Raw genomic sequence first — 288,358 nt, 5'->3', positions numbered from 1 at the left:
GTGGTTAATGTGACAATTTCTGAAAAGCAACAATCCAAGTAATGTTTGCAACTATAAGGGCCTCAAAACTAATAGGACAATCTGAGAGGAATTACAGGGACATTATTTAACAGCTACAGAATCTTTATTGCGGGATGATGTCAGGTGATCTCATGTGTCAGTCACATCCATGCTCCACCTGAAGCTGTCAGTGTGGAGAGCAGCCATGGCCTCAGAAATGGAAGTGTAGGTTATGAGAGATGCACCAATCATTCTAACACTGTTAGTACCGGTCAAGATCTCTACCCGTGTGACCAGCTTGCTCACCGCAGTCTGACCACTTCTGAGTGTACTGCTCTCAGGAAAACAATGCACAAATGCTTCAACAGTGTCAACAACAATAAATCTCACCTCCCATAAATCTTTAATGAAGTAATGAATAAATGAACTGATGAATCTTTTGGGCGAGGTGGAGTCTTAATTTCAAGTGGCAATGAAACATAGACTGAAAATTGAGGTTTTATAATACCATTATCAAATGCGGCTTGAATTACCCAAGGTGCAGAGATGGGAACTATTGTATCTGTGGAGAAAGAACAATTTACAGTTACAGCATTGTCATAGAGTCATACAACAATACAGTTCACATATAGGCCCATCAACCCAATAGGCCATAAGACCATTTGGCACATTATGTCGGTCCTCCATTCCGTTCTGGGTGATCTGTTACCTTTCTCAACTCCACACTCCTGCTTTCCCCACCTAACCCTGGCACCCCCACTGATCAAGAAACTATCAAGCTCCACCTTAACTCACTTGGTCCTCTCAGTTGTTTGTGGCAATGAATTCCACTGATTCACCACATTCTGGCTAAAGAAATTCGACTCATCACTGTTCTAAAGGGATGTGCTTGTATTCTGAGGTTGGTCACACTGGTTCTGGCCTCTCCCACAATAGGAAATATCCTCTCCTCATCCACTCTATCTAGGCCTTTCAATATTGGATAGGTTCAATAAGATTCCCTGCCCCCACTATTCTTCTGGACTCCAGCAGGTACAGACCCAAGGCGATCAAATATGATTCATACATTAATCGTTTCATTTCTGAGGCCATTCTTATGAATCTTCTCTGGATCCTGCTCAAAGCCAGCACATCCGTTCTTAGATAGAGGCCCCAAAATTGCTCACAATAATCCCAAGTGCAATTTGACCAATGCCTTTAAAGCCTTTAGCATTACATCCTTACTTTCATATTGCAGTACTCTGAAAATGAATGGCAATATTGCATTTAGCTTCCTTATCTCCAACTTGATTTACAAACTAATCTTTAAGGAATCTTGCATGAGGACTCCCATATCACTTTGCACCTCTGATTTATGAATTTACTCCCCATTTAGAGGATTAGAAGATAGTCTGTGCCTTTATTCCTTCTACCAAAGTGAATAGACATGCTCATCCCTACACTTCATTCCATCTGCCGCTTCTTTGCCCATTTGCTGAAACTATCTGTCCTTCTGCAGACTTCCTGCTTCCAGAACACTAACTGGCCCTCCACCTATCTTCGTGTTTCCCACAAATTTGGCCACAAAGTCCCAATTTCAATATCTAACTCATTGATATATAACATGAAAGGAAGCGATCCTCACACTGACCCCTGTGGAGTAGCACTAGTAACTGGCAGCCCAATAGAAAAGGCCCTCTTTATTCCTGTTCTTTCCCAATCAGCCAACCTACTATCTTTCCTGTAATATCATGGACTCTTGTTTAGCAGCCCCATTTGTGGCTCTTTGTCAAAGACCTTCTGAAACTTCAAGTGAACAGCAGCCACCATCTCTCCTTCCCTATCCTGCATGTTATTTCCTGAAAGGATTACATCAGATCTGCAAGGCAAGATTTCTCCTCATGGAAATCATTCTGACTTTGGCCTAATTCATCATGTGTCTCCATGTGCCCCAATACCTCATCCTTAATATTGGACGCCAATATCTTCACAATCGCTGAAGTCAAGTTAACTGGCCTATAATTTCCTGTTTTTTGCCTTTCTTCCTTCTTAAAGAGTCGAGTGACATTTGCAATTTTTCAGTCCTAATGATTCTTGAAATATAGAACCATAGAACCATAGAACATTACAGCGCAGAAACAGGCCTTTTGGCCCTTCTTGGCTGTGCCAAACCATTTATCTGCCGAGTTGCACTGACCTGCACCTGAACCATATCCCTCCATACACCTCTCAACCATCTAATGCCTCACAATCTCTTCAGCTACCTCTTTCAGAATCCTGTGGTATAGTCCATCAGGGCCAGGTGGCTTATCTACCTTCAGGTCTTTCAGCTTCCCAAATACCTAGTTCTCAGAAATTCACTTCTACCCCCTGAAACTCCTGAATATCTGGCATATTGCCTGTGTTTTCCACAGTGAAGACTGATGCAAAATATTTATTAAGTTCATCTGCTATTTCTTTATTCTGCATTATTACATCTCCAATGTCATTTCCCAGCAGTTCCATATCCACTCCTGCCTCTGTTTTGTTCTTTATATATATGAAAAGAACTTTTGCTATCTTCTTTTATTTTATTGGCTAGCTTACCTTCACATTTCATCTTTTCTCTCCTTATTGTTTTCTTATTTGCCTTTTTAGTTTTTAAAAGCTTCCCTCTAATTTTGACATACAATATGCCCTCTCTTTTGCTTTAATGTTGTAATTGACTGACCTTGTCAGCCTCGGTGGCCTCTTCCACTCTTTAGTATTGTTACGAATGTGACGCAACTCTGAGGGGCCGAAGGGTACAAAGTCGCCCCCTCCTTTGTGAGAATCGCAAGATTGTTATTAATTTGGGTCTAGTACCCAGGAAATGAGAGGGAGACGTCCAGAATACACAAGGTTTGGAATGTGTCCTGACCTCAGTGGAACGGAACCACTGATAACGGCCATTGTCTCTTGGAGACGGAATTGTGTTTTGAGTACTGTTCTATTCATTGAAACCCCTCAGGGGACAACAAGAGTGGGCTGGTTGAGGGATTACATCATCCCAACCTGATTGACATCTGAGACCCCGTGAGTAAAGATAAAAGAGGATCTGGGGAACAACCCCTTTAGACGCACCAGGAGAAACGCTGGAAATCCAGTGACAGCGTTTTATAGCAAAAGCTGGTGGGGTTCGTGTGCATCCTCCCTTGCCAGGGTGGCGAGCTCACCACGGAAGAACGGTTTAGCTAGAGGAGAGGTCACAAGTGAACGGCCATGAAACGAGACTCCTGACGGATCGAAATCATAAAAGGAAAGCCGGCAAGTTTTTCTCCAAATCTCTCTCTCTCTCCCCATCCATTGCAACCCAACGGTCCCCAAAGGCTGCAGCCTGCATGAACTGAGTAAACTTTGTATTTCCATCAGACAATACATTATCCCCTAGACAATGATAGAGCTTATTTCTTATTGATTATTATTATACCCGCACTTTTAGATTTAGTATTGACGAATAATCTTATCTGTATATTTGCATTGATATTATTTTTGTGTATTTTTACTAATAAATACTGTTAAAAATAGTATCATCAGACTTCAACGGACGTCTCTATCTTTGCTGGTAAGTAACTCAGTTACGGGGTTCATTACAACTTGAGGGCTTGTCCGGGATTTGATACCAAATTGGAGGGCCAGTAAATCGGGCTTTTAAGTCCACAGTTGGATCTGGTTGCGTGGGTAACCAGAAGGGAAGCCAGCAAAGATGGACATAGACGAATTTATAGAAAACCCAACTCTGCAGGCACTAGATGTGGCCACAAAGTTGGACTTGATAAGTATTGCGAAAGGACTAAACCTCGCAGAGGTGAGGTTGTCAATGAAAAAGCGGGAGGTGCGGAGGGCAATAACTCAGTATTATATTGTGAAGAATTTGTTTTCGGCTGAGTTATTGGAAAACATCCCTGACAAGGTACCAGCTAGTGGGACAGCTCAGTTAGAGTTGGAGAAATTGAGGCTGGATGCGGAACAGAGGAAAAGGGAGTATGAGCTCCAGCTAAACGAGTTAGAGGTGAAAAGGGAGAAGGAAAGAGCTGAAAAGGAGCAGGAAAGAGCTGAAAAGCAGAGGGACCATGAAATTAAGTTAAATCAGCTGGAAGCAGCTGAAAAAGAGAAGGAAAGGGCCGAAAAAGAGAAGGAGAGAGCTGACAAGGAGAGAGAGTATGGGGGACATCACGTGATGACGTAGGGTCGAGATGTTGGGATTCCAGCTCCCTCACAAAAAGTAATGCAATAGGGTTTAAATGAAGAAGAGTTAACAAATATCTATTAGAAACTACTTATAAGCAACTCAGGATTATCTTTTGATACGTCTCCTAAACTGAAACAGAAGAAAGTTACTACTTCGAAGACTACGCAAATCAGCGGGGAGAAAGGCCTAGCCGTCTTGGCGAAGCCTCGGACTCAAGTTGGATCTTCTCCCGACGAAGCGCATGGCATTTCTGATGATGCGGGAAAAGAAGTTGCAGCAATGTCGGTGGTCTCTAAGAAGAAATGGCAAGAACAATGCATGCACGAAAGTATGCATGAACAGATGTTAACAAAACTACAAGCTTCAACTACGGTTGGAAGTGAAATTGAAAGTGAGTCGGAAGTTGAAACAGACTCTTTGGGAAATCCAGAAGAGAAAGAAGAAGAAAAGATGGAAGAGATTAAAGGAGACATAAAAGATATCCTGGTATATATAATGAATGAATTAAAAGTTATAAGAACAGATATGGCGAATGAATTTAAAGCTATACGAACAGATATAAGAAGCATACAGAATACATTTGATAATGTGGTGGAAGAACAAAAGAAGATGGATAGTAAAGTTAAAGAGATGGAAGTAAAAATAGAAGAAAACAAGGAAAGAATAGAAAAGATAGAATACGATAAGCTTGCCTGGACAGCAGAAAGAAAACAGATGATGGAAAAAATGGATGCGCTTGAGAACTCTAGTAGACAAAATAATATTAAAATTGTTGGTCTTATGGAAGGTACAGAGGGAGAAAATCCGATAAAATTCTTTCAAGAATGGATTCCGGAAATTTTGGAAATGAAAAAAGGAAGTCAAGTAATTGAAATTGAAAGAGCACATAGAGCTTTAAGACCACGACCTCAACAAGATCAAAATTCGAGATCAATTTTGATAAAATGTTTAAGGTACCAAGATAAAGAAATGATCTTGAAGGCAGCTACTCAAGGTGCTAAAAAGAGAAATGGGCCATTGATAGTAGAAGGGAAAAGAGTTTTTTTTATCCAGACATAAGCTACGATCTGTTGAAGAGGCGGAAGGAATTTAATCCAGTGAAACAATCTTTATGGGAAAAAGGCTATAAATTTTTATTGAGCTACCCAGCAAAATTGATAATTTTCCTGGATAATGGAGAAAGAGGATTCTTCGTTGACTACTGGAAAGCGGAGGAATTTGTACAAGAATTACCTGATGTCCATGAAGAGGACTAAAGAATTATAGAAATGAAATGGACTAATGATGAAGACTGAAACAAGGTTGGACCTGATGGACATTTATAAGAAAAAAAAATGATCGAGGAGTATTAATTGAGAGTAAAGACATTAATTATTATTTTTTTCTTTTCTTTATTAATATATTTTTCTTTTTTTTTTTGCAGGGGAGCTGGGGGAGCTCCTGATCGATAGCTGTGAGTTTCACATGTACAATTATGGCAATTAACATGACCCGTAAAATGGGGGGGGGGTAATGTTGTGTTCTTTTTATTCGCAACATGAGTGGGGGGGTATTTAGTTTTTTTTCTTATATATTAGTTATCTTTTTTCTATTTTTCTTCTTCTTTGCCTGGATGATTGGAGAAAGACTCATAGCAACATGGAGAATTTTAAAGAATTCCCAAGGTACTATGAATGATTAATTTACTTAATTTTTTAAGTTTTAATGTTAATGGAATTAATGGACCTGTGAAAAGAAAAAGAGTTTTAACATACATTAAGAAAATGAAAGGAGATATAGCTTTTTTACAAGAAACACATTTAACAGAAACAGAACATAAGAAATTAAAGAGAGATTGGGTTGGAAATGTCATTGCAGCTTCATTTAATTCAAAATCGAGAGGAGTTGCAATTCTGGTTAATAAATCTTTACCAATTAAAATACAAAATGTAATAATTGATTCTGGGGGAGATATGTGATTGTACATTGTCAATATTTTTCAGAATTATGGACTTTTATGAACATTTATGCACCAAATGAAAATGATGCAAAATTTATACAAGAAGTTTTTTTGAACTTGGCTGCTGCACATGATAAAATATTAATAGGTGGAGATTTTAATTTTTGTTTAGATCTAGTTCTGGATAGATCAACTAAAGGTGCTATAAAATCAAAAGTAACAAAACTAACTTTATCATTAATGAAAGATTTAAATCTGATTGATATATGGGGAAAAACTAATCCAAGAGAAAGAGATTACTCATTTTATTCAAACAGACATAAAACTTACTCAAGGATTGATTTTTTTTTATTATCAAAAAATATTCAAGATAGAGTGAAAAGTGTGGAATATAAAGCAAGAATATTGTCAGATCATTCCCCCTTGATAATGACAATGATAATGATGGATAAGGAGGAATTGATTTATAGATGGAGATTTAATTCAACTCTATTAAAACGTCAAGATTTTTGTGATTTTATAAAAAAACAAATTCAATTTTTTTTTGGATACAAATCTACATTCAGTTGACGATAAAATTGTATTATGGGAAGCGAAGAAAGCATATTTAAGGGGTCAGATTATAAGTTATACATCTAAAATTAAAAAGGAATATGCAGCAGAAATAGATCAATTGGAAAAAGATATCATAAAGTTAGAAAAAGAATCTCAAAGATATATGACAGAAGAAAACCAAAGACAACTTGTTAATAAAAAACTACAATATAATATACTCCAGACATATCATACAGAAAAAGTAATTATGAGAACTAAACAGAAATATTATGAATTAGGTGAAAGATAGTATAAAATTCTTGCTTGGCAGTTGAAAACAGAACAGGTTTCTAAAACAATAAATGCAATTAGAACAAGTGTAAATAAGGTTACTTATAAGCCTTTAGAAATTAATGAAACTTTCAAAAATTTTTATACTGAACTATATCAATCAGAATCACAAAATAAGACTGCTGGGATAGATAATTTTTTATCACAAATAACCCTTCCAAAATTAAATTTGGAAGAACAGAAAGGATTAGATATGCTCTTTACATTAAAAGATGTTGAAGTAGCTTTAGGATCACTTCAGAGTAATAAATCCCCAGGAGAAGATTGTTTTCCTCCCGAGTTTTATAAAAAATTTAATGATTTATTAATTCCTCCTTTTATGGAATTAATATACCAAGTGGAAAGAATGCATAAACTCCCACAATCTTTTTTAAAAGCGATCATAACTGTATTGCCAAAAAAAGATAGAGACCCTTTAAAACCAACATCATACAGGCCTATTTCTTTGTTGAATACAGATTATAAAATACCAGCAAAAATTTTATCTAATAGAATATCTAAATATTTACCAAAATTAATACATATGGATCAAACAGTTTTTATTAAAAATAGACAATCAATGGATAATATAACTCGGTTACTTAGTATTATTCATCTGGCACAAAAAAGAGAGGAAATGAGTGTGGCAGTTGCTTTTAGTTGCAGAAAAAGCATTTGATAGATTGGAATGGGATTTTTTATTTAAGGTATTGGAAAAATATGAGTTAGGAAAATCTTTTATACAATGGATTAAAACTTTAAATACTAATCCTCAAGCTAAGCATAGTTACAAATGGTCAGATTTCAACACCATTTTGCTTAACGAGGTCAACTAGACAAGGCTGCCCATTATCACCTGCTTTATTTGTATTGGCAATAGAACCATTAGCAGAATTAATTAGAACAGATTCAGATATTGGGGGCTTTAAAGTTAATCAAGAAGAATATAAGATTAATTTATTTGCTGATGATGTTTTGATTTATTTAACAAACCCATTGAAAACATTGCAAAGATTATCTTTTAGATTGGAAGAATATGGGAAAGTATCAGGCTATAAAGTAAATTGGGATAAAAGTGAAATTTTACCCCTCACCAAAGGAAATTACAATCAATGTCGATTAAAACTCAATTTAGATGGTCAACGAATGGGATAAAATATTTAGGTATTAGAGTTGATAATGATGTAAAAAATTTATATTAACAAAATTATTTGCCATTATTAAAAAAGATAAAAGAGGATCTTGATAAATGGATGATGTTACCAATAACATTAATAGGTAGAGTTAATGTTGTAAAAATGAATATATTTCCTAGGTTGCAATATTTATTTCAAAATTTACCAATACAATTACCTCAGAAGTTTTTTCAAGAACTGTATAAATATGTAAGGAAATTTCTTTAGAAAGGTAAGATGTCAAAAATATTGTTGGAAAAATTGACATGTAAATTTGATCTAGGAGGGTTACAACTTCCAAATTTTAAGAATTATTATAAAGCAAATCAACTTAGATTTATTGTGTCTTTTTTTGATGAAGAAAAATCGGCATGGATTAAAATAGAATTGGATAAGGTAGGAAAAAATATACCAGAAGATTTTATATATAAATGGGAATCCAAATGGATACGGGAAAAAAATCTCCTATATTAAGACACTTGATTGATTTATGGAATAAGGAATAGATGATGAGATAAAGAAATCTTTATTCGCAAAAAGAACTTTAATTCAAAATAGGCTTATTCCTTTTACAATGGACAATAAACTTTTACATAATTGGTTCCAGAAGGGGATTAAACATATAGGTGATTGTTTCAAAGGAGGTATATTGATGTCGTTTGATCAATTAAAAAATAAATATAAAATATCAAATAACACTCTTTTCTGTTACTTTCAATTAAGAGCCTATTTACGAGAAAAGCTGGGACAAACAATGTTAATGCCAAAGCCTAGTGAAATAGAAATATTGATTCAGAAAGGAACAATTAAAAAATTTACATCTTGTATGTATAATTTGATTCAAAAGCAAATAATTAAATTAGGAATTCATAAATCAAGACAAAAATGGGAATCTGATTTGAATGTTAAAATTGATGGGAAAAACTGGTCAAGATTATGTTTTGATAGTATGATAAATACAATAAATGTTTGACTTAGATTAATACAATATAATTTTTACATCAATTATATATAACACCACAGAAAATAAATAGATTAAATTCAAATATGTTTTCAATGTAATCAAGAAATTGGTACCTTTTTACATTCTACTTGGACTTGTTTTAAAATTCAACCTTTTTGGATAAATTTAAGACTTTTATTGGAACAAATTACTAGAGTACAACTCCCACATAGTCCACTATTATTTTTAGTAGGAGACATTGAAGGGACAATACCGAAACTTAAATTGAACAAGTATCAGAAAAAAATTATAAAAATTGCATTGGCAGTAGCCAAAAAAGTTATCTCAGTTAGTTGGAAATCTGATTTATATTTAACTATGGATCATTGGAATAATGAAATACATAGTTGTATTCCATTTGAAAAAATTACAGATAATTTAAGAAATGAATATGATATATTTTTGAAAATTTGGCTCCCATACTTACAAAAGATAGGATTAAATACAAAGGTCCTTTGAGGATAAAATTATAGAAATTGGGGAAAGTAAAAAATAAATATCAAAATTATTTTGAACTCCATGGAGCATGTGGGGATCGTCTGATATCCAGGCAATCTTTCTCTTCTTTTTTTTTTCTTTAGATAAGGGTTAAGGGGGGAGGGTTAAGGGGAGGGGGGAAGGTTAACATTATCTTTCTTACTATTTTACTATTACATTTATTCTTTGTAATTTCTAAAATTTAATAAATAAATAGATAAATAAATAGATAGATAGATAGATAGAGGAGAGAGAGAGTATGAGGAGAAGGAGAAACAGAGACAACATGAGCTGGACATGGAGAAGTTCAGGCAAGGGCGAAGAGCTCAAGTGCCAGACCGAGAGGAGAGGTTTTATGTTAGTAGGGAGTTTAGGTTAGTACCTCTGTTCCAGGAGACAGATATTGATAGTTATTTCTTGCATTTTGAAAAAGTGGCAGTGAGTCAGAAGTGGCCCACAGATCAGTGGGTGGTGTTATTACAAAGTGTGTTAAAAGGGAAGGCACAACGGGCATATGCGGCATTGTCCATGGAGGAGGAGGAGTCTGTGAATTATGAGAAAGTAAAGGAGGCCATTCTTCGGGCCTATGAATTGGTACCTGAGGCCTATAGACAAAAGTTCAGAAATTTAAAGAAAGGGTGGAATCAGATGTATGCTGAGTTTGCCTATGAGAAGTGTGTGCTCTTGGATCGTTCGTGTGCAGCAGAAATGGTGGAAGAGGATTTTTGGCGTTTAAGGGAGTTAATTCTGATTGAAGAATTTAAAGGTTGTGTTTCGGATGATATACTTGAATGAGAAGCCGAAAAAGTCCATATCCGAATTTGCTAGGTTCACAGATGAATATGCCCTAACCCACAAGACAAAGTTTTCCTCGAATAAGAATTACCAGAAAGACTGTGGGAACGGTAGAGAAAGCCCGCTGTCTGAGGCAGAGATCCAGCCGGGAGCTAGTGGTAAAATTAAGGAGGAGGAAAGGCAAGATGGCAGGAGAGGTCCTGGCTTGACCTGTTTTAATTGTGGAAAGGTGGGTCATATTGCATCTAAGTGCCTTGCTCTGAGGAAGGAGATAGGAAGAGGGAAAGCAGCAGTCCCTACAGGATGTATTGTGGTGATCAGTAAATCGACGAGGAAGCCCCAGGTAGACAGAATACGAGAGGGGCCTGAGAAATTTATTTCAGAAGGAACCATGTCTGTGAAAGAGGGAGACACACCAGTTCCTGTGCGGATCTGGAGAGACACTGGAGCTGAGCTGTCATTGATTTGCAGTACGGTACTAGATTTTGGTCGCAAGACGGGAGGGGTAGCTTTGAGAGACATAGGAAAAGGGACAGAAGCGGTGCCTTTGCATAGGATCATCATAAATTGTGAGCTGGTATCTGTACCAGTTGAAATAGGGGTGCGATCAGAATTCCAGAGAACTGACGTAGACATCCTTCTGGGTAACGATTTAGCTGGTGGTGAAAACTGGTCAGCCATGGAGCTGCCGAGCCAGCCTGTAAGTGTTGAGGACCCTCCCCTAGATTCCAAGATCTATCCTGCATGCGCGACCACTCACAGCGTGTCGAGAAAAGCAGCTGAGAAAGAGGCCAGTATCGATTTGGCTGAGACGTTTTTACTGACCCTGTACCAAGAGGGGTTAGAGGGTGGTAAAACGGAGAATAGGGAGGTGAAAGAGAGTAAGGGAGAGGAAGTAGACCTGCCCTTAGCCAGGAGGAGATTTATAGAGGCACAGAGTGAAAATGAAAACAGATAAGGCTGTTAGAGGGTCCAGGGTTGGACATGGATGATCTGTCTGGTTTGACAGAACTGTTTGAAGAAGTTGAAAATTTTAAAGGTGTTCCCGATAATGAAATGGGGACAGTCCTAGATGAAAAGGATGCCATTACCTTGAAGAAGTCTGTTGGGTTGGCAGATGAGGTTGTTTTAGCCCGCAAGGTTGAGTTTACTCCGGAAGGGAGTTGCCCAGAGAGTAACTGGGAGGATCAGGGGAACTTAGAATTTGAAAAGGGTACGGGTATTGAAAGCCTGGAAGAGGCAGATGCCCCGTTTGAGTGTGTTCAAGATGTGGATGCACGAGGTACTGAACCCAGTAATGGAACTCAGAAAAAGTCTGAGGTATGTGATTCAGTTGAAAAGGAATGCAGTCCTTGTGGGTCAGATGGACTTGGTTCAGTGAAGAAAGGGTTAACCTTGGTAATAGTGGGAAGTGAGAATTCCCAGTTGTTTGTGCTCGAAGGTGTGTTAAAAGTTAGTGAGGAGATAAAAGGTGGTGAGGTGAATATTATTATTGAAGGGAAAGGGAAAAATATAGTTCCTAAATTGAATGAAGAAAATTTAAAGTCTGGATTGATGTCAGAAGCAGTAACCAGGCTGCAGAGACTGCCTGCGAATCAATTACAGGTTGCTTTGGAATGTAAAGGTGCCCCACACGCTATTGCTATTCAAGAGTGTGCTGTGAAGAGGCAGAATTTGAAATGCTGTTTGGACAAAGTGGGATCACTTGCAGATTTTAAACTGAAAACTAATAGAATGAAGGGTCCTGAAGATAAAATTAACGACTTGCTTAAAAATAAAGAATTGTGTGGAACTTCGGCAAATGGGCTAAGTTTAGAAAACATTGTTGATAAAATAATTCCTAAGAGAGGAGCATGCAAAAGCCTATTCCACACTGGTGCACAAGCTAACCATGTGGGAGTTAACTGGAAAAGGGGCGAGGGTTGACGGGATGCCACTTTAAATAACAGGATCCGGTTTTAAGGGATTTCGACAAAGCATGTAACTAATAAAGATAACCCCATGGAAGGTTGACTGTTAAGTTTGAAAGTAAAATAAAGATTAGTATTTGCATGACCTTTTGTAATATACACATAAGGTAAGATCACAACTCTTTAGTTGTGTTTTGCTGAAGAAAAGGAATAAAAATAGGTGGTTATTAAATTGGAGTCTGATGCTACAAGAATTTATTAAGGTACATGATGTTAAGATATTAAAGGAAGTGACAATGTAATCGCTAACTGTTTAGATGCTAAATTGAATGTATAACTGTATTACTCTGTAGTGAAAAAAAAGAACTCTTTTGTATTGGGTTAGATTCCAAAATCCTGTAAGACTCTGTATTAATTAATCTTTACCTGTGGTAAAAATCTTAGAAGGAAGGGGGTGTTACGAATGTGATGCAACTCTGAGGGGCTGAAGGGTACAAAGTCGCCCCCTCCTTTTTGAGAATCGCAAAATCGCTGTTAATTCGGGTCTGAGACCCAGGAAATGAGAGAGAGAGGTCCAGAATACACAAGGTTTGGAATGTGTCCTGACCTCAGCAAAATGATAACTGTTTAGATAACGGCCACTGATAACGGCCATTGTCTCTTGGAGAAGGAATTGTGTATTGAGTACTGTACTATTCATTGAAACCCCTCAGGGGAGAACCAGAGTGGGCTGGTTGAGGGATTGCATCATCCCAACCTGATTGACATCTGAGACCCCGTGAGTAAGGATAAAAGAGGGTCTGGGGAACAACCCCTTGAGACACACCAGGAGAAACGCTGGAAATCCAGTGACAGCGTTTGATAGCGAAAGCTGGTGGGGGCTCGTGTGCATCCTCCCTTGCCTGGGTGACGGGCTCACCACGGAAGAACGGCTTTAACTAAAGGAGAGGTCACAGGTGAACGGCCACAACAACAGGACTCCTGACGGATCGAAATCATAAAAAGAAAGCTGGCAAGTTTTTCTCCAAATCTCTCTCTCTCTCCAACCATTGCAACATGGTGGTCCCCAAAGGCTGCAGCCTGCATGAACTGAGTGAACTTTATATTTCCATCGGACAATTCATTATCCCCTAGACAATGATAGAGCTTATTTCTTATTGATTATTATTATACCCGCACTTTTAGATTTAGTATTGATGACATATATTATCTGTATATTTGCATTAATATTATTTTTGTGGATTTTTACTAATAAATACTGTTAAAATAGTATCATCAGACTTCAACGGACGTCTCTATCTTTGCTGGTAACTAACCCAGTTACGGGGTTTGTAACAGTATATGTCTTCCATGGGATGAATCTACCTGATGGCATCAGAATTCCTCTCAGAAAATTAAGCCATTGCTGTTCTGTCTTCATTCCTGCCAGAGTCCCCTTCCAATCCATTTTGTCCAGCTCATTTCTTGTGCCATTGTAGTTCCCTTAACTCCATTGTAATACTGATTTTAGCTTTTCTGTCTCAAACTATCTCCTCATGTTTTCTTTACCTTAAGCAAGGGGTAGTGGCAGATACATCGGGGACATTTAAGACATTCTTAAATAAGCAAATGGCTGAAAGAAAAATGGAGGATTATGTGGGAGTGAAGTGTTATATTGATTTTGCAGTAAGTTAAAGATTGGCACAACATCATTGACTGAAAGGCTCATACTGTGCTGTTCTGTTTTATGTTTATCTTTAAAAATACTTTGGTGCGGAGTCAGAGTTAAGAACAGATAAGGTTGTTATTTTCCTTTTGATCCTAGTGCTGGATTCAGTGCACCCAGAGGCAGCTCCCGACAAACTGGGTCAAGGAACCGCAGAAGAGTTTGGATGTACTTGTGACCATCTGCGAAGCTGAAGACTTCACAAATGAGAATTTGACTGAGGTGGTTACACCTGAGGTACAGGCTTCAGGTAGATGGGTATCCACCAGGAAAAGTATGGTGAATAGACGGTCATTGCAGAATTTTGTCTTGTGGGTTAGGGCATAGTCATCTGTGAACCTTGCAAACAATGAGGAGGTCAGACAGAGGTCCTTTGACTGCAGAAGAGATGGCAAGGTGATGGGTTGCCTCAAGGGTCAACGATGTCTCTACACAGCTGCAGAAAATTCTTGAGTGGAATGATGAACAACCTGAGGTTGTTGTAGACGTTGGTTGACATGATGGGGGTAGAACAATGGATGCGGATCTACAAGATGATTTAGGTAGGGAGTTAAGAAGGAGGTCCTTGTGAGTACTGATCTCCAGATTACTCCTGCCACTATGTGCCGGCACAAACAGAAATATAAAGATAGGGCAGATGAATTTTTGGCTGAGGAATTGGTGGAGGGGTGGTTGTGAGGTCTTCTGATCTTTTCTGGGGTAGAGGAGACTGGTGCAAGAGGGTTGGATTGTACAGTACTTGAATCAGAGAGGGACCAATATCCTTTCAGGAAAATTTGCTGATGCTACAAATGAGAGTTTATATTAGATTGGCGGGGTACGGGACTCTGAACAGGATAAAGCAGTAATCAGTAAGAGCAGGTTTAGTAATAAGGATAGGCAAGAGCACAGTAAATGAACAGAAATTAATAATCAGTTAAACTGCATTTGTTTTAATCCACAAAGATTAACTGGTAAAACAGATAAAGTTGGAGTATAGATTAGCCCTGAGGAATGAGATGTTCAAAGTTCAAAGTAAATTTATTAGCAAAGTACCTACAGTATATGCCACCATATACTGAGATTCATTTTCTTGTGGGCATTCACGGTAGATACAAAGAAACACAACAGAGTCAATAAAAAACTACACACAGAGACAGACAAACAAACAATGTAAAAAAGACATCAGACTGTGTAAATATGAAACAAAAGACAAATAATAATGAATTAATATTATGAGAACATATTTAGTTTCCTTGAGAGTGAGTCCATAGGATGTGGAATCAGTTCAGTGTTGGGATGAGTGAAGTTGTCCACATTGGTTCGGGAGACTGATGGTTGAGATATACTAACTGCTGCTGAACATGGCGGTGTGGGCCTGAGGCTCTTGAACCTCCTTCTTTATGGCAACAGTGAGAAGAGAGCATGGCCTGGATAGTGGGGATCCTTGATGACGGGTGCTGCATTTCTGTGACAGTGCTCCTTCTAGATTCACTTCATGATGGGAGGGCTTTACCTGTGATAGACTGGGCCGTATCCACTATTTTGTGGATGTGTCTGTTGAAGGACGTTAATGCTTCCATACCAGGCCATGATGCAACCAGTCAATATACTCTTCACTGCATCAATAGAAGTCTGCCAACGTTTTAGATGACATGCTGAGTCTTCACAAACTTCTAAGAAAGTAAAGGTGTTGCTGTGCCTTCTTTGTAATGACACTCATGTGCTGGACCACAGTCATAGAGGAAATATGACTAAGAAAAGGGCAGGACCAACAGCTCAATATTCTCGGATATTGATGCTACAGGCATGACAGAAGTGCAGGTAAGAGACTGTGGCATGTTGCTTTTTTGATAAGGAAGGACATATTACCAGTACTTAGACATAATGGTTCTGTGAGATTATCCCATTCTGGGTAGAATTTAGAAGTAAGGAGGACTGGGTCACTAATGAGGCTGTAATATAGAGCATAGAAATGTACAATACAGTGAAGGCCCTTTGCCTCGTGATGTCATACCAACCTTTTAACTACTCCAAGATCAATCTAACCCTTCCCTCCAACATAGTCTTCGATTTTTCTTTCATCCATGTGCCTAGCTATGAGTCATTTAAATCTCATAAATGTTAATAGTGCCCCAGGAAATGCATTCCACGTGCTTACCACTCTTTGTGTAAAAGAACCCACATCTGACGTCGCCCACAAACTTTCTTCCAATCAGCTTAAAGGTTAGTCTTCTCATTATAACCAGTGCCACCCTGGGGAAAAAGGCACTGGCAATCTATTCTATCTCTGCCTCTCATCATTTAATATGCTTCTTTCAAGTCTCCTCTTATTGTCCTTCACGCCAAAGAGAAAAGCCCTAGCTCACTCAACATTTCCTCAGAAGACATGTTTTTTTATCCAGGCAGCATCCTGGTAAATCTTCTCTGTACGCTCACAAAACCTTCCACATCCTTCCTATAATGTGACAGAACAATACTCCAAGTGTGGTTTAAACAGAGTTGTTTTATAGAGCTGCAACATTATCTTGTGGCTCTTAAACACAATCCCCAATTAATGAAGGCCAACTCACCATATACTTTCTTAGCCACCCTATCAACTCATGCAGCAACTTTGGGTTATCTATGGACTTGGCCTCCATATCCCTTCACTCCTGCACACTGCTAAGAATCATACCATTACCTTAGTACTCTGCCATCAAGTTTGACTTCCAAAGTGTATCACCTCACAATGATCTAGATTGAACTCCATCTGCCACTTCTCAGCCCAGCTCTGCATCCTGCCAGTTTCCGATGTAACATACGACAACCTTCTGTACTATCCACAACACTACCAGCATTCATGTCATCTGCAAACTTTTAACCCACCCTTTAACTTCTTCTTCGAAGACATTTATAAAAATCATGAAGAGTAGGGGTTCCAGAACAGCTTCTTGTGAAACACCACTAGTCATAGACCTCCCAGCAGAATATGCTCCATCTACTACCACCCTCTGCCTTCTCTGAGAAAGCTAATTCTGAATTCATACAGCCAAGTTTCCCTCAATCTTATGCCTCCTGAATAGCTTTTCTAAATGAGCCTGACATGGGGAACCTAGTTGAAAACCTTACTAATATCCATATGTTCCACATCCACTGCTCTCTATGCTTCTCCAAATCCTATTTCTCAGAATCTTCTCAGATAGTTTGCCCACCACTGATGCAAGATTCACTGGTCTATAATGTCCAAGATTATCCCTATTACCTTTCTTGAACAAACGAATAACATTGCCCATCCTCATATTTTCTAGTACTACTACTATAGCTGTCATTGTGGATTCAAAGATCATTGCCAACAGCACAACAGTCTTTTCTCTCAATTTCCACAATAACCTGGGGAATATTCCTTCTGGCCCTGGAAATTTATTTATCCTACTCCTTTTCAAATGTTCTAACACATCCTCTTCCCTAACAACGTGTTCCAACAAATTAACCTCTTCTACTTTGGTCTCATATTTGTCAAGGTCTCTCTCTCTGCTGAAGCAAGGTATTCACTAATGACAATAGACAATAGGTGCAGAAGTAGACCATTCGGCCCTTCAAACCTGCACCACCATTCTGAGATCATGGTTGATCATCTACTATCAATACCCGGTTCCTGCCTTGTCCCCATATCCCTTGATTCCTCTATCCATAAGATACCTATCTAGCTCCTTCTTGAAAGCATCCAGAGAATTGGCTTCCACTGCCTTCTGTGGCAGTGCATTCCACACCCCCACAACTCTCTGGGAGAAGAAATTTTTTCTTAACTCTGTCCTAAATGACCTACCCCTTTTTCTTAAACCATGCCCTCTGGTACTGGACTCTCCCAACATCTGCAACATATTTCCTGCCTCTATCTTGTCAAATCCCTTAATAATCTTATATGTTGCAATCAGATCCCCTCTCAATCTCCTTAATTCCACCATGTACAAGCCCAGTCTCTCTAACCTCTCTGCATAATACAGTCCGGACATCCCAGGAATTAACCTTGTGAATCTATGCTGCACTTCCTCTACAGCTGTCCTTCCTTAACCCTGGAGACCAAAACTGTACACAATACTCCAGGGCCCTGTACAAAAGCAAAAGGATTTGCTTGCTCTTGTACTCAATTCCCTTTGTAATAAAGGCCAACATTCCATTAGCCTTCTTCACTGCCTGCTGCACTTGCTCATTCACCTTCAGTGACTGATGAACAAGGACTCCTAGATCTCTTTGTATTTCTCCCTTACCTAACTCTACACCATTCAGATAATAATCTCCCTTCCTGTTCTTACTCCCAAAGTGGATAACCTCACACTTATTCACATTAAACGTCATCTGCCAAGTATCCGCCCACTCACCCAGCCTATCCAAGTCACCCTGAATTCTCCTAACATCCTCATCACATGTCACCCTGTCACCCAGCTTAGCATCATCAACAAACTTGCTGATGTTATTCTCAATGCCTTCATCTAAATTGTTGATGTAAATCGTAAACAGCTGTGGTCCCAATACCGAGCCCTGTGGCACCCCACTAGTCATCACCTGCCATTCCGAGAAACACCCATTCACCGCTACCCTTTGCTTTCTGTCTGCCAACCAGTTTTCTATCCATGTCAATGTCTTCCCCCCAATGCCATGAGCTTTGATTTTACCCACCAATCTCCTATGTGGGACCTTATCAAATGCCTTCTGAAAATCAAGGTACACTACATCCACTGGATCTCCCTCATCTAACTTCCTGGTTACATCCTAGAAAAACTCCAATAGATTAGTCAAGCATGATTTGCCCTTGGTAAATCCATGCTGGCTTGGTCCAATCCTATCATTGCTATCTAGATTGCCACTATTTCATCTTTAATAATGGACTCTAGCATCTTCCCCACTACTGATGTTAGGCTGACAGGACGATAGTTCTCTGTTTTCTCCCTCCCTCCTTTCTTAAAAAGTTCGATAACATTTGCCATTCTCCAATCCTCAGGAACTGATCCTGAATCTAAGGAACATTGGAAAATGATTACCAATGCAGCTGCAATTTTCAGAGCCACCTCCTTTAGTACCCTAGGATGCAGACCATCTGGACCTGGGGATTTGTCAGCCTTCAGTCCCATCAGTCTACTCATCACCATTTCCTTCCTAAAGTCAATCTGTTTCATTTCCTCTGTTACCCTATGTCCTTGGCCCATCCATACATCTGGGAGATTGCTTGTGTCTTCCCTAGTGAAGACAGATCTAAAGTACTTATTAAATTCTTCTGTCATTTCTCTGTTTCCCATATCAATTTCACCCTATACATTCTTCAAGGGCCCAATATTGTTCGTAACTATCTTCTTTCTCTTCACATACCTAAAAAAGCTTTTGCTATCCTCCTTTATATTCCTGGCTAGCTTGCGTTCGTACCTCATTTTTTTCCCCGTATTGCCTTCTTAGTTAAGTTCTGTTGTTCCTTAAAAATTTCCCAATCATCTGTCTTCCCACTCACCTTAGCTCTGTCATACTTCTTTTTTTAATGCTATGCAATCTCTGACTTCCTTTGTCAACCACTGCGGCCCCTTTCCCCCCTTTGAATCCTTCCTTCTCCGGGGGTTGAACGGATTTTGCTTTAGCCAGCTCCTCGCTCATGGCTCCATAGTCTCCTTTGTTCAACTGCAACATTGACACCTCCAATCTGCACTTATCCTTCTCAAATTGCAGATAAAAGCATCATATTATGGTCACTACCTCCTAATGGATCCTTTACTTCAAGATCGCTTATAAAATCCTGTTCATTACACAACACTAAATTCAGAATAGCCTTGTCCCTGGTCGGCTCTCGTACAAGCTGTTCCAAGAATGCATCCCGTAGGCACTCTACAAACTCCCTACCCTGGGGTCCAGCACCAACCTGATTCTCCCAGTTCACCTGCATGTTGAAATCCCCCATAACTACTGCGACATTACCTTTGCCACATGCCAATGTTAACTCCCTATTCAACTTGCACCCAATATCCATGCTTTTGTTTGGGGGCCTGTAGACAACACCCATTAGGGTCTTTTTGCCCTTACTGTTCCTCAGTTCTATCCACACAGACTCTACTTCCCCTGATCCTATGTCCCCCCTTGCAAAGGACTGAATCTCATTCCTCACCAACAAGGCCATCCCACCCCCTCTGCCCACGTTTCTGTCCCTATGACAGCATGTATACGCTTGTACATTCATTTCCCAGGTCTGAGCTCACTGCAGCCATGTCTCCGTTATCCCAACAACATCATAGATACCCATTTGCACCTGAGCTTCAAGCCCATCTGCCTTATTTTTGACACCGTGCATTCAGACGTAGAATTTTTAGCCCCTTTCTCCTCTCTCTGTTTAAATCGCTGCCTATTGTGCTTAACCCTGCTCCCCAAACTCCCATCGGAGTATATGCACCTTGAATTTTGTTGTCCTTCCTAAATTTACTTATTCTTTCTGCACATTTAACTCCATGTTCCGTCAGACCATCCTTCTGTACATGTGTCCTCCTTATCACTTGTTCTGCCTCACCTTTCTCTACTACACACTTAATATTCCGGAACCGTGTAGTCCCCAATTGTCCTATCCTCTCTTGCATTCTGGATCCCTGCCCCCTGCAAATTTAGTTTAAACTCCCCCGAGCAGCATTAGCAAACTTTCCTGCAAGAATGTTAGTACTGCTCCAGTTCAGGTGTAAATTGTCCTGTCGGAAGAGATCCCACCTTCCCTGGAACAAAGCCCAATTATCTAAAAACCTGAAGCCCTCCCTCCTGCACCATCCTCTCAGCCACGTATTAATCTTTATAATCCTTCTGTTCCTCGCCTCACTCGCACGTGGCACAGGTAGCAATCCTGAGATTGTTACCCTGGAGGTCCTGCCCTTCAGCTTTGTACCTAACTCCCTGAACTCACTACGCAGGACCCTCTCACTCATCCTACCCATGTTGTTCATCCTACATGGACAACAACATCTGTGTTCTTGCCCTCCCTCTCGAGAATAACCTGCATCCAATCTGAGATGTCCCGGACCCTGGCACCAGGGAGGCAACATACCATCTGAGACTCCCGATCTTCCCCACAAAATCTCCTATTTGCCCCCCTGACTATAGAATCCCCTATCACTACCGCTCACTTCTCTTCCCTCCTCCCCTTCCTAGTTGAGAGGGACCTCCTCGACCTCCAAGCACATATTCACCAAAGCCTTCTCATGTCACCTTCAAGAATTCCCAAGTACACCAACCCTGTTATTTTTTAACCTTTCCAAAATCTGCCGATTGATATGTTCCTCAGTGTCCCTGTTGCTAGTGGAGGATCTGCAGAATACTCCTAACAGTGATTGCTCCCTTCCTGGTCCTGACTTCTACCCACACTTACTCAGTAGATGATCCCTTCATGACATCTGCCTTTCTGTAACTGTGATACTATCCTTAATGAGCAATGCCATTCCCTTCCTGTCCCTTTTGAAACATCTAACCTCTGTAATATCTGGCAGCTTGTGACAGTCAATTCTCTGCAATGGCAACATTGTAGTTCCAAGTACTGACCCCCAGTGGTCAGTGGGGGTTTGAGCACCAAGAGTTTATATAAATTGCTCATAATAGTAGGAATAGTAGGATTGTAGTAGAGGGAGATTCTTATTTTCCTGATACTGATTGTTAAGAGCCTAGATGAGGTGGAATTTATGAAATATGTCTTGGAATGTTCTCTGAATCAATATACAATACAAAGGGTACTACTTGAGAAGGTGCAATCCTGGACCTTTTATTGGAACAAGACAGTAAAAGTTACTGGGCTGACAGTCAGGGAGCTCTTTAGTTCCAGTAAATATAATTACATTGGTTTTAAGATAGCAATGGAGAAGATCCATAGGTTAGGGCCCTAACCTGAAGCAGGGCTAATTTTGGGGGAAATGGGCAGGTTGTTGCAGATAAGAGAGAATCTGCAGATGCTGGAAATCCAAGCAACACACACAAAATACTGAAGGAACTCAGTAGGCCAGGCAGCATCTATGGAAAAAGCACAGAGCGTGATATCAGGAATCCAGAAACAGCATATTCCTACCAGGGTAAATGATCAACCTGGCAAGTTTATGGAATCTTGGCTGATGAGAGGTATTGAGACTCTGGTCAAGTAAAAGACAAATGAAACCTACATTGTATTTAGTCGGTTCTGGACAACTTAATTTCTTGATGACTGTAAAAAGTTTAAGACTACTTTTAAGAGGGAAATCATTGTAATTTTCTAAAATACACCATGTCAGTCTCTCACTTTCACAAACACACACATACACACACACTGAAATTCCCCAATTAGAATTTCAGCCAGTATTCCTGCACTCTGGAATTTACTCCCGATGAATCCGTTAAGCAGAGTTGAGGTCTCAATGGTTCCAGTAGTCAAGGATCAGCAGTGAAGTGTAGGAATCTGAAACTGGAATGGTGTGAGTAACAAATATTGTTTCAAAAAGACACCAGTGTGCAGTTCTAGTCACCTCACTACAGAAAGGAGCAACAGGATGTAAAGTGGTAAGAGCCAACTTTGCTCCTTTGCCCAGGCATGGTCAGGAAGGGTCACCTGGCCAAATTCTACCTGTATAACTAAATATGGCTCTTGTCTGCCTGCCTGCTCACTAGTTTGAAATAATATCCCTATACATCCCTTTATAGCACTATCTACAGGAGGAGTTATCTTAAGAAGGGAACATCTACCAACAAAGATCTCCACACTTTGGGCCATGCCATCTTCTTAGAGCTACCATTGGACAGAACGTACAGAAGCCTGCAGAAACCTTTAACTGTTTGGTCTTGAATCAACCTGCATAAACCAAATCGCTGCCTCAGCTTAGCAATACCAGACAACTTTGACAATCTTGCACTACAATAAACATTGTACTTTATTTTATTCTAACTCTGTTCCCTATGGGATAAGTTTGAAATAATTTATGCTGAACCTATGTTGTCAGATGCAATGAATGCTGCTGCAACTAAGTTTTTCATTTCTCCTCTGCATATGACAATAAATCTGACTTTGACTTTCAGATGAGTCACACACTAAGACAAAAGGTATGTTCTGTGCTGTAACATTGAAGAAAGTTCTCACATACCAGCATCATTATGAAAGCGTGCATAATTGAAAAATCTGTCCAGGCCCAATTTTATTGCAGTCTCCATATCCGTTCCATTAACAAATGTACGAAGCCAATGGATTGTTGGGAGGTCTATTTCTTCATAACCCTAGGGGAAAGAAAGTAAATAAATAGTCACAGAAACAGTGGCAAAGTTCATTGGCAGCATCTGTGTTGAGGCTGTGTGATGGATGCCTGATGAGGCATACCTACCAGAGAAGGCTGCAGCAGCAAGGCCTCTGGCGTTGGTAAGCAGGAGGATATGGAGTACTTGGCGACACAGGACAAGATAGACAAAGTCATCAGGGTTTCTTTGAGGGAAAATCTTACCTGACAAACCTGGTGGAATTCTTAGAGGAGATTACAGGTAGGATAGCTAAAGGGGATTCAGTGAATGTTGTATGTTTGGATTTTCACGAGGCTTTTGACAAGGTGCCACACATGAGGCTACTTATCAAGTTAAAAGCTCATGGTATTACAGGAAAGTTACTAGCATGGTTAGCAAATAGGCTGATGGGAATAAAAGGATCGTTTTCTGGTTGCTGCCAGTAACTAGTGGTGTTCTGCAGGGGTTGGTGCTGGGACCACTTCTTTTTATGCTGTATATAAATAACGTAGATGATGAAATAGATGGCTTTGTTGCTAAGTTTGCAGATGGTACAAAGATTGAAGGAGGAGCAGGTAGTGTTGAGGAAACAGATAGGATGCAGAAGGACTTAGACAGATTAGGAGAATGAGCAAGAAACTGGCAAATGAAATACAATGTTGGAAATTGCATGGTCATGCACTTCTGTAGTAGAAATCAATGTGTGGACTAATTTATTTACGAGGAGAAAATCCAAAAATCTGAGATGCAAAGGAACTTGGGAATCCTTGTGCAGAACACTCTAATGGTTAACGTGCAGATTGAAACAGTGGTGAGGAAGGCAAATGTAATGATAGCATTCATTTAAAGAGGTTTAGAATATAAGAGCAGGGATGTGATGCTGAGGCATTATAAGTCACTGGCAAGGCCTCACCGTGAGCATTCTGAACAGTTTTGGGCTCCTCATCAGAGAAAATTGTGCAGGCTTTGGTGAGGGATCAGAGGAGGTTCACAAGGATGATTCTGGGAATGGAAGGATCATCATGAGGAATGTCTGATGGTTCTGGATCTGTGCTCACTGGAATTTAGAAAGATGGGGGAATCTCATTGAAACCTTTTGAATGTTGAAAGGCCTAGACAGAGTAGATGTGGAAAGGATGTTTCCCATGGTGGGAGAGTCTAGGACAAGAGAGCACAGCCTCAAGATAGAGGGGCATCCATTTAAAACAGGAATGGGGAGAAATTTCTTAAGCCAGAGGGTGAAAAATTTATGGTATTTGTTACCACAGGCTGCTGTGGAGGCCAGGTCACTGGGTGTATTTTAGGCAGAGATTGATAGGTTCTTGGTTGGACATTGCGTCAAAGATTACAGGGAAAAGGCCAGGGAGTGTGGCTGAAGGAGGGAAAAAAAGATCAGTCATGACTGAATGGTGGAGCAGACTCGATGGGCCAAATGGTCTAATTCTGCTCCTATGCCTTAAGGTCTGGCTTTGTGGCTCTGAAGGGAAGGGATGAGAAAAGGAGAGCACTGATGATAGGGGATTCAATCATTAGGGATACTGACAGGTGATTCTGTAGACATGAAAGATTCCCAGATGCCAGGGTCAGTGACACCTTATATTCAGTCCACTGAATTCTTAAAGGGAGGGTTGAGCAGCCAGAACTTAAATTAAATATTGGCACCAACAATATAGCTAGGAAAAGGGATGAAGTCCTGGAGAGAGAATATATGGAGCTTGGAAGGAAACTGAAAAGCAGGACTTCAAGGGTGGAAAACCTTTGATTGCCGCCTGTTCCATGCACCAGTGATGGTAAGAATGGATGCTATGGAAACTGAGTGAGTGGATGACGGATTGGTGCAGAGGTGTGGGGTTTCAGATTTGTAGATCACTGCGATCTTTTCTGGCAATGGTATGATGTATACTAAAAAGAAGGGTTACATGTGAACTTGAGAGGGACCAATATCCCTGCAAGTGGATTTGCTAGAACTTTTTGGGAGGGTGCACATTAACTTGGCAGGGAATGGGAGCCTGAGCAATAGGTCAGATGATGGAGCAGTTGATGTAAAGGTAAACACAATGTGAAGAGAGACTGTAAGGAAGGATAGCAAGTCAGTTAGATGGGTTGAAATCACTCAATTGGGAGTATTCTATCGATCCCCAATAGAAACAGGGACACTGAGGAGCAAGTCTGCAGGTAGATTTTGGAAAGGTGCTAAAATAGCAGGGTTGTTGTCGTTATTGACATCAACTTCCTTCATTTTAATAGGCTCCTACTTAGTGCAAGAGTTTTAGATGGGATAGATTTGTTACTTGAGTCTAGGAAGGATTTCTGACAAGTGCGGACAGGCTGAGGGGAGTAGAGGTCAAATTAGATCGAGTATTAGAAAAATGAACCTGATCAGTTGACAGATCTCTTGGTGGATGAACATTTCAGTGACAGTGACCATAACTACCTGAAAATTCACATGGATAGAAGCAGATTGTATGGTAAAGTATTTAATTTGGGGAAGGTTAATTATGATGTTATTAGTGATACTATAATTTGGAAGATTAAATTGGCAACAGATATTCTCAGGGAATATCTGATGGTGAGTCTGTTTAGAAGGTACTTGCATGGGGTTCTGGATAGGCTTGCTCCATTAAGGTAGGGAAAGGATGCCAGGGTGGAGGAACCATGGTTGCGTAGAGAGAAAATGGAACATTTAGTCAAGAGAAGGAAAGAACCATACTTGAGGTTTAGGAGATAAACATTAGATGGGTTTCCTGAGATTTTACAAAGTAACCAGGAAGGAGCTGAAGAAGGGACCTGGGATAGAAAGATGCAGACATGATAAGGCATTGTGGCTAGGATTAAGGAAATCCAAAAATTTAAGGTATTCTAGACGTACATAAATGACAGTAAGATGATTAGTGTAACGGTAGGACTGATTGGAAATAAAAGAGGAAATGTGCCTGGTGTTGGACGAGATTAGAGAAGTCCTTAATGAATGGCTTGCTTCAGTATTGACTGGTGAGAAAGATCTTTACGAACGTGAGGTCAGCATAGAGCAGGCTGAACATGTTAAGATTAAGAAAGAGAAGGTGCTGGAAACTTTGAAAAAAACATTAGGATAGATAGGTTCCTGGGGCCAGACAAGATGTACCCCACGTTATTACAGGAATTGAGGGAAGAGATTGCTGTATCTTTCGGATGACCTTTGCATCCTCACTAGCCACAGGAGAAGTACTAGAGAATTGGAAAATGGCAAATGTTATTCCTTTGTTCAAGAATGATAATAGGAATAATCCTGGGAATCAAAGACCAGTGAGTCTCACAGTCTTGATTGTGCCTAATATTCCTTATTGACTTTCATGTGACAAAACAGATTGTTGAAAGTAAATCCATGGGTGTGGTGTATCTGGGTTTTTAGTAAGGCATTCAATGAGGTTCCCTATGGCCAGACTCCTTCAGAAATTCAAGAGGTATGGGATCCAGGAAAACTTGACTGTGTGGATATCGGAACCAGCTTGCCTACGGAAAGCAGAGTGGTAATTGGTGGAATGTATTCTGCATAGAAGTTCCTGACCAGTGGTTTTCTGAAGGATCTTTTCCATCCTTCATTACTTTTATAAAAGTCTTTGATGAGGAAGTGCAAACATCTGGTATCAATTTGCAGATGACATGAAGGATGGTGGTGTTGTGGATAGTGTAGAAGATTGTGATGGGTTACAAAAAGACATAGACAGGATGCAGAGCTGGACTGAGAAGTGGTAGAATAGGTTCAATCCAGAAAAATATGAGGCGTTACATGCTGGAGAGTCAAACTTCTCGGCAGAGTACAAGGTCAATGACAGGATTCTTAGCAGTGCAGAGCAGTGGTCCCCAACGACTGGGCCGTAGCCCGGTACTGGTCTGCGACCTGGTGTTTGGGGACCACTGGTGTAGAGCATCAAAGAGATCTTTAAGTCACAATCCACAGTTTCCTCAATGTTGCCACTCAAGTTGATAAGGTGGTTAAGAAGGAAAATGTATTTTTAGCTTATTTTATAGAGTGATGCAACATTGAATAGGTCCTACCTGCTCTTCGAGCTGTGTCACCATGAACAACCTCCAGTTTAACCCCAGCCTAATCACAAGACAATTTACAATGACCAATTAACCTACTAGCTGGTACATCTTTGGACTGTGAGAGGAAACCAGAGCACCTATAGGAAACCCATCCATTCCATGATGAGGATGTACAAACTCCTTAGAGAGGACATTGGGAATTGAACTTTCAACTCCGATGCTCTGAGCTATAATAGCATCATGTTAACTGCTACACTACCATGGTCCCTTAGTGTGGTCACCTTCAGTAGTTGATTTCAAGGGCCACAGATAATGCAGCAACTCTATAAAACTCTGGTTAAACACACCTGGCACATTGTGTTCTGTCCTGTTCGCCTCACTACAGGAAGCACGTAGAGCTTTAGAGAGGATGCAGAGAAGGTTTACCAGGATGCACCCTGCATGAGATGAAAGGCTGAGCAAGCTGTGGCTTTTCTCTTTAGAGTGAACGAGGATTAGAGGCAACTTTATAGATGTGTACAAGATGATAAGAGGCATAGACAGAGAAGACAGCAATGCCTTTTACCCAGGGTGTCAATGGCTAATAGGAGGTAATTGGAGTAAGGTACAGGGGAGATGTCTGCGGTAGAAATTTTACCAAGTACGTACAATGTACTGCCTGAGGTGGTGGTTGAGAGATATTCATTAGGGACATTTAGGAGACCCTTAGACAGGCACACATTGGAGAGAAATATGGTGTATTATTTGAGAGTTGAGGGCTAGATTGATCTTAATAGATTGATTAAGGTTAAAATATCAGCACAATATCATGGGCTGAAGAGCCTGCACTGTGCTGTTCTGTTCCATGTTCTATGTTCTATGCTATTCGCCCTTCTACACTGGGTGAATTGCTCCTTTATTGGCTGCAAGTCTCCAATGGTGAATGAGTTTGAAGTTTCTAAGCTCATCTCCCAGACAGCCATCAAAGAAAAACATGGGATTGAGTAGAGAATGGTCAGACTGATTGGGGAGTTGCTACTCTATGAGCCCTGGGCTACTGTCCTACATTTGACTTTGCTCTGTCTCTGTCTATGGTACAACATGTCCAGGACAAATAGGTAGATCTGATCTGGAAGATCGGAAGAGTAGTGCATCTGCAATCTGACGGAATTTTCTCAGTACAATGTAAGTAACAGCAGCATAAACCTGTAAGGATCCAGTGCAGGAAGCAATGGAACTTTACTTCTGAATAGGATCTCAGTGCACACTGCCCCACCAGTTGTTACTAGTCTTGTTCCCTCGCATCTCCCCCATTCCTACACCTCCTGCTTCCCACTTTCTCGAACATACAGTTACCCTCAGGCAATAGTTACCCTGTTTGTTCTAATGCTTCATATATTGGCCAGTTCCACATTAGTGGATAGACTAACTTCCTTCTGTTCTTGAGTGAAAATGTTGCTGGATCTTCATTTTTTTCAATTTTCTGTTGTGACATTATATTTAAGACTGAAAAAGAAATAATTGTGTGATCAGAATACAGATGTCATTAAGAAACATTCCTCACTTTCCATTCCATCTGGGATAATATATAATGGAGGTTGGAGTGAGAATGTGGAGACATCCAGCAGAATGAGTCCAAGATGCTTTCTGATCTTCATGGTTGAGTTTCACAACATGAAACAACTTGTCAACAGTGGATTATCAGTGAATTGATTTAAACTACAGAGGAATTTTAACCAACCTAGTGTAGAACTGGGAAGGTGAACTCATGAAAGACCACTTTTTCTTAGACAAGTGTGTAGCATTGCATTTAACTGGGGAAGACTTGCACAGTCAATTCCATAGCGCCCAGTAAATGGTGACACAGTTAGTGTGGTGAAGAAAGCATTTGGCACACATGATTTCAGTTGTCAGGACATGCAGGACAAGAGTAAAGATATCATATTGGTAAGATCACATATGGAATATTGTGAACACTTCTGCACCCATTTATACTGTGTCAGCTGGAAAGAGTGCAGAGAAGATTAATAAAGATATTACAGGGACTGTGGAGATCCAGCTAAAAGGAGAGATTGGATAGGCTGGTGCTTTTTCCTTGGTACATAAGGGGCTGAGGGACAACCTGACAAAGGTTTATAAAGTCATGAGGGGCATAGTCTCAATCTTTCTTCCAACATAGAGTACTCAAAAACTGGAGCTCACAGATGAGAAGAGGAAGATTAAAAGAGGATCTGAGATGCAATTTTTTTTTTACATAGAGTGTATATTGAGCAAGTTGCAAGAGAAAGAAAGGTAAAATTACAATACTTCAAAGACATTTGAACAAATATATGGAATGAGAAGGGAAAAATCCCAAGGGATTAGCTCAGGTAAGCATCTTGTTGGCCTGGATGAGTTGTATCCAAGATGCTGCTTCCACACTCTATAGCTCTTTGACCCTCAACTCTATAACAAGAAGTTATTTGTCTTCAGCACCAACCACCAATGTTAATTCCCAATAGTACTTACATCATGCTCAATGACTTTCAAGACTGGATGACAGATTATGCTGTCGCAAGATTCTTGCACAAGATCTATTCCGTTTATTCCTGCAACCTGGAACATAAGGAGAACAGAAAGAGTTACACAGAGTCTCAGCATCTTGGGCTCTGCTCCGATCACTGTTTAATGCACTCAGTTACTCTCTGAACCTTCAGGTGGATCTGCTGTTTGAGCAGTGAGATCAAACCCATTTATACTGTGTAATGAAGGCGATTTTGAATATATATTATACCTTATATATTATACAACACTTGTGCCAAGAGAACGTTGTGTCCTGCAGTCATTAATTCTTCCAACTCTGGGGAACGCTGAGTTACCACAGGAGATATTTAACTGGACTGGTTTATTAAACATCATTGACTGGTGAGATCTGCAGAAGATGGAATTAGCAGGAAGGAGGTCATGAATGGAAATGGTTTATGACTGGTCCCAAACTAAATATTTTCTTGCAGGCATTCACAGTAGAACAAAGAAATACAACAGAATCAATGAAAAACTGCACACACGGACTGATGAATAATTAATTTGCAAAATAAGTATATAAGTAAATGATACTGAGAACATGAACTCCTCCATCCCGATTGAAAAAGTGCAACAGCACCTTTATTTGCTGTGGAGCATCAAGAAAGCTCACCTCAGTCCCACAACACTGACGGACATTTACTGCTGTACCATGGAGAGCATACTCACCAGCTGTATCTCAGTGTGGTATGGCAATTGTCCCGTATCAGACCGCAAAGAACTCCAGCCTGTGGTGAAAACTGCCCCGTGGATTATCGGCACCCAATTGCCCATCATTGAGAAAATCTACCATAAATGCTGCCTGGGCAGGGCGAAAAGCATTATCAAGGATGCATCTCACCCTAACATGGACCTTTTATACTTGCCCCCCATCCGGTAGGCACTACAGGAGCCTCTGCCCCCGCATCTGCAGGCACAGGAAGAGCTTCTTCCCTGAGACTGTGACCCTGCTGAACCTCACATCACAGCACGAAGCAGTATTGCACCCATATTGTAATGTCTCAGTACTTTTATATCTGAATGCTGCAGCACTTACTTTTTATTCTCAGTTATTTTATAAAGAACACTATTCTTTGCATTTCTGCTTAGATGCTAACTGCATTTCATTGGCTTAGTATCTGTACTCGGCACAGTGACAATAAAGTTGAATCAAATCTAATCTAACCTATAGAGTCCTTGAAAATGAGTCCATAGTTTGTGTAATCATTTCTGTGTTGAGTGAAGTTGTTCCTGCTGGTTTAGCAGTCTGATAGTTGAAGGATAATAACTGTTCCTGAACCTGGTACGTGTAGGACCTAAGGCTCCTGCACTTCCTTTCTTATGGCAGCAGCAAGAAGAAAACATGGCCTGGATGGTGGGGTCCTCGATAATGGAAGCTGCTTTCTTGTGGCAGTGCTCCTTATAGATGTGCTCAATGATGAAGGGTTTTGCTTCTGATGAACAGTGCTGTATCCACCACTTTGTGTAGGCTTTTCCATTCTTGGTCATTGGTGTTTCCATACCTGCCCTTGATGTTCACAGTAAGATTACACTCCATTGGGCAATTATAGAAGCTTGCCAAGATTTTAGTTGACATGCTGAATCTGTGAAAACTTCAAAGTAACTAGAGGCACTGCTGCACTTTCTTTGTAAAGGTATTAATGTGCTGGTCCCAGGACAGATCCTCTGAAATGATGACACCAAGGAATTTATACTTACTAACCTTCTCCACCTCTGATCCCCCAATGAGGACTGGCTCATAGATCTGTTTTCTTCCTCCAGCAGTCAATAAGCAGCTTTTTGGTTCGCTGATGTTGAGTGTGAGTGTAAAGCATTGCACTTCAGGAGGTCAATTGTTGGAGGAACGTATAGTAAGAATAGTATAAAGGAAAGTGTAGGAGATAGAGCAATGTCAGTCATCCCATCATGATCTGTCAGGTCACTCTGCTAGCTAAGAGACAGTGATAATCACAGAACAAAACAACACAGTGAAGGAAGAACAATAAATGACACTTGGTTAGTATGAAGTGAGAACGTAGCTGAGACATTTTACAGCACTGTGAACTGTCCTATTGTAAACATTCCACTGTGAATTGTCCGGGAGGACAGATCCTAAGGGTGTTTTGGGGACTGACATCTTGTGGAAAGGACATTTTGCTGAATTACAACTGCTCATTCTGATGATTAAGGAAGCAGATGACTGAAATTATCTTAATCATGAAATTGAAGTTAGCAGATATACATACTCATTATGGATAAGGATTGGATTTACAGCTGTGTAAATGGCAAAAAGAAGCAAGTGATGTTTGGAAAGTATTTAAAGAAAAGTACAGTGCCTATAAAAACTACTCACCCCCCCCCCTGCAAGTTTTCATGTTTTATTGTTTTACAACATTGAATCACAGTGGATTTTATTTGACTTTTGTGACACTGATCAACAAAAAAAGACTTTGGTGTCAAAGTGAAAACAGTCTAAATCAGGGGTGGGCAAACTTTTTGACTTGAGGGCCACAAAGGGTTCTAAAATTTGACAGGGGGGGGGGGCGGACCAGGAGCAGATGGACGGAATGTTTTGGTAATACACCTCATAAGAGAAAATAAAATATCATGGGATATGTAGAAAACATGTGCTTTAATTTCAATTGAAAATGAACAAATGCATTACAACAAAATATCTGTCTTTGAAGCCCCATGGTATTTAGCTATTTATTGAAATGACTTTTAAAACACTGAAAATTAAATGAATAAAATACAGTTTTTTTAATAGTAACAGTTATTATTTTAAAGCACTGAAAATTCTGTTATCCTTCAAGATATTATCATCATCACTCTCCTCCTGACTGTCTTTATTTCAAAAACGGTAGGAGATACAGGTCTACTTGTCCTGCTCCTTCTTATTCAATTGTCCCCTGTGCCAAAACTCAACAACAACCCGCACAATGACAGAACAGTGAGAGCGCGCCAATATGCGGAGCTCTGTGCTCGCAAATCCCTGCAGGCTATCTCCCTTAGCCGGAACGCTGGCTAACTGTGAGCCGGTTCGGATGTGCCTGGAAATGGGTCGCCACAAGGTCACAAAGTAAAGCGCAATTGTGGAGTAATACGCTGCACCTCAACAAAGGTCAATGTATATAGAGTGCGTCATCTATTGGGAAAACGCCAGAATTGCGGGGAGAAAACGTTAACAAGGTTTATTAATATAATTTCATCAAGTTCTGCGGGCCGGATTAAAAAGCTTAACGGGCCGCATATGGCCCGCGGGCTGTAGTTTGCCCATGCCTGGTCTAAACTAATTACAAGTATAAAACACAAAATAATTGATTGCTTAAGTATTCACCCCTTGAAGTCAGTATTTAGTAGATGCACCTTTGGCAGCAATTACAACCTTGAATTTGTGTGGATAGGTCTCTATCAGATTTGTAAATCTGGACACTACAGTTTTTCCCAATTCTTCTTTACAAAACTACTCAAGCACTCAGATTGCATCAGGATTGAGGTCTGGGCTCTGACTTTGCCACTCTACGACAGTAACTTTGTTGTTTTTAAGACATTCCTTTGTAGATTTGGCTTTGTACTTGGGGTCATTGTCTTTCTGAGAAACAAATCTTCTCCCAAGTCGCAGTTCCCTTGCAGAATGCATGAGATTTTTCTCTGGGATTTCCTTGTGCTTTGCTGCATTCATTTTTTGCTTTAACTTCACAAGCCTTCCAGGGCCTGTTGGACTGAATCATGATGCAGCCACCATCATGCTTCATGGTAGGGATGGTATGTTTCTGATGATGTGTGGTGTTTGGTTTACACCAAACATCGTGTTTAGTCTGATGGCTAAAAAACTCAATTTTGGTTCAATTGGATCATAGAACCTTCTGGCAAACTCTAGCTGAGATTTCATAGGAGTTTTTTTTCCCATAGTGGCTTTCTCTTTACGACTCTTCCATAAAGCTGTGACTGGTGAAGCACACGGGCAACAATTCTATGTGCAGTCTCTCCCATTTCAGCCACTGAAGCTTGTAACTCCTCCAGAGTTGTCACAGGTGTCTTGGTGGCCTCCCTCACTAGTCCTCTTCTTGCATGGTCTCTCAGTCTTTGAGGTTGGCCTGATCTGGGCAGAATTACAGCTGTGCCATATTCTTTCCATTTCCTGACTGTACTTCAAGGGGTATTCAGTGACTTGGAAACTTTCTTGACTCTATCTCCTGACTCGGGCTTTACAATAACCTTTCTGGGGAGTTGCTTGGTGTGTTCTTTTGTCTTCATGGTGTCGTTTTTGCCAGGATACTGTCTCACAAGCAGCTGGACCTTCCAGACACAGGTGTATTGTTACTACAATCAATTGAAACACCTTGACTGCACACAGGTACGCAGATCCCCAAAAACAGATCTCCATTTCTAAAACCAATTAGCTGCACCAGTGATGATTTGATGTGTCTTATTAAAGGAGGGGGGGGTGAATATTTATGCAATGAACTATTTTGTGTTTTATATTTGTAATTGATGTATCATAAAGCCAAATTAAATCCACTGCTATTCAAGCAGAACAAGTGCTACACCTGCCCTTACGCTTCCTCCCTCATCACCATTCAGGGTCCCAGACAGTCCTTCCAGATGAGGTGACACTTCACCTGTGAATCTGTTGTTTGTGAGATGCTATGGCCGGTGCTCCTGGTGTGGCCTTCTATATATTGGTGAGACCCAACGCAAACTGGGAGACTGTTTCGCTGAACACCTATGCTCTGTCCACCAGAGGAAGCAGGATCTCCCAGTGGCCACACTTTTTAATTCCTCATCCCATTCCCATTCCGATATGTCAATCCATGGCTTCCTCTATTGTCGAGATGAAGCCACACTCAGGTTGGAGGAACAACACCTTATATTCCATCTGGGTAGCCTCCAACCTGATGGCATGAACATTGACTTCTCTAACTTCCATTAATGCCCCTCCTCCCCTTCTTACCTCATCTCTATTTATTTATTAATTATTATTATATATTTTTCTCTCTTTTTTCTCTCATTTTTGCTCTTACAATATCTCATTGCCTGTTCTCCATCTTCTGCCGGTGCATCCCTCCCCATTTCTTTCTTCCAAGGCCTTCCGTCCTATGACACTCCCCTTTCTCTAGCCTTGTTTCCTTTTTGCCAATCAACTTCCCAGCTCTTAGCTTCATCCCTCCCCTTCCTGTCTTCTCCTATCATTTTGGATCTCCCCTCCCCCTCCCAAATCTCTTACTATCTCTTTTTTCCGTCAGTCCTGACGAAGGGTCTCGACCCAAAACTTCAATTGTACTTCTTCCTGTAGATGCTGCCTGGCCTGCAGCGTTCCACCAGCATTTTGTGTGTGCCACTGTTACTTAACATTGTAAAACAATGAAACATGAAAAGTTCCTCAGGAGGTGAATACTTTTTATAGGCACTGTATAAAAAGGTATCTTATGGGTTAACCTGTTCTGTATTCATGTATATTTTAACCCTTACAGGCTGTTGTTGAGCTTCCTTGTGTGTTACAGACTGAACGTAATGTCAGAGGGCATTCTGGTAGATGACATACAAGTAAGATAAATAGCAGCATATTTGTTCCCCACCTCTCCATCTCTCATGTGTGTTATTCATGGCCTCCGAGCTTGTCAGTTACACAAATATAACATAACCACTGTCAGTGACTCTGGAGGCAAGCTAATGAAGAAGATCCTGAGTCAGGGACTCAGTGATCTCACCAAGATCTCACCTCAGCCAGGCTCACGAACAATGGGTAATATCTGAAAACAAGCAGTGAGTTTTGGAGGTTGTGAAAGTAAGCCAAGGAGCTGTGTAACTGAAAGAGTTGTGAAAGGAAAGAATTAACCAGTTGTTTGAAACTATTGAGTGAATCTTGGAATGTGTATGGGATGAAACCAGAGAACCTGGAGGAAATCCACACAGTCATGAGGAGGACTACGAACTCCTTACGAACAATGGTAGGAACTGTATGTTTCAATATTTGAGTTGCTTGAATCAATTGCAATTAATAAAGAAGTATATTTGTTTGGCAAAGGCATTGCCTGGTGTGTTTTATATTTGATTAGTAACATTTGGCCTCCCTGGTTGGGCTGACTAAGAAGTGATTTCACTTTCAAATTGATCTGAACACCTATGTAAACTATCATATTTTTGCATTAAAGACTGAGTTAATTATAACACAGCCTCCTGCGCAGTGGTTGCATTATGGTACCAAGTAGTCTCATTGTGTTCTGGCTTGGTGGTTGTGTAACGGCTATGATCACCACAGTGACAAAAGCCAAAGGAGTGTTGTAGATATTCCTGCTGGCCTACTGCAACAATACATATCCGAAATGGGTAAAAGTTTGTTTAAGAACCCTTTGGGGATGGGATCCCTTGGAGATATGTTTTGGAAGAAGGTGCAAATGGACCAGAGCAAAAAAGATAGAGAATCCAGGAAGCCAACCCCAGTCACGTGTGTGTTCTAGGAATTAGAAGCACCAAGGGAAGCGATTAAGGATCTGAAACAAATGGAAGAATGTCAGAATCAAATTTTGAAACATACATCTTGATTGGAGCAGGAAAAGGTGAAGAGGAGGTGAACAATATTGCAAATATTTGCAACCTGCTTCTGGAGTTATCTTGAAGGAGTTTATTTTCCAAATGTAAATAATCTATTCTTTGCAGGTGGCGGAGCGTGTGGTGGGAGTTTAAACTGGAGCCGAAGGGGGTTGGAAACCAAAGTGTCAGAACAGATAATGGAGTGGTTGTGAAGAAATATGTTGTTAAGGCTTCATACAAAATCCGGAATTGAAAGTTTGAGAATGATGGAACTAATATTCTGAATTGTATATATTTCAATGCAAGGATTATTGTAGGAAAGGCAGAGGAGCTGGGTATGAATGATGACATTTGTAGCCACTAATGAGACTTGATTGCAGGAGGGGCAGACTGGCAGTTCAATGACCATGTTACTGGGAATATGTATATCATACCACCCAATTAACAGCAGAATTTGAAGAGCAAATCTGTAAAGAGATCACAGGCTATTCCAAGAAACGTAAGGTTGTAATAGTAACACACGCAAAATGCTGGAGGAGCTCGGTGAGCCACGTAGCATCTATGGAAAAAAAGTACAGTCGATGTTTCGGTCTGAGACCCTTTGGCAGGACTGACAGGTCTCATCCCGAAACATCGACTGTACTCTTTTCCATGGATGTTGCCTGGCCTGCCGAGTTCCTCCGGCATTTTGTGTGAGTTGCTTGGATTTCTAGAGTCTGTAGATTTTCTCTTGTTTGAGGTTGTAATGGTAGGTGATGTTAACTTTCTACATATTGACTTGGACTCTCATACTGTGAAAACATCTCGAATGGATACAGGTTGTCAAATGAGTTCAGGAATGTGTCCTTAATCAGTACATAAAGATGTCTAGAGGAAGTGCGATACTAGATTTCCTATTATAAAATGAGACGAGACAGGTGACAGTCGTTTGTGTAGGGGAACCCTACATCTAGTGATCATTATAGCATTAGTTTCAAGGTAATTATTGAGAAGGTTAGGTCTGGCCCTCAGGTTGAGATTCTAAATTGGAGAAAGGCCAATTTTGATGGTCTCAGAAAGGATGTGGCAAGTGTGGATTTGAACAGGTTGTCTTCTGGCAAAGATGTGCTTGCTAAGTAGGAGGTATTTAAAGGTGAAATTTTGAGAGTACAGAATTTGTATTTTCTTGTCAGAATAAAAGGCAAAGATAACAGGTTTAGGGAAGCTTGATTTTTGGAAGATCAAGAAGAAGGTGGTGCATAAAAGAGGAGTATAAGAAATGCAAGAGAAGACATAAAAAAATTAGAAAGGCTTAAAAAAGGCATGAGGTTACTCCAGCTGACAAGATAAAGGAAAATCCCAAGGGTTACAAAGATATAGCAGGAGCAAATGGATAGCAAGGGACAGAATTGGTCCACTTGAAGATCAGAGTGGTCACCTATGCATGAAGCCAAATGAGATTGAGGGGATCTGAAATGGATTTTTTTGTATCTGTATTCACTTGAGGGACAAACATAGGCTGTAGAAGTGAGGCAAAACAGCACTGAAGTCATGAACTGTGTATATATCACAGAGGAGGATGTGTTTGCAGTCTTGAGGTAAATTAGGATTGATAAATCCCCAGAGTCTGACTAAGTATTCCCTTGGACCTTGTGGGGGACTAGTGCAGAAATTGCAGAGATTCTAGAAGAGGTATTTAAAATACCCTTAACAACAGGTAATGTGCCTGAGGATTGGAGGATAGCTAACATTGCTCCATTGTTTAAGGAAGGCTCTAAGAAACAGTCAGGAATTTATCGGCTGGAGAGCCAGACATCAGTAGTGTATGAGTTACAGCACTTGATGGTATTCTAAGGGATCGGAGATATAAATATTTGAACAGACAGACTGACTAGGCATAGTTAATAGAGCATTGTGCGTGGTATGTCATGTTTAACCAAGTGTATAGTTTTTCAAAGGAAGACAAACATTGATGAAGACAAAGCAGTGGGTGTTGTGGACTTTGGCAAGGCTTTCGATGAGGTGCCGCAGGGCAGGTTGGTCAAGAAGGTTCAGCTGGTTGACATTCAGGATGAGGTAGTAACTTGTATTAGACATTAGCTTTGTGTGAAAAGCCAGAGGGTGGTAGTACACAGTTACTTCTCTGATTGGAGGCCTGTGATTAGTGGAGTGTCACAGGGGCTGGTGCCTGGTTAATTATTTTGTCATTTAAATCAATGACCTAGATGATAATGTAGTCAACTGGATTAGCAAATTTGTGGATGACACCAAGACCTGGGGGCAGACTGGACAGCGAGGAGGGCTATGAAAACTTGCAGTTTCACGTGGACCATATAGTAAAATGGGCTGAAAAATGGCAGATGCAATTTAATGCAGACAACTGTAAGGTGTTGCACTTTGGATGACAAGGGTGCGGAAGGCTGTAGTCTAGGTTCAGGTCAATGGGAGTAGGCAGGTTAATAGTTTGGCACAGAATAGATGGGCCAAAGGGCCTTTTTCTGTGCTGTAGTATTCTATGACTATGACTATAATGAGATAAACTTCAGGATTGAACTGAAATGTATCAACGGGTTTGTAATTATTTTCACCCCATTACTGAGAACCCAATGAGACATGTGTATTGTTTAGAATAACCTGAGCTTGGGAGAAGAAAGTATAGGAGTTCGGCTCTCAATTAGGAAGGCTTCAGGAGCAGTCAGAGTATGAAAACCAGCATTTTGTGTCTGTGTACTGCTAAGAGCATTGTGTTGAATTGTGTTCACCCTGATACAAGGAAGATTTTACTAAACTGGGAAAGAGTGCAGAAGTGATTTAAGAGGATGTTGCTGGGAACTCAAGGAACTGAGTTATAGGGAGAGGTTGGACAGGCTAAGACTTTTTTCAATAAGATCATAAGATCAAAAGACATCGGAGCAGAATTACGCCATTCAGACCATCAAGCTTGCTTTGTCATTCCAACACGGCTGATCTCGGATCCCACTCAACCCCATATACCTGCCTTCTCGCCATATCCCTTGATGCCCTGACTGATCAGGAAACGATCAACATCAGCCTTAAATATACTCACGGACTTGGCCTCCATTGCAGTCTGTGGCAGAGCGTTCCACAAATACATTACTCTCTGACTAAAAAAAATTCCTCCTTACCTCTGTTCTAAAAGGTCACCCCTCAATTTTGAGGCTGTTCTGTCTATTTTTGGATCCCCACACCAGAGGAAACATCCTCTCCACTTCCAACCTATCTAGTCCTTTCAACATTCGGTAGGTTTCAATGAGGTCTCCTCACATTCTTCTAAATTCCAGTGAGTACAGGCCCAAAACTTCCAAACACTCCTCATATGTTAACCCCTTCATTCCTGGAATCATCCTCATGAACCTCCTCGAGACTCTCTCCAATGACAACATATCTGTTCTCAGATGTAGGGTCCGTAACTGTAGACAATAGTCCAAGTGTGGCCTGACCAGTGTTTTATAAAGGCTCAGCATTATCTCCTTGCTTTTATATTCTATTCTCCTTCAAATAACTGGCAACATTGCATTTGCCTTCTTTACCACAGACTCAACCTGTAAATTAACCTTCTGGGACTCTTGCACAAGGACTCTTATGTCCCCCTGCATCTCTGATCTTTGAACCTTCTCCCCACTTAGATAAAATTCCACACTATTGTTCTTTTTACCAAAATGCATTATCATGCTTTTCCTAACACTATATTCCATCTGCCACTTTTTTTGCCCATTCTTCCAATTTGTCTAAGTCCTGCTGCAATTGCATTGCTTCCTCAGCACTACCTACCCCTCCACCTATCTTTATATCATCTGCAAACTTTACCACAAAGCTATCAATTCCATTATCCAAATCAATGAAATTGAAATATCTTTGTTGTCATTGCATAGTACAATTTGCCATGCACCAATACAGCGAAAATTCATTTGCAACCCTCGTACTCAATGCTATAAAACAACAAATAAAATAAATAAACAATAAATAAAATCAAGTAACCAGCCAGTACAAGCAATGTCCAGCAACTCAGATGCATGACAGCTATAAAAGCAGTATTAAAAGTAGCAATATAACAAATTTATGGATGATGTTTGATTGATTGGTTCTGAGCAATTATAGCTCTGTGGAAAAAGCTATTTTTCAATCTGGAAGTGCAGGTATAGAAAATCTATAACGTCTGCCAGATGGAAGAAGTTCAAACAGATGTCCTTACAGATGCTTGTAGCTTTCCTCAGGCAGCGTGAGCTGTAGGTGTCCTCCAGGGCTGGGAGCTGTGTCCCGATGATCTTCTGTGCACGAGAGAGGACCCGCTGAAGTGCTTTCCTATCAGCTGTTGTACAACTGAGATACCACACAGAGATGCAGTATGTTAAGATGTTCTCTATGGTGCAACAGTAAAAAGTCACCAGCATCTGTTCGGGTAGACCAGCTTTCTTCAGCGTACTGAGGAAAAACAAGTGTTGTTGTGCTTTCTTAACTATTGTTGTGGTGTTAGTGGACCAGGTAAGGTCTTCTGAGATGTGTATTCCCAGAAACCTGGAACTGAACACTCTCTCACTATGTCTCCGTTAATGTAGACTGGAGCATACTCGCCATCCCGTGACTTTCCAAAGTTGAAAACTAGCTCCTTAGTCTTTGCTGTATTAAGAGACAGGTTGTTCTCTGAGCACCAGCTCACTAAGTTCTGTACCTCCGCTCTGTACGCTGATTCATCTCTGTTGGAGATCAACCCAATTAGTGTTGTGTCATCTGATAATTTGACGATGGTATTGGCGTTAAACGCAGGTACACAGTCGTATGTGAAGAGGGAGTAGAGTATGGGACTCAATACACAACCTTGTGGTGTAGCAGTGTTCAGGATAGTAGTGGAGGACAGGTGAGGGCCCAGTCTCACTGCCTGTGAACAGTCTGACAAGAAATTCAGGCCCCACTTGCAGAGGGATGAGCTGAGGCCTAGCTGGTGGAGTTTGGAGATGAGTTTGCTGAGAAGGACAGTATTAAAAGCAGAGCTATAATCAACCAACAACATCCTCACCTATGTGCCCTTTCCCTCCAGATGTGTCAGGACAGTGTGAAGAGCTAATGAGATGGCATCCTCCACAGACCTGTTTGCTTTATAGCCAAACTGGTGTGAGTCCAGTGTAGCAGGAATAGTGACTTTAATGTGGGAGAGGACCAGTCTCTCAAAGCACTTTATTATTGTTGGTGTGAGGGCAACCAGATGATAACCATTCAAATTGTTGATGTTTGATTTCTTCGGGACAGGCACTATGATGGCTAACTTCATGCACTTGGGGACCGTTGCCTGGGATAGATACAGATTGAAATTTCTCGTAAATACATCAGCCAGTTTTTCAGCACAGTCTTTAAGTACCCATCCTGGAACTCCATCTGGGCCTGCAGCTTTTCGTGGATTGTCCCTCTGCAGCGTGCGCTGTACATCATGTGTGCTCAGGGTAAGAACCTGTTCATCCTCTATGGCCGGGATTGACAAATACTGTGAAAAGTAGAGACCCCTGAGGAACACCACTAGTCATTGGCAGCCAACCAGAAAAGGCCCCCTTTATTCCCACTGCCTGCCAGCCATTCCTCTTTCTATGCCACTATCTTTCCTGTGATACCATAGGATTTTATCTTGTTGAGTGGCCTCATGTTTGGAAGTTTATCAAACGCCTTCTACAAATACAATTAAATGACATCGACTACCTCTCCTTTGTCCACCCTGTTTGCTACTTCATTGAAGAATTCTAAAAGATTTGTTAAGCAAGATTTCTCTTCACAGAAACCATGCTGACTTGGACTTTAACTTTAGTCTCCCGGTACCCTGAACCTCATCCTTAATAGTAGACTGCAAAACTTTCCCGACCTCTGAGGTTAGGCTAACTAGCCTATGATTTCCTTTCTTTTGCCTTCCTCCCTTCTTAAAGAGTGGAGTGACATTTGCAAACTTCCAGTCTTCTGGGACCATGCCAGAATCAAGTGATTCATAAAAAATCATGACCAATGCATCTGTTATCTCTTCAGCAACCTCACTCAGGCCTCTGGGATGTAGTTCATCTGACTCATCCTCCTGAAGAACTTTTCCTTTGTAATAGCAAATTTCCCTTGGAATGTAGAAAACTGAGAGTGATCTTATAGTTGTGTAAAAATCATTAAGTACATAGATAAGGTAAGTGCTCTCAGTCTTTACCTAGTGCTGGTGAATCAAGAATTAGAGGGCACACTGTAGGTTTAAAGAGAGTTGAGACAAATTTAATAGGAACTAGAAGGTTAACATTTTCACATCAAGGGTAGTACATCTATGGAATGAAATGCCAAAGGAAGTAGTTGAAGCAGGCACAACAACAACTTCTGAAAGATATTTGGGCAGGTATGTGGTTAGGAAAGACTTAGAAGACATGGGCCAAACATGGGCAAATGGGACGAGAGTGAATGGGCATCTTGGTCGTCATGCTCATGTAATCATCCAGTAATAGAACAACACAACTTGGATGCCCTTGGCCCAACGAGTTCAGGCCAGCCATATTATCCACCAAATTAGTCCCATTTCCGCATTCAGCTCACATCCCTCCAGAATGCTGCCCACGACATATCTATCTAAGTGGTTTTTAAATGATACTATTCTACATGCATCAACCACTTCCTCTGGCAGCTCCTTCCATATGCGCATCACTCTCTGCATGAAAAGATTTCCCCGCAGGTCCCTTTTAATTCTTTTCCCTCCCACCCTAAATCTATGCCCCTAGATTTGGACTCTCCTACCCCGTGGAGAAACTGTTATCACGAACTTTATCTGCATCTCTCAAAATTTTAAAGACGTATAGCATTCCTGTTCATTGCTGCCAGCCTCTCCCTATAACTCAATCCTCTAGCCCTCGTAACACCCTCATAAACCCTCTCTGCAGTCTTTCCAGTTCAACCACATCTTTCCTGTAATAAGTTGTCCAAAACTGTGCACACTATTCCAAATGCAGCCATATCAATCACTTATACGAATGTAATATAATGTCATGTCATGGCCTGGCTTTGCGAATGAAGATTTAGAAAGGGGGCTGCCCACGTCTGCTTCAGGCTCGCTGGTGGCTGATGAGGCCAATACGGGACAGGCAGACCTGGCTGGAGTGGCTGCAAGGGAAAATCTGTTCTGGGTTTGGTGCTGCTGTGTCACGGTTCTTCCTCATTCTCCTTTCGTCCTCAAGGCCAGCCCTGCATTCTCGAAGGAGGAGACAGACTGGTGAATGATGTGTCACTAGGCCTCACGATCGGAGGCTAGAGGAGACTACTGGCGATGGTCAATGTGACAGGCACCAAGGAATTATTCTTCAGAGAGTCCTTGTTCCTCTTCTTTGGTGCCCCCTGTCATGGTGGCCAGTGGAGAGTTCGCCATACAGCACAATCTTGGGCAGGTGACGATCCTTCATCCTGGTGACGTGCCCTGCCCAGTGCAGCTGCGTCTTCAACAGCATGGCCTCGATACTGGTGACCTCCGCCTGTTCGAGATCTTCAATGTTGGTGATAAAGTCTCTCCAGTGGATGTTAAGGATGGTGCAGAGGCAGCACGGGTGAAAACGTTCAAGGAGTCGTAGGGGGTGACGGTAGGTGACCTACGAGTCGGAGCAGTACAACGGCTCTGTACACACTGATCTTTGTGCCTTTCTTCAGATGCTTGTTCTTTCAGACTCTTTAACAGACTGCCAAATGCACTGTTTGCCTCTTTGTTGATCTTGGCATCTGATGCGATGGGGCACCCCAGGGAGCTGAACTGGTGGACTGTCTTCAGCTCTGCCTTGCCGATGGTGATGCGGGGAGGGTGGTAATCATCCTGAGGTGCAGGCTGATGGAGAACTTCTGTCTTCAAGCTGACTTTCAGTCTGAAGAGCTTGGCATCTTCTGCAAAGCAGGATGTTACATGTTGCAGGGCTGTCTCTATGTGGGCAACAAGGGCAGCATCGTCGGTGAAGAGTGGCTCTCGGATGAGTTGCTCCAATGTCTTGGTGAGGGACTGTAGTTGCCTCAGGTTGAACAGGCTGCCATCGGTGCGGTATCGGATGTAGACAAGGTCTTCTGTGGCTCTTTTGAGCATCGTGCTGAAGAAGATGGTGAAGAGAGTCAGTGCGAGGACTCAGCCTCGCTTTACACCGTTGCCTATTGGGAAAGGATCTGAGAGATCATTGTTTTGTCTGACTTGGCCACACTGATCTTCATGTAGCTGGATGACCATGCTGAGGAACACTGCGGGGCATCCCAGTGGTTCCTTGATTTGCCACAGACCTTCCCTGCTCACAGTGTCGAACGCTTTGGTAAGGTCAACAAACGTCACATACAGTCCCTTGTTCTGTTCCCTGCATTTCTCTTGGAGCTGCCTGAGAACAAATACCATGTCAGAGGTGCTCCTGTTGGCTCTGAAGCCACACTGGCTCTCTGGGAGGTGTTCTTCTGCAATGATGGGCACCAAACTGTTCAGGGGTACTCTTGCGAGGATTTTTCCTGCGATGGAGGGCAGAGTTATCTCCTGGTAGTTGGAGCATTCAGACTTTTCCCCCTTGTTCTTATACAGGGCGATGATGACTGCATCACAGAGGTCCTGTAGTAGTTTGCCTTGTTCCCAGAAGCAGACAAAGAACTCATGGAGTTTGGTGTGTAACGCTGGGCCCCCATGCTTCCAAATCTCTGGTGGAATTCCATCAACTCCTGCAGCCTTGCGACTTTTCAGCTGCCCTATGGCCTTGACAGCCTCTTCTAGGGTTGGAAACTCGTCCATTTCTGTTTTCTCTGGCTGTTGTGAGATGCGATGTATTGCAGAGTCTTGGACCATGCGATTGGTGCTGAAGAGAGTCCGGAAATGTCCGACCACCAGTTCAGGATGAGCACTTTGTCTATGAAGAGCGCCTGGCGGTCTGCACTGCGCAAGGGACTTTGGGCCTGCTGCGAAGGGCCATACTACACTTTCAGGGCTTCATAAAACCCTCTGTAGTCACTGGTGTCTGCACAAAGCTGCAAGAACCTGTTTGCGTTGGTGGACCACATGTACTGAATCTCTCGATACTTACGCTGGAGGTTGCTGCATACAAGGCGGAAGGCTGCTTCCTTATCAGGACAAGACGGCTGAGCAAGGTGTGCCTGGTGGGCGGATTTCTTTCCCGCCAGCAATTCTTGGATCTCCGGGTTGTTTTCATTGAACCAGTCCTTGTTCTTCTTTGTGGACTTCTTCAGTGGTCTGCAGGATAGTGGTTATTAGGTGTTTCTAAAGCACTTCTGGAGAGGGGTCTGTGGGGAAACTGGGATCCTCAAGTCTCAACTGAAGATTCACCTGGAAGTCAGCTTTCACTTCAGCTGACTGGAGGTTGCCAACCTGAAACTTCTTCCTTGGAACGCCTCTTCTCTTTGGCTTGGGTTTGAAATGGAGACTGAGTGAGCAGTGGACAAGACGATGGTCTGTATGACACGCTGCGCTGGGCATCACTTGGGTGAGTAAGACATCCCAAAGGTTTCTCTGGTGCACCAATATGTCGTCTATGTGGTGCCAATGCTTGGACTGAGGATGCATTCAGACTGTCTTTCTGCTGGAAAATGGTGATTGTGTTGGTGAGTTGCTACTCCACACAAAACTCGAACAGAAGGTGCCCATTGTCGTTGCAGTTTCCAACATCTTGTTTGCCAAGTACTCCTTTCCAGGCTTCTGAATCTTGGCCTACTCCAGCATTGAAGTCGCCAAGGATAATGACTTTGTCGTCTGCAGGGGTATTCAGTATGAGGTTGCGCAGATCAGTGTAAAACTTGTCCTTTTCTGCAGGGTCCACTTGAAGAGTGGGGGCGTACACACTGAAGAGTGTGGCATGTTGCTTGGTTCAAAGTGGGAGGCGCATGGAGATGATGTGGTCAGAGTGACCCATTTGCAATTTTTCAACTTTGGAGGCAATGGAGTTCCTGACCATAAAGCCAACGCCAGAAAGGTGTCTCTCAGTCTCTGGCTTGCCTGACCAGCAGAGGGCGTAGCCGGTGCCGTGTTCTTGAAATCTGCCTTCTTCAAGGAAGCAGACTTCACTGAGGTCGATATTCCGTCTTGAAAGTTCATGCGCACGTAATATAATATTCCAGCTCTTATACTCAGTGCCTTTACTGATAAAGGCTAGCATGCACAAAGCTTTTTCTTTTCATAACCTTGTCTAACTGATGCTGCTTTCAATGAATAGTTGCAGTTATCTCAGCCAATCATGACCTCACAAGGTTGGCCCTCCTGTTTCAACCACATACAAGCCAAATGTGGTTTGTTGGCTGTTGTATTTCACTGCAATTGGCACAGGAATTAATTTTTCTCCGATATAGGTTTTTAGTTGGATATACACAGGCTTCAGTCCAGAATGTTTGAAATGACATTTGTACTGATCTTGTGAAATGACTGATACACCCAAGCCAGTATCGAATTGTATTTTAATTACTTGCTATTAACGTCTGATTAAAGCCATATTGCTTGGCGATTATTTATCATTATTATTATTATTATTATTATTATTATTATTATTATTATTATTATTATTATTATTATTATTATTATTATTATTCACATTGTAAATCTCATTTATTTGCTTTTCACTTCTGGTGTAAGCCATAGTGCTTGTCTGTTATGAGTTTTCACAGTGTAAATCTCAAGGCTACCCAGTGCTGCTTCACTCACATCAGATTTTACATCAACTGTATGCATATTAGTATTCTTTTTGAAACCGTAACTTGATTTTTTTCTTTTTTCTCTTCATTGTAAAGTCTATTTATGTTTGTCTTCCCTGTGTGCTCATTGTATGTGGCGTACTTTGTTTCATTTTCTGCAAGTTTCACTTTTAAAGCTGCATTGGTGTTGTGTAAGTGAGCCCCTGCCATAACAGTGACACAATTAGTTTGGCCAGGCAGGTTTCTATTTAGATATTGCAAGCAGTGGGAAGATGGGGTGAGTGTAATATCTGGGAAACTTTCATGACGCCACAATCAGGCAGGTGCTGGATTCCAGGAGGGGGAATTTCTAGAGTGCCCCTTTCAGAACTCTGGGGTGTACACCATCCGGTCCAGGTGACTTATCTACCTTCAGACCTTTCAGTTTCCCAAATAAGTTCTCTGTAGTTATGGTAACTTCATACACTTCATACCCTCTGACACCTGGAACTTCCACCATACTGCTGGTGTCTTCCACAGTGAAGACTGTTGTAAAATACTTATTCAGTTAGTCTGCTATATCGTTGTCCTCCATTACTACCTCTCCAGCATCATTTTCCAGTGGTCCAATATCCACTCTCACCTCTCTTTAACACTTTATGTATCTGAAGAAATTTTTGATTTTCTCTTTAATATTATTGGTTAGCCCACTTTTGTATTCCATCTTTACCTTCTTAATGACTTTTTTAGTTGTCCTTGTTGGTTTTTAAAAGCTTCCCAAATCTCTGTTTTCCCACTAATTGTTGTTCTATTATATGCCCTTCCTTTGGCTTATGTTGGCTTTGACTTGTCTTGCAGCCACGGTTGTGTCATCTTTCCTTTAGAATACTTCTTCCTCTTTGGGATGTATATACCCTGTGCCTTCCTAATTGCTTCCAGAAATTCCAGCCATTGCTGCTCTGCTGTCATCCCTGCCAGAGTTCTTTTCCAATCAATTCTGGCCAACTCCTCTTTCATGCCTCTGTAATTCCCTTTACTCCACTGTAATACTGATACATAAGACTTTAGATTCTCCTCAGATTTCAGGGTGAATTCAATCTTATTATGATCATGCCCTCCCATGGGTTCTTTTACCGTAAGCTCTCCAATCAATTATGTTCATTGCACAACACCTAATCCAGAATAGTGATCATTTAGTGGGTTGAACCGTGAGCTGTTTTAAAAAAAACATCTCGTCGGCACTCTAGAAATCCCCCTCCTGGAATTCAGCACCAGTCTGATTTTCCCAATCATATTTAAATACCCCATGACGACTGTAACATTGCCCTTTCGGCATGCACTTTCTATCTCCCATTGTAATTTGTAGGTCACATCCTTACTACAGTTTGAGAGTCTGTATACAACTCCTATCAGGGTTTTTTTACCCTTGCACCTCCTAGTGATTTGATTCATTTTTTACCAGCAGAGCAACGCCGCCCCCTCTGCCTTCCTGAACACGATATGACCATGAGTGTGTCAACACTCCTCTGGATGAGAGACTCCTGCTGTTTCTCCACCCATTGAACATAGGACCAAGCTCATCAGGCTCACAATGCTGGTTTTAGTGAATTTTGGGAGGAGGGGGCTGTGTTGGGTAACACAATTAGTGGAAGAGTACATTATGGTCTCATGTGAAGGGTTTTTAGTGTGCTTTGGGTTCAGTTTTCGTTTTTCAGTAAATGGGTTGCTATGTTTTTCTGGAACTAAAATATCTCCACCGTTTATTGGAAGACACCCACAGCAGCAACAAGAAGAGGGGACGACCTGGGTGATGGGGGTCCCCAGTGATGGATGCCGCCTTTTTGAGACAGCGCTTCTTGAAGATGTTCTGGATACTATGGAGACTAGTACCTATGATGGAGCTGAATAAGTTTACAACTCCAGTGGTTGCCTACTGAGTCTCTGTGGATGGTGAAGTTAGGAACAGAAAGGGTCAATAACTCTACTTGGTTCTTTATAGACCACCCAATATTAACAGGGACATCGAGGAGCAGATAGGGAGACAGATTCTGGAAAGGGTTGTCATGGTGGGAGATAATAATTTCCCAAATATTGATTGGCATATTAATTGGCAAATATTAATATAGAAAGGGGTTTAGCTGGGGTGGAGTTTGTTAGGTGTGTTCAGGAAGGTTTCCTGACTCAATGTGCAGATAAGCCTACAAGAGGAGATGCTGCACTTGATCTGGTATTAGGAAAAGAACCTGGTCAGGTATCAGATCTCTCAGTGGGAGAGCATTTTGGAGATATTGATCACTATTCTATCTCCTTTACCATCGCAATGGTGTGGGGTAAGAACAGACAAGTTAGGAAAGTGTTTAATTGGAGTAAGGGGAAATATGGAGCTACCAGACAGGAACTTGGAAGCATAAATTGGGAACAGATGTTTTCAGGGAAAAGTTTGGCAGAAATGTGGCAAATGTTCAGAGGATATTCGCGTGGCATTCGGCATAGGTACATTCCAATGAGATGGAAAGGATGGTAGGGCACAGGAGCAGTGGTGTACAAAGGCTATTGAAAATCTAATTAAGGAGAAAAGAAAGGCTTATGAAAGGTTCTAAAAAAACTGGGTAATGATAGAGATCTAGAGGATTATAAGGCTAGCAGGAAGGAGTTTAAGAATGAAATTAGGAGAGTCAGAAGGGGCCATGAGAAGACCTTAGTGAAAAGGCTTAAGGAAAACCCCAAGGCTTTCTACAAGTAGGTGAACAGTAAGAGGATAAGAACAATCAAGTGTGACAGTGAAAAAGTGTGTATGGAACTGGAGGAGATAGCAGAGGTATTTAATAAATACTTTGCTTCAGTATTCACTACGGAAAAGGAATTTGGTGATTGTAGGGATGACTTACTCCAGACTGAAAAGCTTGAGCATGTAGATATAAGAAAAAGGATGTGCTGGAGCTTTTGGAAGGCATCAATTTGGATAAGTCACCAGGACTGAGTGAGATGTTCCCCAGGTTACTGTGGGAGGCAAGGGAGGATATTGCTGAGCCTCTGGCAATGATCTTTGCATCATCAATGGGGATGGGAAAGGTTCAGGAGGATTGAAGGGTTACAGATGTTGTTCCCTTATTCAAGTGTAACTCTTGCTTCACCTAGCTGCTTAGGGGGTATTAGCCCCCAGCCCAGCCAAACTTAAGAAATCTCCTAGGGTGGATGCTGCGCAATGTGTCCCGTTACAAATCAATACCCCAAAATAATCAACAGTACATAATATGCGATTAAACGATTGAGCTTTACAATTCTTACTTTGACTGTATGGTTAGTAAAGAAACAAAAAAAAGAAAAAGGGCAAGAGACTGCTTCTCATGAACTCACTGATAAGACAGTCGTCCACCATCGACCTCCTCCATTCATCGCTGACCTTCGGACCCTCGCTACAAGCCCACTCCATCTGGCGGTCTAATAACTTTCTCTGTTCACGTCTTCTCTTCTCACCTCTCTTCGGCAAAAAGGCCATGAAAAACCCTCTTCCAGACTCATAAGAAAGAACAACATTTCTCTCATTGGATAGCCTCAGCATTCCAAACCCCGCTATCTCTAATTATAACACAAACATTGCTGCTACAGAGAAACTATTACATTAGCAGTGAAATCTTACAGCATGTTACACAAGAAAGGGAGTAGAGATATCCCAGGGAATTATAGACCAGTGAGTCTTACTTCAGTGGTTGGTAAGTTGATGGAAAAGATCCTGAGAGGAGGGATTTATGAACATTTAGAGAGGTATAGTATGATCACGAATAGTCAGCATGTCTTTGTCAAAGGCAGGTCATGCCTTATGAACCTGACTGAATTTTTTGAGGACATGACTAAACACATTGATGAAGGTAGAGCAGTAAATGTAGTGTATATGGATTTCAGCAAGGCACTTGATAAGGTAGCCCATGCAAGACTTATTGAGAAAGTAAGGAGGCATGGGATCCAAGGGGGCATTGCTTTGTGGATTCAGAGTTGACTTGCCCACAGAAGGCAGAGCGGTTGCAGACGGGTCATATTCTGCATGGAGGTCAGTGACCAGTGGTATGTGTCAGGGATCTGTTCTGGGACTCCTATTCTTCATGATTTTTATAAATGACCTGGATAAAGAAATGGGGGGATCGGTTAATAAATTTGCTGATGACACAAAGGTTGTGGGGTGTTGTGGATAGTGTGGAGGACTGTCAGAAGTTACAGCAGGGCATTGATAGGATGAAAAACTGGGCAGAGCAGTGGCAGATGGAGTTCAACCCAGATAAGTGTGAAGTAGTTCATTTTGGTAGGTCAAATATGAATGCAGAATACAGTACTTATAACCATATAACCATATAACAATCACAGCATGGAAACAGGCCATCTCGGCCCTCCTAGTCCATGCTGATCTCTTAATCTCACCTAGTCCCACCTGCCCGCTCTCAGCCCATATCCCTCCACTCCTTTCCTGTCCATATACCTATCCAATTTTACCTTAAATGACACAACTGAATTGGCCTCTACTACTTCTACAGGAATCTCATTCCACACAGCTATCACTCTCTGAGTAAAGAAATACCCCCTCGTGTTTCCCTTAAACTTTTGCCCCCTAACTCTCAAATCATGTCCTCTCCTACTCTCCCCTACTCTCAATGGAAACAGCTTATTCACGTCAACTCTATCTATCCCTCTCAAAATTTTAAATACCTTGATCAAATCCACCCTCAACCTTCTACGCTCCAATGAATAGAGACCTAACTTGTTCAACCTTTCTCTGTAACTTAAGTGCTGAAACCCAGGTAACATCCTAGTAAATTGTCTCTACACTCTCTCTAATTTATTGATATCTTTCCTATAATTCGGTGACCAGAACTGTACACAATATTCCAAATTTGGCCTTACCAATGCCTTGTACAATTTTAACATTACATCCCAACTTCTGTACTCAATGCTCTGATTTATAAAGGCCAGCATTCCAAAAGCCTTCTTCACCACCCTATCTGCATGAGACTCCACCTTCAGGGAACTATGCACTGTTATTCCTAGATCTCTCTGTTCCTCTGCATTCCTCAATGCCCTACCATTTACCCTGTATGTTCTATTTGGATTATTCCTGCCAAAATGTAGAACCTCACACTTCTCAGCATTAAACTCCATCTGCCAACATTCAGCCCATTCTTCTAACTGGCATAAATCTCCCTGCAAGCTTTGAAAACCCACCTCATTATCCACAACACCTCCTACCTTAGTATCATCGGCATACTTACTAATCCAATTTACCACCCCATCATCCAGATCATTTATGTATATTACAAACAACATTGGACCCAAAACAGATCCCTGAGGCACCCCGTTAGTCACTGGCCTCCATCCCAATAAACAATTATCCACCACTACTCTCTGGCATCTCCCATCTAGCCACCGTTGAATCCATTTTATTACTCCAGCATTAATATCTAACAACTGAACCTTCTTAACTAACCTTACATGTGGAACTTTGTCAAAGGCCTTGCTGAAGTCCATATAGACTACATCCACTGCCTTACCCTCGTCAACATTCCTCGTAACATCTTCAAAAAATTCAATAAGGTTTGTCAAACATGACCTTCTATGCACAAATCTATTCTGCCTACTCCTAAATCAGATCCTGTCTATCCAGATAATTATAAATACTATCTCTAAGAATACTTTCCATTAATTTACCCACCACTGTTGTCAAAATGACAGGTCTATAATTTCTAGGTTTAATTCTAGAACCCTTCTTAAACAATGGAACCACATGAGCAATATGCCAATCCTCCGGCTTAATCCCCGTTTCTAATGACATCTGAAAGATCTCCGTCAGAGCTCCTGCTATCTCTACACAAACTTCCCTCAAGGTCCTGGGGAATATCCTGTCAGGACCTGGAGATTTATCCACTTTTAAATTTCTTAAAAGCGCCAGTACTTCCACCTCTTTAATTGTCATAGGTTCCATAACTTCCTTACTTGTTTCCCACACCTTACACAATTCAATATCCTTCTCCTTAGTAAATACCGAAGAGAAGAAATCGTTCAAAATCTCTCCCATCTCCCTCGGCTCCACACATAGCTGACCACTCTGATTCTCTAAGGGACCAATTTTATCCCTCACTATCCTCTTGCTTTTAATATAACTGCAGAAACCGTTTGGATTTACTTTCACCTTATTTGCCAAACCAACCTCATATCTTCTTTTAGCTTTTCTAATCTCTTTCTTAAGATTCCTTTTACATTCTTTATATTCCTCAAGCAATTCCTTTACTCCATGCTGCCTATATCTATTGTAGACACCCCACTTTTTCTCTTTCAAGACTTTTGGCAGTGTGGAGGATCAGAGGGATCTTGGGGTGCAAGTCCATAGGACACTCGAAGCTGCTGCGTAGGTTGACTGTGTGGTTAAGAAGGCATACAGTGCATTGGCCTTCATCGATCGTGGGATTGAGTTTAAGAGCCGAGAGTTAATGTTCTAGTTCTATAGGACCCTGGTCAGACCCCACTTGGAGCACTGTGCTCAATTCTGGATGTGGAAAGTATTGAAAGGTTGCAAAGGAGATTTACAAGGATGTTGACTGGATTTGGGAGCATGCCTTATGATAATAGGTTGAGTGAACTTGGCCTTTTCTCCTTGGGGTGATGGAGGATGAGAGGTGACCTGATAGAGATGTATGAGATGATGAGAGACATTGATCGTGTGGATGATCAGAGGCTTTTTCCCTGGGCTGGAATTGCTAACACGGGAGGGCACAGTTTTAAGGTGCTCAGAAGTAGGTACAGAAGAGATGTCGGGGTAAATTTTTTTACGCAGAGAGTGGTGAGTGCGCGGAATAGGCTGCCAATGATGGTGGTGGAGGCTGATATAATAGGATCTTTTAAGAGACTCTTGGATAGGTACATGCAGCTTAGAAAAATAGAGGGATTCTAAAGTAAGGACATGTTTAGCACAGCTTTGTGGGCCAAAGGGCCTGTATTGTGCTGCAGGTTTTCTATGTTTTTTTTCTAACTCACTGCACATTATATTGATCCTCCCCCATAACAGACAGTGAGACAGCTGGTTAGAATCCAGTTAGAATGTCATAAATACTATTTTCCTGGATTTTCAGACAATGTGCCATATACGAGGCTGTGAAAGAAGATATGGGCCTATGGTGCTGGAGAGATCAGTCAGTGAAGATTAAGAGGTGTTTATCAGGATGGCTGCTGGAGAAGTTCTTTAGGGGTCAATTCTAGGACCACAAATTTCCACTTTGTACATTATAATCTGGATGAAGAAAATGATGGAATTGTGGTCAAGTTTGCAGATGCTACCAAGATTGTTTACATTTCATGAGGACTAGTCATTAAAGCAAGAATGTATTGCTAGGAGTTTAAAAGGTGTTGGTGATATTTTTCTCCTGCGAGCACAAGACATCAAATTCAATTCATCTCATGAAGACCAGGGTTCACCAGACACCACAGGAGTGGACTCTGGAGGAAGATGATCCATGAGCAGGTTCCTACAGTCAATAAGTAGCTTATCCTACGGCACTCAGTGTATTGCATTCTTCTTTTTATTATCTTTCAGTGGACAGAACAGTGAATGAGGAAAGACGAATTAGTTAATATTTTTCTAACCGTTTACAGTCTTTTTTTTCAGTTTAAGCAATAGCTTATGGTTTTTTATTTCAGTCTGAAACCGACTCAGTCAGTCCTGCAGACCTACATTCAAGCCATCACAACCACTGCTGTGCTCCCAACAGTCCACATTTTCAATCAGCTCATTTTCATCTTTAGTGTTCTACAGAATGTGGCTGCTTAGTAAACATACACAAAATCCATCCTACTGTGAAGATAGAATGCTCTTTAACAAGTACCTGTACTCTGAACCATCTCATTCTCAGTCTGTGCACAAATTGTTTAAATCAAGATTTGAATAGGGTAATTCCCAGATTTGATTAATCGCATTGCCCAGTAGTGGTCACATGTAAAATGGGCACTGTGGAGACTTTGAACAAATATCTCTACCTTAGTAGATATTTCCCAGAACTGCCATATTGATCACCAGATTTTTTTAAATGTAGAGCTTCCTAATATTTACTGAATGAATCCCTGTCACCATTCAGTTTGGGTTCCAACCACTGCACATTTGACAGTTCACTGAGCACTGGTAAATAACTTGGGATCCTGGGCAGTAATTAACTCTAATCGATATTGAACAGAACAACAGCAGCCAGGGCTCCTTTGTCTGGGGTAGTTGGATCTGTCCTGACTGGACCCAAATGTCCGATTAAAGGAAAGGGAAAAGATAATGCAATTCTCTAACATATATCAGCTGGGGAGTGATAGAGAGACACAAGCCCACAACTAGACAGTTCCTATGTGGGAATCATTAATCAGGATAGGACCAATGCAGTTAACAGTTGAATGTAAATACAAACCAATGAATGGGAAAGACCCTCACCTAGTTGTTATTGTCACTGAATGAAGTGTGAGCTCCCAGCAGTGCAGTCATCTGGGTGGGTATTAGGAACGGGCAATTACCATCAGAGGTCAGTGTTTAAACACAGGGTCCAGGGAACCATTCAAACCCCCAAAAATGATAGACGGACTCAGTTAACACCACTGTGTAAAAATCACTTTGAGCTCGATTAACTTGCTGTTATAGCTGAGAGACAGTGTTAAAGTTAGGACTAGGGTTTACATAAGTAATAGGAGCAGGAGTAGGCCATCTGGCCCATCGAGCCTACCCCACCATTCAATAAGATCATGGCTGATCCATCTGTAAACTCAGCTCCATCCACCTACCTTTTCCCCATAACCCTTCATTCCCCTACTATGTAAAAACCTATCTGACTTTATCTTAAATATATTTAGTGAAGAAGCCTCAACTGCTTCCCTGGGCAGAGAATTCCACAGATTCACCTTTCTCTGGGAAAAACAGTTTCTCCTCATCTCCATCCTAAATCTTCTCCCCTGAATCTTGAGGCAATGTCCCTTAGTTCAAGTCTCTCCTACCAATGGAAACAACTTTCCTACTTCTACTTTATCTATCCCTTTCAAAATTTCTATAAGATCTCCACCCATTCTTCTGAATTCCAGATTATAGTCCCAGGCGACTCAGTCTTCCCTCACAGGTTTACCACTTCATCCCTGGAATCAACCTGGTGAACCTCCTCTGCACTGCCTCCAAAGCCAGTATATCCTTCCTCAAGTCTGGAGAGCATAACTGCACACAGTACTCCAGGTGCGGCCTCACCAGTACCCTGTATAGCTGCAGCATGATCTCCCTGCTCTTGAATTCAATCCCTCTAGCAATGAAGGCCAATATTCCATTTGCCTTCTTAATCACCTGTTAGCCAACTTTTTGCGATTCATGCACAAGCACTCCCAAGTCCCTCTGCACAACAGCATGCTGCAATTTTCACCATTTAAATCATAATCTGCTCTTCTATTATTCCTTCCAAAGTGGATGTTCCAAAATTTAAAAAAATCTCACTGTTTGAAATCTATAAATATAACAGAATCTTGAGAAAAACTCAGTTTCATTTCTTCAAAAATGGGATTCCCAAAAGGTTATATTTATTGAAGCACACGATGAAGTGTGTCTTTAAAGGAAAGGTCCCTTTTGAATTCATTGGTGAGTTCCCAATAGTCTTCAGCAGGCTGCTGATATAGCTTGTGATAATTTCAAAGATTCAAAGACCATCTATCATTAAAGTATGTATGCTGTATACAACCCCTGAGATTCGTCTTCCCACAGAGAACCATAAAGCAAAGAAAACCATGGATCCTGTTCAAAGAACAGCAAACCCCTAATGTGCAATAAAACATGAAAATTGAGCAAAAAAAAACACAGAACACAAAACACCAACTCATAAAGTCACCAGAAGAGTTCAGGCATATTCAGAATCAGAATCAGGTTTATTATCACCGGCGTGTGTCATGAAATTTCTTAAACTTAGCAGAAGCAGTTCAATGCAATACATAATTTAGAAGAAAAAATAATAAATATATAAATCAGTTACAGTGTATGTATATTGAATAGATTAAAAAACATGCAAAAGCAGAAATGATATTAAAAAAGTGAGGTAGTGTTTGTGGGTTCAATGTCCATTTAGGAATTGGATGGCAGAGGGGAAGAAGCTGTTCCTGAATCACTGAGTGTGTGCCTTCAGGTTTTTATACCTCCTACCTGATGGTAACAGTGAGAAAAGGGCATGCCCTGGGTACTGGAGGTCCTTAATAATTGTTGCTACCTTTCTGAGACACCGCTCCTGGAAGATGTCCTGGGTACTTGGTAGGCGAGTACTCAAGATGGAGTTGACTAAATTTACAACCCTCTGCAGCTTCTTTTGGTCCTATGCAGTAGCTCCCTCGTGACAGACACTGTTGCAGACTGTCAGAATGCTCTCCACAGTACATCTATAGAAGTTTTTGAGTGTATTTGTTGACATACCAAATCTCTTCAAACTCCTAGTAAGTATAGCCACTGTCTTGCCTTCTTTATAACTGCATCAACTGCATCAGGTAAGTTCCTTAGAGATCTTGACACCCAAGAACTTGAAACTGCTCACTCTCTCTACTTCTGATTTCTCTATGAGAATTGGCATGTGTTCCTTTGTCTTACCCTTGCTGAAGCCCACAATCAGCTCTTTCATCTTACTAATGTTGAGTGCCAGGTTGTTGCTGCGACACCACTCCACTAGTTGGTATATTTCACTCCTGTATGCCCTCTCATCTTCATCTGAGATTCTACCAACAATGGTTGTATCATTAGCAAATTTATAGATAGTATTTGAGCTATGCCTAGCCACACAGTCATGGGTACACAGAGTGTAGAGCAGTGGGCTAAGCACACACTCCTGACATACACTAGTATTGATTGTCAGCGAGGAGGATATGTTATCACTAATCCACACAGACTGTAGTCTTCTGGTTAGGAAGTGGAGGATGCAGTTGTGGAGGGAGGTACAGAGGCCCAGATCTGTAACTTCTCAATCAGGATTGTGTGAATGATGGTGATAAGTGCTGAGCGATAGTCGATGAACAGCATCCTGACATAAGTCTTTGTCTTGTCCAGGTGGTCTCAGGCCGTTTAAAGAGCCATTGAGATTCGCATCTGCCATTGACCTATTGGGGCGATGGCAAATTGCAGTGGGTCCAGGTCCTTGCTGAGGCAGGAGTTCAGTGTAGTCATGACCAACCTCTCAAAGCATTTCATCACTGCAGATGTGAGTGCTACTGCATGATAGTTATTAAGGCAGCCCATGTTATTCTTCTTTGGCACTGGTATAATTGTTGCCTTTTTGAAGCAAGTGGGGACTTCTGCCCATAGCAGTGAGAGGGTGAAAATGTCCTGAATACTCCCGCCAGTTGGTTGGCACAGGTTTTCAGAGCATTGTCAGGTGTTCCATCGGGACCTTCTGCCTTGTGAAGGTTCAGCCTCTTTAAAGACAGCCTAACGTTGGCGTCTGAGACAGAGATCACAGGGTCATCAGGTGCAGCAGGGATCTTCACAGCTGTAGTCATATTCTCCTTTTCAAAGTGGGCGTAGAAGGTGTTAAGTTCACCTGGTCGTGAAGCATCACTGCCATTCATGCTTTTGGGTTTTATTTTTTAGGAAGTGATGTCTTGTAAACCCTGCCAGAGTTGTTGTACATCAAGTGTCACCTCCAACCTCTTTCGAAATTGTCTCTTTGCCCTTGAAATAGCCCTCCACAAATCATACCTGGTTTTCTGGTACAGGACTGAATGCCACAGATCTAGCTTTCAGCAGATGATGTTCCTCCTGGTTCATCCATGGTTTTTGGTTTGGGAAAGTACAGCAAGTCTTTGTAGGCACAAACTCATCCACACAGGTTTTAGGGTTAGTGCCAGTCTACCCCAATTGAAATCGCACAAAATAGTACCCAAAAAAAAGCGATCAGAAATCAGAATGTGAACTACAGAGTACAATCCACAAATTGCATTGATGAATCCTTCACTAAGATCCAGGACCTCTGGCAGCATCAATTGAAAGGGGGGGGGAGAGAGAGAGAGAGAGAGAGAGAGAGAGAGGGAGATAGTTCATGTGCAGACACCTTCCTCAGGAGCAATGGCCGAGAGGGAGTGAGTGGCTGGTCACACGTAGGCAGATGGCATCAAATACCTGCTCACCTTCCACTATCGATCTCATTAATTTCAATCTTCCTCAATGTTTTAATTGGCAGGATTGGTGAGAATTTTGAATAAATCTTAAACAAATTTCAGACTGAACGGAGCTGCTTTCATCATGCATTCTGGGATTGGAACACAGTCGGCCTCAGACATGGAAAAGCAGAGGCTGCTCCACAGTGGGAAGCTCTGAATTCATTCTCCCACCCCCCACTGGTCAGTGTAGGCATAATGCGCCAAATGACCTGTTTCTCTTGTGTGACTCCGTAGTGTGTGGAGCAAGGTATCTCTTGTCTTTCTATGTCAGGAAGAGAAAGTGTTGGAGGAAATTGCGAGATGTGGTTGTGGGCTCTGTCCACTGTGGTGGAGGGAAGGCAATGGTTAAGAAAAAAGGAAGATGTGTCAGAGGCATCTCTATGGAATATTCATATATTGCAGAGAGTGGAATGAAATCCTTGCAGGAGGTAAGGTTGATGGAGTCATTGATGAGGAGAACAGGGAAACTAACTGACAGTGCTGACATTTCATGCAGTGGTGTATGAAGACTTTAGGGATAAAGACTTTGGGGAAAGTGGGTCTGTGTTGACTGGAACAATAATTGCTCCATTTTCACTCAAAAATCCCAGTATGGCTTGAGCCTGTATGAGTGCTGATAGCTAAATGTTTGATCTGGAGAAAGTGAGTGAAGATAATGGAGAAATTGTTTAATGTGAAGACAGGTTCAGCCAGATGAAGACATAAGTGCTGGTGGAGGGGAACAGTTTTTCCTCTGTGCAAAGAAGAGCAGAGGGTCCTCAGACTCTCCTGATTAGAGAGGGTGAGATGGGGAAGATTTCACAGGGTCCCAAGGAACAATACTTTAAAGCCTGGGGTAGTGAGTATTTGGAATGAGCTGCCAGTGGAGGTGTTTGAACATGTACAATAATTTCATTGAAGAAGCATTTAGATAGGTAGATGGAAAGGGTGGGGGTGTGGGTGCCTGAAGAGACATGGGACAAATGCAGGAAACTGGACTGACTAGGTGGACACCATGGCTGACATGGGCGCATAGGACATAAGGGCGTGTACCTGACATGTATGGCACAATGACTCTATGTGGAATGGAGATGCAAAGGTGTTCTATCACAGTGGTGAAGATGAACTATTTAGAACCATAGAAATGGAAGCTGTTTATGAGATGTATAGCTCTCAATTTTCACAGATCTAAGTGAGAAGGGTCTGGATTGGGGGTGCTGTGTGGGAAACAATGGAAACAAGGCAGGAAGATATACATTCAGAGTGTAGGAACAGGCTGAAATATTGGGTATTGCTTCTGATCTTATGCAGAAGATAGAGAATGGGGTTGTGCTAGGATGGAATACAAAGCTTGGAAGCTGTGGAGAAGGTGTCAATTTTAGATAACCCAGCACATTTATTTTTCAACATAGTCCCCTCCTGCACTTACACATTTAGTCCAGCGGTCATGGAGCATATGGATCTTGTATCTCCAGAAAGTGTCCACAGCAGGGGTGATAGATAAGTTTGTGACCTAATGTAGAAGGAGATGAGTTATACAGCTCTCATTACATGCATTTACAGTTCAACTCTTTGAGTGATTATGCAGAAAATTTGAATAACTTATGAGGGGTGATTGACTCTCCTAGACAATTGCCTCCCACATAGACATGGACCTCATTTCCTCACATACAAGGAGTGATTGATAAGTTTGTGGCCTAAGGCAGAAAGAGATGAGTTAGTTATATTGAAAACTAAATGGGCTAGGTATTCTAAAGTTGACTCCTTCTACCTTAGGCCACAAACTTATCAATCACCCCTTGTATGTGAGGAAATGAGGTCCATGTCTATGTGGGAGGCAATTGTCTAGAAGAGTTTGAGAGCTGACATTCAGCCTCTGTGTGATTGAAGTCAATTCAACTGATACAGTACCGTTCTTTTTGACAGTTTTGATGACCATGACGGAGTTGGTCCATTGGGGATTGTTGGGTAAGTACCAGTGTGCTAGAATATACAATGTTACCCAGAAAGAATATTACCAACATGTTACACAGACAAAGGAGAATAACTGACCATTCACAGCTACATTATTTCATCCCATCAGAGAAATTCCCTTCTATATGCCAATCGCACTCTCCCACCTCCAACATTTTCTCTCATTGTTAGTTCTGGTGAAGGGTTTTGATCTCAAACATTATTTGTTTCCTCTTTTCACAGATGCTGTCTAATCTGTTGCGTCTTTCATTATTTTCAGTTTGAATTTTAAATTTCCAAATTTTCTTGATTTTCAATGAAATTTTATATTTATGTGACAATGATCATAGGGTTTAAGCAAAATTTTATCTGTTGACTGAGATCTTTTACATCCATCTCTGGAGACAAGCTGTTGACATACATCTTTTTATAAATATAACGATTCCCTCTGTTATCTTAACTATACATCTTCCCATCCTGTCCCTGGAAAAATGCTATTCCCTATTCTCAGCTCCTTAAGTCTCCATTGCATCTGTTTCTAGGAAGCAGCTATCCTTTCCAGGATATCAGAGAATGAGGATTCCCTTCCTCCACCATTGATGCTGACATCACCTGCATCTCCTCTGTTTCCCAAACATCCACACTCATCCCATCTTCCCGCTGCCTTAATATTGATCGAGTTCCTCATGTCCTTACCTACAACCACATGAGCCTCCACAGCCAATGCATCATACTCTGCAACTTCTGCCATCTCCAAAGGGATCCTACCACCAAATATATCTTTCCCTTCCCCCCGCCCCCCGCTTTCCACAGGGATTTCTCCATCTGTCATTCCTTTGTCCATTTGTCTCTCTCCACTAATCTCCCTCCTGGCACTTATCCCTGTAAATGCAACTGACCATTCACCTTCTCCCTCACCTCCATTCAGGGCCGGACACAGTCCTTTCAGGAGGGGCAGTACTTCACCTGTGAATCTGCTGGGATCCTTTAATGTTACTGGTGCTCTCGATGCAGCCTCCTCCACGTCGGTAAGACTTTTTATAAATTGGAGAACTGCTTCATCCAGCACCTTTGCTCCATCCGCCAAAAGTGGAACTAGCTGGTGGCCAATCATTTTAATTCCAATTCCCAACCCATCTGACAGGTCAGTCCGTGACCTCCCCTTGTGCCACGATGAGGCCTCTCTCAGGCCGGAGGAGCAATACTTATATTCCATTAGGGTAGCCTCCAACCTAATAGCATCGATATCAATTTCTCCTTCTGTTCAAAAAAATTTTCTCCCCCACTCCCCTCTTCTTTTCCCCTCCTGTTCCCCTTACTATCTCTTCTTTCAGTTAGTCCTGATGAAGGGTCTTGGCCCGAAACATTGACTGTACTCCACTTCTTCCTATAGATGCTGCCTGGTCTGCTGCATTCCACCAGCATTTTATGTGTGTTGCTTGAATTTCCAGCATCTTCAGACTTTCTCGTGTTTGCTAATATATCAATATTATTCTGTCACTCAAGATAATGTACTCCCCCTCAATATCATCACCAATTTGATTAGTGTCTGTAGGCATACTAATCACTCATCCTGCATTCATATCCTCATCATTATTATAGCATACGAAGGATGATTGATAAGTTTGTGGCCTAAGGTAGGAGGAGATGAGTTATTGGGCTCTAGTTACATACGCATGCAGTTTAACTCTTTGAGTAATTATGCAGAAAGTTTGAAGTTAATAACTCATCTCCTTTTACCTTAGGCCATAAAATTATCAATCTCCCTGATGAATTAGTAAGTACAAACTTTCCATAGCAGCCTGGGATGCACTTCATCAGGCCCTGGGGAATTATTTCCCTCAAAGCTAATAGCATATTCTAGAAAATCTTTGTGCCCATTTCTGAATTCTTCAACAACAATCACCTTCTTATTGAATTCACGTCAGAAATAGTCATTTAAATCCTGCCATATGTCTGAGGACATATTGCCATTTTGATCCTCATTATGTCCTTTGTCCAGAGTTAAAGTTTCAAGTCAAAAGTTGGGAGAAGTACAAAATAAACTTCCAGCTCCATCAGAGACACTTCCCCATGTAAATGTGGGAGTTACAATACAAGCACTTTCACTGCTTCCCTTCCCACCATCCAGTGACCCAAACAAGTTTTTCTGACTTGTCGGGTATGTCCCTCAGCCTGACAATACAATAAACAATACTCTGCACATATGATAAGGAAGCATAACCAGTCTCTTATATTAAACTATTTCTTCTGGTTTCACCCTTTCACAGATATTTCCTGTGACCCATCCATAGCTTCTGTCATCTTCTCAATACAAATGCTGCCTGATCTACTGAGTGCTTCCAGCATTTTCTGTTTTTATTCTTTCTCTGTAAAGTAAATGCATCATAAATCTCCTTTAAACATCTCTCCAACCTCTAATCGAAGCTATGCACACCACCCAGGATTCTAAAAGTATTCTTTTGTTGAATTTTTGGGGGAATAGGACTTTGATCAATGCTTCTTACCAATTTGTATCAGGTTGCCCTTCAGCTTCTGAGGGTCTAGAGAAAGTAGTGCTATTTTTCCAACCTTTCCTTTTCACTGATACTCTCCAATACAGGTGACATCCTGGTGAAAATCCAACGTTTCCACATCCTAACTGTACTCAAGACCAGAACTGCACACAATACTCCAGATGTGGCCTGACCAAGACTTTATACTGTTGAAAAGTAAATTTCTGACACTTATACTCAGCATCTTTTCTGTTGAAGGCAACTAATTCATATCTTCTTTAACATCATATATGCTTATGCTTTTTTCCCAGAGCATAATTAAACCTAACAGCTTTACACATGCAAAGCTTGTCTCTTCTCTGAATTTCAATTGTCTTCAATCCAACTTCAGTTGTCTGCACAGTGAGACAGGGAACAGGCAGGCCCTGAAGACACGTGTCCCCAAAGCCAACTGGAAGACCAGCACTCCAACTGCCTTCTCCAGCTGCATTTTTGTGTGTCCTTCAACTTTACCAGTGCATCTTATCTGTTTGGCACAAGGAATTTAAGACACTGTAACTCTTAGTCTTCTAGTTTCTGCCACTACTCCCAGCTTGTCTCTCACACCTGAATCAGAGGATTAAATAAACTGCATTTTGAAAGATACAGATCTTTGTAAGTTTCTTGTCACATGAAGGTCAGAGTAAACAGTATACATGTTAATGATAAATCCAGTCAATACAGTGATAAGAGAATGTTGCAAAGTTTTGTTGTGTAAACTGATATTGGGAAAAAGAAATGCTGAAGTGACAGAAGAGTTGGAATCGTGGGTTTGAGAATGTGGCAGCACCAGCAGGGAAGGGAATGTGACAGGGATAATTGGCTCAGATGTCTGATAGCAGTGTGGATAATGCTGTTCTTGTGTCCAGTCATCTGGGATTTCAATGTCCTGCATCTTGTGCTGGAAGGTCGAAGAGAGGAAAGAGGGGGGTAGCAACATCGACGATACCATTAACCACCCTGATGCAATTACCTGTGACGACGGACTGGAAGGAAAGAAGGGATGAGCCTGTGGTTGTCTGGAAGTGTTTATCATCTGCTGCAGCTTCCGTTATCCAGATCCAATTGACGGACCTGATAGAGATACAACCTATCAAGTCTGTAAAACACATATCTGAAAGTCTTATTGTAAAAGTAATTTTGTTGTCAAGGTATGTAGGCACGTGTCCCCTTGAGATTCATTTTCTTGCAGCATTTACAGGAAAAAGAAATACAATAGAACTTACCAAAAATTAGGCATAAACAGACAAAGAGTAACAAAGAACCAATGTACAAAAAGACAAACTGAGCAATCAAAATATACTGCGAACAAGAATTGTAAAGAGTCCTTAAAAATGAACCTGTGTTGTAGAATCAGTTCAGTCATGGTGATTGAAGTTATCCACAGACTGATGTTGTAGGGTGATAACTGTTCCTGAACCTGATGGTGTGGGACCTAAGACTTCTGGACCTTAGGTTCAGAAGAGAAGAGGGCATGGCCTGGATGGTGGGGGTTGGTGGGCCGTTTCTTTGATGATGGATACTGCTTTCTCATGGCGTCATTCCACGTCAATGTATTTAATGGTGGGGAGGGCTTTGTCTGTGATGGACACGGCTGTGCCCACCTTTTCAATTGCTGTTTTCATACCGGGTCATAATGCAACCAGTTTGGGTAATTTCCACTCTGCATCTGTAGCTGTTGGTTAAAGTTTTCAGTGACCTGCCAAATCTACACAAACTTCTGAGAAGGTAGCGGCATTTGTCATAACTTTGGTGAGACCTCTTACTTGCTGGTCCCAGGTCAGATTCTCTGATATGTTAACAAGGAATATAGAAGTACTGACCCTCTGTACCTCTGTTGCCCTAATGAGGACTGGCTCATGGACCTCCAGTTTCTTTCACCTGTACTCAATAATTACTTTGTTAGTTTTGCTGATTTTGTGTGAGAGGTTTTTGCTATTGTAATAGCATTATAGTTACTCAAGCTAAAGTCACCCTGACTGCCACTTCAGTTACCTACCCTGACTTATTCGACAGGAGGAGATATAGTTTATCACTCTCCTAAGTAGGGTCCTCAGCATACTGACTCAAACTTTCACCTACACTTTTCAGATTCCTTCCCACCCAGGTCCTCAGCTGTGGAGTTAGTCCGGTAAAAGTTAAATCCCCCACTAACAAAACTTATTATTCCTCCAACTATAATACAGTTCTACAAGAGTGTGTCTAAGTTCTATCCATGTGATTTCACTGCATAATTTCATTAATGTAATCTTTAAGTACTCTGTTGTCCTGCTTTTTCAAAAGGGTTACAGTGCTTTCCCCCTTACTGGTACTCCTGTCACATCTGTATACTGAATGCTGAGCTGCCAGTCCGGCCTTGTCCCAGCTATGTTGCTGTTACCATTGTTAACATGCCAGCCCTGAGAACCAATCCATGTCCTGACATCATCCCTTACCTGTTGAACCTCCAGAAGTGAAATACTGTAAATCGCAATCAGTATTCCTTTCCCTGCCTTTCTCAATGACTGAACTTGCTCTCACTGGCTCTGCTTCATCCCATGACTTGCTCCTTCTTGTCATTCAACGGCTCCCCCCCCCCTCACCAATAAAACTTAAATCCTCCCCCGAGTAGCGTTAACGAATTTCCCTGCAAGGATATTGGTGCCGCTTTCATTCAGGTGCAACCTTTTGACTTATACAGGTTGTGTCTACACTCCGTAGAGTTCCCAGTAATCCAAGAACCGGAATCACTGCCCCCTGCACCAGTTCCTCCACCACAAGTTTAGCTGGCATATCTTCCTATTTCTGTCCTTTGCTAGTACATGATACCAGTAGTTATCTAGAGATCACAACCTTAAATACCCTGTTTCATAACTTCACACCTAACTCCCTATACTCCTTCTGCAGAAGCCTTGTTGAACCCATTATCATTTGGGCTAACATGTACAATCACCTCTGGCTGGTCACCCTGTTCCTCCAGAATTTTCTACAGCCACTTAGAGGCATCTTGACTATGTCACCATGGAGGCAAAGCACCATCCTAGCATCTCTTCCGCAGCTTCAGGATCTCTTGCCTGTCCTACTCACTACTGAGTCTCATGTCAGTATTGTTCCTGTCTGACTGTGACCTTTCCCTCTGAGCCTCAGAGCCAGTTACAGTGCCAAAAGACTTGACCACTGCACCAGCCTCTGTTGTTATCAACAATATCCGAGGGGACATGCATGCTAGTGAGGGGAATCCTGCACTGACTTCCGACTCCCCTAATTTTTCTTGATGGTCACCCATTTATCTGAAGCCTGAACCATGAATGCTGCCACTCAGTGAAATGCTCAGATATAAAACTCTCAGCTTTCCATTCCGATTACATCAAACTCCAGTTCCGCTTCCTTGACGCTGTCTGTCAGGCACTACACTGGCGTGCAATTCCCACAGGTGTACTCATGAGATTCCCTGACTTCACATCACGTAGGAGAGGTATTCCACTGCCCTAGCTACCTCCAGCCTGCACTGAATCAAGTACCGATGATGAGCAGCAAAAACTGAATGAGACCTGAGTCCTTTCACCAAGGCCTCAACTCCCCATTCTCTGATCATCTGCTCCAAAAGGTGACTCCACTTCTTCTTGTGAAGTTTAATGGCAGTTGGTAGACCAACACAAGGTGCATTACTGCCGCTTACTGAGTTGGAGTGTGGAGCAAATTCTACCCACCATAAAACTCCAATAATATCAAGAAGTCTTTTGCTTTTCAGAAAGTCAAATTTGCACTTCTATACATTACAATGGCAGTGATATCCTAACAAACTTTCAATGTTAAACAGTGTCTGTCCCAAAGATCTCAATTTAGTAATTAAATGCTTCCTTTGCACCTCATAGGATCTGCACTCGAACAATATCGGCTGCACCTTTTCTTGACAAGTAATGCCTGTATCATGCATATTAATACTGAACAAGGAATTAGTTAGCCTAGTATGTCCAATATATCTATATATATATATATATATATATATATATATATATATATATATGTCACTCCTTTTAAACTCATCTCCCAGTTGAGTTCTCTGATTTTATATAAATCCCATTCTTTCTTTTTCTTATCCTAACTTTGTTGCCACAGTTATTGAATAGAATTTAATAATTATGGCTTTTACCTCGCCTTTATGCAAAGGCACCACTTTTTTTATAGCCTTTATTTTAAGTGATTGCTTGGCAAGAGTGTCTGTCACCTCATTTCCTTCAACCGCAACATGGACAGGAGCCAGTGTGATATGTATACACAAGCCCAGACCCTGCAGCCTCAATGGCTGTCCAATCTCAAGAAGAATGTCTGGCCTACAATTTGAAATACCCATCTCAATAGCTGTCAAGTCTGAGATCGAACAAGAGCAAAGAAGTACATAATCAAAGCATACTTCTTCAACCCATTCCAAGGCTACAATTATAGCAACCAACTCAGACATGAAAGGTGATATTTTATCTGATAGTTGTTTCTGAAGAGTCACCTGAAACTTTGGAACATAAACAGAAACTCCAGAACGACCTGTCACTGGATCCAATGAAGCTTCTGTGTGGATATGTAAGAATCCATAATATCTGGCTTGTAATATTGCCAGACTTCCTGTGCTATGAATAAGCAATCACTCCTCATCTTGATTTTTCCCTGAAGGCCCAAATCAACCACAGGCAAAGGTTAATACCATGGAGAGGTGACAGAATGTGGTACACGGGAATCATATTCCACATTAACCAACACAAGATTTTCTGCCCATTGGGAAATCCATCCAAAATTGAAGACCTTATTAATACAGTGCTCCCAACACTCTAATAATATTGTCAATATTTGGTGACCGAGACCACCTCTGTCTGTCGATTGAGTAGCAGTAATTTTGTGCTGCTCTTACTTTTTTCTCTCTCCCCCCAGTTTAAATTTTGCATTTAAAATTTTTAATTGCTGATTCTTGAAGGGGATTAATATGTCTATGTCTATGAGAATTGGGAAGAATCCACATGAACCTATTGACAAAAGTATTGGAAAAGGAAAGATGCTGAAGGAAAGATCTGATGAAGTGCCATCATGGGCTGAAGATATCGTTCGGGCACTGAATTCAATTCAAGATCAGAACAGGTCAATTAAAGATCAACTGGAAATGAATAATAATGAAATGAAGTTACTTAAAGATGTGGAATCTCAAGTTACTAAACATGAAGAGGAATTGAAGTTAACTAAGCAAAAATTGTCTGGAACTATAACCCGTTTGGAAAAATATCAAAATAAGACTATAGACCTGGAAACTAGGTCTCGCCGAAACAATATATGAATTGTTGGATTGCAAGAAGGAGCTGAAAATGGAGACTTAACGTTTTACTTTGGTAAGCTCTTTCATAATCTATTTCCGACTATTTTATCACAGCCACCTGCTTTTGAAAGAGCATATTGAGTGTTTACTTCGAAATTTAAAGATTCAAGCAGACCAAGATTTAGTCTGGTTTGTTTTCATCACTTTAAAATTAAAGATCAAATAATGCAACAGACAAGAAAACAAAGAGTTTTCAGATTCAATGACTCTGAGCTCCATTTTTATGAAGGTTATCTGAAAGCAGTAATGGAACAAAGATCAAGCTTTGTTTTGGTAATGAAACAAGCATATGATAAGAAACTATTTCCCTCTTTGAGTTACCCGACAAGAATTAAAGTTTTTCCTCCTTATTCTTCTCCACACATTTTCTTTGACCCAAAAGCCACACTGGATTTTGTCAGGCTGTACCTGTCACTGTCACTGATGTTACTACTGAATGAACTATCTGAAAAGCTGTTTAATTATCTGTATATTATTCACATTTCGAAAAGAAGATATATGAAGATACATGAAGGCTATTTGGATATTTCATTGAGAGATTAATAAAAGAAGATAAAAAGAACCTGCTCATCATTACATCCCATTGGATTCTTTTTGGAGAGAAGATTTACAGTTCAAGTTTGACTGTTTAAGTGGCTAATTAGGTATTTGACTGAGAAAAGAGGATAATGTGGCGACCCATTTCCTAGCGTATCCGAACCGACTCACAATTAGATAGCCTACGGGGGTTTGCGAGCACAGAGCTTTGGAGCCTCTGCGCCATGGGGGGCCGGTTGACAGAGGCTTAAAAGTGAGGCTGAAGTTTTCGAATAAAGTTTTTTCCTTTGACTGCAGTTACCGACTCCGTGTTGTAATTTTAGCGCTGCGTGTAGCACACCGCTACAATAAATGGATTTGTTCCTTTTACCTAATATTTGGATTGATGTTTCTTTTTGTTGTTTCCTAATTTGCTAATTGGTAGTTTTTTCCTACTAATAGGGATTCTGTTTATATATATATCTGGGAGGGCTTAGTTACTTATGATATTACTAATTAATATTTTTGTAAATTTAGTTCAGTTAAATATATATAAATTTAGTTCAGTTAACCTTTTTTTAGTCTGTTTTATTATCGCGTCCTATAACCGACTTTAAACTTTTCTTAGAGATTTAAAGCTAAACTTAAGATGGCGCTGGTTTTTCTCTCTAAGAGGTTATATTATTTTGGTTCTTTTTTTGTTTAATACATGATGGAATGTAAACACTCTCCTTTGTTGAGACGTTACTGTCTTTCTTGCAAGTTCATTTTATTTTTTTGTTTACTGGCTGGGAGGAGGGAGAGAGGAGACCGACTGAGCGGCCCATGGCTTTGTATTCTATCTTAGTTTGCTTGCCTTTTTTTCGGGCTTTTGGGAGGGTGGGTGGGTTTAGAGTTCGGTGTATTTTCCCATTGGGTGGTTGCAGAGCATGTGTGTTTTCTATATGGTAGTATTCTTCATCACCGCCATCTTTGATAATCCCGTATTGGTATGTGTTCTGCGCACATATAAAGTAAATTAGAATAAAATTATAGGATGGCAGTTAAACAGATTAATGTAATAAGTTGGAATGTACGTAGTTGGAATCATCCTATTAAACGAAAAAAGACTTTTAAAATTAATAATCGATTCCAACCTGATATAATTTTCACTCAGGAGACGCATATCAGGGCGGGAGATCAAAATAGGTTTCTTGGATGGTGGAATGTGTTACAGCTCCATGCTACTTCTCAGAGTAAAACTAAAGGCGTATCTATCTTTATTAAATCTAATATATTTACTCAAGAGGATATTGCATTTGATTCTAATGGTAGATTTTTAATTGTGTAAGGAGTGATTTGTAATAGAAAGGTTGTTTTGGTAAAGTTGTATTGTCCTAATTTAGATGATCCTTCTTTTTTTTAAAAAAGTATTTGCTTTATTGCTGGATTTAAATGAATATATGTTGATAATGGGTGGGGATATTAACTGTTGTTTAAATCCTATGATTGACAAGAACTCAACTAATCAGCGACTTCCAAATCGTTCTGTGTCAGTTATTAACTTCTTTTTGACAGATTTTGGGTTGATCGAATTATGAAGGCATTTACACCCTGATAACAGAGAATATTCCTTTCTTGCAAATGCCAAAAAAATATATTTGTGTATTGATTATGTTATAATTGATCCCCGCCTTTTGCCTAATGTTAAAAACTGTGAATATGATGCTATTGTTATATCTGATCATGCGCCTTTGAGTTTGTCCTTTGAATTTGATGATGTCATTTTTGCCCGTCCATGGCGCAAGTCTCAGACTTTATTGCAAAACTCAGATTTTATCGGTTTTATTGAAAGTCAGATAAAAGATTTTTTTCTTTTTAATGATATAGGGGGTGTGTCCAAATTAATTATATGGGATACATTCAAAGCATTTTTACGTGACCAGATTATTTCTTATTCAACTAAACTTGAAAAACAGACTAAAGCAGAATTAGATAAAATTTCAAAACAAATTAAAGATTTAGATAATATCTGCGTGACTTCCCCTAATATTGACTTATTTAAAAAAAGGGTGGAACTTCCATCACAATATAACCTATTATTAACTCATCCAATTGAAGGTTATCTACTTAAGTTAAAGAGCCAATTTCTTATGTTTGTAGAAAAAAATAATAAACTACTTGCATCTCAATTAAAATCGGCTGTAGCCAAAAGAGAAATTTTGAATATTTGTAGAAAGGATTGTACCTTGGCTTGGGAATATGAAGAAATTAATGAGATTATTATTCCCAAGAATGCCTGCCATTGCTGTTCCACTGTCTTTTCTGCTAGGATATCTGTCCATTTAACTTTGGCCAGCTCCTCCCTCATGGCTCCATAGTCTTCTTTGTTCAACTGCAACATTGACAACTCCGATCTGCCCTTATCCTTCTCAAATTGCAGATAAAAACTTATCATATTATGGTCACTACCTTCTAATAGCTCCTTTACTTCAAGATCGCTTATCAAGTCCTGTTCATTACACAACACTAAATTCAGAATAGCCTTGTCCCTGGTTGGCTCTCATACAAGCTGTTCCAAGAACTCCTCCTGCAGGTACTCCACAAACTCCCTATCCTGGGGTCCAGCACCAACCTGATTCTCCCAGTTCACCTGCATGTTGAAATCCCCCATAACTACTGAGACATTACCTTTGCCACATGCCAACATTAACTCCCTATTCACCTTGCATCCAATATACATGCTACTGTTTGGTGGCCTGTCGACAACACCCATTAGGGTCTTCTTGCCCTTACTGTTCCTCAGTTCTATCCACACAGACTCTACTTCTCCTGATCCTATGCCCCCCCTTGCAGAGGACTGAATCCTATTCCTCACCAACAGGGTCACCCCACCACCTCTGCCCACATTTCTGTCCATACAATAGCACGTATACCCTTGTACATTCATTTCCCAGGTCTGATCTCCCTGCAGCCATGTCTCCGTAATCCCAACAACATCACAGTTACCCATTCGCACCTGAGCTTCATGCTCATCTGCCTTATTTCTGACACTTTGTGCATTCAGATATAGAATTTCTAGCCCATTTCTCCGCTCTCTGTTTAAATCACTGCATATTTGCCCTTGAATTTTCTTGTCCTTCCTAAATTTACTTATTCTTTCTGCACACTTAACTCCATGTTCCGTCAGACCATCCCTCTGTACATGTGTCCTACTTATCACTTGTTCCGCCTCACCTTTCTCTACTACACACTTAATATTCCGGAACAGTGTAGTCCCCAATTGTCCTTTATTCTTCATCTCACTATCCTCTCATCCATTCTGGATCCCCGCCCCCTGCAAATTTAGTTTAACCCCCCCCCCCCCCGAGAAGCACTAGCAAATTTTCCTGCAAGAATGTTAGTACCACTCCAGTTCAGTTGTAAACCGTCCCATCGGAAGAGATCCCACCTTCCCTGGAACAAAGCCCAATTATCTAAAAACCTGAAGCCCTCCCTCCTGCACCATCCTCTCAGCCACTTATTAATCTGTATAATCCTTCTGTTCCTTGCCTCACTCGCACGTGGCACAGGTAGCAATCCTGAGATTGTTACCCTGGAGGTCCTGCCCTTCAGCTTTGCACCTAACTCCCTGAACTCACTACGCAGGACCCCCTCACTCATCCTACCCACGTCGTTGGTCCCTACGTGGACCACAACATCTGGATTCTTGCCCTCCCTCTCGAGAATAACCTGCACCCGATCTGAGATGTCCCGGACCCCGGCACCAGTGAGGCAACATACCATCCCGATCTTCCCCACAAAATCTCCTATCCACCCCACTGACTATAGATTCCCCTATCACTACTGCTCTCTTTTCTTCCCTCCTCCCCTTCTTAGTCGAGGGTCCAACCACTGCAACTTGTTCCTGGTAGGTCATCCCGACCAACAGTATCCAAAACGGTATACTTATTGTTGATGGGAACGGCCACAGGGGTGCTCTGCTCTCTCTGTCTGCTTCCCCCTTTGGGTGGAGACACTTGATTAAATGTCACTGAGGTTGGGAGAAACAGGTCAACACTGAGGACCTAAGTTCATTCAGTTAGAACCAATGGGCTGGCCATGTGTTCCCATGTCCAATAGCAGAATCAGAGCACACAGAAGCCAAGTATAGATGGTGCAAGGAGCTGAATATGGGATAACAATGAGCAGACTGAGCAAACTACAATCTTGCTCTATTCCGGTCAGCAGTAGGACTATGGCTGTAGCAAACCCACTGACTAAGATCACAGTCTTAGACCATAAGACAGGAGCAGAATTAGGCAATTCAGCCCATCAAATCTGCTCCACCTTTCCATCATGGCTGATGGCTCTGCCGGATCCCACTCAACCCCATACACCTGCCTTCCCGCCAATCCCTTGATGCCCTGACCAATCACAAAACTGATGCGAGAAGGAGATGTATTTTTGTGGATAGTTGAATCTGAGAAGGAGGCAGCAAAGTCCTTCATGTTTGACTGGGTCAAAGGCTTTCATGAGGTCAGGAAGGCTATCCATATCATTGTTTTCATTGCTTCTAGTTTTCCCAGAGTTTTTGCTTGGAGCACACAGTGTCTACTGTTTCCTGAAGGGTGGAAACTGCACTGGGATCTGGGGATCAGTTCTTGAGCCATTGGGGGGAAAAGGATCCTGTTAAGCACCAGGTAAGGAGAATTTTGATGATGGCTATCACTCTGGCAACAGCTGGGAGACCTGTTGGCGGTAACGATGATCGTGTTTCTCTTTTCTTAGAGAGTGGCTGCCAGTCAGGTGGGTCCAGTATAGAATTAAGATCAGTACAGTTTCGGAGCAGATCTTTCTATTCCTAATGTCTGTAACACTCATGATTCTGAATTAAACTAAATCTCTTTGGCATTTAAAGGTACACATTCCTAAACTCCCTGCAAACTCTTGTGTCTTACAGCCTCTTAAATGCTACAATGATATCGACTTCCACTCCTATACATGGCAGCCAGTACCAGACACCTACCTTTTTCAGTGTCTAATCCTTATCCCACACATTGCTTTTAAATCTTCCTCTTCGCACCTTAAATGTATGCCTTCTCATAGTCATAAAGTCACTGTGCCATAGAGCCATATGGCACAGATAACGGCTCTTAAGCTGTTTAGTCCACATTGATCTTATATTCTGCCTCGTTCCATCTACCATAGCTCTCTGTACCTCTCTCAATGTACATTTATTATCAATGAATGTATACATTTTACTACCTTGAGATTCATCTCTTTACAGGCAGCCACAAAACCAAAAATCCCAAAGGAACTCATTAAAAAAAACTGTCAAACACCCAATGTGCAAAGCAAAAAAAAAGTCATGTGAACAATAAATGGAAGCAAATAATGTTCTGAACTGAAATCCACAAAGTAAGTCCGTCCACAGATCTTTAGTTCAGCGCAGTGTGGGGACACGAGCTGTAACTGTTGTGTTTGGCTTCCATAGATCACATTCACTTTCAGTTGGCCTTTGGGAGACACTTTTTCACCTGTGTAGGTCTTTAGCATCACTGTTTTCTCTGGTAGTATCTTAGAAAACAGTCTGTTGTAGTCAGCCTCTGGAATTAGAGACGAGGCTGAATCTGTATCCAGCTCCATTTGCAGTTTTACACCAGACACTTCTATTGTGACCCAGATGATTGTGTGATCTGCTTCAGCTATACTCTGCAGTTCTCAGCATGGCAGTTCACCTTTGTCAGACTCTGTGTTGTCTGATTCTGTTTCACATTTGGGTACTTTATGTATTTGCTTAGTTTTGTGTTTGAAACTTTTCACTCAGTTATGCTTGTCTGCCTTTCACATGCTAGAGGGTCTTATCTGTGACACTTTGTGTAAACTTTTTCTTTGATCCAACAGTCACTTGCATCATGGGAGGATCTGCCACATCAATAAAATATTTGTTTTTTTGCACCGTTCAGGGACATCTTGCGCATTTCACATTCTATCCTCTTTTTCTCTAGTTCTGCTGCTTCCTTTGCTGCAGTCCCTACCAATATTGCAATGGTCAATGCCCATTCTAAGATCAGGTCTCTTTCTGACAGTAGCCTCATTTGAGTGCTTTGACTATGCAGACCACACACCAGCCTGTCCCTTATTGAATCAGGAAGCCCATCTGCAAAGTCACAGTATTGAGAAAGCTTGCACAGTTCTGCAATGATTTCAGAAATGCTTACCCCCTTTGTCTGGTTCCTTCTGTAAAATCTAAACATCACCACTTGAACCAGCAGTTTAGGACTCAAGTGATATTTTAGAATTGTAACAATTTTGTCGAACATCTTGCTTGCTGGCTTTTCAGGAGTTACTATGTTGCACAAGAGTCTACATTTTAACATCCATTAAGCTGGGAAGAGTGGCGGCTTTCTTTTGCTCATCCATGTCAATCACCTTACACAACAGTTTTGATATACGAGGGGTAATTGATAAGTTTGTGGCCTAAGCTAGAAGGAGTCAATTTTAGAAAAGGGCACATTTACATTTCAACGTAGTCCCCTCCGACATTTGCACACTTAGTCCAGCGTTCGTGGAGCATACGGATCTTGGACCTCCAGAAAATGTCCACAGCATGGGTGATTGATAAGTTCGTGGCCTAATGTAGGAGGAGATGAGTAATACAGCTCTTGTTACATGCACGTGCAGTTCAACTCTTTGAGTGATTATCCAGAAAGTTTGAAGTTAATAACTTATCTCCTTCTACCTTAGGTCACGAACTTATCAATCACCCCTGGTGAGTTATTAACATCAAACTTTCTGTATAATAACTCAAAGAATTGAACTGCCTGAGCATGTCACGAGAGCTGTATATCCCTCAGATCTATTTTTAATCTTTCTCTGCTCACCATAAACCTATGTTTTTTAGTTTTAGGTCCCAGTCCCTGAGAACACGACTGACCTCTCATCTTATCTATGCCCCTCGTGTATTTTATAAACCTCTATAAGATCACCCTTCACCCTCCTATGTTCCTGAGAAGTGTCCCAGCCTATCCAGTCCCACATTATAAGTCAAACCTTCCAGTCCCAGTAACATCCTCAAGAATCTTTACTGCATGCTTTCTAGCTTAATTACATCCTTCTTATATCCTACTGACCAGAAGTGCACCAGTATTCTAAGTGTGGTCCAACCAGCATCTTGCATGACTGTAACATGATGTCTCAAATCTTGTAATCAATGGCCTTACTAATGAAAGTAAGAGCGCCATATGTCTTCTTCATCAATCTGTCTATCCGTGTTTCTATTTCCAGAGAAATATGTACCTGTTTCCCATTATACAACACTTTCCAGAGGTGTACAATGGTCTATGTAAGTCCTGCCCTAGTTTAACATAACAACGTTCAACACCTTTGCCTTGTCAGAGTTAAATTCCAGTTGCCATTCTCTGGCTCACTTCCCAAGCTGGTCCATATTTATTTTCAAACCTCTTCACTGCTCATACACCACCAATATTAAGATTGTCTGCAAACTTATCAACCATGTTAACAATATTGTCATTCAGATCATTAATATAGATAACAAGCACAAGTAGATGCAGCAAAGATCCCTCCTGCAGTGCACTGCTAGTCATGGCCTCAGTTTTGAAAAATAACATTCTGCTTCTTCCATGAAGCCAGTTTTGTTTCTATTTGGCTGTATCATCCTGAATTAATGTGATATATTCTTCGAAATCAGCCTGCCATGTAGTACTTTGTCAAAAAGCAGGATAGACCAGGGAGAAAGGAGAGAAGTTCTGCAGATGTTAGAAGCAACGCACACAAAATGCTGGAGGAACTCAGCAGTGCAGGGAGCATCAATGGAAAAGCATTCAGTTGAAGTTTCGGGCTGAGTCCCTTTATCAGGACTGGAGAAAAAGTTATGAGGAGTCAAAATAAGAAGGTGAGGAGATGGGTAGGGATGAAATAAAGAGCTGGGAAGTTGATTGGTGAAAGAGATACAGGGCTGGAGAAAGGGGAATCTGATAGGAGAAGATAGGAAGTCATGGAAGAGAGAAAAGGGAGAGGAACACCAGAGTGAAGTAATGGGTAGGTAAGGAGATAAGGTGAGAGAGGGAAATTGGAATGGGGAATGGTTGAGGGGGTTTTACCGAGTTCATGCCATCAGGGTGGAGGCTACACAGACAAAATATAAGGTGTTGCTCTTCCAACTTCAGTGTGGCCTCATCGCGACAGTAGAGGAGACCATGGACTGTCATGTCGGAATGGGAATAGGAAGTGGAATTAAAATGGGTGGCCACTAGGAGATCCTGCTTTTTCTGGCGGATGGAGTGTAGGTGCTTAGTGAAGTGGTCTCCCAATCTACGTCGGGTCTCTTTGATATACAGGAGGGCAAACTGGGAGCACCGGATACAGTAGATGACCCCTATAAACTCACAGATGAAATGTCACCTCACCTGGAAGGACAGTTTAGGATATTGAATTGTAGTGAGGGAGAATGTGTAGGGGTGGGTGTAGCACTTGTTCTGCTTGCAAGGATAAGTGCCAGGAGTGAGATCAGTGGGGAAGGACAAATGGAAACGGGAGTTGTGCAGGGAGCAATCCCTGTGAAATGCAGACAGTGGGAGGAAGAGAAAGATATGCTTGGTGGTGGGATCCTGTGGAGATAGTGGAAGTTATAGAGAATAATGTGCTGGACACAGAGGCTAGTTGGGTGGTAGGTGAGGACAAGAGGAACTCTATCCCTGGTGGGGTGGCGGGAGGATGGGGTGAGGGTAGACTTGCACGAAATGGAAGAGATGCGGTTGAGGGCAGTGTTGATGGTGGAGGAAGAGAAGACCCTTTCTTTGAAGAAAGAGCATGTCTGACCAGGGAGAGTCAGTAGATGTCATTTACTTTGATTTTCAGGAGCCTTTGACAAGGTGCTACACATGAGGCTGCTGAACAAGAAAAAAGGCCCATGGTATTACAGGAAAGACTCCAGCACGGACAGAATATTGGCTGACTGGCAGGAGGCAAAGAGTGGGAATAAAGTGGCAAACACAAAGTACACTGCAGATGTTGTGGTCAAATCAAGACGTACAAAAGCTGGATGAACTCAGCAGGTCGGGCAGTACGAACTCACAAAGGACCTGACAAAGGGTCTCAAACCGAAAAGTTGACTGCTTCTTCCAACAGATGCTGCCCGACCTGCTGAGTTTATCCAGCTTTTTTGTACATCTGGAATAAAGTGGGCCTTTTCTGGTTGGCTGTCAGTGATCAGTGGTGCTTGCTAGGAGTTGGTATTGGATCCACACGTTTTCCTATTGCATGTTAATAATCTGGACGATGGAATTATTCGTTTTGTGGCCACGTTTGTAGGTGAAATATAGATAATTGGAAGGGCAGGTGGTGTTAAGGAAGCACGGAGTCTGCAGAAGAACTTGGACAGATGAGGATAACAGGCAGAGAACTGGCAGTTAGAATACAGTGCAGAGAAATGTATGCTCATGCACATTGGTAGAAGGAATAAAGGTGTAGACTATTTTCTAAACAGGGAACAAATGGACTTGGGAGCCTAGCACAGGATCCTGCAAGGGTTAACTTGCAGGTTGAGTTGGTAGTAAAGAATGTAAAAGTGTTTGTTTCCAGAGGACTAAAACATAAAAGCTAGGATGTAATTCCGAGGTTTTATCGGGCATTGGTCTGACTGCATTTGGAGTACAGTGAGCAGATTTGCCCCTATATCTGGGAAAGGATGTGCTGACATTGGAGAGAATCCAGATGAAGTTTACGACAATGATCCCCAGATTGAAAGAGCTGTATGAAGAGCATTTGATGGCTCTGGGCCTGTAATCGTTGACCTTTGGAAGAAGGAGGAGGTATCCCTTTGAAAACTTCTGAATATTGAAAAGCCTGGATAGAAACGATGTGGAGAGGATATTTCTAATAGTGTGAGAGTCCAGCATCAGAGGGCACAACCTCAGGGTATAAAGACATCCCTTTAAAACTGAGATGAGGCCGAGTTTCTTTAGCCAGAGGGGGGAGGGGAAATTCATTGCCACAGGCAGCTGTGGAGGCCAATTCATTGGGTATATTTGAAGTAGTGATAGATAGGTTCTTGATTAGTGAGGGTGTCAAAGGTTACGGGGAGAGGGTAGGAGAATGGTGTTGAGAGAGAAAATAAATGAACTGTGATGTAACAGAAGCGATATCTTGAATGTACTGATTTGGATCCTAGGTTTTATTTTCTCATCATCCAGTGACACTAACTCCAGTAGAACATTACAGCTCAGAAACAGGCCTTTTGGCCCTCCTTGGCTGTGCCGAACCATTTTTCTGCCTAGTCCCACTGTCCTGCACCTGGTCCATATCCCTCCATACACCTCTCATCCATGTATCTGTCCAAGTTTCTCTTAAATGTTAAAAGCGACCCCGCATTTACCACTTCATCTGGCAGCTCATTCCACACTCCCACCACTCTCTGTGTGAAGAAGCCCCCAATGTTCCCTTTAAACTTTTCCCCCTTCACACTCAATCCATGTCCTCTGGTTTTTTTCTCCCCTAGCCTCAGTGGAAAAAGCCTGCTTGCATTCACTCTATCTATACCCGTCATAATTTTATACACCTCTGTCAAATCACCCCTCATTCTCCTACACTCCAGGGAATAAAGTCCTAACCTATTCAACCTTTCTCTGTAACTCAGTTTCTCAAGAGCTGGCAACATCCTGGTTAACCTTCTCTGCACTTTTTCAATCTTATTAATATCCTTCCTGTATCTTGGTGACCAAAACTGCACACGATCAGCCTTGGTCAGATTATTCCCTTAAATCCGTCAATAATCTTCAATCACTCTTGAATTTTCCTTTTATGTATGGAATATGGCTAACTACAGCTTTCCAATCTGTAGCGTAGACCAGCCATACACCAGCCACAGCTCCCCATGTAGTGATAGTTGGAATCCAGTTCTTCAGCATCTGCCTGTGTCTGGGCCCGAGAATTCGCTCCAGTATCCCACCGGCCGTTCGTGCCCTCCCGATTGACCGACTTCCCACCCACATACCTGCCAGTTGGAAAGCCATAATGGAAAATGTTAGTTGTTAAGCTTTTTTTCCCCATTCTTCAATTTAAGATTGCCAGCACCTGCTTTCTGTAAGGTGGATATGTTCCAAAGCATTCTTTTCCATATTCCTTAACTCCTTGGCTTCCATGCAATTTTTCATGGTAAATACAGGTAAGAATTATTAAATTAAGATCTCATCCATCCTTGGTGGCTCCACATATAGATAACCACATTGACTATGATGACCTATTCTCCCACGAGTTACTCTTTGGCATTTAGTATTCTTATGGAAACTCTTAGGATTCCTCTTTATGTTAACTGCCAGAGTTACCTCATGATCTCTTTAAGCCCTACTGATATTCCTCACTAGGGAAGTCATCAATCTCTTGTACCTCTCAACGCCTTCACTCGACCCTATATAGCTGCCTATATGTGTCATATTCTTTTATTCCTGACAAGAGCTTTAGTTTAAATGGGGCTCTTTGCCAAATTTGCATTTCTCTCAAATCGGTGCTCATGCTGTCTTGAAATTTTCATATCTCACTTTTAAAAGTCTTCCACCTGCCAGCTGTCCCTGCAAACAGTCTCTGCAAGTCAACCTTTGCAAGTCCACATCTAATGCCTTCAAATTTAAGATCACCAGCATCTACTTTTTTGTAATGTAGATAAGTTCCAAGACATCCTATTCATTCCTTTAATTCCTTAGCTTCTGTGTCCTTTTCCACAGAAAATACAGGTATGAACTATTAACTTAAGACCTCACCTGTCCCTAGTAGCTCCACATACACTGTAGATGACTACATTCGTCCTTATGAGGATTTAAAAACTAATAGAATTATGGTTACTGGTCTGAGAGTGATCCCCACTGACACTCCTGCCACTTGGACTGCCTCATTCTCCAACAGAAGGTCCTCCTTTCTCGTAAGGCCACTGCCAGTTTGGAACGTGCATTAGGTATTTTAGTATCTCCATTATTTTCCGTAGATCTTTCATGAAAACAATACTTTTTTTTGTTTTCAGTTACTGTATTTGAGGTATGATCTCACTAAGCTGTCTACAAAACCAAAGAGTTTTGTAAACTTACTGACATTTGTACACCAGTCATGCAGTAGAGTCTAACATTATTATGTATCTCCTCAATTGTGTTTCATATCATGTCTCTTCCCTGCACTGCCAGCTGCTAACTGTGATATACTGATATGACCAATGACCAGTTCTGTTTCTGAGTAAGAATTGAAATGGAGACCAAGTGTTGTGATGCATCACCTCTTTATTTCACAGTGAGAACACATTCCCAGCAAGATGCAAAGCAAAACACTAAGACTCTAAAAACAATTGATTATTAGCTTCCTAAGGGCATCTGAAAGGTTGTCCTGTTAACAGCAGCAATTGTCCATGAACAGGCCTCTCTCCCAAATGAGTTGATCTGCAACACCCAGTCTTTCACACATTCTATTCCATTATATTTCAACGGACAGCAAAGTGAATGAGGAAGATGAAGTGCTAACAACGATGATAGATTATGAATGGTTTAAATACAGACTTGACAGTTTAAGCGTTAACTTACAATTTTATATTTCAACCTGGAACCAGCTCTGAGTGAGACCTATAGTCCCGCATTTGACACCTCCAGGATTTCAGCCAGCACAACCTCAGTGCTCAGTGCACCCAGCACTTCCCATTTCCTGTCAGCTCTTTTCATATTTTTGATTTCTGCTTGGTGAACACACAGAGAATCTGTCCCATTGTGAAGATAGAATGTCACTGTATCTGTGTTCAGAACAACCTCAGTCTCAATAAGTACTCAAATTATTTAAGAAGGAAAGGGAAATTCTCAGAGTGATCAATGCTGTTCCCCAGAGGAGACACCCAACCATATACAACTGTGCAGTGTGGAGACTTTGAACAAATATTTCTGCCTTGATAGCTCTCTCTTCAGATTCCCTGGTTTCTCACCAGCAAAATTTAAATATGGAGCTTCCTATTATTGGCTGCGTAAGTGTTTCTCTCTTACTGTCCAGTATAGTTTCTCAGCACAACTGATAGGTCCCTGGATACTAGGAAATTACTTGGAATTCAGAGGGCAGTTAATTATTAACAATATTAAATAGACCGGCAGCCTCCTCTATCTAGAACATTTGGATCTGTCAGTATCAAAGCCGAATGTGTGGTTAAGGTGAGGGTGGAAGACCATGTGATTCCCCAACATATTTCATCCAGGGAGTGACATGGAGACACAGCTCCACTACCAGGACTATTGGGCACTAGACAATCAGTAGGGACCTTCGGTGGGAATAATTCGTTAGAATGACTGAATTATTCATCAGAATGATTAGTTGTAATTTGCAGTGAATGCAAAATACAATGAATGAAAGGGAAAGAAAGCCTCACCTTGGACACTTGGTTTGATGATGAGAGGCATTGATCATGTGGATAGTCAGAGGCTTTTTCCCAGGGCTGAAATGGCTAACACAAGAGGGCACAGTTTTAAGGTGCTTGGAAGTCAGTACCGAGGAGATGACAGGGGTAAGTTTTTTTATGCAGAGGGTGGTGAGTGCGTGGAATGGGCTGCCAGCAACAGTGGTGGAGGCGGATACAAAAGGGTCTTTTAAGAGACTCCTGGATTGGTACATGGAGCTTAGAAAAATAGAGGGCTATGGGTATCCCTAGGTAATTTCTAAAGTCAGGACATGTCCGGCATAGCTTTGTGGGCCAAAGGGCCTGTATTGTGTGGTAGATTTTCTATGTTTATATGTTTCAGCTAGTTAATTGTGAGTGAAGTGTGAGTTCCCTGTACTTGCAGGCATCTGTGTGGGATGTAGGAACTGACAATTGCCATGAGAGCGCACAAGGCTTGTTGAAAGCCCCAAAATGGCAGACATGCAGAATTAAATCTAATGTGTATAAATCACTCTGAGATATTTTACTTCATTATGCCACCGAAATGCATGTTATTCCAGGAAGGAAACTACTAAAGGTGATAACAGAGTTGAGCACATCTCACTGTTTGAAATCTATAAGTATTAGAGCCTCTGAGAGAACAATTCTGTTTCATTTCTTGAGAAAAGTCAGTTTCACGTGTCCAGCTTTGTTGAACCAAGTAATGAAAATACTACTGTGGTCAAAAGAACGGTGGTCGTTTTCCAGTTTCTCCTTGAGTTCATTAGCAAGTCTTCCATAGTCTTCATTTTCCTTCTCAGTCACAAAGTAACTAATTCAGAATAAATATTGAAAAATAATAACATTAAATTAAATGAACTCTTTCCTATTTGTTCAAGTTGCAATACCCATTCTGGGCTTGTATCACAGTCATACCAGACAATAAGAAGCAGAGATCGCTCCCTATTTGGAGGCTCTGAATTCATTTTTTTCCTTCTTTCTCTCCTCCCTCTCCCCCCTCTACCCCCTCTCCCCATCATCCTCCCCGGAGACAGATGAACTCCAAGAGTACAATGTTCAAAACCTCCTTCCTGTGCATGACTGCTGCCCTCTGTTGGGAGTTACTTGGTGTAGGACTCGTGACAGGATCCTTTGCTCAAGTGTTGCACAAAGTTTGCATCCAGTGTGTGCTTGGTTATTGCAGTGGTGAGGAAGCCACATTGTGAACACCAAGTGTAGTACACTCGATTGGGAGAAGTGCAAGTGCATTATTGCCCTTTGTCGGAAGGCTGTTTGGGTCCTTGGACGAAGGGAAGGGAAGAGATGAAAGGAGAAGTGTTACACCTCCTGTAGTTGGATGGGAAATTGTCAGACATGAGCAGCAGTAGGCAGGGATGGGAGTGCAGACCTGTGAGTTGAGAATGGGGCAATCCCTTCAAAATGCTGTAAGAAACTGTGAAGGAACGTGAGAATGCTGTTGGAGCTAGTGGAAGGGAGGAACGAACATACGTTAGAATGTGGACACCTTGGCACCTGGGAATAATGTGATAGTGCTCGAGCGGCTGCAAAGTAGAGAGGGCCTGTGTGGGGATGTATCATTTATGAGGAGATGCAGGAAAACGTAGGCCTGTCTTCCTTCAAGAGGAGGACAAGGGTTCATATGGGTAATCATTCTCAACTAATGAATTTTGAATTATGTACAGCCTATTTGGGAAATCTGCAGGATGGATTTCTCAGCTGATGCAGGGTAGAAGTGGACTTCTTGACACTGGATGGAATTTTGCGACATCAAAACTAAAAAGAACACATCTTAGCAAGCAAGCATTTTGTGAATCCCATCTGGAGCCATGCTGATCAAATGTTCCACATCAGATTCCATTGCAATCTCTTACCCTTTAACTGAAATGTATGCCTTCTAAATTTATTCACCTCTGGCAAAGGTAATAAACTCCTGCAGCCTATCCTATCTATATCCCTTATAATTCTTTATATATGTCTTCCCCAGCAGATAGGCTCGAGATAGATTAGGTAATATCAGCTTTATTATTAGGAATGGGAAAATGAAATTTAAACTGCTTCTGACCTTTTCTATGGGAGAACACATCTCGGCGAGCACTTTCTGCCTTGTGGAAACTCAGTTCAAAGCTATAGTTCCAACTTGTGAACTGTTCTGGTGAGAAACAATTCTACTATAACTTGAAGAGGATCTGTATATAAAACTATGTGGAGTATTGATATAATAGTGCAGCTATATTTTCTACTGTTTGGTGGGGGTGTTGAGGATCTGAGGGGATGTGATAAAATTAGAGGACGTATATATAGGCTAAGGAGTAAAAGATTTAGATGGGATCTGAGGGAGTTGTTATCTACTCAGAGAGTGTAAAACCTACTACCTGCAATACATTGCCGAAGAGACTGGTGGAAGCAGTTTCACTGACAGTATTTATGGGGTGTCTAAGAAAGCACCGAGGCATTGAAAGCCGGGAACAAGGGCTGAAAAATGTGATGTGGTAAGAGCTCTGTCCACAGTATTAGACAGGAAGGCATGGCGTGGAGATTGGGAGAATGGAATGGAGTCTTTACAGGCAACAGGGTTTAGAGAACTATAAACAGGGTAGTTGCTGGTGCCTGTGGTTTGTAGTAGGTGTCAATGGCGAGCCCATTCCCCGCAATGGAGACAGAGAGATCCAGAACAGGAAGAGAGGAGTCAGAGATGGACAGGGAGAGCAGAGTGGAAATTGGCTGCAACAGGGATGAAATTCTCGAAGCAGTCACAGCTTGGGCAGTGTGTGATTGCTGATTGGTAAACATTTGATCTGGAGACAGTGAGTGGAGCTGATAGAAAGATTGTTGAATGTGAAGACAGGTTTGGGCAGTGAATGTGTTGTTGGAGGGGAACTGTTTGCGCATCTGTTGGAGGAGGTAAAGGAGGATGATCAGAACCTCCTAATGTGGGGTGGAGAAGTAAAGGGAATGTATATCCCTGATGTAGATGAACCAGTTAGAGCCATGAAATTGGAAACTGTTGAGGTAGCAGAGTATTCCAAAGTTTCAGAGATTCAAGTGGGAAGGGACTAGACCAGGGGAGAGGAATTGGTCTCAAGGTAGGAAGAAGCAAGTTGAGGTAAGACAAGACTGAAGCAGTGGATCTCGGACATTATGCTTGTGGATCTTTGGTAGCAGGTGGAAGGGCACTCTGCAAGGTTGGGACACTGCAAGGTTGGAAGTTGTGGCAAGAATATCTCTTGAGGAAAAGAGGTCTATGATTGTATGGGAGACCATGGCCTGATGTTCACTGATTGGGTGGTTTGATTGAATCTTTCTGAACTTATATTCACTCTCTGAAAAAAGGAATTGAGTATTGTACTTGTCGGCAGGTTTGAGGCAATTAGCTTTGGTCTATGGGGGATACCAGTGTGTCAGACTATACAGCATTACCCAGATTGTACAATGTTAACAACACATTACACAATCAAGGAAACTTCGCAGCCCTTTAACGTCAACATCATTCCACCCCATCAGAGGAATTCCCTTTCCTTCCACTTATCACGCTCCACAACACTCTTTGCTTCTGAAATTTGCTTTCTCACTTTCTCAGTTCTAATAAAGTCTCCAACCTGTTACTTTAAATCTTTTTCTTGCCCTAAAGGCAGTGTTCCTTGCGTTATTGATTGTCAATGAAATAATGTTTTATTTAGATAAGATGAAGATGAAATAAAGTGTTTAGCTATATTTATTCACTGTGGTTAATGTGACAATTTCTGAAAAGCAACAATCCAATTAGTGTTTGCATCTACAAGGGCCTCAAAACTAATAGGACAATCTGAGAGGAATTACAGCAACATCATTTAACAACTACAGAATCTTTATTGCGGGATGATGTCAGGTGATCTCATGTGTCAGTGACATCCATGCCCCACCTGAAGCTGTCAGTGTGGAGAGCAGCCATGGCCTCAGAAATGGAAGTGTAGGTTATGAGAGATGCACCGATCATTCTAACACTGTTAGTACCGGTCAAGATCTCTACCCGTGTGACCAGCTTGCTCACCGTGGTCTGACCACTTCTGAGTGTACTGCTCCCAGGAAAACAATGCACAAATGCTTCAACAACAACAGATCTTACCTCTCATAAGTGTTTAATAGAGGAGTATTGATTACTTGAACTGACGGATCTTTTGGGAGAGGTGGAGTTTGGATTTCAAGTGGCAATGAAACGAAGACCGAAAATTGAGGTTTTATAATACCATCTTCAAATGGGGCTCTAATTGCCCAAGGTGCAGAGATGGGAACTATTGTACCTGTGGAGAAAGAACAGTTTACAGTTACAGCATTGTCATAGAGTCATACAACAATACAGTTCACATAAAGGCCCATCAACCCAATAGGCCATAAGACCATTTGGCACATTATGTCTGTCCTCCATTCCGTTCTGGGTGATCTGTTACCGTTCTCAACTCCACACTCCTGCTTTCCCCACCTAACCCTGGCACCCCCACTGATCAAGAAACTATCAAGCTCCACCTTAACTCACTTGGTCCCCACAGTTGTTTGTGGCAATGAATTCCACTGATTCATCACATTCTGGCTCAAGAAATTCTTTTCATCACTGTTCTAAAGGATGTACTTCTATTCTGAAGCTGTACGCACTGGTTATAGCCTCTCCCACAATAGGAAATATCCTCAACTGATCCACTCTATCTAGGCCTTTCAATATTGGATGGGTTCAATAAGATTCCCCACCTATTCCTATTCTTCTAGAGCCCAGCAGGTACAGACCCAAGGCGATCAAATATGTCATCATCCCTGCCAGAGACCCCTTCCAATCCATTTTGTCCAGCTCATTTCTTGTGCCACTGTAGTTCCCTTAACTCCATTGTAATACTGATTTTAGCTTTTCTGTCTCAAACTATCTCCTAACGTCTTCTTTACCTTAAGCAAGGGGTAGTGGCAGATGCTTTGGGGACATTTAAGACATTCTTAAATAGGCAAATGGATGAAAGAAAAATGGAGGATTATGTGGGAGGGAAGTGTTATATTGTTCTTAGAGTAAGTTAGAGGATTGGCATAACATCGTGGGCTGAAAGGCTTGTACTGTGCTCACAAAGTGCTGGTGGAATGCAGCAGGCCATGCAGCATCTCCAACATTTTGTGTGTGTTGCTTGAATTTCCAGCATCTGCAGATTTCCTCGTTGTACTAAGCTGTTCTGTTTTATGTTTATCTTTAAAAATACTTTGGTGTGGAGTCAGAGGTAAGAACAGATAAGGTTGTTATTTTCCTTTTGATTCTAGTGCTGGATTCAGTGCAGCCATTTTGGTAGTTAGGGCAGTGGAATGCTTCTGCTGCAAGTTATGCCAAGTCAGCGAAGCTCACAGTTTCCCTGATGACTATGTCTATGGGAAGTGCAACCAGAGGCAGCTCCTGACAAACTGGGTCAAGGAACCGCAGAAGAGTTTGGATGGACTTGGGATCATCTGGGAAGCTGAAGAGTTCACAAATGAGAATTTTACTGAGGTGGTTACACCTGAGGTACAGGCTTCAGGTAGATGGGTATCCACCAGGAAAAGTATGGTGAATAGACGGTCATTGCAGAATTCCCATCTGGTAGTCCCCTTAGTGACTGGTTGAGTGTGATGTCCATTCAGGTGTTAGCAGCAGTAGTCAGGTCTGTGGCACTGTGACTTGCTCTGAGGCTCAGAGGGAAAGGGTGAAGACAAACAATGAGGAGGACAGACAGAGGTCCTTTGACTGCAGAAGAGATGGCAAAGTGATGGGTTGCCTCAAGGGTCAAGGATGTCTCTAAACAGCTGCAGAAAATTCTTGAGTGGAATGATGAACAACCTGAGGTTGTTGTACATGTTGGTTCAAATGATGGGGGTAGAACAATGGATGTGGTTCTACCAAATGAGTTAGGTAGGGAGTTAAGAAGCAGGGCCTTATGGGTACTGATCTCTAGCTCTCTCCTGCTACTATGTGCCGGCAAAGACAGAAATATAAAGATAGTGCAGATGAATTTTTGCCTGAGGAATTGGTGGAGGGGCGGTTGTGAGGTCTTCTGATCTTTTCTGGGGTAGAGGAGACCGGTACAAGAGGGTTGGACTGTTCAGTACTTGAATAAGAGAGGGACCAATATCCTTTCAGGAAAATTTGCTGATGCTACAAATGAGAGTTTATATTAGATTGGCAGGGTACGGGACTCTGAACAGGATAAAGCAGTAATCAGTAAGAGCAGGTTTAGCAATAAGGATAGGTAAGGGCACAGTAAATAAATAGAAATTAATAATCATTTAAACTGCATTTGTTATAATCCACAAAGATTAACTGGTAAAACAGATCAAGTTGGAGTATAGATTAGCCCTGAGGAATGAGATGTTCAAAGTTCAAAGTAAATTTATTAGCAAAGTACCTACAGTATATGCCACCATGTACTGAGATTCATTTTCTTGTGGGCATTCACGGTAGATACAAAGAAACGCAACAGAGTCAATAAATAACTACACACAGAGACAGACAAACAAACAATGTAAAAAAGACATCAGACTGTGTAAATGCGAAACAAAAGACAAATAATAATGAATTAATATTATGAGAACATATTTAGTTTCCTTGAGAGTGAATCCATAGGATATGGAATCAGTTCAGTGTTGGGATGAGTGAAATTGTCCACAATGGTTGGGAGACTGATGGTTGAGATATACTAACTGCTGCTGAACATGGCGGTGTGGGCCTGAGGCTCTTGAACCTCCTTCTTTATGGCAACGGTGAGAAGAGAGCATGGCCTGGATAGTGGGGATCCTTGATGAATGGTGCTACTTTTCTGTGACGGTGCTCCTTCTAGATGCGCTCCATGCTGGGAGGGCTTTACCTGTGATAGACTGGGCCGTATCCAGTATTTTGTGGATGTGTCTGTTGAAGGGCATTAATGCTTCCATACCAGGCCATGATGCAACCAGTCAATATACTCTTCACTGCATCAATAGAAGTCTGCCAACGTTTTAGATGACATGCTGAGTCTTCACAAACTTCTAAGAAAGTAAAGGTGTTGCTGTGCCTTCTTTGTAATGACACTCATGTGCTGGGCCACAGCCATAGAGGAAATATGGCTAAGAAAAGGGCAGGACCAACAGCTCAGTATTCTCGGATATTGATGCTGCAGGCATGACAGAAGTGAAGGTAAGAGACGGTGGCATGTTGCTTTTTTGATAAGGAAGGACATATTACCAGTACTTAGACATAATGGTTCTGTGAGATTATCCCATTCTGGGTAGAACTTAGAAGCAAGGAGGACTGGGTCACTAATGAGGCTGTAATATAGAGCATAGAAATGTACAATACAGTGAAGGCCCTTTGCCTCGTGATGTCATACCTGCCTTTTAACCTTTTAACTACTCCAAGATCAATCTAACCCTTCCCTCCAACATAGTCTTCCATTTTTCTTTCATCCATGTGCCTAGCTATAAGTCATTTAAGTCTCTTAAATGTTAATAGTGACTTTACCACCTCCCCAGGAAATGCATTCCATGCACTTACCACTCCCTGTGTAAAAGAACCCACACCTGACATCGCCCACAAACTTTCTTCCAATCAGCTTAAAGGTATGTCTTCTCATTATAACCTGTGCCACCCTGGGGAAAAAGGCATTGGCAATCTATTCTATCTCTGCCTCTCATCATTTAATATGCTTCTTCCAAGTCTCCTCTTATTGTCCTTCACGCCAAAGAGAAAAGCCCTAGCTCACTCAACCTTTCCTCAGAAGACATGTTTTTTTATCCAGGCAGCATCCTGGTAAATCTTCTCACCTTCCACATCCTTCTAATAATGAGGTGACAGAATACCACTCCAAGTGTGGTTTAACCAGAGGTGTTTTATAGAGCTGCAGCATTATCTTGTGGCTCTTAAACTCAATCCCCAATAAATGAAGGCCAACACACCACATACTTTCTTAGCCACCCTATCAACTCATGCAGCAACTTTGAGGTATCTATGGTCTTGGCCTCCATATCCCTTCACTCCTGCACACTGCTAAGAATCATGCCATTAACTTGCCATCACGTTTGACTTCCAAAGTGTATCACCTCACAATTATCTAGATTGAACTCCATCTGCCACTTCTCAGCCCAGCTCTGCATCCTGCCAATTTCCGATTTAACATACGACAACCTTCTGTACTATCCACAACACCACCAACATTCATGTCATCTGCAAACTTTTAACCCAGCCTTTCACTTCCTCTTCGAAGATATTTATCAAACTCATGAAGAGTAGGGGTTCTGGAACAGCTCCTTGCGGAACACCACTAGTCGTGGACCTCCCAGCAGAATATGCTCCATCTACTACCATCCCCTGTATTCTCTGAGAAAGCTAATTCTGAAATCATACAGCCAAGTTTCCCTCAATCTTATGCCTCCTGAATAACTTTTCTAAATGAGCCTGACATGAGGAACCTAGTTGAAAACCTTACTAATATCCATATGTTCCACACCCACTGCTCTCTATGCTTCTCCAAATCCAATTTCTCAGAATTTTCTCAGATAGTTTGCCCACCACTGATGCAAGATTCACTGGTCTATAATATCCAAGATTATCCCTATTACCTTTCTTGAACAAACGCATAACATTGCCCATCCTCATATTTTCTAGTACTACTACTATAACTGTCATTGAGGATTCAAAGATCATCACCAACAGCACAACAGTCTTTTCATTCAATTTCCACAGTAACCTGGGGAATATTCCTTCTGGCCATGGAAATTTATTTATCCTACTCCTTTTCAAATGTTCTAACATATCCTCTTCCCTAACCTCAACGTGTTCCAACATATTAACCTTTTCTACTTTGGCCTCATATTTGTGAAGGTCTCTCTCTCTGCTGAAGCAAAGTATTCATTAATGACCTCCTCGAACTCCAAGCACATATTCACCAAAGCTTTCTCATGTCACCTTCAAGTATTCCCAAGTTCCGAGGAAAGATTCCCAAGTTCCAAGGAAAGATTCTGTGAGTGGTCCCTGACGTCCTTCTCACAGCACAGTGTTTTATTTTACGAGGCCAAGTTGCAAGCTCGACACTCAACCTGGCACAGATGAAAAGCGTGTCTGGGAGCGGCCTGACTGGATTGGAAAGAGATACCAATCAAAGGGAAGTGAAGTCCCCAGTAACACCAACCCTGTTATTTTTTAACCTTTCCAAAATCTGCCCATTGATATGTTCCTCAGTGTCCCTGTTGCTATTGGAGGATCTGCAGAATACTCCTAACAGTGATTGCTCCCTTCCTGGTCCTGACTTCTACCCACACTTACTCAGTAGATGATCCCTTCATGACATCCGCCTTTCTGTAACTGTGATACTATCCTTAATGAGCAATGCCATTCCCTTCCTGTCCCTTTTGAAATATCTAAACTCTATAATATCCGGCAGCTTGTGACAGTCAATTCTCTGCAATGGCAACATTGTAGTTCCAAGTACTGACCCCCAGTGGTCAGTGGGGGTTTGAGCACCAAGAGTTTATATAAATTGCTCATAATAGTAGGAATAAAAGGATTGTAGTAGTGGGAGATTCTTGTTTTCCTGGTAGTGATTGTTAAGAGCCTGGATGAGGTGGAATTTATGAAATATTTTTGGAATGTTCTCTGAATCAATATACAGTACAAAGGGTACTACTTGAGAAGGTGCAATCCTGGACATTCCTTTTATTGGAACAAGACAGTAAAAGTTACTGGACTGACAGTCAGGGAGCTCTTTAGTTCCAGTAAATATAATTATGTTGGTTTTAAGATAGCAATGGAAAAGATCCATAGGTTAGGGCCCTAAACTGAAGCAGGGCTAATATTGGGGGAAATGGGCAGGATGTTGCAGATAAGAGAGAATCTGCAGATGCTGGAAATCCCAGCAACACACACAAAATGCTGGAGGAACTCAGTAGGCCAGGCAGCATCTATGGAAAAAGCACAGAGTGTGATATCAGGAATCCAGAAACAGCATATTCCTACGAGGGTAAATGATAAACCTGGCAAGTTTATGGAATCTTGGCTGATGAGAGGTATTGAGACTCTGGTCAAGTAAAAAAAAATGAAACATACATTGTATTTAGTAGCTTCTGGACAACTTAATTTCTTGACGACTGTAAAAAAAATTAAGACTGCTTTTAAGAGGGAAATCATTGTAATTTTCTGAAATACACAATGTCCGTCTCTCACTTTCACTCACTCACTCACTCTCTCCCCAATTAGAATTTCAGCCAGTATTCCTGCACTCTTGAATTTACTCCCGATGAATCCGCTAAGCGGAGTTGAGGTCTCAAGGGTTCCAATAGTCAAGAATCAGCAGTGAAGTGTAGGAATCTGAATGGTGTGAGTAACAAATATTGTTTCAAAAAGACACCAGTGTGCAGTTCTAGTCACCTCACTACAGAAAGGAGCAACAGGATGTAAAGTGGAAAGAGCCAACTTTGCTCCTTTGCCAGGCATGGTCAGGAAGGGTCACCTGGCCAAATTGTACCTGTATAACTAAATATGGCTCTTGTCTGCCTGCCTGCTCACTAGTTTGAAATAATATCCCTATACATCCCTTTATAACACTATCTACAGGAGGAGTTATCTTAAGAAGGGAACATCTACCAACAAAGATCTCCTCACTTTGGGCCATGCCATCTTCTTAGAGCTACCATTGGACAGAACATACAGAAGCCTGCAGAAACCTTTGACCATTTGGTCTTGAATCAACCTGCATAAACCAAATCGCTGCCTCAGCTTAGCAATACCAGACAACTTTCACAATCTTGCACTAATAAACATTGTACTTTTTTTTTATTCTAACTCTGTTCCCTATGGGATAAGTTTGAAATAATTTATGCTGAACCTATGTTGTCAGATGCAATGAATGCTGCTGCAACTATATTTTTCATTTGACCTCTGCAAATGACAATAAATCTGACTTTGATTTTCAGATGAGTCACACACTAAGACAAAAGGTATGTTCTGTGATGTAACATTGAAGAAACTTCTCACATACCAGCATCATTATGAAAGCGTGCATAATTGAAAAATCTCTCCAGGCCCAATTTTATTGCAGTCTCCATATCCGTTCCATTAACAAATGTATGAAGCCAATTAAGACTTGGGAGCTCTATTTCTTTATAACCCTGTGGGAAAGAAAATAAATAAATAGTCACAGAAACAGAGGCAAAGTTCATTGGCAGCATCTGTGTTGAGGTTGTGTGATGGATGCCTGATGAGGCATACCTACCAGAGAAGGCTGCAGCAACACGGCCTCTGGCATTGGTAAGCAGGAGGATATGGAGTACTTGGCGACACAGGACAAGATAGACAAAGTCATCAGGGTTTCTCTGAGGGAAAATCTTACCTGACAAACCTGGTGGAATTCTTTGAGGAGATTACAGGTAGGATAGCTAAAGGGGATGCAGTGAATGTTGTATATTTGGATTTTCACGAGGCGTTTGACCAGGTGCCACACATGAGGCTACTTATCAAGTTAAAAGCTCATGGTATTGCAGGAAAGTTACTAGCATGGTTAGCGAATTGGCTGATTGGTAAGAGGCAGCGATGGGTATAAAAGGATCATTTTCTGGTTGCCGCCCGTAACTAGTGGTGTCCTGCAGGGGTTGGTGCTGGGACCACATCTTTTTATGCTGTATATAAATAACTTAGATGATGAAATAGATGGCTTTGTTGAGAAGTTTGCAGATGATATGAAGATTGAAGGAGGGGCAGGTAGTGTTGAGGAAACAGATAGGATGCAGAAGGACTTAGACAGATTAGGAGAGTGGGCAAGAAACTGCTAAATGAAATAATGTTGGAAAATGCATGGTCATGTGGTAGAAATCAATGTGTGGACTAATTTCTATACAAGGAGAAAATCCAAAAATCTGAGATGCAATGGAACTTGGGAATCCTTGTGCAGAACACTCTAATGGTTAACTTGCAGATTGAAACAGTGGTGAGGAAAGCAAATGTAATGCTAGCATTCATTTAAAGAAGTTTAGAATATAAGAGCAGGGATGTGATGCTGAGGCATTATAAGTCACTGGCAAGGCCTCACCTTGAATATTTTGAACAGTTTTGGGCTCCTCATCAGAGAAAATTGTGCAGGCTTTGGTGAGGGATCAGAGGAGGTTCACAAGGATGATTCTGGGAATGGAAGGATCATCATGAGGAATGTCTGATGGTTCTGGATCTGTGCTCACTGGAATTTAGAAAGATGGGGGAATCTCATTGAAACCTTTTGAATGTTGAACGGCCTAGACAGTGTAGATGTGGAAAGGATGTTTCCCATGGTGGGAGAGTCTAGGACAAGAGAGCCCAACTGTAGGATAGAGGGGCATCCATTTAAAACAGGAATGGGGAGAAATTTCTTTAGCCAGAGGGTGATAAATTTGTGGAATTTGTTACCACAGGCTAATGTGGAGGCCAGGTCATTGGGTGTATTTTAAGCAGAGATTGATAGGTTCTTGGCTGGTCATGGCTTCAAAGATTACAGGGAAAAGGCCAGGGAGTGTGGCTGACGAAGGGAAAAAAGGATCAGTCATGACTGAATGGTGGAGCAGACTCGATGGGCCAAATGGCCTAATTCTGCTCCTATGTATTATGGTCTGGCTTTGTGGCTCTGATGGGAAGGGATGAGAAAAGGAGAGCACTGATGATAGGGGATTCAATCGTTAGGGATACTGACAGGTGATTCTGTAGACATCAAAGATTCCCAGATGCCAGGGTCAGTGACACCTTATATTCAGTCCACTGAATTCTTAAAGGGAGGGTTGGGCAGCCAGAATTTAAATTAAATATTGGCACCAACAAGATAGCTAGGAAAAGGGATGAAGTCCTGGAGAGAGAATATGTGGAGCTTGGAAGGAAACTGAAAAGCAAGACTTCAAGGGTGGAAAACCTTTGATTGCCACCTGTTCCATGCACCAGTGATGGTAAGAATGGATGCTATGGAAGCTGAGTGAGTGGCTGACGGATTGGTGCAGAGGGCGGGGTTTCAGATTCGTAGATCGCTGGGATCTTTTCTGGCGATGGTATGATGTATACTAAAAAGAAGGGTTACATGCGAACTTGAGAGGGACCAATATCCCTGCAGGTGGATTTGCCAGAACTTTTTGGGAGGGTGCACATTAAGTTGGCAGGGGAATGGGAGCCTGAGCAATAGGTCAGATGACGGAGCAGTTGATGTAAAGGTAAACACAATGTGAAGAGAGACTGTAAGGAAGGATAGCAAGTCAGTTAGATGGGTTAAAATATGTTTACTTCAATGTGAAAAATATCAAGAATAAAGGTGGTGAACTTAGAGTATGGATAAGAATATGAAACTATGAAGTTGTGGCCATTACAGAATCTTGGCTATCATAAGTGCAGGAATGACTGCTAGATGTTCCAGGGTTTAGATGTTTCAAAAGGGACAGGAAGGGAGTTAAAAGAGGGGGGGGGAGTGGCATTGCAAATCAAGGATAGCTTCTGATTACTGCAGCAAGGGAGGACATTGTGAATGGATTGTCTACTGAGTCAGTGTGGGTGGAAGTCAGGACTAGGAAGGGAGCAATCACTCAATTGGGAGTATTCTATCGATCCCCAATAGCAACAGGGACACTGAGGAGCAAGTCTGCAGGTAGAATTTGAAAAGGTGCTAAAATAGCAGGGTTGTTGTCGTTATTGACATCAACTTCCTTCATTTTAATTGGCACCTCCTTAGTGCAAGAGTTTTAGATGGGATAGATTTGTTAGTTGAGTCTAGTAAGGATTTCTGACAAGTGTGGACAGGCTGAGGGGAGTAGAGGTCAAATTAGATCGAGTATTAGACAATGAACCTGATCAGTTGACAGATCTCTTGGTGGACAAACATTTCAGTGACCATAACTACCTGAAGATTCACATAGTCTTGGAAGAGATAGAAGCAGATTGTTTGGTAAAGTATTTAATTTAGGGAAGGCTAATTATGATGTTATTAGTGATACTGTAATTTGGAAGATTAAATTGGCAACAGATATTCTCGGGGAATATCTGATGGTGAGTTTGTTTAGAGGACACTTGCATGGGGTTCTGGATAGTCTTGCTCCATTAAGCTAGGGAAAGGATGGCAGGGTGAAAGAACCATTGTTGCGTCGAGAGAAAATGGAACATTTAGTCAAGAGAAGAAAAGATGTTTGGGGACCACTGGTGTAGAGCATCAAAGAGATCTTTAAGTCACAATCCACAGTTTCGTTAATGTTGCCACGCAAGTTGATAAGATGGTTAAGAAGGAAAATGTATTTTTAGCTTATTTTTTGAGTGATGCAACATTGAATAGGTCCTACCTGATCTTCGAGCTGTGTCACCATGAACAACCTCCAGTTTAACCCCAGCCTAATCACAAGACAATTTACAATGACCTACCAGCTGGTGAGAGGAAACCAGAGCACCTATAGGAAACCCATACATTCCATGATGAGGACGTACAAACTCCTTCGAGAGGACATTGGGAATTGAACTTTGAACTCTGATGCTCTGAGCTATAATAGCGTCATGTTGACTGCTACACTACCATGGTGCCCTAGTGTGGTCACCTTCGGTAGTTGATTTCAAGAGCCACAGTTAATGCAGCAACTCTATAATGGCACACCTGGAACATTATGTTCAGTCCTGTTCGCATCATTACAGGAAGCATGTAGAGCTTTAGAGAGGATGCAGAGAAGGTTTACCAGGATGCTCCCTGCATGAGATGAAAGGCTGAGCAAGCTGTGGCTTTTCTCTTTAGAGTGAACGAGGATGAGAGGCAACTTTATAGATGTGTACAAGATGATAAGAGGCATAGACAGAGAAGACAGCAATGCCTTTTACCCAGGGTGTCAACGGCTAATAGGAGGTAATTGGAGTAAGGTACAGGGGAGATGTCTGCGGTAGAAATTTTACCAAGTACGTACAATGTACTGCCTGAGGTGGTGGTTGAGGGATATTCATTAGGGACATTTAGGAGACCCTTAGACAGGCACACATTGGAGAGAAATATGGTGTATTATTTGAGAGTTGAGGGCTAGATTGATCTTAATTGATTGATTAAGGTTAAAATATCAGCACAATATCATGGGCTGAAGAGCCTGCACTGTGCTGTTCTGTTCCATGTTCTATGTTCTATGCTATTCGCCCGTCTACACTGGGTGAATTGCTCCTTTATTGGCACAAGTCTCCAATGGTGAATGAGTTTGAAGTTTCTAAGCTCATCTCGCAGACAGCCATCAAAGAAAAACATGGGATTGAGTAGAGAATGGTCAGACTGATTGGGAGTTGCTACTCTATGAGCCCTGGGCTTCAGTCCTACATTTGACTTTGCTCTGTCTCTGTCTATGGTACAACATGTCCAGGACAAATAGGTAGATCTGACCTGGAAGATCTGAAGAGTAGTGCATCTGCAATCTAACGGAATTTTCTCAGTACAATGTAAGTAACAGCAGCATAAACCTGTAAGGATCCAGTGCAGGAAGCTATGGAACTTTACTTCTGAATTGGATCTCAGTGCACACTGCCCCACCAGTTGTTACTAGTCTTGTTCCCTCTTGTCTACCCCATTCCTACACCTCCTGCTTCCCACTTTGTCGATCATACAGTTACCCTCAGGCAATAGTTACCCTGTTTGTTCTAATGCTTCATATATTGGCCAGTTCGACATTAGTGGATAGACTAACTTCCTTCTTTTCTTGAGTGAAAATGTTGCTGGATCTTCATTTTTTTGAATCTTCTGTTGTGACATTATTTTTAAGACTGAAAAAAGAAATAATTGTGCGATCAGAATACAGATGTCATTAAGAAACATTCCTCACTTTCCATTCCATCTGGGATAATATATAGTGGAGGTTGGAGTGAGAATGTGGAGACATCCAGCAGAATGAGTCCAAGATGCTTTCTGATCTTCATGGTTGAGTTTCACAACATGAGACAACTTGTCAACAGTGGATTATCAGTGACAAGATTTAAACTACAGAGAAATTTTAACCAGAACTTAGTGTCGAACAGGGAAGGTGGACTCACGAAAGACAACTTTTACTTAGACAAGTGTGTAGTGTTGCATTTAACCATGGAAGACTTGCACAGTCAATGACAGAGCTTTGCAGAATGTTATAGAACAAAGAAAAATCTATGGGTACAATTCCATAGCTCCCAGTAAATGGTGACAGTTAGTGTGGTGAAGAAAGCATTTGGCACACATGATTTCAGTTGTCAGGACACGCAGGACAAGAGTTAACATATCGTATTAGTAAGATCACATATGGAATGTTGTGTACACTTCTGCACCCATTTATACTGTGGCAGCTGGAAAGAGTGCAGAGAAGATTAATAAAGATATTACAGGGACTGTGGAGGTTCAGCTAAAAGGAGAGATTGGATAGGCTGGTGCTTTTTCCTTGGTACATCAGGGGCTGAGGGACAACCTGACAAAGGTTCATAAGATTATGAGGGGCATAGACTCAATCTCTCTTCCAACATAGAGTACTCAAAAACTAGAGCTCACGGATGAGAAGAGGAAGAATAGAAGAGGATCTGAGTTGTTTTTTTTTACATAGAGTGTATGTTGAGCAAGTTGCAAGGGAAAGAAATAAAGGTAAAATTACAATACTTCAAAGACATTTGAACAGATACAAATACTTCAGAGACATTTCAACAAATGGAATGAAAAGGTAAAAATCCCAAGGGATTAGCTCAGGTAAACATCTTGTTGGCCTGGATGAGTTGTATCCAAGATGCCGCTTCCATACTCTATAGCTCTTTGCCCCTCAACTCTAAAACAGGATATTAATAGTCTTCCTCACCAACCACCAATGTTAATTCCCGATAGTACTTACATTATGCTCAATGACTTTCAAGACTGGATGACAGATTATGCTGTCGCACGATTCTTGCACAAGATCTGTTCCTCTTATTCCTGCAACCTGGAACATAAAGAGGACAGAAAGAGTTACACGGAGTCTCAGCATCTTGGGCTCTGCTCCGATCACTGTTTAATGCACTCAGTTACTCTCTAAACCTTCAGGTGTATCTGCTGTTCGAGCAGTGAGTTCAAACCTATTTATATTGTGTAATGAAGGTGATCTTGAATATAGACACTCAGGAATGACATCACCTTATATATTATGCAACACTTGTGCCAAGACAACGTTGTGTCCTGCACTGATTAATTCTTCCAACTCTGGGGAACGCTGACTTACCACAGGAGATATTTAAATGGACTGGTTTATTAAACATCATTGACTGGGGAGATCTGCAGAAGATGGAATTAGCAGGAAGGAGGTCATTAATGGAAATGGTTTATGACTGGTCCCAATCTAAATATTTTCTTGCAGGCATTCACAGTAGAACAAAGAAATACAACAGAATCAATGAAAAACTGCACACACGGACTGATGAATAACTAATTTGCAAAAGCAAATGGACTGTGCAAATAAAAATAAACATATAAGTAAATGATACTGAGAACATGAACTCCTCCATCCTGATCAAAAAGGTGCAACAGAGCCTTTATTTGCTGTGGAGCATCAAGAAAGCTCACCTCTGTCCCACAACACTGACGGACATTTACTGCTGTACCATGGAGAGCATACTCACCAGCTGCATCTCAGTGTGGAATGGCAATTGTCCCGTATCGGACCGCAAAGCACTCCAGCGTGTGGTGAAAACCGCCCAGCGGATTCTCGGCACCCAATTGCCCACCATTGAGAAAATCTACCATAAGCACTGGCTAGGCAGGGTGAAAAGCATTATCAAGGATGCATCTCACCCTAACGTGGATTTTTTACTGTTCCCCCCCACCCGGTAGGCACTACAGGAGCCTCTGCTCCTGCACCAGCAGGCACAGGAAGAGCTTCTTCCCTGAGACTGTGACCCTGCTGAACCACACATCACAGCACGAAGCAGTATTGCACCCATATTGTAATGTCTCAGTACTTTTATATTTATGTGCTGTAGCACTTACTTTTTATTTGCAGTTATTTTGCAAATAACACTATTCTTTGCATTTCTGCTTAGATTCTAACTGCATTTCATTGGCTTTGTATCTGTACTTGGCACAATGACAATAAAGTTGAATCTAATCTAATCAATAGAGTCCTTGAAAATGAGTCCATAGTTTGTGTAATCATTTCTGTGTTGAGTGAAGTTGTTCCTGCTGGTTTAGGAGTCTGATAGTTGAAGGATGATAACTGTTCCTGAACCTGGTATGTGTAGGACCTAAGGCTCCTGCACTTCCTTTCTTATGGCAGCAGCAAGAAGAAAACATGGCCTGGATGGTGGGGTTATCGATAATGGAAGCTGCTTTCTTGTGGCAGTGCTCCTTATAGATGTGCTCAATGATGAAGGGCTTTGCTTCTGATGAACGGTGCTGTATCCACCACTTTGTGTAGGCTTTTCCATTCTTGGTCATTGGTGTTTCCATACCTGCCCTTGATGTTCACAGTAAGATTACACTCCCATTGGGCAACTATAGAAGCTTGCCAAGGTTTTACATGACATGCTGAATCTGTGAAAACTTCAAAGTAACTAGAGGCACTGCTGCACTTTCTTTGTAAAGGTATTAATGTGCTGGTCCCTGGACAGATCCTCTGAAATGATGACACCAAGGAATTTATACTTACTAACCTTCTCCACCTCTGATCCCCCAATGAGGACGGGCTCATAGATCATTTTTCTTCCTCCCGCAGTCAATAAGCAGCTTTTTGCTTTGCTGATGTTGAGTGTGAGTGTAATTCATTGCACTTCAGGAGGTCAGTTGTTGGAGGAACGTATAGTAAGAATAGTATAAAGGAAAGTGTAGGAGATAGAGCAATGTCAGTAATCCCATCATGGTCTGTCATGAATATTAATCATGAAATTGAAGTTAGCAGATATACATACTCATTATGGATCAGGATTGGATTTACAGCTGTGTAAATGGCAAAAAGAAGCAAGTGATCAAGAAGAAGGTGGTGCATAAAAGAGGAGTATAAGAAATGCAAGAGAAGACTTAAAAAAAATCAGAAAGGCTTAAAAAGGGCATGAGGTTACTCCGGCTGACAAGATAAAGGAAAATCCCAAGGGTTACAAAGATATGGTAGGAGCAAATGGATAGCAAGGGACAAAATTGGTCCCCTTGAAGATCAGAGTGGTCACCTATGCATGAAGCCAAACGAGATTGAGTGGATCTCAAATGGATTTTTTTGTATCTGTATTCACTTGAGGGACAAACATAGGCTGTAGAAGTGAGGCAAAACAGCAGAGAAGTCATGAACTGTGTATATATCACAGAGGAGGATGCGTTTGCAGTCTTGAGGTAAATTAGGATTGATAAATCCTCAGAGGCTGACAAAATATTCCTTTGGACCTTGTGGGGGACTAGTGCAGAAATTGCAGAGGTGCTAGAAGAGGTATGTAAAATACCCTTAACAACAGGTAAAGTGCCTGAGGATTGGAGGATAGCTAACATTGCTCCATTGTTTAAGGAAGTTCTAAGAAACAGTCAGGAATTTATTGGCTGGAGAGCCAGACATCAGTAGTGAAGGGAGCGGATATATAAATATTTGAATAAGACTAACTAGGGATAGTTAATAGAGCATTGTGTGTGGTATGTCATGTCTAACCGAGTGTACAGTTTTTCAAGGAAGTTACAGGAAAGTTGATGAAGACAAAGCAGTGGGTGTTGTGGACCTTGGCAAGGCTTTCGATGAGGTGCCGTAGGGCAGGTTGGTCAAGAAGGTTCAGCTGGTTGGCATTCAGGATGAGGTAGTAACTTGTATTAAACATTAGCTTTTTGTGAAAAGCCAGAGGGTGGTAGTACACAGTTACTTCTCTGATTGGAGGCCTGTGATTAGTGGAGTGTCACAGGGGCTGGTGCCTGGTTAATTATTTTGTCATTTATATCAATGACCTAGATGATAATGTGGTCAACTGGATTAGCAAATTTGTGGATGACACCAAGACTGGGGGCAGATTGGACAGCGAGGAGGGTATGAAAACGCAGTTTCATCTGGACCAGATAGAAAAATGGGCTGAAAAATGGCAGATGCAATTTAATGCTGACAACTGTTAAGGTGTTGCACTTTGGATGACAAGGGTGCGGAAGGCTGTAGTCCAGGTTCAGGTCAATGGGAGTAGGCAGGTTAATAGTTTGGCACAGAATAGATGGGCCAAAGGGCCTTTTTCTGTGCTGTAGTATTCTATGACTATGACTATAATGAGATAAAGAGACGGTGTTGGATTTGTACTTCAGGATTGAACTGAAATGTGTGAACAGGTGTTGAATTTTTTTCACCCTATTAATGAGAAACCAATGAGGCACGTGTATTGTGTAGAATAACCCGAGCATGGGGAAGAAAGTGTGGGAGTTCGGCTGTAAATGGGGAAGGCTTCAGGAGCAGTTAGAGGATGAAAACCAATAATTATAAAACAAATGCAGTTGTTAGTGAGCAGCACTAACAATCCACAATAAAAATAAAGAGGCTGAAAGAGAAGGGAACAGAATATTCTAAAAGCCATTGGGAAATTGAAATACTGAAACAGCAGTCTCAGATTCAGAGAGAATACATGTCTTTTTATCTACAAAGGCTCAACATGGTGAGGGCTGGGAAGATGGTACACAGAAAGGAGCAGGAAGATCTCTAGACCTGGTATCAAGCAAATAGCCTCTCCCTCAATGTCCACAAGACAAAGGAGACAGCAACACACACACAGTGCTGGAGGAACACAGAAAGCCAGGCAGTGTCTATGGACAAGTGTAAAATGAAAAGTCCTTCTTGTCTTTTTCTCACTCCCAATGAAGGGTTTTGGCCCAAAACATCAACTGTTCACTCTTTTCCATAGACGTTGCCTAGCCTGCTGAGTTCCTGCAGCGTTTTGTGTGTGTTACTTGGACTTGCAGCATCTGCAGATTTTCTCATGTTAATACGAAGGAGATGGGTATCAACTTCAGAAGAATTTGCATCACTCACACCCCTCTTTACATTAGTTGCACAGCAATGGAAGCTGTAAGCATTTTCAAACTCCTGAGATTGCAAATCTTGCAGAACCTCTCATGGTCCTGGAACACATCTGACACAACCAAGAAAGCCCACAGCACCTCTATTTTCTGACTGTGGACATCGAAACTCATGCCCTTCTATAGATGCTGCATCACTGCATGGTACGGAAGCTGCACTGCAGCAGACAGGAAGCCTCTACAACAGGTAATCAGGACTGCCCAACTCATCATGGCACCAACCTGTCCGCCATCAAGGACAGTATATACAGTAAGCTGCAGGAAAAAGGCCAGCAATATCATGAAGGATCCTACCCACCCTGCTCTCGGACTGTTTATCCAATTCCCATCAGGGACAAGGTTATGTAGCAACCACGCTCGGACCCCAGACTCACAAACAATTACTTTTCCCAAGCAGTAAGATGATGAACACCTCCACCCACCAACCCATCACACCACACTCCTCCTCCACTACTACTTCGTCCATTTCTGTTGGATTTACCTGAAGTATGGACTCTCATCTACATAGCATCAGTTTAAGTACATTCATTCGAATCAGCTATCTAATGTATTTATATTTATTCTTTTTATTATTGTGTTTTTATCTTATTACAAACAGAAAATCTGCAGATGCTAGAAATCCAAGCTACACGCACAAAATGCAGGAAGAACTCAGTGGGCCAGGCAGCATCTATGGAAAAAGGTTTATCTTATTGGTTTTTTTTTGTGTTGCATCATATCCAGGGTAATAATTATTTTGTTCTCCTTTACGCAAGTGACATTAAACAGCCTTGAACGTAGATTAACCTTAGTTAAGTGAAGCAGCTATTAAGTACAAACTGGTTGAGTATAAAACGAGTCCTCTAGTACCATGGTAATTGGCAACTGGGAAATTAATCATTACTTTGGAATTTGAAATTGGTATTTTGGGCAATAGATTGGAACAATAGAGAAGTAATTTGAACTGTCACTTTTACTAACAATGTTTCTTTTTCCAGAATTTTTTAGGATTTGCTTAAGACTTTTGAGATACTGGTGTATCAGTTGGCCTGATGGTCTCTATGTCTTGAAGTATTTCGCTATTTTCACTTTCCATATATACTACCTGGACTTCTGAGTGCTTCCAGAACTTAATGTTCTAATTTCAGATTTCTAACATCTCATTTTTATTTTCATTTATGAGATAAGAGATACCAGAAGGTCCAGTGAGGAGTATGGTGACAGAAGAAAAGGCATGTGTACCTGTTCAAGTACTTGTTCCAATTGAACAAGTATCAGTGGAATCAGCATATGGAGAGTTAATTTCATCAAGACTATTACAAGGATAGAAATAAACAGCATTTCTGGGGCATCATACACAAAATGCTGGAAGAACTCAGCAGGACAGGCAGCATCTATGGAAAAGAATAAAAGTTGATATTTCTGCACTGACACCCCTTATCAGGACAGGAAAGGAAGGGTGAAGAAGCAGATTAAGAAGCTGAGGGATGGGAAGGAGTACAAGCTAGAAGGTGAAAGGTAAAGCAGGTGGGTGGGGGGGGGGTGTAAAGTAAGAAGCTGGGAAGTGATAGATGAAGAAAGTTAAGGGCTGGAGAAGAAGGAATCTGATAGGAGAGGAGGATGAATCATGGGAGAAAGGGAAGGAGATGGGGGGGGGGGGTAACCAAGGGAAGGGGATATGCTGATTAGGAAAAGAGAAGAGGCAAGAGGACATCCAGAGTGGGTAAATGAAGAAGGGGGGGAGGGGAAATTACTGGCTGTTGGAGAAATCAATGTTCATGCTATTCGGTTGGAAACTGCCCAGGTGGAATATGAGGTGTTGCTCCTCTAACGTGAGAGTGGCTTCATCATGGCAGTAGAAGAGGCAATGGACCAACATGTTGGATTGTAATTAAAATGGTTGACCACTGGGAAAGTCTGCTTTTTGTTGGTGGAATGAGGAGGATGTTGTAGAACAGAGGGACTTTGAAGTTCAGGTGCATGATTTCCCAAAAGTAGAGTCACAGGTAGACAGTGTGGTGAAAAAGGCTTTAGGCACGTGCATCTTCATAAAGCAAACCACTGAGTGTAGAAGTTGGGAGGTTATGTTGCTGTTGTCCAAGATGCCGATAAAGCCACAATAAGAGCATTGTCAAACAAGAGAAAATCTGCAGATGCTGGAAATCCAAGCAACACACACAAAATGCTGGAGGAAGTCAGAAAGCCAGGCAGCATCTATGGAAAAGCATATGAGATCCTGCTGAAGGTTCTTGGCCCAAAACGTAGGCTGTACACTTTTCCATAGATCCTGCCTGGCCTGCTGAGTTCCTGCAGCATTTTGTGTGTGTGTTGCTAAGAGCATTGTGTTGAATTTTGTTCACCCTTATTTAAGGAAGACTTTACTAAACTGGAAAAGAGTGCAGAAATGATTTACAAGGATTTTGCTGGGAACTCAAGGAACTGAGTTATAGGGAGAGGTTGGACAGGTGAAGTCATTTTTTCCATAAGACCAAAAGACATTAGAGCAGAATTAGACCATTCAGCCCATTGAGTCTACTCCACCATTCCATCATGGCTGATTCCTAATCCCACTCAACCCCTTACACCTGCCTTCTCACCATATCCTTTGATGCCTGCGTTCCACAGATATATTACTCTCTGGCTAAAAAGAATTCCTTCTTACCTCTGTTCTAAAAGGTCAACCCTCAGTTTTTAGGCACACCATAGGAAACATCCTCTCCACATCCACCCTAGGAGTCCTTTCAACATTCGGTAGGTTTCAATGAGGTCTCCTCACATTCTTTAACTTTCAGTGAGTACAGGTCCAAAGCTCCAAACACTCCTCATATGTTAACACCTTCAATCCTGGAATCATCCTTGTGAACCTCCTCGAGACTCTCTCCAATAACAACACATCTTTTCTCAGATGTAGGCTCCATAACTGTTGGCAATACTCCAAGTGCAGCCTGACCAGTGTCTTATAAAGGCTTAGCATTATCTCCTTTCTTTTATATTCTATTCTCCTTCAAATAAATGCCACCATTGTATTTGCCTTCTTTACCACAAACTCAACCTGTAAATTAACCTCTAGGAGCCTTGCACGAGGACTCCCAAGTCCCTCTGCACCTCTGATGTTTGAACCTTCTCCCCATTTAGATAAAATTCCACTCTATTGTTCTTCTTACCAAAATGCATTCTCATGCATTTCCCAACATTGTATTCCATCAGCCACCTTTTTGCCCATTAGTCCGATTTGTGTTAGTCCTGCTGCAAACGCATTGCTTCCTCAGCACTACCTACCCCTCCACCTATCTTTGTATCATCCGCAAGCTTTACCACAAAGCTGTCAATTCCATTATCCAAATCATTGGCAGATAATGTGAGAAATAATGGTTGCAATATTGACCCCCTGAGGAACACCACTAGCTATTGGTAGCCAACAAGAAAAGGTTCCCTTTATTCCCACTTGGTACCTCCTACCTGTCAGCCATTCCTCTATCTTTGACAGTATCATTCCTATAATACCATGATATTTTATCTTATTAAATAGCCTCATGTTTGGCACTTTATCAAACTCCTTCTACAAATACAAGTAAATGACATCCACTGCCTCTCCTTTGACCAACCCTGCTTGCTACTTCATTGAAGAAATCTAACAGATTTCTTAAGCAAGATTTCCCTTCACAGAAACCATGCTAACTTGGACTTATTTTAACATTAGTCTCCAGGTATCCCACAACCTCATCCTTAATAATGGACTGCAAAACTTTCCCAGCCACTGAAGTTAAGCTAACTAGCCTATGATTTCCTTTCTATTGCCTTCCTCCCTTCTGAGAGTGGAGAGATACTTGTAATCTTCCAGTCTTCTGGGACCATGCCAGAATCAAGTGATTCATGTAAAATCATGAGCCTTGGCTGCTGTATTTACCAATAATCAGAGATCCCCTTTCTTCAGGCTTTTTCAAGGTAATAGACAGGGTTGTCCTTTATGTCCTTTATTATTTGATATTGCCCTGGAGCCCTTGGCAATTGCTATTCGTGATCCACCTAATATATTTGGCATTATTCGTGGGAACGGGACGCATAAAATATCATTATATGCAGATGACCTGTTATTGCATAATTTTAACCCAGAGAAATCCATTCCTGCAGTAATGACTCTACTTGCCCAGTTTAGTAGTTTTTCTAGTTATAAATTGAATCTTGATAAGAGTGTGCTTTTCTCATTAAATATGCAAAACCCTATTTATAGACAATCACCATTTAGATTGATTACTGATTATTTTACTTATTTGGGGGTTAAAATTACTAAAAAGTATAAGGATGTATTTAAAGTTAATGTCTTACCTTTAATTGATCATGTTAAACAACTGTTTACTAAATGGTCCCCACTGTCCTTGTCTTTGATCGGTAGAGTTAATGCTGTTAAGATGTTTATTTAACCAAAATATCTGTATCTATTTCAGGCAGTATCAATTTTTATTCCTAAATCTTTTTTTGATACTATTGATTCTAAAATTTCTTCATATATATGGCAATATAGAAATCCCAGGTTAAGTAAGAATTATTGACAGAAATCAAAAAAGGAAAGCAGTTTGGCTTTGCCAAATATTACATTTTATTATTGGGGAATTAATATTCGATATTTAACATTTTTGATACAACAGCTGGATGAATCTCATTCCCCACAATGGATGAAGCTTGAGTGGGAATCTGTACCCGGGCTTTAATAGGCTTCTATTTTAGGATCTGTGCTTCCCATTGTATTTACTAAACCGAACATACAAATGATAAATCCAATAATTGAACATACAATACGAATATGATTTCAATCTTGTAAATATCTGGATTGAATAAATTAATCTTCTCAAGCTCTATTATATGTAAATTTTTTCCTTCTAGAATTGATCAAGCTTTTTTGCTATAGCAGGTTTTTGTGATATATTTATGAATGATTATTTTATGTCTTTTGAACAGTTGTCTAATAAATATGATTTGCCAATATCACAATTTTTCTGATATTTACAGATTAGAAACTTCCTGAATGCCACTTTACCTACTTTTCTGATATCATATCCAGTCAAAGTTGCAGAAACAGTTTTAGGTTTAAACCCCTTTCAGAAGAGTTTAACACCAATTATTTATGATCTGATTATGAATATACATCCAGGTATTTCTGATAAAATTATGAACGAGTGGGAAAGAGAACTTCAAATATCTTTACCTACAGAGAGATGGAAGAAAATTCTTAAACCAGAGAATACTTCTTCAATGTGTGGCAGACATGCTTTGATACAATTTAAGGTGGTTCATAGGGCTCATATGTCCAAGGATTAGTTAGCACTTTTCTACCATCATATAAACCCTGTTTGTGATAGATGTAATTCTGAAGTAGCTTCTTTGACACATATGTCCTGGTTTTGTCCTCTGTTAATAAAATATTAGAAAAACATTATTGATAGTATTTCAGTAGATCTGTGTGTTGATTTACAACCTCATCCTAATACTGCAATCTTTGGACTACCAGTGAAATAATCTAGTCATTTATCCTCATCAGCTTGTTATTTAATCATTTTTGTGACATTAATAGCCAGAAGATCCATTTTATTTAAATGGGAAGATTCCAACCCACTTACCACATTTCAATGGTTTTTCCAAACAATAGCATGTCTAAGTTTGGAATAAAAATTAGGAGCAGTACTATGGACCCTCTGTTCAATTTAAAGAAAGTTGCAAGTCATTTACTCAACATTTTCATATGATGTAAGTTGACCTTTTCTGTATCCTCTTTTCCGTTATATTTTATGTAGTTAATGACAAATTATAATTTCAACAGACGAAATATGGCAGCCTAATCATTCTTTGTTTTTTTGGCTTAGCTTTTTTTAGTTTGGGGGGGGTTTCTTTTTTTTGTCTTTTTTTCCTTTTACAATGACAGTTTTCATGGTTAATTACTAAGATATTGAGAGGTTAGACTCCATTTGTTGCTTGGAATTTGTGTTTTTACATGTTAATCGTTATTAATGTATTCCTGATCTCTATGTATCAGTACCAATATTGATAAGTTTGTTAATTGGAAAGTTAATAAAAATATTGAAACGGATATCTCTAACATCTGCATTTATTTTTGTTTTCATTTATGAGGTAAGAGATATCAGAAGGTCTAGTGTGCTGATCTGATATTTCAGAAGCCTAACTTGTGGTCCAGAAACTAATCTGTTTTTCCAACATGAACGTAACCAGCACACAGAGAGTGAATTCCTCCAAGTCCATCAGAATGATAAAACTAAACGGAATTTCCATAACACATCAGTTAAGATCTTCATAAATGGGTTACATATACTTAACATGGAGTAGGGTGACATCACCTGTCTGGATTTACATCTCACTTAAACCTAACAACTTTACACGTGCAAAACCTGTCTCTGCCCTGAATTTTAACTTCAATTGTCTGACCAGATAGAAAGAACAGCCAGACTCTACAGACAAGACAAACAGGAGAATTGATGAAGAGTCTCAGCCTGAAACACTTTATTCTTTTCCAGAGATGCTGCCTGTCCTGCTATATCGCTAATTTTTAATAAACTAAATTTTCCGGAATTTCCAGTTGATGAACATTTGGTATTAGATGCACCCAATACTGTAGAAGAAATAAAGAAGGCAATTATTTTGATAAACTCAGATAAAGCACCCGGTCCAGATGGTTATGAAGCTGAATTTTTTAAAACCTTTTCAAATTTACTCTCTTCCTGGTAATGTAAATTTTTTAAACATTCTTTATTAGTAGGTAAATTACCACAATCCTTTTATGAAGCATCTATTTCCTTAACTTTTAAAAAAGATAAAGATCCTACTGAATGTACATCATATAGGCCTGTATCTTTGTTGAATGTGGATTCTAATATCTTTTCCAAAATATTTGCAATGAGATTAGAGAAGGTCTGCCTCAAATTATTTCTCAGGATCAGATATGATTTCTTCAAAATTGTTATTCACACTTTAACATTAGGAGGTTAATGAATATTATATACACTTCTTATAATACTTTGGAACGTGTTGTTTTGCTTGACACCGAGAAGGCATTTGATAGACTTGAAAGGGAATATTCATTTATTATATTTAAGAAATTTAATTTTAGTTCAAAGTTTTTATCTTGGATTTAATGGTTATATCATACACCCTGTTTTGCAGTATTTACCAGTAATCAGAGATCCCCTTTTAATATGAAATTGATGCCACAACCTTAATGTGAGAGGAGGAATATTTAAAGTCAGGCATTACTTTTGCAAGGAGTGGTACATCCCTGGAACTTGTGACTAGGAGTGGTGGTGGAAGCCGATGTGATAACAACCTAACAGAAGCATTTAAACATGACATTGAGAGGATGGAGGAATCTAAGACTATTGTTCCTGCCTCAACCATTTCCTCTGACAGCTTGTTTCATTTTCTCAGCACCTTCTGCACAATGGTGCCCCTCAGGTCTCTTCCAAATCATTCCCCTCTCACTCTGAATCTGTGTCTCCAAGATTTAGAACATCAAACAGTAGAGCACAATACAGGCCATTCACCCCAAGATGTTATATTGATTTTTTATCCCACTGTATAATTAATCTAACCCTTACCTCCGACAGGATCCTTAATTTTGCAGTCATCCATGTGCCTATTTAAGTATTTATTTATTTATTTATTCTTTCATTCATCCATTCATTGAATTGCCCATTTATTTATTTATTGATGTATGTACGAATGCTACCGCTTTGGTTACTTTCCACACACAAAGCCATGCTGTCTCCTGCTAATCAGACTGCCTATCCCGATGCTGGTAGATCCTGTACCTCAGAATTCCCCCCAGTAATTTCTCTACTACTGATGTCAGGCTGACTAGTCTCTAGTTCTGTGGCTTGTCTTTGCTACTACTCTTTAAAAATTTAATGATATTAGCCACCGTCCAGTTTCCAGTGGCTAATATTGAAGCAAATACAGTTCGAGTATCCCTTATCTGAAATTCCAAAACCCAAAAACTTCCAAAATCTGAATTATTTTCTGAGCACTGACATGATGTCACAAATGGAAAATCGTGTAGATTCCCAGGCAATACACAGGTCACTGCACACCACAGAGAGTTCTGAGAAGTGACCTCATGTACGTAATGAACAGAAGTAACAAAAAGTAGGAAATCACTGCATTAAGTGAAAAATTAAGATCCCAATCGTCCCATTTTCCCCTTAAAGTACTCTTAGTTTTATAGTCAAAGGATACACTCTTCCCTGACATCCTAATCAAAAGTCTGCCACCTTTTTCTTAACCATCTCTCTTGTCTCTCAGCCAATGTTCTCTAAGTCTGCCAGGCTTTCCCTTCATCCTAACATGAACCTGTGCCCCTGGATTCTTGACACCACACTTTGAAAAGCTCCCATTTGCCATTCATTCCTTTCTCTTCAAACTGGGTCACTGGATTGACAACTGCTGGATCCTGTCTAATTCACCCAAAACTAGCCCAGCCGCAGGTTAGTATCTTAAACTGTGGACCTGTCCTATCCTTTCTCATCACTATCCAGAAACTAGTTCAAAGTTCCAACTACAAAGTGATTTTATTGTGAAGGTATGTAGGCACGTGTCCCCTTGAGATTCATTTTCTTGCAGCATTTACAGGAAAAAGGAATACAATAGAACTTATCAAAAATTAGGCATAAACAGACAAAGACCAATAAAGAACCAATGGAAAAAAAAAACAAACTGTGCAATCAAAATATACTGCGAACAAAAATTGTAAAGAGTCTTTAAATATGAACCTGTGTTGTAGAATCAGTTCAGTCATGGTGATTGAAGTTATCCACAGACTGATGGTTGTAGGGTGATATCTGTTCCTGAACCTGATGGTGTGGGACCTAAGGCTTCTGGACCTTAGGTTCAGAAGAGAAGAGGGCATGGCCTGGATGGTGGGGGTTGGTGGGTCGTTTCTTTGATGATGGATACTGCTTTCTCATGGCGTCATTCCGCATCAATGTATTTAATGGTGGGGAGGGCTTTGTCTGTGATGGACAGGGCTGTGCCCACCTTTTCAATTGCTGTTTTCATACCAGGTCATGATGCAACCAGTTTGGGTAATTTCCACTCCGCATCTGTAGCTGTTTGTTAAAGATTTTGGTGACCTGCCAAATCTACACAAACTTCTGAGACGGTAGCGGTATTTGTCATAACTTTGGTGAGACCTCTTACTTGCTGGTCCCAGGTCAGATTCTCTGATATGTTAACAAGGAATATAGAAGTAGATATCTAAAAAAATTAGATTTAGGTAACTTAAATTTGTTGGAAAGTTGGTCGAAAGACGTCAAACTACCTTCAAAAAAAAGATCACAAAAACATTTTATACCTTTCCTTTTCCATATGCTAAAAGCTTGATCTGTCAAAGAAGGTTTGAAAAAAATTAAGTAAAATTAAGTAAAATAGGGCTATCAAGAACGAAGTTTTTCAGAGTAAAAAACTTACGAAATTGAAATTCGTAATGTATGTTTGACAACAGGGTTGGATATCTGTTTATTGAAGTTAACTAAATCAGCAGGAAGAGAAGAACCAAGAACGGAGAATAGAGAATATCCCTGTGGCTCATTGCATTCTAAATTTACCCACTGTGGGCACAATGGTGAATCCAAATCTAATTTCCAATATATTAAGTTACGAGTATTATTCGCCCAATAGTAAAATCTAAAGTTAGGTAAAGCTAAACCACCATCTTTTTTAGATTTTTGTAATTGCCTTTTACTTAACCTGGGGCTTTTATTTTGCCACACAAATGAGGAAATTTTGAATCAATGTTATCAAAAAAAGATTTAGGAATAAAAATTGGTAAAGCTTGAAATAAATATAAAAATTTCAGTAAAATCATCATTTTAATAGCATTAATCCGACCAACTAATGATAAGGATAAGGGAGACCATCTTGTAGTAAGTTGTTGAATTTGATGAAGCATAGGTAAAAAATTCAGTCTAAATAAATCTTTATATTTCTTGGTAATTTTTATACCTAAATAGATAAAGTTATCAGTAACAACTTTAAATGGTATCCTGTCATTCAATAAAGTTTGCGCATTTAAAGGGAATAAATCACTCTTATCCAAGTTTAGTTTATAACCAGAAAAACTACCAAATTGAGCCAACAAGGATAAAATAGCGGGAATAGACCCGTCAGGATCAGAAATATATAACAACAGGTCATCAGCATAAAGTGATAACTTGTATAACTTCTCATTACGGGTAATACCAAAAATATTAGGAGATTCACGAATAGCAATGGCTAAAGGTTCTAATGCGATATTAAATAATAAAGGACTTAAGGGACAACCTTGTCTCGTACCATGAGATAATTGAAAAAAAGAGGATCTGTAATTATTTGTAAGAATAGAAGCAACAGGTTTATAATATATTAGTTTGATCCATGATATAAAATTAGGACTAAAATTAAAATATCTCAAAGCGTTAAATAAGTATGTCCATTCAACTCTATCAAAAGCTTTTTCAGCATCTAATGAAATAACACATTCTGGGATTGTGGGTGATGAAGTATAAATTATATTAATCAATTTTCTAACATTAAAAAAGGAATACCAATTCCTAATAAAACCAGTTTGGTCTTCTGAAATAATCTGTGATAGTACCTTTTCTAACCTAATAGCTAAAATTTTTGTAAGAATCTTAGAGTCTACACTTAGTAGTGATATAGGGCGATAAGATGCACATAAAGTAGGATCCTTATCTTTTTTAAGAATGAGAGAGATAGTAGCTTCATAAAAAGACTGAGGTAATCTCTTCTTAGCAAATGCATCATTAAAGATTTCACATAACTAAGGGGAAAGCAAAGAAGAAAAAGTTTTAAAAAATTCTATAATATAACCATCAGGACCAGGAGCTTTCCCTGAATTCATTGATGAGATAGCCTCTCCTATTTCGGCCATAGAGATAGGAGCATCGAACAAGCTACGATCTTCATCTGTCAGTTTGGGAATATTCAAATTGTTAAAAAAATTATCCATCATGGACAGATCGCCATCAAATTCTGATTGATATAAAGATTTATAAAACTCTTGAAAAGTGTTATTGATTTCTTTATGATCAGTAGTCAGATTACCGTCTTGTTTACAAATTTTAATAATTTGTCGCTTAGTCAAAATAGCTTTTAATTGGTTAGCTAACAATTTACCAGTTCGATCACTATGGATATAAAATTGAGCCCTGGTCCTAATTAATTGATTCTCAATTGAAGAAGATAATAATAAGCTATGCTCCATTTGAAGCTCAACTCTCTTCTTATAAAGTTCTTTGGTAGGAGTCACGGAATAAATCTTATCAATTTCTTTAATTTTATCCACTAATAAAGCAATATCTAAATATCTTTGTTTTCTTTTACCAACGGAATATGAGATAATTTGTCCACGGATAAAAGCCTTAAAAGAGTCCCAAAGTATTCCTCTATCAATCTCTTCAGTATAGTTTGTTGAGAAAAACAAGTCAATTTGCTGTTTTATGTAGGCGATAAATTCTGGATCTTGAAGCAAAGTAGCGTTAAGTCTCCAAGATCTAGTATTATTGGAAAAGTCCGAAATCTTGATAGATAACTTCAAAGGTGCATGATCCGAAATAGCAATAGAATCATATTTACAATCAGTAACATCTGTTAATAAATGATGATCAATAAGGAAATAATCAATTCTAGAATAACTGTGATATACATGTGAAAAAAATGAAAATTCTTTATCTTTAGGGTTCAAAAACCGCCATATTTCAGTAATTCCCGAATCAACCATAAAAGAATTAATAAGTAAGGCTGATCTATTTGGAAGAATTCGGATAGATTTAGATCTATCCAGCAAAGGATTCAGACAACAATTGAAATCTCCACCCATTATCAACATATATTCATTTAGATTAGGAAGGGAAGTAAATAAACGTTTAAAAAATTCAGGGCAGTCAAAGTTTGGAGCATAAATATTAACTAGAACCACTTTTCGATTAAAAAGTGAACCAGTTATCAACAAAAATCTGCCCTGTGGATCAAAAATAATTTCATGATGTGTAAACGAAATTGAGGGGTCTATATAAATAGACACACCCCTAATTTTGGCGGTACAATTCGAGTGAAATTGTTGACCCTTCCAGAACCCAAAAAATCGTTGATTATCCTCCCTCCTAATATGGGTCTCCTGTGCAAAAATAATATCAGCATTTAGTCTATGGAATACTTTAAATATTTTTTTACGTTTAATCGGATGATTTAAACCATTAGTATTCCAAGAGATAAAGTTAATAGACTTATCCATCATGCCAATATTAGTTGCATATATCATAAAAGGTTAAAAAGACACATAACCCATAATTCAGAAAGATGGTAAAATGATTCAGGAGCAACCGGAGAACATGACACCTCAACAATATTAATAATTTAAAGTCGGCCCATAAACTAAAAGAAAAAAATAAAAAGCAAAAGCGTGAAAAAGATCCCTACCCCTTCCCCCAACCCCACGAAAAAAAGCCAAGCGGCAGGCGCACAAACTAACACTAATATTACCCCCATTTTCAAGATGGCAACTTCATGAAAAGAAAGAAAAGAGAAACTATATAACACCCAGATATAAATCCAGGGTTGTAAAAAGAAAGAATATATATCAATCAAAATGAAAAAATAATATAAAAAAGCAAAAAATCATTAATAAAAAAAGGATAACCATTGAAGTTTAAAATAGTGTAATATGCCTTTAAAAAAAGATTCCATATTCAAATATAAGGAAATGACGTTTCAAAAACAGAGACTTATGGGAAGAAAAGACATTTTGAAAGGATCATATTACAAAATATAAATGTAAATTCACCGATCTTTTTTTTAAAAAAAAGGTGATCAAAATAAGATTTAAAAAGGATTCAATAACCACTACAATATATATAAAAGAAAAAGGTACAAAAATTCAAAACATTCGTCCCATTCTCAAATACAGGCAAATAGACGCTTGCGGAAAGCAAAGACTTATGGGAAGAAGAAACGACATCTTAAAAAATAAATCATTATTACAAAGTCTCAACATGTATATCTAATCCAGAGAGAAAAAAAATTAATTAAGAAAAAAGACATTATAGTAAAGTTAAAAGAGCATCTGTAAATCATGATAACAAAAAAAAACCCAGGTCTACAGACCACAGTAAAAAGCTATACCGCAGCTTCATAAGTTAAAGCCTAAAACGGAATGGCATCTTCTCTCCAAAAGTTCTTCCACATAACACATAGTTCAAATTGTACTTCTTCGCTTCTTCCGGAGTATTAAAGAAGCGCTGACTGTCATCGCTCAACGTAATTCTGAGATTCGCTGGGTATCTTAAAGCTTGTTTAAGTCCAATCGAATGAATCTCTGCCATCACCGGTTTAAAAGTGATTCTCCCCCTCATTACCTCAAATGAATAATCTTCAACAATACGAAAGTTGTTGCTTCTGTGAGAAATCATACCTTTCTGACCAGCTAATCGAATTAAAAGTTCTTTCTCACGAGGTTAATGGAGACGGATGATCACAGCTCGTGGCTTGTCTCTCTCAGACGAAAATCTCGAAACTCTGTGGGCACGATCAATAGTAGGTTTAGCCCGCAAAGCGTCCTCGCCAAAAATTTCTCACAATAAGTTAGAGAAAAATTCAGTTAAGTCACCAGACTCAACATTTTCGGGAAATCCAATAATAAGCAAGTTCTGTCTGCGAGATCGGTTTTCAAGATCGGTGATTTTAAACTTATTCTGCTCCACCATTTTAGCGGTCGACCGTACCTTCTCCTCCAAAGTTTCAATTGTACGTATTTTTTCACAAATTATCTTGTCAAGAGCCGCAAACTTTTCTTCATGGCGTTCAATAACTGCTGCCTACGATTGAAGCTTGGTATCAAATGATCTAACGACTTCTTCAAGCTCAGACATTTTCGCAGTAAGTTTATTTTCCAGACTTGCAAGTTTAGTATCCAGTTTAGTATCCAGAAGACTGGAGATTGCATCGAGAGTTATAGGGTCTTTAGACGATTTCTTAGGTACAGACATTTTAAGTTTGAAAAAATTAAATCAAGTATTATTTTAAAAAAGAAATAAATCGTAAATATCAACCCATGTAATTAAGTACAAAAAGATTTGATTAAAGGGTGATTATAGCATAAAAAATGAAGAGCGCCTAAAAGGCAGACGTCTACGTCGCCATCTTGAAACTCCTCCTCCTCCCTGCCTTTCTCAATGACTGAACTTGCTCTCACTGGCTCTGCTTCATCCCATGACTTGCTCCTACTTGGAGTTCAATGGCTTCCCCCCTCACCAACAAAACTTAAATCCTCTCCCCGAGTAGCATTAACGAATTTCCCTGCAAGGATATTGGTGCTTCTTTGATTCAGGTGTAATCTTTTGACTTCTACAGGTTGTGTCTACACCCCGTAGAGTTCCCGGTAATCCAAGAACTGGAATCACTATCCCCTGCACCAGTTCCTCCACCACAAGTTTAGCTGGCATATCTTCCTATTTCTGTCCTTTGCTAGTACATGATACCAGTAGTTATCTAGAGATCGCTACCTTAAATTCCCTGTTTCATAACTTCATACCTAACTCCCTATACTCCTTCTGCAGAATTCTCACCTCCCGTAGAACGCATTATCATTTGGGCTAACATGTACAATCACCTCTGGCTGGTCACCCTGTACCTCCAGAATTTTCTACAGCCACTTAGAGGCATCTTGACTATGTCACCATGGAGGCAAAGCACCATCCTAGCATCTCTTCCACAGCTTCAGAATCTCTTGCCTGTCCTACTCACTACTGAGTCTCATGTCAGTATTGTTCCTGTCTGACTGTGACCTTTCCCTCTGAGCCTCAGAGCCAGTTACAGTGCCAAAAGACTTGACCACTGCACCAGCCTCTGTTGTTATCAACAATATCCGAGGGGACATGCATGCTAGTGAGGGGAATACTGCACTGACTTGCGACTCCCCTAATTTTTCTTGATGGTCACCCATTTATCTGAAGCCTGAACCATGAATGCTGCCACTCAGTGAAATGCTCAGATATAAAACTCTCAGCTTTCCGTTCCGATTACATCAAACTCCAGTTCCACTTCCTTGACGCTGTCTGTCAGGCACTACACTGGTGTGCAATTCCCACAGTTGTACTCCTGAGGTTCCCTGACTTCACATCACGTAGGAGAAGTATTCCACTACCCTAGCTACCTCCAGCCTGCACTAAATCAAGTACCGATGATGAGCAGCAAAATCTGAATGAGACCTGAGTCCTTTCACCAAGGCCTCAACTCCCCATTCTCTGATCATCTGCTCCAAAAGGTGACTCCACTTCTTCTTGTGAAGTTTAATGGCAGTTGGTAGACCGACACAAGGTGCATTACTGCCGCTTACTGAGTTGGAGTGTGGAGCAAATTCTACCCACCATAAAACTCCAATAATATCAAGAAGTCTTTTGCTTTTCAGAAAGTTAAATTTGTACTTCTATATATTACAATGGCAGTGATATCCTAACAAACTTTCAATGTTAAACAGTGTCTGTCCCAAAGATCTCAATTTAGCAATTAGAAGTTTCCTTTGCACCTCATAGGATCTGCACTCAAACAATATCGGCTGCACCTTTTCTTGACAAGTGCACTTCCCACAAATGTCTGTAACATGCATATTAATGATGAACATGGAATTATTTAACCTGGTATGTCCAGTACATAAACATGTAAGTATAACTTTTTCCCTCCTTTTAAACTCATCTCCCAGTTGAGTTCTTAACATCCTCTGATTTTATATAAATCCCATTCTTTCTTTTCCTTATCCTAACTTTGTTGCCACAGTTATTGAATAGAATTTATTAATTATGGCTTTTACCTCTCCTTTATGCAAAGGCACCACTATTTTTATAGCCTTTATTTTAAGTGATTGCTTGGCAAGAGTGTCTGTCACCTCATTTCCTTCAACCCCAACATGGACAGGATCCCATGTGATATGTATACACAAGCCCAGACCCTGCAGCCTCAATGGCTGTCCAATCTCAAGATGAATGTCTGGCCTACAATTTGAAATACCCATCTCAATAGCTGTCAAGTCTGAGATCAAACCAGAGCACAGAAGTACATAATCAAAGCGTACTTCTTCGACCCATGCAAGGCTAAAATGATAGCAACCACCTCAGACATGAATGGTGATATTTCATCTGATAGATGTTTCTGAATAGTCACCAGAAACTTCGGAACATAAACAGAAACTCCAGAATGACCTGTCACTGGATCCTATGAAGCTTCTGTGTAGATATGTAAGAATCCATAATATCTGGCTTGTAATATTGCCAGACTTCCTGTGCTATGAATAAGCAATCACTCCTCATCTTGATTTTTCCCTGAAGGCCGAAATCAACCACAAGCGAAGGTTAATACCATGGAGAGGTGACAGAATGGGGTAAATGGGAATCATATTCCACATTAACCAACACCAGATTTTCTGCCCATTCATTTCCCATCCATCCAAAATTGAAGACCTTATGAATACAGTGCTCCCAACACCCTACAAATATTATCAATATTAGATGACCAACTTTATGTCCTCTTAATTAAAGCAATAAACCATTGCTAACTGAAACTGTGTAGATTTGAAGGTACTTCACCCATTTCTACCAGTAATGTTGAAAAAGGGGGTGATTTAATAGCACAACAACATAATATCAATGTTTGAGCTTGAACTTTATCTGGGGGCTTTAAGACTGCTGGTGATGTTAACCCATAAGCGACACATCCATAATCAAAGACATTTGGCAATGTAGATGGACCTCCTACTTGCACCCCAATCACACCCAACTAAACACCTGAGCACACTAGGGGCTTTTTCACACTTCTCTCGGATTTTATTCACATGCATCTTTCACGTTAACCTTGTGTCTATCCACATACCTAGAAACATTACCATTAACTCTTCTGTAAGACTTTTACCACATAACTTGAGATCAATTGTGAAGGTGACTCCACTCAACCGTAACCTATTTTTATTGGAATAAAATTCCCTATAATGAACCAGTCAATGAAATTGGTCTTTTTTAAAGTTCCTGCTCTGACTCCAAGCAATTAGACCATGGTTAAATCCTCCCAGGTCCAATAAACTAATCTCTGCAACACCAGCTCCCTGGACGTGATCTGCTGCCTGTGCGTAACGTACTCAAGCAATTTATGTAGCTGAGAACAGGCCCATTCTAACACTTAAGAAACAAAATAAAGCCTTGAAGAGTAAATAGCTTTCTTGTTTGCAGCATCTCAAAGGAGGGATACGTTGAACTTTGCTGGAATTTCTCCAGTCATTTGGATCTTGTAGGTGACTGGATTCCAGGTGTACAGAACTCCATCCGATGAATACCATAACTCATCCAAAGTGAAGATGATGAGGCCCTGTGCAAAACCTCCTTCCACCTGCACCAGAGGGAAGAGGGAGAGAGAAAAAGACAAAGTGAGAGAATAAAGAAAAACACCAAAGGATGAGAAATTGAATGAGGGAGAGGGAGAGAGAAAGAAGGGAAAGGAAAGAAAAGAGAATCAGTTCAGCCAACTGGCCTTTAACCCTTCATCCTCCCCCCATTTGTTTTAACAAGGGAGATGTTAAACTATCTACCTTCACTGGTTGATCCTGTGTTCATTCTTCAAGGTGGTCAGGTGATCTCGAATTCTGCTATCCAGGGTTTATATATCTCTTAAGGAGCTTTCCTAGAATTGATAGGTGGCTGGATAGGGGTGGCCAGAGTGAGCGCACATCCCAGTTCCTGGGTATAAGTTTGAAACCCAACCTCAGACAGGCCAAGCTGATCTCAACCCAATGTTCAAAGGTCAAAGTTCAAAGTAAAATTTACTATCAGAGTGCATACAGGTCACCACGTACCCAAGTCCCTTGGCTTAATGTCTATAGTCAACCAAACACTGAATAGGTGCAAGTTCACTGCTCACAGCTATGCCTGCAGGCATTTCAAGGGGTTACTGAATATACTGTATTCCCAGAGAAAGGCTATTCGGTCCATCTAATCCAGCAGATTTGCCCTGACCTGACCCAATTTGAGCCTGAATGTCTGACTCAGAATATATAACAGAACTGAACTCGGTGCCTTCCTACAGGTCTTAATTTAGATGCAAAGTGAATTCCAAGAGTCAGATGAGACCATGATTGTTAACTCTCACTATTTTACAGAAGCAGTACCACATTGTGAAGTAGCTCATTGGCTGTAAGCTGACCTTCGACATGCTGAGATGCAGGAATCCCGGCCGTCTTTCCCCACCACTCCTGTTAACACCAGGGCACTTATTCCTTGCGCAGCAAAGGAAGCTCACCTGCCCAATGTCCAACGCCTGGTTCAGGCTCATGCTGACACCCAAGACAACGTCAGTGCGGAGATCCTGAAATCAAAGTACTCTGAGTGACAAAGGGTTAGTTGAACTTGCCAGAAAGCTGCTTCACATGTTGCCAAGGAGCAGAGGTGCAGGACTGATTAAACCCTAGTCCATGTGATTCACAGCTAAAGGAATGCCACCCATGTTTCCACATGACATGAAACGGGACTCTTTGACCCTTTGCTCGCTCAAAGAGCAATCCCAGTTTCTCACTAGTTTATCCTCTGATCTATTCTCATCAACTTCTCCCAAACTCTGCACTCACCTATATACTAGGGACAAAGAACCTGTCAATGCTTGATATGTGGGAAAAGACCAGAACACTCAGAACACTCCATGAATTATATTTTATTAACTGATTTATGGCAATATTTTGGTTTATGTGCTGTGTGATATATGCTTTGTGGGTGCATCATGGTCCGTAGGAATGTTGTTTCATTTGATTGTATCTATGTACAATCAGATGATAATAAACTTGAACCTGAATTTAGAACAGTGAGAGCAGACTTGTCTAATTCTGAATTTCTTAATGGAGTGGATGTGGAGAGAATGTTTCCGCCTCTGGGTGATTCTAAGGGTCACTTTTCTAAAACAAAATAGCTGACAATTGCTCTTAAAATGGTAGCTAATGGTGGAGCATACTCAATATGATGAGTGGCCTAATTCTGCTCCTATGACTCATGGTTTTATTGTCTTTTAGACAAAAGAGCAAAATATTTTCTCTCACAGGATTGTGAAAGTTTGGAAATCTTCTCTAAAATGCAGTGGAAGTTAAGCCTTTGAATTTTTTAAGGCAAATATAGGTGGATTTTTGATAAGCAAGAGGTTATAAAACTAGGAGACAGGAATGCGGAGGTTTTAATCAGATTAGACGTGATTTTATTCAAAAGTAAAGCAGGTTCAAGGGCTTGAGAGGTTCACTCCTGTTCCAATGTTTTTACCTTGTGATCCCCAGTGAGACAGACAACTTCAACTTCAGAATAAACCACACCATAACTGAAGCCAGGGTAGAGCTTTCCTTTGTTTTCACTCTAGTTATGGTTCAGATCCCAAGTCCTGGCCAGAGAATAGCCAGCACACAAATAAAAACACAAAGTGCTGGCAGAACTCAGCAGGCCAGACGGCATCTATGGGAGGAGGTAGACTACCATAGATGCTGTCTGGCCTGCTGAGTTCTGCCAGCATTTTGTGTTTTCATTTATTTCCAGCATCTGCAGATTCACTCGTGTTGTCTTTGAATAGCCCGCATCATCAGTTTATCCAATGATGAACTTTTATTTACAGCATAATCCCAAGCATTTTTTTTTTGTGGTCCAAAGTGAACAACTCAGTCTTCAGAGTTCAAAGTTCAAAGTGTATTTAATATCAAAGTAAGTGTAATCTGAGATTTATCCTTTTGCAGGTTGTCACAAAAGAAAGAAATGCCATGGAACCCATTTAAGAAAATGTCAAAATCTTAACATGTGAAAAAAGAACAAATAGTGCAAATGGGAAAAAGCAAGGACTTTCCTGCAAACCCACTGCCACTTTCCTCTCTCAATCAATTTAGTTGGTTGTGTTAATTACTGCTAATGTTTCAATTTAACACAAGATTTATTTGTCAAATGTCCTGTTTTCCTGCTCTGTTTATCTCAGGGCCAATCTAGCTGTGAATCCACAGATTGTGACTGGATTTATAGGTTTAGCTATAAGATTCCACTCATGACAAACTAATCTTTTCCTGTAGGTGGCAGAAACCTGAGAGAAGAGCAGGATGGACAGTTAGTGATTGCTCACGTGTGCCTAACGCTGAGGCCAGCCATACATCATATTGATGTCTTGTAGCTGCAATGACCCAGGTTCAGTTCTGACCTCCAGTGCTGCCTGAGTGTAAATTGCAAGGACAGTATGCAATTTCTCTGGATCCATGGTTTCTTCCCATACCACAAAAATACTTTGGTTAGTTGTGTAATTGGCCCGTCCAGGTGGATAACAGGAGAATCAGGAGGAGTTATGGATGGGGATGTAAAAGAGAATGGGTTATTGGAAAGTGAGTGGGAGAATGGGAACGATGGATTGCTGGGACAGATGTAACAATCTCATTGGGCCGAATTGCCTGAAATGCCATTTGAAATGCCTTAGAAGGGGAAAATTAAATTTAAAAAAAAGAGCAATATAAAGGATCTTTCATGCCTTGACAGGGGTAATGTGAAAGCATCTTCCTGTGGGAGAATCTAGGCCCAGCAATACCTTTTAAAAGTAAGAGGCTACATGTTTAAAACAGAGATGAGTGACATTTTTAGGTCATTAAATGTTAGATTCTCTGCTTTATGAGTGGTTGATGAAGTATTTTGAATGATTTTAAAGTAGATAGATCCCCAAAGAGCAGAGGTTAAAGATTACTGTAGGTCAGAGTTTAGTCAATGTTGTGGCAAGTTTGAGGGGCTGAATGGCTTACTCCTGTTCCTAATCCACATGCAATAAAAAATAACCAAGGCCAACAGGAACGTAACTCTTAGGCCCCAGATCAGCAAATGGAAGCTGGTTCAGATGAATGTGAGAAGTTCTGCAGACGCTGTAAATCCAAAGCAACGCCCTCAAAATGCTGGAGGAACTCAGCAGGTCAGGCTGTATCTAAGGACATGAATTAGCTAAAAAAGTTAAAGTCTGTCCTAAGCCTTATTGGCTCATCAGGACAGTGCTTATGCCGGTTTCCGTGGCGTGAAGCGACTGAGAGTACGAGACTCACCACCCCCCACCCTCAGATAGGACACCAGTCTATCGCGAGGTTAACCCCCAGCATTATGTCCCTACCCATTTTCAGCTGGGTGGATTGGAGCAATGTGTGGTTAAGTGCCTTGCTCAAGGACACAACACGTTGCCTCAGCTGGGGCTCGAACTCATGACCTTCAGATCGCTAGTCTAGCACCTTAACCACTTGGCCAAGCACCACACATGGACATGAAAAAGCAGCCAATATTTCAGACAAGACCCTTCTTCAGGACTGGAATGGAAGGGGAAAGATGCCAGACTAAAAAGTCTGGAGGAGAATAGGGATAGCTAGAAGGTGCTGGGGGAGTACATAATCAAAGAGTTAGCGAGTAGCATTTCAGTACTGGAAAGGAAGTGGGAATATGCCAGAATAAGCATTGACCAAGCATTTCTGGAGGAAATCACTTGATTTCAATACAAAACATTCAGTAAAACAACATGAAGTGCTCACTCTCTCCTGACCCACAGAAACTCCTAAAACAGCAACAAAAAATGCTGCAAGTGCTCAGCAAGTCAGGCTGCATCTGCTGAGTACTTCCAGCATTTTGATTTTATTTTACATTTGCAGTTTCTGCAGCTTCTCACTTACATCAAAGATCCTGATCTGCTGTCCCTGCAGGAGCGATAGGTGCTGGGAATGAAGTGAAACTTCAAAGCAACGGGCCTCATTGCTCTTACCCATTGCTCCCAGGTTCCTGTCACACTGGCAGCCTTAAACAGTTCTAAACTTTCTCAAAGAGTCTGAAACACATTCTGCAATTGCCGGTTGCAAGAAGAGAGTGACAGTAAATGGAGTTTGAGAACTTAGGTAAAGACAGTACGTATATTTTTATTATTTGAATTCTAACCTCAATTGCGTTGCATTCAATTCACAGCTGGGTGAGGCTGCTGTTGGACTTGTGTGGGGAATGGTGTTGGTGCTGGTCTGACTGATGTGATTCTGGGAAACTGGAATTCCCCACACTTTACAGACAACTTGGATAAAGAAGAACATTAGAACATAGAATGGTGCAACACAGAAACAGGTCCTTCGGCCCATGATCCTGTGCCAAACTAATTAAACTAATGACTCATAATCCCTTCGATCTGCACGTGATCCATTTCCTTCCATTCTCTGCAAGTTCATATGCCCACCTTTTACACATCTCTATTATAGCTGCCTTATGCAGCACTGCTGACAGCACATCCCAGGCACCCAACACTCTTGCCCTGCATAGTCCCGATAACTTTACCTCTCACCTTAAAAGTTTAAGGTATGTTTATTATCAAAGTATGTACAGATTATACAATCTTGAGATTTGTCTCCTTACAGGCAACTACAAAATAAAGTCACCCAAAATTACCCATTAAAAAACAGACCGTCAAATACCCAATGTGCAGAGAGGAAACTATTGTTTGGACATACAATAAAAGTAAGCAAATGGCATTTAGAATGAAAGTGAGTCCTCAGACAGGGAAACCAAGCATTCCACGGTCTCAGCTTCTGTTCAGCGCAGAGACAAGTCAGCGTATCAGAGCCCACAGACACGCAGTGCGGCGTAGCCAGAGTAGGCCAAGGTCTCAACCTCAGTTCAGGTCAGAGGGGAAAAAGTACCGTGGAGCCCACAGACGTGAAGTCCGGAGTAGCTGGAGCAGGTCACAGCCTTAACCTCAGTGCAGCACGGAGCGAGTAAACATTGTGGGGTGGTGATTAGAGCCAGCCCAACTCTTGCCTCTGGTCCTGACACCCTGGCCTTTGCATCCAGAAAATATAGTCTCAAATGCATTTCAATCCAATGAAAAATATGCCAACTATCTACCCTCCCTATGCCTGTCATAATTAATAACTTGTGCAGGTGCCTACTCAGCCTCCACTGCTCCTACATCCTGTCTCTAAGAATCTTCCCCAATCATTTGCCCAACACTGAAGTAAGACTCACTGACCCATAAATCCCAGGATGTTCCCCACTTGAACAAAGGAATAACATTTACCACCTTCCAGTCATCCGGTACAACTTCTGTGGCTATTGGGGATGCAAATACCATAACTCCTCCTCCACTTTCCATGGTAACCTGGGGAATATCCCATCTGATCCCAGAGGACCTATCTATTGTAATGTTTTTCAGAAGTTCCAGCATAGCCTTTCTTAGCATCAACACGTTCAAGCATATCAGCCTGTTTTGCACCGTCCTCACAAATGGCAAGTTCCCTCTCTCTGGTGAATACTGAAGCAAACTATACATTATGGACTTTCCTTTCCCACTCCAAACCCAGGCATATGTTACCTCTACTTTCCTTGATCAGTTCCTACCCTCATTCTTGCCATCCTCCTGTTCATCAAAACATATAGAATGGTTTTCCTTAATCCTACTTGCCAAGGCCTTCTCATGTTCCCTTCTAGCTCTCCTAAGTCCACTCTCCAGTTCCTCCCTGGCTACCTTGTAACTCTCTAATGTTCTGTCTGATCCTTGCTTTCAAACATTATATAAGCTTCCTTCTTCCTCTTCTACATCTCTTGTCAACTATGGTTTCTTCAACCTAGCATCCTTCCCTGCCTCAGTGGGACAAACCTACCCAGAACACTATGAAAGTTCTTCCTAGACAACCACCACATTTTTGTTGTGCATTTCCCAAAGTACATCTGTTCCCAGTTTACACTTCCAAGTTCCTGCCCAATAGCATCAAAATTCCCCTTCACTCTGCTCCCATCCTTTCCTAGGTTGTGGTAAAAGTCAGGGAGTTGTGGTTGATGTCTCTAAAGTACTCTCTCACGGACAGATCTCTCACCTGACCTGGTTTGTTAACTAGCAGCAGATCCAGCACAGCCTCTAGTCAGCCTGTCTATTTATTGTGTCAGGACTCCTTCCTGGGCACACCTAAGACTGTTCAGCTCAGTAACCTGTCTGAATCTTGTTGGTCTTCTGGAATCAATGGAATCAAAAAAAAGTATCCATTTCACCTCATGTGGCTGAATTGAAGAGAATGTCCAAGCATTATCAGTTCAGTGAAAGGCTTACTGATGCACTGAGAGATTGTTTGGTTTGTAGATTCTTACAAGAAAGCATTCAAAAATAGCTCGTAACTGGAGCACAGCTGACATTTAAAAGAGCCGTTGAAATTGCTGTATCAATGGAAACTGCAGACAGAGACGCAACTGAGATGGAGTCAGGAATGAAAGTGAGTGTGAAAAATATTGCCACGGCTAAACAGAAACCATCTTGGCTAAACAAATTGTGTTACTGTTGTGGCAGGGGCTCACATATGCTAGACCAATACAGGCTGAAAGATGAAACTTGCAGAAAATGCAAAGTAGGACACCTAGAAAGAGTTACTTAGATGGATAAAAACAAATGGACTGCATGGGGAAAACCAACAGTTAGAAGTCAAGTTGCAGTTCAAAACAGAGCAATGATCTGCATGCTGCTGATGAAAAATCTGATAATGATGAGAGTAACACAGGATCGGGTAGCTTACAGCAGATGTGAAAGGCAAGTTAATTAAAATGGAATTGGACACTGGTTTGGCTGTTTCAGTTATTCCACAAAATGAGTTGAAGTGGCATTTCAAAGAAACTAAACTCAAGTTTGCAGATACCAACTTACTAAGAACTTACGATAAAACTCCTGGGGGAATGACATTTTTACAGTGAAATACAACAACCAACAAGCTACATTGGGTTTATATGTGAAAAATCAGGAGGACCAGCATTGTGGGGTTGTGATTGGCTGCGACAACTACAACTTGATTGGAGATCCATCCCACATCCCCAAGAACCCAAGCATATCAAGGGTAAAATAATGTTAAATGAAAATGCCACACCCACATTTTACAAAGCCCATTTGGTTCGTTATATCATCTGCAATAAAGTCGCAAGTAAGCTTGATTCCATGGAGGCTGAAGAAATTCTTTCCAACGCTGATTGGAGCTCATGGGCAATGCCAGTTGTCCCAGTAACTACAAAGAATGGGTCTGTGGTGATGTTAAGGTCACCGGCAATCCAGTACGGAAGGCAGATCACTATCTTCTGCCCAGGTTAAAGGACATCTTTGCAAACCTTTCTGGAGAGAAACACTTCAGCAAAGTGGACTTAGCTGAGGCTACCTACAGATGGAGATACAAGAAGAGTCCAAAGTGTTCCCTGCCATAAATACTCACAAAGGGCTTTATTGCAATAGTAGGCTAATTTGTGGAGTAGCATCTGCATCTACACTCTGGCAGAAAGCTTTGGACCAGGTGCTGAAAGGCTGCTCAGGCACTAAGTGTTACCTGGATGACTTCATTGTTACCAGTGAGGAGGACAAGAAACATCTTGAAACTCTTAAGACTGTGTTAAAATATTAGAAGATTATGGGCTCAGATCACATTGTAACAGATGTGAATCCTTTAAACCAAGTATCAGTTACTGTGGTCACAACTTTGATGCTCAAGTATTACACAAGTGTGCTATGAAAATTCAAGCAGGGTGGTTGCTCTAAGACCAAAGGACATATCACAGTTGCAATCTTTTTCAGGATTTGTCAAATGCTATAACAGGTTCCTGCCAAACCTGTCTACTGTGCTTCACCCCTTGAACTCATTACTACAGATTGGGAAGAATTGGCAATGGACAGAGATTTATGAGGTGGCTTTCAAAAAGGTAATGGAAATGATGATGTCAGACCCTGTACTCACATAATATGATCAAAATTGCTCAGCATAGCTTGTCTATGATGCCTGGCCTTATGGTACAGGTGCGGTCATGCCCCAAGTTATGAGTGATGGAAGTCAATGCCCCCTAGCCTTTGCATCACGTTCCCTTTTTGTGACAGAGAAAAATTACAAATGGATTGACAGAGGGCTTTGAAACTGGTTTGGATTGTAAAACATTTTAACCAGTACTTCTATGGGAGAGAGTTAACCCTCATTACTGATCATCAACTACTAGTTTTCATTTCCAATCCACAGAAGTGTGTTCCAACAAGAGCAGCAGCACAAATGCAGAGACAGGCTCTTTGTCTTGGAAGATAAAATTAATCTCAAGAGGACATCTGATCATGGAAATGCTGATTGATTGTCCCATTTCCCCTTGGAAAAGGAAATGCCTGAAAACTTTATAAAAGAGGGTACATATAAATTTATAAAAGAGGATGCATACATACAAGGGGCTTGGACCTGGTGGGAAAGTGTTGAACAACGACATCTATCTTGGAATGTTCTATGGCAGATGGAACTGCTCCGCATTTCTTTTCTATACAGAGCAGTGAATGACCTGCTCCCAACACCTGCCAACCTCAGCACCTGGTATGAAGATAAGACAGAGAGGTGTGCTGCTTGTAGCGGGAAGGGAACACTTCAACATATTTTGAGTGCATGCAGAGTCATCCTTTCCAGCGGCATGTACACTTGGAGACATAACAACGTTCTCAAACTTGTAACAGAAGCAGTTGAGCAGAAAGTACTGCAGCACAACTTATCTCATGCCCCACGCAGCAGAGAACATCGCATATCATTTGTGAAAGAAGGCTCCAAGTCAAGGGTGTACAGCACAGGCCCACGATCAAGCATACTTTCTTCAGCCAATGATTTGTGTGTCAAGGCTGACCTGGATGGGAAAGGCAGTTTCCCAGAGCAAATTGTTTTCACCACATTGCGTCCAGATATAATCGTCTGGTCTGACATCAGTAGAGAAGCGGTTATTGGTGAACTCACAGACCACTGGAAAGACAACATCGATCAAGCCCATGAGCGCAGGATAACCAAGTATGCAGAGTTAAGATCAGAGTGCAGAGACAGAGGGTGGAAGGTTTCATGCTATCCATTCGAAATAGGTTGTTGTGGCTTTATTGCGTTCACTTTCCAGAAGTTTCTGCGTGACCTTGGCTTCACTAGAAGAGAGATCAAGACAACCAGCAGGGCTGTAGCTGAGGCAGCAGAGACAGGATTATCATGGGTGTGGACCAAGTACGTCCAGAGGGGCAGATGGTCGGACAGTGTATCCATCTTTTGTAAACTCTTCAGTAGCTGCATAGACACCTGAAGAGTAGACTATCTGTTGGATGGAAGCGACCAACAACTCTGATAGAGGCAGATGCCAAGTTGTTAAGCTCATCAGTGGGAGGTGGTGCTTTAGCACTGCTGGCCCACCACCTTGAGGGAGTCTTGATCATAAGCGGGCCGAAACTGCTGAAGACAGGTGGCAGATCAACTGATAATCCCACTGATGATAGCTCAGGACAGTTAACATCTCAGTCCACGTGTACTTTCAATTCTAATTCTATATCGATGTATTCTCCCTAATGCAGATTGAAAATCTCCCTATTACACAGAGAGGATCCAAAAGGAGACCAGAAAATAACCTAGACTGTTTTAGGTCTGTGTTGCCACCCAAAATTGGCTGGGATGTGCAACAGAAACAGAAGTTTCACCGTTTTCACCAGCATCGGGATGAACTTGCCTTTGATGGAGGTTGTAATTGAGAGTTTTCATGACATTGAAGATGAGAGATAAAGTGTTAGAGAAACTATGTGCCTGTCCTCTCGGAGTGATCAAAATGAAAGCGTTGACTTGAAGCTTTGTCTGGCAGCCTGGGATAAATCAGCAGATCAAGCAGCTTGCCATGCTCTGTTTGGGATGCTGATACATTGCAAAGAAAGGTATCCAGAGCTATCAGAACAATTTCCTGCTGTCCCAGAGTCAACACCTACAACCACTGCGGAGAGCCCCAGAACCTGAGATTCTTTCACACCGACAAGTCTCACCTGCCAAGCAGAGTAACCTCCCTGGTGAGGAAAGATTTTATCCCACGAGAGTAAGAAATCCTCCACACCAATTATGTCTTCAGATCTGAATGGAACAATTTAAAATTTACAATGCTGTGGATGTCTATGTAGTAGTTATATTTTATACAATGTATACAGTTGAGATGCATTCTATACTGAGTTGGAGTTTATAGATAAGGAGTGTTGTGGATTTAATATATCAATAATTTTTGAGTAATACTGTAAATATGTTGTTTGATTAAGCATTCTTTGTTGTTTGCATAATGAGTTATATGAAAAAGTATGTGAATGGCATACATCAAGATGCCACCACATCATACGTGTGTGCCTCGCTAAAGTTAAAATCAGAAATATAGTACACACTACTCTGTTCTTCTTTTGATAAGTTTTTGGAGTTAAAAACAATCTTAAACTGAGTGGAAGAGCTTATGGTGAGATTTAAAATTTGCTTGAGAGCAGTATGATTCAACACGTTGAAGGAGTGCTGCAGGGATGTAACTTCGTATTGTGTACAGCATGTACATTTTCTGACGGTTATTTGGAAGGTCCGCGATCCTGTCTGCACTCACTTGCACCACCTAAATTACACACACACCCTCCTGTTCATTGATCACCTGGTTTCTCCATGGAATGTGTGTCAAAGTTTTGGCTTTTTTTTTGCCAGAACAGAAAAGGAGACCATTGAGCCCATCAGGTCCATGCCAACTCCAAGGTGAGAGTAACCCTATCAGTCCTAGGCAGCCTACTTACCTTCTTGTACCCTGCAACTTTATCCTCTCTCATCAGTTCCCCTTGGATTATTTTGCTCCTTCCCTACACAAAAGGTTAATTTACAATGGCTCATTAACCTCCCAGCACATCTTTGAGATGTGAGAGATGGCTCTGGAACCAAATGAAATCTACAGAGTGTCGTGGATATTCACTTTCAGACCCCAAAGGGCTCCGTCCTAACATTGGGTTTTTTTTTGGCCCAGAAGCAGAAGTGTCCAAGGTTCACGAAGTTTGTTGTTCAATAAGATAAATTCATTTTTAGCCCAGCAGCAGAAAATGTCCACGGGTCAAGTGTTTGTTGTTCATTAAGCCCAGCAGAAGAAATTGCCCAAGATTCAAGATGTTTGTTGTTTAATAAGTTAAATTTCTAACTGGGATACTTTGCTCATATTCTTCACTTCTAACCAGTTGGCTTTGTCTTAATCAAGAGAAACAATGGGTCCATGCTGACATTGTTAAACAATGACCCAATCAAGAGAAACAAGAGTATCTCCATTAGACTAATTAAATACACCATCTACCTAACCTGATAATGTTGTTGAGAAACATCACATGCCAATGATGACAATTGATAGAAAAACAGTATAAATATTAGAAGGCAGTCACAGTTGGGAGAATCGATAGAGCGAAGAAACAGGATTCATTCCTCTGCCTCGGTTTCGGCAACGGATGACTTGTTCATCTGCAACTCTCTGGTATGTCTTTCTAGATTTTAAGAAATCTACCTGCATTTGGAAATCCTTTAAGTTATACATCTGTCTGGAATTATACCTCAGAAATTAATATGTTTCACTTAAAAATAAACTGTGTTTAATCTGCACCATTAGATGGAAGTATTGTCTCCTTGGATGGGGGGGGGGGGGGTGCAATAGTGATTACTAACAGCTAACCCCTTTCAGGAAGAGATTAAGTAAGTGAAGTAAATGAGTCTGGTTGAAGTAAACTAGTGTAGGTTGATACAGTGTAATCTCCCTAAATTGCAGGTTTTTGTAGATAGTTAAACCAGATGTGGCATAGTTTTGATTAAGCTTATCACACACAAAATCATCACAACAGCTGCAGGGAGATGGTGCAAACTCCAGAGAGAGAGAGTTGGGCAGGAATAATCCTGCACATGTGGAGCTATGAGGCGAGAGAACTAACTGTTGCACTAACAGGCCCCCCTTTAAAACTGGTCTCTGCTTAGAAGTCTGGAACTGAGCCACAAACTTAGAGAATTTACCTTGGAGGGTGTCTTCAATTTCCTCCATTGTGGGGTCCAGGTTGCTCTGAAATAAAGAGTATACAGACATGACAATTCCAGCGATGCAGAATCCTCACTGGGAACTGTGGACCTTTGCAACATGCTCCTGAGATTGAAACAAAAGCTGAGATTTAGTGTGGGAAGTTTGATCAGACGTGGAACAAGAACCGGACTGTCACATAAAGCACAGATGAGGAGATTTGAAAGCTTTGGATTCTGTAGTAAGAAGAATCACTAATTCCATAATGGTTAAAGGGAATTATGATGCAGCTAGAGTTTTACTGAGAGGTCTGGGTTCCAGCAATCCCATCACTGTCAGTGAAAGCCTTTGATTTCATGTGTAAATTGAGTTCCAATGCAGCCAGTAGAGCCACTGCATAACAGCCCTTGTGACCTACCTTCAATCCTGACCTTGTGAACTAACTGTGTGGACTTTACAGCCACACAGGGACCCCCTAGGTGACAAATTACCACCCACATCCCCTTCACCAGAACATAAAGCAAGCTTTCTGCTATATCCTCCTATTTTAATCCTCCATGGTGCTCAGCACAGACAGTTTTCCAGAAATTACTACCCTTGTGGCTCGGCTTTTCAGCATTCTACCGAGCTCGTTTTTCTGACCTATATCATTGGTGCCAATATTAACCACAACTTCTGGCTGCTCACCCCCCACCCTTAAGAATGATTGGACCCAATCTGAGACACCCCTGACCCTGGTACCAGGGAGGTAACATACCATCCACGAGACTCACAATCTCCTACCTCTTTCTGTATTGCCATCACCATCTCGCTTCTCTTCTCCCTCCTTTGCTTCTGAGCCACAGAGCGAGACGCAGTGCCAGAGACCTGGTTGCTGCAGAATTCTCCCAGTCAGCCAACCCCCAGCAATATCCAAAGAGGTATAGCTGTTGTTGAAGGAACAGCCGCAGGGGTACTCTGTACCGTTTGCCTACCTCCTTTCCCTTCCCTGACAGTCAACCAGTTACATACCCCCTCCTGATTTCCCCTCACTAGAAACAATTGCTCTTTATTTACCCTATGATCACCAACAACAAAATGTGTTAAACAATAAATAAAAGACTATTTTATTTTGAAATATTTAGAGAGCAGAGGGTGGCCATTCAGCCCAGCGTCTCTATGGTGAGGAAGTTCCAAACACAATCTTGTTGTCCATGAAGGAATTAAGCTGTGAGAGAAATCTGGAAGCTAACTGGAAGGAGTTAAGGACAGACAAAGTAAACAAACCAGATGGCTTCATTCAACCAATCGGTTGAAGGAATGGAGGTCACTATTTTGTGAAACTGCCCTGCAAGCTCTGTCTTGTGAGCTGGTTTTGCTCAGGAATGGCTGTATGTCGGTGCTTTAAAGCAGATAGAATGAGGCTCCTGATAATCTGTTGAACTAGAAACCATTCCCAAATAAGAGGCTATCTGTAAGATGTTCTCTGGGAAGTTAAAACATGCAGGTTTATAGATAGGGCAGCCTTCTCTGACCTGAGGAACTTGAGCCTAGCAACCGGCTGATTTATAACAGTGACATTAATTTCACTTTGTCACTGGTGATGAGGGCAATAAGAGTTTGGCTTGGAAAGCTAACTCATGTTAGCCAATAGGGCAGAATCTCAAATTCACTTCTTGTTTGGCCAATTGGCCTCTATTGCAGTGTTATCACTTTGAGAAGTTATCTGCATTGATATTTGTGTTGGGAAAAGGTGAAATCTTTAACTTGATTAAGAATTGTGTACTGAATTGCCTAACTTGGATCAGTAGATAGCATCATACAGTCATGGAAAAGTACAGCACCAAAACAGGCCATTCAGCCCATCTAGTCATGCTGAAACCACTTCAACTGTACTCCCATTGACCTGTTCTGGGACCATAGACCTCCATTTCCCTACTATCCATGTACTTATCCAAACGTCACGTAAATATTGAAATCAAGCTCACATGCTCCACTTGTGCTGGCAGTTAAGTTCACACTCTCACGACCCTCTGAGTGAAGACGTTTCTCTTCATGTTCCCCCTAATCTTTTCACTTTTCACCCTTAACGCATGACCGCTGGTTGTAGTCCCAGCCAAACTCTGTGGAAAAAGGCTGCTTACGTTTACCCTATATATGCCCCTCATCATTTTGTATACATCTGTCGAATCTCCTCTCAATCTTCTACTTTCTAAGGAATGAAGCCCTCATTTATTCAATGTTTCCTTATAACCTAGGTCCTCCAGAGTCAGCAATATCCTTGTAAATTTTCTTTGAAACTTTTCAACGTTATTTACATCTTTCCTGTAGGTAGTTGACCAAAACTGCATACAGTACTCCAGATTAAGCCTCACCAATATCTTATACAACTTCAACATAACATCCCATCTCCTGTACTCAATGCATTGATTTTGAAGGCTGATGTGCCGAAAGCTTTCTGTATGACCCTATCTACCTGTGACACCATGTTCAATGAATTGTGGACCTGTATTCCCAAATTCCTTTGTTCTACTACACTCCACAGTGCCCTACCATCCACTGTATAAGACCTACCCTGGGTTCGTCCTACCAAAGTGCGACTCCTCACACTTGTCTGCATGAAATTCCATCAGCTGTTTCTCAGCCCAATTTTCCAGCTGATGTAGAACCCTCTGCAAGACATGTTAGCAGTCCTTGCTGTCCACTACACCCTCAATCTTGGTTTCATCTACAAATTTTCTGATCCAGTTAACCACATAATCATCCAGATCGTTGATATAGATACAAACACCAATGGACCCAGCATCAATCCCTGCGGCACACCACTGGTCACAGGCCTCCAGTCGGAGGGGTAACCAACTACTCCTATGCTCTGGTAGTCCCACTAAACCAATGTTTAATCCAATTTACGACCCCATTGGCCAGCCTCCCATGCAGGACCTTGTCAAATACCTTTCTGAAGTTCATGTTGACAACAACCGCTGCCTTGCCTTCATCTTTGCTGGTAACTTCCTTGTAAAACTCTTTAAGAATTGGTTAAACATGGCCTAACATGAACAAAGCCATGCTGACTATCCCTAATCAGACCCCGTCTATCTAAGTATTCATATATCCGGTCCCTTAGAATACCTTCCAATAACTCTCCCACTGCTGATGTCAGATTCACCGCCTATAACCTCCTGGTTTATGTTTAGGGCTTTTCTTAAACAGCAGAACAACATCGGCTTGTCACCTGCCCTGTCCCATTTCCTAACGGCAGAGCAAGTATTGCATACTCTCTCACTGGCACATCGATGTACTGATTAAGGAAATTTTCTTGAATACATTTGGCAAACTCTATCCCATCTAGTACTTTTATAGTTTGGGAGTCCCAGTCAAGATGTGGAAAGTTGAAGTCACCCACTGTAGCCCCTTTCTGTTTCTTGCAACAATCTATGATTCTAAAAGAATGAGTGCACAAGTGGCACAACATGTTGCTATGTTTTGTTGTTATCAATCCTTCAGGAGCGAGTATACAGTCAGAAAGCATGCATGGTTGTAATAGCTTGACTGAATGTTTACCTTTATGGGAAGCTAGAAGTTCTGTTTTAGCAAATGGTAAACTTTTACCACTGGCACCCTTGTTAAAGTATAATATTTAACAATGCAAGAGGAAACATGGTGAAGGCTCACTCAAAAACATCTCCGGAAGAGAACCAGAAGGTGGACGAGTTAGCCAAACTAGGAATGGGATGCGGGGTGAAATACAATCCAGATACAGGGAGAGTGATGGCACAGTAAAGAGCATATCTATAGAGTTAGTCAAGGTGCAGCAACAGGATCAGGAGTTAGCACAGGTGCAAAGAGGAGAGAATTTTGAAGAATATGGTAAATATACAGGAATGGAATGGGATTGTAATAATAGTAAGTTTGTGGTGCCAGAAGGTGTACGGATATTTTTAGGCATCAAGGACCAGATAGAGCTATGGAACAGCAGAAGCATCTGTGCTGGTGGCCAAAAAAGCAATGAGGTGTAAGAACTGTTTGACTTTGTTCCCCAGTATAACCCAGATAACTCAGTTTAAAAAAAAGTTTTTAGACCCAATGTAGAGCCATGGGTTAGCTTGCAGATTGATTTTGTGGAGCCTTTACCTCCATCTAGTGGAGGAATGAAAAATATCCTATCGATAGTGTCCACTTTCACCAAATTGTTGGAGGATTTCCCAAATAGGAATAGCACTGCTGAAGAAATGAGAATTTCTGGTCGGACTAGATTTATCAAACCTAAGTGTGATGGTCTTGTAAAGGACAGATGTGTACGGCAATTAATTGACACCATTAAGGAGCCCCATTATGTCACAGTGGGTAATATGGGACAGAAGAAGCAGCAGAGCAAGTCTTATTTTGGTGTGTGAACAAAGACCTAGGGAGCTGAAATTAGGATAGGAGATAATAATCTCAATTTATCAACCAGGTCCTCAACCATCTCTGAGATATCATTGACAGAGCCAGCTGATTAATCTATCGAATCCAGACCGCTCCTAACGAGTTGGGTTGGTATCATGTTAACCAACATGAACCCCTTAGAAAATCAATGTCCTGTAGAAGTTGACATCCATAAGGCACATTATCAATGAGATGCTCTGGAGATGACGATGCTCTCTGATTTATTTTTCTGGCAATTGACATTGATCTGAATGAAAGAGCTATTGCCTGTTCAGTGAGCTGGGCACCCACTTCCAGTTTGCACCAGAATTTTAAAGATAGTTCCCTTTAAACTCAACATCAGGAAGGGAGGGTTAAGGCAAGCAAACATTGCAAAGAGCCACGGGAAGAGGGAAACAAATGGGAGACTGCACTCATCACCAGATCTTCTGGAAATAAAGCAGGAGATGGAAGAATTACTAGATAAATACAGAAACTGCTCTTGATGTTTCTCTTCCAGGTATTCGGAAATGATTGTAGTTGGAATACTACTGCTGAGTGGCTTCGTAATGGTCAAAGGCTCTGCTGAAGGTTATATGTTATACAATAGAGTGTATTATTGGCCAATTATATATTCATCTGGACAGATGCAAAGTATGAAGATTAGGTTGGCAGCAGAGGAAGTATTCACAACATTCACTGAGAAGTCTATTTGGATTCCTTCCGATACCATGGTAATAATAGACTGTGTGGATGAGGAAGGTGAAATAGTGGTACGAATATATGAAGAACAGAGACAAACATTTGCAAAAGAAATGAGATCAAGGTCTGTTGATAATCGGGGTCAAGTTACAGTGATATGGAGGAAAGATGGCAATTCTAAGATAACAGTGGGAAGTCATGTTTTTCTGGGTCCTGCTTCAGGCAAAAAAGGCTTTATAACTCGAGTACAACTTCATTGTGAATGTGATGGTACTGTTGGTTTGGACAGCAATCAGAGGAAAGATCATCGATTAGCATGTGCTCCAGGCAACTCAATCCCAGTTGCTCTGGAGCCCCAAGATTTTCCAAATACAACTTGCCCTTCGGTAGAGTCGACGACCATTGACACCACAACCATTGCAGTGACAACTGTTACTAGTCCTTTGTTGTGTGATGAGATTCAGACAGACACAAAGGGAGTAGGTCTTGTATTAGAAGAAACAGAAGAGCGAATTATTCTAGTGCCAGGGTATAGACACGTGCAAGTATTGTTCAACTTAACGTCGCTTCAGATTCCTAGTTGGTGTGGAATAAATCTCCAGGAGCTTTTCCAACATTTATTAATTGAACAGTTTACCCACTCAGAATTTAAAACAGGAAAGAGGCGAAGACGGGGGCTTATTGAATTTATGGGATTGGGATACACTGCTGGAGTTTCCACAGTAAATACACTGGATATTGCGGAGGTAAACTCGCAGTTAAATTCTCTAAGGCAAAAGATGAAAGAAATAGTAAATCGGGATTTTCAGGATATGGGAGGGGTGAGCACGTTAGGTAAGCAACAAGCAAATGTAGTTTCAGAAATGCTCCATATTTTACAGCCATTAGGAGATATGACAAACCGAATTATTGACAGAGTTAACAATGAAACTACTCAACACACTAAGGATGCTGTTTGTACCACTTATACCTCGTGGTTACTTTCTGTAATTGGGCTTAATATGGTACAATTAGAGAACCATAGGGTTCCCGATTGGATTTCAGATGAACAGTTAAAAGAATGGGTTGGTACTAACACACCAGGGTGTCACATTAGAGAATTCACGTTTACAAATCATCTCCTTGGAAATTGTAGGAATGGATCTGGACCACTCTATGTTGGAGCAGTTCTTCACATTCCTTACCATAGTGATAACCAAACATACCCACTGTACAAGGTTCATAATGTTGGGAAGTATCAAGACGGAGTTTGGATTTCACTTGCCAATCCACCCATTTATGCTATTAAGTGGCAAGGATCTGCAAAGGGTGTAAATTTGGCTTCCTGTCATCAAAAGGGGGAATATTGGGTCTGTCCAGAGGATTTGTTTAACAATGGGTTAACAGATTGTGGGTTTGTTTCTTATGATAATTGTTCTCTATCTATTTTACCTGTTGGTAACAGGACATTCATAAAGTTTGCTTTGGTGAATGATACTTACTACTTTGCTACTTCAAGCACACATTACAAGAAGGGATCTTTAACGTGCAGTTTGTATAACCATAACGTAGCACTTTCCAATGTTTTGAGAGACTTATTTTTAGCTGGACAAGTGTTACCCAAACCTGTTGTAAAGCCACCTATTCACCTGGATATATATATCAATGATACTGCTGAGGACTTACTTAGATATGTACCTACAGCTCTTCCACCCATCCCTCATTTTACTGCACAATGGGATCGAGTAATTAACCATAATGAAGCCATTATTAAACAGTGGGATGAATTGTCCAAGACTATTAAAGATCATGCAGATTTAGCTAATGATATTTTGCAGGATCCACCATTTTGGAGTAAGGTTTGGAACTGGGGTCGGAACGTTAATGTACATCCTTGGATTCGTATTATTTCACATGTTGTTATTGTTCTGCTTCTCGTTCTAATGATCATCCAGTGTATTTTCTTAAGTGTTTTCCGCAGGCAGCTTAAACAACTCAAGAGTTTGCATGCTAAATCTCATTCCAATTCTCTTTCCAGCAATGTTGTCTGACTTTACACCATGGTGTTGTCTTACTTTGAGTACTATGTACCTATACATCATTATATATGCCAACAAATGGTATGAAATTAGATATGTTTCATCATGTTTCTTTTATATGCTTTTGTACTGATATTATTTTAAATATGCCAGTATTTTCATAGACTCCACAAAAAGTAATATGATATTTTGTTAGTATCTTTATTGGTATTATTTGTTGTCATCATGAATGCTAGTGTTCCTTTTGTCCTGTACTCACTCAGATATATAAACTAAAATTGGGGAGATGTTTTGTCATGAATGAATTAAAACATGGAAGAAAACTGGAAGCTAACTGGAATGAGTCAAGGACAGTGGAAATAGACAAACCAGAGATCTTCGTTCTTGCCATATGGTTGAAGGAATGAAAGTTGCCATTTTGTGAAACTGCTCTTCAACCTCCATTCTGTGAGCTGTCTTGTGAACCGGTGTTGCTCAGGAATAGGTGTATCAAGGTGCTTTCATGTGAACGCAATGAGACTCCTGATAATCTGTTGAACTGGAGATCATTTCCAAATGAAAGGTTATGTGTAACCTGTTCTTTGATAAATCAGAACGCGCTGAATTATCAATGGGGCAGCCTGTGCCTAGCAATTGGCTGATCTGTTCTGATTCAGAGCAAAGAAACATTCATTACAAAATGTTACCTGTGTGAAGGACAATAAATTGATGCTAGCTTGGACCAGAAGCAATGAGATCGAAACACAACATTTGAACCATTAAGGAAAGAGAATAAGAATCAACAGCTTTGAAAGCAAAAGAGCAAGAGTTCTGGAGACTAATTATCTCAAGGAAGACACCATGCCAGGAGCTGGGAGAAGGAATGTCAACTGTTTGAACAACACAAGATTCCCAATTTCAGTGTTAGACAATGGAGAAGTGGTCTGAGGGAGTATTGGTACAGAGGAAGAGTAGAATTCATGTTTTAATTTGTTGGCCTGGTGTCAACATTGTTACATAGTTATTTGTGTACAGACAATAAAGTGCAAGCTTTGAATTAATTAAGAGTTGTGCAGTGAATTGTCTAACCTACATCAATTGATGAGAATTAATTTTCTCGGCATCTCCAGCTCCTCAACATGCAACTATGGATTCATTACAGCAGAGGAAATGGTTACTTTGCCCAAGTCCAGGAAAAGATCAGTTGGTCCAGTATTTCCCTGCCATCTTACAAGATTTTTTCTTGTCTAATTCCACTTTGAGCAATAGGTTGAGTGTCAAAGTACTCACTGCAAGAATATTGTCCCCGTTATGGCATCAATGTTTCCCTTTTCAAACTTTTTACTGTCAACCTCTTGATCTTGACTTCCTCACCAATTTGAATTCTTCCTTCCCATCTGGACCCTTGAGCTTGTGACTTCCCACACATCACCTCTCAGATTTCCCTGGTCCAAGTACAACCCTATCATCTCCCAGTCTCGCCACCTACTGAGGACCCTTACTCTCAAGGGTGTTTTACCGTTGCATTTCTCGATCTCCAAGGACTTCTCAACCTTTATCATAGTCCTGAAAACACCAGACAAATCCAAATCAGTAAGTTCTAGAGGTTTGGTAAAAGGCTTGTCTTCTACAACCCCACTTATGAGACACAAATGTTTGTTTAAATGCCCTGCCCCCTTTCTGTGTGCCTATACCCAGGTCTCTTGGTCCCTGCTCTGTCCAGGAAACCCTGCCGTGTATATCACATTGCCACATTATATACTTCCATCCCTCATTGACTGCAGAAGGTAGTTCTGACAGCTCAGGAAAGATTCCTTCTCTAACAGTTGACTCCACTCTTCTAAATTGACCAATTAGTTGTCTCTTGATGTTCAGTATTTCCACGGTTATTCATCCTCTTAAATTTGATCTTGTAATTGTGTTTTTCAAGAAACTGAGCCAATCTCTGTATTTGTGCTGCTAGTATTAGTGGAACACTATTCTGCAAATTAAAAATGGTCACTAGTGGTTGATGATCAGTAATGAGGGTAAACTCTCTCCTGTAGAAGTACTGGTTGACATATTTCACAGCCCAAACCAGACTCAAAGCCTCTCTGTCTATCTGTGCATAACTTTTCTTTGCAGCAGTTAGGGACCATGATGCAAAGCCTATGGGGGTGTCCACTTCTATCACTCATATCACGTGACATTGTTGGACCAATAACATAAGGTGAGGTGCCACAGGCAAACTTCATTGGATAACCTGCATCATAATGTGTGAGCACAGTGTCTGATGTCACCATTTCATTTGTCTTTTGCAAAGCCATCTCACACCTCTTTGCCATTTCTTCCAAATCTATAGTAATGAATTCAGGGGTGGAGCACACCAGCTGGGTTTGGCAGAAACCTGTTATAGTAATTGGCAAATCCTAAAAAGGACCTTAACTGTGATATGTCCTTTGGCCTTGGAACATCCACCAAATGCCTGAACTTTCTCAGCATACTTGTGAGTCAATGGAGTGATCACTGTAAATGATGTTAAAGAATCATTTATTGAAGCTTAAAAATGTGAAGTTTAAAGAATTCACATTTGTTGCATTGTCCTCTGAGCTCAATCTTCTATTTTTTATTTTTAAAACACAGTCGTGATATTTTGGAGAATTTCCTTGTCATCCTCACCAATAACGATGTCATCCAAGTAACAGAGTGCCTGGACAGCTTTGCAGCACCTGGTCCATAACTTTCTATCAAAGTGCAGGTGCAGATGCTGCTCCAAAAAGTAAGCCTATTATAGTGAGAAAGCCATTTGTGGCTGATTATGATGAGGAGCGCTTTGGACTCCTCTTCAATCTCCATCTGAAGGTAGACCTCAGCTAAGTCCACTTTGCTGAAGTGTTTCTGCCCAGTAAAGTGTGCAAAAGTACCCTCTATCCTGGGCAGTGCGTATTAATTTATCCTCAGTACATGGTTGTGGGTGACCTTAAAAATCACCAGAGGTCCTGACAGACCCAGTCTTCATGGGTACTGGGTCCACTGGAATTGTCCATGGGCCCCACTCAACCTTAAAACATTCCTGCAGCCTCCTTGCAATCTGGCTCACTGGCTATGTTATCATGGATGGAATAAGGAGCAAGAGGGGCTTTGTAAAACTTGGGTGTGGCATTTTCATTTAACACCCATTTTACCATTGATATGTTTGAGTTTCCCAGTGCCATCCCTAACGTGGCTGTGGCATCTTTGAGTATCTTTCTTAATTTGCTTTCAGTTGACTCTGTTGCAGGGGATGTGGAATGCAAATGGTGGATGGATCTCCAATCAAGCTGTAGTTGTCTCAGCCAATCATGACCTCACAATGCTGCTGCTCTTGTTTTTACCACATACAAGCCCGTTGTGGCTTGTTGGTTGGTATTTCACTGTTACAAACATTATTCCAATAGGAATTATCTTTACTCCAATATAGGTTCCTGACTTGTTACCTGTAGGCTTCAGTTTAGTACATTTCTAAATGCCATTCAAACTCATTCTGTTGAATGACAGAAACAGCCGAGCCAGAGTCCAATTCCATATTAATGAATTTGTCATTCACTACTGATATAAGCCATATTGCTTGTTTATTGCTAGTTTTCACATTGTAAAGCTCAAGTCTACCCTGTCCTGTGACCCTCTCATCATTATCAAACTTTTCATCAATAGTATGCAGATTAGTGCTTTTTGAAACCACAACTTGACATTTTATCTTCTTCTCTACCCTGTGTGCTCCATTTACATTTTCCTTTCTGACATATTCTTTATATGTATCCTACGTTGTTGCATTTTCTGCACATTGCACCTTTAATCATTCATTAGTCTGATATATGTGAGTATCTACCAGAATGGTAGAACAATTTGATGGCCATGCCAGTTTCTGTTCTGATATTGCAATTTTGTTCATGCTCACTTTCATTCCTGACTGCAACTCAATTGTATCTTTCAACTGTTTTTTGAAATGTGAGTTGTGCTTCATTTAGGAGCAACTCTTGAATGCTTTCCTTTAAGAGTCCAAAAACCAAATCTCAGTGCATCATTAAGCCTGTCACTGAACTGACAACATTCAGCCAACTTCAATTTAGCCACATGCACTAAAATGGACTCCCCTACCTTTTAATTCTGCTTATGAGACCCAAGTGTTTTCTGTTCAACAATGGTTTCAGTTACAATGTTCTTGAATCACTTTCATATCAGCAAAGCTTATTTTGGCTGGCTTGGTTAGAGTAGTTAAACATCTTAGCAAACTGAATACTCTTCTGCCTAATCTCCTCAGCAAAAATAGCACTTGCTTCAAATTGGCTATTTCATATGCTTTAAAATAGTGCTCAATTTGCTCAGTAATGATTTATGTAACCAAGAAAAAAATGCTTAATTAAACAATGTATTTACAATATTACTAAAATGCTGAATACACTACACCTCTCTCATCCCAAAGGTGTGCCAGTTGGTAGACTGAGTGTCTGCAGTAAATTGGCTCTGGTGTACCGATGGATGGCAGGAGAATCAGAAGGAGTTAATGGAATAGAATAGATAGGATGGTGTTGTAACTTGGCATGGAAGCAATGGGCTGAATGATCTATTTATATATGTTCCCCTCAATGGAAACCACTCCCAATTCTACCCATGTAGCTTTAGATGCTATATCTACCACACTATTTCATTGGTGGGACCCGCATTTCATCCAATCCAAGTGAAACCATCCCTGTATAAGCACAGGTTCTATTCCCACTCTAATGGTTCCATCTGCCCATCATCCCTCTAACATCTGGTTCCACTTATCACTTCTCTTACTTATCGGTGTCCTGTGTGTGAATGTGCCCTGAGTTCCTCCAGCAGTTTGTGTGTGATAACCTACCAGCCACAACCTCAGAAACTCTCCCACTCTTGATGCAGTGTCTCAAAGTAAAATGTCAACCATTCCTTTCCCTCCACAGATGCTGATTAACACTCTTAGTTCCTCCAGAAACTTGATTTTTTTTGTTCCAGACCCTAATAACTGAATTAAGCTGCCAGAGACAGTACTTGAGGGAGGTACAATAATGATATTTGAGTGACATACGGATACGTATATAGGAATAGAGACATGGGACAAGCATGATAAGGAATTTAGGCGGGCATCTTGGTCAGTATGGATGATTCAGCCCAAATGGCCTGTATCTACACTGCATTATTCTATGAGTGCATGACTAACAACAGTATCAAGTCTCCAATAGCCCAAGTCACTCCTTCTTTTGAAATCTTTTTATTATTATTATTATTATTATTATTCAAAAATAACACAGGTATATCGAAGTAACAACACAATGCCTCAAAAAAAATTATCTTAAAGATTGAAAATTTTGTGAATTAAAAAAAAACCTACTAAGCAAGAAAAGTGAGGAAAAAAAACCCATCGGGGGTACAACCCCGGAGCCATGCGTCATACATAAAGCTTCTAAAAATAAACATCAAACCACCAACCAGAAAGGAAGATATATCAAGGAAAAAAAAATTACACTTAGATCGTGTAGGAAATCTATCAGTTAACTGAAATGATAGTAACAAGCAAATGAGCCCCATCTCTTCTCAAAATCAAATAAAGTTTCAAAAGTTTGACTTCTAATTTTCTCCAAGCTAAGACACAGCGTCACTTGAGAGAACCATTGTGACAAAGTAGGAGCTGATATATTCTTCCACTTCAACAAAATGGCTCTCCTAGCTATCAATATAACAAACGCAATAACATGTTGGTCAGAAACAGAAATACCATGGAGATTTTGAGGAATTATTCCAAAAAGCGCAGTTAGTTTATTAGGTTGTAGGTTAATTCTGAGTGCTTTAGAAATTGTTGAAAAGACTGACTTCCAGAACTGTTCCAGTATAGAACACGACCAGAACCTATGTATCAATGCAGCTTAAAGTTTTACATCTCTCATAATAACTATCAACATTGGGAAATATTTTAGAGAGCCTCTCCTACGTCAAATGGTAACGATGTACAATTTTAAATTGAATCAGTGAATGACTAGCACAGATCGAAGAAGAGTTAACCAGCTTCAGAATCCATGCCCAATCCTCCCATATAAAAGTCAAATTGAGTTCCTTTTCCTAATCCTGTTTAATCTTAAGTAAAGGACGCATGGCATTGTAATAATAAGTTATGAATTCTTCCAACAGAACCCTTCATCGAAGGGTTCATACTCATAATAGTATCTGACAAGTCAGCCTCCAACATGTAAGAAAAATTACTTAAACATGTTTTACAGAAATTTTTAACTTGAAGGTATTGTAAAAAATGAGAGAATATTTATCGACTAATTGTTCAAAAGACATCAATCTGTCTTCCTTAAATAAATCCAAAAACAAATTAATACTTTTATTTTTCTAAAGTAAAAAAAAATTAGATCATTCCAGGAAGGTTTAAAAAAGTAATTACGATAAATTATACGACAAAGTTTAAATTTTTTAAGATTAAAAAAATTGGGACTGGAGCTAAATTTGTAAAGAGTGCTTAACCACAAGATATAGGTTTAAATTAGCAACTTTAGCTAATTGTATAGATAGAGCAACTCCTAATAATGGAGATAAATAAAACTGTTTCACAGCTCTCAGTTCCAGGTCTACCCAAATTGGTTGATCATTCCTATCACCCTAATATAACCAAAAGGACATATATCGCAAATTAACAGCCCAATAATACATTCTTAGATTAGACAAAGCGAGACCGCCATCCTTTTTCAACTTTTGTAAATGACATTTACTAATTCTTGGTCTTTTCTTATCCCAAATAAAAGATAGAATAATAGAATCAATCAGATCAAAAAACTTCCTAGTCAAAAAAACAGGAATATTCTGAAATAAATATAACATTTTGGTAAAGTCATCTTTTTAACTACATGAATACGACCAACAAGTGAAAATGTAACTGGACTCCATCTACTAAATGAATACTTCATAGAGTTCACTAAAGGAGGAAAATTGGCTTTGTAAAGATCCTTATATTTTTTTAGTAATTATGACAGCTATAAATCTAAAAGAATCCGTAAATTTAAAAGGAATATTATCATATATAGAGACAGATTAATTTACAGGAAGTAATTCACTTTTACTAAAATTTCTTTTATATCCTGAAAAATCTCTAAATTTGTCAAATAATTTTAGCAAAGCAGGAATAGATTCTTCAGGCTTAGATGTATATACCAATCAATCATCAGCATAAAGAGAGATCTTGGGCATGGTCTCATTCACAAAAATCCCATGAATATTTTTGGCTTCACGAAGAGTAAAAGCAAGGGGTTCTAATATTAAGTTAAATAAGAAAGGACTTAATGGACAACCTTGTTGTCCCACGTGATAGCTGAAAAACAGGAGACCTACAGTTATTAGTGACATCAGTAGCAATAGGAGCTTTATGTATCATTTTAATCCAATTATTAAAATTAATAACAAACCAAATTTTCTTAAACATTAAATAGATATTTCCATTCAAATCGATCAAATGTTTTTACAGCATCCAAAGATACAACGCATTGTGGAGTTTTAGAAGAGGGCAAATAATTAATGCTAAATAGTCTCCGAACATTTGAAAAAGAAAAACGACCTTTTAAAAAGCCTGTTTGATCTTTAAAAATAATTTTACCCAAAATAGTCTCTAACCAATTGGCCATTATCTTTGAGAGAATCTTAGCATCAACATTCAATAATGAAATAGGTCTGTATGAGGTACAATCAGTAGGATTTTTATCCTTTTTGAGAATTAAAGAAATAGAAGTCTCATAAAAAGTAGAGGGTAAATCACTTTTCACAAAAGAATCTCTAAGTATCTCCAACATATATGGAGAAAGCAATTTTCCAAATTTTTTATGAAATTTTACAGGATAACCATCAAGTCCCAGGGCCTTAACAAATTGCATTGAAAAAATAGTTCTATGAATTTCAGATTCAGTAACTTGGGCATCAAGAGTTTTTTGATCCTCAGCAGAAATTTTAGGAAAAGCAATCTTTCATAAAAAAAATCATTCATTTCAGAAGAATCTACTGGTCATTGAGATTTATAAAGTTCAGTATAAAAATCTTGAAAAATCTTATTAATTTCATAATATTCCTGAGCCAGGGTACCATCCTTTCTACAAATTTTCAAAATTTGCCTTTTGGCTCCAGCCAATTTTAATTAAGATGCAAGTACTTTATTCTTTTTTTCTCCAAACATATAAAATTGGCTTTTTAACTTAAGGAGATAACCTACAATTGGATGAGTTAATAATAGGTTATATTGTGATTGAAGTTCCACCCTTTTTTAAAATGTCAATATTAGGGGAAGTCGCATAGATATTATCTAAATCTTTAATTTGTTTTGAAATTTTATCTAATTCTGCTTCAGTCTGTTTTTTAAGTTTAGCTGAATAAGAAATAATCTGACCACTTAAAAATGCTTTGAATGTATCCCATATAATTAATTAGGACACACCTCCTATATCATTAAAAAAAAATTCTTTTATCTGGCTTTCAATAAAACCGATAAAATCAGAGTTTTGCAATAAAGTCTGTGATACGCGCTATGAAGGACGGGCAAAAATGACATCATCAAATTCAAAGGACAAACTCAAAGGCGCATGATCAGATATAGCAATAGTGTCATATTCACAGTTTTTAACATTAGGCAAAAGGTGGGGATTAATTATAACATAATCAATTGAATATTTTTTATAGATATGAGACAAAAAGGAATATTCTGTTATCATGGTGAAAATGCCACCATAATTTGATCAACCCAAAATCGGTCAAAAAGGAGTTAATAACTGACGCAGAATGATTTGGAAGTCGCTGATTAGTTGAGCTCTTGTCAATCATAGGACTTAAACAACAGTTAATATCACCACCCATTATCAACATATATTCATTTAAATCCAGCAGTAAAGCAAATACTTTTTTAGAAAAAGGGTCATCTAAATTAGGACTATACAACTTTACCAAAACAACTTTTCTGTTACAAAACACTCCTTACACAATTAAAAATCTACCATTAGAATCTGAAGCAATATCCTCTTGAGTAAATATATTAGATTTAATAAAGGTCAATACGCCTATAGTTTTACTCTGAGAAGTAGCATGGAGCTGTAACACATTCCACCATCCAAAAAACCATTATCCAAATTATTTTAAAAATAATTTTAAAATTCTTTTTTCATTTAATAGGACGATTCCAACTACGTACATTCCAACTTATTACATTAATCTGTTTAACTGCCATCCTATAATTTTATTCTAATTTACTTTATACGTGCGCAGAACACATACCAATACGGGATTATCAAAGATGGCGGTGATGAAGAATACTACCATATAGAAAACACACATGCTCCGGAACCACCCAATGGGAAAATACACCGAACTCTAAACCCACCCACCCTCCCAAAAGCCCAAAAAAAAAGGAAAGCAAACTAAGATAGAATACAAAGCCATGGGCCGCTCAGTCGGTCTCCTCTCTCCCTCCTCCCAGCCAGTACACAAAAAAATAAAATGACCTTGCAAGAAAGACAGTAAAGTCTCAACAAAGGAGACTGTTTACATTCCATCATGTATTAAACAAAAAAAGAACCAAAATAATATAATCTCTTAGAGAGAAAAACCAGCGCCATCTTAAGTTTAGCTTTAAATCTCTAAGAAAACTTTAAATTCGGTTATAGGATGCGATAATAAAACAGATTTTAAAAAAGGTTAAAAGTATATTAACCTTTAATAATCAGATACTGCTATTGTAATATATAGAAGTGCAAATTTGACTTTCTGAAAAGCAAAAGACTTCTTGATATTATTGGAGTTTTATGGTGGGTAGAATTTGCTCCACACTCCAACTCAGTAAGCAGCAGTAATGCACCTTGTGTCGGTCTACCAACTGCCATTAAGCTTCACAAGAAGAAGTGGAGTCACCTTTTGGAGCAGATGATCAGAGAATGGGGAGTTGAGGCCTTGGTGAAAGGACTCAGGACTCATTCAGATTTTGCTGCTCATCATCGGTACTTGATTCAGTGCAGGATGGAGGTAGCTGGGGCAGTGGAATACTTCTCCTACGTGATGTGAAGTCAGGGAACCTCAGGAGTACAACTGTGGGAATTGCACGCCAGTGTAGTGCCTGACAGACAGCGTCAAGGAAGCGGAACTGGAGTTTGATGTAATCGGAATGGAAAGCTGAGAGTTTTATATCTGAGCATTTCACTGAGTGGCAGCATTCATGGTTCAGGCTGCAGATAAATGGGTGACCATCAAGAAAAATTAGGGGAGTCGGAAGTCAGTGCAGGATTCCCCTCACTAACATGCATGTCCCCTCGGATATTGTTGATAACAACAGAGGCTGGTGCAGTGGTCAAGTCTTTTGGCCCTGTAACTGGCTCTGAGGCTCAGAGGGAAAGGTCACAGTCAGACAGGAACAATACTGACATGAGACTCAGTAGTGAGTAGGACAGGCAAGAGATCCCGAAGCTGCGGAAGAGATGCTAGGATGGTGCTTTGCCTCCATGGTGACATAGTCAAGATGCCTCTCAGTGGCTGTAGAAAATTCTGGAGGAACAGGGTGACCAGCCAGAGGTGATTGTACATGTTAGCCCAAACGATAATGGGTTCAACAAGGGGTGAGGATTCTGCAGAAGGAGTATAGGGAGTTAGGTGTGAAGTTATGAAACAGGGTATTTAAGGTAGTGATCTCTAGATAACTAGTGGTATCATATACTAGCAAAGGACAGAAATAGGAAGATAGCCCAGCTAAACTTGTGGTGGAGGAACTGGTGCGGGGGACAGTGATTCCAGTTCTTGGATTACCGGGAACTCTACGGGTTGCAGACACAACCTGTAGAAGTCAAAAGGTTGCACCTGAATCAAAGCGGCACCAATATCCTTGCAGGGAAATTCGTTAACGCTACTCGGGGGAGGATTTAAGTTTTATTGGTGAGGGGGGAAGCTGTTGAACTACAAGTAGGAGCAAGTCATGGGATGAAGCAGAGCCAGTGAGAGCAAGTTCAATCATTGAGAAAGGCAGGGAAAGGAATACTGACTGCGATTTACAGTATTTCACTTCTGGAGGTTGAACAGGTAAGGGATGATGTCAGGACATGGATTGGTTCTCAGGGCTGGCACATTAACAATGGTAACAGCAACATAGCTGGGACAAGGCCGGACTGGCAGCTCAGTATTCAGTATACAGATGTGACTGGAGTACCAGTAAGGGGGAAAGCACTGTAACCTTTTTGAAAAAGGAGGACTACAGTGTACTTAAAGATAACATTAATGGGATTATGCAGTGAAATCACATGGGTAGAACTCAAAAACACTCTTGTAGAACTGTATTATAGTTGGCGGAATAACAACACAGGTTCATATTTAAGGACTCTTTACAATTCTTGTTCGCAGTATATTTTGATTGCACAGTTTGTCTTTTTTTACATTGGTTCTTTGTTGATCTTTGTCTGTTTATGCCTAATTTTTGATAAGTTCTATTGTATTTCTTTTTCCTGTAAATGCTGCAAGAAAATGAATCTCAAGGGGACACGTGCCTACATACCTTGAATGTAAATTTACTTTGTAGTTGGAACTTTGAACTAATTTCCGGATACTGATGAGAAAGGATAGGACAGGTCCACAGGTTAAGATACGAAACTGCATCTGGGCAAGTTTTGGGTGAATTAGACAGGATCCAGCAGATGTCAATTCAGTGTCCCAGTTTGAAGAGAAAGGAATGAATGGCAAATGGGAGCTTTTCAATGTAGATCATATTATGTGAGTACAGGGTCTGACATCATCATTCCCATTACCTTTTTGAAAGCCACCTCACAAATCTCTGTCCATTACCAATTCTTCCCAATCTGTAGTAATGAGTTCAAGGGGTGAAGCACAGTAGACAGGTTTGGCAGGAACCTGTTACAGCATTTGACAAATCCTGAAAAAGATTGCAACTGTGATATGTCCTTTGGTCTTAGAGCATCCACCCTGCTTGAATTTTCATAGCACATTTGTGTAATACTTGAGCATCAAAGTTGTGACCACAGTAACTGATACTTGGTTTAAAGGATTCACATCTGTTACAATGTGCTCTGAGCCCATAATCTTCTAATATTTTTAACACAGTCTTAAGAGTTTCAAGATGTTTCTTGTCCTCCTCACTGGTAACAATGAAGTCATCCAGGTAACACTTAGTGCCTGAGCAGCCTTTCAGCACCTGGTCCAAAGCTTTCTGCCAGAGTGTAGATGCAGATGCTACTCCACAAATTAGCCTACTATTGCAATAAAGCCCTTTGTGAGTATTTATGGCAGGGAACACTTTGGACTCTTCTTGTATCTCCATCTGTAGGTAGCCTTAGCTAAGTCCACTTTGCTGAAGTGTTTCTCTCCAGAAAGGTTTGCAAAGGTATCCTTTAACCTGGGCAGAAGTTAGTGATCTGCCTTCAGTACTGGATTGCCGGTGACCTTAACATCACCACAGACCCATTCTTTGTGGTTACTGGGACAACTGGCATTGCCCATGAGCTCCAATCAGCGTTGGAAAGAATTTCTTCAGCCTCCATGGAATCAAGCTCACTTGCTACTTTATCGCAGATGATATAACGAACCAAATGGGCTTTGTAAAATGTGGGTGTGGCATTTTCATTTCACATTATTTTACCCTTGATATGCTTGGGTACTTGGGGATGTGGGATGGATCTCCAATCAAGTTGTAGTTGTCGCAGCCAATCACAACCCCACAATGCTGGTCCTCCTGATTTTTCACATATAAACCCAATGTAGCTTGTTGCTTGTTGTATTTCACTGTAAAAATGTCATTCCCCCAGGAGTTTTATCGTAAGTTCTTAGTTTGGTATCTGCAGACTTGAGTTTAGTTTCTTTGAAATGCCACTTCAACTCATTTTGTGGAATAACTGAAACAGCCGAGCCAGTGTCCAATTCCATTTTAATTAACTTGCCTTTCACATCTGTTGTAAGCTACCCGATCCTGTGTTACTCTCATCGTTATCAAATTTTTCATCAGCAGCATGCAGATCATTGCTCTGTTTTGAACTGCAACTTGACTTCTAACTGTTGTTTTTCCCCATGCAGTCCATTTGTTTTTATCTGTCTAAGTAACTCTTTCTAGGTGTCCTACTTTGCATTTTCTGCAAGTTTCATCTTTCAGCCTGTATTGGTCTAGCGTATGTGAGCCCCTGCCACAACAGTAACACAATTTGTTTGGCCAAGATGGCTTCTGTTTAGCCGTGGCAATATTTTTCACACTCACTTTCATTCCTGACTCCATCTGAGTTGCGTCTCTGTCTGCAGTTTCCATTGAGACAGCAATTTCAACAGCTCTTTTAAATGTGAGCAGTTACGAGCTATTTTTGAATGCTTTCTTGTAAGAATCTACAAACTAAACAATCTCTCAGTGCATCAGTGAGCCTTTCACTGAACTGATAATGCTTGGACATTCTCTTCAATTCAGCCACATGAGGTGAAATGGATACTTTTTTTTGATTCCATTGATTCCAGAAGACCAACAAGATTCAGGTAGGTTACTGAGCTGAACAGTCTTAGGTGTGCCCAGGAAGGAGTCCTGACACAATAAATAGACAGGCTGACTAGAGGCTGTGCTGGATCTGCTGCTAGTTAACAAACCAGTTCAGGTGAGAGATCTGTCCGTGAGAGAGTACTTTAGAGACATCAACCACAACTCCCTGACTTTTACCACAACAGACAGAAGGGGAATTTTGATGCTATTGGGCGGGAACTTGAAAGTGTAAACTGGAAACAGATGTCCTTTGGGAAATGCACAACAAAAATGTGGTGGTTGTCTACGAAGAACTTTCATAGTGTTCTGGGTAGGTTTGTCCCACTGAGGCAGGGAAGGATGCTAGGTTGAAGAAACTATAGTTGATAAGAGATGTAGCAGAGGAAGAAGGAATCTTATATAATGTTTGAAAGCAAGGAACAAACAGAACATTAAAGAATTACAAGGTAGCCAGTGAGGAACTGGAGAATGGACTTAGGAGAGCTAGAAGGGAACATGAGAAGGCCTTGGCAAGTAGGATTAAGGAAAACCATTCTATATGTTTTGATGAACAGGAGGATGGCAAGAGTGAGGGTAGGAACTGATCAAGGAAAATAGAGGTAACATATACCTGGGTTTGGAGTGGGAAAGGAAAGTCCATAATGTATAGTTTGCTTCAGTATTCACCAGAGAGAGGGACCTTGCCATTTGTGAGGACGGTGCCAAACAGGCTGATATGCTTGAACGTGTTGATGCTAAGAAAGGCTAAGCTGGAACTTCTGAAAAACATTACAATAGATAGGTCCTCTGGGATCAGATGGGATATTCCCCAGGTTACCATGGAAAGTGGAGGAGGAGTTATGGTATTTGCATCCCCAATAGCCACAGAAGTTGTACCGGATGACTGGAAGGTGGTAAATGTTATTCCTTTGTTCAAGTAGGGGACACCCTGGGATTTATGGGTCAGTGAGTCTTACTTCAGTGTAGGGCAAATGATTGGGGAAGATTCTTAGAGACAGGATGTAGGAGCAGTGGAGGCTGAATAGGCACCTGCACAAGTTATTAATTATGACAGGCATAGGGAGGGTAGATAGTTGGCATATTTTTCATTGGATCGAAATGCATTTGAAACTATATTTTCTGGATGCAAAGGCCAGGGTGTCAGGACCGGAGGCAAGAGTCGGGCTGGCTCTAATCACCACTCCACAATGTTTACTCGCTCTGTGCTGCACTGAGGTTAAGGCTGTGACCTGCTCCAGCTACTCCGGACTTCATGTCTGTGGGCTCCGCGGTACTTTTTCCCCTCTGTCCTGAACTGAGGTTGAGACCTTGGCCTACTCTGGCTACGCCACACTGCGTGTCTGTGGGCTCTGATACGCTGACTTGTCTCTGCGCTGAATAGAAGCTAAGACCGTGGAATGCTTGGTTTCCCTGTCTGAGGACTCACTTTCATTCTAACTGCCATTTGCTTATTTTTATTGTATGTCCAAACAATAGTTTCCTCTCTGCACATTGTGTATTTGATGGTCTGTTTTTTAATGGGTAATTTTGGGTGTCTTTGTTTTGTAGTTGCCTGTAAGGAGACAAATCTCAAGATTGTATAATCTGTACATACTTTGATGATAAACGCACCTTAAACTTTTAAGGTGAGGGGTAAAGTTCACGGGACTATGCAGAGCAAGAGTGTTGGGTGCCTGGGATGTGCTGTCAGCAGTGCTGCATAAGGCAGCTATAATAGAGATGTGTAAAAGGTGGGCATATGAACTTGCAGAGAATGGAAGGAAATGGATCACGTGCAGATCGAAGGGATTATGAGTCATTAGTTTAATTGGTTTGGCACAGGATCATGGGCCAAAGGACCTGTTACTGTGTTGCACCATTCTATGTTCTAATGTTCTTCTTTATCCAAGTTGTCTGTAAAGTGTGGGGAATTCCAGTTTCCCAGAATCACATCAGTCAGACAAGCACCAACACCATTCCCCACACAAGTCCAACAGCAGCCTCACCCAGCTGTGAATTGAATGGAATGCGATTAAGGTTAGAATTCAAATAATAAAAATATACGTACTGCCTTTACCGTTTCAGACTCTTTGAGAAAGTTTAGAACTGTTTAAGTCTGTCAAGGCATGAAAGATCCTTTATATTGCTCTTTTTTTTAAATTTAATTTTCCCCTTCTAAAGAATTTCAAATTGCACTTCAGGCAATTCGGCCCAATGAGATTTTTACATCTGTCCCAGCAATCCATCGTTCCCATTCTCCCACTCACTTTCCAATAACCCATTCTCTTTTACATCCCCATCCATAACTCCTCCTGATTCTCCTGTTATCCACCTGGACGGGCCAATTACACAACTAACCAAAGTATTTTTGTGGTATGGGAAGAAACCATGGATCCAGAGAAATTGCATACTGTCCTTGCAATTTACACTCAGGCAGCACTGGAGGTCAGAACTGAACCTGGGTCATTGCAGCTACAAGACATCAATATGATGTATGGCTGGCCTCAGCGTTAGGCACACGTGAGCAATCACTAACTGTCCATCCTGTTCCTCTCTCAGGTTTCTGCCACCTACAGGAAAAGATTAGTTTGCCATGAGTGGAATCTTATAGCTAAACCTATAAATCCAGTCACAATCTGTGGATTCACAGCTAGATTGGCCCTGAGATAAACAGAGCAGGAAAACAGGACAGTTGACAAATAAATCTTGTGTTAAATTGAAGCATTAGCAGTAATTAACACAACCAACTAAATTGATTGAGAGAGGAAGGTGGCAATGGGTTTGCAGGAAAGTCCTTGCTTTTTCTCATTTGCACTATTTGTTCTTTTTTCACATGTTACGTTTTTGCCATTTTCTTAAATGGGTTCCATGGCATTTCTTTGTTTTGTGACAACCTGCAAAAGGATAAATCTCAGATTACACATACTTTGATATTAAATATACTTTGAACTTTGAACTCTGAAGACTGAGTTGTTCACTTTGGACCACAAAAAAATGCTTGGGATTATGCTGTAAATAAAAGTTCATCATCGGATAAACTGATGATGCGGGCTATTCAAAAGCAACACGAGTAAATCTGCAAATGCTGGAAATAAATGAAAACACAAAATGCTGGCAGAACTCAGCAGGCCAGACAGCATCTATGGTAGTCTACCTCCTCCCATAGATGCCGTCTGGCCTGCTGAGTTCTGCCAGCATTTTGTGTTTTTATTTTTATGCTGGCTATTCTCTGGCCAGGACTTGGGATCTGAACCATAACTAGAGTGAAAACAAAGGAAAGCTCTACCCTGGCTTCAGTTATGGTGTGGTTTATTCTGAAGTTGAAGTTGTCTGTCTCACTGGGGATCACAAGGTAAAAACATTGGAACAGGAGTGAACCTCTCAAGCCCTTGAACCTGCTTTACTTTTTAATAAAATCACGTCTAATCTGATTAAAACCTCCGCATTCCTGTCTCCTAGTTTTATAACCTCTTGCTTATCAAACATCCACCTATATTTGCCTTAAAAAATTCAAAGACTTAACTTCCACTGCATTTTAGAGAAGAGTTCCAAACTTACACAATCCTGTGAGAGAAAATATTTTGCTCTTTTGTCTAAAAGAATAAAACCATGTCATAGGAGCAGAATTAGGCCACTCATCATATTGAGTATGCTCTACCATTATCTACCATTTTAAGAGCAATTATTAGCTATATTGTTTTAGAAAAGTGACCCTTAGAATCACCCAGAGGCGGAAACATCCTCTCCACATCCACTCCATTAAGAAGTTCAGAATTAGACAAGTCTGCTCTCACTCTTCTAAATTCAGGTTCAAGTTTATTATCATCTGATTGTACATAGATACAATCAAATGAAACAACATTCCTACGGACCATGGTGCACCCACAAAGCATATATCACACAGCACATAAACCAAAATATTACCATAAATCAGTTAATAAAATATAATTCATGGGGTGTTCTGAGTGTTCTGGTCTTTTCCCACATATCAAGCATTGACAGGTTCTTTGTCCCTAGTATATAAGTGAGTGCAGAATTTGGGAGAAGTTGATGAGAGTAGATCAGAGGATAAACTAATGAGAAAGTGGGATTGCTCTTTGAGCGAGCAAAGGGTCAAAGGGTCCCGTTCCATGTCATGTGGAAACATGGGTGGCATTCCTTTAGCTGTGAATCACATGGACTAGTGTTTAATCAGTCCTGTACCTCTGCTCCTTGGCAACATGTGAAGCAGCTTTCTGGCAAGTTCAACTAACCCTTTGTCACTCAGAGTACTTTGATTTCAGGATCTCCGCACTGACGTTGTCTTGGATGTCAGCATGAGCCTGAACCAGGCGTTGGACATTGGGCAGGTGAGCTTCCTTTGCTGCGCAAGGAATAAGTGCCCTGGTGTTAACAGGAGTGGTGGGGAAAGACGGCCGGGATTCCTGCATCTCAGCATGTCGAAGGTCAGCTTACAGCCAATGAGCTACTTCACAATGTGGTACTGCTTCTGTAAAATAGTGAGAGTTAACAATCATGGTCTCATCTGACTCTTGGAATTCACTTTGCACCTAAATTAAGCCCTGTAGGAAGGCACCGAGTTCAGTTCTGTTATATATTCTGAGTCAGACATTCAGGCTCAAATTAGGTCAGGTCAGGGCAAATATGCTGGATTAGATGGACTGAATAGCCTTTCTCTGGGAATACAGTATATTCAGTAACCCCTTGAAATGCCTGCAGGCATAGCTGTGAGCAGTGAACTTGCACCTATTCAGTGTTTGGTTGACTATAGACATTAAGCCAAGGGACTTGGGTACGTGGTGACCTGTATGTACTCTGATAGTAAATTTTACTTTGAACTTTGACCTTTGAACATTGGGATGAGATCAGCTTGGCCTGTCTGAGGTTGGGTTTGAATTTTACACCCAGGAACTGGGATGTGCGCTCCCGCTGGCCACCCCTATCCAGCCACCTATCAATTCTAGGAAAGCTCCTTAAGAGATATATAAACCCTGGATAGCAGAATTCGAGATCACCTGACCACCTTGAAGAATGAACACAGGATCAACCAGTGAAGGTAGATAGTTTAACATCTCCCTTGTTAAATCAAATGGGGGGAAGATGAAGTGTTAAAGGCCAGTTTACTGGTAGTTGGCTGAACTGATTCTCTTTTCTTTCCTTTCCCTTCTTTCTCTCTTTCTCATTCTCTCTCCCTCTCCCTCATTCAATTTCTCATCCATTGGTGTTTTTCCTTATTCTCTCACTTTGTCTTTTTCTTTCTCCCTCTTCCCTCTGGTGCAGGTGGAAGGAGGTTTTGCACAGGGCCTCATCATCTTCACTTTGGATGAGTTATGGTATTCATCGGATGGAGTTCTGTACACCTGGAATCCAGTCACCTACAAGATCCAAATGACTCGAGAAATTCCAGCAAAGTTCAACATATCCCTCCTTTGAGATGCTGCAAACAAGAAAGCTATTTACTCTTCAAGTCTTTATTTTGTTGCTTAATTGTTAGAATGGGCCTGTTCTCAGCTACATAAATTGCTTGAGTACGTTACGCACAAGCAGCAGATTACGTTGAGGGAGCTGACGTTGCAGAGATTAGTTTATTGGACTTGGGAGGCTTTAACCATGGTCTAATTGCTTGGAGTCAGAGCAGGAACTTTAAAAAAGACCAATTTCGTTGACTGGTTCATTATAGAGAATTTTCTTCCAATAAAAAGAGGTTACAGTTGAGTGGAGTCACCTTCACAATTGATCTCAAGTTATGTGGTAAAAGTCTTAAAGAAGAGTTAGTGGTAATGTTTCTAGGTATGTGGATAGACACAAGGTTAACGTGAAAGATGCATGTGAATAAAATCCTAGAGAAGTGTGAAAAAGCCCCTAGTGTGCTCAGGTGTTTAGTTGGGTGTGATTGGCGTGCAAGTAGGAGGTCCATCTACATTGCCAAATGACTTTGATTATGGATGTGTCGCTTATGGGTTAACATCACCAGCAGTCTTAAAGCCCCTAGATAAAGTTCAAGCTCAAACATTGATATTATGTTGTTGTGCTATTAAATCACCCAGATTTTCAACATTACTGGTAGAAATGGGTGAAGTACCTTCAAACCTACACAGTTTCAGTTAGCAATGGTTTATTCGTTTAATTAAGAGGACATAAAGTTGGTCATCTAATATTGATAATATTAGTAGGGTGTTGGGAGCACTGTATTCATAAGGTCTTCAATTTTGGATGGATGGGAAATGAATGGGCAGAAAATCTTGTGTTGGTTAATGTGGAATATGATTCCTGTGTACCCCATTCTGTCACCTCTCCATGGTATTAACCTTTGCCTGTGGTTGATTTGGGCCTTCAGGGAAAAATCAAGATGAGGAGTGATTGCTTATTCATAACACAGGAAGTCTGGCAATATTACAAGCCAGATATTATGGATTCTTACATATCTACACAGAAGCTTCATAGGATCCAGTGACAGGTCGTTCTGGAGTTTCTGTTTGTGTTCCGAAGTTTCAGTTGACTATTAAGAAACATCTATCAGATGAAATATCACCATTCATGTCTGAGGTGGTTGCTATCATTTTAGCCTTGGAATGGGTCGAAGAAGTATGCTTTGATTATGTACTTCTGTGCTCTGGTTTGATCTCAGACTTGACAGCTATTGAGATGGGCATTTCAAATTGTAGGCCAGACATTCATCTTGAGATTGGACAGCCATTGAGGCTGCAGGGTCTAGGCTTGTGTATACATATCATACGGGCTCCTGTCCATGTTGGGGTTGAAGGAAATGAGGTGACAGACACTCTTGCCAAGCAATCACTTAAAATAAAGGCTATAAAAATAGTGGTGCCTTTGCATAAAGGAGAGGTAAAAGCCATAATTAATAAATTCTATTCAATAACTGTGGCAACAAAGTTAGGATAAGGAAAAGAAAGAATGGGATTTATATAAAATCAGAGGATGGTAAGAACTCAACTGGGAGATGGGTTTAAAAGGAGGGAGAAAGTTATACTTACATGTTTAAGTACTGGACATACCAGGTTAAATAATTCCATGATCAGCATTAATATGCATGTTACAGGCATTTGTGGGAAGTGCACTTGTCAAGAAAAGGTGCAGCCGATATTGTTTGAGTGCAGATCCTATGAGGTGCAAAGGAAACTTCTAATTCCTAAATTGAGATCTTTGGGACAGACACAGTTTAACATTAAAAGTTTGTTAGGATATCACTGCCATTGTAATGTATAGAAGTGCAAATTTGACTTTCTGAAAAGCAAAAGACTTCTTGATATTATTGGAGTTTTATGGTGGGTAGAATTTGCTCCACACTCCAACTCAGTAAGCGGCAGTAATGCACCTTGTGTTGGTCTACCAACTGCCATTAAACTTTACAAGAAGAAGTGGAGTCACCTTTTGGAGCAGATGATCAGAGAATGGGGAGTTGAGGCCTTGGTGAAAGGACTCAGGTCTCATTCAGTTTTTGCTGCTCATCATCGGTACTTGATTCAGTGCAGGCTGGAGGTAGCTAGGGCAGTGGAATACCTCTCCTACGTGATGTGAAGTCAGGGAACCTCATGAGTACACCTGTGGGAATTGCACACCAGTGTAGTGCCTGACAGACAGTGTCAAGGAAGTGGAACTGGAGTTTGATGTAATCGGAACGGAAAGCTGAGAGTTTTACATCTGAGCATTTCACTGAGTGGCAGCATTCATGGTTCAGGCTTCAGATAAATGGGTGACCATCAAGAAAAATTAGGGGAGTCGGAAGTCAGTGCAGGATTCCCCTCACTAACATGCATGTCCCCTCGGATATTGTTGATAACAACAGAGGCTGGTGCAGTGGTCGTCTTTTGGCACTGTAACTGGCTCTGAGGCTCAGAGGGAAAGGTCACAGTCAGACAGGAACAATACTGACATGAGACTCAGTAGTGAGTAGGACAGGCAAGAGATCCTGAAGCTGCGGAAGAGATGCTAGGATGGTGCTTTGCCTCCATGGTGACATAGTCAAGATGCCTCTAAGTGGCTGTAGAAAATTCTGGAGGAATAGGGTGAGCAGCCAGAGGTGTTTGTACATGTTAGCCCAAATGATAATTAGTTCAACAAGGGGTGAGGATTCTGAAGAAGGAGTATAGGGAGTTAGGTGTGAAGTTATGAAACAGGGTATTTAAGGTAGTGATCTCTAGATAACGACTGGTATCATGTACTAGCAAAGGACAGAAATAGGAAGATATGCCAGCTAAACTTGTGGTGGAGAATCTGGTGCAGGGGGCAGTGATTCCGGTTCTTGGCTTACCGGGAACTCTACAGGGTGCAGCCACAACCTGTAGAAGTCAAAAGGTTGCACCTGAATCAAAGCGGCACCAATATCCTTGCGGGGAAATTCATTAACGCTACTCGGGGAGAGGATTTAAGTTTTATTGGTGAGGGGGGAAGCCGTTCAACTACAAGTAGGAGCAAGTCATGGGATGAAGCAGAGCCAGTGAGAGCAAGTTCAGTCATTGAGAAAGGCAGGGAAAGGAATACTGACTGCAATTTACAGTATTTCACTTCTGGAGGTTCAACAGGTAAGGGATGATGTCAGGACATGGATTGGTTCTCAGGGCTGGCATGTTAACAATGGTAACAGCAACATAGCTGGGACAAGGCCGGACTGGCAGCTCAGTATACAGATGTGACAGGAGTACCAGTAAGGGGGAAAGCACTGTAACCCTTTTGAAAAAGGAGGACAGCAGGGTACTTAAAGATAGCATTAATGAAATTATGCAGTGAAATCACATGGGTAGAACTTAGAAAAACTCTTGTAGAACTGTATTATAGTTGGAGGAATAATAAGTTTTGTTAGTGGGGGATTTAACTTTTACTGGACTAACTCCACAGCTGAGGACCTGGGTGGGAAGGAATCTGAAAAGTGTAGATGAAAGTTTGAGTCAGTATGCTGAGGACCCTACTTAGGAGAGTGATAAACTATATCTCCTCCTGTTGAATAAGTCAGGGTAGGTAACTGAAGTGGCAGTCAGGGTGACCTTAGCTTGAGTAACTATAATTCTATTACAATTACAAAACCTCTCACACAAAATCAGCAAAACTAACAAAGTAATTATTGAGTACAGGTGAAAGAAACTGGAGGTCCATGAGCCAGTCTTCATTAGGGCAACAGAGGTACAGAGGGTCAGTACTTCTATATTCCTTGTTAACATATCAGAGAATCTGACCTGGGACCAGCAAGTAAGAGGTCTCACCAAAGTTATGACAAATACCGCTACCTTCTCAGAAGTTTGTGTAGATTTGGCAGGTCACCAAAATCTTTATCAAACAGCTACAGATGCAGAGTGAAAATTACCCAAACTGGTTGCATCATGACCTGGTATGAAAACAGCAATTGAAAAGGTGGGCACAGCCCTATCCATCACAGACAAAGCCCTCCCAACCATTAATTACATTGATGCGGAGTGACGCCATGAGAAAGCAGTATCCATCATCAAAGAAACGGCCCACCTACCCCCACCATCCGGACCATGCCCTCTTCTCTTCTGAACCTAAGGTCCAGAAGCCTTAGGTCCCACACCATCAGGTTCAGAATCAGTTATCACCCTACAACCATCAGTCTGTGGATAACTTCAATCACCATGACTGAACTGATTCTACAACACAGGTTCATATTTAAGAACTCTTTACAATTCTTGTTCACAGTATATTTTGATTGCACAGTTTGTCTTTTTTTACATTGGTTCTTTGTTGCTCTTTGTCTGTTTATGCCTAATTTTTGATAAGTTCTATTGTATTTCTTTTTCCTGTAAATGCTGCAAGAAAATGAATCTCAAGGGGACACGTGCCTACATACCTTGACAATAAAATTACTTTGTAGTTGGAACTTTGAACTAGTTTCCGGATAGTGATGAGAAACGATAGGACAGGTCCACAGGTTAAGATACGAAACTGCGGCTGGGCTAGTTTTGGGTGAATTAGACAGGATCTAGCAGTTGTCAATCCAGTGACCCAGGTTGAAGAGAAAGGAATGAATGGCAAATGGGAGCTTTTCAAAGTGTGGTATCAAGAATCCAGGGGCACAGGTTCATGTTAGGATGAAGGGAAAGCCTGGCAGACTTAGAGAACATTGGCTGAGAGATAAGAGAGATGGTTAAGAAAAAGGTGGCATACTTTTGATTAGGATGTCAGGGAGGAGTGTATCCTTTGACTATAAAACTAAGAGTACTTTAAGGGGGAAATTGGGACGATTGGGATCTTAATTTTTCACTTTATGCAGTGATTTACTATTTTTAAATGACATCTGTTCATTACATACATGAGGTCACTTCTCAGAACTCTCTGTGGTGTGCAGTGACCTGTGTATTGCCTGGGAATCTCCACAGCACCTTACACAATTTTCCATTTGTGACATCATGTCAGTGCTCAGAAAATAATTCAGATTTCGGAAGTTTTCGGGTTTTGGAATTTCAGCTAAGGGGTACTCAGCCTGTATTTGCTTCAATATTAGCCACTGGAAACTGGACGGTGGCTAATATCATTAAATTTTTAAAGAGTAGCAGCAAAGACAAGCCACAGAACTAGAGACTAGTCAGCCTGACATCAGTAGTAGAGAAATTACTGGGGGGAATTCTGAGTTACAGGATCTACCAGCATCGGGATAGGCAGTCTGATTAGCAGGAGACAGCATGGCTTTGTGTGTGGAAAGTAACCAAACCAGTAACATACATACATACATCAATAAATAAATAAATGGGCGATTCAATGAATGGATGGATGAAAGAATAAATAAATAAATACTTAAATAGGTACATGGATGACTGAAAAATTAAGGTTCCTGTAGGAGGTAAGGGTTAGATTAATTATACAGTGGGATAAAAAATCAATATAACATCTTGGGCTGAATGGCCTGTATTGTGCTCTACTGTTTGATGTTCTAAATCTTGGAGACACAGATTCAGAGTGAGAGGGGAATGATTTGGAAGAGACCTGAGGGGCACCATTGTGCAGAAGGTGCTGAGAAAATGAAACAAGCTGTCAGAGGAAATGGTTGAGGCAGGAACAATAGTCTTAGATTCCTCCATCTTCTCAATGTCATGTTTAAATGCTTCTGTTAGGTTGTTATCACATCGGCTTCCACCACCACTCCTAGTCACAAGTTCCAGGGATGTACCACTCCTTGTAAAAGTAATGCTTGACTTTAAATATTCCTCCTCTCACATTAAGGCTGTGGCATCTATTCCATTTTCCCATCCTGGGAAACTACTCATAATATTTAGTGAATATACACTCAGTGGCCACTTTATTAGGTGCCTTATAACTCACAAATATATATCACCAACAATGGAGGTCGAGCACTGATCCTTGTGGAACAGACTTTGTGTCAGAATAACACCCCTCTACTTCGACCCTCTGGTTCCTGTGTCCAAGCTCATTATGAATCCAATATACCAATCCCATGTGCTTGATGTTCTCAATCAGTCTACAAGAGCAATCTTGTTCAATGCTTTGCTAAAGTCCATGTAGACAACATCCACAGCCTAGGCTATCAGTCCTCAAAAATCTCAATCAGATTTGTGAAATGTGACCTGCCCATACAAAGCCACACTAACTGTCCCTAACTAGTCCACGCTTTTCAAATGTAAACAAATTCTATTCTGAAGAACAGGGTCTGGTGAAGGGATCTAAAAGATGTACAGTAGAAAGCTACAATGGGCAGTGTGAATGATAATGGGGTCTATTTCAAAGGATTGGTAACATGGATGATGTCACCCTAGGCTGCAACTCTGAATAGTGTTTGAGTGATCAGTGCACGTGATTGTCTACGCCGGGTTGTGGGGCAAGAGTAGGATCTGTTAAAGGGGTTTGTAACATGATTAATTACTTTGGGCTGGTGGACATGCATGGAAGTTGTTAGAGGGATCAGTGTAAGTGATTCAGAGTTGTGGGCTGTGAATGGAGATTTCCAGTGGATCAGTGTAGGTGATTCACTCTGCTGATCTGTGGTGTTTATTGCTGCCTGTTGAAGAACCCCCTCATATTGATTTTAATTTTAGGTTAACTTTTGCTAACTTGGACACCCCCACACAGGAAATTTTATTTCTTATTTTTCAATTAGTTGATGTGCTCCAATTAGTGAACATTAATTAAAGAGAATACAGGTCATGACAACCGCCAAATATAACTCAAGCTTCCCTGACATTAAAGATCAAGTTACATTGAGTTCCAGAGCAGATATATTCCTCTCAGGATGAGGAACTCAGATAATACTCCAGATCCGGAGATTGTGGATGTCTAATTAGTTAAAAACGGACTCATTTCTGCGACATTTGACAATACTAACATGTGTATCTCCTGGGAGGCATGAGATGTTGAGACACTCACGGGAATGCACTGTTAATAGAAGCTCAATGATGGGAAGTCCTTCAGCCACGACACTCTCAGATACCATTAGTGAAGTGACTGACTCCTAGGACCCCCTATATAAAAGCTGGTGCACTTACAGGATGGCCTGTAAATTCTGAGACTATCCTGGAAGCTTAGGTGTGAATGCTTAAAACAAATGGTCTGGGTCAAGTCACAACTGGAAATCACCCACTTCTTTTTCATCAATTGAAATATTACTTTTCATTGTATATCTCAAAGTAACAATGAATCTGTTTTACCTTTCCCACCGAGAGTCCTCCTCTGGGACCAGGAGCCGTTTCTCCTGACAAAGGGTCTCGGCCTGAAACATTGACTGTGCTTCTCCCTATAGATGCTGCCTGGCCTGCTGTGTTCCATCAGCATTTTGTGTGCGTTGCTTGAATTTCCAGCATCTGCAGATTTCCTCGTGTTTGTGCCGTTACTCTTTGCAAGGTTGAAGTATAGCCAGAAAGTGATTGACTCCAGTGAGAGAATAAGGGAAAGTTTGATCAATATTTCAATGCCTGCCTTCACCGATACTCGCTTAGTCAGTAACAGCAGCTTAGCTTCCATCAATCCTCCGTGACCATTCTTACCCCTCAGCACAGGAAACCATGTCCCATTAAAATAAAGGCATTAAACACTGAAAAGACTCAGCAGGTCAAGTGGCTTCTGCGTGGAGAGAATGAATGTTTCCTGTGGGTAAAAGCATGACAGTTAGGAACAGGAGACCACTTGGCCCATCAAGTCTACTCTGCTAATCTGACAGTAACATCAATACTGCAGTTCCGTCTAGCTACAAGAATGTGTAGACCCCAACCCCTCCGATCTTCACCTATCATTTTGCATTTTCCCCTCCCACTCCTACTTCTAAATCTCTTACTATCTTTCCTTTCAGTTAGTCCTGACGAAGGCTCTCGGCTCGAAATGTCGACAGAGCTTCTCCCTATAGATGCTGCCTGGCCTGCTGCGTTCCACCAGCATTTTATGAGTGATACCCATATATATATTTTTTTTTCTTATTGTAAATTATAGCTTTATATATATTTGTGTGTGTGTGTATATATATATATATATATATATATATACATCTGATGGCAGAGGGGAAGAAGCTATTCTTAAAACGTTGAATGTGTATCTTCAGGCTCGTGTATTGATGGTAGAAATGAGAAGAGGGCATTTCCAGTGTGATGAGGGTACTTAATGATGGACACCACATTTTGTAGTTGTCTTCAGTGCTGGGGATGCTGACGCCCGTGATGGAGCTGGTTAAGTTTGCAACATACTGCAGCTTTTTCCGATCTTGTGCAGTGGCCCATCCGTACCAGAGGGTGATACAGCCAGTTTTGTGCTCTCCACAGAATATCTGCAGCCGCTGTTGTACTTCCATTGTAATTGTATCAATATGTTGCACCCAAGATAGATTTTCTCAATTTTCTTTGAGCTCGTTGTCCTTCCCCTTCCCCCAACATTTTATACTAGCATCTTTCTCCTTTCTTTCCAGTACTGATAAACAGTCTCATCCCAAAACGTCAACTGTTTATTCATTTCCGTAGATGCTGCCTAACCTACTGAGTTACTCTAGCATTTTGTGTGTGTTGATCTGAAGTATGTTAGTGTTTAATGACAATGAGAACCTCCAGAGAAATTAAAGAATCTGCTGCCTTTTCCTTAAGATTGTGTTTGTGTACGTGTCAACTACACATTTATTAACAATGGTTCAGTCAGAGAATGTATACAGTATACGACCTGAGATCTTTACTTTTTTGCAGGCATCCACGAAAGAGAGAGAAAAGAAAACAAAGCATGAATTACAGAAAAAGGGTTAGAACCCCAAAGCCTCCCTCCCCACACAAACAAGCAGCAGCAAAGCTTCAACCCTCCCCCACTCCCCAACCGCATGTAGTTTCCTGGGGCAGGACTGAGAGGCAAACTGGGAGATATGGCAGAAACTAGGAAACTAAGTGTCATGTGACTTTCCAATCTCTGGGCAAAGCAGTCAAAGTACATTTGCAAAGTCAAAGCATACACAATATTGCAGCCAAAGAAGGCATTTGGAGCGTTGGTCCTACAAACGGCATGTCTTCAGGAAGATAAATGTGCAGAACCTCACACACAAAATGCTGGAGGAATTCAGCAGGCCAGGCAACATCTATGGCAAAGAATAAAGTGTTTCAAGCTGAGATCCTTCATCAAGACTCCTGTTTGTCTTGTCTGTAGAGCCTGGCTGTTCTTTCCATCTGGTCAGACAATTGAAGTTAAAATTCAGGGAAGAGCCAAGTTTTGCATGTGTAAAGTTGTTAGGTATAATTCAGATGTAAATCCAGACAGGTGATGGCACTCTACTCCATGTTAAGCAAATTTAACCCAATTATGAAGATGTTCTCTGATCCAATGTTTGGCAGGCAGGGATCTCTGATGCCTGAGGAGAGAACAGTTGATGTGTTATGGAAATTCTGTTTAATCATTCTGATGGACTTGGTGGAATTATCTCTCTGTGTGCTGGTTACATTCACGTTGGGAAATAGGTTAGGTACTGGACCACAGATCAGGCTTCTTGTATGTTACATCAACAGACTAGACCTTCTGGTATCTCTTACTTCACAAATGAAAATAAAAATAGATGCAGATGTTAGACATTTGAGAAGGTTACAAAGGTGTTTGTTGAGAACATTGTAGTAGATGATGTTTACGTGGACATCCGTAAAGATTTTCACAAGGTCCCTCATCATCCTGAAGTTTAAGACTCATGGAATCAATGGATGGCTGGCAGACTGGATTCAATAATATCATTGTAGGAGACAGCGCGTAGTTTTTGCAGGACGTTATTCTGACTGGAGGGCTCTGACCAGTCATGTTACAGAAGCTTTGGTGCTTGGACCTCAGTTCCTTGTGATTTATTTCAATTTTCTGGACATTTTTTACGTGGAATGTTTAGTACGTTTGCATTCATCATAAGTATTGGTAGAGTTTGGGAGAGCGAGGAAGGTTTCAATGCGTAGTGTGGGATATAGTCCAGTTGGAAATATGGACATCAAACTGGCAGATGGAATTTAGTCTTTACAAGTGTCATATTTTGTGCTTTTGAAGGTCAAATGTTAGAACAGGGTTTCCGAACCTGGGCTCCATTGAGCCCCCTCCCTCAGTTAATGATAAGGCTCCATGGCATAAAGAAGTTTTTGAACTCCTTATCCTCTAAAGAAAGTAAAGATTCTGCCACCTTTTCCTCATGATTGCATTTGTGTGCTGGGTCCATGACAGATCATCTGACATGTCAACTGCACATTTATTACAAATGTACAATTTACATGAGATCGCTGGTGCAGGAGTGAGAGGCAAACCAGGAGATATGGCAGAAACTGGGAAACTAAGTGTTATGTGATTTTCCAATCCTTGGACAATACAGTCAGGTACTCATGCAAAGTCACAGGGTACATCACAGTGCAGCCTAAGAAGTCATTTGGAGTGATGGTCCATAACTGATGCAGTTTCAAGGGATATAGGTTTTGAAAAGTCTGTCTGATCTCAGTCTCAGTGCTTAGAGAGTTGATATGATTTGCATATGCAGTATTCTAAAGATTATTTGAAATTTTAATACTGAAATGTAAAGCAAACCCTTCAAGATATCAAGACAAATTCCCGGGAAAGTGATATCAATCTGCTCCAGGTTAAGCAAATGTAACCTCTTTAAAAAGATGTTTATTGCTCCATTTTAGGATGGCAGAGTGGAGATACATCTCTACCAAGGTCGGTGTGAAGCCTGCAGGTCAAACTTGGGCAAAGTGTTGCACCTGCATAGGTGCCCCTATCAGTGTCACATGAAACTATGGGAACAGCTGGTGGATAGTAGTATGAGCATTTGCTGCATATCAGAAGTACTTGTTGGGTGACTATTGACACCAGACAGACAATCTGAAGAGTATTGATAATGGCTGGGGCTACCTATCTTGTTGAAAAATTTGCCAAGAACAGTCTTGGTCATGGAAAGACCATGATTGTTCACAGCAGATGACATGGCACATAACGAATGAGCAATTGATGCGTTGCCCTGCAGGCTGAAATATTCATTGCCAAAGGAAAGGATTGCTAGTTTTCCGAAATGCTGCTGAGTTCTATCCCTGTAATGAACTTGGTGGAATAAACTCTCTCTCCCTGCTGATTCCATTGATGTTGGAACAACTGAGTCAGATTCTAGACCAAGGACTTGATATCCAATTCTTGAAGTCTTCACTGGGTCTTTTGGTATCTCTTACTTCATAAGTGACAATTTTCACGATAAGAGTTGCTGGAAGATGCAGTACACATGCTCCATGATGATGGGAATTTAAGCAGGTGACAAAGATGATTAATGGTGATTGTATTAATTGTAATCAAAATCAATGCTTATTCATAATTTTTAACGTATCTAAAGCATAAGAGCATATATATAGTTTCTTAGGCACCTCAGGAGATTCAGTTTGTCCACAGAAATCTTTAAGACTTTTAGATATGTGTTTTACAGACTTGATAGGTTGTATCTCTATCAGGTCCGTCAATTGGATCTGGATAACGGAAGCTGCAGCAGATGATAAACACTTCCAGACAATCACAGGCTCATTCTTTCTTTCCTTCCAGTCCGTCGTCACAGGTAATTGCATCAGGGTGGTTAATGGTATCGTCGATGTTGCTACCCCCCTCTTTCCTCTCTTCGACCTTCCAGCACAAGATGCAGGACACTGAAATCCCAGATGACTGGACACAAGAACAGCATTTTCCACACTGCTATCAGACATCTGAGCCAATTATCCCTGTCATATTCCCTTCCCTGCTGGTGCTGCCACATTCTCAAACCCACGATTCCAACTCTTCTGTCACTTTAGCATTTCTTTTTCCCAATATCAGTTTACACAACAATACTTTGCAACATTCTCTTATCACTGTATTGACTGGATTTATCATTAACATGTATACTGTTTACTCTGACCTTCATGTGACAAGAAACTTACAAAGATCTGTATCTTTCAAAATGCAGTTTATTGAGTCCTCTGATTCAGGTGTGCGAGACAAGCTGGGAGTAGTGGCAGAAACTAGAAGACTAAGAGTTACAGTGTCTTAAATTCCTTGTGCCAAACAGATAAGATGCCCTGATAAAGTTGAAGGACACACAAAAATGCAGCTGGAGAAGGCAGTTGGAGTGCTGGTCTTCCAGTTGGCTTTGGGGACACGTGTCTTCAGGGCCTGCCTGTTCCCTGTCTCACTGTGCAGACAACTGAAGTTGGATTGAAGACAATTGAAATTCAGAGAAGAGACAAGCTTTGCATGTGTAAAGCTGTTAGGTTTAACTAAGATTTACATACAGGCAGGTGATGTCTCTCTACTCCACGTTAAGCAGACTTAACCCATTTATAAAGGTGTTCTCTGATCCAGTCCTCTGCAGGCAAGGACATTTGATGCCTGAGGAGAGAACAGCTGCTATGTTATGGAAATTCTTTTTAGGTTATATCATTCTGATGGACTTGGTGGAATTAACTCTCTTTATACTGATTACATTCACATTGGAAAAATAGGTTAGGTCAGATCAGGCATATATCAAATCAACACCTTACCTCATAAATGAAACTAAAAATAAATGCAGATGTTAGAAATCTGAAAAAGTTACAAAGATGTTTGATGAGAGAAGTGTAGTAGAGGACATCTGTAAACATTTCCACAAGGTCCTTCATGATCCAGAAAATGAAGGAACATGGAATCAATGGAAGGTTGGCAGATTGGATTCAATACCATCATCATAGGTTTGGGGGGATGTTGTTCTGACTGGAGTTCTCTGACCAGTGGTGTTAAGCAAGGATTGGTGCTGGCACCTCTGTTGCTTGTGATATGTTTAAATCATTTGGGTGTTTTTTATGTGGGATGATTAGTAAATTTGCAGACAACATAAGTATTGGTGGAACTGTGGGTGGCGAGGAGGTTTTCAAAGGACAGTGCACGATATTCTGTAGACCAGATGGAAATATGGACATGGAAATGGCAGATAGAATTTAGTCTTCACAATGTCATATGTTATGCTTTGAGGGGTCAAATGTAAGACAAAAGTATACTGTGCTTGGCAAGTCCCTTCGGATCATTGATGTACAGAGGGATCTTGTGATGCAAGCTCATAGCTCTGGGGAAAAAAGCATCAGCATATATGATAGTAAAGAAGATATGAATTAGTTGCCTTCAACAGAAAAGATGCTGAGTATAAGTGTCAGAAATTTACTTTTCAACAGTATAAAGTCTTGGTCAGGCCACATCTGGAGTATTGTGTGCAGTTCTGGTCTTGAGTACAGTTAGGATGTGGAAACGTTGGATTTTCACCAGGATGTCACCTGTATTGGAGAGTATCAGTGAAAAGGAAAGGTTGGAAAAATAGCATTACTTTCTCTAGACCCTCAGAAGCTGAAGGGCAAGCTGATACAAATTGGTAAGAAGCATTGATCAAAGTCCTATTCCCCCAAAAATTCAACAAAAGAATACTTTTAGAATCCTGGGTGGTGTGCATAGCTTCGATTAGAGGTTGGAGAGGTGTTTAAAGGAGATTTATGATGCATTTACTTTACACAGAAAGAATAAAAACAGAAAATGCTGGAAGCACTCAGTAGATTAGGCAGCATTTGTATTGAGAAGATGACAGAAGCTATGGATGGGTCAGAGGAAATATCTGTGAAAGGCTGAAACCAGAAGAAATAGTTTAATATAAGAGACTGGTTATGCTTCCTTATCATATGTGCAGCGTATTGTTTATTGTATTGTCAGGCTGAGGGACATACCCGACAAGTCAGAAAAACTTGTTTGGGTCACTGGATGGTGGGAAGGGAAGTGCTTGTTTTGTAAATCCCACATTTACATGGGAAAGTTCATCAGAGAACTTTCAGAGCTGGAAATGCATGGATGAAAGTTTATTTTGTACTTCTCCCAGCTTTTGACTTGAAACTTTAACTCTGGACAAAGGACATAATGAGGATCAAAATGGCAATTTGAGTGTGCCAACTGCGGACGTATGGCAGGATTTAAATGACTATTTCTGACCTGAATTCAATAAGAAGGTGATTGTTGTTGAAGAATTCAGAAATGGGCACAAAGATATTCTAGAATATGCTATTAGCTTTGAGGGAAATAATTCCCCAGGGCCTGATGAAGTGCATCCCAGGCTGCTATGGAAAGTTTGTACTTACTAACTCATCGGGGTGATTGATAAGTTTATGGCCTAAGGTAGAAGGAGATGAGTTATTAACTTCAAACTTTCTGCATAATTACTCAAAGAGTTAAACTGCATGTGCATGTGACTAGAGCCTAATAACTCATCTCCTCCTACCTTAGGCCACAAACTTATCAATCATCCCTCGTATACTATAATGATGAGGATATGAATGCAGGATGAGTGATTAGTATGTTTACAGACACTAATCAAATTGGTGATGATATTGAGGGGGAGTACATTATCTTGAGCGACAGAATAATATTGATATATTAGCAAACACGAGAAAGTCTGAAGATGCTGGAAATTCAAGCAACACACATAAAATGCTGGTGGAATGCAGCAGGCCAGGCAGCATCTATAGGAAGAAGTAGAGTACAGTCAATGTTTTGGGCCAAGACCCTTCATCAGGACTAACTGAAAGAAGAGATAGTAAGGGGAACAGGAGGGGAAAAGAAGAGGGGAGTGGGGGAGAAAATTTTTTTGAACAGAAGGAGAAATTGATATCGATGCTATTAGGTTGGAGGCTACCCTAATGGAATATAAGTATTGCTCCTCTGGCCTGAGAGAGGCCTCATCGTGGCACAAGGGGAGGTCAAGGACTGACCCGTCAGATGGGTTGGGAATTGGAATTAAAATGATTGGCCACCAGCTAGTTCCACTTTTGGCGGATGGAGCAAGGGTGCTGGATGAAGCAGTTCTCCAATTTATGACAAGTCTTACCGATGTGGAGGAGGCTGCATCGAGAGCACCAGTAACATTAAAGGATCCCAGCAGATTCACAGGTGAAGTACTGCCCCTCCTGAAAGGACTGTGTCCGGCCCTGAATGGAGGTGAGGGCGAAGGTGAATGGTCAGTTGCATTTGCAGGGATAAGTGCCAGAAGGGAGATTAGTGGAGAGAGACAAATGGACAAAGGAATGACAGATGGAGAAATCCCTGTGGAAAGCAGGGGGCGGGGGAAGGGAAAGATATATTTGGTGGTAGGATCCCTTTGGAGATGGCAGAAGTTGCAGAGAATGATGCATTGGCTGTGGAGGCTCATGTGGTTGTAGGTAAGGACATGAGGAACTCGATCAATATTAAGGCAGCGGGAAGATGGGATGAGTGTGGATGTTTGGAAAATAGAGGAGATGCAGGTGATGTCAGCATCAATGATGGAGGAAGGGAAACTTCATTCTCTTATATCCTGTAAAGGATAGCTGCATCCTAGAAACAGATGCAATGGAGACATAAACCTAGCCCATTTAGTTTTCAATATAACTAACTCATCTCCTTCTACCTTATGCCACTTCTACCTTATCAATCACTCCTTGTATGTGAGGAAATAAGGTCCATGTCTATCTGGGAGGCAATTGTCTAGGAGAGTCAATCACCCCTCATAAGTTATTAACTTCAAATTTTCTGCATAATCACTCAAAGAGTTGAACTGCAAGTGCATGTAACGAGAGCTGTATAACTCATCTCCTTCTACATTCGGCCACAAACTTATCTATCACCCCTGCTGTGTACACTTTCTGGAGGTACAAGATCCATATGCTCCATGACTGCTGGACTAAATGTTTAAGTGTAGGTGGGGACGATGTTGAAAAATAAATGTGCTAGGTTTTCTAAAATTGACTCCTTCTCCACAGCTTCCAAGTTTTGTATTCCATTCTAACACAACCCCATTCTCTATCTTCTGCATAAGGTCAGAAGCAATACCCAATATTTCAGCCTGTTCCTACACTCTGAATGTATATCTTCCTGCCTTTTTCCATTCTTTCCCAACCCCCACCCCCAATCCAGACCCTTCTCACTTAGATCTGTGAAAATTGAGACCTATACGTCTCATAAACAGCTTCCATTTCAATGGTCCTAAATAGTTCATCTTCACCACTGTGATAGAACACCTTTGCATCTCCATTCCACATAGAGTCATTGTGCCATACAGGTCAGGTACATGCCCTTCTGTCCTATGTGCCCATGTCAGCCATGGTGTCCACCTAGTCAGTCCAGTTTCCTGCATTTGTCCCATGTCTCTTCAGGCACCCACACCCCCACCCTCTCCATCTACCTATCTAAATGCCTCTTCAATGAAACTATTGTACATGTCCAAACACCTCCACTGGCAGCTCATTCCAAATACTCACTACCCCAGGCATTAAAGTATTGTTCCTTGGGACCCTTTGAAATCTTCCCCATCTCACCCTCTCTCATCAGGAGAGTCTGAGGACCCTCTGCTCTTCTTTGCACAGAGGAAAAACTGTTCCCCTCCACCAGCACTTATGTCTTCATCTGGCTGAACCTGTCTTCACATTAAACAATTTCTCCATTATCTTCACTCACTTTCTCCAGATCAAACATTTAGCTATCAGCACTCATACAGGTTCAAGCCATACTGGGATTTTTGAGTGAAAATGGAGCAATTATTGTTCCAGTCAACACAGACCCACTTTCCCCAAAGTCTTTATCCCTAAAGTCTTCATACACCACTGCATGAAATGTCAGCACTGTCAGTTAGTTCCCCTGCTCTCCTCATCAATGACTCCATCAACCTTACCTCCTGCAAGGATTTCATTCCACTCTCTGCAATATATGAATATTCCATAGAGATGCCTCTGACACATCTTCCTTTTTTCTTAACCATTGCCTTCCCTCCACCACAGTGGACAGAGCCCACAACCACATCTCGCAATTTCCTCCAACACTTTCTCTTCCTGCCATAGAAAGACAAGAGATACCTTGCTCCACACACTACGGAGTCACACAAGAGAAACAGGTCATTTGGCGCATTATGCCTACACTGACCAGTGGGGGGCGGGAGAATGAATTCAGAGCTTCCCACTGTGGAGCAGCCTCTGCTTTTCCATGTCTGAGGCCGACTGTGTTCCAATCCCAGAATGCATGATGAAAGCAGTTCCATTCAGTCTGAAATTCGTTTAAGATTTATTCAAAATCCTCACCAATCCTGCCAATTAAAACATTGAGGAAGATTGAAATTAATGAGGACGATAGTGGAAGGTGAGCAGGTATTTGATGCCGTCTGCCTACGTGTGACCAGCTTCTCACTCCCTCTCGGCCATTGCTCCTGAGGAAGGTGTCTGCACATGAACTCTCTCTCTCTCTCTCTCTCTCTCTCTCTCTCTCTCTCTCTCTCTCTCTCTCTCTCTCTCTCTCTCTCTCTCTCTCTCTCTCTCTCTCTCCCTCTCTCCCTCTCTCCCTCTCTCCCTCTCTCCCTCTCTCCCTCTCTCCCTCTCTCCCTCTCTCCCTCTCTCCCTCTCTCCCTCTCTCTCTCCCTCCCTCCCTCCCTCCCTCCCTTTCAATCGATGCTGCCAGAGTCCTGGATCTTAGTCAAGGATTCATCAATGTGATTTGTGGATTGTACTCTGTAGTTCACATTCTGATTTCTGATCGCTTTTTTTTGGGTACTATTTTGTGCGATTTCAATTGGGGTAGACTGGCACTAACCCTAAAACCTGTGTGGGTGAGTTTGTGCCCACAAAGACTTGCTGTACTTTCCCAAACCAAAAACCATGGATGAACCGGGAGGAACATCATCTGCTGAAAGCTAGATCTGTGGCATTCAGGCCTGTACCAGAAAACCAGGTATGATTTGCGGAGGGCTATTTCAAGGGTGAAGAGACAATTTCGAAAGAGGTTGGAGGCGACACTGGATGTACGACAACTCTGGCATGATTTACAAGACATCACTTCCTAAAAAATAAAACCCAAAAGCATGAATGGCAATGATGCTTCACGACCAGGTGAACTTAACACCTTCTATGCCCACTTTGAAAAGGAGAATATGACTACAGGTGTGAAGATCCCTGCTGCACCTGATGACCCTGTGATCTCTGTCTCAGACGCCAACGTTAGGCTTTCTTTAAAGAGGCTGAACCTTCACAAGGCAGAAGGTCCCGATGGAACACCTGACAATGCTCTGAAAACCTGTGCCAACCAACTGGCGGGAGTATTCAGGACATTTTCACCCTCTCACTGCTATGGGCAGAAGTTCCCACTTGCTTCAAAAAGGCAACAATTATACCAGTGCCAAAGAAGAATAACATGGGCTGCCTTAATAACTATCATGCAGTAGCACTCACATCTACAGTGATGAAATGCTTTGAGAGGTTGGTCATGACTACACTGAACTCCTGCCTCAGCAAGGACCTGGACCCACTGCAATTTGCCATCGCCCCAATAGGTCAATGGCAGATGTGAATCTCAATGGCTCTTTATACGGCCTGAGACAACCTGGACAAGACAAAGACTTATGTCAGGATGCTGTTCATCGACTATAGCTCAGCATTTATCACCATCATTCACACAATCCTGATTAAGAAGTTACAGATCTGGGCCTCTGTACCTCCCTCCACAACTGCATCCTCCACTTCCTAACCAGAAGAGTACAGTCTGTGTGGATTAGTGATAACATATCCTCCTCGCTGACGATCAATACATGTCAGGAGTGTGTGCTTAGCCCACTGCTCTACACTCTGTGTACCCATGACTGTGTGGCTAGGCATAGCTCAAATACTATCTATAAATTTGCTGATGATACAACCATTGTTGGTAGAATCTCAGATGGAGACGAGAGCGCATACAGGAGTGAAATATACCAACTAGTGGAGTGGTGTCGCAGCAACAACCTGGCACTCAATGTCAGTAAGACGAAAGAGCTGATTGTGGGCTTCAGCAAGGGTAAGACAAAGGAACACATGCCAATTCTCAGAGAAATCAGAAGTAGAGAGAGTGAGCAGTTTCAAGTTCTTGGGTGTCAAGATCTCTAAGAAACTTACCTGGTCCCAACCTGTTGATGCAGTTATAAAGAAGGCAAGACAGTGCCTATATTTACTAGGATTTTGAAGAGATTTGGTATGTCAACAAATACACTCAAAAACTTCTATAGATGTACTGTGGAGAGCATTCTGACAATCTGCAACAGTGTCTGGTACGAGGGAGCTACTGCATAGGACCAAAAGAAGCTGCAGAGGGTTGTAAATTTAGTCAGCTCCATCTTGAGTACTAGCCTTGTGGTGAACTATGTGCCTGTCGGGACACGTCCCTGCTGACTGCTCCTGTGGCTCCTCCCACAGGCCCCTGTATAAAGGAGATCTGTGGCCTGACGCTCGGCCTCAGTCTCCAAGACCTTGTATGATAGACACTCACTCCTGGTTCCTTCTTCCAGTCAATAAAAGCCGATATCTCGCCTTTCGTCTCAGTGTGAGTTATTGATGGTGCATCAAGCCTACCAAGTACCCAGGACATCTTCCAGGAGCAGTGTCTCAGAAAGGTAGCATCCATTATTAAGGACCTCCAGTACCCAGGGCATGCCCTTTTCTCACTGTTACCATCAGGTAGGAGGTTTAGAAACCTGAAGGCACACACTCAGCGATTCAGGAACAGCTTCTTCCCATCTGTCATCCGATTCCTAAATGGACATTGAACCCACAAACACTACCTCACTTTTTTTTATATCATTTCTGTTTTTGCATGATTTTTAATCTATTCAATATACATACACTGTAACTGATTTATATATTTATTATTTTTTCTTCTAAATTATGTATTGCATTGAACTGCTGCTGCTAAGTTTAAGAAATTTCATGACACACGCCGGTGATAATAAACCTGATTCTGATTCTGAATATGCCTGAACTCTTCTGGTGACTTTATGAGTTGGTGTTTTGTGTTCTGTGTTTTTTTTTGCTCAATTTTCATGTTTTTTTGCACATTAGGGGTTTGCTGTTCTTTGAACAGGATCCATGGTTTTCTTTGCTTTATGGTTCTCTGTGCGAAGACAAATCTCAGGGGTTGTATACAGCATACATACTTTGATGATAGATGGTCTTTGAATCTTTGAAATTATCACAAGCTATATAAGCAGCCTGCTGAAGACTATTGGGAACTCACCAATGAATTCAAAATGGACCTTTCCTTTAAAGACACACTTCACCATGTGCTTCAATAAATATAACCTTTTGGAAATCCCATTTTTGAAGAAATGAAACTGAATTTTTCTTGAGATTCTGTTATATTTATAGATTTCAAACAGGGAGATTTTCTAAATTTTGGAACATCCACTTTGGAAGGAATAATAGAAGAGCAGATTATGATTTAAATGGTGAAAATTGCAGCATGCTGTTGTGCAGAGGGACTTGGGAGCGCTTGTGCATGAATCGCAAAAAGTTGGCTTGCAGGTACAACAGGTAATTAAGAAGGCAAATGGAATATTGGCCATTGCTAGAGGGATTGAATTCAAGAGCAGGGAGGTCATGCGGCAACTATACAGGGTACTGGTGAGGCCGCACCTGGAGTACTGTGTGCAGTTCTGGTCTCCAGACTTGAGGAAGCATATAATGGCTTTGGAGGCAGTGCAGAGGAAGTTCACCAGGTTGATTCCAGGGATGAAGTTGTTAACCTGTGAGGGAAAATTGAGTCGCCAGGGAATATACTCTGGAATTCAGAAGAATGGGTGGAGATCTTATAGAAATTTTGAAAGGGATAGATAAAGTAGAAGTAGGAAAGTTGTTTCCATTGGCAGGAGAGACTAGAACTAGGGGACATTGCCTCAAGATTCAGGGGAGAAGATTTAGGATGGAGATGAGGAGAAACTGTTTTTCCCAGAGAGTGGTGAATCTGTGGAATTCTCTGCCCAGGGAAGCAGTTGAGGCTTCTTCACTAAATATATTTAAGATACAGTTAGATAGGTTTTTACATAGTAGGGGATTTAAGGGTTATGGGGAAAAGGCAGGTGGATGGAGTTGAGTTTACAGACGGATCAGCCATGATCTTATTGAATGGTGGGGTAGGCTCGATGGGCCAGATGGCCTACTCCTGCTCCTATTACTTAAGTAAACTCTAGTCCTAACTTTAACACTGTCTCTCACCTACAACAACGAGTTAATCGAGCTCAGAGTGATTTTTACACAGTGGTGTTAACTGAGTCCGTCTGTCACTTTTGGGGTTTGAATGGTTCCCTGGACCCTGTGTTTAAACACTGACCTCTGATGGTAATTGCCAGTTCCTAATACCCACCCAGATGACTGCACTGCTGGGAGCTCACACTTCATTCAGTGACAATAACAACCAGGTGAGGGTCTTTCCCATTCATTGGTTTGTATTTACATTCAACTGTTAACTGCTTTGGTCCTCTCCTGATTAATGATTCCCACACAGGAACTGCCTGGTTGTGGGCTTGTGTCTCTCTATCACTCCCCAGCTGATGTATGTGTGAGAATTGCATTATCTTTTCCCTTTCCTTTAATCGGACATTTAGCTCCAGTCAGGACAGATCCAACTACCCCAGACAAAGGAGCCCTGGCTGCTGCTGTTCTTTTCAATATTGATTACAGTTAGTTACCGCCCAGGATCCCAAGTTATTTACCAATGCTCAGCGACCTGTCAATTGTGCAGTGGTTGGAACCCAAACTGAATGGTGAGAGGGTTCACTCAGTAAATAATAGGAAGCTCTACACTTAAAAAAATCTGGTGATCAATATGGCAGTTTGGGGAAATATCTACTAAGGCAGAGATATTTGTTCAAAGTCTCCACAGTGCCCATTTTACATGTGCCCTCTACTGGGCAATGTGATCAATCAAATCTGGGAATTACCCTATTCCAATCTTGATTTAAACAATTTGTGCACAGACTGAGAACGAGATGGTTCTGAGTACAGGTACTTGTTAAAGAGCATTCTATCCTCACAGTAGGATGGATTTTATGTATGTTTACTAAGCAGCCACATTCTGTAGAACACTAAAGATGAAAATGAGCTGATTGAAAATGTGGACTGTTGGGAGCACAGCAGTGGTTGTGATGGCTTGAATGTGGGTCTGTAGGCCTGACCGAGTTGGTTTCAGACTGAAATAAAAAACGATAAGCTAGTGCTTAAACTGAAAAAAAAGACTGTAAACGGTTAGAAAAATATTAACTAATTCGTCTTTCCTCATTCACTGTTCTGTCCACTGAAAGATAATAAAAAGAAGAATGCAATACACTGAGTGCCGTAGGATAAGCTACTCATTGACTGTAGGAACCTGCTCATGGACCATCTTCCTCCAGATTCCACTCCTGTGGTGTCTGGTGAACCCTGGTCTTCATGAGATGAATTGAATTTGATGTCTTGTGCTCGCAGGAGAAAAATATCACCAACGTCTTTTAAAATCCTAGCAATACATTCTAGCTTTAATGACTAGTCCTCATGAAATGAAAACAATCTTTGTAGCATCTGCAAACTTGACCACAATTCCATCATTTTCTTCGTACAGATTATAATGTACAAAGTGGAAATTTGTGGTCCTAGAATTGACCCCTAAAGAACTTCTCCAGCAGCCATCCTGATAAACACCTCTTAATCTTCACTGACTGCTCTCCAGCACCATAGGCCCATATCTTCTTTCACAGCCTCATATATGGCACATTGTCTGAAAATCCAGGAAAATAGTATTTATGACATTCTAACTGGATTCTAACCAGCTGTCTCACTGTTGTGGGGGAGGATCAATACAAGCTGCAGTGAGTTAGAAAAAAAAAACATAGAAAACCTACAGCACAATACAGGCCCTTTGGCCCACAAAGCTGTGCTGATCATGTCCTTATTTTAGAATCCCTCTATTTTTCTAAGCAACATGTACCTATCCAAGAGTCTCTTAAAAGATCCTATTATATCAGCCTCCACCACCATCATTGGCAGCCTATTCCACGCACTCACCACTCTCTGCATAAAAAAACTTACCCCGACATCTCTTCTGTACCTACTTCCAAGCACCTTAAAACTGTGCCCTCCCGTGTTAGCAATTCCAGCCCTGGGAAAAAGCCTCTGACTATCCACACGATCAATGTCTCTCATCATCTCATACACCTCTATCAGGTCACCTCTCATCCTCCGTCACCCCAAGGAGAAAAGGCCAAGTTCACTCAACCTATTATCATAAGGCATGCTCCCAAATCCAGTCAGCATTCTTGTAAATCTCCTCTGCACCCTTTCAATACTTTCCACATCCTTCCTGTAGTGAGGTGACCAGAATTGAGCACAGTACTCCAAGTGGGGTCTGACCAGGGTCCTATAGAACTGTAACATTACCTCTCGGCTCTTAAACTCAATCCCACAATCGATGAAGGCCAATGCACGGTATGCCTTCTTAACCACACAGTCAACCTACGCAGCAGCTTCGAGTGTCCTATGGACTTGCACCCCAAGATCCCTCTGATCCTCCACACTGCCAAGAGTCTTACCATAAGTATTGTATTCTGCCATCAAATTTGTCCTACCAAAATGAACTACTTCACACTTATCAGGGCTGAACTCCATCTGCCTCTGCTCAGCCCAGTTTTTCATCCTATCAATGTCCTGCTGTAACCTCTGACAGCCCTCCACACTATCCACAACACCCCACAACCTTTGTGTCATCAGCAAATTTATTAACCCATCCCTCCACTTCTTCATCTAGGTCATTTATAAAAATCATGAAGAATAGGGGTCCCAGAACAGATCCCTGACACATACCACTGGTCACCGACCTCCATGCAGAATATGACCCGTCTGCAAGCACTCTGCCTTCTGTGGCCAAGTCAACTCTGAATCCACAAAGCAATGCCCCCTTGGATCCCATGCCTCCTTACTTTCTCAATAAGTCTTGCATGGGCTACCTTATCAAGGGCCTTGCTGAAATCCATATACTCTACGTCTACTGCTCTACCTTCATCAATGTGTTTAGTCACATCCTCAATAAATTCAGTCAGGTTCATAAGGCATGACCTGCCTTTGACAAAGACATGCTGACTATTCGTGATCATACTATACCTCTCCAAATGTTCATAAATACCTCCTCTCAGGATCTTTTCCATCAGCTTACCAACCACTGAAGTAAGACTCACTGGTCTATCATTTCCTGGGATATCTCTACTCCCTTTCTTGTGTAACATGCTGTAAGATTTCACTGCTAATGTAATGGTTTCTCTGAAGCAGCGATGTTTGTGTTATAATTAGAGATAGCGGGGTTTGGAATGCTGAGGCTATCCAATGAGAGAAATGTTGTTCTTTCTTATGAGTCTGGAAGAGGGTTTTTCATGGCCTTTTTGCTGAAGAGAGGTGAGGAGAGAAGACGTGAACAGAGAAAGTTATTAGACCGCCAGATGGAGTGGGCTTGTAGCAAGGGTCCGAAGGTCAGCGATGAACGGAGGAGGTCAATGGGGGATGACTGTCTTATCAGTGAGTTCATGAGAAGCAGTCTATTGCCCTTTTTCTTTTTTTTGTTTCTTTACTAACCATACAGTCAAAGTAAGAATTGTAAAGCTCAATTGTTTAATCGCATATTATGTACTGTTGATTATTTTGGGGTATTGATTTGTAACGGGACACATTGCGCAGCATCCACCCTAGGAGATTTCTTAAGTTTGGCTGGGCTGGGGGCTGACACCCCCTATATTAAGCAGCTAGGTGAAGCGAGAGTTACACTTGAATAAGGGAACAACATCTGTAACCCTTCAATCCTCCGGAACCTTTCCCATCCCTATTGATGATGCGAAGATCATAGCCAGAGGCTCAACAATATCCTCCCTTGCCTCCCACAGTAACCTGGGGAACATCTCACTCAGTCCTGGTGACTTATCCGAATTGATGCCTTCCAAAAGCTCCAGCACATCCTTTTTCTTAATATCTACATGCTCAAGCTTTTCAGTCTGGTGTAAGTCATCCCTACAATCAGCAAATTCCTTTTCTGTAGTGAATACTGAAGCAAAGTATTCATTAAATGCCTCTGCTATCTCCTCCGGTTCCATACTCACTTTTTCACTGTCACACTTGATTGTTCTTTTACTCTTCACCTACTTGTAGAAAGCCTTGGGGTTTTCCTTAATCCTTTTCGCTAAGATCTTCTCATGGCCCCTTCTGATTCTCCTAATTTCATTCTTAAACTCCTTCCTGCTAGCCTTATAATCCTCTAGATCTCTATCATTACCCAGTTTTTTAGAAGCTTTTGTAAGCCTTTCTTTTCTCCTTAAATAGATTTTCAATAACCTCTGTAGACCACTGCTCCTGTGCCCTACCATCCTTACCATCTCATTGGAATGTACCTATGCAGAATGCCACGCAAATATCCTCTGAACATTTGCCACATTTCTGCCAAACTTTTCCTGAAAACATCTGTTCCCAATTTATGCTTCCAAGTTCCTGCCTGGTAGCTCCATATTTCCCCTTACTCCAATTAAACGCTTTCCTAACTTGTCTGTTCTTACCCCACACCATTGCGATGGTAAAGGAGATAGAATAGTGATCAATATCTCCAAAATACTCTCCCATTGAGAGATCTGATACCTGACCAGGTTCTTTTCCTAATACCAGATCAAGTGCAGCCTCTCCTCTTGTAGGCTTATTTACACATTGAGTCACGAAACCTTCCTGAACACACCTAACAAACTCCACCCCATCTAAACTCCTTGCTGTATTAATATTTGCCAATTAATATGCCAATCAATATTTGGGAAATTAATATCTCCCACCATGACAACTCTTTCCAGAATCTGTCTCCCTATCTGCTCCTCGATGTCCCTGTTAATATTGGGTGGTCTATAAAGAACACCAAGTAGAGTTATTGCCCCTTTCTGTTCCTAACTTCACCACCCACAGAGACTCAGTAGGCAACCACTGGAGTTGTAAACTTATTCAGCTCCATCATAGGTACTAGTCTCCATAGTATCCAGGACATCTTCAAGAAGTGCTGCCTCAATAAGGCGGCATCCATCACTGGGGACCCCCATCACCCAAATCATCCCCCCCTTCTCGTTGCTGCTGTGGGTGTCTTCCTATAAACGGTGGAGATATTTTATGTTCCAGAAAAGCGTAGCAACCCATTTACAGAAAAACAAAAACTGAGCCCAAAGCACACTAAAAACCCTTCACATGAGACCATAATGTACTCTTCCACTAATTGTGTTACCCGACACAGCCCCCTCCTCCCAAAATTCACTAAAACCAGCATTGTGAGCCTGATGAGCTTGGTCCTATGTTCAATGGGTGGAGAAACAGCAGGAGTCTCTCATCCAGAGGAGTGTTGACACACTCATGATCATATCGTGTTCAGGAAGGCAGAGGGGGCGGCATTGCTCTGCTGGTAAAAAATGAATCAAATCACTAGGAGGTGCAAGGGTAAAAAAACCCTGATTGGAGTTGTATAAAGACTCTCAAACTGTAGTAAGGATGTGACCTACAAATTACAATGGGAGATAGAAAGTGCATGCCGAAAGGGCAATGTTACAGTCGTCATGGGGTATTTAAATATGATTGGGAAAATCAGATTGGTGCTGAATTCCAGGAGGGGGATTTCTAGAGTGCCGACGAGATGTTTTTTTTAAAACAGCTCATGGTTGAACCCACTAAATGATCAGCTAATCTGGATTAGGTGTGCAATGAACATAATTGATTGGAGAGCTTACAGTAAAAGAACCCTTGGGAGGCCATGATCGTAATAAGATTGAATTCACCATGAAATCTGAGGAGAATCTAAAGTCTTATGTATCAGTATTGCAGTGGAGTAAAGGGAATTACAGAGGTATGAGAGAGGAGTTGGCCAGTATTGATTGAAAAAGAACACTGGCAGGGATGACAGCAGATCAGCAATGGCTGGAATTTTTGGAAACAATTGGGAAGGCACAGGGTATATACATCCCAAAGAGGAAGAAGTATTTTAAAGGAAAGATGACACAACCGTGGCTAACAAGAGAAGTCAAGACCAACACAAGCCAAAGGGAGGGCATATAATAGAAGAACAATTAGTGGGAAAACAGAGATTTGGGAAGCTTTTAAAAACCAACAAGGACAACTAAAAAAGTAATTAAGAAGGTAAAGATGGAATACGAAAGTGGGATAACCAATAATATTACAGAGAATATCAAAAATTTCTTCAGATACATAAAGTGTTAAAGAGAGGCGAGATTGGATAGTGGACCACTGGAAAATGATGCTGGAGAGGTAGTAATGGAGGACAACGATATAGCAGACTAACTGAATAAGTATTTTACAACAGTCTTCACTGTGGAAGACGCTAGCAGTATGGTGGAAGTTCCAGGTGTCAGAGGGCATGAAGAGTATGAAGTTACCTTAACTACAGAGAACTTATTTGGGAAACTGAAAGGTCTGAAGATAGATAAGTCACCTGGACCAGATGGTGTACAGCCCAGAGTTCTGAAAGGGGCACTCTAGAAATTCCCCCTCCTGGAATCCAGCTCCTGCCTGATTGTGGAGTCATTAGTAATGATTTTTCAAGAATCACTAGATTCTGGAATGGTTCTGGGAGATTGAAAAATTGCAAATGTCTTTCCATTCTTCAAGAAGGGAGAATGACAGAAGAAAGGAAACTGCAGGCCAAATAGTTCGACCTCATCAACGGAAAATCCTGTCTGACAAATGTGTTGGAATTCTTTGAAAAAATAAAAAGCAAGATATACAATGGAGAATTGGTTAATGTTGTGTATTTAGATTTTCAGAAGGCCTTTGAAAGGAGCTGCTTAACAAGCTCTGAACCCATTGTATTACATGAATGATTCTAGCATGAATATAGCAGTGGCTGAATGGTAGGAGGCAAAGAATGGGAATAAAGGGAGATTTTCTGGCTGGCTGCCAGTGATGAGTGATGTTCCACAGGGGTCTATGTTGAGACCGATTCTTTTTATGTTGTATGTCAATGATTTGGATGATGGAATTGATGGCTTTATGCAAAATTTGCAGATGCTATTAAGATAGATGGAGGGGCAGGTAGTTTTGAGGAAGTAAAGAGGCTATAGAAGGACTTAGACAGATTAGGAGAATGGGCAAAGAAATGGCAGAGGGAATACAGAGTAGGGAAGTGTATGGTCATGGGATTTGGTAGAAGAAATGAAAGGGTTGACTCTTTACTAAATGGAGAGAAAATACAAGGTGCAAAGGGACATGGGAATGCTTGTGAAAGATTCCCTGAAGGTTAATATGCAGGTTAAGTCTGTGGTGAGTGAGGAAAATATGATGTTAGTGTTTATTTCAAGAATTGAATTGAATTGACATTATTTCTTACATCCTTCACAGACATGAGTGAAAATCTTTATGTTACATCTTTACCTGAATGTGTAATGTGCAAATTATTGTAATTTATGTGCACAAATAGAACGTGTATTAAGATATACAACAGAACTGTTGATATAGTTTAGAAATACAACTGTGTCACCCTGAATGAATCAGTCTAATGGCCTAATGGAAGAAACTCTTCTGGAGCCTGTTGGTCCTGTCTTTAATGCTGCAGTACCACTTCCTGCATGGCAGCAGCTGGAACAATTGGTGGTTGAGGTGACTTGGGTCCCCAATGATCCTTCAGCCATGATGAAATGGTCAAACAGATCTGCTGGGCCAACTGGTCCAATTTTGCTCCTACATCTTACAGTCTTATGGTCTTAGGTCGTGACAGCAGAGCCATGGTAACAGAATCCTCTGAATCTTGGTGGGATAGTTTAAGGTGATCTTCTGAAGTCATTCTTGAAAATGAATGGAATAAGACGTATTACATCTGCGCCTAACCACCCGGCTCTAAACAGCTCAGTGGAATGATTTGCCAAGAGTCTAATGAATCCACTATCAGCTATGTTCTTCCAGGGTCATCCCTTGTGCTCATTCTAGGATCTCCACAAACCCACTCTCAGGGATATGCAGAACAAAACAGTTGAAGCAAATTTAGGGCTCAACAAACAAGGAAGTTCAGTATTTCACTTCTGGACAAGCAGCCCTGACAAGGGGCTACAGAGCTGATCAAAAGGTAACCGTCTTATAGTAAAAGTGAAATTAGACAGGTTATTCCCAACTCCATGCTTTGATTTCGATTAGTTTCATGTGTTGGAGTTACAAAATAAAACAGTTGTGATGAGGAAGATTTAAATGAAACTGCAATGAATACCTACCTGTTGAAGCACAGCAAGATAAATGAGTTTTTAAAAAAAATGCAGTGAGAAACATGTGAGTGAAAAAACAGCACGGCACAGGCTCAATCAGAAGGAAGGAGAAATTGGAGTTTAGAGAAAAGGGCAGGAAATAGACAAATTCATGAGTTCATCGTAAGTGAGTACCAAGTGACAATAATCATAAATTTCAGAAAAGGACAGAAATTGCTGACTGTGTTGGAAAGATAGATATTTTGATTGCACAAGATAACTGGATATTGTATACTGAGCAAATTGTGCAGTAGTATGAAGCAAGTGAAAGAGCCAATGAAACATGAGTGAAAATTTTGTTGTGTGTATTGAATTTAAAAGCTCAAGGTTTGCTTAGAAATCTAACTGTTCCAAACAATACCAGCCAAAAATTAGCTTTGCTTATATTATGAATGTAATGCAGGATTATTTAGAAAGAAAAAACATTGCAGAACAATTTAGGTATTATAAGTAGAATCAAAAGGAAGGCGAGTCCATTTCAGTGAACAAGACTGAATTGAAGAAGTCGTTTGAGCATTTGGTACTGCTCTTAATAATGCACTGAAAGATTGCTTAGTTTCTGGAATAGTACAAGCATTCAAAAATGGCATCTAACTAAAGCACAACTTATATTAAAAAACAGTTGAAATAGCTGTCTCAATAGAAACAGCAGATAGAGACGCAATTAAGTAGCAGTAAGGAATGAAAATTTCCCAGATATTACACTCACCCCATCTTCCCACTGCTTGCAATATCTAAATAGAAGCCTGCCTGGCCAAACTAATTGTGTCATTATTATGGCAGCAGGTCACTTATACAACACCAATGCAGCTTTAAAAGTGAAACTTGCAGAAAATGAAACAAAGTACGCCACATACAATGAGCACACAGGGAAGACAAACATAAATAGACTGTACAATGAAGAGAAAAAAGAAAAAAAAATCAAGTTACGGTTTCAAAAAGAACACTAATCTGCATACAGTTGATGTAAAATCTGATGTCAGTGAAGCAGCATTGGGTAGCCTTGAGATTTACACTGTGAAAACTAATAATAATAATAATAATAATAATAATAATAAAAATAATAGCCAAGCAATAGGGCTTAAATCAGAAGTCAATAGCAAGTAATTAAAATACAATTCGATACTGCCTTGGCTGTATCAGTCATTCCACAAGATCAGTACAAATGTCATTTCAAAGATTCTGGACTGAAGCCTGTGTATATCCAACTAAAAACCTATATTGGAGAAAAATTAATTCCTCTGCCAATTGCAATGAAATACAACAGCAAACAAACCACATTTGGCTTGTATGTGGTAGAAACAGGAGGGCCAACCTTGTGAGGTCATGATTGGCTGAGACAACTGCAACTCTCCTGTGGCAACGTGCAACACTCTTCAAGTGGACCCTGCAGAAAAGGACAAGTTTTACACTGATCTGCGCAACCTCATACTGAATACCCCTGCAGATGACAAGGTCATTATCCTTGGGGACTTCAATGCTAGAGTAGGCCAAGATTCAGAAGCTTGGAAAGGAGTACTTGGCAACCAAGGTGTTGGAAACTGCAACAACAACGGGCACCTTCTGTTAGAGTTTTGTGTGGAGTAGCAACTCCCCATCACCATCACCATTTTCCAGCAGAAAGACAGTCTGAAGACATCCTCGGTCCAAGCATTGGCACCACATAGAGGACATATCGGTGCACCAGAGAGACCTTTGGGATGTCTTACTCACCCAAGTGATGCCCAGCGCAGAGTGTCATACAGACCATCGTCTTGTCCACTGCTCACTCAGTCTCCATTTCAAACCCAAGCCAAAGAGAGGAGACGTTCCAAGGAAGAAGTTTCAGGTTGGCAACCTCCAGACAGCTGAAGTGAAAGCTGACTTCCAGGCGAATCTTCAGTTGAAACTTGAGGATCCCAGTTTCCCCACAGAACCCTCTCCACAAGTGCTTTAGAAACACCTAAAAACCACCATCCTGCAGACCGCTGAAGAAGTCCTAGGGTCTTCCACAAAGAAGAACAAGGACTGGTTCAATGAAAACAACCCGCAGATCCAAGAATTGCTGGCGGGAAAGAAATCCGTCCACCAGGCACACCTTGCTCAGCCGTCTTGTCCTGATAAGGAAGCAGCCTTCCGCCTTGTATGCAGCAACCTCCAGCGTAAGTATCGAGAGATTCAGTACATGTGGTCCACCAACCTTGCAAAGAGGTTCTTGCAGCTTTGTGCAGACACCGGTGTCTACAGAGGGTTTTATGAAGTCCTGAAAGTGTAGTATGGCCCTTCGCAGCAGGCCCAAAGTCCCTTGCACAATGCAGACCGCCAGGCGCTCTTCATAAACAATGCGTTCATCCTGAACTGGTGGTCGGACATTTCCAGACTCTCTTCAGCACCAATCACATGGTCCAAGACTCTGCAATTCATCGCATCCCACAACAGCCAGAGAAAACAGAACTGGACGACTTTACAACCCTAGAAGAGGCTGTCAAGGCCATAGGGCAGCTGAAAAGTCGCAAGGCAGCAGGAGTTGATGGAATTCCACCAGAGATTTGGAAGCATGGGGGCCCAGCGTTACACACTAAACTCCATGAGTTCTTTGCCTGCTGCAGGGAACAAGGCAAACTACTACAGGACCTCTGTGATGCAGTCATCATCGCCCTGTATAAGAACAAGGGGGAAAAATCTGAATGCTCCAACTACCAGGAGATAACTCTGCCCTCCATCGCAGGAAAAATCCTCGCAAGAGTACCCCTGAACAGATTGGTGCCCATCATTGCAGAAGAACTCCTCCCAGAGAGCCAGTGTGGCTTCAGAGCCAACAGGAGCACCTCTGACATGGTATTTGTTCTCAGGCAGCTCCAAGAGAAATGCAGGGAACAGAACAAGGGACTGTATGTGACATTTGTTGACCTTACCAAAGCGTTCGACACTGTGAGCAGGGAAGGTCTGTGGCAAATCATGGAACCACTGGGATGCCCCCCAGTGTTCCTCAGCATGGTCATCCAGCTACATGAAGATCAGTGTGGCCAAGTCAGACAAAACAATGATCTCTCAGATCCCTTCCCAATAGGCAACGGTGTAAAGCAAGGCTGAGTCCTCGCACTGACTCTCTTCACCATCTTCTTCAGCACAATGCTCGAAAGAGCCACAGAAGACCTTGTCTACATCCGATACCGCACCGATGGCAGCCTGTTCAACCTGAGGCAACTACAGTCCCACACCAAGACATTGGAGCAACTCATCCGAGAGCCACTCTTCACCGACGATGCTGCCCTTGTTGCCCACATAGAGACAGCCCTGCAACATGTAACATCCTGCTTTGCAGAAGATGCCAAGCTCTTCAGACTGAAAGTCAGCTTGAAGACAGAAGTTCTCCATCAGCCTGCACCTCAGGATGATTACCACCCTCCCCGCATCACCATCGGCAAGGCAGAGCTGAAGACAGTCCACCAGTTCAGCTCCCTGGAGTGCCCCATCTCATCAGATGCCAAGATCAACAAAGAGGCAAACAGTGCATTTGGCAGTCTGTTAAAGAGTCTGAAAGAACAAGCATCTGAAGAAAGGCACAAAGATCAGTGTGTACAGAGCCGTTGTACTGCTCCGACTCGTAGGTCACCTACCGTCACCCCCTACGACTCCTTGAACGTTTTCACCCGTGCTGCCTCTGCACCATCCTTAACATCCACTGGAGAGACTTTATCACCAACATTGAAGATCTCGAACAGGCGGAGGTCACCAGTATCGAGGCCATGCTGTTGAAGACGCAGCTGCACTGGGCAGGGCACGTCACCAGGATGAAGGGTCATCACCTGCCCAAGATTGTGCTGTATGGCGAACTCTCCACTGGCCACCATGACAGGGGGCACCAAAGAAGAGGAACAAGGACTCTCTGAAGAATAATTCCTTGGTGCCTGTCACATTGACCATCGCCAGTAGTCTCCTCTAGCCTCCGATCGTGAGGTCTGGTGACACATCATTCACCAGTCTGTCTCCTCCTTCGAGAACGCAGGGCTGGCCTTGAGGACGAAAGGAGAATGAGGAAGAACCGTGACACAGCAGCACCAAACCCAGAACAGATTTTCCCTTGCAGCCACTCCAGCCAGGTCTGCCTGTCCCGTATTGGCCTCATCAGCCACCAGCGAGCCTGAAGCAGACGTGGGCAGCCCCCTTTCTAAATCTTCATTCGCAAAGCCAGGCCATGACATGACATTATATTACATTCGTATAAGTGATTGATATGGCTGCATTTGGAATAGTGTGCACAGTTTTGGACAACTTATTACAGGAAAGATGTGGTTGAACTGGAAAGACTGCAGAGAGGGTTTATGAGGGTGTTACGAGGGCTAGAGGATTGAGTTATAGGGAGAGGCTGGCAGCAATGAACAGGAATGCTATACGTCTTTAAAATTTTGAGAGATGCAGATAAAGTTCGTGATAACAGTTTCTCCACGGGGTAGGAGAGTCCAAATCTAGGGGCATAGATTTAGGGTGGGAGGGAAATGATTTAACAGGGACCTGCGGGGAAATCTTTTCATGCAGAGAGTGATGCGCACATGGAAGGAGCTGCCAGAGGAAGTGGTTGATGCATGTAGAATAGTATCATTTAAAACCACTTAGATAGACATGTCGTGGGCAGCATTCTGGAGGGATGTATGCTAAATGCGGAAATGGGACTAATTTGGTGGATAATATGGCTGGCATGAACTCGTTGGGCCAAGGGTATCCATGTTGTGTTGTTCTATTACTTGATGATTACATGAGCATTACGACCAAGATGCCCATTCACTCTCATTCCATTTGCCCATATTTGGACCATGTCTTCTAAATCTTTCCTATCCACATACCTGCCCAAATATCTTTCATAAGTTGTTATTGTGCCTGCCTCAACTACTTCCTTTGGCATTTCATTCCATCGATGTACTACCCTTGATGTGAAAATTTTAACCTTCTAGTTTCTATTAAATTTGTCTCAACTCTCTTTAAACCTACAATGTGCCCTCTAATTCTTGATTCACTACCACTAGGTAAAGACTGAGAGCACTTACCTTATCTTTGTACTTAATGATTTTTACACAACTATAAGATCACTCTCAGTTTTCTACATTCCAAGGGACATTTGCTGTTACAAAGGAAAAGTTCTTAAGGAGGATGAGTCAGATGGACTACATCCCAGAGGCCTGAGTGAGGTTGCTGAAGAGATAACAGATGCATTGGTCATGATCTTTCATGAATCCCTTGATTCTGGCATGGTCCCAGAAGACTGGAAGTTTGCAAATGTCACTCCACTCTTTAAGAAGGCAGGAAGGCAAAAGAAGGAAAACCATAGGCAAGTTAGCCTAACCTCAAGGTTGTGTATTGAGTCCCATACTCTACTCCCTCTTCACGTACGACTCTGTACCTGCGTTTAACATCAATACCATCGTCAAATTATCAGATGACACAACACTGATTGGATTGATCTCCAACAGAGACGAATCAGCGTACAGAGCGGAGGTACAGAACTTAGTGAGCTGGTGCTCAGAGAACAACCTGTCTCTTAATACAGCAAAGACTAAGGAGCTAATTTTCAACTTTGGAAAGTCATGGGATGGCGAGTATGCTCCAGTCTACATTAACGAAGACATAGTGAGAGAGTGTTCAGTTCCAGGTTTCTGGGAATACACATCTCAGAAGACCTTACCTGGTCCACTAACACCACAACAATAGTTAAGAAAGCACAGCAACAATTGTTATTCCTCAGGACGCTGAACAAAGCTGGTCTACCTGAACAGATGCTGGTGACTTTTTACCGTTGCACCATAGAGAGCATCTTAACATACTGCATCTCTGTGTGGTATCTCAGTTGTACAGCAGCTGATAGGAAAGCACTTCAGCTGGTCCTCTCTCGCGCACAGAAGATCTTCGGGACACAGCTCCCAGCCCTGGAGGACACCTACAGCTCACGCTGCCTAAGGAAAGCTACAAGCATCTGTAAGGACATCTGTTTGAACTTCTTCCATCTGGCAGACGTGATAGATTTTCTATACCTGCACTTCCAGATTGAAAAATAGCTTTTTCCACAGAGCTATAATTGCTCGGAACCAATCAATCAAACATCATCCATAAATTTGTTATATTGCTACTTTTAATACTGCTTTTATAGCTGTCATGCATCTGAGTTGCTGGACATTGCTTGTACTGGCTGGTTACTTGATTTTATTTATTGATTATTTATTTTATTTGTTGTTTTACAGCATTGAGTACGAGGGTTGCAAACTCATTTTCGCTGTATTGGTGCATGACAAATTGTACTATGCAATGACAACAAAGATATTTCAATTTCAATGATTTGGATAATGGAATTGATAGCTTAGTGGTAAAGTTTGCAGATGATATAAAGATAGGTGGAAGGGTAGGTAGTGCTGAGGAAGCAAAGCAATTGCAGCAGGACTTAGACAAATTGGAAGAATGGGCAAAAAAAGTGGCAGATGGAATATAGTGTTAGGAAAAGCATGATAATGCATTTTGATAAAATGAACATTAGTATGGAATTTTATCTAAACAGGGAGAAGGTTCAAAGATCAGAGATGCAGGGGGACATAAGAGTCCTTGTGCAAGACTCGCAGAAGGTTAATTTACAGGTTGAGTCTGTGGTAAAGAAGGCAAATGCAATGTTGCCATTTATTTGAAGGAGAATAGAATATAAAAGCAAGGAGATAATGCTGAGCCTTTATAAAACACTGGTCAGGCCACACTTGGACTATTGTCTACAGTTACGGACCCTTCATCTGAGAACAGATGTGTTGTCATTGGAGAGAGTCTCGAGGAGGTTCATGAGGATGATTCCAGGAATTACGGGGTTAATGTATGAGGAGTGTTTGGCAGTTTTGGGCCTGTACTCACTGGAATTTAGAAGAATGTGAGGAGACCTCATTGAAACCTGTCGAATGTTGAAAGGACTAGATAGGTTGGAAGTGGAGAGGATGTTTCCTATGGTGTGGGGATCGACAACTAGAGAGAACAGCCTCAAATTGAGGGGTGGCCTTTTAGGACAGAGGTACGGAGGAATTTTTTTTAGTCAGAGAGTAATGTATTTGTGGAATGCTCTGCCACAGACTGCAATGGAGGCCAGGTCCGTGGGTATATTCAAGGCTGATGTTGATCGTTTCCTGATCAGTCAGGGTATCAAGGGATATGGCGAGAAGGCAGGTATATGGGGTTGAGTGGGATCTGAGATCAGCCATGATGGAATGACAAAGCAAGCTTGATGGACTGAATGGCGTAATTCTGCTCCGATGTCTTTTGATCTTATGGTCTTATTGAAAAAAGGCTTAGCCTGTTCAACCTCTCCCTATAACTCAGTTCCTTGAGTTCCCAGCAACATCCTCTTAAATCACTTCTGCACTCTTTCCCAGTTTAGTAAAATCTTCCTTGTATCAGGGTGAACACAATTCAACACAATGCTCTTAGCAGTACACAGACACAAAATGCTGGTTTTCATACTCTGACTGCTCCTGAAGCCTTCCTAATTGAGAGCCGAACTCCTATACTTTCTTCTCCCAAGCTCAGGTTATTCTAAACAATACACATGTCTCATTGGGTTCTCAGTAATGGGGTGAAAATAATTACAAACCCGTTGATACATTTCAGTTCAATCCTGAAGTTTATCTCATTATAGTCATAGTCATAGAATACTACAGCACAGAAAAAGGTCCTTTGGCCCATCTATTCTGTGCCAAGCTATTAACCTGCCTACTCCCATTGTCCTGAACCTGGACTACAGCCTTCCGCACCCTTGTCATCCAAAGTGCAACACCTTACAGTTGTCTGCAATAAATTGCATCTGCCATTTTTCAGCCCATTTTTCTATCTGCTCCAGATGAAACTGCAAGTTTTCACAGCCCTCCTCGCTGTCCAGTCTGCCCCTAGTCTTGGTGTCATCCACAAATTTGCTAATCCAGTTGACTACATTATCATCTAGGTCATTGCTTTAAATGACAAAATAATTAACCAGGCACCAGCCCCTGTGACACTCCACTAATCACAGGCCTCCAATCAGAGAAGTAACTGTGTACTACCACCCTCTGGCTTTTCACACAAAGCTAATGTCTAATACAAGTTACTACCTCATCCTGAATGCCAACCAGATGAACCTTCTTGACCAGCCTGCCCTGCGGCACCTCATCGAAAGCCTTGCCAAAGTCCACAATACCCACTGCTTTGTCTTCATCAACTTTCCTGTAACTTCCTTGAAAAACTGTACACTCGGTTAGACATGACATACCACGCACAATGCTCTATTAACTATCCCTAGCCAGTCTGTCTATTCAAATATTTATATCTCCGATCCCTTAGAATATCATCAAGTGCTGTAACTTATACACTACTGATGTCTGGCTCTCTAGCCGATAAATTCCTGACTGTTTCTTAGAGCCTTCCTTAAACAATGTAGCAACGTTAGCTATCCTCCAATCCTCAAGCACTTTACCTGTTGTTAAGGGTATTTTAAATCCCTCTTCTAGAATCTCTGCAATTTCTGTACTAGTCCCTCACAAGGTCCAAGGGAATACTTTGTCAACCTCTGAGGATTTATCAATCCTAATTTACCTCAAGACTGCAAACACATCCTCCTCTGTGATATATACACAGTTCATGACTTCACTGCTGTTTTGCCTCACTTCTGCAGCCTATGTTTGTCCCTCAAGTGAATACAGATACAAAAAAATCCATTTCAGATCCCCTCAATCTCATTTGGCTTCATGCATAGGTGACCACTCTGATCTTCAAGTGGACCAATTCTGTCCCTTGCTATCCATTTGCTCCTACTATATCTTTGTAACCCTTGGGATTTTCCTTTACCTTGTCAGCTGGAGTAACCTCATGCCCTTTTTAAGCCTTTCTAATTTTTTTATGTCTTCTCTTGCATTTCTTATACTCCTCTTTTATGCACCACCTTCTTCTTGATCTTCCAAAAATCAGGGTTCCCTAAACCTGTTATCCTTGCCTTTTATTCTGACAAGTAAATACAAATTCTGTACTCTCAAAATTTCACCTTTAAATACCTCCTACTTAGCAAGCACATCTTTGCCAGAAGACAACCTGTTCAAATCCACACTTGCCACATCCTTTCTGAGACCATCAAAATTGGCCTTTCTCCAATTTAGAATCTCAACCTGAGGGCCAGACCTAACCTTCTCAATAATTACCTTGAAACTAATGCCATAATGATCACTAGATGTAGGGTTCCCCTACACAAACGACTGTCACCAGTCTCGTCTCATTTTATAATAGGAAATCTAGAATCGCACTTCCTCTAGACATATTTATGTACTGATTAAGGACACTTTCCTGAACACATTTGACAACCTCTATCCACTTGAGGTGTTTTTACAGTATGAGAGTCCAAGTCAATATGTAGAAAGTTAAAATCGCCTACTATTACAATCTCAAACAAGAGACAATCTACAGATTCTAGAAATCCAAGCAACACACACAAAATGCCGGAGGAACTCGGCAGGCCAGGCAACATCTATGGAATAGAGTACAGTCGATGTTTCGGGTTGAGACCTTTCAGTCCTGCCAAAGGGTCTCAGACCGAAACATCGACTGTACTTTTTTTCCATAGATGCTACGTGGCTTGCCAAGCTCCTCCAGCATTTTGCGTGTGTTACTATTACAACCTTACGTTTCTTGGAATAGCCTGTGATCTCTTTACAGATTTGCTCTTCAAATCCTGCTGATAATTGGGTGGTATGAAATACATATTCCCAGTAATATGGTCATTGAACTGCCAGTCTGCCCCTCCTGCAATCAAGTCTCATTAGTGGCTACAAATGTCATCATTCATGCCCAGCTCCTCTGCCTTTCCTACAATACTCCTTGCATTGAAATATATACAATTCAGAAAATTAGTTCCATCATTCTCAAACTTGCAATTCCGGATTTTGTATGTAGCCTTAACAACATATTTCTTCACAACCACTCCATTATCTGTTCTGACACTCTGGTTTCCAACCCCCTTCTGCTCCAGTTTAAATTCCCACCACACGCTCCGCCACCTGCAAAGAATAGATTATTTACATTTGGAAAATAAACTCCTTCAAGATAACTCCAGAAACAGGTTGCAAATATTTGCAATATTATTCACCTCCTCTTTGCCTTGCCCTGTTCCAATCAAGGTGTATGTTTCAAAATTTGATTCTGACATTCTTCCATTTGTTTCAGATCCTTAATCGCTTCCCTTGGTGCTTCTAATTCCTAGAACACACTTGTGACTGGGATTGGTTCACTGGATTCTCTATCTTTTTTGCTCTGGTCCATTTGCACCTTCTTCCAAAAGATATCTCCAAGGGATCCCATCCCCAAAGGGTTCTTAATCAAACTTTTACCCATTTCGGATATGTATTGTTGCAGCAGGCCAGCAGGAATATCTTTGGCTTTTGTCACTGTGATGATTATAGCCGTTACACAACCACCAAGCCAGAACACAATGAGACTACTTGGTACCATAATGCAATTACTGCGCAGGAGGCTGTGTTATAATTAACTCAGTCTTTAACACAAAAATGTGATAGTTTACATGGGTGTTCAGATCAATTTGAAAGTAAAATCACTTCTTATTCAGCCCATCCAGGGAGGCCAAATGTTACTAAGCAAATATAAAACACACCAGGCAATGCCTTTGCCAAACAAATATACTTCTTTATTAATTGCAATTGATTCAAGTAACTCAAATATCGAAACATACAGTTCCTACCATTGTCCGTAAGGAGTTCGTAGTCCCCCTCATGACTGTGTGGATTTCCTCCAGGTTCTCTGGTTTCATCCCATACACATTCCAAGATTCACTCAATAGTTTCAAACAACTGGTTAACTCTTTCCTTTCACAACTCTTTCAGTTACACAGCTCCTTGGCTTACTTTCACAACCTCCAAAACTCACTGCTTGTTTTCAGTTATTACCCATTGTTCGTGAGCCTGGCTGAGGTGAGATCTTGTTGAGATCGTTGAGTCCCTGACTCAGGATCTTCTTCATTAGCTTGCCTCCAGAGTCACTGACAGTGGTTATGTTATATTTGTGTTACTGACAAGCTCGGAGGCCATGAATAACACACATGAGAGATGGAGAGGTGGGGAACAAATATGCTGCTATTTATCTTACTTGTATGTCATCTACCAGAATGCCCTCTGACATTACGTTCAGTCTGTAACACACAAGGAAGCTCAACAACAGCCTGTAAGGGTTAAAATATACATGAATACAGAACAGGTTAACCCATAAGATACCTTTTTATACAGTGCCTATAAAAAGAATTCATCTCCTGAGGAACTTTTCATGTTTTATTGTTTTACAATGTTAAGTAACAGTGGCACACACAAAATGCTGGTGGAACGCTGCAGGCCAGGCAGCATCTATAGGAAGAAGTACAATTGAAGTTTTGGGTCGAGACCCTTCATCAGGACTGACGGAAAAAAGAGCTAATAAGAGATTTGGGAGGGGGAGACCCAAAATGATAGGAGAAGACAGGAAGGGGAGGGATGAAGCTAAGAGCTGGGAAATTGATTGGCAAAAGGGAAACAAGGCCAGAGAAGGGGGAGTATCATAGGACGTAAGGCCTTGGAAGAAAGAAAGGGGGGAGAACCAGAGAAAGATTGAGAACAGGCAAGTAGTTAATGTAAGAAGGAAAAAGAGAGAAAAAATATATTATAATGACTAATAAATAAATAGAGATGAGGTAAGAAGGGGAGGAGGGGCATGAATGGAAGTTAGACAAATCAATGTTCATGCCATCAGGTTGGAGGCTACCCAGATGGAATATAAGGTGTGGTTCCTCCAACCTGAGTGTGGCTTCATTTCGACAATAGAGGAAGCCATGGATTGACATATCGGAATGGGAATGGGATGTGGAATTAAAACATGTGGCCACTGGGAGATCCTGCTCCCTCTGGTGGACAGAGCATAGGTGTTCAGCGAAACAGTCTCCCAGTTTGCGTCGGGACTCACCAATACATAGAAGGCCACACCGGGAGCACCGGCCATAGCATCTCACAACAACAGATTCACAGGTGAAGTGTCGCCTCATCTGGAAGGACTGTCTGGGACCCTGAATGGTGATGAGGGAGGAAGCGTAAGGGCAGGTGTAGCACTTGTTCTGCTTGAATAGCAGTGGATTTAATTTGGCTTTATGACGCTGATCATACATTAAGTACAAATATAAAACGCAAAATAGTTCATTGCATAAATATTCACCCCCCCCCTTTAATAAGACACATCAAATCATCACTGGTGCAGCTAATTGGTTTTAGAAATGGAGATCTGTTTTTGGGGATCTGCGTACCTGTGTGCAGTCAAGGTGTTTCAATTGATTGTAGTAACAACACACCTATATCTGGAAGGTCCAGCTGCTGGTGAGACAGTATCCTGGCAAAAACTACACCATGAAGACAAAAGAACACACCAAGCAACTCCCCAGAAAGGTTATTGTAAAGCCTGAGTCAGGAGATAGAGTCAAGAAAGTTTCCAAGTCACTGAATACCCCTTGAAGTACAGTCAGGAAATGGAAAGAATATGGCACAGCTGTAATTCTGCCTAGATCAGGCCAACCTCAAAGACTGAGTGACCATGCAAGAAGAGGACTAGTGAGGGAGGCCACCAAGACACCTGTGACAACTCTGGAGGAGTTACAAGCTTCAGTGGCTGAAATGGGAGAGACTGCACATAGAATTGTTGCCCGTGTGCTTCACCAGTCACAGCTTTATGGAAGAGTGGTAAAGAGAAAGCCACTATGGGAAAAAAAACTCCTAAGAAATCTCAGCTAGAGTTTGCCAGAAGGTTCTATGGTCCAATTAAGCCAAAATTGAGTTTTTTGGCCATCAGACTAAACACTATGTTTAGTGTAAACCAAACACCACACATCATCAAAAACATACCATCCCTACCATGAAGCATGATGGTGGCTGCATCATGATTCAGTCCAACAGGCCCTGGATGGCTTGTGAAGTTAAAGCGAAAAATGAATGCAGCAAAGCACAAGGAAATCCTGGAGAAAAATCTCATGCATTTTGCAAGAGAACTGCAACTTGGGAGAAGATTTGTTTTTCAGAAAGACAATGACCCCAAGCACAAAGCCAAATCTACAAAGGAATGGCTTAAAAACAACAAAATTACTGTCCTAGAGTGGCAAAGTCAGAGCCCAGACCTCAATCCCGATGCAATCTGAGTGCTTGAGTAGTTTTGTAAAGAAGAATTGGAAATAATGTAGTGTCCAGATGTACAAATCTGACAGAGACCTATCCACACAAATTCAAGGTTGTAATTGCTGCCAAAGGTGCATCTACTAAATACTGACTTGAAGGGGTGAATACTTAAGCAATCAATTATTTTGTGTTTTATACTTGTAATTAGTTTAGACTGTTTTCACTTTGACACAAGAGTCTTTTTTTTGCTGATCAGTGTCACAAGGTCAAATGAAATCCATTGTGATTCAATGTTGTAAAACAATAAAACATGAAAACTTGCAAGGGGGGGGTGAATACTTTTTATAGGCACTGTACTTTTCTTTAAATACTTTCCAAACATCACTTGCTTCTTTTTGCCATTTACACAGCTGTAAATCCAATCCTTATCCATAATGAGTATGTATATCTGCTAACTTCAATTTCATGATTAAGATAATTTCAGTCATCCACTTCCTTAATCATCAGAATGAGCAGTTGTAATTCATCAAAATGTCCTTTCCACAAGATGTCAGTCCCCAAGACACCCTTAGGATCTGTCCTCCCGGACAATTCACAGTGGAATGTTTACAATAGGACAGTTCACAGTGCTGTAAAATGTCTCAGCTACATTCTCACTTCATACTAACCAAGTGTCAATTATTGTTCTTATTTCACTGTGTTGTTTTTTTTTGTGATTATCACTGTCTCTTAGCTAGCAGAGTGACCTGACAGATCATGATGGGATGACTGACATTGCTCTATCTCCTACACTTTCCTTTATACTATTCTTACTATACGTTCCTCTAACAATTGACCTCCTGAAGTTCAATGCATCACTCTCACACTCAACATCAGCAAAGCAAAAAGCAGATTATTGACTGCTGGAGGAAGAAAACAGATCTATGAGCCAGTCCTCATTGGGGGATCAGAGGTGGAGAAGGTTAGTAAGTACAAATTCCTTGGTGTCATCATTTCAGAGGATCTGTCCAGGGACCAGCACATTAATACCTTTACAAAGAAAGTGCAGCAGTGCCTCTAGTTACTTTGAAGATTTCGCAGATTCAGCATGTCATGTAAAACCTTGGCAAGCTTCTATATTTGCTCAATGGAGTGTAATCTTACTGTGAACATCAAGGGCAGGTATGGAAACACCAATGACCAAGAATGGAAAAACCTACACAAAGTGATGGATACAGCACCGATCATCAGAAGCAAAACCCTTCATCATTGAGCACATTTATAAGGAGCACTGCCACAAGAAAGCAGCTTCCATTATCGATGACCCCACCATCCAGGCCATGTTTTCTTCTTGCTGCTGCCATAAGAAAGGAAGGGCAGGAGCCTTAGGTCCGACACGTACCAGGTTCAGGAACAGTTATCATCCTTCAACTATCAGACTCCTAAACCAGCAGGAACAACTTCACTCAACACAGAAATGATTACACAAACTATGGACTCATTTTCAAGGACTCTATAGATTAGATTAGATTTGATTCAACATTAGTGTCATTGTGCCGAGTACAGATACAAAGCCAATGAAATGCATTTAGCATCTAACCAGAAATGCACAGAATAGTGTTATTTATTAAATAACAGTGAATAAAAAGTAAGTACTACTATGCCTGTACCGACTACCAGATGGGAAGAGAGTAGAAAATCCATTGGTAAGGTGAGATGCATCCTTGATAATGCTTTTCACCCTGCCCAGGCAGCATTTATGGTAGATATTCTCAATGGTGGGCAATTGGGTGCCGATAATCCACGGGGTAGTTTTCACCACAGGCTGGAGTGCTTTGCGGTCCGATAAGGGACAATTGCCATTCCACACTGAGATGCAGCTGGTGAGTATGCTCTCAATGGTACAGCAGTAAATGTCCGTCAGTGTCGCGGGACTGAGGTGAGCTTTCTTGATGCTCCACAGGAAATAAAAACGCTGTTGCACCTTTTTGATCGGGATGGAGGAGTTCATGTTCTCAGTATCATTTACTTATATATTTATTTTTATTTGCACAGTTCATTTGCTTTTGCAAGTTAATTATTTGTCAGTCCGTGTGTGCAGATTTTCATTGATTCTGTTGTATTTATTTGTTCTACTGTGAATGCTGCAAGAAAATATTTAGATTGGGGCCAGTCATAAACCATTTCCATTAATGACCTCCTTCCTGCTAATTCCATCTTCAGCAGATCTCACCAGTCAATGATGTTTAATAAACCAGTCCAGTTAAATATCTCCTGTGGTAACTCAGTGTTCCCCAGAGTTGGGAGAATTAATGAGTGCAGGACACAACGTTGTCTTGGCACAAGTGTTGCATAATATATAAGGTGATGTCATTCCTGAGTGTCTATATTCAAAATCACATTCATTACACAATATAAATAGGTTTGAACTCACTGCTTGAACAGCAGATCCACCTGAAGGTTCAGAGAGTAACTGAGTGCATTAGACAGTGATCGGGGCAAAGCCCAAGATGCTGAGACTCTGTGTAACTCTTTCTGTCCTCCTTAGGTTCCAGGTTGCAGGAATAAATGGAATAGATCTTGTGGAATAATCGTGCAACAGCACAATCTGTCATCCAGTCTTGAAAGTCATTGAGCATAATGTAAGTACTATTGGGAATTAACATTGATGGTTGGTGAGGAAGACTATTAATTTCCTGTTATAGAGTTGAGGGTCAAACAGCTATAGAGTATGGAAGCAGCATCTTGGATACAACTCATCCAGACCAACAAGATCCTTACCTGAGCTAATCCCTTGGGATTTTTACCTTTTCATTCCATATATTTGTTAAAATGTCTTTGAAGTATTTATATCTGTTCAAATGTCTTTTAGGTTTTGTAATTTTACCTTTCTTTCTCTTGCAACTTGCTCAATATACACTCTATGTAAAAAGAAATTGCACCTCAGATCCTCTTTTAATCTTCCTCTTCTCATCTATGAGCTCTAGTTTTTGAGTACTCTATGTTGGAAGAAAGATTGAGACTATGCCCCTCATGATCTTATGAACCTTTGTCAGATTGTCCCTCAGCCCCTTATGTACCAAGGAAAAAGCACCAGCCTATCCAATCTCTCCTTTTAGCTGAATCTCCACAGTCCCTGTAATATCTTTATTAATCTTCAATGCACTCTTTCCAGCTGACACAGTATAAATGGGTGCAGAAGTGTTCACAATATTCCATGTGTGATCTTACCAATATGATATGTTAACTCTTGTCCTGCATGTCCTGACAACTGAAATCATGTGTGCCAAATGCTTTCTTCACCACACTAACTGTGTCACCATTTACTGGGAGCTCTGGAATTGTACCCCTAGATTTCTTTGTTCTATAACATTCTGCAAAGCTCTGTCATTTGCTGTGCAAGTCTTCCACGGTTAAATGCAACACTACACACTTGTCTATGTAAAAGTTGTCTTTCGGGACTCCACCTTCTCAGTTCTACACTAGCTTCTGGTTAAAATTCCTTGGTAGTTTTAATCATGTCACTGATAATCCACTGTTGACAAGTTGTCTCATGTTGTGAAACTCAACCATGAAGATCAGAAAGCATCTTGGACTCATTCTGCTGGATGTCTCCACATTCTCACTCCAAACTCCACTATATATTATCCCAGATGGAATGGAAAGTGAGGAATGTTTCTTAATGACATCTGTATTCTGATTGCACAATTATTTCTTTTTTCAGTCTAAAAACAATGTCACAACAAAAAATTCGAAAAAATAAAGATCCAGCAACATTTCCACTCAAGAACAGAAAGAAGTTAGTCTCTGCACTAATGTGGAACTGGCCAATATATGAAGGATTAGAACAAACAGGGTAAACTATTGCCTGAGGGTAACTGTATGATCGAGAAAGTGGGAAGCAGGTGGTGTAGGAATGGGGGAGATGCAAGGGAACAAGACTAGTAACAACTGGTGGGGCAGTGTGCACTGAGATCCTATTCAGAAGTAAAGTTCCATTGCTTCCTGCACTGGATCCTTACAGGTTTATGCTGCTGTTACTTACATTGTACTGAGAAAATTCCGTCAGATTGCAGATGCACTACTCTTCCGATCTGCCAGGTCAGATCTACCTATTTGTCCTGGACATGTTGTACCATAGACAGAGCCAGAGCAAAGTCAAATGTAGGACAATAGCCCAGGGCTCATAGAATAGCAACTCCCCAATCAGTCTGACCATTCTCTACTCAATCCCATGTTTTTCTTTGATGGCTGTCTGCGAGATGAGCTTAGAAACTTCAAACTCATTCACCATTGGAGACTTGCAGCCAATAAAGGAGCAATTCACCCAGTGTAGAAGGGCGAATAGCATAGAACATAGAACATGGAACAGAACAGCACAGTGCAGGCTCTTCAGCCCATGATATTGTGCTGATATTTTAACCTTAATCAATCAATTAAGATCAATCTAGCCCTCAACTCTCAAATAATACACCATATTTCTCTCAAATGTGTGCCTGTCTAAGGGTCTCCTAAATGTCCCTAATGAATATCCCTCAACCACCACCTCAGGCAGTACATTGTACGTACTTGGTAAAATTTCTACCGCAGACATCTCCCCTGTACCTTACTCCAATTACCTCCTATTAGCCATTGACACCCTGGGTAAAAGGCGTTGCTGTCTTCTCTGTCTATGCCTCTTATCATCTTGTACACATCTATAAAGTTGCCTCTAATCCTCGTTCACTCTAAAGAGAAAAGCCACAGCTTCCTCAGCCTTTCATCTCATGCAGGGCGCATCCTGGTAAATCTTCTCTGCATCCTCTCTAAAGCTCTACATGCTTCCTGTAATGATGCAAACAGGACTGAACATGATGTTCCAGGTGTGCCATTATAGAGTTGCTGCATTAACTGTAGCTCTTGAAATCAACTACTGAAGGTGACCACACTAGGGCATCATGGTAGTGTAGCAGTCAACATGACGCTATTATAGCTCAGAGCATCAGAGTTCAAAGTTCAATTCCCAATGTCCTCTCTAAGGAGTTTGTACGTCCTCATCGTGGAATGTATGGGTTTCCTCTCACAGTCCAAAGATGTACCAGCTAGTAGGTTAATTGGTCATTATAAATTGTCTTGTGATTAGGCTGGGGTTAAACTGGAGGTTGTTCATGGTGACACAGCTCGAAGAGCAGGTAGGACCTATTCAATGTTGCATCACTCTATAAAATAAGCTAAAAATACATTTTCCTTCTTGACCACCTTATCAACTTGTGTGGCAACATTGAGGAAACTGTGGATTGTGACTTAAAGATCTCTTTGATGCTGTACACCAGTGGTCCTCAAACACCGGGTCACAGACCAGTACCGGGCGACGGCCCAGTCGTTGGGGACCACTGCTCTACACTGCTAAGAATCCTGTCATTAACCTTGTACTCTGCCGAGAAGTTTGACTTTCCAGCATGTAACACCTCACATTTTTCTGGATTGAACCTATTCTACCACTTTTCAGTCCAGCTCTGCATCCTGTCTATGTCCTCTTGTAACCTATCACAATCTTCTACACTATCCACAACACCACCATCCTTCATGTCAGCAGCAAATTGATACCACATGTTTGCACTTCCTCATCAAAGACTTTTATAAAGGTAACGAAGGACGGAAAAGATCCTTCAGAAAACCACTAGTCAGGAATCTCTATGCAGAATACATTCCACCAATAACCACTCTGCTTTCTGTAGGCAAGCTGGTTCCAATATCCACACAGTCAAGTTTTCCTGGATCCCATACCTCTTGACTTTCTGAAGGATTCTGGCCATAGGGAACCTCATTGAATGCCTTACTAAAAACCCAGATACACCACACACATGGATTTACTTTCAACAATCTGTTTTGTCACATGCTCAAAAAAGTCAATAAGGAATATTAGGCACAATCAAGATTGTAAGACTCACTGGTCTTTGATTCCCAGGATTATTCCTATTATCATTCTGGAACAAAGGAATAACATTTGCCATTTTCCAATTCTCTAGTACTTCTCCTGTGGCTAGTGAGGATGCAAAGGTCATCCGAAAGATACAGCAACCTCTTCCCTCAATTCCTGTAATGACGTGGGGTACATCTTGTCTGGCCCCAGGAACGTATCTATCCTAATGTTTTTTCAAAGTTTCCAGCACCTTCTCTTTCTTAACCTTGACACGTTCAGCCTGCTCTACGCTGACCTCACATTCGTAAAGATCTTTTGCACCAGTCAATACTGAAGCAAGCCATTCATTAAGGACTTCTCTAATCTCGTCCAACACCAGGCACATTTCCTCTTTTTTATTTCCAATCAGTCCTACCGTTACACTAATCATCTTACTGTCATTTATGTACGTGTAGAATACCATAAGATTTTGGTTTTTCTTAATCCTAGCCACAATGCCTTATCATGTCTGCATCTTTCTACCCCAAGTCCCTTCTTAAGCTCCTTCCTGGTTACTTTGTAAAATCTCAGGAAACCCATCTAATGTTTATTTCCTAAACCTTAAGTATGGTTCTTTCCTTCTCTTGACTAAATGTTCCATTTTCTCTCTACGCAACCATGGTTCCTCCACCCTGGCATCCTTTCCCTACCTTAATAGGGCAAGACTATCCAGAACCCCTTGCAAGTACCTTCTAAACAGACTCGCCATCAGATATTCCCTGAGAATATCTGTTGTCAATTTAATCTTCCAAATTATAGTTTCACTAATAACATCATAATTATCTAATACTCGATCTAATTGGACCTCTACTCCCCTGAGACTGTCCAGACTTGTCAGAAATCCTTCCTGGACTCAAGTAACAAATCTATCCCATCTAAAACTCTTGCACTAAGGAGGAGCCAATTAAGATGAAGGAAGTTGATGTCAATAACGACAACAACCTTGCTATTTTAGCACCTTTCCAAAATCTACCTGCAGACTTGCTCCTCAGTGTCCCTGTTTCTATTGCGGATCAATAGAATACTCCCAATTGAGTGATTGCTCCCTTCCTAGTCCAGACTTCCACCTACACTGTTTCAGTGGACAATCCATTCACAATGTCCTCCCTTGCTGTAGTTATCAGAAGCTATCCTTGATTAGCAATGCCTCTCCCCCACCTCTTTTAACTCCCTTCCTGTCCCTTTTGAAACATCTAAACCCTGGAACATCTAGCAGTCATTCCTGCACTTAAGATAGCCAAGATTCTGTAATGGCCACAACTTCATAGTTTCATATTCTTATCCATGCTCTCAGTTCACCACCTTTATTCTTGATATTTTTCACATTGAAGTAAACATATTTCAACCCATCTAACTGACTTGCTATCCTTCCTTACAGTCTCTCTTCACATTGTGTTTACCTTTACATCAACTGCTCCATCATCTGACCTATTGCTCAGGCTCCCATTCCCCTGCCAAGTTAATGTGCACCCTCCCAAAAAGTTCTGGCAAATCCACTTGCAGGGATATTGGTCCCTCTCAAGTTCACGTGTAACCCTTCTTTTTAGTATACATCATACCATCGCCAGAAAAGATCCCAGTGATCTACAAATCTGAAACCCTGCCCTCTGCACCAATTCGTCAGCCACTCACTCAGCTTCCATAGCATCCATTCTTACCATCACTGGTGCATGGAACAGGCGGCAATCAAAGGTTTTCCACCCTTGAAGTCCTGCTTTTCAGTTTCCTTCCAAGCTCCACATATTCTCTCTCCAGGACTTCATCCCTTTTCCTATCTACCTTGTTGGTGCCAATAGTTAATCTAAATTCTGAATGCCCAACCCTCCCTTTAAGAAATCAGTGGACTGAGTATAAGGTGTCACTGACCCTGGAATCTGGGAATCTTTCATGTCTACAGAATCACCTGTCAGTATCCCTAACGATTGAAACCCCTATCATCAGTGCTCTCCTTTTCTCATCCCTTCCCTTCAGAGCCACAAAGCCAGACCATAAGACATAGGAGCAGAATTAGACCATTTGGCCCATCGAGTCTGCTCCCACATTCAGTCATGACTGATCCTTTTTTCCCTCCTTTAGCCACACTCCCTGGCCTTTTCCCTGTAATAGTTGAAGCCATGGCCAACCAAGAACCTATCAATCTCTGCCTAAAATACACCTAAAGTCCTGGCCTCCACAGCAGCCTGTGATAATAAATTCCATAAATTTATCATCCTCTGGCTAAAGAAATTTCTCCCCATTCCTGTTTTAAATGGATGCCCCTCTATCTTGAGGCTGTGCTCTCTTGTCCTAGACTCTCCCACCATGGGAATCATCCTTTCCACATCTACTCTGTCTAGGCCTTTCAACATTCAAAAGGTTTCAATGAGATTCCCCCATCTTTCTAAATTCCAGTGAACACAGATCCAGAACCATCAGACATTCCTCATGATGATCCTTCCATTCCCAGAATCATCCTTGTGAACCTCCTCTGATCCCTCACCAAAGCCTGCACAATTTTCTCTGATGAGGAGCCCAAAACTGTTCAGAATACTCACGGTGAGGCCTTGCCAGTGACTTATAATGCCTCAGCATCACATCCCTGCTCTTATATTCTAAACCTCTTTAAATGAATGCTAGCATTACATTTGCCTTCCTCACCACTGTTTCAATCTGCAAGTTAACCATTAGAGTGTTCTGCACAAGGACTCCCAAGTTCCTTTGCATCTCAGATTTTTGTATTTTCTCCTCGTATATAAGTTAGTCCACACATTGATTTCTACTACAGAAGTGCATGACCATGCATTTTCCAACATTGTATTTCATTTGCCAGTTTCTTGCCCACTCTCCTAATCTGTCTAAGTCCTTCTGCATCCTATCTGTTTCCTCAACACTACCTGCCCCTCCTTCAATCTTTGTATCATTTGCAAACTTCTCAACAAAGCCATCTATTTCATCATCTAAGTTATTTATATACAGCATAAAAAGAAGTGGTCCCAGCACCAACCCCTGCAGAACACCACTAGTTACTGGCGGCAACCAGAAAACAATCCTTTTATTCACATCGCTGCCTCTTACCAATCAGCCGATTCGCTAACCATGCTAGTAACTTTCCTGTAATACCATGAGCTTTTAACTTGATAAGCAGCCTCATGTGTGGCACCTTGTCAAAAGCCTCGTGAAAATCCAAATATACAACATTCACTGAATCCCTTTTAGCTATCCTACCTGTAATCTCCTCAGAATTCCACCAGGTTTGTCAGGTAAGATTTTCCCTCAAAGAAACCCTGATGACTTTGTCTATCTTGTCCTGTGTCGCCAAGTACTCCATATCCTCCTGCTTACCAATGCCAGAGGCCTTGCTGCAGCCTTCTCTGGTAGGTATGCCTCATCAGGCATCCATCACACAGCCTCAACACAGATGCTGCCAATGAACTTTGCCACTGTTTCTGTGACTATCTATTTATTTTCTTTCCACGAGGGTTATGAAGAAGTAGAGCTCCCAACTCTTCATTGGCTTCATACATTTGTTAATGGAATGGATATGGAGACTGCAATAAAATTGGGCCTGGACAGATTTTTCAATTATTCACGCTTTCATAATGATGCTGGTATGTGAGAAGTTTCTTCAATGTTACAGCACAGAACATACCTTTTGTGTTCGTGTGTGACTCATCGGAAAGTCAAAGTCAGATTTATTGTCATTTGCAGAGGTCAAATGAAAAACTTAGTTGCAGCAGCATTCATTGCATCTGACAACATAGGTTCAGCATAAATTATTTCAAACTTATCCCATAGGGAACAGGGTTAGAATTTTTAAAAAAGTACAATGTTTATTGCAGTGCAAGATTGTCAAAGTTGTCTGGTATTGCTAAGCTGAGGCAGTGATTTGGTTTATGCAGGTTGATTCAAGACCAAATGGTTAAAGGTTTCTGCAGGCTTCTGTACGTTCTGTCCAATGGTAGCTCTAAGAAGATGGCATGGCCCAGTGTGGAGATCTTTGTTGGTAGATGTTCCCTTCTTAAGATAACTCCTCCTGTAGATAGTGCTCTGAAGGGATGTATAGGGATATTATTTCAAACTAGTGAGCAGGCAGGCAGACAAGAGCCATATTTAGTTACACAGGTAGAATTTGGCCAGGTGACCCTTCCTGACCATGCCTGGGCAAAGGAGCAAAGTTGGCTCTTACCACTTTACATCCTGTTGCTCCTTTCTGTAGTGAGGTGACTAGAACTGCACACTGGTGTCTTTTTGAAACAAAATTTGTTACTCACACCATTCCAGTTTCAGATTCCTACACTTCACTGCTGATTCTTGACTATTGGAACCCTTGAGACCTCAACTCTGCTTAACGGGTTCATCGGGAGTAAATTCAGGAGTGCAGGATTGGGGAATTTCAATGTATGTGTGTGTGTGTGTGTGTGTGTGTGTGTGTGTGTGTGTGTGCGTGCGTGCGTGCGTGCGTGCGTGCGTGCGTGCGTGCGTGCGTGCGTGTGTGTGTGTGTGTTTGTGTGTTTGAAAGTGAGAGACTGACATTGTGTATTTTAGAAAATTACAATGGTTTCCCTCTTAAAAGTAGTCTTAATATTTTTATAGTCATCAAGAAATTAAGTATCCAGTACCTACTAAATACAATGTATGTTTCAGTTTTATTTTTACTTGACCAGAGTCTCAATACCACTCATCAGCCAAAATTCCATAAACTTGCCAGGTTTATCATTTACCCTGGTAGGAATATGCTGTTTCTGGATTCCTGATATCACACTCTGTGCTTTTTCCATAGATGCTGCCTGGCCTACTGAGTTCCTTCAGTATTTTCTGTGTGTTGCTTGGATTTCCAGCATCTGCAGATTCTCCCTTATCTGCAACATCCTGCCCATTTCCCCAAAATTATCCCTGCTTCAGGTTAGGGTCCTAACCTATGGATCTTTTCCATTGCTATCTTAAAACCAACATAATTATATTTACTAGAACTAAAGAGCTCCCTGACTGTCAGTCCAGTAACTTTTACTGTCTTGTTCCTATAAAAGGAAGGTCCAGGATTGCACCTTCTCAAGTAGTACCCTTTGTACTGTATATTGATTCAGAGAACATTCCAAGACATATTTCATAAATTCCACCCCATCCAGGCTCTTAACAATCAGTACCAGGAAAACAAGAATCTCCCACTACTACAATCCTTTTATTCCTACTATTATGAGCAATAATATATTATATTATATATTCATATAAATATATATATTTTATAATATTATATATTCATATAAACTCTTGGTGCTCAAACCCCTGCTGACCACTGGGGGTCAGTACTTGGAACTACAATGTTGCCTTTGCAGAGAATTGACTGTCACAAGCTGCCAGATATTACAGAGGTTAGATGTTTCAAAAGGAACAAGAAGGGAATGGCATTGCTCATTAAGGATAGTATCACAGTTACAGAAAGGCGGATGTCATGAAGGGATCATCTACTGAGTAAGTGTGGGTAGAAGTCAGGACCAGGAAGGGAGCAATCACTGTTAGGAGTATTCTGTAGATCCTCCAAACGCAACAGGGACACTGAGGAACATATCAATGGGCAGATTTTGGAAAGGTTAAAAAATAACAGAGTTGGTGAACTTGAAGCTGACATGAGAAGGCTTTGGTGAATATGTGCTTGGAGTTAGAGGAGGTCATTAGTGAATACCTTGCTTCAGCAGAGAGAGAGACCTTGACAAATATGAGGCCAAAGTAGAAAAGGTTAATATGTTGGAACACGTTGAGGTTAGGGAAGAGGATGTGTTAGAACATTTGAAAAGGAGTAGGGTAAATAAATTTCCATGGCCAGAAGGATTATTCCTCAGGTTACTGTGGAAATTGAGAGAAAAGACTGTTGTGCTGTTGGCAATGATCTTTGAATCCTCATTGACGTTCATAGGAGTAGTACTAGAAAATATGAGGATGGCCAATGTTATTCAGTTGTTCAAGAAAGGTAATAGGGATAATCTTGGACATTATAGACCAGTGAATCTTGCATCAGTGATGGGCAATATATCTGAGAAGATTCTGAGAAATAGGATTTGGAGAAGCATAGAGAGCAGTGGGTGTGAAACATATGGATTTATGTAAGGTTTTCAACTAGGTTCCCCATATCAGGCTCAGTTAGAAAAGCTATTCAGGAGACATAGGATTGAGGGAAACTTGGCTGTATGAATTCAGAATTAGCTTTCTCAGAGAAGACAGAGGGTGGTAGTAGATGGAGCATATTCTGATGGGAGGTCCACGACTAGTGGTGTTTCACAAGGAGCTGTTCCAGAACCCCTACTCTTCATGAGTTTGATAAATGTCTTCGAAGAGGAAGTGAAAGGGTAGGTTAAAAGTTTGCAGATGACATGAATGTTGGTGGTGTTGTGGATTGTACAGAAGGTTGTCGTATGTTACATCGGAAACTGGCAGGATGCACAGCTGGGCTGAGAAGTGGCAGATGGAGTTCAATCTAGATAATTGTGAGGTGATACACTTTGGAAGTCAAACTTGATGACAGAGTACTAAGGTAATGGCATGATTCTTAGCAGCGTGTAGGAGCAAAGGGATGTGGAGGCCAAGTCCATAGATAACCCAAAGTTGCTGCATGAGTTGATAGGGTGGCTAAGAAAGTATATGGTGAGTTGGCTTTCATTTATTGGGGATTGAGTTTAAGAGCCACAAGATAATGTTGCAGCTTTATAAAACAACTCTGGTTAAACCACACTTGGAGTATTGTTCTGTCACCTCATTATAGAAAGGATGTGGAAGCTGAGAAGATTTACCAGGATGCTGCCCGGATTAAGAAAATGTCTTCTGAGGAAAGGTTGAGTGAGCTAGGCATGAAGGACAATAAGAGGAGACTTGGAAGAAGCATATTAAATGATGAGAGGCAGAGATAGAATAGATTACCAGTGCCTTTTTCCCCAGGGTGGCACTGGTTATAATGAGAAGACATACCTTTAAGCTGATCGGAAGAATGTTTGTGGGTGATGTCAGATGTGGGTTCTTTTACACAAAGAGTGGTAAGTGTGTGGAATGCATTTCCTGGGGAGGTGGTAAAGTCACTATTAACATTTATGAGATTTAAATGACTCATAGCTAGGCACATGGATGAAAGAAAAATGGAAGACTATTTTGGAGGGAAGGGTTAGATTGATCTTGGAGTAGTTAAATGGTTGGTAAAACATCACGAGCCAAAGGGCCTTCACTGTATTGTACATTTCTATGCTCTGTATTACAGCCTCATTAGTGACCCAGTCCTCCTTGCTTCTAAATTCTACTCATAATGGGATTATCTCACAGAACCATTATGTCTAAGTACTGGTAATATGTCCTTCCTTATCAAAAAAGCAACATGCCACCGTCTCTTACCTGCACTTCTGTCATACCTGTAGCATCAATATCTGAGAATATTGAGCTGTTGGTCCTGCCCATTTCTTAGCCATATTTGCTCTATGGCTGTCGTCCAGCACATGAGTGTCATTACAAAGAAGGCACAGCAACACCTTTACTTTCTTAGAAGTTTGTGAAGACTCAGCATCTCATCTGAAACGTTGGCAGACTTCTATTGATGCAGTGAAGAGTATATTGACTGGTTGCATCATGGCCTGGTATGGAAGCATTAATGTCCTTCAACAGACACATCCACAAAATAGTGGATACGGCCCAGTCTATCACAGGTAAAGCCCTCCCAGCATGGAGCGCATCTAGAAGGAGCACTGTCACAGAAAAGTAGCACCCGTCATCAAGGATCCCCACTATCCAGGCCATGCTCTCTTCTCACCGTTGCCATAAAGAAGGAGGTTCAAGAGCCTCAGGCCCACACCGCCATGTTCAGCAGCAGTTAGTATATCTCAACCATCAGTCTCCCAACCATTGTGGACAACTTCACTCATCCCAACACTGAACTGATTCCACATCCTATGGACTCACTCTCAAGGACACTAAATATGTTCTCATAATATTAATCATTATCATATGTCTTTTGTTTCATATTTACACAGTCTGATATCTTTTTTACATTGTTTGTTTGTTTGTCTCTGTGTGTAGTTTTTTAACTTTGAACATCTCTTTCCTCAGGGCTAATCTATACTCCAACTTTATCTGTTTTACCAGTTAAACCTTGTGGAGTAAAACAAATGCAGTTTACCTGATTAAAATAAATGCAGTTTAACTGAATATTAATTTCTGTTCATTTACTGTGCCCTTGCCTATCCTTATTACAAAACATGCTCTTACTGATTACTGCTTTATCCTGTTCAGAGTCCCGTACCCCGCCAATCTAATATAAACTCTCATTTGTAGCATCAGCAAATTTTCCTGAAAGGATATTGGTCCCTCTCTGATTCAAGTACTGTACAGTCCAACCCTTTTGTACTGGTCTCCTCTACCTCAGAAAAGATCAGAAGACCTCACAACCACCCCTCCACCAGTTCCTCAGCCAAAAATTCATCTGCCCTATCTTTATATTTCTTTCTTTGCCGGCACATAGCGGCAGGAGTAATCTGGAGATCAGTACCCACAAGGACCTCCTTCTTAACTCCCTACCTAAATCATCTGGTAGAACCGCATCCATTGTTCTACCCCCATCATTTGAACCAACGTCTACAACAACCTCAAATTGTTCATCATTCCACTCAAGAATTTTCTGCAGCTGTGTAGAGACATCCTTGACCCTTGAGGCAACCCATCACCTTGCCATCTCTTCTGCAGTCAAAGGACCTCTGTCTGACCTCCTCATTGTTTGTCTGCACCCTTTCCCTCTGAGCCTCAGAGCAAGTCACAGTGCCACAGACCTGACTACTGCTGCTAACACCTGAATGAACATCACACTCAGAAAAATAGTTCGGCATAGCCAAGAGGGGCCAAAAGGCCTTTTTCTGTTCTGTAACGTTCTATGGTTCTATATTTCAAGAATCACTAGGACTGAAAAATTGCAAATGTCACTCCACTCTCTAAGAAGGAAGAAAGGCAAAATACAGGAAATTATAGGCCAGTTAACTTGACTTCAGCAGTTTGGAAGATATTGGTGTCCATTATTAAGGATGAGGTATTGGGGCACATGGAGACACATGATGAATTAGGCCAAAGTCAGAATGATTTCCATGAGGAGAAATCTTGCCTTGCAGATCTGATGTAATCCTTTCAGGAAATAACATGCAGGATAGGGAAGGAGAGATGGTGGCTGCTGTTCACTTGAAGTTTCAGAAGGTCTTTGACAAAGAGCCACAAATGGGGCTGCTAAACAAGAGTCCATGATATTACAGGAAAGATAGTAGGTTGGCTGATTGGGAAAGAACAGGAATAAAGAGGGCCTTTTCTATTGGGCTGCCAGTTACTAGTGCTACTCCACAGGGGTCAGTGTGAGGATCGCTTCCTTTCATGTTATATGTCAATGAGTTAGATGATGAAATTGGTGACTTTGTGGCCAAATTTGTGGGAAACACCAAGATTGGTGGAGGGCCAATTGGTGTTCTGGAAGCAGGAAGTCTGCAGAAGGACAGATAGTTTCAGCGAATGGGCAAAGAAGCGGCAGATGGAATGAAGTGTAGGGATGCGCATGTCTATTCACTTTGGTAGAAGGAATAAAGGCTCAGACTATTTTCTAAATGGGGAGTAAATTCATAAATCAGAGGTGCAAAGTGATATGGGAGTCCTCATGCAAGATTCCTTAAAGATTAGTTTGTAAATCAAGTTGGAGATAAGGAAGCTAAATGCAATATTGCCATTCATTTTGAAAGTACTGCAATATGAAAGTAAGGATGTAATGCTAAAGGCTTTAAAAGCATTGGTCAAATTGCACTTGGGAGTATTGTGAGCAATTTTGGGGCTCCTATCTAAGAACGGATGTGCTGGCTTTGGGCAGGAACCAGAGAAGATTCATAAGAATGGCCTCAGAAATGAAACGATTAATGTATGAATCATATTTGATCGCCTTGGGTCTGTACCTGCTGGAGTCCAGAAGAATAGTGGGGGCGGGGAATCTTATTGAACCTATCCAATATTGAAAGGCCTAGATAGAGTGGATGAGGAGAGGATATTTCCTATTGTGGGAGAGGCTAGAACCAGTGCGTACAGCCTCAGAATACAAGCACATCCCTTTAGAACAGTGATAAAAAGAATTTCTTGAGCCAGAATGTGGTGAATCAGTGGAATTCATTGCCACAAACAACTGAGGGGACCAAGTGAGTTAAGGTGGAGCTTGATAGTTTCTTGATCAGTGGGGGTGCCAGGGTTAGGTGGGGAAAGCAGGAGTGTGGAGTTGAGAAGGGTAAGAGATCACCCAGAACGGAATGGAGGACAGACATAATGTGCCAAATGGTCTTATGGCCTATTGGGTTGATGGGCCTATATGTGAACTGTATTGTTGTATGACTCTATGACAATGCTGTAACTGTAAACTGTTCTTTCTCCACAGCTACAATAGTTCCCATCTCTGCACCTTGGGCAATTAGAGCCCCATTTGAAAATGTTGTTATAAAACCTCAATTTTCAGTCTTCGTTTCATTGCCACTTGAAATCCAAACTCCACCTCTCCCAAAAGATCCGTCAGTTCAATGATACACTACTTCTCCATTAAAGGTTTATGAGAGGTACGATTTATTGTTGTTGACACTGTTGAAGCATTTGTGCATTGTTTTCCGGAGAGCAGTACACTCAGATGTGGTCAGACTGCGGTGAGCAAGCTGGTCACACGGGCAGAGATCTTGACCGGTACTAACAGTGTTAGAATGATTGGTGCATCTCTCATAACCTACACTTCCATTTCTGAGGCCATGGCTGCTCTCCATACTGACAGCTTCAGGTGGAGCATGGATGTGACTGACACATGAGATCATCTGACATCATCCCGCAATAAAGATTCTGTAGCTGTTAAATAATGTCCCTGTAATTCCTCTCAGATTGTCCTATTAGTTTTGAGGCCCTTATAGTTGCAAACATTACTTGGATTGTTGCTTTTCAGAAATTGTCACATTAACCACAGTGAATAAATCTAGCTAAACACTTTACTTCATCTTCATCTTATCTCAATAAAACATTATTTCATTGACAATCAATAATGCAAGAAACACTGCCTTTAGGGCAAGAGAAAGATTTAAAGTAACAGGTTGGAGACCTTATTAGAACTGAGAAAGCGAGAAAGCAAATTTCAGCAGCAAAGAATGTTGGGGAGCGTGATAGGAGGAAGGAAGGGAATTCCTCTGATGGGGTGGAATGATGGATGTTGACGTTAAAGGGCTGCGAAGTTTCCTTGATTGTGTAATGTGTTGTTAATGTTGTACAGTCTGGGTAATGTTGTATAGTCTGACACACTGGTATCCCCCATAGACCAAAGCTAATTGCCTCAAACCTGCCGACAAGTACAATACTCACTTCCTTTTTTCAGAGAGTGAATGTCAGTTCAGAAAGACTCAATCAAACCACCCAATCAGTGAACATCAGGCCATGGTCTTCCATACAATCACAGACCTCTTTTCCTCGAGAGATATTCCTGCCGCAACTTCCAACCTTGCAGTGTCCCAACCTTGCAGAGTGCCCTTCCACCTGCTACCAAAGATCCACAAGCATAATGTCCGAGATCCACTGCTTCAGTCTTGTCTTACCTCAACTTGCTTCTTCCTACCTTGAGACCAATTCCTCTCCCCTGCTCTAGTCCCTTCCCACTTGAATCTCTGAAACTTTGGAATACTCTGCTACCTCAACAGTTTCCAATTTCATGGCTCTAACTGGTTCATCTACAGCAGGGATGTACATTCCCTTTACTTCTCCACCCCACATTAGGAGGTTCTGATCATCCTCCTTTACCTCCTCCAACAGATGCTCAACCAGTTCCCCTCCAACAACACACTCAATGCCCAAACCTGTCTTCACATTCAACAATCTTTCTATCAGCTCCACTCACTGTCTCCAGATCAAATGTTTACCAATCAGCAATCACACACTGCCCAAGCTGTGACTGCTTCGAGAATTTCATCCCTGTTGCAGCCAATTTCCACTCTGCTCTCCCTGTCACATTGTCCATCTCTGACTCCTCTCTTCCTGTTCTGGATCTCTCTGTCTCCATTGCGGGGAATGGGCTCGCCATTGACACCTACTACAAACCACAGGCACCAGCAACTACCCTGTTTATAGTTCTCTAAACCCTGTTGCCTGTAAGGACTCCATTCCATTCTCCCAATCTCCACGCCATGCCTTCCTGTCTAATACTGTGGACAGAGCTCTTACCACATCACATTTTTCAGCACTTGTTCCCGGCTTTCAATGCCTCGGTGCTTTCTTAGACACCCCATAAATACTGTCAGTGAAACTGCTTCCACCAGTCTCTTCGGCAATGTATTGCAGGTTGTAGGTTTTACACTCTCTGAGTAGATAACAACTCCCTCAGATCCCATCTCACTCTTTTACTCCTTAGCCTATATCTATGTCCTCTAATTTTATCACATCTCCTGAGATCCTCAACACCCCCACCAAAAAATAGAAAATATAACTGCACTATTATATCGATACTCCACGTAGTTTTATATACAGATCCTCTTCAAGTTATAGTAGAATTGTTTCTCACCAGAACAGTTCACAAGTTGGAACTATAGCTTTGAACTGAGTTTCCACAAGGCAGAAAGTGCTCGCCGAGATGTGTTCTCCCATAGAAAAGGTCAGAAGCAGTTTAAATTTCATTTTCCCATTCCTAATAATAAAGCTGATATTCCCTAATCTATCTCGAGCCTATCTGCTGGGGAAGACATATATAAAGAATTATAAGGGATATAGATAGGATAGGCTGCAGGAATTTATTACCTTTGCCAGAGGTGAATAAAATTAGAAGGCATACATTTAAGTTAAAGGGTAAGAGATTGCAATGGAATCTGATGTGGAACATTTGAACAGCATGTCTCTAGATGGGATTCACAAAATGGTTGCTTGCTAAAATGTGTTCTTGTTAGTTTTGATGTGGCAAAATTCCATCCAGTGTCAAGAAGTCTCCTACCCTGCATCAGCTGAGAAATCCATCCTGCAGATTTCCCAGATAGGCTGTACATAATTCAAAATTCATTAGTTGAGAATGATTACCCATATGCACCCTTGTCCTCCTCTTGAAAGAAGACAGGCCTACTGCTGCTCATGTCTGACAATTTCCCATGCAACTACAGGAGGTGTAACACTTCACCTCTTCCCTTCCCATCGTCCAAGAACCCAAACAGCCTTCCGACAAAGGGCAATAATGCACTTGCACTTCTCCCAATCGAGTGTACTACACTTGGTGTTCACAATGTGGCTTCCTCACCACTGCAATAACCAAGCACACACAGGATGGAAACTTTGTGCAACACTTGAGCAAAGGATCCTGTCAGAGTCCTACACCAAGTAACTCCCAACAGAGGGCAGCAGTCATACACAGGAAGGAGGTTTTGAACATTGTACTCTTGGAGTTCATCTGTCTCAGGGGAGGATGATGGGGAGATGCGGTAGAGGAGGGAGAGGGGGGAGAGAAAGAAGGAAAAAAATAAATTCAGAGCCTCCAAATAGGGAGCTATCTCTGCTTCTTATTGTCTGGTACTGACTGTGATACAAGCACAGAATGGCGATTACAACTTGAACAAACAGGAAAGAGTTCATTTAATTTAATGCAATATTTATGCTGAATTAGTCACTTTGTGACTGAGCAGGAAAATGAAGACTATGGAAGACTTGCTAATGAACTCAAGAAGAAACTGGAAAACGACCACCGTTCTTTTGACCACAGTCGTATTTTCATTGGTTGGTACAACAAAGCTGGACACGTGAAACTGTCTTTTCTCAAGAAATGAAACAGAATTGTTCTCTCAGAGGCTCTAATACTTATAGATTTCAAACAGTGAGATGTGCTCAACTCTGATATCACCTTTAGTGGTTTCCTTCCTGGAATAACATGCATTTCGGTGGCGTAATGAAGTAAAATATCTCAGGGTGATTTATACACATTAGATTTAATTCTGCATGTCTGCCATTGTTGGGGTTTTCAACAAGCCTTGTGTGCTCTCATGGCAATTGTCAGTTCCTACATCCCACCCAGATGCCTGCAAGTACAGGGAACTCACACTTCACTCACAATTAACTAATTGAAACATAGGAACATAGAAAATCTACTGCAGAATGCAGGCCCTTCTGCCCACAAAGCTATGCCCGACATGTCCTTATTTTAGAAATTACCTAGGGTTACCCATAGCCCTCTATTTTTCTAAGCTCCATGTACCAATCCAGGAGTCTCTTAAAAGACCCTTTTGTATCCGCCTCCATCACTGTTGCCGGCAGCCCATTCCACGCACACACCACCCTCTGCGTAAAAAAACATATCCCTGTCATCTCCTCTGTACTGACTTCCAAGCACCTTAAAACTGTGCCCTCTTGTGTTAGCCGTTTCAGCCCCGGGAAAAAGCCTCTGACTACCCACATGATCAATGCCTCTCATCATCAAACCAAGTGTCCAAGGTGAGGCTTTCTTTCCCTTTCATTCATTGTATTTTGCATTCACTGCAAATTACAACTAATCATTCTGATGAATAATTCAGTCATTCTAATGAATTATTCCCACCGAAGGTCCCTACTGATTGTCTAGTGCCCAATAGTCCTGGTTGTGGAGCTGTGTCTCCATGTCACTACCTGGATGAAATATGTTGGGGAATCACATGGTCTTCCGCTCTCACCTTAACCACACATTCGGCTTTGATACTGACAGATCCAAATGTTCTAGATAGAGGAGGCTGCCGGTCTATTTAATATTGTTAATAATTAACTGCCCTCTGAATTCCAAGTAATTTCCCAGTATCCAGGGACCTATCAGTTGTGCGGAGAAACTACACTGGACAGTAAGAGAGAAACACTTACTCAGCCAATAATAGGAAGCTCCATATTGAAACTTTGCTGGTGAGAAACCTGGGAATCTGAAGAAAGAGCTATCAAGGCAGAAATATTTGTTCAAAGTCTCCACACGGCACAGTTGTATATGGGTGGGTGACTCCTCTGGGTAACAGAATTGATCACTCAGAGAATTTCCCTTTCCTCTTTAAATAACTTGAGTACTTACTGAGACTGAGATTGTTCTGAACACAGATACAATGACATTCTATCTTCACAATGGGACAGATTCTCTGTGTGTTCACCAAGCAGAAATCAAAAATATGAAAAGAGCTGACAGGAAATGGGAAGTGCTGGGTGTACAGAGCACTGAGGTTGTGCTGGCTGAAATCCTGGAGGTGTCAAATGCGGGACTATAGGTCTCACTCAGAGCTGGTTCCAGGTTGAAATATAAAATTGTAAGTTAACGCTTAAACTGTAGAGACTGTATTTAAACCATTTATAAACTATCATCGTTGTTACCACTTCATCTTCCGTTGCTGTCCATTGAAATATAATGGAATAGAATGTGTGAAAGACTGGGTGCTGCAGATCAACTCATTGGGGAGAGAGGCCTGTTCATGGACAATTGCTGCTGTTAACAGAACAACTGCTTTCAGATCTCCTTAGGAAGCTAATAATCAATTGTTTTTAGAGTCTTAGTGTTTTGCTTTACATCTTGCTGGGAATGTGTTCTCACTGCGAAATAAAGAGGTGATGCATCACAACACTTGGTCTCCATTTCAATTCTTACTCAGAAACAGAACTGGTCATTGGTCATATCAGTAGATCACAGTTAGCAGCTGGCAGTGCAGGGAAGAGACATGATATGAAACACAATTGAGGAGATACATAATAATGTTAGCCTCTACTGCATGACTGGTGTACAAATGTCAGTAAGTTTACAAAACTCTGGCTTTGTAGACAGCTTAGTGAGATCATACCTCAAATACAGTAACTGAAAACAAAAAAAAAGTATTGTTTTCATGAAAGATCTACGGAAAATAATGGAGATACTGAAATATCAAATGCATGTTCCAAATTGGCAGTGGCCTTATGAGAAAGGAGGACCTTCTGTTGGAGAATGAGGCAGTCCAAGTGACAGGAGTGTCAGTGGGGATCACTCTCAGACCAGTAACCATAATTCTATTAGTTTTTAAATCCTCATAAGGATGAATGTAGTCATCTACAGTGTATGTGGAGCTACTAGGGACAGGTGAGGTCTTAAGTTAATAGTTCATACCTGTGGAATTTTCTGTGGAAAAGGACACAGAAGCTAAGGAATTATGGGAAATGAATAAGATTTCTTGGAACTTATCAACATTACAAAAACTAGATGCTGGTGATCTTAAAGCACATTAAGATGGGCAAATTCATGGGGCTTATGAAAGCATATCCTAAGATCATAAAAGTTCAGAGTTGTTCACTAGTCCTAGATTGGGGCAAGGTAAATTTGAAGGCATTAGATGTGGACTTGCAAAGGTTGACTTGCAGAGACTGTTTGCAGGGACAGCTGGCAGGTGGAAGGCTTTTAAAAGTGAGATATGAAAACTTCAAGACAGCATGAGGACCTATTGGAGAGAAATGCAAATTTGGTAAAGAGCTCCAGTTGATACTAAGGCTCTTGTCAGGAATAAAAGAATAAGACACATATAGGCAGCTATATAGGGTCGAGTGAAGGCATTGAGAGGTACAAGAGATTGATGACTTCCCTAATGAGGAATATCAGTAGGGCTTAAAGAGATCATGAGGTAACTCTGGCAGTTAACATAAAGAGAAATCCTAAGAGTTTCCATAAGAATACTAAATGCCAAAGAGTAACTCGTGGGAGAATAGGTCATCATAAGGTCAATGTGGTTATCTATATGTGGAGCCACCAAGGATGGGTGAGATCTTAATGTAATAATTCTTACCTGTATTTACCATGAAAAATTGCATGGAGGGGGTTCCGGTGACGTCATCATCGAGAACGTCAACTTAAGTCACTAGCTCCTCCTGAAAAATGCATATTAAGCCCCATTAACCCATCAATTATAGTATTTTTCAAAGGTATTTGAACTGATAAGAGGGGCAAGAATGGGGAAAAAGAATGGAAATAAAAGAGAGACACTGCAAAGCCTGCGGCCGAGAGTAATGCAGCGAGCAGCTCTCCTACCTGACCGTGTGCTAATGAGGCGGACGCTGGGCCTCGTTCAAGCAAAGCAGTGAATATGATCGAAATTTTGAAAGATATAAGGGAGTTCCAAAAAGATATAAAACAGCAGCTACATGATATTAAGTCAGAGCTCACCAACATCAATCAAAAAATAGCAGTGGCAGAGACTCGAAGTGAGGAGGTGGAAGATCGTGTTCAAAATGTGAAACAGATACTGATTGAGACGATAAAAATATTAAATCAACAAGAAGCTAAACTGCTTGACCTGGAGGGAAGATCACGGCGGAAAAATATCAGAATATACAACGTTCCTGAAGGAGCGGAGAGCTTGTCTATGACAGAGTTTGTCGGAAAGTTGCTGCTGGAGCTTCCCTCGACTATCGATCTGGAAATTAAGAGAGCGCATCATGCGCTCATTCCGAAGCCTACCCAAGATAGAGCAGATAAGCCACGCTCAAAAATAATTAAATTCCTTTGATACAGTACCAAGGCGGAGATTCTACGAAGGGCCTGGGGTAATAAGAGGGTGTTTTTAGATGATAAATTAATATATTTTGAACAGGATTACCCCCCGCGGTCCTGCAGAAATGTAAAGGATACTCTGAAGTAAAGCAAATACTAAAGCAGGAAAGAATTAGCTTTCAAACTCCATACCCTACTAAACTTCGAGTGTTTTATCAAGATGGGATCCAACTATATCAGACAGTGGGGGAGGCGACTATAGACATGAAGGCCAGAGGGTTGCCCGTCTGCATGATCAAACCAAGGGAAAGCCTGGCAGAGGAATTATCCTGCTCTTCTTGGGAAATAGTGCAAGAATCGAGAAGGCAAGATACTGGAGGAGGCCGAGAGAAGTATATCAGGAAGAGACTGGGAGTTTTCCAAAGACAGCCTTCATCCCCTCCAGAAGAGCCATAAGCTTTGGCTCACTTTAAAAATGTTGAGAAGCTAAACGGAAACAAAAGTAAACAGTGATATACCTATCTCGAAAAATACTTATTATAATGTGGATTTTATATTACTTAGTTGTTATTCTTTAATCCCTCATTTACTCCTTTTTCCCTACCAAAATGAGAATATATATACGTGTGCAACACACACAAAATGCTGGTGGAATGTAGCAGGCCAGGCAGCATCTATAGAGAGAAGCGCTGTCGACGTTTCGGTCCGAGACCCTTCGTCAGGACTAACTGAAAGGAAAGATAGTCAGAGATTTGAAAGTAGGAGGGGGAGGGGGAAATGCAAAATGATAGAACACCGGAGGGGGTGGGGTGAAGCTGAGAGCCAGAAAGGTGATTGGCAAAAGGGGTACAGAGCTAGAGAAGGGAAAGGATCATGGGACGGGAGGCCTAGGGAGAAAGAACGGGTGAGGGGAGCACCAGAGGGAGATGGAGAACAGGCAGAGTGCTGGGCAGAGAGAAAAAAAAGGGAGGGGGAAAAAACAGAATAGATCAGGGATGGGTAAGAAGGGGATGAGGGGCATTAACAGAAGTTAGAGAAGTCAATGTTCATGCCATCAGGTTGGAGGCTACCCAGCCGGTATATAAGGTGTTGTTTCTCCAACCTGAGACTGGATTCATCTTGACAATAGAGGAGGCCATGGATAGGTCTTCTCTTATCATTTCGCATTTTCCCCTCCCCTCCTACTTTCAAATCTCTTATTATCTTTCCTTTCAGTTAGTCCTGATGAAGGGTCTCAGCCCGAAACGTCAACAGCGCTTCTCCCTATAGATGCTGCCTGGCCTGCTGTGTTCCACCAGAATTTTGTGTGTTGCTTGAATTTCCAGCATCTGCAGATTTCCTCGTGTTTGCCATATATATGAGTGCATGTAATATATATGAATGTATATATATATACGTGTGTGGGTGTGTGTGTGTATATAGGAGGAGTACACAGGGAAATCTTTCCTGTGCAATGGTTCACTGACTTTTGTGAATACTGCAATGGGGGTCCTCAACTCACAAGTAGGAGGGGTTATCCCCCACAGCTAGACATTTCCTCTAGCTCAACGCAGGGTCATCTATCAGAGACCTCAGCCTTGGAATCACACATTCGTTTACATTTTTGTTATTATTTGCGTTTCTTGGTTCTTATTTGTTCAGGGAATAGATCGATTAAGTTTTATTCTGCGAATTTCAATGATACATTGACAGATAAATACAGATGGCCAAGGAAAAAGTAAAATACATTTCTTTTAATGTCAATCAAACGTAAGAGAATTTTATCCAAAATGAAAAAAGGATAAAGCCCATGTTGTATATTTACAGGAAACTCATTTAAGTGATAATGAGCATAGAAAACTAAAGAGAATGGGCTTCACTAATTTGTTTTTCTCCTCATATAAATCAGGACATAGGAGAGGAGTTGCTAATCTTATCTCAAGTAAGCTAAATTTTGAAAAAGTATTTGAAATGGAAGACAAAGAGGTCAGATATATTCTGGTAAGGGGGAATATAGATGGAAATTCAGTTACTCTATTGAATATATTTGCACTCCCGGGAAGTGATATTGGGTTCTTTCAGAAAATTACTGATATTATGGTAGCGGAAACAGAAGTGGGGGAGACTTAAATTTACAATTACAACCAAACTTAGACTCTTCCAATAGAAAAACCTATGAAACAAAATCCTTACATAAGAAAGTTAATAAACTTTTTGAGGATGTTGTTTTAATTGATATATGGAGGGACCTTTACCCCAACAGAAGGGATTACACTCATTATTCTGCTCCCCATTCTGTAATTACAAGAATATACTATTTCATAACATTTGGAAAACACAAAGACAAAATAAACACCTGTGGAATTGGGACAATAGATGTAAGTGACCATGCACCTATATACTTAGCTGTTGATTTTGACCTACAACTAAGAATACTATTTTGAAACTAAATTCAAGTCTACTCAATAATCCATACTTTAAGGAACAAATTAAAAAAGAAATTGGTCTCTACTTAGAATTTAATGATAATGGAGAGTTTTCACCCCCCATTTTATGGGATACTCTGAAGGCGGTCTTAAAAGGGAAAATTATAGCGATATCTTCATATAAGAAAAAAATAAGGAATAAAACATTAGAGGAATTACAAAATAGACTGAAGGAACTAGAGAAAAAATGCAAATTGAATTTGGCAAAGGAGAGATTAGGGGAAATTTAAAAAATTAGGAATGTAATTAATAGTTTGTCTATGCAAAAAATCAGGAAAAAATTAATGGTTCTGAAACAGAGACATTATGAAAGTGGATCAAAATCTTTGAAAATACTGGCCTAGTAAGTGAAAAAAAAGATAGCGGAAAATACAATTCATAGAATTAAGGACCCAAGAATGAAAATGATCAAAAATAAGCTATGTGAAATTCAAGAAGCTTTTGAAGTGTTTTACAAAACCCTATATTCCAAAGTTCCATGGGGAAGCATAACCCAAATTGACACCTTGAATTCTCTTGAGTTACCCACTTTAAGTGACGAACAAAATAGAATGATGACTGCTGACATAACTGAAGTTGAATTAAAAACTGCAATTAGTAGGCTTAAATTAAGCAAGTCACCAGGATCAGATGGGTATACAGCAGAGTGGTACTAAGAATTTAAAAATGAGTTAATTCCTGTTTTACTCCCCACACTGAACTGGGCTCTAAAAATGCACAAATGCCACCCAGTTGGAAGGAAGTGATAATCTCAGCTATACCGAAAGAAGGCAATGATAAACTGGAATGCAGGTCATTTAGACCAATATCCGTTCTTAATGTAGATTATGGATTATTTACCTCCATCATGGCCGAACGATTATAGAGGAGTTTCTACCCATACTGATACGTAATGATCAGACGGGTTTTATACGACAACGCCAAACACAAGACAATATACGAAGGACACTTCACATTATGGATCATATACAAAAAAAATCGAAACAATAGTGTTAAGTATGGATGCTGAAAAGGAATTTGATTTGGTTAATTGGAATTTTCTTTCCAGAGTTTTACATAGCTTTGGTTATTTATCAATGGATATTTATCAAATAGTCTTACCCTAGAAAGGGGCACGAGACAGGGTTGTGCATGGTCACTGCTACTCTTCATGTTATATCTGGAACGATTAGCTCAATGCATCAGACAAAATGAAGATATCAGGGGAATTACTATTAAAGGGACAGAGCATAAATTGGCTTGTTACGCGGATGACATTTTGATCTATCTAAGGCAACCAACATACTCTTTACCTAAATTTACCTACCTTTGAACAATATGGGCAATTATCAGGATACAAGATCAACATAGATAAAACCCAATTACTTTCATATTACTACAGGCCACTAAGAGAAATTGAAGGTAAATATCCCTGGGCATGGCACACAGAGTCTTTCAAATATTTGGGCATCATTATGCCAAAAGATTTGGCAAAATTATCAGAATCCAATTATCAGCCTTCATATAAAAAAATTAAGGAAGATATGACAAGATGGAACCTGATTCCTTTTTTCAGTCTCAGTTCAAGGATTGAGTCTATTAAAATAAATATACTGCCCAGACTGTTATATTTCTTTCAGACCCGACCAATAGAAATTAATCAAAATCAATTCATTGAATGGAACATGATGTTATCAAGGTATATTTGGCAGGATAAAAGGCCTAGAGTTTGTCTCAAAACTTTGCAATTAGCAAAGTAAAAGGGGGGATGGGGCCTACCTTCTCTTAGAGATTATTATTTTGCAGCACAGTTGAGAGCTGTGATATGTTGGTGCAACCCATCATATGACGCTCAATGGAAAAACTTTGAGGAGCGGGTACTTCCCATCCCCATACAAGCAATTTTGGCTGATAACAACCTGCAAAGGTACATAAATACTATTGATAACCCATGGGTGAAATTGACTCTTAAAATATGGAAGAATACTATAAAAGAATATAATCTCGAGGGAGATATTGCAATTCTTAAATGGTGTGCATATGACTCGGATTTTAAACCAAGTAAATTGGATGCTAGGTTTAAGAACTGGACAGCTAAAGGAATAACAGTTCTTTGCAACATAATGAAAGAAGGAACACTGGTCAGTTTTGAAATGCTTAAGGAGAAACACTTATAAGAAAAACAAGAGTTTTATCGGTATTTACTGACATGACAATATGTTAATAAGATGCTTAAAAATGTAACCAAGGCAAGTACATGCTTGATAGAGCTATTTAGAAAAGCTTATAAATCAGATAATGGTAGTAGAATCATTTCAAGCATGTATAAGGGGTTGTCAAATCTTAAAACACATTTGACTTCATACATTAAAACAAAATGGGAGAAGGAAGGAGGGATAATTATATCTGAGGAAGAGTGGACAATAATATGGAGGTATCAATGGAAGTGCACCAGTTCCCCGAAATGGAAGAAGTTTGGATGGAAAAACTTGATAAGATATTTTCCCATTATGATAGTGATGCACCATCAATAACTTTCTCTGAGACGTGAAGTCGAGATATCGGCTTTTATTGACTGGAAGAAAGAACAAGCAGGAGTTGACCACCATACTACATCCTGGAGAATGAGAGCCGGGCTCAGGCCTCAATCGCCTTTATACCGGGGTCTGTGGGAGGAGCCACAGGAGCAGTCAGCAGGGAGCATGTCCAGACAGGTATATGTAGTTCACCACAGATAGTAACCTTCCTGTTTGCTGGAGACATTGTGGAAATCAAAATACAAATCATTATCATATTTTCTTTGGGACTGCCCTGTTATCAAAGACTATTAGAGGGGGATTCACAATGCCCTGCAAGACATCTTTAAATGTGAAATACTCTTAGAGAGTAAAACCATAGATTTTGGATATATACCTCAAGAATGTTTGAAAAGAGATAAATATTTAATGAATATACAGTTGGTGGCTGGTAAAAAGACTCTTCCTGGGAAATGGTTATCACAGGAGAGCCCAACTTTAAATGTATGGATGAAAATGACAATGGACATTTACAAAATGGAGAAGATAACAACATCTGTTAATCATAAGCTAGAACAATTTGATTCATACTGGGAAAATGTTATTACTACATAATGCCTCATAGGCCTGCTTTTATGCTCACAAATCAATGAATATGTTGTAAAAACAAGATCACTCCCTACTTGTACATAGTTTTTTCCTTTTCATTGTTTTTTTCTTTCCACTCTTTTCTATAATTGTATACCTCAGATAAATACTATGTGGAGAATTGTGACATATATGATTATATAATATATATGTACAATGTCTGAAATACAAGTTATGGAAATGTTTGTTTGATGATGAACTTCAACAAAAAAATAAATTACAAACAAGAAGTAAAATTGCATGGAAGCCAAGGAATTAAGGGATATGGATAAGGATGCCTTGGAACATATCCACCTTACAGAAAGCAGATGCTGGCAATCGTAAATTGGAGAATGGGGAACAAAAGCTTAACAACTAACATTTTCCATTACGGCTTTCCAATTGGCAAGTATGTGGGCCGGCAGTCGGTCAATCGGGAGGGCACGAACAGCCGCCGGGATGCTGCAGCGAATTCTCGGGCCCAGACACGGGCAGCTGCTGAAGATCTGGATTCCAACTATCAGTACATGGGAAGCTGTGGCTGGTGTACTGCTGGTCTACGCTACAGATTGGAAAGTTGCAGTTAGCTGTATCCCATGTATAAATGGAAAATTCAAGAGTGATTGAAGATTATTGATGGATTTAAGGGAATAATCTGACCAAGTCCGATCGTGTGCAGTTTTGTTCACCAAGTTACAAGAAGGATATTAATAAGATTGAAAGAGTGCAGAGAAGGTTTACAAGGATGTTGCCAGCTCTTGAGAAACTGAGTTACAGAGACAGGTTGAATAGGTTAGGACGCTATTCCCTGGAACGTAGAAGAATGAGGGGAGACTTGATAGAGCTATATAAAATTATGATGAGTATAGACAGAGTGAATGCAAGCAGGCTTTATCCACTGAGGCTAGGGGAGAAAAAAACCAGAGGACATGGATTAAGGGTGAAGGGGGAAAAGTTTAAAGCGAACATTGGTGGGGGGGAACTTCTTCACACAGAGAGTGGTGAGAGTGTGGAATGATGAAGTGGTAAATGCAGGCTCACTTTTAACATTTAAGAACAACTTGGACAGGCACATGGATGAGAGGTGTTTGAAGGGAGATGGACCAGGTGCAGGACAGTGGGACTAGGCAGAAAAATGGTTCGGCACAGCCAAGGAGGGCCAAAAGGCCTGTTTCTGTGCTGTAATGTTCTACTGGAGTTAGTGTCACTGGATGATAAGAAAATAAAACCTAGGATCCAAATTAGAACATTCAAGATATCGCTTCTGTTACATCACAGTTCATTTATTTTCTCTCTCAGCACCATTCTCCTACCCTCTCCCCGTAACCTTTGACACCCTCACTAATCAAGAACCTACCTATCACTACTTTAAATATACCCAATGAATTGGCCTCCACAGCTGCCTGTGGCAATGAATTTCCCATCCCCCCTCTGGCTAAAGAAACTCGGCCTCACCTCAGTTTTAAAGGGATGTCTTTTATACCCTGAGGTTGTGCACTCTGATGCTGGACTCTCACACTATTAGAAATATCCTCTCCATATCCTTTCTATCCAGGCTTTTCAATATTCAGAAGCTTTCAATGGGATACCTCCTCCTTCTTCCAAAGGTCAACGATTACAGGCCCAGAGCCATCAAATGCTCTTCATACAACTCTTTCAATCTGGGGATCATTCTTGTAAACTTCATCTGGATTATCTCCAATGTCAACACACCCTTTCCCAGATATAGGGGCAAATCTGCTCACAGTACTCCAATTGCAGTCAGACCAATGCCGGATAAAACCTCGGAATTACATCCTAGCTTTTATATTCTAGTCCTCTGGAAATTAACACAAATATTCCTTTTACATTCTTTACTACCAACTCAACCTGCAAGTTAACCCTTGCAGGATCCTGTGCAAGGCTCCTGAGTCCATTTGTTCCCTGTTTAGAAAATAGTCTACACCTTTATTCCTTCTACCAATGTGCATGAGCATACATTTCTCTGCACTGTATTCTAACTGCCAGTTCTTTTCCTATTATCCTCATCTGTCCAAGTTCTTCTGCAGACTCCGTGCTTCCTTAACACCACCTGCCCTTCCATCTATCTTTGTTTCACCTACAAACTTGGCCACAAAATGAATAATACCATCATCCAGATTATTAACATGCAATAGGAAGACGTATGTATGGAATATCAACTCCTAGCAAGCACCACTAGTCACTGGCAGCCAACCAGAAAAGGCCCACTTTATTCCCACTCTTTACCTCCTGCCAGTCAGCCAACTTTCTGTCCGTGCTGGAGTCTTTCCTGTAATACCATGGGCCTTTTTTCTTGTTCAGCAGCCTCATGTGTAGCACCTTGTCAAAGGCTTCTGAAAATCGAAGTAAATTACGTCTACTGACTCTCCCTGGTCAGACATGCTCTTTCTTCAAAGAAAGGGTCTTCCCTTCCTCCACCATCAACACTGCCCTCAACCGCATCTCTTCCATTTCGTGCAAGCCTACCCTCACCCCATCCTCCCGCCACCCCACCAGGGATAGAGTTCCTCTTGTCCTCACCTACTACCCCACTAGCCTCCGTGTCCAGCACATTATTCTCTATAACTTCCACGATCTCCACAGGATCCCACCACCAAGCATATCTTTCCCTTTCTCCCACTTTCTGCTTTCCTCAGGGATTGCTCCCTGCATGACTCCCCTGTCAATAGACTGTAGGTGCAGGAGTAGGCCATTCGGCCCTTCTAACCAGCACCACCATTCACTGTGATCATGGCTGATCATGCACAATCAGTACCCCGTTCCTGCCCTCTCCCTATATCCCTTGACCCCGCTATCTATAAGAGCTCTATCTAACTCTCTCTTGAATGCATTCAGAGACTTGGCCTCCACTGCCTTCTGGGGCAGAGCATTCCACATATCCACCACTGTCTGGGTGGAAGTGTTTTTCCGCATCGCTGTTCTAAATGGCCTACCCATTATTCTTAAACTGTGGCCTCTAGTTCTGGACTAACCTATCAGCGGGAACGTGCTTCCTTCCTCCAGCGTGTTCAATCCCTTAATAATCTTATATGTTTCAATCAGATCCCGTCTCATCCTTCTAAATTCCAGTGTATACAAGCCTAGTCGCTCCAAGCTTTCAACATACGACAGTCCCGCCATTCCGGGATTTAACTTTGTGAACCTACGCTGCACCCCCTCAATAGCAAGAATGTCCTTCCTCAAATTTGGAGACCAAATTTGCACTCAGTACTCCAGGTGGGGTCTCACCAGGGCCCTGTACAGCTGCAAAAGGACCTCTTTACTCCTATACTCAATTCCTCTTGTTATAAATGCCAGCATGCCATTAGCTTTCTTCACTGCCAGCTGTACCTGCATGCTTGCTTTCATTGACTGATGTACAAGAACATCTAGATCTCGTTGTACTCGTTGTACACCTAGATCTCGTGTTCATTTGACCTCCCTCCTGGCACTTATCCTTGCAAGCAGAACAAGTGCTACACCCACCCCTACACATCCTCCCTGACTACAATTCAATATCCTAAACTGTCCTTCCAGGTGAGGTGACATTTCATCTGTGAGTTTATGGGGGTCATCTACTGTATCCGGTGCTCCCAGTTTGCCCTCCTGTATATCAATGAGACCCAAAGTAGATTGGGAGACCACTTCACTAAGCACCTACACTCCATCCACCAGAAAAAACAGGATCTCCCAGTGGCCACCCATTTTAATTCCACTTCCTATTCCCATTCCGACATGACAGTCCATGGTCTCCTCTACTGCCGTGATGAGGCCACACTGAGGTTGGAAGAGCAACACCTTATATTTTGTCTGTGTAGCCTCCACCCTGATGGCATGAACTCGGTAAAGCACCCCCCCCCCCCCCAACCATTCCCCATTCCAATTTCCCTCTCACCTTATCTCCTTACCTACCCATTACTTTGTTCTGGTGTTCCTCTCCCTTTTCTCTCTTCCATGACTTTCTATCTTCTCCTATCAGATTCCCCTGTCTCCAGCCCTGTATCTCTTTCACCAATCAACTTCCCAGCTCTTTATTTCATCCCTACCCATCTCCCTACCTTCTTATTTTGACTCCCCATCATTTTGTCTCCAGTCCTGATAAAGCGACTCAGCCCGAAACTTCGACTGAACGCTTTTCCATTGATGCTCCCTGGACTGCTGAGTTCCTCCAGCATTTAGTGTGTGTTGGTTCTAACATCTGCAGAATTTCTCTCCTTTCTCCCTGGTCTATCCTGCTTTTTGACGAAGTACTATATGGCAGGCTGATTTGGAAGGCTATGACACATGTATTCAGGATGATACAGCCAGATGTCACCACAATTGTATGCCGTATCTTGGTTAATGATGAGTCTGAGTACAGAGGGGAAATTATGAACCTGGTGGCATGGTGAAAAGACGATAACCTATCCCTCAACATCAGCAAGATGAAGGAATTGATTGTTGACTTCGGAAGGAGTAGTGGACCACACAACCCCATCTACATCGGTGGTGCGCAGGTGGAACAGGTCAAAAGCTTTAAGTTCCTCGGGGTGAATATCACAAATGACCTGACTTGGTCTTACCAAGCAGAGTCCACTGCCAAGAAGGCCCACAAGTGTCTTTACTTCCTGAGAAAGCTTAAGGAATTTGGCCTGTCCCATAAAACTCTCGCCAATTTTTATAGGTGCACGAGAGAAAGCATTCTTCCAGGGTGCATCACAACCTGGTATGGAAGTTGTCCTGTCCAAGAGGGGCAGAAGCTGCTGAAGATCGTGAACATAGCCGAGCACATCACACAAACCAATCGTCCGTCCTTGGACCCACTTTACACCTCACGCTGTCGGAGCAGTGCTGCCAGGATAATCAAGGACATGACCCACCCAGCCAACACACTTTTTGTCCCTCTTCCCTCTGGGAGAAGGTTCAGGAGCTTGAAGATTCGTACTGCCAGATCTGGGAACAGCTTCTTTCCAATTGGGATGAGACTGCTGAATGGATCCTGTCCCGGATCTGGGCCGTACCTTCCAAATATCTGGACCTGACTTGCACTACATTACTTTCCCTTTTCTATTTTCTAATTATGATTTATAATTTAAATTTTTATTATACTTACTTCGATTTGTACTTCAGGGAGTGCAAAGCACAGAATCAAATATCGCTGTGATGATTGTACACTCCAGTATCAATTCTTTTGGTGACAATGAAATAAGTAAATAAATAGAAACAAAACTGGCTTCATGGAAGAAGCAGAATGTTATTTTTCAAAACAGAGGCCATGACTAGCAGTGTACTGCAGGGATCTTTGCTGCATCTACTTGTGCTTGTAATCTATATTAATGATCTGAATGACAATATTGTTAACATTGTTGATAAGTTTGCAGACAATCTTAATATTGGTGGTGTATGAGCAGTGAAGAGGTTTGAAAATAAATATGGACCAACTTGGGAAGTGAGCCAGAGAATGGCAACTGGAATTTAACTCTGACAAGGCAAAGGTGTTGAACGTTGTTATGTTAAACTAGGGCAGGACTTACATTGACCATTGTACACCTCTGGAAAGTGTTGTATAATGGGAAACGGGTACATAGTTCTCTGGAAATAGAAACACGGATAGACAGATTGATGAAGAAGACATATGGCACTCTTACTTTCATTAGTAAGGCCATTGATGACAAGATTTGGGACATCATGTTACAGTCATGCAAATTGCTGGATGGACCACACTTGGAATACTGTGTGCACTTCCGGTTACTAGGATATTCCAAGGATGTAATTAAGCTGTAAAGCATGCAGTAAAGACTCTTGTGGATGTTACTGGGACTGGAGGGTGTGACTTATAATGAGAGACTGGATAGGCTGGGACACTTCTCAGGAACATAGGAGGGTGAAGGGTGATCTTATAGAGGTTTATAAAATACATGAGGGGCATAGATAAGATGTGAGGTCAGTCTTGTTCTCAGGGACTGGGACCTAAAACTAGAAAACAGGTTTATGGTGAGAAGAGAAAGATTAAAAATAGATCCGAGGGATATACAGCTCTCGTTACATGCACAGGCAGCTCAGCTCTTTGAGTGATTGCAGAAAGTTTGATGTTAATAACTCATCGGGGTGATTGATAAGTTTGTGACCTAAGGTAGAAGGAGATAAGTTATTAAGTTCAAACTTTCTGGATAATCACTCAAAGAGTTGAACTGCACGTGCATGTAACAAGAGCTGTATTACTCATGTCCTCCTACATTAGGCCACGAACTTATCAACCACCCATGCTGTGGACACTTTCTGGAGGTCCAAGATCCGTATGCTCCATGACTGCTGAACTAAGTGTGCAAATGTCGGAGGGGACTACGTTGAAAAGTAAATGTGCCCTTTTCTAAAATTGACTCCTTCTACCTTAGGCCACAAACTTATCAATCACCCCTCGTATATCAAAACTGTTGTGTAAGGCGATTGACATGGATGAGCAAAAGAAAGCCGCCACTCTTCCCAGCTTAATGGATATTAAAATGTACAGTCTCTTGTGCAACATAGTAACTCCTGAAAAGCCAGCAAGCAAGATGTTCGACAAAATTGTTACAATTCTAAAAAATCACTTGAGCCCTAAACTGCTGGTACAAGCTGTGAAGTTTAGATTTTACAGAAGGAACCAGACAAAGGGGGTAAGCATTTCTGAAATCATTGCAGAACTGTGCAAGCTTTCTCAATACTGTGACTTTGCAGATGGGCTTCCTGATTCAATAAAGGACAGGCTGGTGTGTGGTCTGCATAGTCAAAGCACTCAAATGAGGCTACTGTCAGAAAGAGACCTGATCTTAGAATGGGCATTGACCATTGCAATATTGGTAGAGACTGCAGCAAAGGAAGCAGCAGAATTCAAGAAAAAGATGTTAGAATGTGAAATGCACAAGATGTCCCTGAATGGTGCAAAAACAAAATATTTTATTGATGTGGCAGATCCTCTCATGATGCAAGTGACTGTTGGATCAAAGAAAAAGTTTACACACAGATAAGACCCTATAGCATGTGAAAGGCAAACAAGCATAACAGTGAAAAGTTTCAAACACAAAACTAAGCAAATACATAAAGTACCCAAATGTGAAACAGAATCAGACAACACAGAGTCTGACAAAGGTGAACTGCTATGCCGAGAACTGCAGAGTATAGCTGAAGCAGATCACACAATCATCTGGATCACTATAGATGTGTCTGGTGCAAAACTGCAAATGGAGCTGGATACAGAGTCAGCCTCGTATCTAATTCCAGAGGCCGACTACAGCAGACTGTTTTCTAAGATACTACCAGAGAAAACAGTGATGCTAAAGACCTACACAGGTGAAAAAGTGTCTCCCAAAGGCCAACTGAAAGTGAATGTGATGCATGGAAGCCAAACACTACAGTTAGAGCTTTGTGTTGAGAAGTGGAGAGCCAGCACTTCTGGACGTGAATGGTTGAGAAAAATCTATCCAGACTGCCACACAATCAAAGCTCTCGATGAGTCATCGGCCGGCAATGGCAGCCCAAATGGTAGGACTAAACAGAGACTGTCCCAGCTGGCTAATGTTCATGAGAAGGTGTTAGAGAATCTGCATGAAGGACACCTGGGTATAGCCAATATGAAGTCTCAGCCGGAGTTACTTGTGGTGGTTGCGAATTGATAGACAGTGAAGGCTAGACCAAAAGCTGTTCAGGATGCCAAAATGTTCAAACTGCAGCCCCAAAGGCACCATTATACCCATGAGAGTGGTTGTTGTCACCGAGGCAACGAGTACATACAGTATTAACTTTGCTGTGCCATACATGGACTCCATGTTTCTGATTGCTGTGGATTCTCATTCAAAGTGGCCAGAAATTATACCAATGAAGTCACCCACATCAGGAAAGACTATTTCTACCCTGAGGACAATCTTCAGCAGAATTGGCTTACCTGAACAAATTGTGAGTGACAACAGACCACAATACACATTGGAAGGTTATTCATGAAGAAAAACAGCATGAGACATTTCAAACCAGCAATGAATGGTTTAGCTGAAAGGGTCATCCAAACCATCAAGAAGTCCATTAAAGCGATGGAAAAGGAGAACATTTCTCTACAGCACAAGGTGGACAACTTCCTTTTTGCGTATTGGAACTCTTTAACAGGTGCACGAATAAGCAAGGCTTTGAGTAGTGGTTCCCAGTTTTTCTGAGTTGCTGCCCACTTTCCCACCAGACCACATTCCCAATGACCCCCTCTCGTTTTCCAGCCATTACAACAAAACTATAAAGACTTTTGAGTTACAGTACACCGTGGAAGAAAATAAGAAATGCAAATTCAAAAATTAATCCAATCTAAATCTACAAATACAATTATTTCATTAATCACAGTAAAATCAATTTTCATTAACAATTTTACAGCATACATTAGTAGTCTAACTATTCAGTACTTCATTGCTTATTCGCCTCTCAATGGGATGGATGGGCTTGTTGCAGTGACATCAGCTTCTTAACATCAGGCTGAACATTAGTCAGAAAAAGTCTCAGGCTCGTTGGTTGATGTATTTCAATGTTGTGAATGTCTTTCCCACAGGGGAATTCTTACATGACATTCTTACATGACAAAACATCTCCCCAATTTTAGTTTATATATCTGAGTGAGTACAGGACAAAAGGAACACTAGCATTCATGATGACAACAAATAATGCCAATAAAGATACTAACAAAATATCATATTACATTTTGTGGAGTCTATGAAAATACTGGCATATTTAAAATAATATCAGTACAAAAGCTTATAAAAGAAACATGATGAAACATATCTGATTTCATACCATTTGTTGGCATATATAATGATGTATAGGTACATAGTACTCAAAGTAAGACAACACCATGGTGTAAAGTCAGACAACATTGCTGCAAAGAGAATTGGAATGAGATTTAGCACGCAAACCCTTGAGTTGTTTAAGCTGCCTGCGGGAAACAATTAGGAAAATACACTGGATGATCATTAGAACGAGAAGCAGAACAATAACAACATGTGAAATAATACGAATCCAAGGATGTACATTAACGTTCCGACCTCAGTTCCAAACCTTACTCCAAAACGGTGGATCCTGCAAAATATCATTAGCTAAATCTGCATGATCTTTAATAGTCTTGGTCAATTCATCCCACTGTTTAATAATGTCTTCATTATGGTTAATTACTCGATCCCACAGTGGAGTAAAATGAGGGATGGGTGGAAGTGCTGTAGGTATCTAAGTAAGCCCTCAACAGTATCATTGATATATATATCCATGTGAATAGGTGGCTTTACAACAGGTTTGGGTAACACTTGTCCAGCTAAAAATAAGTCCCTCAAAACATTGGAAAGTGCTACGTTATGGTTATACAAACTGCATGTTAAAGATCCCTTCTTGTAATGTGTGCTTGAAGTAGCAAATTAGGAAGTATCATTCACCAAAGCAAACTTTATGAATGTCTTGTTATTGAGAGGTAAAATAGATAGAGAACAATTATCATAAGAAACAAACCAACAATCTGTTAACCCATTCTTAAGCAAATCCTCTGGACAGACGCAATATTCCCCCTTTTGATGACAGGAAGACAAATTTACACCCTTTGCAGATCCTTGCCACTTAATAGCATAAGTGGGTGGATTGGTTAGTGAAATCCAAACTCCGTCTTGATACTTCCCAACATTATGAACCTTGTACAGTGGGTATGTTTGGTTATCACTATGGTAAGGAATGTGAAGAATTGCTCCAACATAGAGTGGTCCAGATCCATTCCTACAATTTCCAAGGAGATGATTTGTAAACGTGAATTCTCTAATGTGACACGCTGGTGTGTTAGTACCAACCCATTCTTTAACTGTTCATCTGAAATCCAATCGGGAACCCTATGGTTCTCTAATTGAACCATATTAAGCCCAATTACAGAAAGTAACCACGAGGTACAAGTTGTACAAACAGCATCCTTAGTGTATTGAGTAGTTCCATTGTTAACTCTGTCAATAATTCGGTTTGTCATATCTCCTAATGGCTGTAAAATATGGAGCATTTCCGAAACTACATTTGCTTGTTGCTTACCTAATGTGCTCACCCCTCCCATATCCTGAAAATCCCGATTTACTATTTCTTTCATCTTTTGCCTTAGAGAATTTACCTGAGAGCTTACCTCTACAATATCCAGTGTATTTACTGTGGAAACTCCAGCAGTGTATCCCAATCCCATAAATTCAATAAGCCCCCATCTTCGCCTCTCTCCTGTTTTAAATTCTGAGTGGGTAAACTGTTCAATTAATAAATGTTGGAAAAGCTCCTGGAGATTTATTCCACACCAACTAGGAATCTGAAGCGACGTTAAGTTGAACAATACTTGCACGTGTCTATACCCTGGCACTAGAATAATTCGCTCTTCTGTTTCTTCTAATACAAGACCTACTCCCTTTGTGTCTGTCTGAATCTCATCACACAACAAAGGACTAGTAACAGTTGTCACTGCAATGGTTGTGGTGTCAATGGTCGCCGACTCTACCGAAGGGTAAGGTGTATATGGAAAATCTTGGGGCTCCAGAGCAACTGGGATTGAGTTGCCTGGAGCACATGCTAATCGATGATCTTTCCTCTGATTTCTGATTGCCAACTGTACCATCACATTCACAATGAAGTTGTACTCGAGTTATAAAGCCATTTTTGCCTGAAGCAGGACCCAAAAAAAATGACCTACCACCGTTATCTTAGAATTGCCATCTTTTCCCCATATCACTGTAACTTGACCCCGATTATCAACAGACCTTGATCTCATTTCTTTTGCAAATGTTTGTCTCCGTTCTTCATATATTCGTACCACTATTTCACCTTCCTCATCCACACAGTCTATTATTACCATGGTATCGGAAGGAATCCAAATAGACTTCTCAGTGAATGTTGTGAATACTTCCTCTGTTGCCATCCTAATCTTCATACCTTGCATCTGTCCAGATGAATATATAATTGGCCAATAATACACTTTATTGTATAACATATAACCTTCAGCAGAGCCTTTGACCACTAAGAAGCCACTCAGCAGTAGTATTCCAACACCAATCATTTCCGAATACCTGGAAGAGAAACATCAAGAGCAGTTTCTGTGCTTATCTAGTAATTCTTCCATCTCCTGCTTTATTTCCAGAAGATCTGGTGATGAGTGCAGTCTCCCATTTGTTTCCCTCTTCCCGTGGCTCTTTGCAATGTTTGCTTGCCTTAACCTTCCCTTCCTGATGTTGAGTTTAAAGGGAACTATCTTTAAAATTCTGGTGCAAACTGGAAGTGGGTGCCCAGCTCACTGAACAGGCAATAGCTCTTTCATTCAGATCAATGTCAATTGCCAGAAAAATAAATCAGAGAGCATCTTCATCTCCAGAGCATCTCATTGATAATATGCCTTATGGATGTCAACTTCTACAGGACATTGATTTTTTAAGGGGTTCACGTTGGTTAACATGATACCAACCCAACTGGTTAGGAGCAGTCTGGATTCGATAGATTAATCAGCTGGCTCTGTCAATGATAACTCAGAGATGGTTAAGGACCTGGTTGATAAATTGAGATTATTATCTCCTATCCTAATTTCAGCTCCCTAGGTCTCTGTTCACACACCAACATAAGACTTGCTCTGCTGCTTCTTCTGTCCCATATTACCCACTGTGACATAAAGGGGCTCCTTAACAGTGTCAATTAATTGCCGTACACATCTGTCCTTTACCAGACCATCACACTTAGGTTTGATAAATCTAATCCAACCAGAAATTCTCATCCTCTCATTTCTCTCCTGGTAAATCCAGTAGAAGGAGCTTCAGTGGTATGGATCATCATAAGAACTCAGCGTAAGACAGTGATCTTCCTGAACCTTGGCTAAAATTGTTCTGTTCATCTGTTCAACGATCCCACTGGGTTGGGTTCGATGAAGGGATATGGAACCTCTGATGCACTCCAGACAGTTTCATCAGATTTTACATCCCCTGTGTGGCAAAGTGAGGATGTGACTCTCGATTCCTGGCAATATCCAGTGGGTAAAAGCTCTCAAACAAAATGCTGACTGTATCTTTAGCAGTGCTATTTCCAGTTGGGAAATCCTCCAACAACTTGGTGAAAGTGGACACTATCGATAGGATATTTTTCATTCCTCCACTAGATGGAGGTAAAGGCTCCACAAAATCAATCTGCAAGCTAACCCATGGCTCTACATTGGGTCTAAAAACTTTTTTTTAAACTGAGTTATCTGGGTTATACTGGGGGAAAAAGTCAAACAGTTCTTACACCTCATTGCTTTTTTGGCCACCTGCACAGATGCTTCTGCTGTACCATAGCTCTATCTGGTCCTTGATGCCTAAAAGTATCCGTACACCTTCTGGCACCACAAACTTACTATTATTACAATCCCATTCCATTCCTGTATATTTACCATATTCTTCAAAATTCTCTCCTCTTTGCACCTGTGCTAACTCCTGATCCCGTTGCTGTACCTTGACTAACTCTATAGATATGCTCTTTACTGTGCCATCACTCTCCCTGTATCTGGATTGTATTTCACCCCGCATCCCATTCCTAGTTTGGCTAACTCGTCCACCTTCTGGTTCTCTTCCAGAGATGTTTCTGAGTGAGCCTTCACCATGTTTCCTCTTGCGTTGTTAAATATTATACTTTAACAAAGGTGCCAATGGTAAAAGTTTACCATTTGCTAAAACAGAACTTCCAGCTTCCTAGAAAGGTAAACATTCAGTCAAGCTATTACAACCATGCATGCTTTCTGACTGTATACTCGCTCCTGAAGGATTGATAACAACAAAACTTATAGCAACATGTTGTGCCACTTATGCACTCATTCTTTTAGATAACTTGATTGCAGCACTTCTATTCTCGACTCCTTCCTTGTCCGCTACATATAAACCACATCCTGTAAGGCTCTCCCCATCTAGAACTGATGACATTCCATCAACAAAGATCTTTAAAAAGGAACGGGCCAGTGACACAACTTTATTTTCCTTTCCTGATTTCAAGGGAACATTTAAGTGTAATATTACAACGTTGTAATAGCAATGTTGATCAGACCAGTCGAGTTTGACTGATTGTCCCATCCTTGATATGGCCATCCAGCAAAAGCTGAATTAGAGTAAGCTCTATTAAAATGGTTAGTGGATTTACAACCCACAATATTAAACTGCCAAGACATATAAATAATCAGATCAACATTCAAAAACCTGCTTTCCTAATAACATCTCTTCCCAGGATATGGTCTGGAGCAGTTGGCAAGTCAATCACTGGTAATTTCTTTGATTTCATTTCCTTAGTTTCTTTCCACCATGCATCTCAAGTGATGCTGACCTTCCATTCTCAACCTTTCCTAGCCACACCTCATAGTTGGGCAATTTTCTTTATATTGAACTATAAATGTAATTTCTCCAATCCCCCAAACACCCTGGGTTCTTCTTGTCCATATTTTTCTTTTCTCATTTTAATATCCTAACCTAGTATGTAGGTTGACTCGAAACATAGGGCCCAGACGTCTATTTTTCTTTGATTTGACCAAGGAATGCCAAATTTATTGACATAACACCAGGAATTGTTGGTGGAGAGCTTGTGGAACCAAATGTTGGTAAGAACTCAGACAAAGTCAGGAATCAAAAGGTTGAGCATGGTGCGACTAGAATCTTGAGTTGCGTATATTTCAATGCAAAAGTATGGTAGGAAAGGTGGATGAGCTCAGGGCATGGATCAACATGTGGAATTATGATATTGTAGCCATTCATGAGATGTGGCTGCAGGAGGGGCAGCACTGGCAGCTCAATATTCCAGGCTTCTGTTTCAGACACAACAGAACAGGAGGATTAGAGTAGGAGGAGTGACGTTACTACTCAGGGAAAATGTCACAGCAGTGTTCCATCAGGACAGACTGGAAAACTCGTCTAGTGAGGCTTTATGATGGGGCTATGTTGCAGACCACCCAATAGACCAAGCGATTTAGTGGAACAAATTTGTAGAGATCACAGATTGTTGCAAGAAACAGAAAGGTGTTACAGTGGGTGACTTTAACTTTCCACATCTTGACTGGGACTCCCAAACTATAAAAGTACTAGATGGGATAGAGTTTGCCAAATGTATTCAAGAAAATTTCCTTAATCAGTACATCGATGTGCCAGTGAGAGAGTATGCAATACTTGCTCTGCCGTTAGGAAATGAGACAGGGCAGGTGACAAGCCGATGTTGTTCTGCTGTTTAAGAAAAGCCCTAAACATAAACCAGGAGATTATAGGCGGTGAATCTGACATCAGTAGTGGGAGAGTTATTGGAAGGTATTCTAAGGGACCGGATATATGAATACTTAGATAGACGGGGTCTGATTAGGGATAGTCAGCATGGCTTTGTTCATGTTAGGCCATGTTTAACCAATTCTTAAAGAGTTTTACAAGGAAGTTACCAGCAAAGATGAAGGCAAAGCAGCGGTTGTTGTCAACATGAACTTCAGAAAGGGATTTGACAAGGTCCCGCATGGGAGGCTGGCCAAAGGGGTCGTAAATTGGATTAGACATTGGTTTTGTGGGAGTACCAGAGCATAGGAGTAGTTGGTTACCTCTCTGACTGGAGGCCTGTGACCAGTGGTGTGCCGCAGGGATTGATGCTGGGTCCATTGGTGTTTGTATCTATAACAACGATCTGGATGATTATGTGGTTAACTGGATCAGAAAATTTGTAGATGAAACCAAGATTGAGGGTGTAGTGGACAGCAAGGACTGCTAACATGTCTTGCAGAGGGTTCTACATCAGCTGGAAAATTGGGCTGAGAAACAGCTGATGGAATTTCATGCAGACAAGTGTGAGGAGTCGCACTTCGGTAGGACGACCCCAGGGTAGGTCTTACACAGTGGATGGTAGGGCACTGTGGAGTGTAGTAGAACAAAGGAATTTGGGAATACAGGTCCACAATTCATTGAAAGTGGTGCCACAGGTAGATAGGGTCATACAGAAAGCTTTCAGCACATCAGCCTTCAAAATCAATGTATTGAGTACAGGAGATGGGATGTTATGTTGAAGTTGGACAAGATATTGGTGAGGCTTAATCTGGAGTACTGTATGCAGTTTTGGTCACCTACCTACAGGAAAGATGTAAATAACGTTGAAAAGGTTCAAAGAAAATTTACAACGATATTGCTGGCTCTGGAGAACCTAAGTTATAAGGAAACATTGAATAAGTGAGGGCTTCATTCTTTAGAAAGTAGAAGATTGAGAGGAGATTCGACAGATGTATATAAGATTATGAGGGGCATATATAGGGTAAACGTAAGAAGCCTTTTTCCACGGAGTTTGGCTGGGACTACAACCAGCGGTCATAGGTTAAGGGTGAAAAGTGAAAAGATTAGGGGGAACATGAAGAGAAACTTCTTCACTCAGAGGGTCGTGAGAGTGTGAACTTAACTGCCAGCACAAGTGGTGTATGCGAGCTTGATTTCAATATTTATGTAACGTTTGGATAAGTACATGGATAGTAGCAAAATGGAGGTCTGTGGTTCCAGAACAGGTCAATGGGAGTACAGTTGAAGTGGTTTCAGCATGACTAGGTGGGCTGAATGGCCTGTTTTGGTGCTGTACTTTTCCATGACTGTATGATGCTATCTACTGATCCAAGTTAGGCAATTCAGTACACAATTCTTAATCAAGTTAAAGATTTCACATTTTCCCATGTCTGTATAGTCTTTATTTCAGAGCAACCTGGACCCCACAATGGAGGAAATTGAAGACACCCTCCAAGGTAAATTCTCTAAGTTTGTGGCTCAGTTCCAGACTTTTAAGCAGAGAGACCAGTTTTAAAGGGGGGCTTGTTGGTGCAACAGTTGGTTCTGTCGCCTCATAGCTCCACGTGTGCAGGATTATTTGTGCCCAACTCTCTCTCTGTCGAGTTTGCAACATCTCCCTGCAGCTGTTGTGATGATTTTGTGTGTGATAAGCTTAATCAAAACTAAGCCACATCTGATTTAACTATCTACAAAAACCTGTATTTTAGTGAGATTACACGGTATCAATCTACACTAGTTTACTTCAACCAGACTCATTTACTTCACTTACTTAATCTCTTCCTGAAAGTGGTTAGCTCAGGCATGGGCAAACTACGGCCCGCGGGCCATATGCGGCCCGTTAAGCTTTTTAATCCGGCCCGCAGAACTTGATGAAATTATATTAATAAACCTTGTTAACGTTTTTTCCCCGCAATTCTGGCGTTTTCCCAATAGATGACGCACTCTATATACATTGACCTTTGTTGAGGTGCAGTGTATTACTCCACATTTGCGCTTTACTTTGTGACCTTGTGGCGACCCATTTCCTGGCACATCCGAACCGGCTCACAATTAGCCAGCGTTCCGGCTAAGGGAGATAGCCTGCGGGGATTTGCGAGCACAGAGCTCCGCATACCGGCGCGCTCTCCCTGCTCTGTCATTGTGCGGGTCGTCGTTGAGTTTTGGCACAGGGGACAATTGAATAAGAAGGAGCAGGACAAGTAGACCTGTATCTCCTACCATTTTTGAAATAAAGACAGTCAGGAGGAGAGTGATGATGATAATATCTTGAAGGATAACAGAATTTTCAGTGCTTTAAAATAATAACTGTTACTATTAAAAAAAGCTGTATTTTATTCATTTAATTTTCAGTGTTTTAAAAGTCATTTCAATAAATAGCTAAATACCATGGGACTTCAAAGACAGATATTTTGTTGTAATGCATTTGTTCATTTTCAATTGAAATTAAAGCACATGCTTTCTACATATCCCATGATATTTTATTTTCTCTTATGAGGTGTATTACCAAAACACTCCGTCCATCTGCTCCTGGTCCGGCCCCCTTGTCAAATTTTAGAACCCTTTGTGGCCCTCAAGTCAAAAAGTTTGCCCACCCCTGGGTTAGCTGTTAGTAATCACTATTGCAAGCAGTGGCCCTCCCCCCGCCACCAAGGAGACGATACTTCCAGCTAATGGTGCAGATTAAACACAGTTTATTTTTAAGTGAAACATATTAATTTCTGAGGTATAATTCCAGACAGATGTATAACTTAAAGGATTTCCAGGTGCAGGTAGATTTCTTAAAATCTAGAAAGACATACCAAAGAGTTGAAAATGAACAAGTCATCCGTTGCCGAAACCAAGGCAGAGGAATGAATCCTGTTTCTTCACTCTATCTATTCTCCCAACTGTGACTGCCTTCTAATATTTATACTGTTTTTCTATCAATTGTCATCATTGGCATGTGATGTTTCTCAACAACATGATCAGGTTAGGTAGATGGTGTATTTAATTAGTCTAATGGAGATACTCTTGTTTCTCTTGATTGGGTCATAGTTCAACAAGATCAGCCTGGACCCATTGTTTCTCTTGATTAAGCCAAAGCCAACTGGTTAGAAGTGAAGAGTATGAGCAAAGAATACCAGTTAGAAATTTAACTTATTAAACAACAAACATCTTGAATCTTGGACATTTTCTGCTGCTGGGCTAAAAATGAATTTATCTTATTGAACAACAAACTTCGTGAACCTTGGACAGTTCTGCTTCTGGGCCAAAAAAAAAACAATGTTAGCACAGAGCCCTTTGGGGTCTGAAAGTGAATATCCATGACACTCTGCAGATTTCATTTGGTTCCAGAGCCATCTCTCACATCTCAAAGATGTGCTGGGAGGTTAATGAGCCATTGTAAATTAACCTTTTGTGTAGGGAAGGAGCAAAATTATCCAAGGGGAACTGATGAGAGAGGATAAAGTTGCAGGGTACAAGAAGGTAAGTAGACTGCCTAGGACTGATAGGGTTACTCTCACCTTGGAGTTGGCATGGACCTGATGGGCTCAATGGTCTCCTTTTCTGTTCTGGCAAAAAAAAAGTCAAAACTTTGACACACATTCCATGGAGAAACCAGGTGATCAATGAACAGGAGGGTGTGTGTGTAATTTAGGTGGTGCAAGTGAGTGCAGTCAGTATCGCGGACCTTCCAAATAACCGTCAGAAAATGTACATGCTGTACGCAATACAAAGTTACATCCCTGCAGCACTCCTTCAACGTGTTGAATCATACTGCTCTCAAACAAATTTTAAATCTCACCATAAGCTCTTCCACTCAGTTTAAGATGGGAACAGCTTCTTCTCCTTTGCCTACAGATTTCTGAACGGTTCGTGAACCCATCAACACGACCTCACTGTTGCTCTTCTGCACTGTTTGCTTCATTAATTTTATTGTAACTTTACTTATTTAGCCTGTACCATACTACTGCCACAAAACAACAAGTTTCTTAACTTATGTCAATGACAAGAAACCTGACTCTGGTTCTGGAACTGAGGTTCCAAGTAACAGTAACATCAAATTTGGATTGGTTCAACTAAGAGTCAGAGAGAAGCAACATTTTTAAAGTACAAAGTAAAAATATTATCAAAGTACATATATGTCACCATAACAACCCTGAGGTACATTTTCTTGTGGGCATTTAGCCTGTGAGAGTGAGGTGAATAGAGAAGAGGGGAATTCTGTATGTACATCACATTGATAACGTGATGCTTTCTGTACAGTGTATTGCAGGGGCTCCCAAACCTTTTAATGGCATGGAGCCTTATCATTAACTGAAGGCTCTGTGGATCCCAGTTTGGGAACCCCTGATGTACTGGGACTTTCTCTCCTAGTAACCCCAAACTAAGGTTGGATTAGAAGAGCCAGTAGATTTACTGCTCATTTCAACGGATGCTGTCCAACCTGCTGAGTTCATCCAGCTTGTTTGTACGTGTTGATCTGATTCACAGCATCTGCAGTGAACTTTGTGTTTACAGTAGTTTGAGGAAACTGTGAGATGTGAATATGACTACCCAGTTCTCAGTCTGAGTTTGCGTTGGCCACAACAGAGCAAATTGGCATCCAGATCTTTCACAAATACTCTAAGGGTTTTTGTCCTGTCACCCTGTGTCTCCAGACCAGCCTCTGGATCCAATCTTTTCTTTCACTTCCCTCTAAGCTCTATTAATTTTACTTAAATTTCTCCTAGTTTTGACCTCTCCCTTATTTGTTCTTGCAGTCCAGCCTGTCCAGATTTCTCTCCCTTAAAATTATTCAACCTTTCCACCCAATTAAATCTCCTCACAGTCTTCAATCTTGTATCTTTTCCAAAAGCTGGTGCAAACATTTAGCAGGTCAGGCAGCATCTGTAAGACAAAGAGAATCGATGATTCCAGTCTCTGTCTCTTCCACATATTTTATATGTGAGTCTCGACTCTAATGTTCTTGGTTTCACACAAGGACCAAAGGTGTCCTCTGTCAGCTACTGGAAGCTACTGTATCTCACCAGCTCACACTGCTCTCCACTGCACCTTCTTGCTGCTGACTGAGATAAATTCTCTGCAGAATTTCACAGCATCAGAGAGAGAACAGGTCCCGGGATGTTAGAACAATGCCTGTGTGGCTGTTTTAATTTTAAATAATTTCTGTTAATTTGCCTCCCAGGAAACTTGTGTCGCTGCACAGGATACAGCCCCATCCTCAAGAGCTACCCTACCTTCATCAAAGTAAGGAAACTAAAATGGCTGCAGCCAAATATTTTGCTTTTGTCAGACTGTTGCTACGAGAGGTTGTTTTTATAGACCTGTCTTTATTTGCCCTGACAACAGGATCTGATAACTCAAACTGAGTTCCTTGTCATTGAGGCATGAGTGTGTGGCCAACAAGGGCAGTATTTACTGTCATTGCTGATCACCTTTTTATTAAATTCAAAAATAAACTTAATCATATGTGTTCTGTTTTTAACTCCCAAAACTTATCAAAAGAAGAAAAGAGTATTGTGTACTATATTTCTGTTTTTAACTTTAGCGAGGCGCACACGTATGATGTGGTGGCATCTTGATGTATGCCATTCACATAGTTTTTCATATAACTCACTATGCAAACAACAAAGAATGCTTAATCAAACAACCTTTCCAGTATTACTCAAAAATTATTGATATATAAATCCACAACACTGCTTAGCTATAAACTCCAACTCAGTATAGAATGCATCTCAACTGTATACATTGTATAAAATATAACTACTACATATACATCCACAGCATTGTAAATTTTAAATTGTTCCATTCAGATCTAAAGACATAATTGGTGTGGAGGATTTCTTACTCTTGTGGGATAAAATCTTTCCTCACCAGGGAGGTTACTCTGCTTGGCAGGTGAGACTTGTCAGTGTGAAAGAATCTCAGGTTCTGGGGCTCTCCGCAGTGGTTGTAGGTGTTGACTCTGGGACAGCAGGAAATTGTTCTGATAGCTCTGGATACCTTTCTTTGCAATGTATCAGCATCCCAAACAGAGCATGGCAAGCTGCTTGATCTGCTGATTTATCCCAGGCTGCCAGACAAAGCTTCAAGTCAACGTTTTTATTTTGACCACTCCGAGAGGACAGGCACGTAGTTTCTCTGACACTTTATCTCTCAGTTTGAATGACACGAAAACTCTCAATTACAACCTCCATCAAAGGCAAGTTCATCCCGACGCTGGTAAAAACGGTGAAACTTCTATTTCTGTTGCACATCCCAGCCAATTTTGGGTGGCAACACAGACCTGAAACAGTCTAGGTTATTTTCTGATTTCCTTTTGGATCCTCTCTGTGTAATAGGGAGATATGCTGTCTGCATTAGGGAGAATACATCGATATAGAATTAGAATTGAAAGTACACGTGGACTGAGATGTTAACTGTCCTGAGCTATCATCAGTGGGATTATCAGTTGATCTGCCACCTGTCTTCGGCAGTTTCGGCCCGCTTATGATCAAGACTCCCTCAAGGTGGTGGGCCAGCAGTGCTAAAGCACCACCTCCCACTGATGAGCTTAACAACTTGGCATCTGCCTCTATCAGAGTTGTTGGTCGCTTCCATCCAACAGATAGTCTACTCTTCAGGTGTCTATGCAGCTACTGAAGAGTTTACAAAAGATGGATACACTGTCCGACCATCTGCCCCTCTGGACGTACTTGGTCCACACCCATGATAATCCTGTCTCTGCTGCCTCAGCTACAGCCCTGCTGGTTGTCTTGATCTCTCTTCTAGTGAAGCCAAGGTCACGCAGCCACTTCTGGAAAGTGAACGCAATAAAGCCACAACAACCTATTTCGAATGGATAGCATGAAACCTTCCACCCTCTGTCTCTGCACTCTGATCTTAACTCTGCATACTTTGTTATCTTGCACTCATGGGCTTCATCGATGTTGTCTTTCCAGGGAACTGTGAGTTCACCAATAACCACTTCTCTACTGATGTCAGACCAGATGATTATATCTGGACGCAATGTGGTGAAAACTATTTGCTCCGGGAAACTGCCTTTCCTATCCAGGTCAGCCTTGACACACAAATCATTGGCTGAAGAAAGTATGCTTGATCGTGGGCCTGCGCTGTGCACCCTTGGCTTGGAGTCTTCTTTCACAAATGGTATGCGATGTTCTCTGCTGCGTGGGGCATGAGATAAGTTGTGCTGCAGTACTCTGTGCTCAACCGCTTCTGTTACAAGTTTGAGAACGTTGTTATGTCTCCAAGTGTACATGCCGCTGGAAAGGTTGACTCTGCATGCACTCAAAATACGTTGAAGTGTTCCCTTCTCACTACAAGCAGCACACCTCTCTTTCTTATCTTCATACCAGGTGCTGAGGTTGGCAGGTGTTGGGAGCAGGTCATTCACTGCTCTGTATAGAAAAGAAATGCGGAGCAGTTCCATCTGCCACAGAACATTCCAAGATAGATGTCGTTGTTCAACACTTTCCCACCAGGTCCAAGCCCCTTGTATGTATGCATCCTCTTTTATAAATTTATATGTACCCTCTTTTATAAATTTTTCAGGCATTTCCATTTCCAAGGGTAAATGGGACAATCAATCAGCATTTCCATGATCAGATGTCCTCTTGAGATTGATTTTATCCTCCAAGACAAAGAGCCTGTCTCTGCATTTGTGCTGCTGCTCTTGTTGGAACACACTTCTGTGGATTGGAAATGAACACTAGTAGTTGATGATCAGTAATGAGGGTTAACTCTCTCCCATAGAAGTACTGGTTAAAATGTTTTACAATCCAACCCAGTTTCAAAGCTCTCTGTCAATCCATTTGTAATTTTTCTCTGTCACAAAAAGGGAACGTGATGCAAAGGCTAGGGGGCGTTGACTTCCATCACTCATAACTTGGGGCATGACCGCACCTGTACCATAAGGCCAGGTATCGTAGACAAGCTATGCTGAGCAATTTTGATCATATTATGTGAGTACAGGGTCTGACATCATCATTTCCATTACCTTTTTGAAAGCCACCTCACAAATCTCTGTCCATTGCCAATTCTTCCCAATCTGTAGTAATGAGTTCAAGGGGTGAAGAACAGTAGCCAGGTTTGGCAGGAACTTGTTATAGTAATTGACAAATCCTGAAAAAGATTGCAACTGTGATATGTCCTTTGGTCTTAGAGCATCCACCCTGCTTGAATTTTCATAGCACACTTGTATAATACTTGAGCATCAAAGTTGTGACCACAGTAACTGATACTTGGTTTAAAGGATTCACATCTGTTACAATGTGCTCTGAGCCCATAATCTTCTAATATTTTTAACACAGTCTTAAGAGTTTCAAGATGTTTCTTGTCCTCCTCACTGGTAACAATGAAGTCATCCAGGTAACACTTAGTGCATGAGCAGCCTTTCAGCACCTGGTCCAAAGCTTTCTGCCAGAGTGTAGATGCAGATGCTACTCCACAAATTAGCCTACTATTGCAATAAAGCCCTTTGTGAGTATTTATGGCAGGGAACACTTTGGACTCTTCTTGTATCTCCATCTGTAGGTAGCCTTAGCTAAGTCCACTTTGCTGAAGTGTTTCTCTCCAGAAAGGGTTGCAAAGATATCCTTTAACCTGGGCAGAAGATAGTGATCTGCCTTCAGTACCGGATTGACGGTGACCTTAACATCACCACAGACCCATTCTTTGTGGTTACTGGGACAACTGACTTTGCCCATGGGCTCCAATCAGCGTTGGAAAGAATTTCTTCAGCCTCCAAGGAATCAAGCTCACATGCGACTTTATCGCAGATGATATAACGAACCAAATGGGCTTTGTAAAATGTGGGTGTGGCATTTTCATTTCACATTATTTTACCCTTGATATGCTTGGGTTCTTGGGGATGTGGGATGGATCTCCAATCAAGTTGTAGTTGTCTCAGCCAATCACAACCCCACAATGCTGGTCCTCCTGGTTTTTCACCTATAAACCCAATGTAGCTTGTCGGTTTGTTGTATTTCACTGTAAAAATGTCATTCCCCCAGGAGATTTAACGTAAGTTCTTAGTTTGGTATCTGCAGACTTGTGTTCAGTTTATTTGAAATGCCACTTCAACTCATTTTGTGGAATAACTGAAACAGTCGAGCCAGTGTCCAATTCCATTTTAATTAACTTGCCTTTCACATCTGCTGTAAGCTACCCAATCCTGTGTTACTCTCATCATTATCAGATTTTTCATCAGCAGCATGCAGATCATTGCTTTGTTTTGAACTGCAACTTGACTTCTAACTGTTGTTTTTCCCCATGCAGTCCATTTGTTTTTATCCGTCTAAGTAACCCTTTCTATGTGTCCTACTTTGCATTTTCTGCAAGTTTCATCTTTCAGCCTGTATTGGTCTAGTGTATGTGAGCCCCTGCCACAACAGTAACGCAATTTGTTTGGCCAAGATGGTTTCTGTTTAGCCGTGGCAATATTTGTCACACTCACTTTCATTCCTGACTCCATCTCAGTTGTGTCTCTGTCTGCAGTTTCCATTGAGACAGCAATTTCAACGGCTCTTTTAAATGTGAGCTGTGCTTCAGTAACGAGCTATTTTTGAATGCTTTCTTGTAAGAATCTACAAACTAAACAATCTCTCAGTGCATCAGTAAGCCTTTCACTGAACTGATAATGTTTGGACATTCTCTTCAATTCAGCCACATGAGGTGAAATGGATATTTTTTTTGATTCCATTGATTCCAGAAGACCAACAAGATTCAGGTAGGTTACTGAGCTGAACAGTCTTAGGTGTGCCCAAGAAGGATTCCTGACACAATAAATAGACAGGCTGACTAGAGGCTGTGCTGGATCTGCTGCTAGTTAACAAACCAGGTCAGGTGAGAGATCTGTCCGTGAGAGAGTACTTTAGAGACATCAACCACAACTCCCTGACTTTTACCACAACCTAGGAAAAGGATAGGAGCAGACAGAAGGGGAATTTTGATGCTATTGGGCAGGAACTTGGAAGTGTAAACTGAGAACAGATGTCCTTTGGGAAATGCACAACAAAAACTTGGTGGTTGTCTAGGAAGAACTTTCATAGTGTTCTGGGTAGGTTTGTCCCACTGAGGCAGGGAAGGATGCTAGGTTGAAGAAACCATAGTTGACAAGAGATGTAGAAGAGGAAGAAGGAAGCTTAGATAAGGTTTGAAAACAAGGATCAGACAGAACATTAGAGAATTACAAGGTAGCCAGGGAGGAACTGGAGAGTGGACTTAGGAGAGCTAGAAGGGAACATGAGAAGGCCTTGGCAAGTAGGATTAAGGAAAACCATTCTATATGTTTTGATGAACAGGAGGATGGCAAGAGTGAGGGTAGGAACTGATCAAGGAAAGTAGAGGAAACATATGCCTGGGTTTGGAGTGGGAAAGGAAAGTCCATAATGTATAGTTTGCTTCAGTATTCACCAGAGAGAGGGACCTTGCCATTTGTGAGGACGGTGCAAAACAGGCTGATTTGCTTGAACGTGTTGATGCTAAGAAAGGCTAAGCTGGAACTTTTGAAAAACATTACAATAGATAGGTCATCTGGGGTCAGACGGGATATCCCCCAGGTTACCATGGAAAGTGGAGGAGGAGTTATGGTATTTGCATCCCCAATAGCCACAGAAGTTGTACCGGATGACTGGAAGGTGGTAAATGTTATTCCTTTGTTCAAGTAGGTGACACCCTGGGATTTATGGGTCAGTGAATCTTACTTCAGTGTTGGGCAAATGATTGGGGAAGATTCTTAGAGACAGGATGTAGGAGCAGTGGAGGCTGAGTAGGCACTTGCACAAGTTATTAATTATGACAGGCATACAGAGAGTAGATAGTTGGCATATTTTTCATTGGATCGAAATGCATTTGAAACTATATTTTCTGGATGCAAAGGCCAGGGTGTCAGGACCAGAGGCAAGAGTCGGGCTGGCTCTAATCACCATTCCACAATGTTTACTCGCTCCGTGCTGCACTGAGGTTAAGGCTGTGACCTGCTCCAGCTACTCCGGACTTCATGTCTGTGGGCTCCACGGTACTTTTTCCCCTCTGTCCTGAACTGAGGTTGAGACCTTGGCCTACTCTGGCTACGCCGCACTGCGTGTCTGTGGGCTCTGATACGCTGACTTGTCTCTGCGCTGAACAGAAGCTGAGACCGTGGAATGCTTGGTTTCCCTGTCTGAGGACTCACTTTCATTCTAAATGCCATTTGCTTACTTTTATTGTATGTCCAAACAATAGTTTCCTCTCTGCACATTTGGGTATTTGACGGTCTGTTTTTTAATGGGCAATTTTGGGTGTCTTTGTTTTGTAGTTGCCTGAAAGGAGACAAATCTCAAGATTGTATAATCTGTACATACTTTGATGATAAACGCACCTTAAACTTTTAAGGTGAGGGGTAAAGTTCACGGGACTATGCAGGGCAAGAGTGTTGGGTGCCTGGGATGTGCTGTCAGCAGTGCTGCATAAGGCAGCTATAATAGAGATGTGTAAAAGGTGGGCATATGAACTTGCAGAGAATGGAAGGAAATGGATCACGTGCAGATCGAAGGGATTATGAGTCATTAGTTTAATTAATTTGGCACAGGATCATGGGCCAAAGGACCTGTTACTGTGTTGCACCATTCTATGTTCTAATGTTCTTCTTTATCCAAGTTGTCTGTAAAGTGTGGGGAATTCCAGTTTCCCAGAATCACATCAGTCAGACAAGCACCAACACCATTCCCCACACAAGTCCAACAGCAGCCTCACCCAGCTGTGAATTGAATGCAACGCAATTGATGTTAGAATTCAAATAATAAAAATATACGTACTGCCTTTACCGTTTCAGACTCTTTGAGAAAGTTTAGAACTGTTTAAGTCTGCCAGTGTGACAGGAACCTGGGAGCAATGGGTAAGAGCAATGAGGCCCGTTGCTTTGAAGTTTCACTTCATTCCCAGCACCTATCGCTCCTGCAGGGACAGCAGATCAGGATCTTTGATGTAACTGAGAAGCTGCAGAAACTGCAAATGTAAAATAAAATCAAAATGCTGGAAGTACTCAGCAGATGCAGCCTGACTTGCTGAGAACTTGCAGCATTTTTTGTTGCTGTTTTAGGAGTTTCTGTGGGTCAGGAGAGAGTGAGCACTTCATGCTGTTTTACTGAATGTTTTGTATTGAAATCAGGTGATTTCCTCCAGAAATGCTTGGTCAATGCTTATTCTGGCATATTCCCGCTTCCTTTCCACTCCTGAAATGCTACTCTTTAACTCTTTGATTATGTACTCCCCCAGCACCTTCTAGCTATCCCTATTCTCCTCCAGACTTTTTAGTCTGGCATCTTTCCCCTTCCATTCCAGTCCTGAAGAAGGGTCTTGTCTGAAATATTGGCTGCTTTTTCATGTCCATGTGTGGTGCGTGGCCAAGTGGTTAAGCTGCTAGACTAGCGATCTGAAGGTCATGAGTTTGAGCCCCAGCTGAGGCAGCGTGTTGTGTCCTTGAGCAAGGCACTTAACCACACATTGCTCCAATCCACCCAGCTGAAAATGGGTAGGGACATAATGCTGGGGGTTAACCTCGCGATAGACTGGTGTCCTATCCGAGGGTTGGGGGGGGGGGGGGGTGAGTCTCGTACTCTCAGTCGCTTCCCGCCACGGAAACCAGTGTAAGCACTGTCCCGATGAGCCTATAAGGCTCAGGACAGACTTTAACTTTTTTAACTAATTCATGTCCTTAGATACAGCCTGACCTGCTGAGTTCCTCCAGCATTTTGAGGGCGTTGCTTTGGATTTCCAGCGTCTGCAGAACTTCTCACATTCATCTGAACCAGCTTCCATTTGCTGAGCTGGGGCCTAAGAGTTACATTCCTGTTGGCCTTAGTTATTTTCTATTGCATGTGGATTAGGAACAGGAGTAAGCCATTCAGCCCCTCAAACTTGCCACACCATAGACTAAACTCTGACCTACAGTAATCTTTAACCTCTGCTCTTTGGGGATCTATCTACTTTAAAATCATTCAAAATACTGCATCAACCACTCTTAAAGCAGAGAATCTAACATTTAATGACCTAAAAATGTCACTCATCTCTGTTTTAAACAACTAGTCTCTTACTTTTAAAAGGTATTGCTGGGTCTAGATTCTCCCACAGGAAGATGCTTTCACATTACCCCTGTCAAGGCATGAAAGATCCTTTATATTGCTCTTTTTTAAAAAATTTAATTTTCCCCTTCTAAGGCATTTCAAATGGCATTTCAGGCAATTCGGCCCAATGAGATTATTACATCTGTCCCAGCAATCCATGATTCCCATTCTCCCACTCACTTTCCAATAACCCATTCTCTTTTACATCCCCATCCATAACTCCTCCTGATTCTCCTGTTATCCACCTGGAGTGGCCAATTACACAACTAACCAAAGTATTTTTGTGGTATGGGAAGAAACCATGGATCCAGAGAAATTGCATACTGTCCTTGCAATTTACACTCAGGCAGCACTGGAGGTCAGAACTGAACCTGGGTCATTGCAGCTACAAGACATCAGTATGATGTATGGCTGGCCTCAGCGTTAGGCACACGTGAGCAATCACTAACTGTCCATCCTGCTCTTCTCTCAGGTGACCCTTAGAATCATCCAGAGGGGGAAACATCCTCTCCAAATCCACTCCATTAAGAAGTTCAGAATTAGACAAGTCTGCTCTCACTCTTCTAAATTCAAGTTCAAGTTTGTTATCATCTGATTGTACATAGATACAATCAAATGAAACAACATTCCTACGGACCATGGTGCATCCACAAAGCATATATCACACAGCACATATACCAAAATATTACCATAAATCAGTTAATAAAATATAATTCATGGAGTGTTCTGAGTGTTCTGGTCTTTTCCCACATATCAAGCATTGACAGGTTCTTTGTCCCTAGTATATAGGTGAGTGCAGAATTTGGGAGAAGTTGATGAGAATAGATCTGAGGATAAACTAATGAGAAACTGGGATTGCTCTTTGAGAGAGCAAAGGGTCAAAGGGTCCCGTTCCATGTCATGTGGAAACATGGGTGGCATTCCTTTAGCTGTGAATCACATGGACTAGGGTTTAATCAGTCCTGCACCTCTGCTTCTTGGCAACATGTGAAGCAGCTTTCTGGCAAGTTCAACTAACCCTTTGTCACTCAGAGTACTTTGATTTCAGGATCTCCGCACTGACGTTGTCTTGGATGTCAGCATGAGCCTGAACCAGGCGTTGGACATTGGGCAGGTGAGCTTCCTTTGCTGCGCAAGGAATAAGTGCCCTGGTGTTAACAGGAGTGGTGGGGAAAGACGGCCGGGATTCCTGCATCTCAGCATGTCGAAGGTCAGCTTACAGCCAATGAGCTACTTCACAATGTGGTACTGCTTCTGTAAAATAGTGAGAGTTAACAATCATGGTCTCATCTGACTCTTGGAATTCACTTTGCACCTAAATTAAGACCTGTAGGAAGGCACCGAGTTCAGTTCTGTTATATATTCTGAGTCGGACATTCAGGCTCAAATTGGGTCAGGTCAGGGCAAATCTGCTGGATTAGATGGACCGAATAGACTTTCTCTGGGAATACAGTATATTCAGTAACCCCTTGAAGTGCCTGCAGGCATAGCTGTGAGCAGTGAACTTGCACCTATTCAGTGTTTGGTTGACTATAGACATTAAGCCAAGGGACTTGGGTACGTGGTGACCTGTATGTACGCTGATCATAAATTTTACTTTGAACTTTGACCTTTGAACATTGGGTTGAGATCAGCTTGGCCTGTCTGAGGTTGGGTTTGAATTTTATACCCAGGAACTGGGACGTGCGCTCACGCTGGCCACCCCTATCCATCTACCTATCAATTCTAGGAAAGCTCCTTAAGAGATATATAAACCCTGGATAGCAGAATTCGAGAAGAGATCACCTGACCACCTTGAAGAATGAACACAGGATCAACCAGTGAAGGTAGATAGTTTAACATCTCCCTTGTTAAATCAAATGGGGGGAAGATGAAGGGTTAAAGGCCAGTTTGCTGGTAATTGGCTGAACTGATTCTCTTTTCTTTCCTTTCCCTTCTTTCTCTCTTTCTCCTTCTCTCTCCCTCTCCCTCATTCAATTTCTCATCCTTTGGTGTTTTTCTTTATTCTCTCACTTTGTCTTTTTCTCTCTCCCTCTTCCCTCTGGTGCAGGTGGAAGGAGGTTTTGCACAGGGCCTCATCATCTTCACTTTGGATGAGTTATGGTATTCATCGGATGGAGTTCTGTACACCTGGAATCCAGTCACCTACAAGATCCAAATGACTGGAGAAATTCCAGCAAAGTTCAACATATCCCTCCTTTGAGATGCTGCAAACAAGAAAGCTATTTACTCTTCAAGGCTTTATTTTGTTGCTTAAGTGTAAGAATGGGCCTGTTCTCAGCTACATAAATTGCTTAAGTATGTTACGCACAGGCAGCAGATTACGTCCAGGGAGCTGGTGTTGCAGAGATTAGTTTATTGGACTTGGGAGGATTTAACCATGGTCTAATTGCTTGGAGTCAGAGCAGGAACTTTAAAAAAGATAAATTGCATTGACTGGTTCATTATAGGGAATTTTATTCCAATGAAAAGAGGTTACGGTTGAGTGGAGTCACCTTCACAATTGATCTCAAGTTATATGGTAAAAGTCTTAAAGAAGAGTTAGTGGTAATGTTTCTAGGTATGTGGATAGACACAAGGTTAACGTGAAAGATGCATGTGAATAAAATCCTAGAGAAGTGTGAAAAAGCCCCTAGTGTGCTCAGGTGTTTAGTTGGGTGTGATTGGGGTGCAAGTAGGAGGTCAATCTACATTGCCAAATGTCTTTGATTATGGATGTGTCACTTATGGGTTAACATCACTAGCAGTCTTAAAGCCCCCAGATAAAGTTCAAGCTCAAACATTGATATTATGTTGTTGTGCTATTAAATCACCCAGATTTTCAACATTACTGGTAGAACTAAGTAAAGTACCTTCAAATCTACACAGTTTCAGTTAGCAATGGTTTATTGGTTTAATTAAGAGGACATAAAGTTGGTCATCTAATATTGACAATATTAGTAGGGTGTTGGGAGCACTGTATTCATAAGCTCTTCAATTTTGGATGCATGGGAAATGAATGGGCAGAAAATCTTGTGTTGGTTAATGTGGAATATGATTGCCGTGTACCACATTCTGTCACCTCTCCATGGTATTAATCTTTGCCTGTGGTTGATTTGGGCCTTCAGGGAAAAATCAAGATGGGGAGTGATTGTTTATTCATAGCACAGGAAGTCTGGCAATATTACAAGCCAGATATTATGGATTCTTACATATCTACACAGAAGCTTCATAGGATCCAGTGACAGGTCGTTCTGGAGTTTCTGTTTGTGTTCCGAAGTTTCAGGTGACTATTAAGAAACAACTATCAGATGAAATAACACCATTCATGTCTGAGGTGTTTGCTATCATTTTAGCCTTGGAATGGGTCGAAGAAGTATGCTTTGATTATGTACTTCTGTGCTCTGGTTCGATCTCAGACTTGACAACTATTGAGATGGGTATTTCAAATTGTAGGCCAGACATTCTTCTTGAGATTGGACAGCCATTGAGGCTGCAGGGTCTAGGCTTGTGTATACATATCATATGGGCTCCTGTCCATGTTGGGGTTGAAGGAAATGAGGTGACAGACACTCTTGCCAAGCAATCACTTAAAATAAAGGCTATAAAAATAGTGGTGCCTTTGCATAAAGGAGAGGTAAAAGCCATAATTAATAAATTCTATTCAATAACTGTGGCAACAAAGTTAGGATAAGGAAAAGAAAGAATGGGATTTATATAAAATCAGAGGATGTTAAGAACTCAACTGGGAGATGGGTTTAAAAAGAGGGAGAAAGTTATACTTACATGTTTAAGTACTGGACATACCAGGTTAAATAATTCCATGTTCAGCATTAATATGCATGTTACAGGCATTTGTGGGGAGTGCAATTGTCAAGAAAAGGTGCAGCCGATATTGTTCGAGTGCAGATCCTATGAGGTGCAAAGGAAACAACTAATTACTAAATTGAGATCTTTGGGACAGACACAGTTTAACATTGAAAGTGTGTTAGGATATCACTGCCATTGTAATGTATAGAAGAGCAAATTTGACTTTCTGAAAAGCAAAAGACTTCTTGATATTATTGGAGTTTTATGGTGGGTAGAATTTGCTCCACACTCCAACTCAGTAAGCGGCAGTAATGCACCTTGTGTCGGTCTACCAACTGCCATTAAACTTTACAAGAAGAAGTGGAGTCACATTTTGGAGCAGATGATCAGAGAATGGGGAGTTGAGGCCTTGGTGAAAGGACTCAGGTCTCATTCAGTTTTTGCTGCTCATCATCGGTACTTGATTCAGTGCAGGCTGGAGGTAGCTAGGGTAGTGGAATACTTCTCCTACGTGATGTGAAGTCAGGGAACCTCAGGAGTACAACCGTGGGAATTGCACACCAGTGTAGTGCCTGACAGACAGCGTCAAGGAAGCGGAACTGGAGTTTGATGTAATCGGAACGGAAAGCTGAGAGTTTTATATCTGAGCATTTCACTGAGTGGCAGCATTCATGGTTCAGGCTTCAGATAAATGGGTGACCATCAAGAAAAATTAGGGGAGTTGGAAGTCAGTGCAGGATTCCCCTCACTAGCATGCATGTCCCCTCAGATATTGTTGATAACAACAGAGGCTGGTGCAGTGGTCGTCTTTTGGCACTCTAACTGGCTCTGAGGCTCAGAGGGAAAGGTCACAGTCAGACAGGAACAATACTGACATGAGACTCAGTAGTGAGTAGGACAGGCAAGAGATTCTGAAGCTGCGGAAGAGACGCCAGGATGGTGCTTTGCCTCCATGGTGACATAGTCAAGATGCCTCTAAGTGGCTGTAGAAAATTCTGGAGGAATAGGGTGAGCAGCCAGAGGTGTTTGTACATGTTAGCCCAAATGATAATGGGTTCAACAAGGGGTGAGGATTCTGCAGAAGGAGTATAGGGAGTTAGGTGTGAAGTTATGAAACAGGGTATTTAAGGTTGTGATCTCTAGATAACTACTGGTATCATGTACTAGCAAAGGACAGAAATAGGAAGATATGCCAGCTAAACTTGCGGTGGAGGAACTGGTGCAGGGGGCAGTGATTCCGGTTCTTGGATTATCGGGAACTCTACGGGGTGCAGACACAACCTGTAGAAGTCAAAAGGTTGCACCTGAATCAAAGCGGCACCAATATCCTTGCAGGGAAATTCGTTAATGCTACTCGGGGAGAGGATTTAAATTTTATTGGTGAGGGGGGAAGCCGTTGAACTACAAGTAGGAGCAAGTCATGGGATGAAGCAGAGCCAGTGAGAGCAAGTTCAGTCATTGAGAAAGGCAGGGAATGGAATACTTACTGCGATTTACAGTATTTCACTTCTGGAGGTTGAACAGGTAAGGGATGATGTCAGGACATGGATTGGTTCTCAGGGCTGGCACGTTAACAATGGTAACAGCAACATAGCTGGGACAAGGCCGGACTGGCAGCTCAGTATTCAGTATACAGATGTGACTGGAGTACCAGTAAGGGGGAAAGCACTGTAACCTTTTTGAAAAAGGAGGACTACAGTGTACTTAAAGATAACATTAATGGGATTATGCAGTGAAATCACATGGGTAGAACTCAAAAACACTCTTGTAGAACTGTATTATAGTTGGCGGAATAACAACACAGGTTCATATTTAAGGACTCTTTACAATTCTTGTTCGCAGTATATTTTGATTGCACAGTTTGTCTTTTTTTACATTGGTTCTTTGTTGGACTTTGTCTGTTTATGCCTAATTTTTGATAAGTTCTATTGTATTTCTTTTTCCTGTAAATGCTGCAAGAAAATGAATCTCAAGGGGACACGTGCCTACATACCCTGACAATAAAATCACTTTGTAGTTGGAACTTTGAACTAGTTTCCGGATAGTGTTGAGAAAGGATAGGACAGGTCCACAGGTTAAAATACTAAACTGCAGCTGGGCTAGTTTTGGGTGAATTAGACAGGATCTAGCAGTTGTCAATCCAGTGACCCAGTTTGAAGTGAAAGGAACGAATGGCAAATGGGAGCTTTTCAAAGTGTGGTGTCAAGAATCCAGGGGCACAGGTTCATGTTAGGATGAAGGGAAAGCCTGGCAAACTTAGAGAACATTGGCTGAGAGATAAGAGAGATGGTTAAGAAAAAGGTGGCATACTTTTTTGATTAGGATGTCAGGGAGGACTGTATCCTTTGACTATGAAACTAAGAGTACTTTAAGGGAAAAAATCTGACGATTGGGATCTTAATTTTTCACTTAATGCAGTGATTTCCTATTTTTCGTTAACTTCTGTTCATTACGTACATGAGGTCACTTCTCAGAACTCTCTGTGGTGTGCAGTGACCTGTGTATTGCCTGGGAATCTTCACAGCACCTTACACAATTTTCCATTTGTGACATCATGTCAGTGCTCAGAAAATAATTCAGATTTTGGAAGTTTTCGGGTTTTGGAATTTCAGATAAGGGATACTCGAACTGTATTTGCTTCAATATTAGCCACTGGAAACTGGACTGTGGCTAATATCATTAAATTTTTAAAGAACAGTAGCAAAGAAAAGCCACAGAACTAGAGACTAGTCAGCCTGACATCAGTAGTAGAGAAATTACTGGAGAGAATTCTGAGTTACAGGATCTACCAGCATCGGGATAGGCAGTCTGATTAGCAGGAGACAGCATGGCTTTGTGTGTGGAAAGTAACCAAACCGGTAGCATTCGTACATCAATAAATAAATAAATGGGCGATTCAATGAATGAATGGATGAAAGAATAAATAAATAAATAAATACTTAAATAGGCACATGGATGACTGGAAAATTAAGGGTCCTGTTGGAGGTAAGGGTTAGATTAATTATACAGTGGGATAAAAAATCAATATAACATCTTGGGCTGAATGGCCTGTATTGTGCTCTACTGTTTGATGTTCTAAATCTTGGAGACACAGATTCAGAGTGAGAGGGGAATGATTTCGAAGAGACCTGAGGGGCACCATTGCGCAGAGGGTGCTGAGAAAATGAAACCAGCTGTCAGAGGAAATGGTTGAGGCAGGAACAATAGTCTTAGATTCCTCCATCCTCTCAATGTCATGTTTAAATGCTTCTGTTAGGTTGTTATCACATCGGCTTCCACCACCACTCCTAGTCACAAGTTCCAGGGATGTACCACTCCTTGTAAAAGTAATGCTTGACTTTAAATATTCTTCCTCTCACATCAAGGCTGTGGCACCTATTTCATATTAAAAGGGGATCTCTGATTACTGGTAAATACCGCAACACAGGGTGTATGTTATATCCGCTGAATCCAAGATATAAACGTTGACCTAAAATTAAATTTCTTAAATATATTAAATAAATATTCCCATTAAAGTCTATCAAACACATTCTCGGCGTCAAGCAAAACAACACGTTCCAAAGTATTATAAGAAGTGTATACAATATTCTTTAACCTCCTAACATTAAAATGTGAATAACGATTTTGAAGAAACCATATCTGATCCTGAGAAATAATTTGAGGCAGACCTTCTCTAATCTCATTGCTAATATTTTGGAAAAGATTTTAGAATCCACATTCAACAATGAATCAGGCCTATATGATGTACATTCAGTGGGATCTTTATCTTTTTTAAGAGTTAAGGAAATGGATGCTTCATAAAAGGATTGTGGTAATTTATCTAATAATAAAGCATGTTTAAAAAATTTACATTACTAGCGAGAGAGTAAATCTGAAAAGGTTTTAAAAAATTCAGCTACATAACCATCTGGACCGGGTGCTTTACCTGAGTTTATCAAAATAATTGCCTTCTTTATTTCCTCTTCAGTATTATTGGGTGCATTTAATACCAAACATTCATCAACTGGTAGTTCTGGAAAGTTTAGTTTCCTTAAAAATTAGAGGTATAGCAGGACAGGCAGCATCTCTGAAAAAGAATAAAGTGTTTCAGGCTGAGACTATTCATCAAGACTCCTGTTTGTCTTGTCTGTAGAGCCTGGCTGTTCTTTCTATCTGGTCAGACAATTGAAGTTAAAATTCAGGGCAGAGACAAGTTTTGCATGTGTAAAGTTGTTAGGTTTAAGTGAGATTTAAATCCAGACAGGTGACGTCACCCTACTCCATGTTAAGTAAATGTAACCCATTTATGTATATCTTAACTGATGTGTCATGCAAATTCCGTTTAGTTTTATCATTCTGATGGACTTGGAGGAATTCACTCTCTGTGTGCTGGTTACATTTATGTTGGAAAAACAGGTTAGGTTCTAGACCACAAGTTAGACTTCTGAAATATCAAATCAGCACACTAGACCTTCTGATATTTCTTACGGCATAAATGAAAATAAAAATAAATGCAGATGTTAGACATTTCTGTTTCAATATTTTTAATAACTTTCCAATTAACAAACATATCAATATTGGTACTGATACATAGAGATCAGGAATACATTAATAACGATCAACATGTAAAAACACAACTTCCAAGCAACAAATGGAGTCTAACCTCTCAACATCTTAGTAATTAACCATGAAAACGATCATTGTAAAAGGAAAAAAAGACAAAAAAAGGTAACCCGCCCAACCTAAAAAAAACTAAACCAAAGAAAAAACAAAGAATAATTAGGCTGCCATATTTCATCTGTTAAAATTATAATTTGTCATTAACTACACTCCTCTGTACATAAAATATAACTGAAAAGAGGATACAGAAAGGGTCAACTTACATCATATGAAAATGTTGAATAAATGACCTGCAACTTTCTTCAAATTTAACAGAAGGTCCATAGTACTGCTCCTAATTTTTTCCAAATTTAGACATTTTATCGTTTGGAAAAACCATTGAAATGTGGTAAGTGGGTTGGAATCTTTTCATTTCAATAAAATGGATCTTCTGGCTATTAATGTCACAAAAACAATTAAATGACAAGCTGATGAGGATAAATGACTAGATTATTTCACTGGTAGTCCAAAGATTGCAGTAATAGGATGAAGTTGTAAATCAACACGCAGATCTACTGAAATACTATCAATAATGTTTTTCTAATATTTTCTTAACAGAGGACAAAACCAGGACATATGTGTCAAAGAAGCTACTTCAGAATTACATCTATCACAAACAGGGTTTATATGATGGTAGAAAAGTGCTAACTAATCCTTGGACATATGAGCCCTATGAACCACCTTAAATTGTATCAAAGCATGTCTGCCACACATTGAAGAAGTATTCTCTGGTTTAAGAATTTTCTTCCATCTCTCTGTAGATAAAGATATTTGAAGTTCTCTTTCCCACTCATTCATAATTTTATCAGAAATACCTGGATGTATTTTCATAATCAGATCATAAATAATTGATGTTAAACTCTTCTGAAAGGGGTTTAAACCTAAAACTGTTTCTGCAAATTTGGTTGGATATGATATCGGAAAGGTAGGTAAAGTAGCATTCAGGAAGTTTCTTATCTGTAAATATCAGAAAAAATGTGATCTTGTCAAATCATACATATTAGACAACTATTCAGAAGGCATAAAATAATCATCCATAAATATATCACAAAAACCTGTAATAGCAAAAAAGCTTGATCAATTCTAGAAGGTTGGAAATAGTTTAGATATAATAGAGCTTGAGAAGATTAATTTATTCAATCCAATTAGTTACAAAATTGAAACCATATTAGTATTGTATGTTTAACTATTGGATTTATCATTTGTATATTCAGTTTAGTAAATACAATGGGAAGCACAGCTCCTAAAATAGAAGCCTATTAAAGCCCCGGTACAGATTCCCGCTCAAGGTTCGTCCATCTCATCCATTGAGATTCATCCAACTGTTCTGTCCAAAATGTTAAATATCGAATATTAATTCCCCAATAATAAAATGTAAGATTTGGCAAAGCCAAACTGTCTTCCTTTTTTTAATTTCTGTCAGTAATTCTTACTTAACCTGGGATTTCTATATTGCCATATATATGAAGGAACTTCAGAATCAATTGTATCATAAAAGATTTCGGAATGAAAATCGATACTGCCTGAAATAGATACAGAAATTTAGGTAAAATAAACATTTTAATGGCATTAATTCCAGTCAATCAAAGATAGGGACCATGGGGACCATATATTAACAGTTGTTTAACATGATCAATTACAGGTAAGACATTAATTTTAAATACATCCTTATAGTAATTTTATCCCCCAAATAAGTAAAATAATCAGTAAACAATCTAAATGGTGATTGTCTATAAATAGAAATTTGCATAAATAATATGAAAAGTATATTCTTATCAAGATTCAATTTATACCCAGAAAAACTACTAAACTGGGCAAGTAGAGTCATTACTGCAGGAATGGATTTCTCTGGGTTAGAATTATGCAATAACAGGTCATCTGCATATAATGATATTTTATGCATCTCGTTCCCCAGGAATAATGCCAAATAATGCCATCCACTATATTAGGTGAATCACGAACAGCAATTGCCAAGGGCTCCAGGGCGATAACAAATAACAACGGTCTGATAGGACATTATTGTCTAGTACTTCAGAAAAGCCTAAAGTAACAAGATCTCTGGTTACTGGTAAATACCACAACCCAGGGTGTATGATATATCTGCTGAATCCAAGATTTAAACTTTGACCTAAAATTAAATTTCTCAAGTATATTAAATAAGTAATACCATTCAAGTCTATCAAATGCCTTCTCGGTGTCAAGCAAAATAACACTTTCTAAAGTATTAGAAGAAGTGTATATAATGTTCATTAACCTCCTAATGTTAAAATGTGAATAACAATTTTGAATAAATCATATCTGATCCTGAGAAATAATTTGAGGCAGACCTTGTCTAATCTCATTGCTAATATTTTGGAGAAGATTTTAGAATCCAAATTCAACAAAGATACAGGCCTATATGATGTACATTCAGTGGGATCTTTATCTTTTTTTTAGGAGTTAAGGAAATAGATGCTTCATAAAAGGATTGTGGTAATTTACCTACTAATAAAGCATTAAAAAATATTACATTACCAGGGAGAGGGTAAATCTGAAAAGGTTTTAAAAAATTCAGCTACATAACCATCTGGACTGGGTGCTTTACCTGAGTTTATCAAAATAATTGCCTTCTTTATTTCCTCTTCAGTATTATTGGGTGCATCTAATACCAAACATTCATCAACTGGTAGTTCTGGAAAGTTTAGTTTCCTTAAAAATTAGAGGTATAGTAGGACAGGCAGCATCTCTGGAAAAGAATAAAGTGTTTCAGGCTGAGACTATTCATCAATTCTCCTGTTTGTCTTGTCTGTAGAGCCTGGCTGTTCTTTTTATCTGGTCAGACAATTGAAGTTAAAATTCAGGGCAGAGACAAGTTTTGCATATGTAAAGTTGTTAGGTTTAAGAGAGATGTAAATCCAGACAGGTGATGCCAATCTACTCCATGTTAAGTAAATTTAACCCAATTATGAAGATATTCTCTGATGCAGTGTTTGGCAGGCAGGGATGTCTGATGCCTGAGAAGAGAACAACTGATGTGTTATGGAAATTCTGTTTAGTTTTATCATTCTGATGGACTTGGTGGAATTCACTCTCTGTGTGCTGGTTACATTCATTTTGGAAAAACAGATTAGGTTCTAGACCACAAGTTAGACTTCTGAAATATCAAATCAACACACTGGACCTTCTGATATCTCTTACCTCATAAATGAAAATAAAAATAAATGCAGATGTTAGACATTTCTGTTTCAATATTTTAATTAACTTTCCAATTAATAAACATATCAATATTGCTACTGATACATAGAGATCAGGAATACATTAATAACGGTTAACATGTAAAAACACAAATTCCAAGCAACAAATGGAGTCTAACCTCTCAATATCTTAGTAATTAACCATGAAAAAGGTCATTGTAAAAGGAAAAAAACAAAAAAAATAAACCCCCCAAACTAAAAAAACCTAAACCAAAAAAAAACAAAGAATGATTAGGCAGCCAAATTTCATCTGTTGAAATTATAATTTGTCATTAACTACACTCCTCTGTACATAAAATATAACTGAAAAGAGGATACAGAAAGGGTCAACTTACATCATATGAAAATGTTGAATAAATGACCTGCAACTTTCTTCAAATTTAACAGAAGGTCCATAGTACTGCTCCTAATTTTTTCCAAATTTAGACATTTTATCGTTTGGAAAAACCATTGAAATGTGGTAAGTGGGTTGGAATCTTTTCATTTCAATAAAATGGATCTTCTGGCTATTAATGTCACAAAAACAATTAAATGACAAGCTGATGAGGATAAATGACTAGATTATTTCACTGGTAGTCCAAAGATTGCAGTAATAGGATGAAGTTGTAAATCAACACACAAATCTACTGAAATACTATCAACAATGTTTTTCTAATATTTTCTTAACAGAGGACAAAACCAGGACATATGTGTCAAAGAAGCTACTTCAGAATTACATCTATCACAAACAGGGTTTATATGATGGTAGAAAAGTGCTAACTAATCCTTGGACATATGAGCCCTATGAACCACCTTAAATTGTATCAAAGCATGTCTGGCACACATTGAAGAAGTATTCACTGGTTTAAGAATTTTCTTCCATCTCTCTGTAGATAAAGATACTTGAAGTTCTCTTTCCCACTCATTCATAATTTTATCAGAAATACCTGGATGTATTTTCATAATCAGATCATAAATAATTGATGTTAAACTCTTCTGAAAGGGGTTTAAAACCTAAAACTGTTTCTGCAAATTTGATTGGATATGATATCGGAAAGGTAGGTAAAGTGGCATTCAGAAAGTTTCTAATCTGTAAATATCAGAAAAAATGTGATCTTGTCAAATCATACATATTAGACAACTATTCAGAAGACATAAAATAATCATCCATAAATATATCACAAAAACCTGTTATAGCAAAAAAGCTTGATCAATTCTAGAAGGTTGGAAAAAGTTTAGATATAATAGAGCTTGAGAAGATTAATTTATTCAATCCAAATAGTTACGAAATTGAAACCATATTAGTATTGTATGTTTAACTATTGGATTTATCATTTGTATATTCAGTTTACTAAATACAATGGGAAGCACAGCTCCTAAAATAGAAGCCTATTAAAGCCCCGGTACAGATTCCCGCTCAAGGTTCGTCCATCTCATCCATTGAGATTCATCCAACTGTTCTGTCCAAAATGTTAAATATCGAATATTAATTCCCCAATAATAAAATGTAAGATTTGGCAAAGCCAAACTGCCTTCCTTTTTTTAATTTCTGTCAGTAATTCTTACTCAACCTGGGATTTCTATATTGCCATATATATGAAGGAACTTCAGAATCAATTGTATCAAAAAAGATTTCGGAATGAAAATCGATACTGCCTGAAATAGATACAGAAATTTAGGTAAAATAAACATTTTAATGGCATTAATTCTAGCCAATCAAAGATAGGGACCATGGGGACCATATATTAACAGTTGTTTAACATGATCAATTACAGGTAAGACATTAACTTTAAATACATCCTTATACTTCTTATAATTTTATCCCCCAAATAAGTAAAATAATCAGTAACCAATCTAAATGGTGATTGTCTATAAATACAAATTTGCATAAATAATATGAAAAGTATATTCTTATCAAGATTCAATTTATACCCAGAAAAACTACTAAACTGGGCAAGTAGAGTCATTACTGCAGGAATGGATTTCTCTGGCTTAGAATTATGCAATAACAGGTCATCTGCATATAATGATATTTTATGCGTCTCGTTCCCCAGGAATAATGCCAAATAATGCCACCCACTATATTAGGTGAATCACGAACAGCAATTGCCAAGGGCTCCAGGGCGATAACAAATAACAACGGTCTGATAGGACATTATTGTCTAGTACTTCAGAAAAGCCTAAAGTAACAAGATCTCTGGTTACTGGTAAATACCACAACCCAGGGTGTATGATATATCTGCTGAATCCAAGATTTAAACTTTGACCTAAAATTAAATTTCTTAAATATATTAAATAAATATTCCCATTAAAGTCTATCAAACACATTCTCGGCGTCAAGCAAAACAACACGTTCCAAAGTATTATAAGAAGTGTATACAATATTCTTTAACCTCCTAACATTAAAATGTGAATAACGATTTTGAAGAAACCATATCTGATCCTGAGAAATAATTTGAGGCAGACCTTCTCTAATCTCATTGCTAATATTTTGGAAAAGATTTTAGAATCCACATTCAACAATGAATCAGGCCTATATGATGTACATTCAGTGGGATCTTTATCTTTTTTAAGAGTTAAGGAAATGGATGCTTCATAAAAGGATTGTGGTAATTTATCTAATAATAAAGCATGTTTAAAAAATTTACATTACTAGCGAGAGAGTAAATCTGAAAAGGTTTTAAAAAATTCAGCTACATAACCATCTGGACCGGGTGCTTTACCTGAGTTTATCAAAATAATTGCCTTCTTTATTTCCTCTTCAGTATTATTGGGTGCATTTAATACCAAACATTCATCAACTGGTAGTTCTGGAAAGTTTAGTTTCCTTAAAAATTAGAGGTATAGCAGGACAGGCAGCATCTCTGAAAAAGAATAAAGTGTTTCAGGCTGAGACTATTCATCAAGACTCCTGTTTGTCTTGTCTGTAGAGCCTGGCTGTTCTTTCTATCTGGTCAGACAATTGAAGTTAAAATTCAGGGCAGAGACAAGTTTTGCATGTGTAAAGTTGTTAGGTTTAAGTGAGATTTAAATCCAGACAGGTGACATCACCCTACTCCATGTTAAGTAAATTTAACCCAATTATGAAGATATTCTCTGATGCAGTGTTTGGCAGGCAGGGATGTCTGATGCCTGAGAAGAGAACAACTGATGTGTTATGGAAATTCTGTTTAGTTTTATCATTCTGATGGACTTGGTGGAATTCACTCTCTGTGTGCTGGTTACATTCATTTTGGAAAAACAGATTAGGTTCTAGACCACAAGTTAGACTTCTGAAATATCAAATCAACACACTGGACCTTCTGATATCTCTTACCTCATAAATGAAAATAAAAATAAATGCAGATGTTAGACATTTCTGTTTCAATATTTTAATTAACTTTCCAATTAATAAACATATCAATATTGCTACTGATACATAGAGATCAGGAATACATTAATAACGGTTAACATGTAAAAACACAAATTCCAAGCAACAAATGGAGTCTAACCTCTCAATATCTTAGTAATTAACCATGAAAAAGGTCATTGTAAAAGGAAAAAAACAAAAAAAATAAACCCCCCAAACTAAAAAAACCTAAACCAAAAAAAAACAAAGAATGATTAGGCAGCCAAATTTCATCTGTTGAAATTATAATTTGTCATTAACTACACTCCTCTGTACATAAAATATAACTGAAAAGAGGATACAGAAAGGGTCAACTTACATCATATGAAAATGTTGAATAAATGACCTGCAACTTTCTTCAAATTTAACAGAAGGTCCATAGTACTGCTCCTAATTTTTTCCAAATTTAGACATTTTATCGTTTGGAAAAACCATTGAAATGTGGTAAGTGGGTTGGAATCTTTTCATTTCAATAAAATGGATCTTCTGGCTATTAATGTCACAAAAACAATTAAATGACAAGCTGATGAGGATAAATGACTAGATTATTTCACTGGTAGTCCAAAGATTGCAGTAATAGGATGAAGTTGTAAATCAACACACAAATCTACTGAAATACTATCAACAATGTTTTTCTAATATTTTCTTAACAGAGGACAAAACCAGGACATATGTGTCAAAGAAGCTACTTCAGAATTACATCTATCACAAACAGGGTTTATATGATGGTAGAAAAGTGCTAACTAATCCTTGGACATATGAGCCCTATGAACCACCTTAAATTGTATCAAAGCATGTCTGGCACACATTGAAGAAGTATTCACTGGTTTAAGAATTTTCTTCCATCTCTCTGTAGATAAAGATACTTGAAGTTCTCTTTCCCACTCATTCATAATTTTATCAGAAATACCTGGATGTATTTTCATAATCAGATCATAAATAATTGATGTTAAACTCTTCTGAAAGGGGTTTAAAACCTAAAACTGTTTCTGCAAATTTGATTGGATATGATATCGGAAAGGTAGGTAAAGTGGCATTCAGAAAGTTTCTAATCTGTAAATATCAGAAAAAATGTGATCTTGTCAAATCATACATATTAGACAACTATTCAGAAGACATAAAATAATCATCCATAAATATATCACAAAAACCTGTTATAGCAAAAAAGCTTGATCAATTCTAGAAGGTTGGAAAAAGTTTAGATATAATAGAGCTTGAGAAGATTAATTTATTCAATCCAAATAGTTACGAAATTGAAACCATATTAGTATTGTATGTTTAACTATTGGATTTATCATTTGTATATTCAGTTTACTAAATACAATGGGAAGCACAGCTCCTAAAATAGAAGCCTATTAAAGCCCCGGTACAGATTCCCGCTCAAGGTTCGTCCATCTCATCCATTGAGATTCATCCAACTGTTCTGTCCAAAATGTTAAATATCGAATATTAATTCCCCAATAATAAAATGTAAGATTTGGCAAAGCCAAACTGCCTTCCTTTTTTTAATTTCTGTCAGTAATTCTTACTCAACCTGGGATTTCTATATTGCCATATATATGAAGGAACTTCAGAATCAATTGTATCAAAAAAGATTTCGGAATGAAAATCGATACTGCCTGAAATAGATACAGAAATTTAGGTAAAATAAACATTTTAATGGCATTAATTCTAGCCAATCAAAGATAGGGACCATGGGGACCATATATTAACAGTTGTTTAACATGATCAATTACAGGTAAGACATTAACTTTAAATACATCCTTATACTTCTTATAATTTTATCCCCCAAATAAGTAAAATAATCAGTAACCAATCTAAATGGTGATTGTCTATAAATACAAATTTGCATAAATAATATGAAAAGTATATTCTTATCAAGATTCAATTTATACCCAGAAAAACTACTAAACTGGGCAAGTAGAGTCATTACTGCAGGAATGGATTTCTCTGGGTTAGAATTATGTAATAACAGGTCATCTGCATATAATGATATTTTATGCGTCTCGTTCCCCAGGAATAATGCCAAATAATGCCACCCACTATATTAGGTGAATCACGAACAGCAATTGCCAAGGGCTCCAGGGCGATAACAAATAACAACGGTCTGATAGGACATTATTGTCTAGTACTTCAGAAAAGCCTAAAATAACAAGATCTCTGGTTACTGGTAAATACCACAACCCAGGGTGTACGATATATCCGCTGAATCCAAGATTTAAACTTTGACCTAAAATTAAATTTCTCAAGTATATTAAATAAGTAATACCATTCAAGTCTATCAAATGCCTTCTCGGTGTCAAGCAAAATAACACTTCCTAAAGTATTAGAAGAAGTGTATATAATGTTCATTAACCTCCTAATGTTAAAATGTGAATAACAATTTTGAATAAATCATATCTGATCCTGAGAAATAATTTGAGGCAGACCTTGTCTAATCTCATTGCTAATATTTTGGAGAAGATTTTAGAATCCAAATTCAACAAAGATACAGGCCTACGTGATGTACATTCAGTGGGATCTTTATCTTTTTTTTAGGAGTTAAGGAAATAGATGCTTCATAAAAGGATTGTGGTAATTTACCTACTAATAAAGCATTAAAAACTATTACATTACCAGGGAGAGGGTAAATCTGAAAAGTTTTTAAAAATTCAGCTACATAACCATCTGGACCGGGTGCTTTACCTGAGTTTATCAAAATAATTGCCTTCTTTATTTCCTCTTCAGTATTATTGGGTGCATCTAATACCAAACATTCATCAACTAGTACAGGGGTCAGCAACCTGCGGCTCCAGAGCCACATGCGACTCTTTGATCTCTGTGATGCGGCTCCCCGTGGTTTGTTAGCTTTTGAAATGTAATTCGAAATTTGAAGATTATGGTGATCTTGTACAATCTGAAAACTTTGCGGAGACACCGTTTCCTGGCACATCTGAACCGGCTCACAATTAGCCACCGTTCCGACTAAGGGAGATAGCCTACGGGGGTTTGTGAGTACATGTCTTTTGCAGCATCCGCGCCCACGGGGACAGGTTGAGGGAGGCTTTAAAGCAAGGCTGTTTAGTTCGAATAAAGTTACCTTTGACTGCAGTGTCTTTATTTTAGCGCTGCGTGTAGCACACCGCTACAACGTGTTTTTTTATCACTATTAATATACATCACAACTGCCAATGCCTGACGCCCGCCAGTGCGCGCATTCTTTTAATTCTTCGATCCAAGGTAGGCTACCTACGGAGTAACCTTCAACCCAACGTCTTTTTTTCGGAGTTCAAAATGTTTTTGTTGCATGCAGAAATGTAATTTCGTTTTCTCTGCAGGAGTTCATCAATTTCATAAATGCAACACATTATAGATTGTTTATACATAGCATAAAGGCAAAAAAAACCCGTTGTATGCAGTGTTATTTCATTTTGTGGCTCCCAGTGTTTTCTTTTCTGTGGGAAATGGGTCCATATTGGCTCTTTCAGTGTTAAACGTTGCCGACCCCTGAACTAGTAGTTCTGGAAAGTTTAGTTTCCTTAAAAATTAGAGGTATAGTAAGACAGGCAGCATCTCTGGAAAAGAATAAGGTGTTTCAGGCTGAGATTATTCATCAATACTCCTGTTTGTCTTGTCTGTAGAGCCTGGCTGTTCTTTTTATCTGGTCAGACAATTGAAGTTAAAATTCAGGGCAGAGACAAGTTTTGCATATGTAAAGTTGTTAGGTTTAAGTGAGATGTAAATCCAGACAGGTGATGCCAATCTACTCCATGTTAAGTAAATTTAACCCAATTATGAAGATATTCTCTGATGCAGCGTTTGGCAGGCAGGGATGTCTGATGCCTGAGAAGAGAACAACTGATGTGTTATGGAATTTCTGTTTAGTTTTATCATTCTGCTGGACTTGGTGGAATTCACTCTCTGTGTGCTGGTTACATTCATTTTGGAAAAACAGATTAGGTTCTAGACCAGGGGTCAGCAACCTTTACCACTGAAAGAGCCACTTGGACCCGTTTCCCACAGAAAAGAAAACACTGGGAGCCGCAAAACCCGTTTGACATTTAAAATGAAATAACACTGCATACATCGTTTTGTTTTGCCTTTATGCTATGTATAAACAAACTATAATGTGTTGCATTTATGAAATTGATGAACTCCTGCAGAGAAAACGAAATTACATTTCTGCATGCAACAAAAACATTTTGACCTCCGAAAAAAAGACGTTGGGTTGAAGGTTACTTTTAAGTAAAATACTCAATGTCTATTTGAGTCCTTCTTGTATTTATGAAAAACGCCAAACTTAAATTTGCCGCCAGCAGCAAACCAAAAATAACGTCAGCCAGCTGTCAACCTGAAAAATAAAAGGACTATTTCACTGAACAATGAAAACATATGAATATACGTAAAATAATAGGCAATTAAAATATTTATCATACTTGGTCAGGTTGACTCACACCTGACAATGCAGTCGTATTCAGTAGGGATGGATCGATGCTTAGGGGAGTGACCGGGAAGGATAATGTGTGTTTTTCCTCTCTGAACTCACAGAAGTGTTTCCCAATTGATGTTTGCATTGCGATGATTGCAGAATGGAAATACTCCGAATTTATCATGTCGTGACCTTGTTTGAACTCTCTCAAATTGGGGAAGTGAGACAATGTGCCTTTCTGTAAATCTCTGGCAAGCAACGTCAGCTTGCGCTCGAATGCCAAAACATCCTCCAACATGTGCAGGTCTGTGCGTCCTTTCCCCTGAAGAGCTGTGTTCAGCGTGTTCAGGTTCGCTGTCATGTCTACCATGAAGTGTAGCTTTTCCAGCCACTCTGGCTGTTCCAGCTCAGGAAAGGTGAGCCCTTTGCTGCCCAGGAAAGTTTTCACTTCTTCCAGACACGCGACAAAGCGTTTCAGCACCTCCCCTCTGGACAGCCAGCGATAAAAACACGTTGTAGCGGTGTGCTACACGCAGTCAGTAAACTGCAGTCAAAGATAGCTTTATTCGAACTAAACAGCCTTGCTTTTAAGCCTCCCTCAACCCACCCCCCAAGGGCGCGGATGCTGCAAAAGACACGTACTCACAAACCCCCGTAGGCTATCTCCCTTAGCCTGAACGCTGGCTAATTGTGAGCCGGTTCGGATGTGTCAGGAAATGGGTCGCCACAACGTCTTATTTAGATTGTACAAGATCACCATAATCTTCAAATTTAGATTTACATTTCAAAAACTAACAAACTAACATAAAATACATTTTAATTAAATACTGACCATGTAGCGGTGTGCTACACGCAGCGCTAAAATTACGACACGGAGTCGGTAACTGCAGTCGAAGGAAAAAACTTTATTCGAAATCTTCAGCCTCACTTTTAAGCCTCCCTCAACCTGCCCCCCATGGCGCAGAGGCTCCAAAGCTCTGTGCTCGCAAACCCCCGTAGGCTATCTAATTGTGAGTCGGTTCGGATGTGCCAGGAAAAGGGTCGCCACAACCAATTATTTCCCAAAGCAACAGGGAGCCGCAGCACAGACGTAAAAGAGCCACATGTGGCTCCGGAGCCGCGGGTTGCCGGCCCCCGTTCTAGACCACAAGTTAGACTTCTGAAATATCAAATCAACACACTGGACCTTCTGATATTTCTTACCTCATAAATGAAAATAAAAATAAATGCAGATGTTAGACATTTCTGTTTCAATATTTTAATTAACTTTCCAATTAATAAACATATCAATATTGCTACTGATACATAGAGATCAGGAATACATTAATAACGGTTAACATGTAAAAACACAAATTCCAAGCAACAAATGGAGTCTAACCTCTCAATATCTTAGTAATTAACCATGAAAAAGGTCATTGTAAAAGGAAAAAAAGACAAAAAAAAATAAACCCCCCCAAACTAAAAAAACCTAAACCAAAAAAAAACAAAGAATGATTAGGCAGCCAAATTTCGTCTGTTGAAATTATAATTTGTCATTAACTACACTCCTCTGTACATAAAATATAACTGAAAAGAGGATACAGAAAGGGTCAACTTACATCATATGAAAATGTTGAATAAATGACTTGCAACTTTCTTCAAATTTAACAGAAGGTCCATAGTACTGCTCCTAATTTTTTCCAAATTTAGACATGCTATCGCTTGGAAAAACCATTGAAATGTGGTAAGTGGGTTGGAATCTTCCCATTTAAATAAAATGGGTCTTCTGGCTATTAATGTCACAAAAACAATTAAACGACAAGCTGATGAGGATAAATGACTAGATTCTATCACTGGTAGTCCAAAGATTGCAGCAATAGGATGAAGTTGTAAATCAACACGCAGGTCTACTGGAATACTTTCAATAACGTTTTTACAATATTTTCTGAACAGAGGACAAAACCAGAACATACGTGTCAAAGAAGCTACTTCAGAATTACATCTATCACAAACAGCGATTACATGACGGTAAAAAAGATCTATCTTATCCGTGGATAAGTTGGCCCTATGAACCACCTTAAATTGTATCAAAGCATATCTGGCACACATTGAAGAAGTATTCTCTGGTTTAAGAATTTTCTCCTTTTTCTCTGTAGATAAAGATATTTGAAGTTCTCTTTCCCACTCATTCTTAATTTTATCAGAAATACCTGGACGTATTTTCATAATCAGATCATAAATAATTGATGTTAAACTCTTCTGAAAGGGGTTTGAACCTAAAACTTTTTCTGTAACTTCGATTGGATATGATATCGGAAAGGTAGGTAAAGTGGCATTCAGGAAGTTTCTAATCTGTAAATATCACACAAATTGTGATCTTGGCAAATCATATTTATTAAACAACTGTTCAAAAGACATAAAATAATCATTCATAAATATATCACGAAAATCTGCTATAGCAAAAAAGCTTGATCAATTCTAGAAGGTTGGAAAAAATTTAGATATAATAGAGCTTGACAAGATCAAGCTATTCTATCCAGATATTTACAAAATTGAAACCATATTCGTATTGTATGTTTAACTGTTGGATTTATCATTTGTATGTTCGGTTTAGTAATTACAATGGGAAGCACAGCTCCTAAAATAGAAGCCTTTTAAAGCCCCGGTACAGATACCCATTCAAGGTTCATCCATCTCATCCATTGAGATTCATCCAACTGTTCTGTCCAAAATGTTAAATATCGAATATTAATTCTCCAATAATAAAATGTAAGATTTGGCAAAGCCAAACTGCCTTCCTTTTTTGATTTCTGTCAATAATTCTTACTTAACCTGGGATTTCTATACTGCCATATATATGAAGAAATTTTAGAATCAATAGTATCAAAAAAAGATTTAGGAATTAAAATTCATACTGCCTGAAATAGATACAGATATTTAGGTTAAATAAACATCTTAATAGCATTAGCTCTACCGATCAAAGACAAGGACAGTGGGGACCATTTAGTAAACAGTTGTTTAATATGATCAATTAAAGAAAAAAATTAACTTTAAATATATCCTTATACTTCTTAGTAATTTTAACCCCCAAATAAGCAAAATAATCAGTCGCCAATCTAAATGGTGATTGTCTATAAATGGAGATTTGCATATTTAATGGGAAAAGCACACTCTTATCAAGATTCAACTTATACCCAGAGAAACTACTAAACTGGGCAAGTAGAGTCATTACTGCAGGAATGGATTTCTCTGGGTTAAAACGAATTATCACGAATAGCAATTGCCAAGGGCACCAGGGCAATATCAAATAATAAAGGACTTAAAGGACAACCCTGTCTAGTACCTTGAAAAAGCCTGAAGAAAAGGGATCTCTGATTATTGGTAAATACAGCAGCCAAGGCTCATGATTTTACATGAATAACTTGATTCTGGCATGGTCCCAGAAGACTGGAAGATTACAAGTATCTCTCCACTCTTTAAGAAGGGAGGAAGGCAAGAGATAGGAAATCATAGGCTAGTTAGCTTAACTTCAGTGGCTGGGAAAGTTTTGCAGTCCATTATTAAGGATGAGGTTGTGGGATACCTGGAGACTAATGTTAAAATAAGTCCAAGTTAGCATGGTTTCTGTGAAGGGAAATCTTGCTTAAGAAATCTGATAGAATTCTTCAAATGAAGTAGCAAGCAGGGTGGTCAAAGGAGAGGCAGTGGATGTCATTTACTTGTATTTGTAGAAGGAGTTTGATAAAGTGCCAAACATGAGGCTACTTAATAAGATAAAATCCTATGGTATTACAGGAATGATACTGTCAAAGATAGAGGAATGGCTGACAGGCAGGAGGCAGGAGGTACCAAGTGGGAATAAAGGGGACCTTTTCTTGTTGGCTGCCAATGACTAGTGGTGTTCCTCAGGGGTCAATATTGCAACCGTTATTTCTCACATTATCTGCCAATGATTTGGATAATGGAATTGACAGCTTTGTGGTAAAGCTTGCGGATGATACAAAGATAGGTGGAGGGGTAGGTAGTGCTGAGGAAGCAATGCAATTGCAGCAGGACTTAGACAAATCGGACTAATGGGCAAAAAGGTGGCTGATGGAATACAATGTTGGGAAATGCATGAGAATGCATTTTGGTAAAAAGAACAATAGTGTGGAATTTTATCTAAATGGGGAGAAGGTTCAAACATCAGAGGTGCAGAGGGACTTGGGAGTTCTCGTGCAAGGCTCCTAGAGGTTAATTTACAGGTTGAGTCTGTGGTAAAGAAGGCAAATGCAATGGTGGCATTTATTTGAAGGAGAATAGAATATAAAAGAAAGGAGATAATGCTAAGCCTTTATAAGACACTGGTCAGGCTGCACTTGGAGTATTGTCAACAGTTATGGAGCCTACATCTGAGAAAAGATGTGTTGTCATTGGAGAGAGTCTCGAGGAGGTTCACTAGGATGATTCCAGGATTGAAGATGTTAACATATAGGGAGTGTTTGGAGCTTTGGACCTGTACTCACTGAAAGTTAAAGAATGTGAGGAGACCTCATTGAAACCTACCGAATGTTGAAAGGACTCCCAGGGTGGATGTGGAGAGGATGTTTCCTATGGTGTGCCTAAAAACTGAGGGTTGACCTTTTAGAACAGAGGTAAGGAGGAATTCTTTTTAGTCAGAGAGTAATATATCTGTGGAATGCAGGCATCAAAGGATATGGTGAGAAGGCAGGTGTATGGGGTTGAGTGGGATTAGGAATCAGCCATGATGGAATGGCGGAGCAGACTCAATGGGCTGAATGGTCTAATTCTGCTCTAATGTCTTTTGGTCTTATGGAAAAAATGTCTTCGCCTGTCCAACCTCTCACTATAACTCAGTTCCTTGAGTTCCCAGCAAAATCCTTGTAAATCATTTCTGCACTCTTTTCCAGTTTAGTAAAGTCTTCCTTAAATAAGGGTGAACAAAATTCAACACAATGCTCTTAGCAACTCACACACAAAATGCTGCAGGAACTCAGCAGGCCAGGCAGGATCTATGAAAAAGTGTACAGCCTATGTTTTGGGCCAAGAACCTTCAGCAGGATCTCATATGCTTTTCCATAGATGCTGCCTGGCTTTCTGACTTCCTCCAGCATTTTGTGTGTGTTGCTTGGATTTCCAGCATCTGCAGATTTTCTCTTGTTTGACAATGCTCTTACTGTGGCTTTATCAGCATCTCGGACAACAGCAACATAACCTCCCAACTTCTACACTCAGTGGTTCGTTTTATGAAGCTGCACGTGCCTAAAGCCTTTTTCACCATACTGTCTATCTGTGACTCCACTTTTGGGAAATCATGCACCTGAACTTCAAAGTCCCTCTGTTCTACAACATTCTCCTCATTCCACCAACAAAAAGCAGACTTTCCCAGTGGTCAACCATTTTAATTACAATCCAACATGTCGGTCCATTGCCTCTTCTACTGCCATGAATGAAGCCACTCTCAGGTTAGAGGAGCAACACCTCATATTCCGCCTGGGCAGTTTCCAACTGAATAGCCTGAACATTGATTTCTCCAACTGCCAGTAATTTTCCCCTTCCCCCCCCCCTTCTTCATTTACCCCCTCTGGATGTCCTCTTGCCTCTTCTCTTTTCCTAATCAGCATATCCCCTTCCCTTGGTTCCCCCCCCCATCTCCTTCCCTTTCTCCCATGATTCACTCTCCTCTCCTATCAGATTCCTTCTTCTCCAGCCCTTAACTTTCTTCATCTATCACTTCCCAGCTTCTTACTTTACACCCCCCCACCCACCTGCTTTACCTTTCACCTTCTAGCTTGTACTCCTTCCCATCCCTCAGTTTCTTAATCTGCTTCTTCACCCTTCCTTTCCTGTCCTGATAAGGGGTGTCAGTGCAGAAATATCAACTTTTATTCTTTTCCATAGATGCTGCCTGTCCTGCTGAGTTCTTCCAGCATTTTGTGTATGATGCCCCAGAAATGCAGTTTATTTCTATTCTTGTAATAACACAAAAAAACCAATAAGATAAACCTTTTTCCATAGATGCTGCCTGACCCGCTGAGTTCTTCCTGCATTTTGTGTGTCTAGCTTGGATTTCTAGCATCTGCAGATTTTCTGTTTGTAATAAGATAAAAACACAATAATAAAAAGAATAAATATAAATACATTAGATAGCTGATTCGAATGAATGTACTTAAACTGCTGCTATGTAGAGGAGGGTCCATACTTTAGGTAAATCCAACAGAAATGGACGAAGTAGTAGTGGAGGAGGAGTGTGGTGTGATGGGTTGGTGGGTGGAGGTGTTCATCATCTTACTGCTTGGGAAAAGTAATTGTTTGTGAGTCTGGGGTCCGAGCGTGGTTGCTACATAACCTTGTCCCTGATGGGAATTGGATAAACAGTCCGAGAGCAGGGTGGGTAGGATCCTTCATGATATTGCTGGCCTTTTTCCTGCAGCTTACTGTATATACTGTCCTTGATGGCGGACAGGTTGGTGCCATGATGAGTTGGGCAGTCCTGATTACCTGTTGTAGAGGCTTCCTGTCTGCTGCAGTGCAGCTTCCGTACCATGCAGTGATGCAGCATCTATAGAAGGGCATGAGTTTCGATGTCCACAGTCAGAAAATAGAGGTGCTGTGGGCTTTCTTGGTTGTGTCAGATGTGTTCCAGGACCATGAGAGGTTCTGCAAGATTTGCAATCTCAGGAGTTTGAAAATGCTTACAGCTTCCATTGCTGTGCAACTAATGTAAAGAGGGGTGTGAGTGATGCAAATTCTTCTGAAGTTGATACCCATCTCCTTCGTATTAACATGAGAAAATCTGCAGATGCTGCAAGTCCAAGTAACACACACAAAACGCTGCAGGAACTCAGCAGGCTAGGCAACGTCTATGGAAAAGAGTGAACAGTTGATGTTTTGGGCCAAAACCCTTCATTGGGAGTGAGAAAAAGACAAGAAGGACTTTTCATTTTACACTTGTCCATAGACACTGCCTGGCTTTCTGTGTTCCTCCAGCACTGTGTGCGTGTTACTGTCTCCTTTGTCTTGTGGACATTGAGGGAGAGGCTATTTGCTTGATACCAGGTCTAGAGATCTTCCTGCTCCTTTCTGTGTACCATCTTCCCAACCCTCACCATGTTGAGCCTTTGTAGATAAAAAGACATGTATTCTCTCTGAATCTGAGACTGCTGTTTCAGTATTTCAATTTCCCAATGGCTTTTAGAATATTCTGTTCCCTTCTCTTTCAGCCTCTTTATTTTTATTGTGGATTGTTAGTGCTGCTCACTAACAACTGCATTTGTTTTATAATTATTGGTTTTCATCCTCTAACTGCTCCTGAAGCCTTCCCCATTTACAGCCGAACTCCCACACTTTCTTCCCCATGCTCGGGTTATTCTACACAATACACGTGCCTCATTGGTTTCTCATTAATAGGGTGAAAAAAATTCAACACCTGTTCACACATTTCAGTTCAATCCTGAAGTACAAATCCAACACCGTCTCTTTATCTCATTATAGTCATAGTCATAGAATACTACAGCACAGAAAAAGGCCCTTTGGCCCATCTATTCTGTGCCAAACTATTAACCTGCCTACTCCCATTGACCTGAACCTGGACTACAGCCTTCCGCACCCTTGTCATCCAAAGTGCAACACCTTAACAGTTGTCAGCATTGTCCAACAGGCCCTGGAAGGCTTGTGAAGTTAAAGCGAAAAATGAATGCAGCAAGCACAAGGAAATCCCAGAGAAAAATCTCATGCATTTTGCAAGAGAACTGCGACTTGGGAGAAGATTTGTTTTTCAGAAAGACAATGACCCCAAGTACAAAGCCAAATCTACAAAGGAATGGCTTAAAAACAATGAAGTTAATGCCCTGGAGTGGCAAAGTCAGAGCCCAGACCTCAATCCCGATGCAATCTGAGTGCTTGAGTAGTTTTGTAAAGAAGAATTGGGAAAAATTGTAGTGTCCAGATGTACAAATCTGATAGAGACCTATCCACACAAATTCAAGGTTGTAACTGCTGCCAAAGGTGCATCTAATAAATACTGACTTGAAAGGGATGAGTACTTAAGCAATCAATTATTTTGTGTTTTATACTTGTAATTAGTTTGGACTGTTTTCTCTTTGACACAAGAATCTTTTTTTGTTGATCAGTGTCACAAGGTCAAATGAAATCCACTGTGATTCAATGTTGTAAAACAATAAAACATGAAAACTTGCAAGGGGGGTTGAGTACATTTTATAGGCACTGTACTTTTCTTTAAATACTTTCCAAACATCACTTGCTTCTTTTTACCATTTACACAGCTGTAAATCCAGTCCTGATCCATAATGAGTATGTATATCTGCTAACTTCAATTTCATGATTAAGATTCATGACAGACCATGATGGGATGACTGACATTGCTCTATCTCCTACACTTCCCTTTATACTATTCTTACTATACGTTCCTCCAACAATTGACCTCCTGAAGTGCAATGCTTTACACTCACACTCAACATCAGCAAAGCAAAAAGCTGATTATTGACTGCGGGAGGAAGAAAAATGATCTATGAGCCAGTCCTCATTGGGGGATCAGAGGTGGAGAAGGTTAGTAAGTATAACTTCCTTGGTGTCATCATTTCAGAGGATCTGTCCTGGGACCAGCACATTAATACATTTACAAAGAAAGTGCAGCAGTGCCTCTAGTTACTTTGAAGTTTTCACAGATTCAGCATGTCACCTAAAACCTTGGCAAGCTTCTATAGTTGCCCAATGGGAGTGTAATCTTACTGTGAACATCAAGGGCAGGTATGGAAACATCAATGACCAAGAATGGAAAAGCCTACACAAAGTGGTGGATACAGCACCGTTCATCAGAAGCAAAACCCTTCATCATTGAGCACATCTATAAGGAGCACTACCACAAGAAAGCAGCTTCCATTATCGAGGACCCCACCATCCAGGCCATGTTTTCTTCTTGCTGCTGCCATAAGAAAGGAAGTGCAGGAGCCATAGGTCCTACACGTACCAGGTTCAGGAACAGTTATTATCCTTCAACTATCAGACTCCTAAACCAGCAGGAACAACTTCACTCAACACAGAAATGATTACACAAACTGTGGACTCATTTTCAAGGACTCTATAGATTAGATTAGATTTGATTCAACTTTATTATCATTGTGCCGAGTACAGGTACAAAGCCAATGAAATGCACTTAGCATCTAACCAGAAATGCAAAGAATAGTGTTATTTACAAAACAATTGCAAATAAAAAGTAAGCGCTACAGCACACAAATATAAAAGTACTGAGACATTACAATATGGGTGCAATACAGCTTAGTGCTGTGATGTGAGGTTCAGCAGGGTCACAGTCTCAGGGAAGAAGCTCTTCCTGTGCCTGCTGGTGCGGGAGCAGAGGCTCCTGTCATGCCTACCGGGTGGGGGGGAAGAGTAAAAGATCCACGTTAGGGTGATGTGCATCCTTGATAATGCTTTTCACCCTGCCCAGGCAGCATTTATGGTAGATATTCTCAATGGTGGGCAATTGGGTGCCGATAACCCACTGGGCAGTTTTCACCACACGCTGGAGTGCTTTGCGGTCCGATAAGGGACAATTGCCATACCACACTGAGATGCAGCTGCTGAGTATGCTCTCAATGGTACAGCAGTAAATGTCCGTCAGTGTCGCGGGACTGAGGTGAGCTTTCTTGATGCTCCACAACAATTAAAGGCGCTGTTGCACCTTTTTGATCGGGATGCAGGAGTTCATGTTCTCAGTATCATTTACTTATATATTTATTTTTATTTGTATAGTTCATTTGCTTTTGCAAATTAATTATTCATCAGTCCGTGTGTGCAGTTTTTCATTGATTCTGTTGTATTTCTTTGTTCTACTGTGAATGCCTGCAAGAAAATATTTAGATTGTGACCAGTCATAAACCATTTCCATTAATGACCTCCTTCCTGCTAATTCCATCTTCTGCAGATCTCACCAGTCAATGATGTTTAATAAACCAGTCCGTTTAAATATCTCCTGTGGTAACTCAGCGTTCCCCAGAGTTGGAAGAATTAATGAGTGCAGGACACAACGTTGTCTTGGCACAAGTGTTGCATAATATATAAGGTGATGTCATTCCTGAGTGTCTATATTCAAAATCACCTTCATTACACAATATAAATAGGTTTGAACTCACTGCTCGAACAGCAGATCCACCTGAAGGTTCAGAGAGTAACTGAGTGCATTAGACAGTGATCGGAGCAGAGCCCAAGATGCTGAGACTCTGTGTAACTCTTTCTGTCCTCCTTATGTTCCAGGTTGCAGGAATAAGAGGAACAGATCTTGTGCAAGAATCGTGCGACAGCATAATCTGTCATCCAGTCTTGAAAGTCATTGAGCATGATGTAAGTACTATTGGGAATTAACATTGGTGGTTGGTGAGGAAGACTATTAATTTCCTGTTTTAGAGTTGAGGGTCAAAGAGCTATAGAGTATGGAAGCAGCATCTTGGATACAACTCATCCAGGCCAACAAGATGTTTACCTGAGCTAATCCCTTGGGATTTTTACCTTTTCATTCCATATATTTGTTCAAATGTCTTTGAAGTATTTATATCTGTTCAAATGTCTTTTAAGTATTGTAATTTTACCTTTATTTCTTTCCCTTGCAACTTGCTCAACATACACTCTATGTATTTTAGCACCTTTCCAAAATCTACCTGCAGACTTGCTCCTCAGT

The 288,358-nt window shown here is 40.8% G+C and overlaps 3 protein-coding genes and 1 long non-coding RNA gene across 8 annotated transcripts; 3 read left to right on the top strand and 1 right to left on the bottom strand.

The window, feature by feature from the left end:
- Nucleotides 1-61,009: 61,009 nt before the first annotated feature.
- On the top strand, nucleotides 61,010-64,318 carry LOC132401032 (uncharacterized). The gene is made up of 3 exons (XR_009514461.1): nucleotides 61,010-61,088; nucleotides 62,002-62,101; nucleotides 63,676-64,318. It is a non-coding gene; the product is annotated as an uncharacterized LOC132401032 (long non-coding RNA).
- A 17,374-nt stretch (nucleotides 64,319-81,692) lies between these two features.
- On the bottom strand, nucleotides 81,693-134,715 carry LOC132401031 (uncharacterized). 4 transcript variants are annotated; one of them, XM_059982784.1, is made up of 5 exons: nucleotides 133,651-134,715; nucleotides 99,637-99,723; nucleotides 93,822-93,951; nucleotides 86,939-87,113; nucleotides 81,693-83,647 (listed from the first exon to the last, which is right to left on the bottom strand). In XM_059982784.1, exons 1-5 carry the CDS (start codon nucleotides 133,771-133,773, stop codon nucleotides 83,488-83,490), a joined length of 675 nt encoding a protein of 224 aa, XP_059838767.1. In that variant the 5' UTR covers nucleotides 133,774-134,715; the 3' UTR covers nucleotides 81,693-83,487. The 4 variants fall into 4 exon arrangements, with proteins under 4 accessions (XP_059838767.1, XP_059838770.1, XP_059838769.1 ...); XM_059982787.1 differs by lacking the exon at nucleotides 133,651-134,715 and adding an exon at nucleotides 122,013-122,032 and having other exon boundaries at nucleotides 81,694-83,647; XM_059982786.1 differs by lacking the exon at nucleotides 133,651-134,715 and adding an exon at nucleotides 100,397-100,420 and having other exon boundaries at nucleotides 81,694-83,647.
- Nucleotides 132,571-223,398, top strand: LOC132401028 (uncharacterized). 2 transcript variants are annotated; one of them, XR_009514460.1, is made up of 5 exons: nucleotides 132,571-133,123; nucleotides 204,426-204,519; nucleotides 211,276-211,405; nucleotides 218,215-218,389; nucleotides 221,443-223,398. XR_009514460.1 is itself a non-coding variant. In XM_059982767.1 (2 exons), the coding sequence occupies exons 1-2, from the start codon at nucleotides 133,098-133,100 to the stop codon at nucleotides 140,764-140,766; spliced, it is 2,238 nt and encodes a 745-aa protein (XP_059838750.1). In that variant the 5' UTR covers nucleotides 132,571-133,097; the 3' UTR covers nucleotides 140,767-141,788. The 2 variants fall into 2 exon arrangements, 1 of the variants encoding a protein (XP_059838750.1); XM_059982767.1 differs by lacking the exons at nucleotides 204,426-204,519; nucleotides 211,276-211,405; nucleotides 218,215-218,389; nucleotides 221,443-223,398 and adding an exon at nucleotides 138,555-141,788.
- Nucleotides 223,399-231,331: 7,933 nt separating this feature from the next.
- Nucleotides 231,332-231,499, top strand: LOC132400335 (cytochrome b-c1 complex subunit 10-like). Its single transcript, XM_059981292.1, has one exon. It carries the CDS (start codon nucleotides 231,332-231,334, stop codon nucleotides 231,497-231,499), a length of 168 nt encoding a protein of 55 aa, XP_059837275.1.
- Nucleotides 231,500-288,358: the final 56,859 nt, after the last annotated feature.

This window comes from Hypanus sabinus, chromosome 10, assembly GCF_030144855.1.
Source record: "Hypanus sabinus isolate sHypSab1 chromosome 10, sHypSab1.hap1, whole genome shotgun sequence".
Taxonomy (NCBI): Eukaryota; Metazoa; Chordata; class Chondrichthyes; order Myliobatiformes; family Dasyatidae; genus Hypanus; species Hypanus sabinus.
Note: the sequence above shows the minus strand (reverse complement) of the source record. Positions and strands in the feature narration are given on the sequence as shown.

Excerpts from the sequence above, each read along its gene's own strand:
- LOC132401028 (XM_059982767.1), top strand. The coding sequence starts at position 133,098 with ATGACTTGTTCATCTGCAACTCTCTG. Across the intron at positions 133,124-138,554 it reads TGTTCATCTGCAACTCTCTG|GTATTCGGAAATGATTGTAG; the intron begins GTATGTCTTTCT and ends TTTCTCTTCCAG.
- LOC132401031 (XM_059982784.1), bottom strand. The coding sequence starts at position 133,773 with ATGTTGCAAAGGTCCACAGTTCCCAGTGAGGATTCTGCATCGCTGGAA. Across the intron at positions 87,114-93,821 it reads ACGCTTTCATAATGATGCTG|GTACAATAGTTCCCATCTCT; the intron begins GTATGTGAGAAG and ends CTTTCTCCACAG. Across the intron at positions 83,648-86,938 it reads CTATTAAACACTTATGAGAG|TTACTTTGTGACTGAGAAGG; the intron begins GTAAGATCTGTT and ends ATTCTGAATTAG.
- LOC132400335 (XM_059981292.1), top strand. The coding sequence starts at position 231,332 with ATGCTGCAGCGAATTCTCGGGCCCAGACACGGGCAGCTGCTGAAGATC.